A 243,562-nucleotide genomic window follows, 5' to 3' on the forward strand; every position below is an offset into this window, starting at 1 on the left:
CCGGTCACCGCAAAGTCCTTTACAGCATATAGCCCGCTCGACCATACCCTTTTCATGAGGGAAAAACACAGCCCCTTGGCCAGCCACTGTTTACAGGCTAAAAAAATCTGGCAGCTCTCAAGCTGGGAGTGCCCAGAATGCCATCGGTTGCCCCCCAGGCCCAGCCCCCAGCCTCATCAGGATCCCCCCACACCAGCAGCCAGAGGAGAAGCAGCAGTTCCCAACAGTCACACCAAGTCAAGCTGCAGACAGAGAGACAAGGCAGGGAACATCTGAGGAGAATGTGACCAACAGTGAGCAGCTCTCCAGCTCCCTGCCCTCCACCAACACATCTGCAGGCAGGGAGGGAATCTCCTACTCTGGCTGCTCACAGGACGCTGAAGTCCTGCAGCCTCACTGTCCCCAGCCCAGCGGCAGCCATTACTGCCTTTGCCAGCTGGCCCCACAGCTGGCCTCACCTGATGAGCCAACCACAGCAGGGGGCCACACACCTATCTATGCACACCCAGATCATATTCATCCTCTCGACCAGGAGTTCAGACACATTCCTGTAGCCCACACATAAATCACAGTAAGATGTTTGTACAAGCTACTCTTTCCTCCTACAGGTTTCCCAAAGCCACTGGAGCTTTCAAGAAAAGCTGGAAGCGGAGAGATGGGAGAAGGAAGCTAGCAAGTGAGCTAGCACTAATTGAATGCTTAAGACTGAACAGAATTAAAAATCTTTGTAACATTATAAAAAATGTTCTTCTAAAAAAAGCTCCTGTTCAAGTTACATTGAAAACTGCTTAACATCCTAGTTGCATAGCCAATCCCGTTTAATTTTTGTCAGAAGGGAACCTGAGGATAGAGCTGCAAATCACTGTTTTATGTTGGTATTCTCCCTTCAGGGTAAAGGATCTCAGATCCAAGTCAAAGACATCCCAAAGCAAACACCCCTTGATCACCAATCACCAAGTGAAATATTTATTCTAATAAATATTAGAATAATATTTATCTAAGCTGTCCAGTACTCTCTGAAGTAGAATGGAGCATTTCACTTTAAGAGATTATGAATCTCACCCTTATCTTCTATGACAGACATGAACAATTCTACAAGCCACACAGTAAATCAGTCTTTAAAACAGAGATAACACTATCACATTTCAAAGGATTAAGGACATTTGTAAAGAATGGGAACCTTATGACCTTGGCTACCTCACACTGCCTCCTCTTCATTACTAGGGATCTCACTGGAGCTAAATTAACATCCTTAAACTCTCTAAATATTCAAAACTAAGAGTATTTTGTTACTATAGAAGTGCTATCAGGAAGTCTAGTTGACTTCTGTTACGGGGGGGTGTGTGTCATTAAGATATCCAGGTGAGAGGGAGAACTAAAAAGATAGTGGAAAACAACATGGGAGTCAGTTCAAATTTGATTCTATGCTAAAATTAGAAAATAAAACAATGTATTTTTGTAACATTTATAATGTTTTCTAGCTTATTTTTTAATAAATATTAATATAAGCTGTTTAGTTTGCATAGGACTCAGATGTGTATTCTCCACTTACCAACAGAGCAAGTATTAAATATGGAACTTAAACCTTCATTCTTGCTGACTTCAGATGCAGCATTTAACAGTAATTCTGGAGTCTTCCATTTTTTTTTTTTTTTTAAAAAAAGAACATAAATACACATGTAGTGAAACCAAACACAACTAAAAGGAAAAAAAAAAAAAAAGTATGCTTGTTTTTCCCAGCAGGATTTATGCAGACCACCTTACCCGTCTTCAGCATCCCTGCAGAAATAGCAGTTGTTCAACTGGGATGCATTTTTTGAGACGCCTTTTCTATGATATGGTAGCTAGAAGAAACAGCAGTCAGCACTGCGTGATCAAGCAGTTTTCCACTGATTTGCAATGGGAAATGCTAGAGAAGCACCTAATAACAGTATGGCAGGACAGAAAATGGCATCAGTTTTAAAACAATCAATACCAAATAGGAGAAATGGACAGCCTCTGATAAGGTATCATCAAGCCCACAGCTTTTCCATTAGGAAAATCTACCAATAAGCTCCTGGCAAATAAATTCTTCCTTTGAATTTCTAAATTACAGAAGGTTCTTGATCAGGGCATGTTACACCCTTTTTCAGATGTGTTTAATTTTATGTAGACAAGATGCTGGACTGCAGACACCAACACATCTGCTTTTTAAGTTCCCACAATAAAACACAAGATGGGGAGTCAATCCGTTAACATGAATCATACCCTAAGTGCTAAATGTATTCTTAAACACATTCAGATTTCTTTCCGTTCAGGTTCTGAGTACAAGTCCTTTGGGTCTTACAAAAGACAAGTAAAACGGTCCTTGCCTAAGTTGAAGTGTTTTTCCTAAATTAAAACATTTATTTCAGCATTATCATTTCCCCCACCCATCATCAGTGCTACAGTTCTTCTGTTCAAAAAACCAAAAACCTAATTACGGTTTTAGCATGTTACACCTCACAATAAGCAAACTAAGACTGTATTGGAGAGTGTTGTTAAAGGTCAATGAATGAAGCCTCACTACAGCATCTGACCCACTACGCATTAGTGAACTAAGATGACTGTGAAGATTTCAATTTCAAAAGGAAAATAAGCAAATATTTTTGGTTTTACCATTTCAATTTTAATACAATTCAGAAAAAAAAAGTAAATGTTATGCATGGCAATGTTTATTAAACAACCACATTTCATTTAAGCATTAAAATGCAGCAGTCTGGAAAAGCTGCCAGAAACAATGTTTGGCTTCAGAAAAGGCGATTATGAAATTATTTCCAATAAAATTCAAATACTCTTGTCTGTTGATTAGTTGAATGCTTTAGACTGGAAGGAACAAAAAGTGCAAATCAGCTGAATGTTACTTTCAAAAGTAAAGTCTTAGTGTCCTACAAGCAGTTATTGAAAGGCCTCATCTTAATCTTCATGGTAAAGGACAAAATTCTCCGATTTCTATGCAATTATAATTTACTGTAACATTTCAAAACAACGTAACATTATTACTCAACCAAAATTAATTTCAGAATAGAACTGCAGTATTCTGCCTACCATAAGCACCTTTTTTTTTTTTTTAAATCTAATTTGCTTGACATGAGATGGCATGAGATACATTTTCACTGCAAAAGTGGAAACTTACACGGAACAATGCAGTTACAACCACTTATAGGAACATGTTCTAGCTTAAGTTAATTTATACCTAAACATACTACTTTTACATGGAAATCTAAGATCCATATTGTGGTATTCTGTTTCTGCTGATATACTTCCAGGAAAGTGACTCATCATGGAGTAGCTAAATGTTGACCTGCAGCTTAGACATTTGTGCATCATCTTCACTGGAGTACTTGTAAAGAAATGGACAAAGGTTAATAGATAATATTTGACATATGGGCAAACTTTATGCATTTGAAAAAAAATTTTTGTTTTTCTTTTCAATTCAACACAATGATTCAGTAACAGTTTGAAATAAAAAACAGAGTATCCTTCTGGCTCCTAAATCACTTGAGAATCACTTCATCTATAGAGATAGTGAAAAACAGTGCAATTATCATTTATAAAGACTATAAGAACACACCAGCAATTTTCAATTTGTTCTTGCAAAAATTTTAAGAAATACCGTGGAAACATGTTCTTATATGTGGGTACTGCTGCTTGAAACTGAACAGTTGGTTGACATCCAGACAACTAGTACAATTTTCCAAAAGCAAAGAAGCTTCTAAGCATAATAAACAAATGGTCATTTTTCTAAAATTTAGACCTAATTTAGTAATTGGTAGAATGACACTTTCAAACTGTGTAACACAAAATAATGTAGCCAACAGTAACATACAGGTACACCATTTAATATTTATTATATGCATTTTATATACATTATTTTTCAACAGCTGTACTTTCGCTATGTGGTACAATCTTAAAAATTTGCTGATTCATAGTTTGTAAAACAGAAACCTTACAAAACTCATCAAAACTCGCAAACTGATCAGAAAAGTTTTGTGGAAGACTAGAAAAAATACTTTATTGTATTAATCATGCATTACACAAACAAAATCTTTAGTTACACCATAAACTGAAGCACATCTGAAAATAAAATAAAAGCAGGGAATAACTAGTCAAAACACAGCAGATTTATGAATCTTGAATCAACTACTTCTGTATTCTATTTGAAACGCAAATAAAAATAAGTTTCACTCCAAAAGTTCTGAAACAAGGTTGGTTTCTGGAATCAACTCCACTCCAGGTACTTAACCAGAAGAAAAAAAAAAAATCCTGGTTTGCAACTTTAGAATTATCAAACGTCCCATTTTCTCATCTATTTTAGACTGTTCAAAGAGTGCCATAATAGATATACAGGGCCCTTTAACACACTACATAAAAGGATATAAAGACCAACAAAAAGTGAAATAAATAACAATAGGCCATTAGCAAGATGGGTAATCCTTGATAAATAAACTCGTAAATACAGTAAGATGTACAAAATATCACATAGTGATAGGATGCCAAGATTAATTTTTTTTTTTAAAGAGTTCATTCAGGGGGGTTAACCCCTCTGTGTTTCATTTGAACACATTTTACAGTCCTTTATTTATGAAGACAGTTATGCGATGATGATGAATTAGCATCCTTATGCAAGGACTTAGCTGAGCTGTATTAGGCAAAAGAAGGGAAGAGTGTGGTTACACGGCAGCGGGTCAGTGAGATCTCTGTGTTTAGGGTTCTATAATGCAGAAAAACATTATCAATACAATCTTGAGCACTGTTGTGACAGGCTAAATATATAAAAAGACTTATAAAAACTAGAATTTTATCCAAACATTTTGTGCAACTAATGCTAAAATATTTTAAGTTAAATTTCCTTTTCTTTAAAGCAAAATAAAAGTTTAAAAGGGGAATCTGTGGCATTCAACTGATAAACAGAAGATTACTAAGAGATGAAAAGAAAGCTACTCTTGGAGCTCACTTCCCCCCACAAGAGCACCACATTCCTAACCCTAAGGCAGCACACAGAGTCCAAAATAAAAGTCTTTTGTAAGATCAGACTCCACGTTTGCTTAAAGACACCTAAAGAACAGACATACGCTCAGTTCATATCCAGTCAAGGCTACAAATACTGGTTTTCTTTTTGTATTTCTTCCCACCCCCCCAAATACAGTAATTACAGTTAAATGAATGAGCCTGACATTGTTCAAGATGTGGTGACTTTTCACCAACTTACACCTGCCCCACATAAAAGCCTTCACTCAGGCAGATCAGATGTAGTGTCTTATTGGTAACCTTATCATTGATGGCAGTGATGCATTCCCTCTTTTTTGTCCAAACAGACCTGCTGTTATGATACAGGTTTGTTCTGCTATGTCACACAAATACTTTGGCAAGGGCATCAGCTCCTGCACTGGCAATATATGCTTTTGATGGATGAAATGCTACATCATAAATTGATTCATCCAGCTTTTTCCTATGAGCTGTTATTTCCTGCACACATGTCTTGCTGTCCAAATTCCATAACCTAATGGAACAATCATGGCCTGTTTAGGAAAAAAAGAAAAAAAAAAGACAGATTTGTCAGACACTTGAGTGAATCATAAACGCAAAATTTACAGAGCATACAGAATATGAAAAAAACCTTACTTCCAGACATTAAATAGATTCCATTAGGATCTACAGCTAGACTTGTGACAGCATCCAAGTGAGCAACCATAGAATGGATCATTTTACCTAAAAGCAAAACAAACAAGTGAATTTCCTGTGAAGTACTGTTTCTTTTTAAAATAACACTGCCATTAAAAGCTACACTTTCAGCTTTTAATCTAAATAACTCAAATCTAAATAAATCTAAATAACAAGCTTATTTAGATTTGAATAATATCTGAATGATACAATCCTGTTAGAAATTTAAGTTTCAACTGCAGACTCCTGTGTAAGCATATGAGTAAATGACATGGAACTCTCAACACATTCCCATTATAAGCACACTTTTTATCCATCTAGCATCTTTACCGATAGCAATGACATTGAAGACCAATCCTAAAATGGCTGTGTGAGAACTGCAATTTTTAGACCCTTAAATAACTTAATAGCTGCCCCAGTAGGACAAAGTGTTGTTAGTCAACACATTGTCAACACTTTGTAAAAAGAGACTTACTGAGCCATACTAAAGGTTCATCTATCTTTGATATTGCTAGCACAGAAGCTAGCAGTGAAAAAACAGAAAAGAAAATAAAACTAAGGCAACTCCATGTGATACTTGCGCAGAACACTCTCCAGAGAAGGTACAGAAGAGGTTTAATCTTAGAAATACCAAAAGTTCTCTTTTGTGTAAAACTGCATCACTAGGAAGTTTTGTGCAAATTGCTTCCCCCCCCCCCCCGTGTCCAATACAGATTTAAACATATTCATACATACAAGTTAGGGTCTCTTCATCCTTACCCGTTTTGTTGTCAAAAAATTTGATGTGTCTATCTTCATGTGCTGTAATAGTTACAGGAAGTGTGGGATGACTTACTACCTTGTTAACATGATTATTTGATTGTACACCTGAAAATAAAATAAGAAATATTCACCTGCCTTAAAGTAAGGGTTAATTTAAAATGAGAACATTTCAGCATTACACTTTAGTTTACTATATGAAGTAATATGACACAAATAATATTTTAGGAAGAGCATCAATGAATTTCCTAAGAAATAAATAATAGCTTCTTGCTTGACAAGAAGCTAAGCTACTTAGTCTCCATCCAATGTAGTGTAAGGTTAAAGCTGTACAAATGGTTTATACATGAAAGATTGTTGAGAGACATAGCAAACAAACCAAGCAAGTACTGCAGGGTTTGTTTCCACTAGTCAAGTGGAAACAAACTCTGGCATCTAGGATGTGTTTAGCACACACCTCATACCTTCAGATTAAAAAGATTTAGCTTGGGAAAAAAGAAGAGATAGAATTTAGATATCTGAAGTCAACCTAACTTATGATACTGTCAGATATACTTATATCTTATTTCAAGGTACAGAAAGAAACAATGAATGGTTTAGACTCTCTTTACAAGTTTTTAGAATACACTTTCAGAAACACTTTATCTTGATATGCCAGTGTTTTAAGGCTTGTTCCCTTAATTTTCTGTTTGGGCTCTTCAGAGACCTCATAGCAGCCTTCCAGTATCTGAAAGGGGCCTGTAAGAATGCTGTGGAGGGACTCTTCATTAGGGACTGTAGTGATAGGACAAGGGGTAATGGGTTCAAACTTAAACAGGGGAAGTTTAGATTGAATATAAGGAGGAAGTTCTTTACTGTGAGGGTGGTGAAGCACTGGAATGGGAAGTTCTGAATTCTCCCATCCCTGGCTGTGTTCAAGGCCAGGTTGGATGAGGCCTTGGGTGATATAGTTTAGTGTGAGGTGTCCCTGCCCATGGCAGGGGGGTTGGAACTTGGGTGATCTTAAGGTCCTTTCCAACCCTAACTATTCTATGATTCTGTGATTCTCACTCTGAACTCAAAAAGGCATTTTTCTTATTTGTGATGTTGATGCTAGTTTTTGTGCAAATTACCTAGAATATCTCTTTTACACAGGTTTATTACCTGTGTTGAAGCCCTTATGTAACCTACCTACTTCCAAGTATAATCAACTAAGTAAACTAGATTATTCAGAGGGGAGAAGCTAATTCTCCCCTTGCATTATTCTTTTAGATTTCATTTCATAGTAAGGAATGACCAGAAACTGGAGGTTTTCCTTCTGCAGTACTTTCACAGGTTTAAGCTAAGAAGGCTCCTCTGTCCACAGCTTCATCAGATACACACAATTCTTATAAAGCTACATCTTCGTAGCTCCTTATTTGTGGCAACAGAATTTCTAATATTAAAAGTTCCACAGGAGAAAGTGTATAATCACGACCTGTGCAGAATTTGATACTGAACTAATATTCTGCTTAATTGTTTACTTATCTTAATATCCTCCATGTCAAAGCTATATAATGAAAACTGTGTTTTAATGCAATTCAGACAACTGAATCTTGAGAAATCCAGCTGAGAACAAAATCCGTTATTTTTGCCATGACCACTTTCAAATCCTGCTAATCCACAATCTTCCACTGTGTCTGTTCTAAGCATGTAACCAACTTCAAAACTGCATGATGCAGTAGAGGAATGAAATATTTTAATTTACTTCACCATATAATACAACTTTCATAAATGTACCTTATTCAAGATAGACATTTAATACAGAAGAGTTTTACATACCAGATTCTATTTGTGATGAAAGCATTACTACTGACTGGGATGTTTCTAAATCATAGATGACTGTGTTGCCAGTGTTAAAAGATGCCACCATGTGAGCAGGTTCACAACCTATAAAGTCAACTGATGTAGGTATTCCATGCTCTAGAAAGAGAAAAAATTACTTTAGAAAGACTAAAACCCTTCTGAAATTCTTGACAGTTTAAATATGCAGTTTGTTTTATACTCGTACTTTAAAGAAATTCATTCCCTTCTTTGAAGAAATGCTACAACATAAGCATTATTTTATTAAAAGATTTTTCTTTTAGTCCTGTTCCCTGGTTAGGCTAAATGGAGATAATGAGCCCAGATGCACCATCAGCTGCCTCATTACAGTCTCAAAAATCACTGCAAAACCTTACCTTTCTCTCCATTGTAAGTGCAAATACAGGGCATTTTTTCTGGTGGGTTCCATAATCTAATAGTGCCATCTGCTGAACAAGATAGTAAGTGATTCTTTACAGCGCTGTAAGCAAGACCCCAGACTGCATCTGTGTGAGCAATTAATGTGCCAGCTAGAACGTTTGGCTCTGGAAAAACATAAAAAAAAAAAAAAAACAACACAAAAGCTCAGAAATTAAACCTTTTTAGTGAAGAAATATTAAGTAAGTACTTTTTATATCTCAATAAAAGCTAAATCCCACATTAAACTGCCATAACCCCCCCCCCCACCCCGGCCCTCCTATTTAAATAACAGCTAGAATATTACACAGGAGGTCATTTTGTATAACCAAAAACCAAACCAATACAACATAACCAACCAACCAAAAACACCCACAAACAAACACAAACTCTAGAGGCAAAAACAAATAAAAAACACTCCAAAAGAAAAATCCCAACTGCTACTAATTAGAGCTCTCTCTTAAAAAACCAACCCTGTCACTTGAGTAGAGACAGTTCTGTCTGAAGTCCATGAAACTGATACCTACTATCTTACCTGCATGAACTCATCAGGCCATTTTTAGTGATTAGACTACAATGAATAATTTTTTTAGCAGAGAGGCACAATCTGAGCTTACATATTGGTTTTAAGGGACTGAGAATAGTGGCCTTCCAAAATCGGTGCAAGACAGCACTGCTTCCCATCTCACTGCCACAGATTATGCAGCCTGAGTGTTGCATTAGCTCACTCGTAACAATGACACAAGGGAGAGAGGAAGCTGACTGCCCCATTCAGTCTTCAGTGAACCATGAAGCTGCACCCTTAGAATTTCATTATGCACAAAATGCTTATCACCACAAATGGCAGGATAGTGATGCAAAGTTCTCCAAACAGTTATCAACTCATTTTTGAGACACTGGCTATGGGAACAGTTGCCTGTCAGAAACATGGGGCACTGAATTTGAGCATACTCATCGTAGTTTTCTGAGAAATTCCTTTCAAAGAAATAATAATTCAAAAATTTGGAATTCTGGTTCAAACTAGTTTCTTAAAAAAAATAAGAGCTATGATTAATCTTTTATTTCCTGTTTAAACATCAGAAATTGTCAGTCTTCCTCTTACAGTTCTATACAAAGTAAATCACTAGCGCCAAGTGGAATAAACAGACACTTTACCATACACAAAGTTGAAACACACAATCTAGTTGACAAATAGCAGTTACAGTCCACAAAATGTTGAAGACAGTGGTCAAAGGTGTTTATCTTTTAAAAATACTTACCATAGGTATCATATGGATCCACGTTGGGGCTAGGCATGTTCCACCACTGGATGGTTGCATCAATACCGCCACTGAAACACTGTTCTCCATTGGAACTAATTGCCAATGACAATACAGGTCCACTATTGGGAGACAGAGAAAAAGTAGTTCACTGGTACTGCCTACAGGACAGAAGTGAAAATCTCGCTATCTGCTTCCAAAAAACAATGGGATTGGATCAAGTGCTTAAAAAATTTCGAACTCTGAAGAAACAATTCCGCTCAACAAGTGATACCAACCTCTATTAAAATATGAACATATTAACTAAAACTATCTGAATTCAAGCAATTCAAAGACCACCACCTTATTTCTCAGAAGCAACTACACCTACAAATGGCAAATTTTTACAGTGCATCTATGCCAACCTAATAGCCAGCTCTGGTGACAAAGGTGGCTGTAGCTCTTACTCCCTCACCGCTAACTACTTTCTCATCCTATTTTAGGAAATGAGAGTAACCTATGCCCCAGTAAATGGTTCAGAAAAAATTATCCTAGGAAGAGTACTTTTGGGCCAAGATTAGACTTTTACTGGTTTTAACTTCTTCAACCTGCTTGCTGTGGTATCAGACAAGTACAAGCTGTGGCCCAAAGAAAGAAGCAAGTCCACTCCTTTGGCCTCACTACTAAGGTAGGTTTAACTGTATTGTAAAACCACGTCACCAAAATTAGATGCCTGGCTGCTCTGACAGGCCATGCTCAGGACATAAGATGTTCACCAGTTGTTTTACGTGCAGATGAGCAAACTAAAATGACATATTTGAAGATGGTGGAAACGGAGAGTATGCTTGAATCCACCTACATACTTGACAAAGTGAAGAAAAATAGTGGGCTGAAAGGGAATGTTGATCAAAGCCCGCCTGAGGGGAAAGATAGTAAAATTACTTTGCTACCAGTCTCATTGGAAGTCCGGGTGGGGATCAGCTTTGTACCAAGACTTCCCCAAACCTTACTTTCTGATATTAACAAAAGCCCACATAATAGCCAAAATTCAGATAGAGAAAGAGATAATTGTTCTTTGACCCTCAAAGAACACTTTAATCACTTGAAAGAATACTTGTATTTAAACATGAGGCCAAATTAGGCACGAATCTTTTATGCTTTAGCTAATAAGCCTAAAGACATTACGATCTATCAAGTGGCTTAAGGGAAGGAGGAGGGTGATGACAGTATGTACAGTACAAGCTACTCATTTTTTTTTTGAGGCCAGCAAAAGAAGTGCTATCCACTTCCACACTTAACAAAGAGCTCTTGTGAAGCTTACCTGCTAACTGTATCTTCAGTTATATAAGCAAAGTACATTCAAACTACTGTGACTGGCTACAGACTGCACATTTTTGCCTTGCCTTCTTATTGGAAGGAAGGAGAACTCAAAACTTTACTCAGGTATTAATCAACTTTTTGATTACAATCATTATCTCACTGATTTCAAAGGGTCCCCACCCCCAAAAGGCATATGTATAAACTAATACTCATGCCCTCTCTACTACTTTGGCCTATACTGGAAATGAAATTTTCCCTTACTCTTGTTCAAGCCCCTAAAAAGAATTCAGAGCCCTCCTAGCCACTTGTGTGATCTCCTGATTTTTCACTCATTGAATCCACATTTGGGTTTTTTTTTTTGTTTGGGATTGTTTTTTTTTGGGTGGGGTTGTTGTTTTGTTTTTTTTTTGTCCTGATAATTGCCATCTGTACTTTTAACTTCTGATTTCTCAGTCCTGTATCTAAAGATACTAGGTAAGACTAATAAATTCTAGCTTATTAATTTCTTCACATACTACATATAAAATCCACAGTCCAAGACACAGGTGTCACTCACTGCCTGTGATTTCATTATCTTCCCTCCTTTCCACTGCAACTTAACCACATTTGCTACTTCCTGTTATGTTATCATGGACTTTGCAATTCATGACAGGGACTCAGAAGTTACCTGTTTTTACGAAGTACGATGGACCTTGTCTGTATGATGCAAAAATAGAATATATTTCTGGCTTTTACTATTAAGTGTCTTATAAATCTGTGAGACATTGACAATATATTTATCAAGCATTAATTACGTCAAACACTTACATGTGGGCCCTAAACGTGTAGATGGGTTCTACATCTAAAGAGGCACTCCTGAAAGAGACAGGAATAGTTACTACATTACATGAAATCTCTACTGAAAAACTGTGAGAACAGTTAAGAGTTTAATCAATTTCAAAGGTATTTCAAACACAATCAATGTTTTATAGAAACCCATATACTTGCTTTTTGGCAGGAACCGTTTTCTGCAAATTCCAAAGTTTTAGAGTATGGTCCTCAGAGGCTGTAACCAGCACAGGCTCTACAGGATGAAAAGCTAATGCCCGAACTCCATCAAAATGACTGCGTAGCGTATACTTAGGGTTCCATGTCTTCCTAAAGGCATCTTTATTAGCCGGCAGCTTAAAAAAAGGAGAAGGATTAATTTTACCTTGGGTTTAAAAATATGCATAATATGCATATCCCTGTATTTTAAGATGACACACTATTTTTGATTCGGGTAGTATATGTTCAATCTTAAGTCTGCATTTATCTACTGATCTGTAACTCCCTCTCCAGCATGCAAGGTATGGAATGGAGTATTAATGCTGAATATACAGACAAAAAGCCTTGAGTTTTCAAAAGCTGGTTTTAATCCTTCTGTGCAATAATACTTTAATTCTTCTTTCTTGAAGGAAGACAAAGGTTTCATCGCTTAAGTTGTCTGCACCCAAGGAAGATATTACAACTGTCAAAAGCTTATTTATCACTTAATAAAAATGAGCTTCAGGTGCCTAGTGAGTGATCTTCCTCATATAAGTAACTTGACTGAGAATGACAGGAAACATATCATTCTTAAATACTTCTACATGTGAAGGTATGTACACAGAAATAGATAATCAAGATTTCAATACACACTTGTAAAGATTTTAAATATAACATTACATATAAATATTTTTAAAGTCTTTAATGAGTTTTAAATATATTAATGAGACAATAACATAGTTAATATGTGACGTGAACTTAGTTAATATGTGAAGCAATATACACAAACTTTTCATTTATATGTTATGAACACCCAATTCATACTCTTAACCTATAGACTACTAGGCTAAAACACGGAAGTTAGAGCTGCTTAATATTAATTGTAAGTAACTCAGAAGAGTTACCAGAAAACCTCAAATTCTAACGACTGCAAGAGACTGATTTAGAGCTTTGAATTACAATTTATATTATGCAAAGAGCAGATCCTTAGAAGACTATATCCCATTTGCCCTAAGATTCCATCATAAGGAGAAATACATGTGCAGGTACTTTTCCCCTCAAGTAACTATAAAGGGAGTTTACAGAAAGGACTTTAATTAGATGACCTAAAAGAGCAAACTAAGAATGAATGGAAACTAACCCTATCCTCTGCCTTACAGACTAGCTATTCACTGTGTAATTGTTAAAGCATGTTTCTCAGCTGTGGGGCAGATTCTCTCAGTATATTTTCAGCAACACTATTAAGAGATTAAAATCTCCCATAGATAATAAAATATTAGTACTTTGTCAGGACTGGAAATCTATATCCTGGACTGAATTACCACTACTCATTCAAACCAAATTTGATTCTATCCAATCAAAATAAATAGAAAGGCTCAGACAATGAAATTTACTGCTCTGAGTTACAGATACGCAGACATTTGCTTTTCCCTTATATTAATGTAAATTTCTGGCCTAAGGGCAAGCTATGCCAAATTGAGATCAAGTAACTGAAACTTATTATATATAGCATTGTAACCTGTTATTTTTATTTTTACTCTACAACAATAGATACCATAACAAAACTTTTTGTTTCCAATCTTCCTACTTTAGAGGATACTGAATACTGCAATAGTTTTATAATTTACTTAGCACTACCCTACATGTTATATATAAGCTTCATGAAAAGAATAATCTTAATTTCAGGGAACAGAGTGGAATTCTGGAGTTCTGCATTAAAATTGACATATTTCAGCCCGAACTGTGTACTTCTTCACCTCCCTGAATCTAAAGTGGGTGAGAGGAGGAAACAAACAAAAAAACCCAAAACCAAAACAAAGGTATTTTTCTAGCAGAGTCCCTCAATAGTTTTAATCATCATTACGTATTCATCCTCCTGCCTAACTCATGTTGCCTCATTCACTTATGATGATCTGGGGCTTAGAGAAGTTAAAGTCAAACATCTGAAACAGCAATGGCTTATTTCAGCATGCTGTTATATCCCAGATTAGACAGAAGACCTTGGTTCTTTGGGTGCGACATGCATTCACACCACACTGATTTCTATTACAGCTGTGATTAAGTCATTCAAGAAAACCAGGAACCGATTACATACTGGACTTAGTTTTCAAAAATAGGAAGAGAATTCATTAAATCTTTTTTGTTAAAATGGTTGTTGCAACGGTAATTTCATTCTCAGCAGTTCAGAGGAATCTGCTAAAATGCAATGTGCAGAATTTACGGAAGTTACAAAAAACAAGGTACATTCAAGTACAGCTTTAAAGCTTGTATTTTTTAAACAGACTTGAACATCTTTGTTCTTTCAGAAGATTCCATGTACAGCTTCCTAGAAATCTAGTTATATCTAAGCTGATTTTCTCTTCTTTATTTTCCCCCATCCATGTTTCCAATGAATCTTGACATCCTTACTGTAAGTAAAAAAAATACTGGAAGAGACTAACCAACACACCTGTAAAAGAGATCCTTGCAACCTCTAAGAGAAAAAGCTAACCAGTAGTATATGAAAAAACCAAACCAAACCAATAACAACAAAAAATACAAAAAACCCCACCCAAAACCCAACAAAACTAACAAACAAACAAAAAGCCCCAAACACCACCTCAGAAAAAGAGCCTTGGACTTGGAAAAGAGATTTGCTCATTAGAGAGAATAAATGTGAGATACAAGATCGTCCAGAAGCATAACGGGACAGTAGTAAAATATGACACTGTATGTCAGTATTCTGAAGTGTGACATCTCAAAACAAAAGATGGACACACTGCCCCATTTAGTCAATGTTCTACTGTAAATGCAAAAATACTGACTATGGAACCACACTGCTTCACTAGGTCCTTCTCCCTTTTTCCCTAAACTTTGGTGGACTTTACTATACAGGACCATGAGGGATCAGCTGAATCCTTGATCCTAGTCCCCTGCCAGTGAACAGCCACAGAGCAGATGCTTAGAATAGCAAGTTTATCAAACAAGCTCCCCTGCCCAAATCCACCGACCACCACCCAAACAAAAACTCTGTCTAGACCAGGAGACACCAAACATGTCCTAAAAAAGCTTAACCATAAAATCCTTAAATTTAGAGCAAGATGAAAAAAATACAAACTATACAACACAAGAAATTGCTAAACAGATTAGAGAACACTTGAAAACAGTGCTTCATAACACTTGCTCAATCTAACCTAATAAAAATCCCTTTTTGCCTTCATTTTGTCTGTATGGGAACACAAACAAGCAACCTATCTCTTCTGCCTTATAAATCACCATCAAATCAGAGTGAAAGAAACTACACCTAAGCTAATCACAGGAAAAAACATCCCAAAAACCAAACCCTTAAAATAATCCCTAAAAAACCCCAAAAACCTCACCAGGGAAGGAAGTTCTTCCTTCCCCTGCAGTCAACAGAAAAGCAATAATCAGCAACTGCTGTCAGTGTCTTTAAATGTTTTAATGTTATTTTTTTCTTGATAATGTTCTGTTGATTGAAGATTTCCAAATTTAGATGCTCTGCTAAATGAGGACTTTCCATTTTGCAGCCCATCCTACAACAGGAAAACAACCACCATCCTGTGCAGCTATGGAATCCAAGAATATACAAATAGGAGCATTTGATTTGGTAACAGCATTACTCCCTTAGCATACAAACAACTACATACACTGAGAAAAATATAAGGAACAAGATATCAAAAAAGACACTACTTGCACTGACTGTATTATATTACAAATTGACTAGTCTTAGGGACAACTTGTACTCTATATCATCTACATATAGAAAAATTTCCAGATATCATTCATAAGATTTAAAACTTAATCTCCATCCTGTCCACATACCCTCTCCTTTCCAAAATACCCTATTCATACATGAAAGATAGTGGAATCCTGCTGTGTCTTTATTTATGCACTGTAATGGCTAACACAAGCTATGTGAAGAGCATGGACCTATTGGGAGCAAAATGCAAGAAGTAGGAATATTCAAGTGTTTTGGGTTTTTTTATTTAAACATTAAACTTAGCCTAATATTATCTGCTTATCTGGAGATTTACTGGAAAAGGAGCTGACTTCAGCTAAACTCACAGGGGCATGAGATTAACACGTCCTGCAAGTACTGTATTACAGGTACAACGTAAGACATGATCTTACTGCACTGCAGATCCACAGTTATGTGGAAACAACTTCAGAAATTAAGAACTATCAAGGAATGTTTAGCCTGAAGGAACACTGTGATGGAGAACTAACAGCATCTGAATTTCACTCTCTTCAGATCCACAACAGGACAGAGTCCCTTCTTAAATAAAAATTAAACCAACACTTTCTAGCTGTGTTATTTGATACTTCAAGTTTCCCTTTTCTGACACTTGAAGGTGTCAGAAGCCACCATGCGCTTTTCAGATACGCTCCATATATTTCTATGATTTTTCAAGTTATAGAGGTATCTTACCAACAACACCACTGATGGTGGTAATAATAATAATAATAATAATGGCCCAATCACAAACTAAAAACACAAGACATTTTAAATATAATACAATATATAAGACCTACCTGAACATTTCCCTAACCAGCCGTCAAATGTTACTAGCCAATAAAATATTCACATAAACACTGCTGGGTTAATGAATATGGTCAAAGGAATGCCACAACACTCTTGATTGTAATAAAAATGCACCCTAAAAGCTTATATCTGAAGTATGCTAGTATATATAGTCTATACTGTTAACACTACATAAACACAAAGGGTACAGCAAAGAAATAATATCAATATTTGTGCTTTATACCATGCCATCTCAATACTCCATGTCAGTGTACAATTAGCCATTTTTGTTCAAGCAAATTAATTTTAAGATGTCATGTTAAGTAAAAAACAAACAAGTCATCTCGCTTAATTTTGATTACCCGAATTACTTAGCCCATTCGCAAGGTGTCATTCCTCCCAAGTAACAGTTTTTGCTAAAGAAACCCCTGTTCTTTGCATCTGTTATGTTCAGGGTGGGGGGGGGAGAGGGGACCCAACTATTATTAAACTGTATAAAGAATTTTAAAATAAAATTGCACTTACATCATAACTATAGTCTGCATCATTTGTTACTGTCAAGTCTGCAAGGTCTCCAAGGCCCAGTACACTTAACAACACATCATCAGAACCCATAATAAATGACTTGCCTCCTCCAGGTGGAAACGTTATTGGCTCAGCTACAAAGAACAAAACAGTTTCTTTAAGTCTCAGTGCAGTTAGTCAAACTGATGAAAAGTGCATTAATTCATCACTTAAAAGCAAAGCAGAAACTTGTATGTGTTACATATTGCCCCAACTAAAGAAAGAGAGCATGAAGATGCACACATGTGCAAACACACACACATATTTTAAATACACAATTCTTGTATCATGCTTTGTCATTTGATTTTAATTTTCGACAAGTGACTTAACTGACATCACTTTACACTGCAATATCAAATGTACATCCCCGGTGTCCAAATTCTCAGCTAAATATTTCATTCACTACACCATACATACTACCTGCAAGTAAGTGTCTGCTTTGTACTAGGCAAATATATCTACTTGCATGTGTAAGTATTTTTTATCTCTCAGGCTAAAGGCCTCCTGTAAAACAACTCCTCTACTTAGAAATTTTCAGATGATTAAAAAATGAAAACATCTGTTATTCATGAATTCCCTCTCTTACTTTCTCAACGTGATTCTGGATTCTAATTTAGAATACACTCAACTGGTATATCTTATCTAGCTGTGCCTTCCCCAAATCAATGTTCATTCAGAATTCACATATGAATAATAAACTTTCAAATATGCACCCATATTCTTTACACTCCAACAATTTTGTATATGTCCTTCTATCCACAAATACCAGTAAGGAATAGGAATCAAGGCTTAAAAATTGTAGTACTCTAGTATATTTTAGAAGCTGCTTTTACTTGTCAGTATTCCTTTCTATGCAAAAATTAGGTCACTTGTTAGAAGTAGAGTACTTAAACTTTTGCTAAGTGTAAACTTTACCTAATTGCAAACATTTGCAAAATAATATTTGATTTATAAAGATGTCAAGTATGATTTAACTTGCTTAATTAACACTCGGATTTCACTGATTTGGCAGAGAGAGTTATGGTCTCACTTTAATGCCAACCCTTGTTTCTAATCCTCTGCGAAAAACCTTGAAACTCAGAGAAAACAAAAGTTCTGGATCTGAAAAACATCTATATCCTAAGTTTTGTCTTACAAAAATAGTTCCAAACAAGAGGACTAATAATTAACACATTCCTGTTTTGAACATGCATCTTTACTATTTTGTATCACCACTGTCTGAGTGGCAACCCTGTTATGTTCCACTCCAGATGAAGAAAAGTAAACAAGACCACATGTAAAGTTACAGTTGTATGAAATCACTGCTATGGCTATGCAAAGAGGAGTCAGCCCAGTTAGATCAAAAAAATCACTTCAAGAATTAAAGCAGTTCTAATGCTGAAGAACTACTGTACCATTAAAAAATGTAACCTTATTAGCATGCAACTGAATCTCAAAAAAAAAAAAAAAAAAATCACATATGTAAGAATAAAGACTGCTGTTCCTACATTTACGTAAAAAGAGCAAACAGTATTATTACCATGCACAACCACCTCTTTTTAAAACATTCATAATCCACACAAAGGTCTTGACCCGTCAGAATGCTACATTAATTTAACAGTTCAAAATAGCTTACCATGCCCTTGTATGAATGTTACTTCATTTCCATTAATATTTTACTAAAACTCTCAATCTGACAGTCTATTCCAAAACCACTCGTATTTCAGAAAAAGCCATATTCTTAGAAAACACCTAGTTATTTCTTCTTGGGGTTTGGGATTTTCCGGGGGGCCAGGAGACTGTATCAAGTCATCCATGATTATTAGATGAAAATTTCTAAGGATTTCTTACTGAAAGTGTCTCAGCTGAGTATAAAGGAGATACAAATAATACTTTATATGAAGCAAGAAATAAAATAACATCACAAACATCCTCTGGGTGAACTGGGGAAAAAAAAAAAAAAAACAGAAAAAAAAAGGGGGTAAAAAAGAAACAAAGGGGAGTTTTAGAATTTTCTACCGTTGCCCGTTTTTATCATTGTTTGATTGGTTTTGTGGTTTGGGTTTGTGTGCCCCCCCCCCCCCCCCTTCTTTCTGACTCCCACAGTAAGACTCCAATATTTTTATCTGGAGTTTCCAAAAACTTGCTACCTTCTACTGTCTTGACAGGGTCCCAGCTTCTGAAATACAAGAATTCATTTACAAGTCAAACCTCCCAACTCTTTGTAAGACCAGAGCTGCTGATCACTTGTGGAACAAGGCTCCTATTTGATCTTTAGGACAGGCCTCCAAGGTTTTAGCTCCTGAACTTGTCATACTAATTCTTTGTGAAATTAATATAATTAGTCCTTAACAGATGAACTTTCACATGAAAGCACAAAATGAACAACCACCACAGGAAAACACTACCACATTAAGAGTCTGTATATTATAGATCTATTTTTTTATATCTTTATATGATAGATCTTTATTTGCATCAGAGAACAATATTCCATTAAAGCCTCAAAATTCATATTATCTGAAATTTAGAAGCATATTTCTCAGTATTAAAAGTGCCAATATGTATGTATAACATGTAGTATAATTGTTATTTTAATTTATTTGCACATTTCACGATTTTAAAACACAACCTATTTAAAGAAGTTTAAAAAATGGTTGCAAGCCGTTTTTATAAAAAGGCGGAGAAGTTATAACGTAATGCATCTTTCATTGTGTAGCTATTAAAAATAAAGACCCAAAATTCTGCGTATCAAAAACAACGCATCAATATATGTGAATTATAAATAAATTATTGAATACTTTTAATATTTTTTAAAAATCCAAGTATTTTCCTAACACACACTACAGTATTACCTTTATAGCCTTCTGTATGTTTAACTGAGTTTGCAATCTATAAATATAAAATAAAAATATATGTGATAGTACAAGTTTCTTTGTAGGTGAAAAAAAATGCAATTATTAAATATTTGCTTGGCCAATCCTAATCAGTACTTCCTACCCTCAAGATCTTGATATACATCATTAAGTCAAAATCAAGCAATAGTATTTGTACAGACTGGAACTGCTTTAATCTCTAATTAGTTACATATGATTATGTATGCTGCTGTCATCTACTATACAATATGGACTTCTTAATCTTGTTTTCCAGAAAGTTAATGCATGGTACACCAAATGCAGTTAATGTCTCAGGAATTAGCTGTTACTGCTATTTTTTCACAGAATCATAGAACACCAGGTTGGAAGGGACCTCAAGAATCATCTGGTCCAACCTTTCTCAGCAAAAGCACAGTCTAGATGACATGGCCCAGCATCTTTTTGTTGATCTACAGACTGATACCCCCCAACTACAGATACTAAAAAAGAAAAACAACCCATGAAAATAGTAATTCTCTGTACAATACACTGGATAGAGAATCATGCTGCAGTTGATTATGTTTCTGAAAGTCATGCAACATGATGAAATGGAAACCTCAATTTCTTATGGCCAAAACAAAGTGTGACTATAGCATAACGATTTTTTCATCATACTAAAGCAGGTATTTGTGGGGAAAAAAAAACCCAAATCAATCCAACAAAAACCCAAACCCACAGCAAACCAAACCCTGCACCTTTAGAAGTTTAAAAGGTACATTCCCAGCCAATTAGAACCATGGCTTACTGCACTCCCAGAACACCCTCCTCCATCAAGGGGAAAAAAAAAAAAAAAAAAAAAAGAAAGTGAGCTTAGTGACACTTTGTTCTCTAGATGAAACAAAATTATTAACCACCATCTCAGAAATGTAACACTTCAGAGTGCAGCACAAATTTTACATACAGCCACAAGAACATTATGGCTTGGTAACATTCATCAGCATAGGCTAGCATGTCCCACCAAGAAAAAAATTGTCAGCAAAAACCTTAGCTTTTAAAACACAGCAGAATAAATAACTGAGCAAAAAATGTATTTTATGATACTGAAGTGTTTGGCCTTGTTAACAAAAGACAGACCTAGAAGCAATTCAAAGGCAATGCTTGTTTGCTTGCAGCTGTCCACTGTACAGTACAGACAAAAACTCAAAAAGGCACATAGTATTCAGAGTAGGATTTCTGATCAAACATAAAAATGTACATTCTAATATTTTTTTTAAGTTATACAGGAACCACAATTAGCAGATACTATATTCATACTGCTACTCAACGAATAAAGCCGAAACAGCACTGATAACCTGAAAGCATATGAACACATTAAATACCATGAGAATATAATCCTGAAGGCATCATTTATTTGAAAATAGCCAACAGTCTTTATCTGAAGTGCAGCAGAGTGTTTGTGCTACAGGAACCAGGCAATAAAAGTCAGTCCAAATTTAGCATTGATTTCTTCATGAAGATTGTTTTGTCCAATGGTATTTTAAATTTAACGTCTCTAACACAGAAAACAGCTATATGACCTGTCCTTAACAATGAATGTCTGCATACCTCTTATGTCCTAAGAAAAACAGCCCGAGATAGACTGAGGGAACTGTACCTGTAGTTTCACGTGCCCTTAATACCTTCACAAGGCTAAAAGGCAACCTAAAACACTATGCCTTAATACAACCTAAATATATGTCTGCAAGTTTCAGCAAGTGCATCACCAGTAGGTTTTTCAATTGCACTCCAAAGGTAAATTTGATACTGGTTCATCATCTAGTCAAAGATGAAAAGGAAGGCAGTAAAAGGAGGGAAGACAAACACTTTTGTAAAATAACAGTTTGGAAGGGCAACAAAAAGTCTCCCTGCAAAATTTCTGTTTTTCTGCTTGCCTGGCAACAGGCATTTGTGGGATGGGGTGAAGGAAGAATAGGGGAACCTACATATTATCGGGATCAGTAATAACACAGATTCTTTCCACTTCCAGTATAGCTGACGTTATGCCAGGGCTTTTGAGTCGGAGATCACCATAAAGGAGCCAAATCTGAATTCACCTAAATATTTTGAATGTGTTGCAACTGGAGCACAGAATTTACATAATGGTATTCTAATCTCAAAATCACTCCCTCAAAACAGAAAACTTACAGCTAAATACAAGATTTTGGACTATTTAGATAATAGTTTGCCACTAACCTCCATCGTCTAAGATAATCCTGAAATTGAAACCAATACTTCATAAAGAAATAGCGTCTTTGTACACTTGTGTATACAGACCGAGAAAATTTTTGAAAAGAGAACATTAAAGTTGAGAAAGACTAATTTGTGTCATAACTTACAAAACCACTTTTAAATTTCATTTTAAAATGCAACCTGTGTATCAAATGTCAATACTTACCTTTTTTTCCTCTCTACAACACCCTATTTGTAAAAGGTTTTGCTAACAAGAAGGGTCTGCAAGCAGGGATTTAAATAGTGAATATTTTCAAAACACTGCTGTACATGAAGTTGCTTAAAAATACTTATGAAATAATGGTGAGTTACGATAAGCCACAGAAACTGAAGCCACATTCTCATAAAACCATTTGGAAAGAATTGCAAATAAAATAATGTGGCAATGGGCAACTGCATTATCAAGGGGACAGTAAATTACAGTGTGTGCTTTCTGAAAGAAATCTCCTGAAATACAATAAGTAGCTGAATTTTTTGTACCTTCCTCTGCTCTTGCACCTTCATGATCAGTCATTCTAGAAGAGGGTGACCTAGATTGATTAATGACTCCTGAAGGGATGTGGGGTATCTCATCATCGCCCAGATCAGCTATCATGTCGTGAAGTTTTGTCCTGTTGACTCCTGTAAATTAATGTCAGCAGCAAAGATTCATTTGATTGCTACCGCTTGACTTGACTGAAGTCTAAAAATCCATTAAACTAATTAAACAAGAAATGGGACCTCCTTAAAATAAATACAATGCTTTGGTTTTGTCTTTGTTAAGAGAATCGATCTTTTGGAAATCAAAAGGAGATAATATATCAAATCTGAAAACTACATGCAAACAGTTTGAATTCACTGAAATCAAAGAATAACTCCCTTGTGTTCTGTAGATCTATTCTACAGTTTGCTGTAGGAGAGAAAAAAAACATCTTATAGCCCTACTAAGAAGTCAAGCCAAATATTAAAACATTAATTATAAAATGAAATACATATGAATTAAGAATTTGCCAATAATATTACACATCTTTAACTAAACTAAACAACTTGACATGGAAAAACAGTGCAAACAAAAATAAGCTTTAAAATGAGGGGAAAAAGTACAGACAACTTATAATGGGGGTGCAACAAACAATTAACTTTCCCTGCTTTTGAATGGTATTTAAATTGTAGAAATTGTTTATTAAACACAAGAGCAAGAATGCTTCCACCATTTCATGGAACTGCAGATGTATATTACCCTTATTACTAGCATGCCTCTGGAAACAAAGCATACTAAATTATATGTGCATTATATTCATAACGTAGACACTAACAAACAAAAATTGCACTATTTTTTCTTTTAATTAATAAATTCATTCCTGCTTCCACCTTAGAGCTTGCATATCAGAAAGTCAAGCTTCGGTCATTAAGTGAAATTTCAGTGACAGAATCTCTTGAAAGAAAAAAATCCACAACGATGCAAGACATAACCAGCTTTTAATCGCTTAAAGAGTCCTTCCTGGGACTGCAGGCAGTTATATTGCAGAACATTAAAAATGACGTGTTTACTATATTTAAAAGGGCATATTAGAACTTACAAAATCTTCAGGTATGTCCATTTTTTAGTAAAGTCTGCATTAGGAAACAATTTCTGATATATACTCTGAGGTGACATGCGCCATTTTTATTAAAAAGGAAATCAAAACTAAACCAAAGCTATTTTTCAAATTCTCAAAAAAGTAAGAAGATAAAAACTAATTACAGATGACTTAAAAGCAGAACTGTTCATTTAAGCAGCTAAACACTAAAACACTCAAATATCTGATCAATTTTTATATCTTAATGACAAAAACTGGTTAAAATTCATGTGTTCAAAAATAACTACCCATCCATAACTGAATTCTCTGGAAATAATGGAGATAATGGAAAATTCTTCAGAGGTATGACAATGGGAAACATTTCTGGAAGGAGAATCACAGCAGAAGAATACGATGCATACCCCAAGAAGGATGCTTTGTAACTATTCTCATTAATACTTGCAGAACACTTTCATTTTGCCAAATGTAGAATCCCTATACTCTTTTTTTTGTGTGTGTGTGTGCATGCTTTTGATATTGCTCTTTTATAGAACACTTAGTATTCCAATTAAATCTATGAAGGCTGATACCCAGAACTTGTCTGAGAAGAAAAATGGCTTCCAGAAATTTCTCTTGTGCAACAGAACAGACTTGTTGAGTGTTTTCATTTCACTCTCATGCAGAAGTGAGTCTAGAAACCTGTGACCTCAGCTAATGAAGTGAGTGTAAAATAATAAAAAACAAGGAAAGTCTCTTTTGCATCAGTCTTTCCCCTCCTCCCGCCCAACAGGCACTAGGCTGATAGGATTTCATTTCAAAGATAGATACGTTATTTAATTATAGTCAGGAGGTGAAACCTCACAAAAATGGTCATTCTTAAAATGCCAGGTTTCTACCAGACAGACCACAAAGCTTGCTTTTGCCTTTGTTCCAGCTGGTTGCCAGCCAGCCACCTACAGTGATCAGCAGCAGACACATTCCTAAAGATACTATAGGAAAATCAAGAAATGACATTATGGAAATCATGGCTGGTACTGTAAGCTGTCTACTTTAATATACCCTTTGAGACTTCCAGCAGAAAACCCATTTGTCTCCTCCAACTCAATACACATGAACTGTTCAAAACATGAATGGAAAACTATAAAAATGGCTTATAAACTGTTACTCAGACCTAAACTGCAAGCATCTTTTTGAGGTGCTTTTTTTAAGGGCATGAAAAGTTTGACTCAGCCCACTCAAAAGCAGCTCCCCTGCTCTGCTACTCTGAGCCAGCCAATCAGTTAGTATGTCACTGATTAAGGGACTTTCAGCCCCACCTTTTAAAGGTCTTTGGTATGTTTAGTCACTTCTTGTCTTTCAGGTATAACCTCAGAACAGGCCTCTATCACTCCATACAGAAACTTCTTTCTGAAGTTCAGAAAATAGCAGCTACGGTTCCTAAGTTCTCTGTATTTCACAGCTGAAAAATGACAATATTCAAGACTGACATAAGAAGGCATGGAACTGCTTGAGCAAGTCCAGAGGAGGGCCCTGAAGATGACCAGAGTGCTGGGGAGCACCTCTCCCATGAAGACAGGCTGAAAGAGTAGGGCTTGTTCGGCCTGGAGAAGAGAAGGCTCCAGGCAGACCTTACAGCAGCCTTCTAGAGGGGCTCTCAAGAAAGCTGGAGAGGGATTTTTTCCAAGGGCATGTAGTGACAAGACAAGGGGGAGTGGCTTTAAGCTGAAGAAGGGTAGATTTAGGTTAGGTATCAGGAAGAAATTCTCCACTATGAGGCTGGTAAGACATTAGCACAGGCAGCCCAGAGAAGCTGTGGATGCCCTATCTCTGGAGGTGATCAAGCCCAGGCTGGATGGGGCTTTGAGCAACCTGGTCTCCTGGAAGCTGTCCCTGCCCATGGCAGGGGGATTGAATTAGATGATCTTTAAGGTCCCTTCCAACCCAAACCATTCTATGATACTGTGCCATCACCAGAGAGGACTGTGCAGATTTCTCCTTTCAAGGAAGTGCAAGCATACCTTTATATAATTATTGAATTTTTTTAAATTGTTACAAAGAGATTTTTAAGGACAAGAATGTGCTGCCTCTGCATAAGCAGCTACGTTCAAGACACAAACTAGATGACTGTGTTTTATCCACAAGACTAAAAAAACAATGCAACCCCCCCCCCCCAAAGAAACAAACAGTAAACATGAACCTATTATGAACAAAGGCAAAACTCCTACAGTCCCATATCAATCTATCCACCTTCAGAGATCAAAAGCAAAAAAGGTAATTGAATATTCAGTGCTGGAAAGACAGTCTGAGAAGCCATATGAAGATTTCTACTAGCTCTGAGATGTAACAGTCCAAGTCTGAATACAGCACAGGGATCCTTCTATATTAACAGGTCATGGTAATGAAGATGGTAAAATCCAAATTTGTTTTCATGTCTATTAACTATTATACTGTATTTCCAGAAAGCAAGGCTAGCAAAGTGAACGGGACAGACAATGTTTTGTAAATACAGAAAAATTACACTGAGGGAAAAGAGGAGAAAACTAAGAAATTAGAAAAGTTTCAAGGAAACTAAGGAAAAACAGTAAAAGGATCTTAAATTTTAACAGTGATGTACACATAAAAATTTAAGGCATGAAAACTACTCTTCAAATTGCTGAGAACACATTGTGCTGACCTGACAGTAGGAAATCAGATATGCATCACGTCCACTATTAAGTTCTGAAAATGTGACAGACTGTATTTGAAAAAGTCACCCCCTGATTTCCCTGCCAAAACCAGTCTTACCAAACCTGGGCAAGGAGCTGGCCTTAAATTCTGTAAAAGGCAAGCCTGATTTTACAGAAATAAAACTAACTCCTTACTTATCACAATGAAGTCCAGAATAGGTTGTGGTTGCTTTTTGGTTGTTTTATTTGTGTTGACAAAAGATGACCTAAATTAAGGCATTCCACCCAAAAGAAAATACATGAATGCAGACTACAGAAGTATCAAAATAGAATGAAAACTACTTCTGCTCACTTACTCATCTCTCTGTATTTGGAATGAAAGTTACTATACCTAGTATAGGTATACATAGGTATATATAGGGCTATGAAGATAACAGTCTAAATGCAGATTATGCTAGTAACCAGATGCACATCCAACAAAAGAACCTGTCAGAACGTTTGCCTTATTATGCTGTCCTCAAAGCACTGCAAGAGGCGAGAGTCAATGCATTTATTTGATCTTTTTGATGATATATACTGCCATGCAGATAAACTCTGATATTGCTCAAAATAAACTGTCAGAAGTCTGACAATACACTGAAAAGAGATGAATATTCAGAAATAAGTTCACGAATTCTCATAGAGAAGGCTTTCAACATTGAGTCTTAGAATGTTGTAAGAAGCTGAGAAGAGAAAGTCTAGGAATCAAATAAACAGAATTTAAATAAATGTGCCCAACCTTAAAAGCATACTTTTATTGTATGTAAATTCAATTAGCTCAGTAATTTAGAGGCCAAGTTTTAATTGCAAACTATTATCATGAATGTGACATAAGTGCAGAACCCCACAAACCACTCTGTGAGGCTACAGGAGCTCAGGATTTCCCAAAGGAGAATTTAAACCCCAAAACGCAAAATAGTGACATGACCTCACAGCATGGTGACACACAGGTGTCTCCTAAATACTCTTCTATGAACATAAGCAGTTTTCAAAATTACTTTAGATGAAGAAAATTTTTCCTTTAAATTTTGATAGTGGAATACACATTGTCAAAAGACAATATATCTCAAATAATAATTGATGGCCAGCATGCCCCATCATTCATTGTACAAAACTTAATGTTACACTGTTTGCAGCAACTGTGGGAAAGTGGACAGGAAGAAAAAGTTTGATTAACATTTCAAAGTTTTAAATGTCCCCACAAGACACTTCAGATAGAATAACTACTATTTTTTTAAGCAAATTGTCACAACCAATTCAATTGGCAGCGTAGACCATTAAAACGCCCATTTTTGACAAAGTACTTATTTCTGATTGGCACGAATTATGCTCCTCTTCTGGAATTTTAATATTTACAGAGGAAAACCAGAAATATGATAGAAAAACAAAAAGGTGATAGAAATTCTTGACTGCACAGCAGCCAAGGAAACAAATGCAGGCAAGAAATCCTTTCTATGCAAGCCAATACCACTACAAGAAGTCTGGAAGCCTAAGAAGAGTTTTTCATATAATTTATAATCCTAGAACAACAGTAGTCCCTGTTTTACAGATTCTTTCACCTTGCGCAAGCCAGGAAATATGAACTGTGCGATGGGGTGAGTAAGACGAGACAATCAAACATTCAGTTTCTAGAACTTTCCTTATGCAATAACCTAAAGACAATTTTTGAGAGAGAATTGCAAAAATCCCTTAATTTTTTTCTCCCAGAATTCAGAACATTTGCTGTTATTTTGCAGCAATTGTGCTTCCAAAAATGTGAAATTTAATAAGAAAATTTCAAATAAGTCCATTTTAGTACAAAAAGGAGATTTCTAACCATAAAAATTACTTAATGTGAATTTGGTGCTGATTTACATGTTAAATGAGGATACATAAAAGTCAGGTGAAAATCCTTACTTCAAAGCCTTTCTATTTGTGTGTTTGTGTACGTGCAAGTCATGCAAAATTGCTGAAAGATCAACATGCACCGAATTTTAATGTTAGATGTTACAAAGTAAATTCAAATCTTAATTATGGAATTCTTCATGAAGTGTTATAGTTTAATTATCATTTAATATAGTTAGTACATATTCACAAAAGTTTTCAAATCAAGAAAAAATATTTTTACTAAACATCACCAAAAACTGTTACACTTTCAAAATAAGCCCACTGCAATTAAGGGAGCTTCTCTAGAGTGACACTGATTTACTAACACTATGCCTACTAAGAGCTTGGTATTGTTAATAACAAGTTACCAAGGCATTTTTACCAGGTACTTTGATACTGAAACTTGGTTTAACTTACATAGTTCAAACAGGTCAATTGGTCTGAAAACTCTTTAAGAGTACAGAGGTGTCAATCAAAATGTGGTAACTGCACAGAAGCGAAGGGCACCATAAAGATTACATCCTAAACAAATACACAGAGTTCATATTTACATGAAAGGCATTTTTAAAATTCTCAATGCCTTAGATTGTAAAAATAATGACAAGCCCATAGACAGTAGTTATAGCTTGACTCAAGCTCATGTTTAAAAAATACCACAGTATCATACTTAAAAGAAGCAGATAAAGTTTAATTCTTTCAGAAAACTTCTTAACAGTAGGAACATCCTCAAAATGCAAGCTCATTATTTTTACTATCATACTTCAAAGCATTAAGCTCTACCTATTTAACCTTAAATTTTTAAGTTTTCAACATTTCTCATCTAGGAAATGGCTGTCAAAAGTTTTGACAAATTCACATTCAGCAGGTAGAAAGTTAAAGTTGGTTGCCCCCGTTACAGAAAATGATGCTTACTGAAAACAAAACAAAACAACCAAAAGTAAGACAAAAAACAGAACTTATGTGAAAAAAAAGAAAAAAAAAAGTCTTCTATATGAATAGGCAAAAAAGCGTTGCATTACAAGATTCAGAATCTGCACTTACTCTTTACCCCTTTCTTCCCCTTTCGTTCCTTCTTGTACTGTTCCTTCAGTTTACTTATTAGCCCCTGGTCTACATCCCAAACCTCAGCAGTTGGGGACAGGTCATCTTTGTCTACATGCAGCATATTATTAAAAGAAAAAAAATCAGCAATTGGCAATGCAAGCTGTTGGCGATTTACTATCATAGCTGTATAAGAGCATTATAAAAGTTCTTAATAAATCTTTACTTTAAAGGTGCAGTCTCAGTTTTAAGTTTACAAAATACTGTCTCATTTCACAAAGTATTCCGAGGCACTGTAAAATATCAGTTATATATTTGAAAATTGTACGTTAATTTGTTACTAAGCAGCAAACAAATTAAGTTTCATAACTGTTGGTTAGATACTTCAAAATACACAAAAATTCCTTGGTGTTCCGAAACAATTACTGCATCTTTAGAAAGACAGTGTTAAAAATTACTCAGCCAGTGTTTAATAAGCAAATAAAAGTATTCATGCTATATCTCACAAAAATGCAAGCTGATTAAGTCAGTGCCAGTTTCTTCATGAAGACCACCATGCATCCTTTCACACTCATTCTACATGCACAAGAAACAAACCTTGGTCCTATATATAACCAAAGCAACTAGTCTATAAATACAGCTTTATACATAAAGATGAAGTAATTCACATAGGTGAATAAATTGACATCCCACTGCATTCCAGCAATTAAATTACAATTAGCAGAAATACAACATTCCACAGCAGTTTCAGAAAACATGTCTTTTTCTGTTTGATGAATATTGCAGAATTAAATATTCTCCAAGAAAAGCTGAGTCTCCACTTTTCTAAACTATCCATCTCAAACATTTCTGGAAACAGAATTAATAGAAGGATAAACTTGTTTCTAAGATAAGATAAATGTAACATTTGCAGAAGCACTTTTGCTGTAGCCAACAAGGCAGCAATAAAACTTTGTGTGCCAGTTCAGCTTATGCTCATAAATTCTTTAGCAATAAAAAAACCCCAAACAACTTAGCTCATCAGTTCCCAACTTCCAATCATACCTACAATATCAGTGTTTCCATAAAAGACCTACTTTTGAAGTTATAAACATTACAGTAATAAAAGCGCATAGGAAGAGCCATACACAACAGAAACAAAAGAAGCATGCATTTAGGATGCAAACCAGTAGGAGTTATTCCAAGTACATGTTTCATAACAAAACATGACAATTAAGAAGATATCCTAGGATACTGATGCATCTACTGTCATTCAAATAGGGCTGATCAATGACAAGAAGAAACAATCTTGATCAAAGAGATGGAAGATAAGAACACCAAGGATGGCAGGGCATGAAATGGGCAGCTTAAAGGTGGCAAAGTCCCATGAGCTGTACATAAAGAACTTTGAGAGGGGAATGAAACGATAACGTCCTACACCAAATGGCAGCTACAGCTACCAAATCACAAACACAAAGACCTCAAACTTTATGACTGCAGGGCTAAAACACTGACAGAGAATAGTGATTAGTCAGAATATACAAAAGGCACAGAAAGGTAAAACTGAGCCCAATCAAAAGAAGGAGGAAATTATAAAACCAAAACAAACCAAAAAAATCACCACAACCTAAAACCCAAGGAAAGGAAATTCAGTTAAGAACAAATTAAAATAATGATTAAAAAAAAAATACCAAAGCACAGTTAATAAAAGGAAAATAATCAGCTAGATTGCAGCACTGCAGAGAAGAACTGGGGAATTAAACTGAACCAGAAGCTGACCATACGTAACAGCAATGTAATGCTGCTGTTAAACAAGCAAAACCCACTCCAAAACAACCCTAAAGCCACAACAAAACTGTCTGGCATATTTTTAAAGATGTGGAATATTAGTGTATTGAGACAGGAGTAGTCCAAATAATTCAGTGGACAATTCTGGTGATGATAAAAATTGAAGGAACATGTCCAGTCTGTGTTCCACACCAGAAGTTAAAAACATGTCTGCAGACTGCAAAACAGTGCATTAAATATCAAGACAAAGAAATTGAAGGAACTGGGCTCATTCAGTCAACAGAAAACAGGAAAAATATAAGCTTGCAGACATAAGTACTGAAAAACAGTGCTATCAGCTGCTGTTCTAAATAGAAAACTAGATAAAACACTAACGTTGATTAACCAGAGAGGCTGTGAAATCAATTTCAATAAAGATTTCTAGGAAATCTAAAGCCAGCAGTGTGTTTCAGGTATGCACAGATGGACTTAGCTATTTCAGAACAGAGCCGTAAGACCACCTCCGTAACTACCTCTAGTTATAAACTTCCTCAAACTGCCTGTAGTGTTCACAGCCCACACTAAATTGACATCAGGACAGGGCTGATCTGGGATGTTCACTAGCCAATGGTACTTGGTAGAGAAACAATTTATTTTGGTTTTTAAGATGCCTCCCAGAGTCCTGGGCACAGTCATTCTTTAAATTTGTCCACCTGTAAACAGAACTTTTTGTCTTTCATGAAGAGAAATACTCAGTGATGAACACAGTCATCGAAATTTAAGCAAAACAAAAAGATTATATAATACATAATGTATGTATTTATTCCTGTTTGCTTAAGCAAGCACAAGTTCTACATGCATCTTTTTCTTGATGATACTGTATCACCAAAAGGCATTTATAAATTCTTTAATCTAAGAATGAACATTCATTTTCTAGCATGCTGCATACTTTAATCCTTTATTTAACACTGTTTGAATTTACTCATTTTCACTATTTTGAAGACAAGCTGTTCTTAAGTAAAACATGTTGCATGACAGGACACTTTAAATCACAATGTTTGAAAATAATTTAAGACTCAAAGTACATTAAACGAGGCACCTACAAAAAAGAGAATGTGTTTCTAAAAAGCGGTAATACAGGCAGGCAAAAACAAGCAACCCAAGCTTCCACACTCAGTGGCTGGTTTGCAGAAGTCTCCAATAGAAAATATAACTATCAAATTTGACAATGAAACATTTTAGCATATCTGAAATTAGACCTACAGATAATACTTTGACAATTATGTACTGGAGTGATAATAAAGCAAGACTAGGCAATAGATCTAGAGGCTAAACACCAGAAGTTTGGTTTCCAGATACTAAATAAAAGCATTATAAAGAAATGCACATGTAAATATTTACATTTTTTGAGAGAGCTTAAAACTTTGCAAGAGTAAAAACTGATAGAAGGATGGCAATGACAGGAAAACTAAAACAGGAAAAAAAAAATAATGCTAAGAAGAAACCAGAACTACTTACATTATGAAGTATGAATTTTAACATTGAAGTTCCCCCTCAAAAATAAATGAATAAAGGGATGGACCTGGAGATTTCAAGTTTCAGAGAGCTCAAAATAATGTAACAGGCTAAAATAAACTGGTTTAGGCAAAGTATTATTTTGTTTTAGAAGGTGTTTCAGTGAGACAATACTTGTTATTTTTGATAGGTAATAAAGAAGCATTGTCTTTAAATACTTCAAATTTACATACTGATCTTTAAGATGATATCCTTAAACACCCATTTAAGGAAAGAGCAGCTGTACTGACATCAGTGACATACTATGAAAGAAGCACTGCTACTACAGTTAGAAGTATGTCTTCCGACTCACTATTTAAAGAGTAAGTTAGTACAAATTATACCACTTATAAATATTGTCTTCAAATGCCAAAATTTTGAACACATACTTTTACAGATGAAAGCAGGTTTATCTTTATTTCCTTCTCCCCACTTCCCTGCCCCAGACACAAGTGTTTTGGCAACAACAGAATTACTGCAGTTAAACTAGCTGTCATGAACATAGTTATCACTAAGTGTGTACAAGCTCCTAAAATGCTCTGAGTCACTTCTGCTATGAGTTCACTTAAACTGTAATAAAAGACATTCAAACTGCTCTCTGAAAAGTGGGGTTGGTTCAATTTGATTTTTAAAAAACATTCTTAGATTTTATTTTTATATTTGGGACAGTTTTTAACCAAACTGCTCAAAAATAAGTTTGAAAAAATGTAACTTGCAAAGCAGCACTGCAAAATAAAACAGAATCCTCTACATTCTGGTTAACTACCTAAGAAGATGACAGAGACAGTAATCTTGGAAAGGAATGACTTGGTATATCAACCAACAAGCTAGTTCAGTAAGTTTCAGCAGTATGCTCTGAAAAAATGGATAAATCTTTGACTGCATGAATTATAGTATCAAGCTGTCTTTCCTTCTGCAGAGAACAGTGGTAAGACTGATGCTAGACCCAGAACTTTCTGCATTACTACACATTTGAAGTGATGTTGCAAACAAAGTCAAAACCTTGGCTTCAGAGCCTATGAGACTCCTATACCAAGAGATTTGCCTGTTCTGCTAAATAAAACTATAATCAAGAAATTAATGAAGTAACATTACCTTCAAAAGGGGAACACCACCAAGCAGCTAAAATACTTCTAAAATTGGATAGGTATTACCAAAGCTAAAGGTAACATTAATTTTCCAGCTTTATCTTCCAACTAGAAATAAGACTGAGTTTTAAAAATTAAGGCGACTAAATCCTTTGATACTAAATTCCAAGAAGGAATGCTTGCTAATCCCTGATACCTTCAAGATCAAGACTGGGTGATTTTCCTGGAAGATGAGCCAGTATTCTGATTCCTGTAGCTCTTTATATTCTCTTTGCTTTACAAAGTGTTCATCCAAATATGACAAATTCATTGTCTCAATAACAAAATGGTCAAGATGATCTAGTGACATTATAGAATCATATAATTGTTAGGGTTGGAAAGGACCTTAAGATCATCTAGTTCCAACCTCCCTGCCAGGACACCTTACGCTAAATCGTATCACCCAAGGCCTCATCCAACCTGGTCTTGAACATTGCCAGGAATGGAGCATTCACGACCTCCCTGGGCAACCATTCCAGTGCCTCACCACCCTAACAGGAAAGAATTTCCTTCTTAGATCCAACCTAAACTTCCCCTGTTTAAGTTTTAACCCATTACCCCTTGTCCTGTCACTCTCTAATGAAGAATCCCTCTCCAGCATCCCTATAGGCCCCCTTCAGATACTGGAAGGCTGCTATGAGGTCTCCACGCAGCCTTCTCTTCTCCAGGCTGAACAGCCCCAACCTTCTCAGCCTGTCTTCATACGGGAGGTGCTCCAGTCCCCTGATCATCCTCGTGCCCCTCCTCTGGACTTGTTCCAACAGTTCCACGTCCTCTTTATGTTGAGGACACCAGAACTGCACACAATACTCCAGGTGAGGTCTCACGAGAGCAGAGTAGAGGGGCAGGATCACCTCCTTCAACCTGCTGGTCACACTCCTTTTGATGCAGCCCAGGATACAGTTGGCTTTCTGGGCTGCAAGCGCACACTGAAGCTGGCTCATGTTCATTTTCTCATCGACCAACACCCCCAAGTCCTTCTCCGCAGGCCTGCTCTGAATCTCTTTTCTGCCCAACCTGTAGCTGTGCCTGGGATTGCTCTGACCCAGGTGTAGGACCTTGCACTTGGCATGGTTAAACTTCATGAGGTTGGCATCAGCCTACCTCACAAGCATGTCAAGGTCCCTCTGGATGGCATTCCTTCCCTCCAGCGTATCAACCGAACCACACAGCTTGGTGTCATTGGCAAACTTGCTGAGGGCACACTCAATCCCACTGTCCATGTCAGCGATGAAGATGTTAAACAAGACCGGTCCCAACACCGACACCTGAGGGACACCACTCGTTACTGGTCTCCAGCCGGACATTGAGCCATTGACCACAACTCCTTGCGTGCGGCCATCCAGCCAGTTCTTTATCCACCACGTGGTCCATCCATCACATTGATGTCTCTCCAATTTAGAGACAGGGATGTCGTGTGGGACAGTGTTGAACGCTTTGCACAAGTCCAGGTAGATGACATCAACTGCTCTGCCCCCGTCCATCAGTTCTGTAGCCCCATCATAGAAGGCCACCAAATTGGTCAGGCAGGAATTCCCCTTAGTGAAGCCATGCTGGCTGTCTCCAAGCACCTTGTTGATTTTCATGTGCCTTAGCATGCCTTCCAGGAGAATCTGCTCCAAGATTTTGCCAGGCACAGAGGTGAGACTGACTGGTCTGTAATTCCCCCAGTCATCCATTTTCCCCTTCTGGAAAATGGGGGTTATATTTCCCTTTTTCCAGTCATCGGGAACTTCACCTGACTGCCATGATTTCTCAAATATGATGGCCAGTGGCTTTGCAACGTCATTTGCCAGCTCCTTCAGGACCCGCGGATGGATCTCATCAGGACCCACGGACTTGTGCACGTTCAGATTTTTAAGATGGTCTCGAACCAGTTCCTCTCCTACAGTGGGCCCAAGGTCTTCATTCTCACAATCCGTGCGTCTGCCTTTCAAGACTTGGGTGGTTTGGTCAGAGCCATTGCCAGTGAAGACTGAGCAAAGAAGTCATTCAGAACCTCAGCCTTCTCCAAATCCTGTGTAGCCAGTTCACCTGAGAGCTTCCTGAGGGGACCTACATTCTGCCTAGTCTATTTTTTATTTGCTATGTACCTGTAGAATCCCTTCCTGTTTTCTTTAATACCTCTAGCTAAGTTTAATTCTAACTGAGCCTTAGCTTTCCTAACCTGGTCCCTAGCTTCTCAGACAACAGCCCTGTACTCTTCCCATGCCACCTGTCCTTGCTTCCACTTATTATAAGCCTCTTTTTTCATTTGAATTTTCCTCAGCAGCTCCTTATCCATCCAAGGAGGTCTCCTGGCCCTCCTGCTGCACTTCCTTCTGGTTGGGATGCAACACTCCTGAGCTTGTAGCAGGTGATCCTTGAATATCAACCAACAGTCTTGGGCTCCTCTGCCCTCTAGGGCTGTATCCCATGGAACCTTCCGAAGCAGGTTTCTGAAGAGGCCAAAGTCTGCTCTTTTGAAGTCTAGGGCAGTGAGCTTGCTGCACGCTCTTCTCACTGTCCTGAGGATCTCAAATTTGACCGCCTCATGATCGCTGCATCCAAGGCTGCCCTGGAGCATCACATTTCCAATGAGCCCTTCCCTGTTGGTGAGCACGAGGTCAAGCATGGCACCTCTCCTTGTCGGTTCCTCTATTACTTGCAGAAGGAAGTTGTCTTCTACACAGTCGAGGAACCTCCTGGATTGCTTGTGCCGGGCCATACCGTCCTTTTGGCCTTACAACAAAAGACTTAAGAGCATGCACCCACAAAATTGCCTCTACCACTGTTCAGATGGTCAATTTCCCACTTCAAGGGAGACATGAATTATTTTGTTCATTATCCTTTTTCCTATGCAAATTCTCTCCCTCTTTCAATTTCTTCTTTTGAAACACATAGGCTCCAGGAGTTTCTGACTTAGCACAGTTTGTTTCACATCAAATTATTAATCTACGTACTTTTCTTATCTACACTAAAATAGTTATGCCAGTACAATAGTACTTTTTGATTCTACAAACACAAGCCACATTAGCAATAACATCTAAAAATCTCAGCCAGAAAACCTAAATACACTAATTGACCATTTTTACAAAGTACACCAAAGAAATCTATTTAACTTGAGCCAGAAAGTTTAAAGCTCTTGATCAGAAAAAAAAAAAAAAAATGCAAAAAAGAATCTAGATATGAAAGCACATTTAATTCAGGTATAAAAATATTCCAAATCCTAGTTTATGTTATTCAGGAAATAAAATATTCTATTTCAGTTTTGGAATGAAGACAAAAATCTGAAACAAACGTTAACTAGAATTGTATTTGTGGCAACTACAACAGCACATATACTATGTATAGAGACAAAAGTTTCAGCATCCAGTATACTACTAAGCAGCAGCATTTGATCACCACAATCATCCACACATCCACATCATCTTAGTAGGTATTGCAACTCTTGTGCACTATCATGAACAATTATTCCTTTATTTCTAAAAGCTTCTGCTAGCATCTTACCCCACTCTGTTCCATCTCCTGAACTTCGAGCTTCTCCAGCTCCCTCACCATCTTCAGCTGTCACTAAAAAATCGAATTCTTTCAAAGCTTCTTCAGTATCAGGGTCATCTGTAAGGTCAGCAGCTAAACCTTCATTACCAATCTGCAAGCAGATAAATGTTTTTCTGCATTTGAATCATGAACAGATTTTCTACTCAGATATTTAGAAACAATATAGATTACTCTCTCCACGTATCTAGTTTCAGGGGAAAACATTTTTCAACATGAAATGCAGAAAAAGATAAATATAGTCAGATCTAGAGCTGCTTACTAAAAGTGAAACAGAAAAAAAAGAGAGCAGTGCAGTGTAGTGATTATTAAGAAATCAAAAGAATACTAACAACAAAAACAATCCCATACATCCCAATCTTTAAAACCTATCAATTGGAAAATTTTGTATTTTCTTGCAACATCAGCAGAAAAGCTTTACATAGAAACTGTGTTTTTTCCTGATCCAGAAGACTTTTTCCCTTTCGCTTTGCAGTTCTATTTCAGTGTTAAACATAAGCTTGCAAAATACACTTTCCTCTGAAAAGCGTGTTTTTACTGGTCCTACCACATCTTCACCTTAAAACAAAAACCACCCCACATCAAGACATCAGTGAAAAGTTTTCTTTTATTCTGCAGGTGAAGAAAAATTTCCACATGGGGTTATGTTTTTATAACTTGGACAATACTGTCATCCTTTCGCAGAAGACAATTTTAAAAAAGATACCTATAAATGATGCTTATACTTTCTATTAAAAAAACCAAGCTTTGTTAAGAATTTTTTAAAAACTAAGTAATGCCTTCATATCTGCCCTGGAGATTTACTCATTAGATAATTTTTTTATCACATGATCTACTGCCTTAGAACAAAAAAAAAAAAAATCCACTGATTGCCTGCTTAATCTGTTTACCAAAAGTACAAGTTAATACCAAAGGTATGGCGAAAAACCCTCCCTGACAGTTCAAATTCGGAGATTAAGACTTGTGTTAAGACAAGCTAACGTTGCTATTTAGGAAAATCCAATACAGCCACAAGGGTCATAATGCTACAGAAAACTCTACTGAGAAAAAAGTAATAGAACTGTGAGTACAATGTTCATAAATAAACCTCTTTACATGAGGAAACCCCAATGAGAGAGATATTCTTCCAGTACAGGAGGAATATAACTAAGAAAGTACACGTAAGACAAAGTTGCTCACAGAATGGAAAACTAAAAAGGAAAATAAATCAGAACCAAACTACTGCAGATTAAGTCTCTGCCAGGCTCTTAAAGTATTTAATAAAAAGCTGCATAAAAGGAAGAATTAAAGAACTATTTGACATGGAAATTATTTTGTTTTAAATTACTGATTTAGTTCCTTCTAATAAATTATCCCTACCTTCTCCAAAACTTGGAAAGGATGCACACTGTATTGTGCTAAATTTGCCTCATAAAGGCCCTCAAAAGTATGCAGAGAAGCTAGGATGGCCAATCAGTTACCTCTTTCAGCAATTAATTCACATTTGCAAACAAATAATGCATTAACAAAACTACCAAATTTACCAATACTGCATCTGTTCACAGTCCATTCAGATAACACAGGTACAACAACATTTTAACATTTATAGTCATCTGGAAAAAAAAAAAAAAAAATCCCTTTTTAAAGGGGATTTCAGATCTATATATATTTGAAAAAAAACAAACAAACTTTTACTTTGTGTTTCTTATTTATCCGGTGCTTTTCTTTTCCGTCTGCAATATCTTCTATCATGTCACTCTCTTCTTCTTCATCACTATCATCTGCATTTTCTAAGAAGTTAAACGTTTCAAGAACATCACCAGAATTCCTACATAAATAGAAACATCAAGAGAGAATCCATTTTACTTGCTGAAGAGATTTTAGACGATTAATCAGATTAAATGCAACTGCTACCCAACAGCTTAAGAGCTTTAAAACAAGCAAAACAACAAATATGAAGAAGTTTCTATAGCTGCCCTAATTCCTTATTGTAAAAGCACCACTCAACCAATCTTTCCTTAAAATAACTCCAAACGGTTATATGACAAATTCAACTTCAATACACTACATATTTTCCTGCGTGTATATATATAATACACACATATGTATGTAATACAGATACCTATGTTCCTATGTATAATCAATTTCACTGAAGTTCAAAACCATTTGTAGTCTGTTACACCCATACCTGTTCAGAGACTCTACAGTTGAAAGTTCAATATGAAATGACTGGCACATATCAATGGTGAAGAAAAGCAAAATTCAGGCATTTCTTATCCCTTCACTTACCTTTTGATTTCCTGTCCCTTTTGTTTTGATGAAGGAGATTCACCCCCATTGAGGATTTGCTCCAAGTTCTTTGTCTCTACTGAACCATTTGGTTCTGAATTGGAGAGCCCAAGCAAAGACCTTACTCGCTGGGAGCGTACATCCAGTATTGTATCTGTATAACCTACTTCCTGAAGATATCTAGAAGCATTAAGAGAAAAAAGAGGAAAGCGTATGTGAGGGAAAAGGAAAGAATTTAGTATTGACTGTTAAAAACTAATGCCACTATTACACCATGGAAAAATAAGCATCGCTGTTAATCCATTTCATATGGAAAACCTTACTCTATGCTGCCCACAGCTCAAGACTATGAAGTTCAGAAAAATGAACCACGATTTATCCACCTCAATTACTGTGTTTCATAGAGTAAGTATATACATACACACAGCTTGTACTTCACAGAAAAGCTTGAATACACCAATATTCAACAACATTACTTACTGTCTCAGTAACTGTCTGCCTTGCTTCCAGGTCAATTGGCTATTTTGAGGTACTGCAGGAACCTCCGTATCTTTGGTTTCTTCTGAAAGATACAGTGTCATAGTTGGGTGGCTTTGTTTGTTTGAACTCAATTTACTTTTATACAAAATACCAATGAAACTAAAAGCTTCAGATCAGATGCAGTGCTTTTCAATTAATTTTTCCCCTAATTTGTTGCTGAAGCATCGGGCAAATAATTGAACAGAATCACTGAAAAATCCTGACCTCTTAACACGCAGAAAAGTAACCAGAAAAATATTTAACTTGTACGTAAAAGAATGTGCACTGAAGTGTTACTGCTAAGAAAACAGGCTGTATCTGTTTCACAAAGCAGAGATGCTTAGAAAGCAGCATAAAAAATACAGTTCAAATAAATGAAGTAGTGACATACATCAGCATTTGCAGAAAACTAACACGTCAAGTTTGACAAATTCCATCAGTTTACTATCAACAGTTAAAATCTAGAACCACTGCATTTTTACCATGGTAGAGACTATAAAACATAGCACAAACTAAAGTTTAAGAATTTTAACTTCTGACTTATAGTGTGTTTAAATACATGGGAAAAATCCCATCAAGCAAGAAATATGAATCATGATGTCTAGTTTCAACTGAATACGAAAGCACTTCTAAAACAGAAGAAAACAGACAAAAAAATGGGGTGGGGAATAAAGACCTACATGTCAAGAGAAGCTACATGCAATTCTGCATATTAAGTAGTCTAATATTATGAAAAAATCCTTTCCTATATCTGTAGTACTGTTAAGAGCAAGAATGTTATGATCAGCTTGATATCTACATTGCAAAACAAAGATGTACTCCAGAGTACCAATAAGAATAGCGTTTTTTCTCTTTGAACTTTTTTCCCCCCTTGATTTAAGATAAAACCAGAAGCTCTGAAACTTTTTTTTCCCCACAAGCCAATGCAGTACAATTTTTTTTTTCATTCTTGAAACATTAGTAGCCTATAAAACCACCAAATACCAACAGTATTTCTTATGTTTATTCTGCACTTATCCCCTCCTTCCAGATAGATGGCAGAATGAGGAAAAAAAAATAGTAAATCCTTCAAGAAGGGATATTATCAGAAATAATGAGAAGCAGCAGCTAAATAGGAACTGTATAACCTCATTTAAAGGTTTTTTTGACATTCAGAGCTTTTTCAAAAAAGGTCAATTAATTCTGATTTTCAGATCAAACATCAGGTAATCAATGCCAAACCTTTCCTTGAGATATTCTCTAACATACCTGGAGATGGGGTGCAAGGAGACTGAATGCTGCAATAAACTGAGCACAGCAAATCTACAACACCATATAAACAAATAACACTGAAACAGACTATTGTAAAAAAGTTACCTGAATCAAAAGTTGGCATTTTCAAGTCACCTTGGTTCAATTCTGTGCCATATTTTAATTTATGGTATTTTGCCCTGAAAAAGCATACAAATGCTTAAGAAATTAGTGTACGATGCTCTTACCATAACATTCTACTATTCCCATTTAAAACCATACTAACAATATAATTTATCCAAACAAGACTCCTGTGATCATTACTGTATCATACAATTATTTCTAGTGTTTCAAGAACATGGTTTTGAATCAACTTACAGATGAGGGTTTAGTATGTTCTCCAAGAATTTGTTTTTCCATGTGTGTGGGCTACTATGAGAACCTTTAAAGAAACAGTTGGCTCAAGTATTTAGCAGAGAGTATTTTTGCTGCTGTAGCACTGTCATTGCTAGCCAATCACACTACAAGAAATGAACCTCATATTCAGGATTCCTGCCTCTTTGCCACCTTCAAAATTCCTCTTCAATTTTTCTCCTGTTCTGTCTTTGCTTACGATGGAGATCTTTCCCTCTAAAGAAACATCCTGGAGTGCGATTTCCCTCATCACATGTATTCTTTTCCTGATTTTTCTCTTCCTCATTGACTAGAGGCTTAGCTTCCAATTCCTCAGTCCACCAATGCAAATATGCCCCACTCCTTCCCATCTCCTGATTGCTGATCTTCTAACCTCTCCTTCTCCATCACTTTTTAAAAATCACTCTTCATGATACTATTTTCAGGCAGGTATGCATGAGTCTTCCAAATCTTACTCTCTACCCACATTGCCGATCAATATGTCTTAAGCTCCCTTTACCTTCAGGAATACCATATGAACTATCGACACCTAAATCCTGGAATTCTGTATCTTAGATCTTTCAGTTTGACTTTTGCCTTGTAGATAATTTGCAACAATACTCAAAATCTCAGGGAAAAGAACTCTAGATCTTCTGCAGTAGAGCTAAGGTGAAATATCTCTGTAAAAATCTTAGCAGCCACATTTTAAGGAAGTCTCTATAAAATACAACTGTCTTCATAATTCTGTATTAACATTTGACCAAAGCTTTAAGAATAACTAAATCTGGCTTCCACCAATCTTAGAGACTACTCCTGAATATGAAACATCCTGAGAAAAGATACGTAATGGAGTGTATGCTGGGTGGACACAATGAAGGATTTTCAACAGACCTTCTCAAACAGCTGCACCACTGCTGCAAGTTTTTTCCAAATGTAAGGTAAAGTTTATCTCAAATGCTGGCTGACTTACTTGATGGTATAGAAGATTCTCTTCTATATTACAGAAGTTTCTGCTAAACTTGCAATTAGGAACAGTCTCATTAACAAACGGTCAGTAGATGGCACTATGGACCCTTTATAGGAAGATAAAATTCTGCATTTTGTAGCAATTATAGCAGAAAAACTGTAAGGCTCCTGAAGAGTAGCTATTTGCATGACCTGAATCTGACTGCCTGCCAGTTAAACAGTAATAAATTATTTGTTTATATGCTCATGTTTCATTCATGCACTAGTAAGGCTGTCTATCCTAGGTGCTCTCTTTAAACTGAGAGACAAAGCTTTGTTCCACATTATAATAAGGCAGTGTTCCACCAAGCCCTCTAGATAAAGTGCACATGCTATGATTTATACTGTACATCTGGTTAAAAAAGAAACAAGCAAAAAGAAAATAATTATGAAATTGTGACATTAAATAAAGCTACCAAAATGCATTTGCTTAATTCATAAGTGAAACCAATAGAGCACTGTAATTGAAAAGCCAACATGTATTTGTTCAATTCAAGCTGTATGAAGTACCATTTAGGAGCAGCTGTTCTACTCTGGAGCCACAATTTCAAAACAATAATTAAAATTCTGCTTTAATTGTTCATTAGAGAAGATGATGATATATCTGATCTAAAATTATACCAATGACTAGCCACTACAAATAAGTCGAACTACTGATGCATGTACCGAGATCAGTTCTTTCCCATCAACTTCTGTTTTACAGTAAGAAATTAATCTTATTAAATTCCAATAAGCTATATCTTTGCACATGTATCCCTTTCTGTATTGTTGCATAAACAAGGGTAATTACTACATATCTTAAAAATTACTAGCAAGGTACATAGTTGTTAACAAGCCAGTGACGTTATGCCCCCACAATACATAGTAACTGAACTCTACAGAAGAGGCATATTTTAAATCCTTTGAGTACTGACTTGATACTCTTCTAAGACTAGGTTTCTTTTACTTCTTCACTCATAGAAAGAGAAATAATGCCCTACACCGATTTAACTGCCTGCTATTTAGCTGTTGAATCCTACCACTCATTTGCAAGGATATAAGCCACCCCATAAAGTCAAAATATAGTCACAGTTTAATGATCTCAGCAAGTCTTACTAATTTAAGCACAGCACTATGCTAATGAAGGTTGGAGTAAAGTGTCTCTGAGTACATAACAGAAGTCTTCCTGGGTCTCAAAACACTATAAAGGAATATACATTAGCTACAGACAAAAAAACCCCACTCAAAACGTAGAACTATACTTAGAGCCCAATTTCATTACAAAAATTGATATAGGACTACCAAAATATTTAAGAACATTAAAATGGTAACATTTTACTTCTGAAAACATTATTACACAATGCATACACACTTACAGATGAATACTAGAAATGTCAAACTATTTTGTAACTACTACTGCATTTTATTTAACCTTACACACTGATGTCCTGTTTCATACGTTTTTTCTGAGAAATCAGTCATCATTGTCCGAGTGATTTCATTTCTGACTCCCTATAATCTGATATTTTACTGCATGACTCTTTGACAGCATCAGGAAGTTAAAAACAAACACAGAAAGGCAGCAGAGGTGGAACACGTGCAACACAGTTTTTGCCATCAAGAATTTTCAGACCTGGAATTCTCAGAATTTCTTTTCATTAGTTATGATTCTTGACTCAGAGGAACAATGGCAAAAAAGTAACCTTTTTTAATCTGAATTTTTCACTCAGTGCAACAACCAAGAAACTAACATACTGTCGTTCCTGGATGATTTGCTGACAAGTCAGTACCTGTTTGCTTTCCTTGCTCAATCCATCATACTTTTGCAATTAGATCCCCTCAAACTACTGGGCATTTGTAGAGATAAAATAACAGACAGCTTCCTTGTTGCCTCCCACACATTCACCAATCATTCCCAGACTTTCAGTTCCTGTTTTCAGCAATCTTCATGAGAATTCTGGCTGGAACTTAAGCAAGGATTTTCCTCTTGCAAAGTATGCAGTGTTGGCTTGTACCCACTAGCCACAAGAACTGAAGCAAACTCCATGTTCTGCTGTTCTGCTTCTGTTGTACATGTTTACAAGTTTCTTGCCCATCAGATGAATTCTGGAATTTTACAGGAAGTCTAACTATAAAGGCAGCTGCATTTCAGAAGAAATGCAAGAATGAGATTTCACCAATGCTATTCGTCTTCAAATTCTGCAAATGATGTCTTCACACTCCAGCTGTAATTAACTGCCTCTGATTTATCTCAGTAAGTAGGCAATCCTCACAGCCTTATGGTTGTGTATCCTTATGGTATCTCTGTACATGCAGCATACAGAGTTTATTATTGCCACAATAACCAAAATGCTTTCTTTTTACTTCAGAAAATTACTTATACTCAAGACATTTGGGTTTCTCATAAGTGTCTTGGGTATAAGTAATATTACTCCTTTGATATGCTCAATATCCTTTAAAGGAAGAGTACACACACCCCAACACTTTGCATACTTTTCCTCTGCCTTGAATCCAGAGTGACCTGCAAATTACCTGTATGATGTAACAATGTAACTTTTAGTCTTCCAGGGCTTGGAAACCCGGCTTTACTTTTGTTTTTGAGGACAGGGCTGAAAGAACAAATAGATCTTTCTGCCTCTTCACCAGAAAACACAGGATGTGCCAATACGGCTTTCTGTATGAACTCAGGCTGTTTTCTGAAGCACCTTTATACTGGACACTTCATGGACATATGTAGTCATCCTTGCCCAAAACGTTAGTTTTTAGTGTGAAACCAACTAATTGAAATTATCTTTGTACTAGTCACACTTAATTCATAATGGAAAATACATTTAGACACACTCTAGAATGACTAACTTAAAAATGCCTAGGTGAAGCCTCACTACACTTTGCCACAAAATTTTAAGTTTACTCTGGCAAAAACATTCCTTCCACTCAAAAATTAATGATTAAAGGCTACTTGTTTTGTTGCCTAATTCAACTACTTTTGAAGAGCATGATAAAATTAAATACAAGAATTGAATCCCCTACTGAAGGTACAGGCACATGGCAGGATTATTTTACTAGTGTTTTTGCAGAATTAACTACTAATTTTGGTCAAACGAAATAACCAGAGCATGTAGCTTTGAAGGATATTAGCCTGCATGGACTGAGTGGAATTTAAATTCTTAAAGCACTAAAGCTACAGAAAATGCACCTACTAAGACTAGACATTTTAGCACCTACCACACGAAAAAAAAGACATATTTCAAAATGTAAAGCTAACTTTTGAAGGATTCCATTCTGACATAAAACAGTTTTCATCATGCAACACATACACAATAGTTGTAGAGAATCAAGAGAACAGTATTTTTCATTCTTTCAAGCTTAACACGTAAGAGCAGATAAAGGTACAGTAGTTAAGATATAAATGTTTGGAACATTTATTCTTACTTAGTACACCATTACTCTAACTCAGAAAAGGGAGACTGTCCAATTTGCACTTCGTGTGATTAAGATGCGAATCCAAACAATTTGAAAATTATTCAACTTTTAATGATAGCAGACACTAAAGGTTGTAAGAAAATGCAGTGTAAAGATGACCAACCATAAAGACATCTTAGACAAAGTAACAGAGAACCTCCTAGTAAAGACAGTTTACACAACATGACTGAATTCCTTTTAGTCTGTAAAGTTTTCCAGGTCAGATAAAAGCTGAACAATTTGTATACATACCTTTCTTGTTTTAATGCATACTCTAACATTTTTATTCTTCTCACTAAATCTTTCTTCAAATTTTCTTGACCCTTTCTTTCCCCTTGTAAAAACGCTATCCGAGCCTGAAAACACACACACAAAAAAGAAAAAGGATAACAGATTGTATTCTATTCTGTTCTCAAAACAAAGCGAAGGGGAAGAGGGAAACAACAACAAAAATAAAATATTTTTATTAATTACTTCAATCATTAACAATAAACACTTCTACACTAGAGACCAAATATTACTTTCTGTTCATAAATGTTGGGAACTTTAACTTGAAATAAAGGTATTTAAGTTAGTGTAGCAGCTCTGAAAGAAGGCACAAACAGCAGCCATATGAAACATTTCAACAGATGCACATATTTTTGCCCTTATGGCGTTGTTAGTATAAATTCTATTACACGTTTTCTTCCAAAGCCCAAAGCCATACTAAAACAGGTACACAGAATACTTCTAAGCAACTTAGGCTTTAATGCCAGTATAGATTAAGATTCTAGATTAAGAAATGGTAACACGAATACCAACACAGAATTCACAGAACCATGACAGAGGAAACAGCTATATTTTACAGATTCACATTTTACTTAACTATTGAAGATGGCTAAAGATTAGAATATCAAGTGAGAATTTGGTTTAGTGTGCTGTTCTATATGAAGAAAAATACCTTTTTCTATGTAGTTTTCTTTTTAAGCATCAATCCGATTAACCACCAAACTTACAAAGAAGCAGTTAAGCTTTATACTTGCCTGCTAACATAGTAGGTATCAACAAATTCAGTAGAGCATACAAGCTATCAATTAGTACAAAAGAGCTAGTGGAAAACTTGACAGTAGTTGAGAAATAAAAGTAGGAAGCCTATTGAAAAATAAGTAGTCTCTTCACTACAAAGTGAGAGGGCTTATATTCCATCTTTTGCCAAGTTCAAATCTTAGTGAAGACAAGGGAACTTGCAGATGTGAATACAAAATTTAAACAATGATGTTACTGGATTAGCCTTCATTACAGGAAACTACTAACTCATTTGTCCTCATTATGACTTTAAATGGACCAAAGTCATTGGGTAGATAATTTAAGAGAATATCCAATTTAAATTTTTCTTGGAAGAGGAATTAAAAGGAAACAGAGCAGGGAGAGTAGAGACCACACTGATCTACAGAGCTTAAGATCAGCACCACAGTTTCATTATTAAAGGAGGCACAATTTTAAAAAATTAAAAAAACAAACAAACCAACCACACCAACAGAGCTATAATTGGCATCTGATCTATCATGAGGATTTTTTTAAAGGGAGGGGTTGTACATTTTCATCACTCTCAGCGGTTAGAGCCTGAAACATCTAAACAGGAGGACAGCATTCTTGCACTGCTCCCTTCTCAACACTAAGTGGTATCATCACATAAACCTCCACACACCAGCCGATTTTAGCCCCTCTGCCATTTGTGCTCAACGGTAAACAAAATTGTGTTCTTTTACCCTGCATTAGCTAACTAATTATTTAATCAAAAATTAAAATCTTAGGGAGAACAAGACAGTTACGAGTATTTCAGTTAAGTATGTCATGAATACACTTTCAACTAACCAGTACCACTTGGTGAGAACAACTAATGCACCAAACAGCACACGGTACTACAGAAGGAAAAAAAATAATTAAGACACGGACTTTGTAATGATTGCAGAGATATTTAAAGATCAAAGCTAGACACCAAGATCCAGAGTCTGCTATTTTAAACAATCAGCTCCCAGTGGAAGGGGGCGGAGGAAGTTGAGCAAACCCAACAACTATGTTCAACTGCAATTACATTACTTAGATTCTAAAAAATACTATAAAACTGACTCTAATCCGACTGATAGTTAACAGCCTTCTGCAGGAAACTATAATTACAACTAATTTGCACTTCTCTAGTATCTCTAGTAAGGCAGCAAGTGACCAGACAATTTCACAAGCCCAACTTACCGGAATTTTCACTCAAAGATGAGGTAACAAAGAGTAAACAACATCCTTACACATACTTATAAAAGTAGCTTTTCAAAAAAAGGTAATATATTACATGCACGTATGCAGAACACCATACTTCAAATATCTGGAAGCTACTGCATGCACACAGACTCTTTTTACAAAAATAAGCCCAGAACTAAACATCTAAGGAAGGTTATGAAAGTTCTTGTGCTCTGTGACTTGAATTTGGTTCTCAACTCTTTCCAAAACTCAAGTATTCTGTAAGCAATGCTCTTCTCCCATTCTATTAGTCTTCTTTCATTGGCCAGCACATTTTTTGTAACTATCTGACAAATCTTAGTAGCCACCTGCAGCTGCTGGGTCTTCTTTCATTCTCAGTTTGCTGACACCAGACAGGAAAATAATATAGCTCTTATACTGTGATACACAGAGGGAAGGATCTGCTTCTTAAGTGCACATAGCCAAACTGTTTCCTTCTTCTGGAAATAATTCTGGAGTACATGGCTAAGCAGAATCAAGTCTCCCTATTTCTTAGCTGTTGCTTAGCTCTCAAAATTTTCAACCAGACAGGTTAATGAGCTGAGTAATCTAGAGAATCAATATACTACAGAAATAATGTTATAAAAATAAACAAAATCCAAAAACCCACCCTACAAACAAGCCCTCAAAAAAGCTTTTATATACAACACTGTAACAATTTTCACAGGGTCCAAAAGGTTGAACAGAAGGGTTGCCACACAAAAATGTCCTTTGCAATTGGGCTTTTGACATTTTTGTCAATATTGGCAGATGTGTTTTAGCATCACTTTCTGTAATTACTTATATACAGACCTGACTGATTTTAGGGATTCCCCCCCAGTGTAACCATCACATGGATAAAACTTAACAGAAGTTTTGTATTCAGAAGTTGAGCTTGATATTTACAAATATGGAAAATTAATTTAGACTTAGGAATACTTCGTTATCAAGACCCTCAATATAATACCAAGAATAAGATCACTGGAGATTTGCTGTATAAATTACATTAATCAATTTGCTTCCTGCAACCATGAACTGAGAACTGAGGGGTGTCAAAACTGTCACTTGATGTACTGCATGACTATGAGCCTTAAGAATTAATATACAATTTCCCAACATTGACTTCTCTGAAAAGCAGTAAATTTCAGGTTTGGTAAAGAGAGATAATGTAAACAGATCTGTCTCCTTCATGGTTGTTGTACTAACACAAAAAGACAAATGCTTAAGAAATGCTCTCTACATAATACAACTTTCTTAATCCTTAGATATTCCTTTCCTTTGAAACAATTCTCAGAAGAGCTAGATTTGAATGATGATAATACTGATGATTAGAGATCAGCTAGCACTAAAATTGGGAAACAAAATGCACAGAACAATCTGGTACTCACCTTTCCTCCCTCCTAGTTATGACAACAGACTGGAACAATGGAATTCTTTCCACTGTCTTCTGCCAGTTTTTAAGTCCCCAGGCTTATACTAAGAAGAATCCTCGTCGTTTTTCTGTTCTTTCTACTGTGCTGATTTAGCTGCTTCTGCTGCCACACATTAAGTCTAATGAGGAAATCATTCTATTTATTTTTTACTCAGTTCTGAATTACATCAGTTTCCTGATCCTAGTCTGTATAGCCATGGGAGTACTTAGGCTGGCACGAGGGATGCCAACAGGATACTGAAGTAACAGCTCCTTTCAATGACAACATGGTGTTGAATCAGCCTAAACTCAACATGGTATCATAACCTGCATGTCCAGGGTGCAAGGGTTGCAAAAACAAGAGTAAAGAGACTAAGAAAGTCAAATACAAGTTTTAACTCTTCTGAATTACAAATTCAATCAAAATGTATTTTAAAAAGTGTATTAGCAAGACCATTTCTTAAGGGGAAGAAATCATGTTATTTTACAGAACGCACATAAAACATTAGTTATCTAAGCAAAAATATGTCCTCCTGGCTTTAAAAAAAATCCAGCTGAATCTGGCTGTGTACAGATTCTGTTAAGAGTGTTCTTCTTCACAGAGAGGGCTATGCTTCTTCAAACAAGTTCAACCAGGAGCCTCTTTTTCAAGGCAGATTCCTTCCCTTCTACCAGACTGTCCATTTTTGTATTTATAATAGCTTCAGACCTCTGAGACCCACTACCTTTCTACAAAATTCAGTGATACTTGCTAACTCTGAGCTTTCTATGCCTTGGTACTCAGATGTAAGCAAGAGTACCACATGAACTTGCCCAGTTTTATTATGAAAGTGAATTCAGGGAGCTCTGAGAAGCACTTAGAGTGACAGATAACTTGTATTTGTGCAAGGATGCATGAAATAATGTCTGAAACTAGGCAAGAATGAATACAAGGATGAAAAGAATTACTGAACAGCCACTTGAATAGTATGGTTTCCATGAAAAAGATTGTCTGAGGTTAAATAACTACAGAATGCACACAGAAGGGAAAAAAAAAAAAAATTCTAACATTGATTACACTGACACGCCACATCCCCAGCATGCAATTACACTGCTTGATCAAAGAGTTATAGAAGATTTAAAGTAGTTTACTAGAGAACTTCCACATAACCTTAAATTATTAAAAATACTGCATTGCACATACAAGTTCATAAATCAGAATTCTAAGAAAAAAAATGTTTTCTGGAAAGAAAATTTGGAATTCCCCCAAGAAGCTTGGAAGGTCCTAAAACCCGAGGAATTATTGCTCTACATTTCATATAGCACTACCCATAACAGTAGCATTCATATTAAAACTGCGTTTTATTGCCTCAACTTCATAGAAAATCTTGACTTAAAGACAATCTTTACATTTATCAAATATATTTCTCTTAGCCACTGAGGACAAATAAGCAAAGTTATTACAGCATTTTGGGCAGGTAAAATTGCATATGTAACCTAAAGGTTATGTAGTAACTACATACAGGATTTCACAGTATTATTTTATTAATAAATCCTGATATGTGGTATTTGAAATATTCATCCAACACCTCAAACCTAGCAAAATGTGTCAAAGCGAAAAAGAGGTACAAAACCTGAATGGTAAAACATGCAACACTTCAAGCATTGCAGGGCTTATGTTACAGTTGCTGAAACACCACTTTCCTGTACAATTCAAATAACCATTCGAATGTACTTAGCACTACAGGAATACTTTCTTTTCATTTCAGTTATAAACACTGTTAACTCTTGGACGCTAGCAGTGTATTTCAGAAATACTCAATTATATGTAAAGCAATGTGAGCTGCAATACAGCACTTGCGGTTTGCTTTTCTAAAGCCCATTCAGGCTTCGAGAAGGAAGGGGGGAAAAGCCTGCAGTATTTTTGAAAAAAATGCAATACACTGAAGCAGCCTGAAGCTACACAGCCAGTGCACAAAGAAGTGTACACTTACCCTACTAGGGCATGTCACAAAACTAAAAACAATAGTAAGATTTTTTTGTTTATTAACATTTTAGTCACAAGATTACTATCACACAAAAAGACTAACCTAATCTTCATTTACAGATGTTTCTTATGCTGAAGATGAAGTAGAGCACTGTCTAGGAAAACTAAAAAATACTGGGGAAGTGGAAGATTTGACTCATGACAGTAATTTAAGAGTGGACACACCAGTGTTGCTAGTAAGGTTCTGGTTCCCATTCACAGAAAGGAAACCGAACCTAACAGAAGCCCTCACCTTCAGGTTCCAACAAACAGTCTGAACTTCGTTTCATTCAGAATATCTAACCCATCACCCATGTAAAAGCACTACAAATTAGCAGAGATTTTGTGTATCCTTACAGACCTCTCATGTCTCTATATTTATTACAATTACCATTAATCCTTAAACTGTCAATTGAGGACTGAAAGAAGATACCTTGACTATTGTAAATAAATACACATAAATAAAAGTCAATCTTTACTTTGCAAATCCAAGTTTCAAGCACAATTCTCTCTGCAGTAAGAGCTGGTCATATCAGGATCATACATGTTTCAAAGAAATATCACTTTTAAAGATCCTGCAGAACAAAATATAATCAAAAAACTTCAAATTTGAAACACCAGCTCTCATATGTTAACAGAGACCCTTTACTTCATAAAATATATCCAGGTTAAAAATATTTCAACAAGTAGCAAATACTATTGTACATTTGAACAACATCTGCAAATAAAGATAATTTTCTGTACAACCTTATGAACAGTCAATTAAGTATCAGGTCAGTGACTACCACACTTAAGGCACCAATGGTATTAAGATTTTTCCTGAAGGTTCCCTTCTTTCCATTTGACCTGATGATCATTGACATGCCGAGTGCAAGGTCCTACACCTGGGTCAGAGCAATCCCAGGCACAGCTACAGGTTGGGCACAGATGAGATTCAGAGTAGCTCTGGGGAGAAGGACTCGAGGATGTTGGTCGGTGAGAAAATGAACATGAGCCAGCTTCAGTGTGCGCTCGCAGCCCAGAAAGCCAACCGTATCCTGGGCTGCATCAAAAGGAACGTGACCAGCAGGTCGAAGGAGGTGATCCTGCCCCTCTACTCTGCTCTTGTGAGACTTCACTTGGAGTATTCTGTGCAGTTCTGGTGTCCTCAACATAAAAAGGACATGGAACTGTTGGAACAAGTCCAGAGGAGGGCCACGAGGATAATCAGGGGACTGGAGCACCTCCCGTATGAAGACGGGCTGAGAAAGTTGGGGCTGTTCAGCCTGGAGAAGAGAAGGTTGTATGGAGACCTCATAGCAGCCTTCCAGTATCTAAAAAGGGGGCTGGCTATAGGGATGCTGGGGAGGGACTCTTCATTAGGGACTGTAGTGACAGCACAAGGGGTAACGGGCTCAAACTTAAACAGGGGAAGTTTAAATTAGATATAGGGAGAAAGTTATTTACTGTGAGGGTGGTGAGGCACTGGAATGGTTGCTTCACAATGGAAGCTGTGAATGTTCCATCGTTGGGGGTGTTCAAGGCCAGGTTGGACAGAGCCTTGGGTGACATGGTTTAGTGTGAGATGTCCCTGCCCACAGCAGGGGGGTTGGAACTAGATGATCTTAAGGTCCTTTCCAACCCTAACTATTCTATGATTCTATTTCTTGCTCCTCAACTGGAACTTTTTTCAAAGACTCATCTGATCACTTTTCAAAAGCAACTCCTAGCCACTAGAAAACTGACATCCTTGAGCAACTGTCCCACAAGAGCAGTAGACACAAGAAACCCAGCCAGCTCGAAGGAGCAATCTGGTAGGTTAAATCACAACTGAAGGAATTTAGTCATCCAAAAGTCCCCTTCAGTCCTGCAATGGGTATGGCAAAGACGAGACTTGCAAGACTCCCTCCATACCTGAATCCGTCCTCCCTCTTTACCACTACCACCATCATCATCCTCAGTCACTCAGATTCAAGGGCCTAGTACTGTCAAGTTTCATCAACTTGCTCAAACAAGTTACAGGAAGTCCAACCTTTAATTGCTGCTTCTTCTCAAAGACTAAAACATACACAGTCTAAGAATTGGAAGCTAAGTAAAACTATTTTTTTGGAGTAACAAGTGTAAGCACCTTGAAAGTTCAAAATTCACTGACAGTTCTTGTACCTGAGTGTTCATTACGCAACAGCAGGCTTCTAGAATTTTGTTTCAGTGAAAAACTTACAAAATACCGAGCACAGTTTATAAGTAACTTTTTCTTTTCTGTTTCAGTCCCAAGGGAAGCCTTCAAAAAATAAGTTCCTGCCTAGGAATTTCTTAAAAGAACTGTCATCTTTCTGAAAGAAAATTATGTTCTGTAACAATGGATGATTACATTAACTTCAGGAAAAGTGAAGTTACTCTGGTCATTATCAGCAACATACTGCAAGAGCACTACTAAAATGCTCCACGCCACAGTGTCAGGGTATTAGCCACTGTCCCTGTAGGCCAGCTCTCTGCCCCCCCCACACACCTGACAATCCCTGCAGGCATTTTATCGTTACTAAATGATAATCCACTGGCAAACTTGCATTTTCCTTTGCACATCCCATGCAAATCATCAAGAACATCAGCAATCAGATCAAGATACAGCAAACTTTAGCTGAAAGCCATTGAACAATGGTAATTATTTCTTCAATCAACTGACAGCTAACAGGAATGCTTGGAGGTACTAGATCACCAAACCAGACACAAACGCTCATTTTGACTTCAAAGTTAGTCTACCTTCACCAACATCAATAATTCTACAATCTTTCCATTCAAATATGAAATCGAATGCCATCACTCAAAACAACAGCCAAGTAAAACATCAGCAGCAAAAGTATTTCTTACTACTTATAAACATTATTCTATGAAGAGTTTGGATAACATACTCCAACCACGTTTTTTTTAGCAGGTTGAATGATCTCTGAAACATGTTTGAACACAAGCTCCCAAGACTCTGAGGCAGGCATGTTTCTAATAATAATTTAAGAAAGCTCTGAAAACAAATGTAAATTAAACTAAGTTTTCTTTACAGTCAGAAATCCTTCCTCAAGAAGTACTTCCTGAAGATCAAGTCACATGAACTGAAACTAAGAATCCTACATCTGTTCTCTTAACTGACCTGATATGGGAGTTTAATACATTTTACATTTGTTTTCCCAATAAATAAGACTATTAATATTCACATGTCTTTCACATAGGCATTACTACATCTTAAACAGTTCTGCTTATCAATAAATGGGCACTTTCAATGGGACTACAGAAAACTGCAAGAACCTGAGTTATGCAGTTTCACCTGCCATTACATTTTGACATTGACCAAACTATTTAGTACAAAACATATCCTACATCCATCTCCAGTTACTGTTTCATTAATCAAACCACCCAGCAGATCTCTTCCACAATATTCACAACAGCACAAACATCAAAGTTAGCTTTTGTTATTGTCCAAAATGTATTGCTGCTGAAAGCTTCTCAGATTACTAAATGAAACAAGTATACAAATAAACTCGACCCCCTAAAAAAAAACAAACCAAACCAAAATCCAACAGCAAAACCAACACCAAACCCCAACCAAAACCAACCCTAAAACATACAAAAAAACACAACCAACACCAATACCCAAACCAGAACAAAACTTCCCAAATTTATTTATAATTTAACACAGCAGAGCTTAAAGAGCATCTATCCAAACAAACCAGTTTCCTTAATATGTCTTTTGCAGGCATAGTATTTTTACTGTTTCAACTGTTTTTATGAAGTCACACAATCTTTCACAAAATATTGGGAATAGATGACATAATAAACATCCTGTGTTTTTTCAAAGTCAATGCTACATTCTCTTTGCCACATACAGCAGCCAAATTTATTATTTTTTTTTCCCCACAGGAAAATAAATTGCCATTAGACTAGCATTTGTAAGAAAATATTGAGGGTTTGCATTTTTTTTATCAATTAAGTCACAGTATTTTCCAGATGTTTGCGCTGGAAAAACCCACAACACAATTGCAACACCAATGTCAAAAGCTGAACTCTTGCCAAAAATATCAGCTCTCAACTGTAAGTGCTCCCTCTCCTCAATTAACAAGACCGTTTATGATATTTCCTATGTAAGCTTTCCATTTTGGAACATTTTGTATGTTATTCCAGTATGAAATACGGGAAGCTAAGTTTGTGAGCAGTATCTTCTCTTTGGACTAACTAATGAAAACAGCCACAAACAAGCTTGTGGACAAGCCAGAGTCCAACCATTGAGTTCAATAAGCAATAGCAAAATACACGGTAACCACAGATTAGATTGTGCTTTAACCACTCAAAAAATACTCTTGACCATCACAGCTATGACACCACAGTACAACAAGTATTTTGAAAACATTTAGCATCATCATAAATGTCAGTTTATTCACAAAGTGTTCCATGCAAATAAAGTAATGCTTAAATAATCCCTAAAGAAATCACTCAACTTTGAAATCTCTGAAGTACTTTTCTAACAAGATCCAAACATGTATTTACGCATACCACAATAATCAGAGATTCAAAACTGTTGAGCTTACTTTTATCTTCTCTATATATTACTGAAATTAATGGCTCTAACTAACAGCACAAACCGACTGCAAAACTCAAACTAATGCGCAGTGCAACCAGAACAATGGCAAGAGAACTTCTTAAAAGAAAGGTCAGGATAATTTTGTAATTGGGAGTCTTAGAAATCACACTGCAAGTGTTCTTGTACCTTTTCTTCTACCTTTCAACAACAGCTTCCAGCCCTGAACAGGCATATTCAACAACCCACCAAGCTACTAATGTACTTTGATACTGGTTATTAGTAACCTATTAGTTGTCTATTTTAGTGAATAAACAAAAAGGTCATTGCCTTTCTTAGCAAAAACTAGCTATGTTTAGTACATTTCAACTATTACAATACAGATAGCACTGGCTTCCTTTTCATTTAGGACAACCATTCAGCAATGTGAATATGCAAGATTCATCTACAGAACTCTCATGATCAAATTCCTGGATACTAGTGCAGTTTTCTCCATAACTGGATTAGAAAACACAAAACCAAAGGAGCAATACCAAAAATAAGCAAACTACATTTGTGTGGCTCTATGTACATATATATACACACACACAGACATTTTTCCAGAATTTAATTTGGAGAAGACGCTTTTGCTATCCAAAGTAGTCAATATATAGCACTTTTTAGTTTCAATCATATCATTAAAAGATTCATGTATGACACAAAATCAAGGTGCTGGAAACTTAGTTTTACAGAAAAGCAGTGCAGTCAACTAAAAATACATCTATAAATTCTCCATCCCCTAGACTAGCTAGTCTTCCAGCTTCTCCAACAGGGCAACTGGAGCAGAGGAACCTACAAAAGCATGTTTTCAAACTAACAATGATGCAAATAAAACTGATTTAAAGACATGGCAGGGGCTCTGGAACTAAATGATCTTAAGGTCCTTTCCAACCCTAAATATTTTATGATTCTATAAGAACATCCATTAAAGCAGTCTAACATTAAAACAGACCATATTTCATTCTTACCTTTGTAATGAATAAAATGTTTGACTCAAGATTTAAAACAAACAAAACCCCAAAACAAACAACCACAAAAAAATCCCAATTTCCACCATGCCCCCAAGAAACAGAGAAATTCCCCAGTTCTCTCGGTAGCTTTTTCCAGGAGTCCAGTTTTTTAAGTATGATGCCCAAAGTAAAAGTATGGAAAGAATATACAAACTTAATAGCAGCAGATGAGACTACATGGCTTACTTGTAATCTATTTATGTTTCTTCTGTCTTCACATAGAAAAGTCTCAAATTTTCATTGTACAAAAATTATTTCAGTATATTTTGGCTGTTCTAAAATATATTAAAAAAAAAAAAAACAACCCCAAAAAACACCACAGTTACCCATGCATCTGTCACTATCTGCACTCCCTCATTGGGGTAACTGCCTTCTTTTTTTTTTAAGGTGAAGTACCCATTTGCCGAGTCATATCCCTCAAACTAAATGATTTGCTACTTAAAAATCATCTGAATATGCCATAATACACCTAATAAAGATACCTCTCAGACTTTATTTTTGATTAGCCAACAAGACTGAAGTCTAAATGCATCACTCTTCAAAATGTTATTTCCAGCCCTCAAATTGTTTTTATGCCAAATTTTCAAAATTATTACTAAGAACAGGACATTACATTGCAATGTTGACCCTGCCAGTTCTGCACAGATCACAAGACAGAAATCACTTCCCAATTTCTGTATTTAGAACTCCCACAGATCATTCAGGGGTTTTCTGAATTTCTTTTAGCAAGAAACTTGCAGCAGTCCTGGAGGAAAGTAACTCAGCACGTTTTATTTCATCACCCATCTTTGAATGCAGTTCCTCATCCTTTCACTATCATGTATATTTTCTACATTTCTCCTAAATGCATGAACCTTGCAAGTAGCATCTTTTAAAAAACCAAAAAACAGTTGCACACCTCAGCCCATTGCCATCTTAAAAGATTCACACACAGCCTTTTAAACTGGTGGGCATCTTTTGGAGCACATCTAAGCTCATTAAAAAAAGTTTTCTTCCTAGTAAGGTCACCACTAGAACCAGTAGACTAATCATAAACTGATAGCAACACCAAAACCACGGTATTTGAAAAGATTAAAAATGTCTTTACTATCAGCATTACTATATAGCACCTTATTCCATTAAGATGAAGTTATGCAACTAATAATTAAATGCTACCATGAAAGCTTCATGAGACACTTAATACAAAATAGAAATAAGAACATGGGGCTCATTGTTTTTATTATTTCTAGTAGCTGTAGTACAAAAGAACAGAAATCAGAGCGCAGTTGTGCTTTGTAGCATGGCAGGTCCTTACAATCACTATAGAGTGGAAAGAGAAGGAAAAATAGCAGTGCGGCAAACATCCTCAAGAATGTACATTTCCTTTCCAAAACCAGGAACATCTATTTATTATTTAGAAATACAGAAAGGGAAAGTATAATCTGCAGCAGACCAAACAAGTGGCCTGAAATGACCTAGACTTCTGCAGTGACAAACACTCATGTCAATGTTCATCAACTGCAGGTCAGTAACACCCATTCTCAAGAACAGACAAAAAAAATAAAAGCAATAACTACTTAAGTATTAGAACTAGAATATAAGAAGCCATCTACACATGTATATATTAAAGAATACAGTATTACAGAGCTGAAGGAGCTTTGTATCATTAAGGCAATCCTGACAAAAACAAAAGTGAATACAATCAAGTTCATGGAAATAAATATTATGAAAAAAAAAGAGTAAGACAGTTAAAATACAAGTGTATATCAAAGTGTTTTTAATGGAGGCATCATAGAAAGTTGATGTTGAAGAGGTATTTTGCAGTTCCTAAATGTTAACCTAGCCTCCTGACACAGTAGTGCCAGCACTCTCTAATTTACACCACTTTGGATTATCAAGAGTTAACACAGTAGTCCTGCCTTCTACCAGCTCAACTGCATTAACTGCATTAATCTTGCTAAAGCTATGAAACTGAATAGGTCTTGTAAAACTTCAGAACATGTTTACATGTTCTTCTTGAACATCTGAGAGAGTTCTGTTTGTCCACTCAGGATCCTCTCTTTTCTGAGGTTCTCAAAGTGTATCCCACAGTTCTGTCACTGTAACACAGGGACTGGGAGTTAGAACAACTTACCCTCAGAAAAAACAAACAACTTCAGTTTGGTAACCCTTGAATGTCCAAGAGTGTTAGTGAGTTAAACTAATCTGATTTGTTACCACTTCTCACTGTCTACTTTGATAATACTGTGATATCTGAAATACAAGCAAATCTACTTAAGCCGTTTGCTGGTCAACCTAGCATCAAGCAAAAGATTACAGCATTCACCTGGAACATTTTCAGATAAATATTATTACACAGTTTTAAAGACTGGAATCAAGCATTTCTCAGCTGCTTCTAGCGGTCACTGGTATAAAGCCAAGGGTGTTTCGGTTTCTTTTTCTTGTGGTTTTGCTGTTGTTTGTGTTTTCTGTTTGTTTGTTTTAGGCGATATTATCCAACACACACACACACACCCCCCTTCTAGAAGGACTATTATAGGATCATCAACTTCGAATCTGGTAGCCATGTTTGAGTGAAGAGAAACCAATGTGAGCAAATGGAAGAACCGTTACAGCAAGTGGCCCATTTTGGTTTTTTGGTTGTTTTTTTTTTTTCTAAAAATCAGAGAACTTCAGGAATCTGGAATTTCTGAAGTTTGTTCCCTATTTCAGGATCATTTCAATCAGCAGAGAAGCAGTTTTTCAGAATGTTACTGCCAACATACACAGGATTTTTCAGCACAAATACATCTATCTATACTTGCACAACACTTTCAAAAAGGCTAGGAATGCACTCCATCATCCAGTAACATGAAGTGGAATTTACCCTGAACCCAGAAAAATGTATTTTTACCCTTAACTACTAATAGCATGTTACCTCAAGTCAGCCATTTTTATAAAGGTCCTGTAGTGGTTGAAGAAACTACAGACTGCTGGAATTCAGGCCATACATTCAGGACTGGTCCTGAAGAATAGTACCTGTTGAAGTTCCACACATGAAGGCAAACAGATCACTAAACTCAACATCCTGCTGAGCCAGTGCTTAAGATAATTTAAGAACAGTCTGAGATACAAAAGAACAGTTAGATATGCAAACAGAGCTCTTGCGGGTCATACATTTGTCCTGGAGATTCCTGAAATCAGTGGAGGATCCAACTTCCCCAGCAATTTTCCTCACTAGGAAACAGAGATCATCACCTTCTCCCAAATGAAGAAAGAATGAATAACACCCACCGCTATCTCAAAAGCTACTTTAGGAACAATATTCTAGAAAATTACTCAATTACTATACTGATCAGTATCTTCCCACAGATAAACCTCATCACTATCCAAGTACTTCCTGTTCAGTTTCTACATGGATCTTTACGTAATGCAATGCCCTGCATTCTTTTATTCTCTGAGGTAAATACTGCAATAAAATTATTGCAAAATATTAAAGATCTATATCAACTGTTCAAAAAATAAAATTTGAAGATTGGGGTATAAACAGGAAAGTGAAAACACTGGGTTTTTTTTTTAATAATTAACACTCTAGCCCTTCAGAGCCACAAACAGTATCTCAATTTTACAGTGAAAGAAAGTATTAATAATGTACCTACCCACTTTTTGCAGGAAAAAAAATGTCCTTATTTCTATTTATCTTGAATTATGTCAAGAAATCTACTTACTTCAAATTCGTGTGCATATCTTTCAGGGTAAGCTCTGCTATATAGCAGCCGCCTTTTAATTTACATTCAGGTCTTCTCTGCATAGATTATTCACCCAACAACTCTGTACATTTTCAGTTTGGAAGCTGATGAGGAAGGCAGGATTTACCCATACACACACAGAAGAACAGACTTTTAACCTTCAATTACCAGGCACCTACAGTTCCATCAGAGGTTATCTGCCTCTAACACAGTTGACTAAACAGCTCATAGTAAGCCACAGACATAAGCAAGGGTTTCCCTACTAATTGCCCTCTATCCAAAATACACAGAACTCAATTCAGTGCTTTAAATTGCAAAACTACATAAGTATGTAGCTGTTTTCATCATTAGCTTAGAAAAATTAATGAACAGAAAAGCTTCTGTTTTTTTAATTTCTATACCTATGCTACTTTATACTGAGAAAAGTTTTGTTATAGAAAAAAAAAGTATTAAGCACTCATATACTTTATTATTTGAACAAACATTATTTATCTGTATGAAGAGGTACTTCTGCACCCCTGCTACAGTAAGCACCCTAACAACTTGCACGAACAGAAGTTAAGCCATTTCAGACATATATATTATCCACACTCCTGAAGTATCACAAATAAGAACAACGATTAACTTTTTACAACCTACTTCATTTTACTTTAAGTATCCTGTTTTGTTTTGGGTTTTGTAAAGGCTGCTTTAGCAGTTAGTTAATAAATACTGTCATACACCTGGAAGACCCAATGAAACAGCAGTTTATCAATTATGCATATTTTCCAACTTCAACCATCTAGAACGCAATCAATGAACAATGCATGTGGTTAAGATACACTGTGTATTTCACATCTGCAGCATTTGCATTTCCTGCTTGTAACCTTTGCATGTTCTATCACAATTAATGACCCTGACACCAATCAGGGTTTGTTATTTAGGCAAAACAGTATCAAAACAGCACTAAGTGTATTTTCAAATGATCAAACCAAAGCATTTCAAAGCTACCTCACTGGTCATTACAACATAGGAATGGCTCTGTCTGCCAGACCAACAGACCACCAACCTCAGTATGTCACTTCTGTACCACCGTCAAAGAGGCAGCTCCATGGGAATAGCACAAACCCAGAAGAGTAAACCTCAGAAAACATTCCAAATTTTTTAAAAAACCCTTGTAAATGAAGTGTCCTAAGCCACAGTATCTCTGACTTTAGATACCCCCAGGCATTTTTCTTCACTGAACTCATCCAAACACTTTTTGACTCAGGGACATTTTAGCATCTATAATAGCCCCGTCCACAAAATTCCACTAATTCCAAAAAAGCCACTGTTTTTTTTTTAAATACTTAATTTCACTTCAGCTGCTCACTGAGACACACCAATTCTTTCCTTAAACTAGTGACCATTCTATAACCCTCATAACCAATTTCACTTCCAGTCTAGCATCAAAACAAATCATTTGTTTGCCAAAAACAAGGTGAAGTCTGTGCTATCAGAAGAATCAACTGTTCCTCCAACTTTTAAGAAACATACCCAGCATTATCCCTCCTGTCAAACTTGTGAAGTACACCAAGCTACATATAGCCAGATACATCTACAAATGATTCTTGCTACACTTTGTAAATGATGAAGCTTTGAAAAATGCTGGAATACTGCATGAGTTTATCTGCACGGAACATGGTCTCATCTAGCTCATGTTATTAACATATTACATATGTCTACATACTTACAGTTACATGTAAAGTAACTAATTTAGATAATTACCTCAAATCTGTAAGATTACCAGGAAGATACACTTTTCTGTTTAAGAATATGCCATTGGGATGTAATTCTGCAATACTTAAGGGTTTCCAAAGTTCATACTTTAATGAGCTGCTCTCCACCCCAAAAAGAATAAGAAAATAAGGCATGCGAGTAGTTTAGTTTAACACTTATATAAAGAACACAAAATGTTAAAGTAACTAAATGCTCCCATAATGTCACTGAATAGTTGGAATAAAGAGCATTTGTAAAATTAGATAAATAAGGAACATCAGTTGCATGTCACTAAAGCCATCATTTTATATTACCATTGAATCACAAAATAGGTAGGGTTGGAAAGGATCATGTATTTACCACCTGTTAATGCTGTTTATGCTGAAATTTAATGTATTTTCTTTTGAGTATGTTTCTTAATTATTCCTCCTATTCATTAAAACATTTGGAAGTAGCATCTACTGCTAATTCTCTCTCAGCACATTCCTGTGTGATTTTGAAGTATCTTAAGAGTACTCAATCACATCTTAATCTGGTTCAGAAAACGTGAGTAAACTGCACAACTGCAACTTTAGCCTAGCCTAGCATCATTAGCCTGCAAGTCCCATAAGTAAGTGGAATTCTATTCATTTCCGCCTCAAAAAAAAAAGCTGTCTGATGAGAATTCCTTTTTGACACAACTTTATCTTCCTTCTCTGAGTTTCTATAGTGCACCTCCAGTGTTCTCCCACCCACGTTTCTTTTTCTTTTAGTAGACTACAGAGTGACTTACCTGCTAAAGGAAACAATTCTAACAAATACATACCATCCAGCAATATGGGCTTGCTGTAACTCCTCTAAAATGTGTAAGAGTCTTAGAAACCTAACTGAATTTATCTCAGTATAACAGCTACCAAGACCAAGGTAGATCAAAGTTACAGTTAAAGTTACACAATACTGTTACAGTGAGAAACTTTCTTTTAGAAATAGAGAATAGAGAACAGACCCAGACCCAGAAGTTAAAGCGATCAACACACTATGCAAGGCCAGACTACTTCCTTTCAACACAGCAGTGAGTAAATGCTGAAAAAAGTTACTGTGGCAGCCAGTATTACAAGTGAAAGATAAAAAAGTGTACTACAGTTCAAGTACTACTCTTCTAATATTTGACAATTCTATACTTCATATAGATTTGCAGACAGATTTGGCAAATAGTTATGTTGCACCACTTGAGCACACAGGAAGAACAGCCATACACCTCAACCGTTGGAAAAGACAGTGTAAAATGATTAACAGTTAAGATTCAAAGTCTGATATGACAGACTTAAGTCTACTAGTACTTCTTCAGATTCAAAGCTTTGAGACCCTTTGTCAATTTGGCTGTAGTATAAACCCCAAGATAATTCAGTAACATGTACTTTATTTATGAAAATGTGTCCCATAGACCGGGAGAATGACAGAACAAGAAGTTCATCACAAGCTCCAAGAAAGAATGAATCGCTACTGGAGATCACCTCCCCTTGCACCATCACCCCATACACAAAGAGCACTCTTACTAGGGGTGAGCAACTCTTCCAGTCACTTGAACTAGACTGGGGAAAAAAAAGGCGGGGGGGGGAGAGGGGAGGCATGAAGGGAATCAGGATTCCCATTAATTTCATCATTAATTTCATTTTCAGGACAGGTAAATAGAATCACATATATTGTTAAGTCATTTGGGGTTCCACATACTTTCTATAAAACACTGTTTGCAAAGTTATCAAGTCAACCTAGAAAAAACCTGTAACTGCCAGCACTGAAAAACATTTAGAGTTTGCTGTCATGTTAAAAGAAGGAAGAAATTACCTGCATGAGGAGAGCTGCGTCTAAAAGAAACCAACTCCTACACTTCCATATTAATTAGCTGTCATGCTACAGAATTTGCATTTTTTTCCCCTTCAACCGAGGAGGCCTCATATCATGACAAAACTTACCCTTGTACATAGTAACACTGTCAGCAGTTTCAACAGACAAAACCATTGCTCGTGGTCCAAACTATTAATGCTTTATAAGTCAAAAAATATACTGGGACTTTTCAACTCAAGTTGTAGAATGAAAAAAAAAACAAAAAACAAACCAAACAGCCAACTAAACCCAACCACAGGCCTGGTAAGTATCTCTTCCAAAAATACTCTTAACGCATTCCTGTATCAGTCTTCACCACTGCACAGGCTGACATTTAAAATCCAAATGTAATGCTCTCCCCCTTTCTTACCCTGGGCTTCCAAACTTATAAAACCCACCAACCTCATGCATACGTACTGTGCAGTGATTATGTTGTCATGACCTGAAGCACCCATGAGGCAGAGTGAATCAACACATATATACCCAGGGTCAGAATGACTGCAGCACCTTCAGAAATAATCAACTGAAACAGCATGGCCATGAATAACAGCAGTTACAAACAAAAGCAGCAGACTTGGCAAGCACACATCACATGGTGTCTAGAGGCCACTTGAGTTCACAGCAGCACTTTTTTCAGTCAGCTAGAGCTTTCCAAGTCTCCCAAATGAGCTTTACATTAGAATACAGAATGCAGCTTCATATTAAAGCAACAAACCTATATATAAATCTTTCAAGATTTTTTTTTTTTGCTAATGAATGACACTAAACTAACATATAAACATAATGCTAGAACAAATAAGAAAAAGTCAATTATTCTCTGCTAAAAATGTCCACCAAACTGATTTCAAAAACAGCCATTCAACAAGACTTAAAATAAGACAGCCTGTAAGTGAAACATCATCATATTTCCCTTGTTGGGTTTTTTCAATTCTCTCTTAATTATAGTTGTAACAAAAATAGTGCAGATTACATGCTTATTATAGAGCTGAGAAGTTCTGAATTAATTGCCCAGGCTCAGGTATAGTTTTTGGTTCTGAAATCTGACAGTAAATACCTCACAAACGCTGGCTGCTACTGCAGCATGCTACCAAAAACTCTAATTACAGTGCAATTTGATGGAATGGCACTCCAAGACAGTAAACATTCACTCAGTACAAAAATGGCCAAAAATTCTTTGGAAGCAATTATGTTTCTTAACTGTCACTGTCACATTTCTGTCCTACAAAACAGTAACGACTCCTATACAGATACCTCACACTCAGTGGATTTTGCAATGTATACATAAACTTGTAATAGTCTATATATTGCTTTATTTTTATGTACAAATGTAATTAGTAGAGACATCCTTCCTATTACTGAAAGTGAACGTTAATGGCAAGAGAGCTATACTGGAACTCCAACACTTACCCTCTACCCTGAAAAATTATTCAATTTTTGTTTCTAAGATGAAGTTTATATTTTTATGTATATTAAAGTGAACATGCTGAAGACCCATCAACTCCGCGCAATTCTTCAGCGGGTGTTCCTCCCATTCTTTGAAATCTCCAAAGAAACGAGGCAGAAAGCGAGCACACACGCACCACCTGTCTCAAACCGGAGTGACTGGCCAAGTCCCTTCCTTGCGATTTACCTGAACACCCTTTCCTCGTCCTCTCCCTGCTCGGGAGGCAGGCAGTCCTGCCTCTTGGCAGCCCTCTCTTCTCCCCCAAAGCACCTACTCGCTGAGCTTCGGGGAGGCGCTAGTTCTCCCAGACCCGGAGGCTCTTGCTCCCGATAACCTGCTCCCAGGGCTGCGGAGGCCGCCGGCCCGGAGAGCCCCGGAGTCATTGTGCCGAGGGAGACGACCGCAGCTGTCACGGCACAGCCCGCCGTGCCGCGGGCGGGCGGGGAAGAGGGCCAGCAGTCCCACGCCGTTGCAGTGCACGCCCGTCCTTCCGCGGCCGTCCTTCAGGACCTGCAACGCGCGGAGCAGGGGCTGCCTCCGGAGCCAGGAGCCCAGGCGAGCGCCATGCTAAAAACCAAAATGGCTGCCCCAGGGAAAGAAGCCCAGCTCAGGCTGTGAGGGGCTGCGCCTTCGCATACCCAGCCTCTTCGCTCGCCGGACGTCGCCAAGGTATCGTCTCCAAGCCACAGCGATCGGCTCAGCCTCAGAGGCCCAACAGGCTCCGCTCGCCCGCGCAGCTTTGCTCCCGCTTCCCGAGCGCGGCCCGGTCCCCAGAGCCCACCGAGCCGGTTCCGGCCTATGCCTCGCTCCGCACGGAGCCGGCCCTCGCTCCCCGTACCTGAAGCTCGGCCCGCTCCACCTCCCAGTGCGCCCTCTCCATCTCGAAGCGAGCCCACTCATGCTGGATGTAGTGCAGGATACCCGGAATGGTGTAGTGCTGGGGCCGGGACAGCTCGGCGGGGCCCGCTGCCTCCTGGCCAGCCGGGGCCGCGGGGCCCTGGGGCTGCTGCTGTGACCCTCCTCCGGCTCCTGGCCCCACGCAGCCCCCACCCGACTGCAGGTTCATGTTCCCACCCGCCTGCGGCGGTGGCTGCTGCGGTCTCGGGGCGGCCGCCATCCCACCACCTCCTCCGGCTCCAGGGTGCTCGTCCATTGTCTGCGGGGAGCCCTCCTCCTCGTCCCGCGGCTGGGGCCTGGAGCAGGGGCCAGGGAGGGGGTGAGCGGAGCTGGCTGGTGAGGAGGGGGGCGGGCCGGGCACGGGGAGGGGGGACTGCGCCGAGCCGTATCCGGGTGTCAGAGCAGCGCCGAACCTCCACCAGCCGCCATTACAGCCGTCGGCCCACCCACCCGCGGCCGGGCGGGGAGGAGGAACGACGCCGCGCATGCCGGGAAATCGCTCCCCTCGGCAGCCGGCCTCCTCCTCCGGGACGGGCAAGCGGTGGAGTGCGCATGCGCGGGAGGGGAGGTGAGCGCTGTGCCCTGGGGGCGGGCGAGCGGCTTTGGGGGGAGGCACACCGTCTCCCAGGGGACAGCCACCCTGGTACAGGATGTAGCGGCAGTAGCCGTGAGGAGAGGAAGGCTCCAGACCCCGGTGCGTCAGTCGGTGCCGACGCTGGCGGGCCCGGGCCCGGGTCCGGGTCCGGTCTCCGCGGGACAGCGCGTCCAGGCGGCTTCCGGCCGCTGTGGAGCGAGAGGCGGAAGTAGTGGTGTTACGCTGGGATGGCGGAGGTTTGGCTCGCCGGCGCCTCGGAAGCGTCAGACGCTCTCGTGAAAGCCCCATGAATGGCCCGGTCCGGGGTCTGAGCCTGGGCGTGCCGCTCAGTCCGGCGTGCAGGCGGCACGGCGGGGATTGAATGCTGAAGCCTCTCAAACTCGGCGCTGTTTATGGTGCGCTGAAGTTGCCCCGCAGAGGGGTGGTTTTAGAATGGAGTTCTTAAATTTATGGCGTATCTCTGGAAGTTGACGCGAGTGGTCATCTTTATGTCTCAGTGATAAGGCACGTGTGCAATGCATTCCCTCCTTAAGCAGGGGAAGTGCACAATGTTGGCTATCCAAAAGTGTTTTCCACATGAGGAAAGGTTTGCCAGAAAATCAGTGGTTTATTTTTGCCTTTATCAGCTTCACATGTGATGACAATGCTGTATTTGGTGCACAGCTTGGGTAGGGTGAAATTGCCTCAGTTGCAAAATGAAGCTCTGAAATGAAATATTTACAGATTATCATCACAATCTATTTGAACTGAACTGTAGGTCACCCATTGTAAGTCAGGTAGGAGTTTGGGTTTGCCTCTCTTCAAAATATTTACATGCTGTACTCATTCAGTAAAAAATTGGATAGTTTCCTAAACAGGGCTCATGCTTGGCAGAGCTGGAATTGTGTTAATTACTGAAAAAAAAAATACTGCTCATCACAGTACTGGTATTTCCTTTCTGTACTAATCTCTCCTCAGGTGCATATTGACATTTCAGTTGATTTGTTCAGTCCTTCCTTTTTTGCCCGTTAAGTCATTTCCCAATAGAATTTCATCCTGCGGTCTTCCTGATTCCATGCAGATTAGCCCATCTAAATTCAAAGCCTTTCCACCTCAGCTGATTTTTTTCATTGTCTACTGACAATATCAAATCATTACCAAAAGTTAAGACATGTAACTAGTTTAGCCTTTTTTTTAGCCCCAGTCTCATGGGACATTCCTCATTCTTGAGTATATGGGAGTTACTGCAATTTAATTCTGTTTCTATATTCAGCCAGTATTTTGACAACTCAGTGGCAAAGGAAAACTTTTTTACTCTTTCCTTCCTCCCTGACTTCCCTGGATTAATAAGGTTTCTTTTTTAGAATCCCTGATCCTGAAGTTGGACACAGTACTTTATTTTAAAGTCACATGGACATACTTGTTTCATCTTTGGATGAATTTTAATGTGCACAATAGTAAGATCTAGAATACAAAAATTACTGTTACTGATAAATATTAACACTGCATGTGATTTTTGTTAAAGCCTTGTCCATGATCATAACAAAAGTAGGAAGAGCAAGGGTTTAGAGTATGTGAGCGGTGTTTGTTTGCTCCATACTTCTGTACAATAAATTCATAGCCAGGAAGCTCTGTAGGCAGATCTGTATCTCAGAAGTATTCGTTCCCATACTGTCATCTACTTGTGCCTCTACTGTTTAGCCATTTTTTTATTCTCATTAATGCTTTCATTCCAGTTTAACCGTTTGTTCTACACTTAGTACACACATAAAGTGCGTTTAAACCTATGCATCCAGAAACCCAACTTATTTAGAGTTGGACAGTGCAGTAAATTATAGTTCTATCTAACAGTTATATTTTTATTCTTCTTTTATTCTGGTGAAGCAGTTCTGTAAAAACTGTAGTGTACTTTTTTGTTTGCTAGAGCTGGTCTCTTATTTACATTTTAGCTGAGAAGCCATGGAATATTGCAAAACATTACAGTGCAATAACTAAAATGTTTCTAAACCTATGGACATTGGCTAGAGTTGTTTTAGGTTGAGAGACGAGTCTAATTTGAATGATAACTGTACTGCAAGAAGTCCCAAACTGAGGTTGTGTTTCTTTTTTTGTAATTTATGTGTCCGAGTATGTATTAATATTGCAGAAATCTGTGACAAAATAAATTAATGTTGATGGCTTGTATCTACTGAGGGAATAATTAAAATCATGTTTTAAGTATGTTTTCTATTACTGCATGTCAAATCTGCTGGGTTGGCCATGTTAGACACTTAAGATCTTTTTATCTGCAAAACAGGTATTGCAGGCTTTGCCTCTTTAAGAGGTCTTAACAGTGTCTAAAAAGAGAGCTTTGACGGGTGTGACTCAAAAACAGGGACAACCTACTTTGAGGTGTCTGTTGCGGTTATGCAGCCTGCAGAGCTGGCATGGCCTGGAAGCAGTTCCTGACCCGTCATGGTTTCTGTTTTGGTAATCTGAAGTAAACCAGGCAGCTCTCAGGTTGTCCTGAAATACAAGGCTAGAGTTAACCTATACATGCAGGGGGTACAAGCCTGATTGGGACAATAAAATCAAGAAGCATCCATGTCGTTATGAGCTGAGACCTTAGTCTTCTGCGTATGTGCTGGTTTAGAAGGAGTTAAAAGTCATTGTATTCTAAGTCATCAATGACTACATACTCCATTAGTCTGCCAGCATGAGTCACACAAGCCAATCGTGATACCAGTTTTCTCATAGATATTTATCTGTGAGAGATACTTCAATGAGGGTGAGATCTAACACAGTGTAATAGTGCATATTAAAATAACAGCACTTAAACTGCATGTTGTTTGTGTGAATGCCAGATCATCCTTACAGGAGAAATATTTTGTGAAGGAAATAAGAGAGTGCTACTCTGTCACTCTGAAAGGTAATTTCTCTTGAAGGAAGGTTTGCAGTTTCAAGACTTTTTACATCTTCCTCAAGTGATACCTTCTGAGATTTTTGCTTCTAGGGAGTCTGTAGGTATTTTATAGATTTCATATGCTCAAAGAATATACTGTAAGCTATTCTGGATAGAATTTCTAATGCATGGTTAACTCTGACAAGGAGAGCTGGACTTGACAGTCCATCAGGATCATGATAGTTCCTTCCAGTCTTCTGTTCCTGAGTGCATTTGTGATGCAGATAGCTATCCAGTGACCTGGAATGGGACAGCCTATTCATTTCTGACAAACAGCCTTCAGATAGTAATGTGTTTTCATTACTAAAATGAGCAAAATAATGGCAGAGATACGAAAGGTTTGCTTCTTGTCACCAATTCCCTTGAACCATTTGATTGTGTATGCGTAAAAACATCATAATGTGTAGGTATGTTGATACACATGTGTACATGAGAATGCACAGAAAGCACTTAAGAGTCATATCAGAAGAAATGGAGCTATCTTTGTAAGCAGAGTATTGATTATTTATCTCAAAAGGTAGCTTCTCAAATACATAGAACTTGCAGCAGCCTTCCAATATCTGAAGGGAACCTATACAAGGATGCCAGAGAGGGACTCTTCATCAGGGATTGTAGCTGTAGGAAAAGGGGTAATGAGTTCATACTTAACAGGTTAGATATAAGGAAGAAGCTCTTTATTGTGAGGCTGGTGAGGCACTGGAACAGGCAGCCCAAAGAAGCGGTGAATGCTCCATTGCTGGCAGTGTTCAAGGCCAGGTTGGACAGAGACTTGGGCAACATGGTCTAGTGTGAGACGTCCCTGCCCATGGCAGGGGGGTTGGAACTGGATGATCTTAAGGTCCTTTCCAACCCTAACTATTATATGATTCCAAGGAATGGGAGTTTCTCTACCCACCATAATGCACAGATTTGCTTTTTGTGTGTTTTTTATATTTTATAAGTTTCTTTACAACTCACATGTGCAAAACTAATTTTAACATGTTGTCTGTATCTGGAAGCCAAGATGAAAAGAGAAGAAGAAATAAACTTTCTTTGTTAGAAACAAAACCCAGTAATTTCCTTATTTTTTTTTTCTCTAAATTGTGCAAGCAAATGTTTTTATTTCTACAAGTTTTGGTTTTTTTTCAGAATTATTTTATTTTAAAGTACTTTATTTAAAAAAAAAATACCCTTAAGATATTTTTAACACTGGTGTTATTCTCAAAGTTAGAGTTCACAGCTATGCTTGCATGCTTTTTGTAAACTAAAGTAAAAATCATTTGTACATACAAATTCACTCCAGTGTTTTGCACAAAACTGTGTGCTTGTGCTGACACATGAGCAAGACTTTTGTCTAAAACTCTGGAGGCTATTTTTGGGGCTGGTGGGAAAGTACAGAAATGACCAGTGATACTAGTGGACCTATTTCCTACAGCTGTTAATCACCTCTTCTAATACTGTGACTAATGACTGCCTCAGAGATTACAGATAACACATTGGAGTACTACTGTGGTTCTACTGTCATTACAACATGATTCTTCTTTTTTTTATATCTATTCTGAGTAAGAGCATCTGTGAGGATTCAGAGTACTGGTCTAAAGTATTTTCATATGTAAAACAATCCAGGCCATTCATAAGAATACACAAAGATACAGTAGTTGTAACATCAGAAAGGGATTAAACATGTAGAAGCATTAGCTTAATAAAGGAGTAAATAGTTAATAAAGGGGACAATCCTGCAATAGCATCCATATATATCAATTCTTCATATATTTTTTGCCGTTATATATTGCTTATCAGTAGCTCAAAGTACAGGAGCTCTGTCAGTGCTCTTGGGGTATTTTTACTGTTGCACTGTCAGGTCTCACATGAATACCTGCAGAGATGCTACACCTCAGGTTTTACTCTTCAAGGATGGCTTTCTGCAACTTGCTGATTTCTGAGAACAGGGCTTACACTCCCCAGTACCATTTCTGACTAAATTATTAAAATAGCTTGGAAACAACTTGTTGAAAATAGAGGACTATTAATTCATGCTCCAGCAGTACCAAACATAAAGGATAAAACTAAGAAAAATTAAAAGGTGTCTATGTTGCTGTCATTATCTGCTTAGCTTGGACAGACATGTTTTGCAGTTGGTATGAACAGCTTATGTAGCTTTTGGTCTCCCATGTCTGAGCTTGCTATTTCTTTCATTAAAACGAGAGGCAACGTTTCTTAGTTTTTTCCTCTTTCAGACCACAGCCCTTTTAGAGTAGTTTTAAAGCTTCAGGTTTCTTTTGCTAATGAGGTTGGCCCTTGGTTGAGTGCCTCGTAAGCTGGAAGGAGTCATTCATTTTTATCCTTACTTAGAAGGTTTGTATCAAAAAATTACTTAGTCATCTGGCTGTTTTACCTTTCTCTATGCCTCAGAATATTAAGATATGTCTTCCTATTGCAACTGTAACTTGGGGCAGCAATGCAAAATAGAATGGGGGGGGAGGGGGGGAAGAACCACATATTGAATACAGAGAAGGTGATACAGAAGGTACTCTTCCATTTAGTCAGATGTCAGCTTAAGCTGCCATCCGACAATGAAGATCCTATCATAAATTTCCATCTGGGCCCTTTTTTGTCTTCATTACCTGGTTCACTCTTTATTGGAGACCAACTTGTGCTGGTTCAGAAGCCTGGGGTGCAGTGGACCAGCCATGTGCCCCACTGCAGCAGTGCTGGCTGGCATCCATGACTCTTCTGTCAGAGCAAATCAACAAAAGCGTGCTCCTGTTCTTGATGTGAAGAGACTTCATTATGCCTGATGGAAATGAGGAAGCTCTGAGACTGCCATGATTCCAAGCAGATTCTCTTGTCCTGAGGATTGATCCTGGAATTCTGTTCACCGCAGGTGTCACTTACTTATGAATTCTCAGTGTCAAGTCTAATTAGTGAAGATACATTTGGTATAGAAATCTAAACTTTGTATATGGAGTTAGCACCCATGAATAGTATATAACCAGTTTGTTCAAGTTGCTAGTAATATGAGGCAGCATCTATGCAGCTTGCATTGTATAAAATATCAGCATATGTTTAAATGTCTGTGAGATTGCTGCTTCAGAGACCTATTTTAGGGTTTTTATTTTTTCTGCTTTTGCTTTTCTGCTTCAAGATACACTGTTTTTACATGAAGAGCTACACTGGGCTGTTCTGTGGATTCCTGATAGGTTTTTTTCAGCTTGGACTTTCTCACAGGAGCTGTGAGACGCTTAGGAGAGAGTATTTGCATCAGGTAAGGAGCGCGTCTTCAGAACTGTAATAAACAGCTTTTGCGGTACTTGCTGTGTTTCCAACGCATAAACTTCAAGAGCATTTGGCCCAATAAATCTGTGATCCACATAGGGAGACAGATGGAAAACATTACAGTGACTGTTTATGGCATTAAAGAAAATAACCCAGAACTATTTAAAAAAATTACATCTGCAGCTTACCTTTTTTTGCATGCCTTTCAGAACATGAAAGATATCAGTTGTTCAGCAAACAGATTCTGATACATGCTGTGCTCTTTTTAATAGCCTTTCTCATTGCACATTGCATGTGACATTTATATTCTAGAACTATTTCAGTGGCATTGTGTGGATTAATAATTACTTAGATTGAGTGAGATGAAGCTGTTTTAAGTAATTAACTTGAACAGGTTTCTTCTTAGCTATCAAAGACCCACACTTAGTCTTTATGATGTGCAGAATCTACCTTTCACTTCAGTGTGGGAAATTAGATGGGAGAAAACAGCAGCTCCTGGTCCAGCTCAGGGTACATGCTTTTACTGCCGATATCTGAATGTTAAGAAGGCCGTCACTCTGCATTAAAGAAATGGTCATGTGTTGTGGCCCATGCGTTTCCCTTTGTCTTCTCTTCCTTAACTCTGACATCAGGATAGTATGAATGAAATTGTTAAATCTCAGTCTTAAATATGTGCGTGCCTAGGCTGGCTAGTTTTTAGGAAGTCTTTTATAACTCCTATGTTAACTCCTATTTTTCCTTTTTTCCTCACAGAAATACTCTCCTTGATTCCTGCACCCCACGTTCAGACCTTCTGCTGAGATCAACAAAACCAGAAATGATAAAATTTTTTCTTATGGTAAACAAACAAGGTCAAACAAGACTTTCTAGGTATTATGAGCATGTAGAAATTAAGAAACGGACAATGCTGGAAGCTGAAGTAATCAAAAACTGTCTTTCCCGTTCAAAGGATCAGGTGTGTTTTGTAGTTCTTCCCCTAGCTGTTCTATTTATTAGCTAGGTTGGAAAAGACCTTTAAGATAATCAGGTCCACCCATTGCTCCAGGACTGCCAAGTCCACCACTAGACGAGGTCACTAAGAGCTTCCTCTGCATGGTTCTACATCTCACATTTTTCATGTCAATAATTCTGAAAATACATCAGTTTCCTTTCCAAGTCATTATTTCATTTGTACCCATGAAGAAAAAGATTGTATTTCTACATTATGGTTTCAGTCCGTTGAACTGTTATTCTGCGTTGAATAAATATGTTTTCCTGAGGCTTACAGAGATTTTGGAATTTTGTGTATCACTGCATGAAAGTTCCTCCTTTTTGTTTGAAGAAGCTCAGAAATCCAGTAAGAATTTATTTTATCCTTTTACTGCTTGTCTGGTAGAGATCAATAGAGAGCTATTGCTGCTGCTTTGCTGGAGGGTAGTAAGGATACTACTGACAGCTCCAAGTTTAAACAAAAAATTTATGAGTGAGGATGAAAATACTATCTGAAGCACAGGGGGGTTTGGAAACACAAAATTTTAGGCCTGTATTAGGCATTTTTATTCAAAAGAAGTGTTCACAATTTCTGAAAAAAAAAGAAAGAAAACCCAGAAGTTGGAAGATTTCTTAGATGAAAGTTGAGATTTTCATGGCTCGGTTGAGCCATCAGCTCTTTTAGAAAAGTACCAAACTTCACGAACTGTTAATGGCACAACACATTGACTTGCATTGGAGGAGAAATCTGTAACTTGGATTGTGAGTGAAGATTTTGGGTTTGTGTTCTGAAGGCAGCTTCCTTACTTTTCATTAATGACATGTCTTTGAACAGTGTGAACCTCATTCTAGAAAGCCTGAGGAAAAAGTAGCAGTTCCTATGAAATACCTTAGTTCACAGACTTAACAGTGGCTAAAGAAATGAACCTCTTCTGCACTGCTCTTGCAAGGGCATCTCCAAACTGAAATTTCACCAAAGGAACTAACGGCACGCTGTCATTTCAAGGACTGAGCAGAATGATACTGAAAAAATACAGGCGGAGGCATCTTGTAAAGCAGCGTTTAACAGCACCATCTGCTGGCCTCTCTCCCACTGTAAAAGACATGTTAATTTCCCTCCTTGGGTCTGGAAGTCTTCATGCTCCTAATATTTATATAAAAATATTGATCATTTTTTAAACATGAAAATGACCTTCAGGTTGTCCCTTTTGGAAGTTCTTCCAAATGAAAGTTTAGGGGAAGGATCAACAGCCTTATAACCCCAAAACAAGTCATTTCAACTCTGTTCCAGTTTTTCCATTTAAAATACAGTAGCACGTTTTCTGTCAACAGATGAAATGTTTTGTGTAATAGATGCCCTAAGAAATTTCTTTCAAGTCAAAATTCCATGGTGGATCTTGAGAAATCCGTTGTTCTTTGTGGGCCTTATGAACATGAAAGCATAGGCTCTTTGAGCACTCTGTGCTTAATACTGTTGTATACTTAAGTAGCAGCTATTATATTTTACTTGTTTTGTTTCTGCCTAGTGCTCTTTCATTGAGTATAAGGACTTCAAGCTGGTATACCGACAGTATGCAGCCCTTTTTGTAGTTGTTGGAATCGACCACACAGAGGTAAGAAATTACATACCCTCTGGAAATGAGAGCTTACAGTGATTGTTATGGTCAAGAGCTCAAGTCTGCTTCTAGTATGGAATTTTGCAATAGGAATTAGAGAATTTTAAGGAGTCATTGCAAAAATAATAAAAAATCTATGAAAAAAAGGAGGTATAAAAAAATGTGGTATGTTGGACTTCAGTCTGTAGCAGCAGACTGAACTGTTATCATGAGACAGTCTTTCTGAGCCTTGTGCTGATGCTGCTTTCTGAATTTGATTAAATGTAAAATTATGTGGGGTAGTGTTTCTCAACATATGTTACCATTACAGCCAGATCACCTGTCTTATTTATGGTGATTTCCCAACTGCTCACTGTTTTAACCTCCTTGGCCAAAGAAAATCCATGCTGTCAGCTAGAAAGCTGCCAATTTACTGTATTTAAAAAATGAAAAAAAAAAAGGTATCTGAAAAATTACAAGTGCTGTTATTTCATACGTTCAGGCTGAGCCTGCAAGGCTTTAGTGTTTACATTGATTCCTGGTAATCAGAAATTAATTCAAAGCTTACTATTGAAGACCTTATCAGGGTGGTGTGGAAGGTAGCTGCTGACTACCACAGTGTCTTCAAGTCAGAGTTTTAATGCTGTGCAATGGGGGGCAAATTCTTTTGGCTTTGCTACAAAGATGGCCACATCTACTACTGCAGCATACCCTGGCTCTGTGCTGCAGCTGGCCAGTGTGACCTCTGCTGCGTAACCACATGGTTACTTTATCTTCATCCCATGGTGGCCTGAGCTTGTGTGCTTTATTTTAGTAGGCTTTACTATATTTTCTAGTTGCTTTTCATGCAGCACTAACTGAAATAGCACAAAGAATATGGTTACCTTTTCTAGCTATTTATTTGCTCTTCACTTGTTTTTAATTTAATTTCAGAATGAGATGGCAGTATATGAACTAATTCATAATTTTGTGGAAGTTCTGGACAAATACTTCAGCAGAGTGGTGAGTTGAATTATTACAAAACAGTTCTTCTCTTTCAAAGCTGATCTAGTATGAGTTATACCTGCTTATGGTAAGGGGTTGGAACTAGATGATCTTTGAAGTCCCTTCCAACCCAAACCATTCTATGAATATGTAATTTCAGGGAATAAATTGAAAGAGAATTTATATTTTTTTCCATATACATTTAGAAGTTTGAATACTTCAGCATGAGCATTTCTTCCAAAAAGAAAAACCCAAAAACCAAAACACACGCACACACAAAAGCAGTATTAGTTGATTCTTCAGAAAAGTACAGATGGGTTATAAAGCATCAATCAAAGAATATCAGAAATATATCTGTTAGAAAAGCATGCTCTTATATATTTATATTCAGGGGTTTCTTTGGCTCACCTACTCTTAAATTAGCCACTGGCATTATGTACATTTTAAAGAAATAAAGAGGTTTTTATTTACAGCTCTTTTTTTTGCAATTCAGAGCATTATATTCCCTGAATGGATTTCATTTATGATAAAGATGGTGTAGACATTAAGCAGGGAGCTGACATCACTCTCAGTGAACAAGATCAGAGGGATGGAGCACATAAAACCTCAGAAACGAGTCTGTACTTGTGCTCTCCATGTTGTTGTCATGCAACAGTGGATACCAGATAAAACAGCTATTATATAGGTAGTCATTTCAGTGAGGATTCAACATCAGGCATGGCTCCAGTTAAAATGACAGTGCTCCTTTGGGTGGGAGATACTTTTTGTTTGCTTGTCTTTACAAAGGTTGAAAACACAGCATTATGATCCTGCTACCCAATATGGGATTTGTAATAATTTTGCTAGAAACAGATTTGCCCCAAGTCACAGTTTGGCACAATTTTAGTGCAATTGCAGCACAAAATCTATGCTGGAATATGTTGGATACCCCCCTCATGGTCTGTAACTGGTTTTCCAGTCCTAGTATTGCAGCGGATGTGCAGAGCCCCCTCTAAGGAATTCAGGGACACACTTGAAAAAGTCATCTGCACCTTTCACTGTTTAGATGCCTGGCAAGTGTTTTAGGCTGTTATCTATCTCTACTAATGTCACACCAGCCTGTTGAAACTGATGGTACTAACTATATCACTTTCTGACTGTACTAAGTTCAGAATTTACCTCTTAATTGTTTTGATGGCAGTCCCAACCTCACCAGTGATAACCAGGAATGGAATTTGATTCCTGACAGCACAGGGAAGAACAATAAAGTTTAGTCACATCTTGTTTATCTAATTGAGCCAATTGTTGCCAACCATTTGACAAGTTTTATTTTCCTCACTTGGGGCAGAGCAAAAAAATAGATGTATTTCTTATACATATAAATGTAGTGCATATAACTCCTTGATCGCATATATAACCCAACCACTGCTTAGAAATTTGCTGAATTCATCACACCAGAGCTTTTTGTACTGTCCATCTCATTTCAGGTTTGAAACTAGGGGAACTGAAAAGGGGGGTGGTTAAAGAAATCTCATGTCATTCTGTGGTTCTATTTTTGATAGCATATAACATGATAAATGTCAGAGCACTGAAGAAGAGGGCTATAATTCTAGCTGGTGTTTCTGGCAGAAACCACAGAGCAGGAAAGTATAAGTCTGTAGTCTCATGGATTAATGTTTAAGATTTGCAGAATTTTAGCAGAATCCCAAATTATGATGATGACAGAGACAGAACTCTGGGAAAGGAAAGGACATCTGTCCTGCTCTAGAAGGACATTTTGTCATCTATTATTTTTAGGCTTGTGAGCCTTAAACGTTCTCACATACTCTATTTTTATCTAATGGAGTTTACAGAGCTTGAATTCAGATATCAGAAGAAACATTAACAGAATTAGGGGGAAAGCTTTCAAAGTTGCCTGTGAAATGGAATTCTGAGTCCTCTTCACTTTTATTACGGCTACCCAGGGAAAACTCTGCGTGCTGTTCAGAATACATATTCCAATGTTTTCAATTACTTCTAAAAGCTGAGTTAAACTTAAACTGATCAGGCTCTTAAAATACAGTTTTTGTGACACATGAAAGATTTCCAGTTGAAGAACGGCAGAGTCGCTCAGCAGAGGCCTGTAGACTACAACTAGTCCAGTTCAAAGCATCTTTAGACCATAGAAGTAGTAGCAATTTTACCAGTGGGAACTTGGCCTAAAACCAGGGTTAGACTGTGAACTGAAACCATGTTAGCAAACTAAATTCCCCTGGTAGCAGATAGATTCCCTCTTTCAGCAGGCACTGAGGCAGCTCCACCCCAACTGTGCAAGATCTTAACTGCTGAGGCTGTGATTAATTGTTTCTAAATTTAGACATTTAACTGAGGCACTTAAGTTAGAAGTTTGGTCATCCTAAACTCCCATGACCACTAGGCAGGGGACGGATGAGTATCTCGAGAAAGTGAGTCATGCCTCAAGAGTGCCGAGTCAACTCTTGAAGATAACCATCTCTTGTGTTGACTGCAGGGAGACCACAAGGGCTTCTCACTCAGACATTTTGGTTAAAGGAATAAAAATACTTGGGGTAAATCCAGGCCAAGACTAGAAGGGAAATGGTGACTACGTGAACAATTATATTGCTGGCACTGGAGAGCAGTTAGAAGTACTAAGGGTCCAAAGCCTGGAGTTGCCTTTCCTCTCCAGTATATCCAGCCACAACTACTACAGCCATATGTATATATACAATGTCTAGATTTTACTGTTGAAATGATCTGCAGCAACATTTTAAGCTGTGTTTTTATATAAATTGCAAACTTGGCATTAACATCCCCTTTTTGCAGAAAGAAGAGAAAATAGAGGTCTGGAGTTAGCACGATTTGCATTGCTGGTTTTCCATCACTTACTCAGATGGCACTGTGTCTATTCAAATTGTTACTTGTGGGTGACCTTCATGTTTTTTCTAAGTAAAAATTTCAGAACATTAGCTTTCGTTACAGAGGCAGGTAATGCATCAAAGGCAAAGCAGTGTTGCAGGAAAAGGCATGTAATTTTACAGTCCAGAACAGAAATCTGAATTACCCTAAAGTTTTGTGTCATTAGCAGATAGACTTCAAAATAAAGGGATGAATAATGCTTAATGCCTATGAGATGAGAGATCAAGCTGTAACTAATGGTTGTCTCACTCTTTTACTTGCAGAGTGAATTAGATGTATCCTTTTCAACATCAGAAATCCATTTGTCTGTTTCTGGGGTATGTTCCAGTTCATAGCACTGGCTGTCATAGTGGCTGTCATACAGGCAAGACAATGCAGAGGTTTTTCAAATTTTGCACTTACAGTAAGTGGCACCATTTTGGCACCTTTCTGAAAGCATGGCTGATGTTTGTGCGGGTTTCTTGTTCAAATCCTAACTCATTGAGATAAGCCTGGTACCATTTAAAGTAAGACAGGGAGAGTTTGTTTAGAGAGAACTAGGTACTACCTAGACATGAGAGATAGTGTTCTGGGGGAACTTTCAGGCTTACTTAATTATTACTGCAAGGTTTTACTTTTTGCTTTAAGTTTACAGTAAAATAGATGCTGAAATGACTGCCATAACAAGAACTGAATGTTACAGGTATGTCTTGAGCCAACTAGCAGTAGCATCATTGTAAGATTAGGTTTGTGCTTTGATCTTGCTTCATGAAAGTGTAGGTGAGATTTACTTTCTGTATGGATGGAAAAAGGGAAAGACCTGAGAGGAGGAAATTTAGGAACCCAGGCATTGCCACAGATACCTTTTACCTTTACCACCCTTCTCCCTCCGCAGCTGTATTTTCATGTGTATGATTTGTAGGGTATTAACTAATATATAGATATATATATATTTTAAATGAACTACAACCAAATACAAATCCTAAAACACAGTCCCGAACAGCTAAACACAAATAGCAAGTAAATAACATACAATACTAAATTCAAAGAAAATTAAACCTGGAGAATATAGCACAGTCTTCCAGTCCCACTGCCTGCTCACTCTACTCCAGCAATCCTTATGCCTCTGTTTGTTGTTGGCTAAATGCAGATCTACTGGTACAAAGAGTTTCAGTTACGCACCTGAAATACAGTTGCCACCCTGGAATCATGTAAATTACACACCTGAAATACTCTAAAGTAATTTAGAATTAGTACATACAAAGAACATAAAAAAACCTGTAAGTTTTTTGTAATTGTTTTACTCCTTTACTAAAAAAAAATATGTAATTTCATTTTTTGTAAAATTTTTAATGCTTGCTATATGCTGGAACTGTTTCATTTACTGAGCTTATATAGGTATGTGTGTATATACTGTATGTATGTGTATGTATACTGTCTCTATTTATTTCCTTCTTGAAATTCACAAAATACTGTGGTATTAATATAACACTCCTAAATTAATTTGTATTAGAATAGAGCAATAAGGAAATTTCAGGATGGAGGGACTGTTAAGGTCTCTGAGCAATTCTGTAACTACATTTTTGTATTCAGTTACTCTAGTTAAGGATTAGAACCATTTGTACTTGTGTGTGAGCTTTGCTGAATTAGAAACTAACGTGATGACCTGTTCAGTAATTATACATAAAAAGTAGTCCCCTGTGTTACCATATGGTATATTTTGGGTCTGCAATTGCCCGATTCTTTTTCCTTTAGATTGTTTGGAGTAGTGACGATACCAAATTCTGCCTCTGGTCATCATTTTCACACTGAGAGGAATTGCCTGTAGGTGTATACTAGGTTACCACCAGTAGACCATTTAATAGCTGAGAAAGGACACTGTATATCCAAGAGCTTCTGCACACAGTGTTATTCTGCACTGTTTAGAGAAGTTGTATTATATACAACTTGTTGCAGTGGGTGCAATATGGTGTCTGAATGATTCCTGTAGAGGTTCATCTTCTACACGGATCTCATCTGCATGAGAGTGTGAATATAAATATTTGGAAAACAGGAGTGCGCATTACTATCTTATTTGATAAAACTGGAGATAATACTGGAAGAGCTCATGTCTGATGCATCCGTCTGACATGTATGATGTGAATGATGCATGTATTTTTTCCACTTAGAAATGCATCTTTCTACATTATACATTTCAGGAACAATTTTCAAGTTAAACATTTTGCTTTACATACGTACAGAAAATCTCTTTCATTTAGGAAGAAGAGCTTTTCATAAGCTGAGAGGAGCTCAGCTTACTTACTAACCTGAAATAGCTGAAGTGAGGTGCTCAGAACATTAAATCTAAAACGGAGTTGTAAAGATGAGGTGGGTTGTCCAAGATTGTATTTATTTTTTATACAGCTTGAACAGCAGCCCCTGAAGAACAATGTAAGATCTGGGCTACAAGTGTCTTAGATGTTAATGCAGTGCAAGCAATAATCCATCAATATGCCTTTCATAGTGTGTAAGATAATATCCCCATCTGGGATTAAACCATTTCCTTTGCCAAATAGTCTTTTGATAACTCTTATATTCAGTACAGAGAGTTTAGATGTAAAATATCTGATGGAGGAAGTACTGTCTAAAGGTTTGTAGCAGTTAACATCAAGTGTATTTACAGAACCTTTGTATACACAGTATCTATCTGGTGGGAGACTGTCACCATTTCCTGTCTCTGCACTATTACTTTTGTGTACAGATCCATAGGAAGTTTATTTCAAAAGTAATAGTGGGTATTCTCTATAGAAAGTAGCGTTTACTAACCTGAAAAAAATAGTAGGAAATTACATGAAATCAAACCGATGAAAACCACATGATAATCATTAAAGGCTATTCACCCATGCACAGGGCAAACCCCAGTTAAATCGGAGGCTGAGACCATCACACAATCACCCCCGTGCTTTTGGCAATGCAGCCCCTCCTATTAATGTGGGATGCCAGCTCTCATTTAGATCGAAAAACCGAGGTCACCCAGGATGCTGCATCATGTCTTGTGTCATAGCCTGAATCTGAAGTCAGCTGTCAGGAAGGGAAGGGCACCTTCTGCACAAGGCAGAGAGTAGGTCCCATCTGAATCCTGCCCAGCAGGATTCATGTGTAATATTTATACTTACGGGTGACACAGGTGTGTGTGTGATACTAACCAGTGCATGGACAATTGGGAACTTACCTCTTCTGATTAGCTACTAGCCAATTAAGTAACTACTTTAACTCCAGAGTAGGCATGGGGTTTAGAGAAGCTTTTATGTGTGACCTGTAAGGCATTTAGCCATTAAATGATGTCCACTTTCATTCACATACTTAAGGGTAGCTGTGACAGAACAACATAACATTTCTAAAATTGTTTGGTTTGTTTTTAAAATACCTGTAGGTAGTGCTGTGGGACGCAGTACTTGAATGGGCAAGTACTGAAACCCCAGTCCTGAGGGTGTTGTTTCCTAATGTGTTAACAGCACTAGATGTGTATGACATGAGTGGGTGGGATTTTCTGCAGCTCTTAACGCTCCAGCTTGCATAGGCCTACTTTCTTGGTGCGATGATAACAATGAGATTGTAAAAATGCCATAGCTCTGAGAGCTTCTAAAGAGTTTCTAAGGCACAGAAAGTTGATTTTTCTATTGCTTGAACTGGTGAAGCAAAACTTACTTGAAGACACATTGTTAACTTACAGAAGAAACAGATACTTACGTTCCCCTTGTGGGCGGGAAGGGGGCAGACAGGGTTCTCTAGGACCAGGCATTTGAAGAATGTTGTCTTGATCCAAAACCCACATTGCATTCCATTGCAGCTAGCTGCTGCTCATAAGACAGATAAAAAGCTTTGATACAGGGAATGCTGCATGTTAATCAACTGTGTTCTTCTGTCACTCTCAGAACCCAGTGCATTTAAGTAGTAAGAAAACGGAATTAATTCGTTCTGAGAATTTGTGAGGATACGCTTCAATCTGTACTGTAAAATAAGTGGATGCAATGCAAACCTATAAGGATTAGCTTAAAACTGTTCTAAAGTATCACAGAACTTGAAGGCACCAGTTGTCTCCTTTATAAAGTCAGCATAGCTGTTCTGGGAAGAAATGGTCAGAAAGCATCAAATGGGTTTCAGTGCCTAAAATTGGCCTGCCATTAGACAGGCTAAAAGGTAATTGAAGTGAATGTTAGCAAAGATAAAGTCAGAATGTGTGACTTTAGATTAAGAGAAGCAGCTCTAATCTTCGGTTGAAGATGATAGTCTAGAATGGAAATCAAAGTTTTGTAATGCTGTGTATTCAGTAGCAAAGTACCTGTGCTGTAATCTACAGAGCTTTTGTTTGGGCTCCTGGGTGTGTTAGCTATCACAAGGTGTTGGCCACACTTTATCATCTCTTATGCCTTGACACACCCTTAATTACTTGCCTGGAAAATCCTGAGGTATCTTAAGATGTCTCCACATGAGGAAGGTATTTATCACATGCAAGTCCTGAAAGTGCCTTTTTCCTTTCCTTCCCTCCTTCCCCGCTTAACTATCACCTATATAACACTTACCTCCTCTTAGTATGTACGTGCCATAAAAACTCCGTGATAGTAGAAAGTATTGTTGATGTCTTTTAATAAGGGAAACTCTTAAGTTACCAAAAGCCAGCAGAAAATACCAATTGTAGCAGGTGCCATTTACTTCTACCATGAGGTACACAGCCACAGTGGCACAGAGTGAAATCTGTAAACCAAAGGCAGCAGGGGCTCACCTTTGCCTGGGCTGCCAACTTGTGAAGAGCATTTCCTAGCTGGGTGCTCTGAAAACTTTCATTACAGAATTTTCTCTGCAGATGAAGAGATACATGTGTTCTTATGCATACTTGTTTTAAAATCCATGTTAGCCTCTGCATAGATCTAGTGAAAACCCCTCAACCCTCTTCTACGGGCAGCCAGGATTCTTACTGGAAGCAGGACCTTGAATGACAGCTCTGGGTGGAGCACATGGCAGCACACACATAGAACACAGCTTTTTCCTGTTGCCAGTTGCTCAGACTGGTTTGCTTTGCTGCTTTTCAGCTCAGCTGGGTGTGGATCCGTGACTTCAAGGCTTTAAACCCTGAAATCTGGGGTCAGTTGCCAAACAAGTGGGGGGGATGCAAAGGATCAGAGATGCACTGGGAAGGGCATTCAGATGTAAACAATGAAGCAGTGTATGTATAAAGACCATAGAACATAGTCATGAGACCTGCAGGAAGGGTGGAAAAGCCAAGGTGTTCCTTGTAAAATCCAGGTGTTTGCCAAGCATGGTAGAGGGAGGTGGGAGGGGAAATGAAAGAAGGAGCTTTGGGACCTTCCAAAAATCAAGATGGTAGATGTCTCTAGAATAGTGTTAGTATCCCCATTCAAACTGCAGGTGAAGTCAGTGGTTCTGGAATGACGACTGTACGCTTAAGGGGTTACAGATGGACAGAAGTCATACACAGCACTATGTCCTGTAATGGGGTAAGCCACTCTTGAAATAAGCAGGAAGGCCCTTGCAGGGGAACTGATGTCTCATTTAACCATGCTGGGTTTGAGCAGAACAGCTGCAAGGTACTCAGTAGTGTGAGTGCAGTTTTCCTTTGACATGGTATCAGGTCTTTAGGGAAAAAAAAGGGAAAAAAGCAGTGCTAAGTGTGTTTTCTTAAACAAGGTGATGCAGAGAAATTGATGGGAGTGGGAAGTTACTGCATCATCACTGATTCACTCTTACAGGTTTTAGATCTTTGGGACTCTGAAAGGAGAGGTAGGAGCTCTTGCTCTGCCATGGGAACTGGAGCACAGTGAATCAGTGGTAGAGTGTAAAAACTGAAATCCAGGAGGAGCTGGCTTTATCACTTGTTGCAACGTGAATGGAATGTTACCTACCTTCACTAACAGATCCTCTTGCTCTGTGCCAGAAGTGAAGTAAGCAGCACCAGCAAGGCAGTTTTCCTAAAAATTCTCACAGTACTGGAATAAAGAAATTCTAACTTCTTAGATGAAAATATTTGTGTAAAGGTCGATTTACTTGAAAAGTATGGTACAGGAAGAAATTTGTCTGAGGTCTTTAGTCTGCCAAGCAAAGTAAAACTACCACCTTTGTCTCTGGAACCACAGGAACTATTGAAGTTTTAAGGGCAGTACTGCTCCTCAGTAGTGAAAGGCACGGAGATGCTCAGTGTTACTTCACTAGAATCTATTTCTTGAATTCAGGCCTAAGACTCTGCTTTCATGAGCTCATGTTGTTGCAGCTCTAGTGGTTTAAGGTGGTGTCTCCCCACCATTTGAATTTACCACATAGGAAGAACAAATACATAGAAATATGTGGCTCCTCAGCTGTTGTCAGGTACAGCTCAGTACTGCCACTGCTCCTGTGGTTTGGCAGAGCATAGGGCAGACTGCTGTGGTGAAATCCACAGACCTTGTGGGATAGAGCGGTCCTCTTCCATGCCCAAATCGCCTTCAGAAAATGAGATTGACTCTCCATCATGCCGAACAGAAGAAAACATTGATGCCTTTAAAAACTTGGTGCTGATGCTTTTAAAACCAACTCTGCTGGTTAGAATGAAGTCTACTAACACAAATATAAGGACCAGAGCAAAACCAGGCTGCCTTCCCGAGCTCAAAACATATCATAAGAAAAACAGAATAATAGTCAGAGAAGGCCCTCAAGAGATTCCTATCAAAGTTGGAAAAAAGTACTGAAAGTTACTGCAAAGCATTGTGCTAACTCCACTGCAGTAGTCCTCAATACACAGGCAAGAACTAGAAGGAGCAAAATTAAGGCAAAGCTGACGTGCTGAGCACAGCAAAGAACACACTTAAAGAGCAGCAGCAGGTGGAGAGCAAGGCAGAGGAAGGGTTATTCATGCCTCTGTACGCACACACGTCAGTGAGGCACAGCAGATGTACGCTGCAGGCTTTTTTTACTATGCCTGTTTCCACTGCAGCTTCTGGTGGTAAGTGGCAACACGAGAGGCCTTTTTCACGAGTAACCCTTTGCAGTTATCAGTGGATACACTAACGATGAATGTATGCATAAGGACACCTGCCAGGTAATGCTGGAGCCTGTTGTCTGGCTTGGTTTTCTTCAAGACAGATGCTATTAGATAAAGACACATGATTATGGACAAATTTAATGTATCACAACAGCACAAATTCATCATTTCAAGTTATTTTCCTTTAGGAGTATATTAGAGATTATCATTTGGAAAGCATTTAAAATAGGGATCATTCATTTACTTTAACTGCTCTGAGATTTATTACTAGATCAATGACTCAGCTTTACTTATCAGCATATTCCTCTTAAGCTATTTTCAAGCAGATCCAATAGTCTTAGGAACTTAGGGTAGGGAAAAAAAAAAAAAAAAAAAAAAAAAAAATCAGAGAATCAAGTTTTAAGAATTTGGCTGACAGTTGGTTTTGTAAGGGGAAATGCAGAATATGGGCATCTTCCCATTCGAGGTTGTTAATCTTTGGGAAAATTTTTATATTAAAACAACATGTGGCAGACAGTAAAATTAACCATCTACATCTAAGTTCAAGTTCACCTTGCTTTTACTACTGTGTGGTAATCTTCCAGGCTGGGATACTGCTAGGGCTTCAGCTTCTCTACTACAAACTTTTGACACCCCTGTGGTCAGGAAAAAAGTGTCAGTTCATCTGTTTCCTTCACTCTATTAAAATAAACAACCAAATAAACTAGAATAAATTAAGAAACACCCATTTTTGCAAACTTTGAGTAAAGACAAAGGTGCCGAAGATTTTCTTCGTGTTATCTTCATGTTGTTCAAAATATACTTAACCTGAAACATTTCTAGATCATGTTCAATTTGGACAGAGTGCACATCATTTTGGATGAAATGGTGCTAAATGGTTGCGTTGTGGAAACAAACAGGAACAGAATTCTGGCCCCTCTGCTGGTGCTTGACAGAGTGGCAGAAAGCTAGGAAGATGCAAGACTGACTAAAGCATTCTGCTAAGGATGATGAAGCCATCAAGAGCTGACAGCAGCGTTCTGATGCCATTAAGGCTGACTCATGCAATATTCAAATTAGTTGGAAAATATTTCCTGTTTCTCCTATGCCCAGTGTACCTAATGGAAAGACACAGCTATACATAAAGTGGAACCTTCCATTTCAGATGCAGCTTTCTTGACCCAGCAGAAGTCTTCCTGCAACAGTCAACGCTTTTTCAAACTGAGAATAAAGTAGTGGCAACTTGCATGTCTACGTGTCACTGAATTAGGCATTGTGCCAGGCCTAAGACAAGACAGAAAATATGAAAATATAAATTCAAAGTTTCAGTGCTTCCTTTAAGAACCAACTCCATTTATTTTTATACAAATGTACTGTAAATTATAGTTCCATAACTTTTAGGACCACTTTTTTGAATTAGATCAATCCTTCATCAAAAAGCTACTTTCAGTCCCATTTCATTGTAAGTCATAGCTACAAAAGAAATGTAAATACAGAGGTCTGTGTGCATTTAGTATTCCTGTATAAGTTGTAACTTGGCAATTAAATATGGTAACATTAATAAAAGGTAATTACAATCAAAAGTTCAAACTTCTATCATGTTGGCTTCATAAAGTACACAAAACCTTTTCTATTTTGGCCACCGGTGTATTTTTTCTCTTATATATTCTATCCATGCATCACAATTAAAACTTTTACAAAAGATGAGTAAAAAAAGGTACTGCTAGGTACCAAATCAAATTTGCCTTCAGCAGGAGGATGTAGCTACACTAACTTGTACTCGCAGGTACAACACGCCACTTCACACAAGTCACGCAACCTGAGATTACTTTTCATTACTTTTCTAGAATTAAAGTATCTGGCTCCTCCTTCATGACCAACACTTAGGCACCAACCCTAGGCATAACCTGACACTGAAAGAGCGTATGATACACACTGTGAGCTTTGTGTGTGAAGGCACATAATGGTCACATCTAAATTGCACCTAGAAACCTGGCTCAAAGGAGCAGAGTGGTGGGTTGTGTGGGGAACCATCCACATCACTTTAAAAGAACCATTCCCCAAAACAAGCTGGCATTGGAGTAGATAACTTGTACACAAGGTTTATGCAGCCGTTCTGTTGAAGCACAATAGTCACAGGAGTGTAAGGGTGGAGACTGCCCTTCAGTTTTGCATTGTGGAAAATTCCAAAGACTGTTTCTGTCAAGTCCTGGGAATGATGCTATGACAAGCAATCTGGCTTCAGCCTGGTTTGTACACATGAGGCAAGACTCACGGCAAGCCCTCCCTGAGCAGCGGTCCAAGAAAAGATTGTTACCAAAGAGAACTGCCACAGAACAAAACTTGCCACACAGGCTCAACCAAACCAACAGATTTTCTTTCCTGGTGTATAAGCACTTACATATCTTCAAAGATATGTTAGGATCTTGCTTCATTTTACTGTAAACCAACTTTTTACCACTAAATACCTACCATGTGCTGAAAACAAGGCAGGGCAGGCACTCCATCTCAAGTGTGGCTGCATCAGCTGTATCACCTGACCCCATTTTTATTCCAATGCAATGGAGAACTTCAACCTCAGGACACAGTGGCCTACTAAAGAGCTCCAAGAGAGCTACACACACGTTCTCACTGCCACCCCAGTTCCTAAAAAAGTTGGACTGTGTAAAACATCATCCCTGTGTAAAAAGAGATGAGTCGATGAGATCAGTTACTGCCATGTAGGTCACTTAAACCTTGTAAAATGTATGGCATGTTGTTCAGAATGTTTACAGCGATTTAATAACACAAGTAGTACTAGTGAAGTACTCAGAGGAGACAGTTTTATATGTTGCAAACATTTTAATGATTACTTTTGAGCTTACACATTGGGTGGGTTTTTCTTAAACTTCAAACTGCAACAAGTTAAATAAATGTTTATAATATACAAAGAAAATACAACCAAAAGTAAAACTTGCTTTAAGTGTGTCTTGCACTAGGAACCAGTGTTTCTTAATAGCTTTAATGTTGAGCTGCACAAACACACTTAAGGATTTGATCTTTGTAGCAGGGCCTTTGAGAAATCAAAATATATTCCCACTTAAAAGAAAAAAAAAAAAGTTGTGCATTATATGCAAAAAACCCACTAAAATACTCCAATAGTGCAGGCACATTAAAAAAGGAAAGGCTGGAGATGCCCATTAATTCTAAGTTTTAAGGAAGCAAGTTTCTGACCAGTTAGCTTAAAGCCAGCAAAACAGGGATCAGTGATGGCAACTGTAGTGTACAAGATATTAAATGACAAACTTTACACAAATACACTGTTAGAAATTTGTATCAGGGAACACTGAAAATCTGATGATCTGTTCTTTGGAACAGTCAAACAGAACCACCTCAATTTCCAGTTGTGCAAGCCCTTAAAGCATCACACAGTGTTCTGTGCCAATTTCTTGCTGGCTGTGTAGTTACAAGGATTTATTTTGTCATTAGCAGCTAACAAACTTATTCCACATGTTTCTAAAGCCTCACAGGTGAAAAAAAAGGCAAGTCTCATCAGAGCACAGCGTGGAGATCATATTTTTTTGCACACAAACACAAGAGGCTTCACTAGTATCAAAAAACACTTTCTCGTGTCCCGTATTGCAGTCAGTGGCTCAGTTGAGGTGGAAGCCTTTCTCCATCGTAGCAGCTAGCAGGCGCTCTCTCATAATCTCCTCAGAAGAATACTCGGGCAGCTTTAGGTAATGCACACACGTATTCACAGATGGGTAACTTGCATCTGTAGCATCAACCTGAGGAAAAGAAAGAACATTTCTCATTGCAGTTGTTCTCTGCGCTCAATGCGGATCGTAAGGTCCTCTAATTCATGGCATTTACCACATACACATTACCAGTTGTCAACAAACAGCAGCATCAGGAAAACTGCAAACCAACTTATGTTTACTTTGTATGTATGTTAATTCTTTTATATTCAAATACGAAGTCAGAGAGGAGACCTCAAGACAGAGGTTAGGACTGAAAGCTGAGCATTGCATCAGAAATTAAAAAACAAAATGAAAAAGCAACCAAAATGAAAAATCATCAGCATTATTTCTTAACGCAGCAATTCACAGGATCAGTGATCTGAAGTCAGGATCAGTGGTCTGAAGGGCAACCTACAACTGCCATACCTTGCGTACAACAGTGAGCCGGGGATGGAGGTTTGCCAGTCCTCCTGGAGGGAGTGTTGAACAACCAGTGGTGAACTGGAGAAAAGCTTTCCTCTCATCCGAAGACATACCGCACAGGACTCGCACAAACCGAAGGAATCCGGGGCTTAGATTAAAAGAGTTATGACAATATTATATGAGAGTGAATTGTTTTTTCAGTTTCCATTACCTTGAGGCAGTACAATTGTGCTCTTTAGTCATGTCTAAGCAGTCACTGGAAGAATCCAGTGCCTGTTCAGTACCGAGTTAAGAATAAAAGCCATAAAAATACTTCTTTCATCTCCTTGCTGCATATTACAATGAGAAGTGCAATTATCTTACTATGATTGGCAATAAATTGAACTCATTTCCCCAAGTCTGTTTTGCCCACAATGATAATTGATGAATGATCATTCCCTGTCCTTATCTCAACCCACAAGCCTTCGGTTACATTTTCTCTGCCCCATCCAGTTGAGGAGGGTGGTGACAGAGTGGCTTTGGTGGGCACCTGGCATCCAGCCAGGGTCAAGCCACCACAGTGTCATTTCATTTCTAGCCTGTTAAAGACTACAATAGCTCTTTAGGGAATCTTTTCATCCATACCAGCCCTGGGAGTGAGGGAGAGAAGAGGGCATGAGGAAAGCAGAGCCTGCTGAAACACACCCTCAGGTATCAGGCACTGTAATCTTAGCTGCATCTTTGTATGCAGGGCAGGGTCAACAGAATAATCGCTCCACACAACATCTTAGACTGATAAGGATCCTTCAGCATGCCTATACTATCATAGTTCCAGAAGTAGTTCATATGTTATTGCTACCAAACATAACAAGCAACAAAAAAAAGAACAAAACCAAAACCCAAAGTATCACAACCACCTCCTGATAGCCAGAGGCCAGTATATTTGTTGCCGCATAATACATTTTTTTAAACTACACTTGAAGAGAAAGATATAAGGAGACAAGTAACAACTATATCCAACTGAACAGAAATTATAAACACCAGCAAAGATGAAAGTAAGAACTCTGAAGTGTGATTTTTACTACCCTGTATTAGTTACCTGCTGTTACATTGCCAATACTTCACATTTTAATATTGTAATTTTTTTATCCCCTCTCATCACAAAGCCGAGTACCTTCCAACCTGACCTATATGTCATAACATACATGGTTATTTTATGCAGTTTTAGACAATCACTTGTTCTTCAGTGAAGACCAATCCCATCCAATATGGTGTCTTTATCTAATGAACATTCTGGACATTTTGTCAATTAATGTATCTTTTAGCTAGTATTTAAAAATCAGAATGTAAGTACCTGTCTCGTGTATATCCCAGTTTAGGTTCAGTATAATTGATGATATCCTCAGCTGCCCAAGAAGGTGATTGATTTCCACAAAGAATCATCTGAACTTCTTCATGGCTGAAGGAACTCAGCTTCTCCATTGGAAAGACTCTATTGAAGCCATCTTTAATTTACACAAGATAAAGTTACAAACATAAGGCAAAAGAAAGTTTATAAAATAATGTCAGCATTTCAATTATATTTTAAATCAAGCCAGTATCAATCAATAGTTTCTTAATTAAGGTAAATGGAACCTCTTCAAGATTAAAAATGGCCTAACCCATGCAAAGTATTATGAAATTAATACCTTATGTATTGCATTCTAAATTTAAACATTTGTTTTTGAAAGCCATTCTATGCTACTGCTTTCAACCAGAACACCATCTATATTCTGCCATATTTAAAATTACCTCTGAACGCCTCCATCTGTTTCTGTATACCAGTATGCATGCAGAAGTCAAACATGAGGTCTACATATTCCTCTGCATTATCCATTGTTACAGTCTGCAAAGACAATATACCAATACCATAAGAATTCACTTTGCATCAGTTATTGCTGAGACAGTAAAAACCTAATTGCTGTTTAAATTGCAAAGGTAGGTTGTTGCCTTACCTCATCTTCACCACCTGGCTTGAGATCCACAGCTGTAAACCCATGCACTTTGGATGAAGGGCAAAACTGAAAATTTAGACTTCAAAATACGAAGAGAATTACTAATTGCAAACAAGTCTACAGATTTATAAACTGTGCCCCACACCCCCAAAAGCATCTCACTACATTTCAAACCAATGTTTGTGGATCATTTTCTACATACATGAACACTGGTACCACAGTACAGAATGACAATTAGTGATGGACTACACAGATAACATATGTTGCAAATCTATGGTATACACATGCGTGTGTTCTCCCACTCTTTGGATTTGATAACCACTGAAAATCCCATACAGTTTGATATCTTTACACTATCAGCTTCAAACTGCCTAAACTGTTTAACTCTGTTAACGAACTTAAAAAATCCTTTACATTAATGTCCAGCACTAACAGTTACAAAGCCACATTAGGCATTTAGGCCCTCCAGAGGCACTACTTGCTTTCTTTCTGTAATAGGCATGCTGAAGCCCACAAGACCATAAGCAACTACCGAACTCTGTCTACACAATCCTTGTGGCACAACATGATTTTAACAAATAACCTGTAATATTAATGGTAGAAAAACTACTGTTGTTAAAAAAACATAAATTTAGAACTACAAAAGAGCACATCCTCACAAAAGTTCACACAGGCATGGGCACTTTTGTCTTTAATGTCTGATGAAAGTTAGCACATTCTGTTTAACGTGGCTTCAAGCACTGCATTGCATGCATGGTTAACACAAGCTGCAATTTCAATCTGTTCTCTTTAAAAGTTCTCCAAAAACCTTGATAAATTTCAATAGTTAACATAGCAAAGAAATCACCAATTCAGTTTTCCAAAGGTCTTTACAAGTATTTTGTGTGCTTCTAGAGTCGTACGGCACTGCAGGAGAGCCACATTTAAGTTTAAACATTAGGAAACAGAGCAAGTGAGAATAAAAAATTCTCAAGCTAAGGAACAAGAATATAGCTACAGATGGTAAACTGGATCTTACTGCATCTCTAATGATTCCCTCTTGCCATGATACTATTTAAAATGAAGATCTCTTCATTTTTAATTATACATGCTGACATTTGTCTCTAACACAACATGTTTGCATATTTATAAATTAATATGAAAACTCTTACCCCAAATCCTCTATACTAAGTGGAGGCCCGGAACCTGATGGATTCTTTAGCATTAATTCCTGTAGTTTTGTGTTCTTTTCATCTTCTGACAGGCTTCTGTTGCTTAAAATTTGACGCCTTTTAATTGCAAGGTCCTTAATTTCTTTTAGAAACCTAGCTCTATGTGGATTTACTAATTCAAAGTCTTCCCAGGTTAAAATTCCATTAAACCATGCAGGAGGCTTAGGTTTTGGTGGATCAAGAATAAATTCTGATTTGGAGTCTTCTTCCAAACTTCCTACTGATAAGGAATCATGCCCTTCTTCTGTAGAAGCCTCCGACTGACTTTCAGTACAGTGCAAGTCTCTGTCACCCCGTGATTCATATATCAACTTACTCATGTTACTCTTAATGTCCCCCATACACATGAGCTTAAAAAAAGGCTTGGAAATGGGTAAATCCACAAGTCTATTGTCCTGAATGCATTTAGCCAAGAAAATCCCAAGGAAATGAAAGAGTTTGGTTATTCTTTCAAGTTCATCACTATCTTGTGGGAACGGTGCTGTGAAGAGTCCACATGATCTCTGTACATAGTAACCAGGGGGTTTCAATCCACCACCAATATCAACCTGATTTAAGAGACACAAACAAGAAAGTCAATATTGTTAAAGGTGAATTTAATTACGTGTCTGTGCTGTTTAACTTATTATACCCTACTTCTCTCTTAAAAACAGAACTGGTAAGAAAGCAAACTGTGGAGCAGAGTGGTCATTCTTGACCATGATGAGTAGCTGCTCACTGATCATGTGTTCTTCCCTTCCTGTATACCTATATAATTTCTCTTTTACACAAGTACTCAGTTTAAAATGCAAACTGAAATATACCTGTCGAGACTCATCATCCGGAAAATCATCATCACAAAGCCAAGCTCCCAGATCTGTCCTCTGAAATTCTGCTGCCACCAATGCGTAAAATTCCAATGTAGGACCCAGGCCTGTTCCTTCCTCCCCTAAAAACTCCACCTAGAAATACATATGGAAGGTTAGTAATGAAGAAAAACCTTGTGAAATGGTCAGTGTCAGTTATGGAACAGGATATTCAATATCCTGGCCAGTACATTAGAAATAGCTATCTAACCTTGCTCTGCTAGGTAGATATGCTTTACCTCTAGAACAGATTTTCTGTCTGCATGAATCTGCATGACATTTTCTGCCCATTCCATCAAGGATTCACCTCGCGGAACTTTCACTCTTTCATGTTTGAGGCGTCCAACTCTGAATTCTCCTGGATCATCACGTCGCACTGTGCTTGTGGTCCTTGTCCGTTCAACAGTGGCTTCACGCCTGTTCTGTAGCCATACAATTGCTCTGCAAAAAAACCAAAATCAGATGTTTAAAATGTGAATGTCTAACAGCCTGGAAACTTGAAAGTGGCCACTAAGTTACCTTGTTAAGTATTAATTACCTCCCCCTCAATATATAAGTTATATACTGAAGTATTTCTCTGAAACCTCTGGAATGCCCAGATGTGAGCTGCTTTGCATTTTTTGAGTTCAGAAAACTAAATAATTTTAATTGCTATGAAGGGCCAGCCATAACTTGTGATGTACTAGATGGCACCAAAGAAAACATGCGCAAAGAAAACATGCCCAACTCTCAATTAGAACTAGTTTTCAAATTACAGTGGAATGAACTGAGGGCAGCATTTACTGCAGTACTTTTTAATCACAGATGCTCAAAACTACAAAACTTTACAAAAGCTTATGACAACTTTCATTATATAGTGCAAGGCGGTTGTACATCACCCCATTGATACTGACCAAGTTTTACAGCAAGATTTACTTGCTTACACACTAGAGAAACACAGAACCAAAGCTGAAGTGCAGTCACACAAAACCAGACCCATAGTGGGGAAAGAGTAAGAGCTGTCTCTAATAGCAGTACTTACATAAAGCAAAAGTTTGAAATTCTCGTATGTACTGTCACCCATGCAGCAATAAACTATCATCTGTTTGTTGTTTTCTAAGACAGAGACTACACACCCATATGCCCATAGAGTTCATATAGAGTATAAGAGTTTTAGAAACTATTTCCAGTATTTTCAGAGCTTAAGAAAGCTCTACTTACCAAGTAAATACCATGCAATGTTTCCTGAGGGATCTCTTTAAAACAGTTTTTCTAAACCATCACCTTTTCTCAAAAGAAAAACCACCACACATGGCCCAGTTTTCAGGACCATTTTTCTGTAGCAGTTAAGTATTTCCATAGTAAGATTTAAACCGATGTCTTGCAAGACAGCAACTTTTCTTCTCCTTCCATTTACTTTAAATGCTGTTTTTATACTCTTCGTGAGGTATTTCTAATGTGAATCAGACACAACAGTAATTTTTGCAACTCAATGTCTACAATTTTCTTCCTCTTTGGAAAACAAACTACCAAAACCAGCCAAGAAAACCCACAAAAAATATTTCTGACTTCTCAATTCTTCTAAAAGTCACCTGGCAGAAAGGTTTCCACTGTCTAAATATTCTCAAGATAATCACTGCTGCAATAAAAATATTAAGGATTCGTAGGTAATAAAACACTTTAGACGGTACCCTTAAATGTTTCAAAGGTCTGGGTTTGTTACAGTTTCATTATGCAGCTAATACTAACTTTTGAAAAGGCATCTTTTTTTGTTAGATGTTATTTATTTTGTTAAGATTTTAGTGAATGAGAAATAAATGAACCAAAACAAATAATCACCAAACCACTGCAGGAACTATAAAAATAAAATGCATATACTTTGATATATGCTTTCCAAAAACAGTTAATTCACATTTATTTTTACAATGTTTTCTATTTTGGTTTTTTACTCCTTTATGCAATGAGCTGCAACCCAGTCAAATTACTGCTCAATAGGACAATCTAACTAGAAGTACACAAGGAATTCTTCACCTTAGTTGAAGAATGAAATTTTTTCAGAGGAATTTCCTGAAGAATATCAAGCAGAAGGCAGGCTTCTCATCATAAACCTCTACCACAATGAACAAGTATCAAGTGTCCAAAGTCTTTCTGAAGTTTTCCATCTTACGCCCTTTTCTACTACCTAAAATACTTTACATTTGGCAAGCAAAATTTATCTTGTTGGGGCAAGGACATTCTGAGAATCAGCAATTTAAAAACTATTATATTTTGTAAAAAAAAAAAAAAAAAAGCAGGTTTCTTTTTTAATCACTTTTTTTTTTTTTACCTTGATGCTCCAAATGCTGTGCATGTGAAGTACAACTGTCTTGTTTCAAATGGAATTAGGAAAGGACACTTGCTTGTTAGCTGTTCACACCAGTCTGGCAAAGCACCACTTGCGAGTGCCAAGGGCTCCTGTAGTTTAATGCAAGGAAAAAAAAGACCACAATAAAAAAAAAAGTATTTCTAATATTAGACTCAGGTTGTCCCAAAAATTTTGCAAGTACATAGACACCCCATACACCCAAGTACTGGGGTCACCTGTGTTGAGCAAGATTCTTCTCAGCAACAGCCACTTTTTCTGGTTTTCCTTTCAAATGCTATGAATGAGAATTTTGCAAGGTTTCTAGGACTCACGAGTGGACAAAATGGTGGTTTGGCACAAAGACACTAAAAGGTGTAGTAAATCTCTGGGATATGTACTCTCATAGCACTCTGGGGAGATCCAAGTAGACAAGTACCTGGAGAGAATTGCTTCTGTGTTTTGGCCAAAACTGATTAAATACTACTTCCTCAAAACCAGAAGATACAAAAGAAGCTTTCTCGTAGTAAAGATGATCCCCACTGAAATATCACTATAGTCTCTTCTAAAATACAACAAAAAAAGACTGCAGGAAGTATTACCATAAACATATTCAGGGTGCCCAAACAACCTTTACAAGAACACAAAACACTGAACTGTTTTTTAATGAATAATTAGAGCAACTTCACTGTAATTAAAAAAACAAGAACACCACCAAAAAAACAACCCAAATCTCAAAGTTCCACTAAAGAAGTTCTCCTTTTAATGCATCTGACTGACTTGGTATTAATAATATGTTTTTTAAATGCTATTTTGAAAGCTTTATGTGGAATGTATAAACCGTAAGATGTCTGAACCTTAATACAATTAACTGCCTTTGTTACAATGCCATCAGGCAGACAAACAGATACTACACTGTAACACTGATGTCTGGTGCAGAAAAGAACCCAAACATTATTATTCCTAACCAAAAGACGCAATTCTATCACAACTTTCTTCTTGGCATGTTTGAGTTCTTTTTCAGACTAGTCTAGATTTGCTAACACATCCAAAACATAAGGAAGTATCATATGAAACAATTCAAAGTCAAAATGGCAAAGCAGCTAAAAATTTTGAAGAAAGGAAGAGTACAATAGGATATTTAAAAATTGTATTAAATACATGAATTGTCCATAATACATTAATGTAATACCTCAATCTGTTGCAGAATCTTGGTAGTAATTTTTTTGCTTGTGAATTCATCTGGTGGGAAGTTAAACTGAGGATGCTCATCTCCTTCTGAAAATAAATCAAGACAATTTTTTTCCTTTATTTTGCTTTCATTAAAGCACTTAAGAAGCTTTGCTATATAACTGACTTACCTTCTTGAGAAGTTCGGGCTGTGTAAGGGTCACTGGCAACTATATACAATATGCGAAGTAACTGCAGAACATCTTCTACTCCACAGGAGTTCTGCCCACTGCCAGCTTTGGCCTGAGGTTGTTCCTTTGCCAAACTAAGGATATCGGAATTTTGAAAAGTAGACATGGCCCCTTGATTTAATCCAGATTTTGATCCATGTTCACAAAAATCCTGGAAAAAAGAATCGTTACGAATGAAAACTGCCCGTGTTATATCTTTATGACTGTGCACTCCAAATTAATGATCTGAAAAATCAGGGTGGTTACTGCATTTAACCTCAACACTTAGTTAAATTGTGGGTGGTTCAAATCATGATTCAAATGCATTCGAATACAAATTAACAAAAGATACTGAAAAAAAAAAATAGCAGCAAAACCTAAACTTGATATTGTCATGTGAACATTCAACTGCCCTATCCGTGGCATATTCCTCCTCCACAAGAATCTTTAAAGCTGCAAAACAAAGCACACAGCCGTTCATAATAAAAAAAGTTTGGATGCAGACATATACCTTGTATGCAGCTATGAGCTGGGAACAATTTCTGTTTTTCCTAATACTTTTATTAGTGCCGGTTAATTTCCAGTGGCGCAGGAAAGCTGAGTCTGCATTCTTCTGCAGGTAGGTTATCAAGTCATTCTTTGGTAATTCGTCAGTGCCAAGGTACTGCTCCACATGCTCTACTGACCAGCAACCCTACAACAGGAACCACCACATGTTGGGTTTTCCTGGTTGTAAAGTCTTTCCGATTTCACATGCATTACACAGTGTCTTTTTTAAAGGAGCATGCATTTACAAATATACTCACTCATATCCTTTAAGTAACTGACAACTGTTAGTTTTTTTAATGTAGCATTTCAAAAACTGCAATAAGATTTGTTTTGCTTTTGTTTAAACTGCCACAAAAACATACACAAGGTCACAGAATTAAGTCTTACCATTTTTCCACTTTCTTTCTCTTTATCAGAATCCTTCATTTCTCTGTACATGATTCTAGATATCAAAACAATCAGTTAGTATTTCATATTTGTAGCACATCCTCTAAATTCTGAAGTTATACATTGACTTTTAAACATCAATGACATTCAGATAACATGAACTGAAACAGCAATAGCAGCTGCTTGTTGCTGCACAGAATATCTGGGACACCTGGTAGGGCAAAGTTTTTAAACTCATGTTTCATCTTCATGATGCTGATGTTTATCTGGCAATGTATAATATATGTTCCCTTAACTGAGGTTCAAGTAATCAAACTACCTTCACTGTGCAAATTTCCCAAACCAACTTGAGGTTCTTCATTACATATGTACTAACTCTTTGAAACGCTGAAGTCCTAGTGTAGTTTGATATGTATTATAACTTCAGGGATGCACACATTTACAATTATTTCTCATGATTTCTAACTAAAAACCAGTTTTGATACAGCACATAATTTTTGACACAACGCAACTCAGAACAGGTGCATCACATGAGCACTGCTGAGATCCGGAATCACAGCACTAGCATTAAAATCACTAAGAACATCCTGCCATAAATGCAAGAAACACTGATTCTAAAATGTTGCTTCCTTCAGATGAGGAAGAAAAAATTAACATTGTTTCACACCTGTTTCCTAATTCATCACACTGTTCTCTACACAGAATAACCAACTTGTGTGCTTACGTGTATGTTGGCTCCCAAATACGCCTAAGTTTGTCAGATTTCACATTGCCATTACAGGAGAGCTGTAACAACTTCTGTACGTAGTAAAAGATGGTTGATCGAAAATTTGTTAGGGGCAGTTCTACTTCTCGAGTTGTCCCAAGGCCTGAAACTTTCAAGGTAAGTGCTAAACGTGGTGAAGGCATGCACTCAACCTCTTCCAAGAGTTCTGAATGAGGTGTACCTGCATGGGAAAAATAATTTGAGAAACCATTAATACAAAATGTATAACTTATGACAAGTTGGCTTAAACATTAATAAAGTGGCTCAGTCTAAGGTAGTGTGAAGACTTCTTGCACACATGCCAAAGAAACAATACTCAGTTGTAACGATTAACTGTATCTAGGGGATATAACTGCAGTACTTCGTGTGAGTAAAGCTAACAGGAATTTCTTGAAATCTCTAGTGATCCTTATGTCTTGATAAGATCACCTTTAATATTATCACAGCACATACATTCTTTCCACACACAGTATCTTCCTATTGTATCGACTCCTTTCTGTTCACCAAAATGAAGGGCTGAGCATCTCCAGATAAGCTAAACCTATGTATTCCTTTCTGTAATGAACACTGACTACAGCCACATTGCCAAACTAAGGAGGAAGGTGCTGTGCTGCCGGTCATACAGACTGCTCAATTACTGTATTAGCTTTCTCATTGCCACTGATTTGGACTATTTCAACAAGCCCTCCTCAATCAAAGCAATTCTGGGTAGCTCAACACATAGATTTACTTCCTGCAGGTGGAACCAAACACAACAAGGGATTTATCACTAATCCAAGTTAAATTCATAAGTACACTTATTTTACACTGCTCTTTAATTTACTTTTCCCTCAAATAATGCTGGAACCTGCAGAGGTAGATGAAACTCTCCATTCAGAGAAAAGCCACACAGCCAGAACAGCATGTTGTACTGGTTAATAGTGAAAGGAACCCCAGAGCCCAGTGGGCCCTTAACAGTAAGTCTTCATCACAAAACCAGATCAAATACCACAAATATCTTGTCAGCATACCTGGTGGAGGGATTTCTAGGTCAGTTGTCTGTTGAACATTAGTACGACCAGGTCTTGGATCAAAAGCAGGAACCAGAGCAGAAAACTGCCTTTTCAATACATAATCATCATCCCATGTTCTCCTACGGCCTCCTTTGGTTTCATACTCCTCCTCCTCCTAACAAAGAGGAGTAGTAGTTTATTAGATTCTGCTACAAAGGATCATTTGCTCAAAAATTTTAAAGTTGGGGAATACAGCAGTCACGTAAACTAAAACTGGCACAACAGGTTATCAAAGCTGCCATGTAGCAGTATTAGTTCCATTTAACTGGTCAAGCTGGAATCAAGAGAATTATCAAAACCACAGACATACAGAGATCAACATAAATGGGCTAACCTAACAACGGGTGTATTTACAATTTCTGGATAGAATGAAACTTTCCCTAAAGTACCAGAACACAGGGAAATACCAAGTATTACAGACCAGCAAACTTGGTGCCCATGTTTTATGTATTCCACAAACTTTGGAATATCAAAGATTCAAATAAATCAATGGTATCAAAATAAGTACGTTATTTTTTCTCAAGACAAAAAGGGTTGTTTTTTAAAAAAAATGTACACATACATTGATATATAATGTACACACATTTTATCCAAAGATTAAATCAAATAACAAAATACCAGAATTATAATGGTGGGAAGAAATCTAATTTTCAATAAGCTTTAGCAAATGTTGATTGCTTATGACTTTCCTACAACAAGCTTTTAATCTGTTCAACTCCTCAATGAGAAGAATTATATAGTGTATTAGAGGGAACAGGACTGGAACTCAAGAAAGGAAAATTTTCTTTTTGAGAGCCAATTTGTGCTGTGGAATCTTAAGTACAGATTAATGCAGCTATTTCTGCTTCTTCCCACGAACAATATTAACTTCTTTTAGTAATTTCTGAAAAGTGATCAACAATCTGCAAACTAAGGTTATTGTTTACACTGTAGATCCACTTAAGTAGCATTGACTTTTCCATTCCTAGCTTCGTATCTTTTTGCAGAAGGTGAAATAACTAAATATTTAGTAATGTACCTGAGTTTCTATTAAAAGCATAATCACAGTAGATTAAAATGCCAGGTCTTTTGGTTCCAATTACTGAAAGTTTGCATATTGATTACAAGATGAAGTTTCTATAATTCCATAAACCAATTTTTATATTTATGTAACAAACATTAGATTATCATCAGTGAAGTCTTTTTCCTCTTAGACCTTACAATATCCATTCTGATAACCTCAGTGGTGGTAGAAGACCCAGCATTATTCATAACACTAACAGAACCACCAAATGAAAAGCAGAAACTCAATAATGCAGCTAAGACCCATATGGACTAACCCTAACTTGATGGGGCTTTGTGTTCCCCTTCCTGCCCGCCCCCCCCCCCATATTATTTTCTCTGCCTACTTAAATTATTACAGTTTGCTCCACATAGGCCTACAGTTAAACACATCCCAGAACTGTACCATTACAAAATTCAGTGGCCTACCCACAAAGTTAAACAATTTCATGAGGCAGTGAACTAGTGACCCATCATTTCTACTCTCTGCTAACTTGTTCCTACACTGCTTTTAAGATGTTAAAGAGATAAAGTTATCATACTGTACCATAACTTCCTCATATTCTTGATCATCTTGGTTATCATCTTCATTTTCATCATCTTCTTCATCTGGTTCAGGTAGATCCTCATCATCATCTAACTCTGCCAACAGAGTACTAGCTCGGCAGCTATCAAGAAAATCTATAACACAAACATATTAACATAAGGAACAAAAGCCAAGAATAACTTTTAAAGCAAAATTTTGAAACTTAAAGAATAGGAGTATTGGGAAGAATGAGAAAGTAAGCCTCACTCAAACAAGAAAAGAACTAAAACATTGCTTATGGCATTGTAATAGTAAAAGCTGTGATAAGAGCACATGCCTAACAGAAAGTTCAGGGGTCTAGTCAACAGCATAATTAACAAAGCACTTAACATTTGTATGAGTGATCACCAGAGTGATCATTATCTCATTTGCTTATATCAAACATTTTATAACTACACTTATTTAAAGTTACAAAACATTGCAAAGAAATGGTACATACAGGTATGCTATCTGAGTCTATGCCTAATTAATTTCAAAAAACAGGCTAGCAATATAATTTCCACTAAGAATGTATGGCTCAGACCTCAAATTACAATGTAAAGGACAAATAGAATAAATATTTAAGATTGATATTCTGAAAGATTTGATTGCTAATTCATTTCTGTAACAAGAAGCTGAAGACAGATACACAGTTCAGTTCCACCCATCTACTACTAAGACTGAAAAGAAGACCACCCCCCAAAACCAGAAAAGAAGTTCACAGCAATCCAAGGTGGACAGGGAGGAATCTTTGAAATTTTACATGTCTATACACACATAAATTAACTGTAACACCCAATCACCCTCTGAATTTTTGCCAATGCCCCAAGGGAAACTTTAAGGTAAGTATTTATAAACAGCTGTTTTATGATATATTTTAAGAGTTGTTACTTAATCAAAATGTCAAATGACAATTAAAAGAATAAAGGGAGATGACATATGCAGACCACCTCCAAGCAGCTTATTTCCAACACCCATTGAAATTACCAGATCTTTTTTCAAGCAATTTCAATAGGCAACAAAACAGACAACAACCAAATGTTAAGCAAATCAAGTATGTTTTCTTTCAGGAACATGTCACAATCCAATAAACTTTACATTAGAAAGCATTTTCCAGTACCTAGCCCAGGTCTTTCCTGACTTCATTTCATCAACTTGATTCCTAGATATTACCCTCCTTCTTAACTAGCTATTCTTTCACAGTATTAACATCCTGCAAATCACTTTTGTCCTAGTGTCTGTTTCTAGAGTATAGTGCTCACATAACTCTGGATTTTGTTGTGGTTTGTCTGGATAATTCCATTCTCCATGGCATTTTAATTTCTGTGGTCTTTTCAATTTTTGCAGTTACTATTATAATATTGAGATACCTGGAACCTCATACTATTTTAAGTGGATAATGTGCCTACTGTCAGATGCTTTCCAATCACCAAGTAATAAAGATACCTCAGATTGAGCATGTAGCCTATACAACACAATGAGAAATAACATTTTGATTTTTATTACAGGTTCTTAATGCAAACTGCATTAGATACTAAACTTAAGGAAAAGATTATGTGCCTAAATAAACTATACCATAAATAATAACAACATGGGATAGAAACAGCTGGAAAAAAAAAAAACAACAAACCTGAAAACAAGGAAATACTACTAATGTTAACATTATTTTACTTACTGCCTTAAAGAACTAGTAACATATGAACAGCTCAACTTTCAAATACTTTTCAGTAAATAAACTACTACATGAGAAGGTCATAACAATGGGAGAAGAGAAAAAAAATAATTAATGGGAAGTCTGCTTACATTCATTTAAAAATGAAACTTACCATATAAAGAATATTCTGCCTCCTGACCTGTATCGCTCTCACTAGATGTTGATGTTAGGCTAGTAGTTAGAGTATTACTAAGCGACTGACCAACAGATAAAACTGTAGTTGCTGTAGCTACATTGCTGCTGCTAGTAACACTGGATGTAGACATGGTCACTGTTGATGTGGTACCAGTTGTAGTCAGATTAGGAAAACTTTGGGCACCCATAAGAGGAGAAGCTATAGATAAAGATACGGTAAGATAAAATAAATGATTTGATGACTGGAAGAGTACAATTTACATGCATGACTCCTATGTTGAAAAACATATTAGGAGTTGAAAAATTATCAGATGTTACAATAAAGGATAACAGGTAAGGGGGAAGGGTTTCCCAGTGCGTAAGTGCACCTACAATGCAGATGCCCATTTCTGAACATATTCCCTTGCATACATTTAAAACAATAATTTCATTAAGCAAATCCCAAAATCCCACTGTAAATCTGAAATTACTTCATTTTCAACATATTGAAAGTATTTCTGAAATCTGTTACTCCAATGCTGTGTCTGTCTTTAAGCCTAAATGGTAATTTAGCCTATAAAGAGCAAAATAATCAAAATTATACAGGTAAACAGAGAACAAAACATAAGACAAATGTGAAACTTGTCATTTTTAGGCATTTTTCTAAATTTCTTAAGGCAGCTGTGACTTGTTATCTCTGACAACTATCAGCACGTATGCTCACAATGGGCGACATGCCTGAGTTGGCAGTACTGTGAAACATGTGACTTAATACCTTACTTATGCTGGACTACTTATTAAAGTAATTTTCAGAATAAGCAAGCAACAACTAAGGCTACGGCACATTCACTGTCTAAAACACAATAAATTATTTTTAACAACTGAAGATATAGACTAAATTCACTATAAACTCAATGGAAAGAATTTCAGGTGGTGTACCTAACTATGAGTTCTACCTATGTGCAACTATACATTTACATTCCTATTTCAAAACATTTTCTCATGCTTACCTTCAAGTACAGATGACAAACCACATTTGCATGTGCAAATCTGAGAGGTCCCCTATACTTAAAAGTAAACCTTACATTTTTCAATCTACCTTTTCTAAAATGTATCAAATGCAACTTTTACAATCTTAAAGTCACTTTCGTTACTGCAGCTTATGTAAACTGAGGCACTGCTTTCTTAAAAACATAACGTCTGAATTTCAGACCATTATTATCAAGGTTTGTAAAGGTTACTACACTTGAAGAAAGATACAACAAAGATTCTTTCCTTCAGTGCCTGCACTGTTTCTATTTTTGCCGATTGTCAGATACTTTTTTTCCTTAGAAACGGAAATAACAGACTGCAAATACAAACATGCAAACAAAATATCAGCAAAGGCAAACCAAGCAGGTATAGCACTTGAAATTATTTCTGTGCATGGGGAGGGAGAGAGTGAAATTTAAATTTAGTGTTATTAATAACCTCATCTCTCTGGAAGCATGAAAATTTTCCAAACCAAAAGGTTTTTCTTTTGTTAAAAATTTGAAAATAAATTTGTTCAGTATTTGTATTTTCTACGCATTTCTAACGAAGAACAGTAAACTCTTTGCTGTTAACAATAAACAGAAAAAAGCCATTAAGTGTCAGCATTTCATTTGCTCTGAATTCAAGACCAAATTGAAACTGGCTACCCTAAACACCACTTAACTCCTGGAAAATACCTGTGATTTTAAATGCAACCACTACAGCAAGTCCAGAAAACTTACATCTGTAATCATGATTTCAGACTTGACTTGAAGAGGGTGCAGGGATGGAGTGCAGCTTTTTCTAATTGGGGGCAGATGTGTTGATTAGATGTTTAAACTCACGCAGACCGAATAAATAAATATCTAAGCTTTTTACAAAGCTCTAGCAGAACTTCAGTGAGATTGCTCAAATTTAGACTCCAATCTCTTTTTTAGGGCACAATTTCCCATTAATAGTTTATATTTGCATAAAACACAATACAAAATAATTCCAACATGAGGGACAATTTTAAAAGTACATATATATATGTTTTAATGTTAAATCCAATTTTTAGTTTGCCACATTCTTATTTCTACTTCAGCAGTGTATGATATCAAAATACTGAAGCTAATCACTTTCTGTGAGAAAAGTTTTGCAAAGATGCTCTCTGTCCAAGCTCCAAACATTCCCTGTCCCCCAGTATCACAATTTGAACATAGGAATACACTCAAAAATCTCCCCAACAAAGAAAGAAAACACTACTCAAAAACATTTCGGAATGCTAAAAACAAACACCACATTTTAAAGTAAGGAAGCACAAAAATCCTAGAAGAGCCTGAAAACACAAGTTAAGTGTGTGTACTTCTGGCTTGGGTAATTTTTACCTTTTCTAACTTGCCTACCTCATGAAATATAGCTCTCCATTTAAAACACTATCACTCTCACTGAACAAAATACTTAACAAGGCTGGCTGGCTAGCAGCTCTAATGGGAGCATCTCAACAAGTAGGTTTAAACAACTTACCTCCTATTACCTCGATCCTACATATGATCTTCAAACATGAAATGGCATTGTGTACACGCATTAACATTTGCAACTACTTTTAACTATAAAATTCCTGACACTTAACATGCCTGAACAGTTTGCTGATATAAGCCCCAATGACCATACCACCTTCAGAAAACATGCACAGTATTAGAGTACACTAAGTTATTCAGCCTGACACAATGAAGGAAGCTACTAAAATTTCATCGTACTGCAATTTACTCTTTTCTTTCTACTGTGTTCTTAGCTCTTAAGCTCAGAGACTTCACAATATGCACAAACTGCCTCTCCTGAGGAAAATGGAAAAGTAAGAGAAACAAGCACATACATGGCAAGTATGCAATATCTACCCAGATCGGAAAGCAAGAGCATTCCACATTAGCTACTGTTCCTAGTCTTCCAGCCTCCTGATCTAAACCATAGTCTCTCTCTTCCTAAACATGTAATAGACCTATCTGATGGGTATAACACTGTAATCTGACATAACAGGGCAATGTAACACTTTCCAGCTGACAAACTCTTGTGAGCTCTTCATGAGTTCTACAGGTACATACGAAGTCAAGGCTGCTCTAAGTTCATTCTCTATTAGGGCAGAAGAAGTCAAGCTTTTTCAAGTCTCATGAAAGTAAAAAAAAACAACAAAAGCTTCAAATAAAAATAATCATAGGTTACTTACTTGCAGTACTCATTACATTTCTTCCCAAAGTATTAGTATTGTTATCACTGCTACTTCGGCTTAAATTCATGTTGTTTGTGGCATTGGTACGTGCTATGTTTGCTACTCTTCGGACAAATGACTCCAGACTAGAGGTTTCGCGAGATGATAAATTAGGAACACTTGCACTAGAGCTCATCGGTGCCCCAGCAGCCAACAAAGAACTGACTGAGAGTCTATTACTTGCTGAAGAGCTTAGCGGTCGTTGGGAAGCTGCTTCTTTATTAGTCAGTTCGGAGACTGAACTCACATCAGGAGAGCTTACACTAACAATTCCCATGGATATAGCACTGGACTCCCCAGGAGTACGTATTGAGTTATCAGGACCTAACTTCCTCTCTGCATTTTCGTTTCCCATGTCCACTGTTAAGGTGCTGGTGCTTGCACTGGAAGACGACCCTACGTCAGCCTGAGGCACACTATCAGCGGAAGACAGAACAACAATTGGTTCATGGACGTCAGTGCCTGAAACTATATTTTGCTCCATTACACTTTCTGATCTCCGCTCCATTTTGGTCGAACCCAAGCTGATGTCGCTGCTACTGGCCACGCTACACACAGAACTGCTGCTTCCTTTTCTACTTGAGGAGCCTGCAGCAGCAGTCGTCTTGTCTGGACAGTTGTTTTTCACCAAGCTGCTCCATGACTGCGTTGTGCCTGAAACAGTGGATGAAACAGGTTTGGGTGATGCCGCTGAATCAGGGTCGTACCCTGGTGCAAGCTTGAGGTCAAATTTTCCTTCTGCGCCCATACGGTAAGAGTTAGAGCCACCAGCATCCCAGGTGACATCAATCCAGCCTGGAAAGGGACAGGAGTTTGTGAGATCCAGCAGAAAGCAGACAGGAGCGTGTCAGACAGTAGCTCCACAATGTGGGATCAGCTTCTCATAAAGGCTGCATGTCTGAATTACTAAAATTGCTAAATAACCCTTAATGCCAATTAAAAAGAAAGTGGTTAAACCTAAATGATTTGGTATTTTAAAATGTTGTTAATATTGAGGCAGCAATATATTGATCAGCCTCTATCTTCAGGGTCCCAGAATCCAGCCAAAAGTAAAGTTTCCTCCAGGAAAGAGCCTGACTTACTAGGATTTCTCAAATCCTTATTATTACATTCTCTAATAACAGAAATGTATATTAAGATGTATCCTAACTTTAGTAACATCTGTCAAGAAATCATAAATCTTGAGAGGACATTCTATAATGTGTTTCTTTGCTGGATGCTTGTGGATAAGCATATTTACTTGACAGCAGACATTTGACTGAACAGATTAGTTTGGGATTTCTTACTATTATTATTGCTCTATAAAGTGAAATAATTAATTTACTGATACTCATCCTTTCATTTCAATAATTTACACAGACTCAAACATTCTTATAGGAAAAGGCTTACAGTAGTCAGGTAAGGACTGCTTCATGTGAGATTTCAAGGTTGAAAAAGAATACATTTCATAGAATGAAACTTTATATTGGGACCGAAGACTGAAAAGAGATGCTATTCTTCAATTCCTTTAGTAAAAAATAATTTAGAGTACCAGTATTTTTTTAATAGTTAAGTGTTATAAATTTGCAATAATGAGGGTAACATGCAAAATTTAGCAGACCAGGACAGAAAAAGGGGCAAAACAATTTATTTTTGCTTCTCTGAGTATGTACCATGATTTCAGAGTCACCTAGAAAGATTCCTTCTAGCATTCTTATTGTACGTTATCTGTAACAGAATTTGTTGTCAACATTTTAACTGATACACATTTTCTTCAAAAAAATAAAATGTATAAAGCTCAATTATTTTCTGTAACTTCTGACAAATTCAAAACTAGATGTCTGGTCCAGATGTACACACATTTTTCTTCAACAAGAGTGCTAACTTAAAGTACTTTTTTAGTACTGCCAATTACACTTTTATCTTATCTTTACCCAAAAGTCTTGCCTTCTAGACCAAAAAAGAGTATCAGAGGTAATTTTCTACTTAGAAATATCACTCTGGAGGAAGAGTATTTAAAACGGATAAAGTTTTCAGATAAAAGTCCCCACATGAGCAGGTTTACATCACTTTATTTTTATATTATTTTATTCCATCTTCATGAGCAATAACTGAGTAGCTTCATGTCACTAACCCTTGAAAGTTGTGAAGCAATTCTGAAGTTTTTACTTTCTACAGTTTATTTGCCTTGCTTATTAAAATAAGAAAGTGGCTTCATACTGCAATTACAGTATCATTTTCCCCCTTTATGAATATCTGGACAGGGTATTTTGCAAAAGCATAACTAACTAACTATTCTTGTTTTGTACAGTTCCTTCCCCTAAATTATTAATTACAAGCAATTTTAAATCTGCGTAACTTTTTAATACATATACACTTGGAGAATTGCTACTCCATTATTATAGTCCTAAAACAACTCAAGATTTGTCTAAACTTGTGAATAATAACAAAAAGGTCAATGGGATACTATTTTCAAAATCCTATTTAAAAGACAACTGTGGTAGGAATAAGAGTCTGCTAATGTGTTTCACATTGTTTGGCATCATCATCTATCATTGATAAATGAACCTCAATTTCACCTATGCTTAAAAGGGAAAGCTTCACTGAAACACAGGAATGAAAACACTGATTTAGTAGAATACTACTCACCAATAATACCTAAAGTCTTCAAAGTGAGAATGTAGCTATGGATACTGTTGCATCTGATAAGAACAATATAGACATGATGGAAGAATTCCCTACAAGCCAGCCTGAACATCTTAAATAAGATTCAAAGTTTCAAAACATTAAGACATTGTACTTTGGACATTTCTCCATCTTTGCCAGCTGACAACCCAGCAAACTAGAAGAATTCTTAAAATCTGGCTAATAATGAGCTTAAGAGTGGCTGAAGATGCTTCAGAAACAAGGTAAGTTTTATATACCCCTAAACAGAGGGAGAAGGGGGGAAAAAGATGGAAAGCATGTTCAGTGGACAATATCATCACCTCTTCTGGAGCCTCCTTAGTATCTTATCTTCCTGAGCACTGACTTCCCTGACTAATGCAGGTTTTTTTTTGCTCCTTAAGTTAATTACTTTTCATGCTTTTATTCGAAAAAAGTAGCTACTTGATCCCAATGAAGCTAGCAAAGTAGGAAAGGTACAGGATACAACAGAAGTCAAGAAAAATATTGCAAAGGCTAAGCTAGAAGGAATGAAGATGGCAATTACAGGTTTTGCAGGCCCAAAGCTTATATAAATTCACAGCAATCTCCTTCATATACTTTTTCTTCTTTATAATAATGTCTAAATAACAATTTGGTACGTTAATCAAGTAATGCTTTACAAAACTTTAACTTACATTTTTTTTCATGCATTAAAAAGGAATTTCACAAATGGACCACAACAGTTGTACCATTTGAGTTCCTCCTCCCCAAAATATTCAACTTCAAGACACTACAAAGGAAGTACTTCAATGCTACCCCATTCCACATGAACTAATTATGCTACAGGCCTTTACAAAATCAGGCAATTTGTGCTCACCATTATGCAATTCTCCTGTAACAGTGCCTTCACCCTGTGGGCTTCCATCCTGATCTCTCCATTTCCAATCAATTCCTCTGATCACACGAGCTCCTGGAACCATATATTTCAACACCTGAGAACGGACCAGACGTCTTTGCCTTCTCAGATTTGCTTCAGCTTCTTTAGCAGCTTTTCCTACAAGAAATGTAAGAGATGAAATGACTTAGAAGTACTGAATGGCAATAATTTTTAGCCTATTTCTAAGCCAAGTTCCACTGTAAAAGTTAACCTGCTTTTTCACACTGATTTTTATATTGTATGTTCATTAGCATTCTAAGAGAACAAAAATAGGATGTACACTTTCTTACCCAGCTGATCTTCACATACTCCATTCACAGTGCCATAAAGTTCAAATCCAGACAGGGAGAGGTAGTGTGTTTGCCCACTGGCATTCTTGCCCATCTGTTTTATTCTAACATGCCTCCAACCTTGCTTCTCATCTTTTGGAGGATCTAAAGGCCATGTTGCTGTAGACCTTTACATTCATCAGGGGAGAGGGGAAAAAAAAAAAAAAGGGGAAAAAAAAAGATGAAATAAAAAAACCTTAGTACCAAAGTGAACAAAACCATAATGCTGATCATTTATGGATAAAACCAGAAAACTGCCAAGAACACAAGGTACATTAAACCTACTAACACCAGGGACAAACTCTGGTTGAGTACTGGTATAAATGCTATCTCAGAAAAACATCAAATGCAAAATTTATAGTGACAGAAAAGCATAAATTCCATTATGTGAACCACAGAGACCTTATGAAACACTTTCGATCCAATCCTTGATAACTTAGATCACCTGCCAATCCTTTATATAGTTACATTATTACACCTACAGAATACATTAAATTAGTCTACAGCAAAGTATGTTTTTCCTGAGCTCAGTCTTATAAGAAATTATAAAATACACTGACATACCCTGGTTCGTTGAGACTACAGTCATCAACATGCGTATACAAAGTAGTCCAGTTCTGTCCATCCTTAGATACCTGGAAAACCCAATTTCTGAGAGCAGATCGTCCATAACCTCGAGCATGGCGTAATGTGTAAGCTGATGGAATAACCCAAAGGCCAAGATCTATGGCAAACCAAGCATTCTTATCATCATTAGTATGACAATTGAGAGCTGAACTGTCACGGCTTAGGATGTCTTCTAAGCGGCCATAAGGCAGATTTCTTCCTTCGGAGGACGTAACCACTACTAACCCATAGGCTGCTGGATTTACCCACTCATATGCAGTTCTGTATTAAAAAGAAAAAAGTACTGTTCAATTATTATTTACATTAACAAACAAGTAACATTTGACATTTACTGTAAATTACGTATTACAGGTGAGTTTGTTACATCACATTACTACAGTGGTTTTAAAAAAATTAGAAAAACAGAAAACATAAACCAACAACAACCATGGCAAACAAAAACAAAGACCAAACTTCCCCACCCCTTCATTTGTAAGCATACAAACAAATTTTCAACACAACTTCAGAGTTTGATATTTTTCATTATTTATATAGTGCAAAAATAAACATATTTCTATTGATCCACAGTAAAATTAAAGATACCTCCCATACCTAGAAAAACTGTACATTTCATTTCATTATGAATTCTCTCTTTGCACCCCACCCATGGATCACAGTTCATTGTGTCCAGCTTCAAAACATCTAGCTTTGAAGGAACTCACTTTGCATTTGTTCCAATCCAGTAAATAATTCCGTTTTCATCAAAATCATGTTGATGTCTGAACACAAATGTCTGGCCTTCACGGAGTTTTCGTACAAAAACAAATGAAGCCCTATCAAAGTCGTACCATTGCTTTGCTACCTACATGTGAATGAAAAGAAATCAAATATTATAGATTCAGAACACAGCCATTCCTTGTCAACTCCGTGTGTGCTATGTTGCTCACCATTTTCAGGAGATACTGTTCTAGAGATTCAACAGTTGCCAGTGGCTCCATCTTTAGCATTCTACCAGTTCTATCTATTAAAGATGTCTCCCCTGAGGAACGTTCCAAACGAAACCTCAAGCGCCGTGTTAAGATCTGAAAGGGCAGCTCAACATTAACATTGGCTTTTCTGACTTGGTTTTGTCATTTTAAGAAAAGCAATATATTTCATTATAACAGTTTCAGTGGTGTATCAAGTATTTTTATTGTGCAAATAAGAACATCATATTCTAATTTAAAGCTTTAAAAAGTAATTTCCTGGTGCTCCATTTTTTCAATTAACCAAACAATTCTTTAATATGACAGTCTATGTATAAGCTAATATTTTCTCACTCTTCATGTTTTCATTGCTTTTCTTTCCAAATCTTGTAGACTAGCAACTACAATAATACAAAAACTGAAAATGCTTTTTTCAAAATATTCAATAGCAGAAGTGTTTTTGCAACTTTATGCAACTATCTGCTAATAATGGAACATCAAAACAGAAATACTGAAACTTCACTGCCATCCTGCAAATTCCTGAAGTATGATTTCCAAATACAGAAAATTAAGACTTGAACTGGATAAAAACAAGTACGGTTTTTAGCCAAACTGCAGCTTTCCTTTTTTAAAAAGCTGCTAATCCTGCAGATGTCTTGTATTACCAAAAATTATACTGCCCTAGAAGGGACCCTTTTAAATGATTATAGCCCACCACTAGTCATCACAAATAAACATATCTTAGAATCGTCTTAAAAAAAATGCTAGTTCATGCTTAATAGGGGCATATCCCCATATAAAGAGAATAATGCTTGAAGGCAAAAGAAAGAACAAACATTATCTCTTCAATCAAAATTTACTTTCACTTCACAGTGTAAAAGTGGCACCTTTAGGTTACGTGTTAGAGGAAACAGATGCTAAAAAGTCTATCATTCTTTACCCAATTCTACCCACTTTTAAAAGACGTACTTCATACAGACTTCATTTACCTGAAGATTATACGTAGATCCTGGTGTATCATACAAGTGGAGAGGTAGACGTTCGATAGATTCTAACACTGCTATCAACTTCCGAATTAATGCAACGGCTGGACGACTGTGTGAAAATGAACAATTACCATATTACCACACAACAAACAGAAAAAAATCCTACACTATCTCAGGGAATAGTACCCAGGTGTAGCAAGTATCCTGGCATGCTATTTCAATTGGTATCATCTGTTCTAGTCACAGGGCTACAGCACAGCGAGAAAAATATTAGTCTGCACAGTGATGAACAAGACACCTTTCTATCTGTCAACAGATGTACATTCAGTACGCTTGACTCCTATAGACAGAAGTAATTCAGTAACATTTTCAATTGCTACTTCCACAGCAGATGCTGTCTTTCAAAGTCCAATTTTCTTTTCCAGAGATAGACAAATTGAAAGGGAAAGAACAGGTTTTTTTTTGTCTTTAAGCTATTTTAATCATACCATACTGCTTCACAGACGTGAAGAGTTCTGTTTTGCTTTTACCTTTCATCGTCTTCATTTTCACTGAATGCTGTTTTGAAAACGTTTATTCTCTCTACCAGTTGACTACAGTCTTGCTTCACATCTAAATCAACATTCTAAGAGAAAAAAAAAATAAAATAGATGTTACTTTTAATACAAAGCAATATATTAAATCGTCACACTGGCAGAAATATCCCTTCAGTCTCTTGGAATTTCCCATTTAAAATCTGTATGTGAAAAGCTAAATTATATCAGCCATGAGAACTGACCAGTGTTAAGATTTTTAATGGTTTATTCAAACTAATCTGTCATAATGGCATATGTTCAACAGGTAGACCACTAACTGGAGCAAGTCTGCCCGATTTTCATCAAGACAGGAAATAGCCATTGTTTATAATAGGTTTTCTAAAGTAAGGCATATGCCTATGTTATTGGGGTTTTTTTTTTAGAAAGTTCTTCTTTAGAAACTTATGTTCTATAAACTCACATTATTTAAAACTGTAAGCAATGACTGAACTAAGCCACTACTGCACATTTCATATGGAGAAATAGTATTCTCATCCTTCAATAACACAATTAAGTCTTCCAAAGCAGTCTTCATTAAATCTCTCCAAGTATTTTCTCCCTCAATACACTGGAAGACAAAAAGACAATTACGGTGAAACAATGTAACAGTATTCCCAATTGCTTCATTTGAAAAACAGTATCCCACTAAAGTACATAACCAGGAATTACAGCATTAAAACCCCCCATATTTCAGACAGATATATTGTGACTTCCCTCTGTATCCTGACAGACTGATCTGAATATCATTATGCGATTTCCACTGACATCACACGTTATAAATTAAAGGAGGTACTTACGTGTCTGTTTGTGTGAAGTTCCCATGCAGACTCTAACTGTGTTGCTATGTTCCTCAGTGTTACAACTACTCCACGAGGCATGCTTTCAACAGCTTTAAAATGATCATCGTACAAATCTCTTGCCATAGTGCGAACCTAGAAAACGGATTCTGATTGTCAAAAGTCATACCTTACTGCAATGAGACTACCGTTATTCTCCAAAATACTAGAAACACGGCCATCTTTTATAAAGAAGTCATGACAGATACAACAAACAGGGAAAAACTGAAAACTATCACACATCATGAAAAGCAAAGGTTGTGAAAGGCTAAAAGTACATAGAAATACATGGAATCTTACTGAAACTCACAGAAATTAAGCTTACAAGCATATATTAAACTACAGCACAAAGATAAGAGAAAAGATGGGACTCAATCTTTAAATCTGTTTCACTATACCTCTATCACGGATCCGCTAATCGTTTTAGAGGCAAGATTAAGGAGATTTTATACAGTTTCTGAATGCTCTATTCACATTCCTTAAACCAAGTCACACAAAAAGTCCTTATGTGACCTTATACTAAGAATTACTTTTCCTATAAAGTATGGATCACACAAGATACAGATCAGATAAAATAAGTTCTTATTAAGCAACATCTTGCTTATAAGAAATGTCTCCAAATATCTTTCCTTTTCATTATCAGGATATATACAACAACACATTTCACAAGCTTCTGAGCTACACATTGCAATCTGAGGTACAAAAGTGCACTGCCTTCCTTTTATCATTCCACCTATCCTCATTCATGCAGTATTTTAACTTTCAATTTAGTTTCACATTTCCTCAGACATAAGTGTCCTTACACGATGCGGATTTTTGGTACAGAACATATCAGATGCACTGTTAGAAACTGCAACTGCAAGAGAGGTCAAGACTTCAGTTTAGCTTGAGCCCTTGGCATCAGCTGGCCACAGAATATACATGTTCTATTTATTGATTTTTGTAAAAAGCTCAGTATTTGATTTCTCAATTCCACCCCCCACCATTATGAGGGGAAAAAAAAAAAAAAAAGGGAGGGGGAGTTTTAGAGAAGCCTAAAATCAGGGCATTTACACATTTGGATTCACCAGCACAATTTTTTCACAACAATACAGACTTCTCACTTCCATCCCCTTACCTGTCACAATATCCAGTCTAAAATTAATATCTAAACGTAGTGAACAGAAGTAACATGCCTCTGACACAACTGTAGTACTGATCATAACATCTTTTGTTTTCATAAGATTTTTTCTTTTATAAAAAAAAAGAAAAACCTACAGAATAATACAACTATGGGTCTGAAGGATTGGATTTCCTTGCATTTTTTAAAGAAAACTTGTTTTTTCTCTAGGACAGCACAGAGTTTGCTAAGACTGTTGGATAAAAGCATCTGCAGAAGTGCTTTCTTGCAAGTGAAGTTTTCCCCTTCAAGCTTAGCATAAAACTTTATCCAACTGAAAACAGAGATTTTAATCCTCTACAAAGAAACTACAACTCTATAAGCATATTATAAACCAAAACAAACTCAAATTTTAAGTATACAATTCACAGGTGCTCACCAACCTTTTGCTTTGTCTTCTCCAGTTTTGATTTCAGCTTTCTTCCTCTTTTGCCTGTCCAGCCTGTTACAAATTCTGACCCTGCAATGTATTTTCAGAAAAGTCACAGATTTCTCACTGCTATGAAAAGCAAGGAACAGAAAATCTATCTCATTTACACTTGCTCCTACCTGCACATAACACATACCTACATACTTACCCAAAGAGGTTTCAGCTGTAAAAGAATGCTTTGTTCCTCTGTTAGATTCAAACACAAAACCTGGCAGATCTTCTTTCAGGATGGTAGCTTGCTGACCATCGGAATTGTGAATAGCAATTTCTCCTTCCTTTAAACAGGTGAGTGACCAGTTTCCTACAGTAAGTTTAGTTGGCCCTGGTGCCGATAAAATTGGCTGGCTTGTGGTAGATGGTTTTACTTGGCTTCGAGCTCTCTGCAGCTTCTCAAGGAACTCACTCCTACTTTCTATTTAAAAACAAAAACACGTATTTTTTTCTTCCCACAATTGTTTCAACCATCACATCTCTCAAACTTTTTTTTTTTCAATTGCGAGAGCAAAACAACTGAGTACATTCAATGCAAAATTAAGTTTGAAATTAAGGGTCTTAAAAGTGTTCTGAATTTCTTCCCAGTATATTTCTGTGCTTCAATAGTGATTTATTCCCTGATGGCATCAAAGTGGACAACTCAATTCTTTATCAATGGTGATACGGACAGATGTATTAAATCATCTTCACAATTACAACGGGAAGATCAAACAAATACACTATAAGCTTTTGGTCTTGCAAAAAATAACTTATCTTTTTATGGCCAGCATGAACTATTCACAAAGAGAGTTTTTAGGACTAGGACATTAAATGAATCCTCCAAGAGGAAAACAGCAATCAACTTAACAGCTTAAAGCAGGTGGACAAAAGATGTTGAAGACATAAAAGCCAAGCAAAAAAATATATTTAAAAAAGTCTGACAAGCAACATCTGACAAAAGCAAATTTGAGCTAACAGCTGTTTGCTCAGATTAAATGTCACAGAGGCAACAAAAATATTTTTTTATAAACTATACTGAAAACTTTTCTTCATCTCCTTTGTAGAACCTCTAAATTCACCTCGGAGAAAGAAATCCACAGTCATGCTACTTAATACAGTGACATTAATGTCGATGTTCCTATTCCTTCTTTAGTACAGAAATTTTAAGGCCTTCTATACTTCTGAGAAAAACATGACAAAAAAATACTAACTTAATGGCACCACACGAGACTTGATTAGGACTTAATATTTACATGGAGATATTTAACAGATAAAAAAGATATCCAGGTTAATCTAGCCTAGTTGAAATTATTCCAAACAACTACCTCAATTTTTATTAAATTATATTTTGAAGTCGTTAAAAAAGCTGGACACTACATTGGAAATGTTAATTAGCATAATTCCAGAAAATTTAACAAGTTCGTAATTCAAAAAATAAAAATGCCAGTTAAAATAAAAATTGCAATAACCTCATTAAAGATTACATCCAACTTCAAAGTTAACAAGTATCTTTTACCTTCAGCATAGTGATTTGATAAATACAACTTTTATAGTCCACGCACTCGTAAAATTGCTGTTTTCCTTTTGCTGCCATGACTTAGGCTCGAGGTTTTAAAATGCGCCATTTTCATTGTTTTATAATATAAAAATGAACAATCTTTATGCAAAAATATATATGCACTCTTGAGGCATAACATTCATTATTGCTTAAAATTCATAACATCCAGAGAGGTTTATAAAAAGAACTGTAAAATTTCATATGCAAAATTAAAATTCTATTAATGGAACTCTTCCAGATTTACATAACTACATTTTAACAGATTTATTATATAGCACATTGCACTGAAAGTGAGAGGATTACACCTGACTGAGAATAATTTTGGGTTCCCTTAGACAGATTTTTGGAACTCATCTAAAGCTTCACAATTACCATTAAATTTCAATTTTTGCATTGAACTTTCATTTTTTCTAAAAATTCAAACAAAACAAGGATTAAGCTAGTGGAGAGGGGTAAGTACAGACCTTTAAAAAAACCTTCACAGAATCTATTATTTCCCTCTCCCACCACAACTCTGATCATGCGATATGCACTAACAAATTCCATTACTGAACCCTCTATATTCTTGCCAGCGTGAAATTACTGAAAAAGTATACCATGAGATCAGTCAGTAATGATTTAGTACATCAGAACATATAGTATAGTTCAGGACTGTAAGGTACTATTCTGAGTCTATACTGTATGGTAGTAATTTTAGTTACTAAATAATAGCTTCTTATCTCCTTAGTAAAGAGGCTGCTGCACACACTTAGAGCTAATGGTTAAAGTTCAGGCAAATTACACTGCAATGTCAGCACTCAGACAAAAAGCTGAAGAAGCCTCATTTAATCCTAGTTAGCTCCTTCACTTCCATAATATCCATGCTAGTTATCTTCTTCAAAAACAGGATTTATTCAATCTTTTTAAGAAGACTGACATGAAAATATGAATCATCTTAAATTCTCAATCTGACTTTCAGTTTCTCTTCACTCCAGCTTCATCTGAACTGTGTCCATTCCACTCATGTTGCAAAGAAATAGTAAAATATCATCCTCACACCCACATCCTTTAGGAAGAAGAAAGCAGAATTGGTATCTAGGGCCTATGAGCATTTAAGAAATTAATCTCATGGATTTTCAAATTAAAACATGTGATAAGCAAGTATTTTATCACAGAAACTGTTTACCTTTTAAAGTATTAGCCTGGTTTAAAAGAATGCAATGATAAATTTTCTGATCAAAAATAAATCTAGAAAAAATACCAGAAGTGGTTTCCAGCTGTGTTATAATCTAGAAACACACTATCACATTTTGTCTTCATGCCCAAAAAATTAATGGATAAAGTCCATTCCACTTCATTTCTATCCTGAATCATAATATGTTCTGTTATTTCACTCAATGGCTTGTTGAAAACATAATAATATTGCAAAGCATTTTATGTCTGCAGGTTCATAAATGCATGAACTGTTGCAAAAAAGAAGAAACAATAAAGGAGGGTTGTTTCTGCATTCAGAACAAGTTGTGTATTCTGTACAGAAAATTAAAACCACCTGTGCATTGCCAGTGCATACAGTCTGTTCCCTTATCCTCTCTCCAACAAACAATTAAGACACTGTAATTTGTTTCCCAATCTCAATGAGAAACTTTCCATTACTTTGTCTTCAAACACATGCAATTTCATTCTGATAGCTAGAAGCAAACAACAAATCACCATTTCAACCTGCTTTTCCTGGGACGGCCACTACAAAGTGCTTTTAATGACTGGGGTGAAAAAATTAAGTATGCATGGAGAAGATCAAAACAAAACGAAGTTAATACACTTTCACTGGCAAGATGTTTGCTTAACACAATTCACCAAGGAAGTCAAGTTATGGTCACATGCTATCTGATAAAAAGCATCACAATTAACTGACCACCTTCCACCTGTTTACATCCTTTACTATTTAGTAAGCCAATTCCTGCAAAACAAAATAGCTCCAATGAAATTATATAAACAAATGTAACAAGTCTCAAAACTTAACTTGGACTTGAATTGCAAAGACACTACCTGAACTATCGGATCCTCCTTCAGGGCTGCCACTGGAATACATTGTGGCCAGTTTTCCATCCAAAATAAACCTGAACCATCCATTACTACCATTAGACAGTTCCAGGGCTGCAGCATCACTCCAGATATACAGGCAGTCCCTTCCCCTAATGATTGACCAGTCTCTCCAGTGATAGGGTTTACCCTGTTGCAGTTCTTTTGCGTCCTCCTGTGGTTCATCCTCCTGTAATAAAATTGCATTAAACAAAAGAAAAGCAAACCAAACACCTGAACAAGCAAAAAACCAACAAAAACAAAAACGCAACCCACCTGACCCACTAAACAGAAAAAAAATGAAACCAAAAACCACAACAAAAAGTAACACACAAACCAGGCATTTTATAGAGGCTTGAGGCAAAAAAGGACTCAAACCAAAAACATATTTCTGTTGGTAAAATTTATTCTATTAAAGAATACTTTTAAAGATATGATATTTTTTATAGGTTCCCTTTCAGATATTTATCTATTCAATGATAGCAACAGCCTACTGAATCAGACATCCACCGCTATTCAAAACTTCTACTGTGAGAAAAAAAATCAAAAGTGGTTGAGGTTGGAAGAGGCTTTCAGAAGCCATTTAGTCCAAACCTTTGCTCAGGCAGGGCCAACCTAGAGGAAGTCGCCCCAGACCACATCCAGACAGCTTTTTAACATTCAAACACTAAATTATTATTTATTTATTTTATTTTAATAATAATAAAAAATCCCCACTAACATCAAAAAGCCCCAAGCTACCTAAAACCAACAGTAAAAAGCTTAACTATACACTTAGGACTTAACTATAAATCTTAACTGAATGGATAACAGAAGTAGTCTGCTATCCATTCAGTTCATCTGAGTGGTCAGTAATAGGACTGCTGAAAATTGGTAAATATGCATTTAAGGTTTCCATTATAAAGAAAATTCCTTTTTTAAATATTTTTGATATATTCAATAACAATGTCTGAAACACCTGCAATTATTTGATGCATATATGCTAAAAGAGATGACCTTTGTGCAGAAAGGCCTCATTTTGCATCACAGCCATTTTTAAAACACTAGAGAAAAAACAAGTGTCACTCAACTTGACCATAAGCACTTAACAGTAGGAAAACTCAGCAGATAAATAATGTGCCAACAAAAAAACAAAGTTATGGAAAACAAAAATAAAAACAATTAAAACAAGTGGCATACAATAAGCATTAATGTAATAACCTAACTACCCTGCCCTAGACATTTTCTTAACAGTGAAAATTGTACTAGAAGAGTTGGCTTCACAGGAACAAATAAAGCTATCAATTCTGTATTTACCTTCTCAGGCTTAGACTCCTCTTCATTTTCATCATCAGATGATGGCCCCGCCAAAGCTGACACTTTACTAATTACACCAAGTCTAGCCAGTTGGTCTAGAAAAAGATCACCACCTTTATCCACCAAATCCCTTATGATTTGCAAGGCTAGCAAATGGCCATCATCATCATCCTGTAATACATCGGATGGAAAGAAAATAAGAGAGGATCTCCTTACTTAAAAATAACTTTACATGCTTAACTTCATATATTGTCACAGATGGGTGCTATGAACACTTTAGTGTTAGCTATTAACAAGTGTGTGGAATCAATGAGTATAACCCCCTTTTCTGCACTGGTTACATACAAGGACATTTTCCTTCTTCCTACCTCTTGATCAAGAACTGTAGCTGTTATCTCAACCAGTATCGTGGGTAGATTGTGGCCAGCATCAGAGTCACAAACCTCTTTCAGCAATGCCTCAGAACAAAAATGTATCATTTTTCTAATGAGGGCAAGACTTGCTTTCCTTTAAAAAGAGATCATGGGGGGAAAGAAAAAAAATGAAAAAAGATTCTTACAAAGTTAAAGTAAGCAGTAATCAAAGCAACAAAACAGTTCAAGATAAAACTGCTTTTGCACTTCTTTTTTGAGTTTCAGATCTTGTTACTGAAACCAAAAATTGGTTATTGTTAAGTCCTAGATTATCTCTAAGAATAATTCACCTACTGAACTTTCTTTATTATACAGTACTAGGAGTCCAACATATTTTTCTTTCCTCAACCCTTCTCCAGGTATACCTATTCTACATTCTGTTTTTATCCACTCTCAGTGATGGCAATTCACTTCTAAACACTCCATCTTCCTCCCCGGTAGCCAGCCCTCCATTTCTGTCACATACTTCCCATGTTTTGGCAAGATCCCTAGAGTTTTAACATCTGAAATTACTATTAGATCATATAGCTTTCCATATCACAATTAATTTGGAAGCCAATCCAAATAATAGCTAAAGCTGAATTTTTTTATTTGACTGAGTTTTAAAAATATTATTTACCCAATTAATGAAAAAAACTTTTAAAATACAGAAAGCCAACTACTTCATTCCACAATCTGCAACAACAGTTAATAGTGCACAGATTATTAACACAGTTTCTTACTTCCTTCATTTGAAATGACCTAGTTTAAGCTCCCTATCCTTAGCTCATGTAGAGTTTCTCTCTACCAGAGTCCCTTTTTATCTTCTATTTTCTCCCCCCAGAGTACCTATAAACACTGGGAACATAAATAAAAAAGATTAAGCAACTGTTAAATTCATAGTGTAAAAGGCTGAGAGGGTATGGTCAGAAACAATTTATCACAACCATTATCCACCCTCAGTATTCCTTTTTAAGTATTAAATTAGATTACATTCTTTTAGTTCTCTCAGTAAGATGTATCTTCTCCAGTTGATTAACACTTAAGCTGTTAAGAAGTCTTCTAAAACCTTCTAAAATAGCTTTTTCCAGTCTTACAATTTTGCAATGAATTTATCTTGATACCACCTCATTAGTTCACCTCTTGCAAATTCGTACTTTCATTACAATGGCTACAAACAGCTGTAACCAAATACACGATCTATACAAGGTACTACATGAACATAGTACTCTTTCATCATTCTACTATAGTCAAGAGTATGCTTTGCTCTCCCACTTCTGACTCACCAACCGTATTTTCTCCAAGATACCATTTCACCAGAAAAAAACCTGCTACTTAAAATATCAAGTAAAAATCAGACTTGCACCACCTTTCAAACCACCAGTTCTATTCAAACAGAATTATGTTTAAGTACCGTGTTGTAATTTTTAATGAAAAATAAACAAAATCTTGGCTATTTTTAACAGAACATATTAGGAAATTCAAAATATGCAGGGAAATTGTCTATTATGACAATATTACCTTATTGAAGGCAACATAGTTTGTTGAAATGTTTGTGCAAACACAGGCAATAATCTTTTCAAGTATATGGGTGCCATTTCTGGATCTCCTTTGGGTTCATTACATTCTTCCTCATCCTTGTTTGCATCTTTCTTTTTCTTCTCATCACCTTTATTAACAGGACACATCCAGTCCCCTGGAAAATTTTTTTTCCAAAACTGTTCAATGGCAAAACCGGAGAAACCAAATAACACTCCCCCCCCAATAAATCTAAGAGTTTTCTTTACTAACATCTAAGTATCTGAATGAAATATGCATCGCTAAAAATAGAAAATTTACACCTGCAAGACTCATTATCAAACATTTTTTTTCAAGTACCACCACCAAAGAACACTTGTAGGAGAACGTGAAAGTCATTACAGGGAACTAAATATGAGCACATAACCACCTGCAGCTCCGGCTCTACAAAAGTCTCACAAACAGGTAAAGTGCAGCTCCCATGCAGAAAGAAAGGCTGCCAACAGAGGCTACCAAGGTTGACATCCTCTGAACCCACAGCAAAAAAAAACAGTCTAGCCCCATTCCACAACTGAGGTGCAGAACCACTGTCAGAAAACAGTGCTTGTGGCCAGCCAGCAGTGTCTTCAGTAATCCCTATTCCTTAAGAACATCTGAAATATTTTGGTTTTAAACACACTTTGCAGTCTAAGGAATGTTAGTCGAGATAGATACATATATATATATTTATTTATATTTATTTTACATATATCTTTATATATTATTTATATATATCTTTATTAATCTTAATAGAGTAAAATTCTAATAATTGAGTTACTATATATGAGCATTTCTACTAGCAAGGACATGAAATTAAAATCTGCACTCACCTGGAGACTGAAGAATAGCTACTACTTCACTGTGTCCCCTTTCACGAGCTTTGTCTAAAGGAGTTTTCCCATCCTCATCTCTTAAATCAGGATTTGCACCATGTCTCAACAGAGTCTGGAAACAAATATTTTTACATACATATATATATATAGAAAAAGAAGTAAAAAATTAAGAGTCTTCTAGTAGTAAAGATGTTTTTCATATACTTTTCCTACACTCTTCTCATGGCTGTAAAAAAAATAGGACACTACACACTTTTTATATATGTAGAGCTAATATACAATTTTTATTCATGTCACTACCCTGTCATGATGAAAAAAAAATCATTTCTTCTTGAGCACTGTAAGGAACATGTAAGTATGTGACCGTGCACACATCAGACATACTGCATTGAAGACATTTTGCACAGAACAAGGCAAAAAGCCAGCGTAAGGCTGTCAGTTTAATTCATACCTTTGCTACCTGAGGTCTTCCAAAACATGCTGCATAATGTAATGAGGATGACCTCTGACCTCTGTTTACATCAGCACCCCTTTCACAGAGAAATTCTACCTGTTAAACAAGAAAAAGGAAATTAGTTTTTTCCATGTTCCCTTATGTAAATAGCCTAAAAGTCTTTAAGATTCTGTAAAATTTACCATTTCCTGAGTTCCAAAAGCTGAGGCCCAGTTTAAAAGAGTTTGTCCCACATCATCCATAAAGTTTACTTCAAAAGCTGAAAGATGTAATGAAATAAAAAGTTAAAGCTCCCAGAATTATAAATTTAACTTCATGTGTTCTTTAAATAAACACCAGGTCTTAAAAAAAAACAATATCCTCAATAATTCTAGAGAAGCATTTATGCTCTTAACTGCAATTAAAAAAAGTAGCATAGGAATTATTACTAACAAGACCTGTTGTGTATTTAACAAAATAAGTACATAAAGATTTTCAAGGCACTACCTAAGCATTTCTTATGACAACATAGATTATAAAAAGATACTTTATCTCATTTTCTCTTTCAGAGTATTTTTGCTTACCTCCTGTGTCAATAGCATCTATTAGTGCATCAGTATCCTTACTGCGGATGCAATCTATCAGCTGCCGATGAGAACGTTCCCCAGAACTATCCAGTCTTCGCAACCCTGGGATTCTGCCTGTAGATCCAGCACTGGATTTTGGCAGGGCTTTTCTCCCTTCGAACAGTAGCACCAAAAGAAGATCTACTAACCGCATGGTATCCAGTACACATCTCTCATCACCCTGCAACGCACTTTCTATAGAATCTGGAAGTTCAGATCTTAGGAGATCCTGGAAATAATTAAAAGTCTGAACAATAAAAAATATACAGGGCTTTAGAAAATACTATCAGAATCGGGTTTCATTTCCATATGAAATGTTTCCTTTCTTCCCCTCTTTATAAATAACCTGTATGTATGTATACATATAAAAATAAAGCGTAAAAATTTCTGCACTGATATACAAAATAGCAACACAAATCTTGCCTATATTAAAGTACACAAAGGGAAAAACCCTATGAGAACAAAAAGCCGTACCATAAAAGGATTTCTTACATGTGTTACTACTGGAGAGCCTCTACACAGGGTTGACAACAGGCTTACAATAGTTGACACCTGATTACTTAATTTAGAGTCTGCAGCTGTAGCTGGTGCTCCAGTGCTACTCCGTCCTGGTTTGCAAGCTGAAGATGGTCCTGATGCTGTTCCACCAGCAGCTGCCATGCGAGACAACAACTCCTCAGTTAATCCATGCTTAGCTAATGGGGCAGGGTCAACTCCACGCCGTGTGAATCTGTCAGCTAATGAAGCAAAGCATCTCAGAGCTCCATCTGAAACCTAAGAAAGAAGTGCAAGAGAAATCATGAAAATTTTGTTACTTAAAGTGAGAAGATGCTAAGGAGATATTTAAGAAGGGGACACATAGAAGGACCTGATTTCCACAGGTTCCCCTCAAGGTCAATGAACAGAGAAGATGGGCTTTTTAAGCCAGAAACATGGAGTTGGAACCCAACAATGCACCGAACTGCTCGCTAAAAGGCTGTACGGCTGTTGGGTTCCCCTCATCCTTTCTCTCTATTACATAGAAATCAAGGAAACTATTTTTCTTTGACTGCAGTTCACCGTTAGGAACATCTCCTTAAGCCCCAAATCAATCTAGAAAAAACATGTTCAATAATCAAATTGCCAAATTCATATATGTTGCAGCACATTTTTAGATTTTTTTAGCTATACATGCTGTTCTTACAGGAAACACAACTCTTTATAATCCCTACTAGCAACTGTCCATTGTTGAAGCTGTATTTAAAGGCCTACATGGCTTCTCTTAAGTAAAAAAAAAATTTTCACCTGGACCAAGCCTAAAAGCAGGACAAACTGGGAAAGGCAGATTTTACCCTAAGATAATGCAGACTGCCCACTGAGCACCTGACCCAAGGCTAAGATGTACTTTTGAGACAGTAGAATACAAACTTCCAAATTTAGGTTTCTCACCAAAGAAAAAAACCAAAAAAATAACCCCACAAAATCCCCACAAACCAGCAGTGATACTGTAGAAACAAGGCTTACTGTTGATCCTCTTAAGAATCCAGATAAAAATCACTGCTGGCCAACTGCCCAGGAAAAAAATCCAACTTCTTCTCATGACGGTGTTGAAAAGAAAAGGAGGTTTTGCCTTTAACATCTCTCTCATCTATAAGCTGAAAGTATCTCCATCTTTCAGAGTTTGCATAGGCACATCAAGATGAGCTGCTTCAGGCACATTTGCCTTCATAGACTTGCAGTAGCAAACCAGATCAGTGTCAAGAAATAATTTAAAAAACCCACAAAATAAAAGCCAACACAATATCTATTCTTCACTAAAATCTAAATTACTACACTTACTACTCCTGAAAAACTCATCAACTTCTAGCACAGCCCATTTTCCAAATTACTGTCAGCCATCACAAACCAAGGGCTTAAAGACAGTTACTCATCAACACAAAGAACAAGATTAGAGTATTAGCCAGGCATCATGATGTTAAAAATCTTGGATCTCCGTTAAATTTGTAAGGACTTGAAAAACAAAGTTTGTCATGAATAAATGCAAAGCATGTTAAACTTCTGGCATGGTCCCTGCATGGCAAGCATTCTGGTTTACCAGGACTCTTTTGCAAGGCATTATTTCTTTAACTGGTAATGGTCACTACTCATGTCCTCTGTCAGAAATACACGGGAGAGGTTCAGCTTATTTAACACACTGCATTAGTGGCATCAGTTTACAAACCAAGAGGGTACTGTGGAAGGCATTTACATTTCTTCTCACAAATCACAGGTTTAGGAGAAATATAAAAAAAAAAAAAAAACCAGCAACCAACTTAGAGATAAGCTGTTCTTGAGGCCGCGTTCATCTGATCTGAACTTTTCCTTCAAGTGATATTACTAACTGGTAACCCTCACAAAAAGTAACCAAATCCAACAGTGTAAAAAGACAGGAGGGGAGAACACAGCACCAACAAAACTTTACAAAAAAAGTTGCCAGTTAAATCCATAATACACATCAACATGCATTGTAAAACTGAGGCTTGTTTCACAAAAGACATGTTTCTCAAGGACAGTGGCAGAGGTTTACTTGTTATTGTCTGTGTTACCCCAATCTTAAGCATGCTTACCTTAAAGCTAAACTGCTAACAGAGTAATTTAATTTGAACTTTCATTCAGATCTCCAACAGCCCCAGCAATTGCTTTTTCAAACACATTATAAGTTAGAAAACAGTTAAAATACTACAGACTTACAGTCTAGATTTCAGGATTAGACTGCCCGAGATGAGCAGTGCATTGATACAGCTAGGAATTGTTTAAAAAACATGGCAGCTTATTCTGAAATGGCTACTGTGACAGTCCCCTGCCAACTGGGTCTTTCAAAAGAAAAAAAAACAAAACACAAACCTAAAAATGTATTTTAAAAATTAACCTCACAGGCAAAAAGGTTTGTATGATGTGCTGCTTAAACCAGACTGGGGCCAAGGGGTATAGAGAAAGGAATGAGGACAGAGGTGGAAACAAAATGGGGACTGAGAATGATATGGACAAGAAACCTGGCCAGGGTACAGCAAAAATTTGGCTAAAGACCCATTGCAAAGCATTAGTATGACATACACAAAAGGATCCTACTAGTAGGAAGAGAATTCCTTTAGAATTCATTTTCTAGATTTTACAAGCTCATCTCAACTTAGTAAAACTGCAATAGAAAAGCAGTGCTTCATCTATAGTAGTAGTACCACTTAAGATGGCTTTCTACTGTAATATTTTAGCATTGATTGTGGAAGTTTTAATTGCTTCTCTTAGTCTGGCAAAAGGAAAAAAAATATTTTTGTCTCTTATTTATGCTCAGATTTCATAGTGACAGAGGTGCAGTCATACAACAATAACTACTTCAGAAACTATTTCAAAATACACTGATAAAAGTTACAGGATGTTTTTCAATCAAGTTTTCAGAGATCAAGTAAGATCATATTCACACAACAGTGCTTGAGGTCAGACACTAAGCATATTTTTTCTTCTTGTCATCACAATTGTAAAGGAAGCTATCATAATATATAAATACAACTACTATGTAAACATATAGTTGTGAAGGCTATATAAAAATACCTAACTATTCATCTATTAAACATATTAAACATAAAGGAAGTTAAATTCACAGTATATTGAGCTGCAAATTTATGTTATTACATATTACATTACCTGATGATCTTCATGTTTTAATAAGCTAGACAGTGACTCCACACAGATCTCTAATGAAGAATCCTGAGGCTCCATCTTGCCACAGAGTCTGGATACTACAGCCATAGCTGAATGCAAAGTATCTTTATGAACAAGGTGTCCGCTGTCACGAATGAATGTCAGTACGCAATTCAACCCTCCAGCTTCAAACACAGCTCCTGACTCACGGGTACAGATTAATTCTAACACCTGTGACAAAATGAAATTTAATTACAATGAAGTATACATAAAAAGTCATTTATTTACCCATCTACAAAGCTGTTAAGAAAATGAAACAAAAAACAAAAATCCCACCCCACATCCCAAAAGTGGGCCAAATCCTCCACTACTCTAGTAGCTACAGTTTTCTTCAAAAATACAGAGGCAAATACAAGAACATCCCCTAACAGCATAGTCACAACAGGTGTTCGTGAGACACCTGGAAAACAGTATCCTTTCCTGAGAGAGTTAAGTCTCTGGATAACACACAACTGAGAGTTCTGAAACTTCCAAGAGTACTATTACTCCACTCCTCCAGTGATGTACTTCTGAGTAGACTAGAACTAGTAAATACGTGTATGAAGTCTGATGCCATGGTATTCAAGGACTTAAACTATAAACTACCACATGGCCATGAGTTATGCTTTGAACAACAGATTTTACGGGTCCTGAACTTTTCTCTTAAAACTCTACAAGGGTGCAGAAGAGCTGTGTGTAGTGCTACTGAAGAGACAGTAGATCACCTTTTATAGCAGGTAATTTATCTGTATCTGGAGCAATTCTTCATTCCCTTTTTTTGCACAAAATTAGACTTGGCATTCTAGACACACAATATAAACAGTAAAGCTTTCTTCTAATTTGTTTTGTTTCTTTTTCAATACTTTTTAAAAGGAATCTCAGCTTTGAAGAGCAGCTGACTGACAATAAAGATAGGCAGCATCACTGGCATGTATCATACTCCATGGTTATGCTTCGCATTTTAATAAAATGAACAGGATTAGAATATAAGGAAACTTCAGAAACATGAGCAAGTTTTCCAGCTCCTTCTTTTCCAAATCCTTCCTTATTGAAGAAGGATCTTCAGTACACACACCTTCACACACTGCTCAGCCAGATCTCTGCTTGTTCTGTTGTTAAGTTCAACAACTACTAAACGATTACAAAGTGCTTTGATAGCTCCATCCACTCCCACAATCCTTCGGGTGCATTCGGCTGATACATCCAGATAATATGTTATGGCACGAGCTGTTACTTCTAATACATTGTCTGGAGCACTTTCATCAAGAAAAATTTTGCACAATGCTGGTAAAAAAGTTCGAGGGGGGCATCTGCAGGAGAAAAAAAAAGCAAACACACAACAGCACATTACTAAGTTGCGCAAGTTTCTCTACATTAAGTAATATCATACACTTTCACATTAACAGATCAACGTTTTTCACACTAACACGATTTGCTCAGTTACTCTGTAACTGGTTTAGGGCATTCATCTAGAACACTAGGATGCACACATCTCATACACACTCCAAAATTCCGATCAGTAATCTGAACACACACTGCACTAGGGGAGCAAGCCAGTGGCGCAGGCAGGGGGGAAGTAAAAAAAATTCCTGGAATTTTACAACTGTTCAGGGAAAAATCCTCTTGGGAAATTATTTTAGGAATTAACCTCACATAACTAATCTAAATGCATTTTATCTTAACAAAGCTTCACGGTTCACGATTATAAATAGCTACTTAAACTTAACCATGAAATACTGATACAGTGACTAAAGATTTTGTATTCGCTACACAACTTAATTCTGAGTGGTCTTTCTTCCCTATGTTACAAGCATTCTCACTTGTCTTTTTGTACTATTTCAGCTTCTGCCCCTGCATCCCACTTCATTCTTTTTCCCTAACCATGTTGAGAACATATTTAACTCATTTAGCTTGCCTTCATTACAGTTTGTCTTCATATCCATATCTCAGTAGCCTCTGGATCTCCTCTTTATTGTTAGGCTCATTTCCATACACAAGGACAGTCAAGAACATCTACATGACTTCAAAACAGAGTAAGCAAGCTGCAGCAGTCCTTCTACCCCTCTGACATATTAGGACACAAACCAAAATGGATGGCCACAATAATGCTTTTCACTATTACAGCAGCTGTGGTTAAGACTGATTTAGATCAAAAGTTCTAAGACATGAAGCTATACTTTAAGACAATTTGTCTTCCAATAGCATACTTACTCAGCAATAAATAACATAATGATTGCTCACTACAGTGGCAGGAGACTTCCAAGGTGGTGGTGGGAATTTAAGGGAATATATGCTGTGACAGTACTCAAATTAACTGGATACCTCATCCCTAGATGTAGGAGATGAGACTAAATCTACAGGAAGCAAATACTGTAACTTTTCTTACATTAGGATTTTGGTCTGCAAAAGAAAGCCTAAAACTTTTCTAAATTAAAAAATAGCAGAAGTAATAGCATGCTTTTGGTCTAGAAGACATCTAGTACTCATCATCCATCATTCTGAAGACTAAGCCAGAGGTCATTCATACCCCATTTGGTACACACAGTGACTCATGCAGAGGCACCTAGTCCTGAGACAGCAAAACACTAATAGTTTCCTTGAAGATCTGCCTATGCTTTTTGAATTAATTAAATAATACTGCCTCACAAATAAATACATTACCCAGTGATCCTTAATGACATAAATTAATAAGAGAAGCTTTGATAAAGCTAAATCACATTTAATACTTACATTGCCCTATCCAGCCTATATTGTCTGTTATTCTTAAGAAATCCGCTATTTAACTCCACATCTTTCTTAAAGAATTTTGCATTTTGAAGACATTACCCTCTGGAAAAATTAGTCTGAAATCTGTATTTATTATTAGATGACCACCATATACAAGAAGTATTGCAGTATATAAAAATTAAAGTGGACAGTACTATTTGAACAAGTGTTTTTCTGTTGGATTTTTTACAGTGCATTTTACACTGTACGAGCCAGGTCACTAAACACTGCTATGAAGTTTGTGTTCGTCCAACATAATACTGCATGAAAATAAATTTAACAATAAATACAGATCTTAAAAAAAACCCAAATGAATCAAAACCACCCACGTATAACCACATGGAAGGTCAGGAACTCCACTGCCTCCACTGTAACACTAGCAAGCAGAAGTAAACCATTCTTAGATATCCAAAGAAAACAACAGAAAAAAATCCTCAAGATTTTTGCAGGGAGTTAAAAGCAAATTTAACACTTACATTTTTTCTATGACTTAATGGCTTATAAAAAGACACAGAACAAATGGAACTCGGCAGTATTTTTTTTAAACGGAAAGTTAGAAATTTGGAAGAAATCTATTCCTGTCCTTAAAAACACCTGTCCATAAGAACCAATTACCCAGCAGATACACAAAAAATACAAGGTTACTAAGAGCCTATCATTGCTACTGAATTTTTTGTCAGCACACAAATGTCAGCCCACTGTATCAGCAACATTCTTGTAAGAGCACAGCTCACTAGCAAAAAATGAAGTGCTTGGGTTTTTTTAAAATGCCTTTTTGCCAGAACCTCTAGCTACATTAGTCAGAGCCCACACTTTTATTAGAAGGCAAACAGCAACCTCCAAATGCCATCATGACATTTGTTTTCTGATTTAGAGGAATGATTTCCAGTCCTCCAATAAAGTAACCAAGTTTATCACAAGGTTTCAGGAAGAAACTGTAGATTTGTCATGCACTTCACCTGCAGGAATTACTTGGTTCTCAAAATAAACAGCTACTCAGACTTCAACAGTTTTGTAGACTATAGCAATAATGCATGCTGAATTCCTACAAAAGCAGCAATGGTAAGAACTTCACTTGTTCTGAAAAAAATGAATTATTTATCCTTTCTGAAAATAGTGCCTGATCTAATTTTAACAAGAGTTTTCACAGAAAATTCTTTCAAGCTACTTCGACCTTGGAGCTCTATGTACTTGATGCTTGTTTCTTTTAACAGTTTGCATTTTTTGATTGGTTTGTGGTTTTGTTGGATGTTGCTAGCAACCAGGAAGTAGAAGCTGGACTACACTGTGTAGAAGAGGCAGCAGAAACATTTTATAAAGATGTATTAAGGACAATAAGTAGGACTGAAGAAAACAGGAGGGGAAAAAAGCAATACTGAAGCTTTAGTTAAAGGGTTTTTTTCTCCTTCTTTTTCCTGCAGCAAATAGGAAAAAAAAAAAAAACAAACAACACATAGGAAATCACAGGCTTGCAAGTAAAAATACAAATTTAGAAGTAACAGAAACATCAACTTCATTTTTCTCACACTGTTATCAGGAACATGGCAAAAATATCAAACCAGAATTTTTGTCCTGGTCTCCAAAACAGCAAATGAGAGCCACTTACTATTTTAGCACATAACTAAAATTTAATGTACAGCTGGGTCATCTTCTTCCCCATCATGTCTCTCTCAACTCAAACAACTCTATTCAAATTCTACACAGTACAGGAATATAAATTAAGTTATTATCCCTAAAGTCATACCAGGCAATGAAACGTGTGCACAGAAGTATTTCTGAGGAAAGCAAAACAGACCAAGATTCCATCAGCCTTGAGTCTCTGCCAGTGAGACTGTCAAAAAGTGCTTTTATTATTTATTGTTTTATAAACACTGCATTAATAAACTATCATGTACAGCTACTACTTTTTCAAAAAGGTCATAGCTGGCAAGAGATCCAACTTGTTTTTTCAAGTCCCAAAGGATGACAGCAACAATGACATTGACTTTGAAAATTAAGTCTGTATTCTCAGACACTTGGGCCAAAGCAGCCTGCAATACACCAATTTGGCTAGACAGGACCTCTATGGTGTCTTGTGCACTGCTCCGTAACATTATTCCAGGCCAACACATTGTTATACTTGGTTCTAAGCAGCACATTTCTTCACCACTTTGAACTTGTAATGGTATCAGCAGGAATAAAAAAGTTTTCTGTGCCAGCCCAGTATACAAGGTTTTCCACTACTCATATATACCAGCTTTTCTGGTCAGTTACAGACTTTATAATTCTATGAGACCACAATTACAAAGTTGTATTTGCATGCATTTCTGAAATACATCTTCAAGAAGCCATGCCCAAGCCTCTTCACATAATCTCACTCTGTAGGTGTCAAGAGTTTGAGACAAGATTAAAAAACCCAAACCAGTATATATTATTTATTTCATAGAATTTAAATGGTATTCTGTTTGTGCAGATTCTTATGATTAGGATGGTAAATTTCTGTGCTGAACCAAGTGAAACAACCTAGCAGCAGGAGCTTCTTGTGACAAATGTAACTGACTTTTCTTCATTAACATCACATAAGATAGCAGGGAGGAAGCACTGTCTTCCCACCTTAACTCACTGCAGTCTTGTGCTCGTTAGACATGCAAGATCAAGACTGAGCCTCACACATTACTAGCTCTGAACTTCTCATCGCATTGTCTTCTCCCATCCAGAAAAGTTCCTAACAATGTTCAGCACCTCCTACCTAACCTATTATCTGCAACACACAAGTCATTAGTATTTGTCATCCAGTAGCCTCTGAGGGCTCATCTCAGGATCTCCCTGCACTACCAGAGCAAAACAACAGATTCTATCCTCGAAAACTTGAAGTATAATTGTACAATATGATTATTGTACAGATATAGACAAGAGAATGCAAATTAATCTTCCCACATTATTATACAGATAAATTCAGATTATTTTTGGTGGCTGAAGTCTGCTTGGGCCTTAGCAGTCCCTATGGTTCCTGCTAGTGAGGGAACAGAAAGTACTAGTTCTGTCACTCGCACACAGCTTGTTGAGCCTGTAATAGCAGAGAAGGGCAGCATACCAACACATCCCCAGGGCTCCAGCCATAGTCTTCTCAAACAGGTGGTTAGAATAATGATAGCATAAAATTGTACAGATGTCACTTTGAAGAACTTCAGCCATTATGCTGTAACTTTTCTATCAATGACTGTTACAAACAGAAGTACACAGGTCAGGTTTATAGAGATCACCTTCTAATCCCCAAATCCACACTAAGCTATTCACACAGGGGTTTTATGGCTGAAACTATGAGAATCTGCATCACACGTCTCAGGGACAAGAACCCAATGTGTGGGTAGTGGCAGAGAAAGGACTGGAAGGGGTAAATGGGAACACCAGCACACAGTGGGATGCAATACTGTCACAGCCATACAGCAAGTGTCCAGAGTACACCCCTCCCTTCTGTCACACGTGGATTTCTGTGCGCTGGCCCTTGACCGCTAAGAAAAAGGTAAAATTCTGCCCTTACTCAGTGGATGGTCTTCACAGCTCAAAATTATGCAAATGGGCTTTGTAAGTACTCATCAAGTCTTTACTCAATCCAATCTTGAGTAAAGGCACCTTGTTACTAAAGTGTAAGCAAAGGGAGCACAGGGAAGACAAATCCACTGTTCACCTGGAAGCAATTCTATCAACCAGGCCCTGAGACAAGCACCTTCTGAGAACCAGCCCTTCCTTTCAATGAAACACCAAGTAACCAAATACAGTTAACACAAGCAGGAACCGAAGAGTAAGTCAGATGAGCCATGTTAGGTATACATCACTATTACTCCTTAATTCCCAGATAAATCCCTACTGGCTTCCGTAAGCAGACCAAAATAAATCAAAGGGGACTAAAACTGTCTCAAATATTTGCTGTAGATTAGGTCCCATCAGTAATACAGATCCTAATGCTAAATGCCCAGCTAAGACTGCTCAGAACTAAAATGTATTTTGATCGGTACTGAAGCAAAGCACTTCGGGAGTGTTGTACCACAGTAGCTGCCATCAGACTCACCTTCAGAAAACTGTCTAAATAGGAAAATGAAGGCTACCAAAACTTCCCAAGACAGCATGGAGGCTAAGGGCAAAACTATGGCACCAAATGAACTGATGTGACAAGGCACGATCACCAGTTTTCAGTACACTGCCTTCTACTGGCAGATGACACTTTTGATTTCCAAGGGAAAAGAAGACAAACAAACCTTCCATCACTGCAGTCCCCAACTTCCACAGAGAGGAAAAAAGGCAAAGTGCATAATTTCTAAACTTAAAAGCAACTTGGTGAAAACAGTTTTGATACTGGGATGCTTTATCTAGACCATATATTAACTAAAAGTAGCAATATATATCAGAAAAAAAAAAAGAAATTACGTCAAAAAAAAAGACGTTGCTTTATCCTCAAAGTTGAGGTGGAAGGAGGGGGGAATCATGCTGTGCACAATGATCTATTTGCAGTGGAACAAATAAGATAGTGGTGAGTGCTCTAACATGGGGAAAAAAAAAACTATTAAATATGCTTTATTCTTTCAAAATAGGAAATAATGGCCAACAGGAGCTAATAGGTAGCTCCAACGTTTAAACTTCTATTTAGGAACATTTCCTAATAAATATGAAAATTAAAGGAATTTTTTTTCTTTTCATTTCTAAGAAGCTGTATTAATACCACATTGGGCACTTCCTAAAGTACTTTAAGAGAGTGATTAGGGACCAGCTTAGTGAATTAATGAGGTTACTCTGTTATTCCCTAGTGAAAGACTGACTTCAGTGAGTTAATGAGGTTACTCTGTGACCAATGCTACAGCTCTTTGTCAATTACTTTAAGTCTCTCAGTTCTGGATGTCCACCCAACTTGATTCCTGTACTCCCAGGATCAGAGCTTCTGCTACTTATTACCTTGTGAAACCCATCACATTTCAAAGATCTTATTGGAAGACAGGTTTGTAAGTAAGTTTTTGAAAAGTCTGAAATAAGTACTACTCAGTATTTAGCCTCTAATCTATTAGAATATAAAGCAGTAGAACATTCTGCTCCCTATACTAACATCAAGAAAAGAACTAAACCACATTAAGAAGTGCTTATTCTTTATAATTCCTATTACAAGTCAAATTCATGCTTTTAGTATTAAAATTAGTTTATGGGATTGTAACCATCATGATACACAAATTCTTTAACATACATTCTTCCTCTGCATAAGTTTAACCGATCTAAAAACACCTTCTAAATATCACAGTCACACTGATGTCAAGAAAGGCTAATGTAATGGACCAGTATCATTACCTCAGCATTTACAGTACTATAATCAGCATAACTTCATATGTGGAAACACTTCCAACTCTTTTTCTCCCTCCCCCACTCCCTCTGCAGGAACAGAGGTTTCCATAGGGATACAAAATTCTTAAATAGCTACACCAGTAAGCGCCTACCAGTGCTAAGCCTTAACTCGAATGACATGACTCAGCTGATTTTTCAGCCTGCCAGTATAAAAAGACACCAAGGAAGTAAAAATAGGCACTATAAACTCATTTATGTAATTACATTTCATACTTTAAATGCATGTAAAAGCCTTAGCTAAAGCAGCAATAATAATGGCAGTTTAAAACTACCGTCATGTTTCAACAAAACCCAAAAGGAGGAAAAAAAAAAAGACAACCCTGCTTCACCCCCCAAAATGGTTAACACAACCACTGGGTGTATTACATAATTCCAGAGTAACTGCTGGATGCAGTGGGTGCGGAGCCCCTGCCATGTGACAAGGCCTTGGGCTTCATGTGACTTGTGGCCGAAAACCAAGCTCAGCTGCCTGCCAGAACTTGTGCTGGATCTTTAATGCATACCATCTGCTGAGACCAGTTAAACACAGGAAAATAAAGAATTATATGTGCCTACACTATTTAATGATTAATATATAATAATCTTATATAACTAAAAATTAAAATACTGAAGTTAAACCTCACTAGTAACTGTTTTTGAGGAAAAACATACCAGTTATATTTAAAGTAGTGTGGCACATTGTTGTAAAGTTTCAAAGAACTTTTTCAAAGAATACATCCTGTACAACTGAGCTGTTCTTAAAGCAATAGTAATTCCAACTTATTTTTGATTAGTGATTGTTTTCCTTTCCACAATTCTTTCTATGGCAGAAGATCTCACTTTTCCTTCATTGAAATACCATTTTGTTTCCACATATGAAGCAGAAAAAAAAAAAAATAAAATCAGAGTAATCAAGATCATCCACAAGAGAACTGACTACACCCCTGCACTGCCTATGTATTCTTACAGGAACCACTTCCAAACCAGACAGCACCGTTTTCTTCCAATGCTGCTACACAACAAATAAGTCCAGAAAATATCCACTTATAAGACTTTAGAGATACCGAACTGTATTTTTAAGGTACAACAAAGGCACAAGTAAAAATTAATCTTTAATTTAGGAACTTTTACCACAATTATGAAATATTAAATCTTTATAACTCTGAATCCCTACTCTTAACTGCAATCACAGCTCAGGCAATAAAATAAAGCTAGCGAATTAACAACTCCATCCTGTATCTATTCCAGCAGAAACTCTGTATTATCAGAAATTAAAATAAATTAATTTAGAATTCAAATTTGACATTTAGAAACACTTCCAAACTTCCATTTAGCTAATTAAATGGACAGATAGCTGAGTCTTTTTCTCACAGCTCACTGTTAGGAGGGAACACATCATCTAAGTATTCAGCTACACATTCAGCAAATACCAGTTGCATGAAATGAAACAAAAATGCAAATGCACAAGAAGGAATACTTTATGCAGAGTATGTTATTTCTAAATTTCCAAGTAAAATTACTGTTAGCTTTGCTTCTGAGTTTACAGAGCATGTGCTGGGCTGCCTTTTACATTTTTCAGTATCTTATGCCATACCCCAGGGTAGTAATCCCAAATATATCTGTTCTCTTATCTCCAGCATTTTGTAATTATTTTGTAGAAACTTGGTCCACAATACCTGAATAAATTACAGAACTTGAAACTACAGATATTTCTGCCTATGATTTCCACTACTAGCAGTTGTTCCAAGTATACATTACATTTGTTAACATTTCAAAAGAAAATAAGCAATTAAAACAAAAAGTATGACTGTGTAAATATGCCTAAACATGCACATTTCCCCACTAGCTTCTGTTGGATTTCCAAGTGCTCAGAGAACTGACTTCAACAAGAAAACTTCTGTTTCCTCATTACCAATCTACTGAAAATCCATCCTGTCTGTGGCTCTTGCACAGCCTCTTTTTAAGAGGACAGTATTTAAAATAATTTGACTAGCACTGCCACTCAAGAAAAGAAGCCTGCTGTTTGAAATTCCTAGAACACCTATTTTATTGGCCTCATTGGATCTTTTAGGAGACGGGATCTTTCAAAAGGTCATTAACTCACTGCCTTAAAATTGTGTACCCATCTTTCATAATACTTCCAAGAATCACTTCAATTTTGTGTCATATACAAAACCCTGACTAAAACAAAGAGTACTTGATGATACTACCACAAAAAAAAGAGAAAAAAAAATAGACTAGTAAATAGTAACAGAGTGTGATGAGTTACACAGAACTGTCTGGACTATTCAGAGGCACAGGCTCATTTAAATGAGATGCGTTTTAACACACAAAAATGCTAAGTTACAGATCTTGTTCTAGGTAAAATATCCAGCCATATCTAAAAAGCAAGTAATCGTATCCTGAAAAGCAACTCTGAGGATAAATAACTAAAACCATACTTCCTGCACAATGTTTTGGAAACATCTAACTAAATTTGGGATGTATAATTGGTCACAGTAAGTTAAACAGCATGGATGAAGGCAACTCTGGAAATTATTTCTGAAAAATTTGGAAACTGAAGAATTGGAGAGGGGAAGGAAGATCGAGAGCTGATGAAATCCTTCTGCAGGCGTACATTCCCAGTAAGAACAATACTGGCTTTTCATCCAATAGGAAAAGGTGGACTGCCAGCCACAGAATGCAGCAATCTGGCCAGTTCAAATGGAAAACTAAAGCCAAATGTCAACAACAAAGACAACTATGCAGCAGATTAAATAGCAAAACAGGGGAGTAAAATTAGGTAGGATGGCCTACTGGAAGCATTAACTACACCTTATGCTTGTATTCAGTAATAACCAGGTACGGTACAAGGGCCTATGACATAAGAGAGGATGCCATTTTAGATGACCTCATCTTCCCTTCTGGCCTTTGCAGCCATTTTGATTCTCAAAATGACTAGACAAGGCTAATTAATCTCCATAATACCCATGACAATGAGGCCATAATTCTCATTTTACAAAGAACAACCAGAAAGACATTACTGTGTTAAAACTCTTAGCACTGCAAAAAAATCCCACAACTACCCAACAATAAAAATCAGCCTTAAAAAAAAAAAAAAATCAGAACTGTAACAAGACAGCTTCCTGAAAAATACAGCACACACCCCTACTTCCATCTCAGAAAAAGCAGTCTGTAGGATGCTGAAGATCCCGCTGTATTGAGTCCACACAGCACATAACTCCAGTGCTGGCATTTCACTGCTGCCACATCCTCTGCCTTCATTAAAGGCAAAAAAAGTTATTTGCAATCACATGAGTCTTGCCTTTGTAAAGCTCACAAAATTTCATTTATTGAGATGCCTGTATTAGTCCAAACCAACAACTCACTACGAACATATGCTCTGCATGGCTTACAATAATGAAAACTGTAGTCTATTGTTGACAGCAACACTTACCCTAATTTACTGAGGGCTGCACTCCAGCATAAAACTGTAATGATGTCCTGACTTCCCCCCCCCCCCCCCTTAAAATAACAAAACAAGCAAATCGAGGCCCTTAGTGACATGGTTTAGTGGCGGCCTTGGCAGTGCTGGGGTAATGGTTGGACTTGATAATCTTAAAGGTCTTTTCCGACCTATTCAATTCTGTGAAATCGAAAGGCCACATAACATGAAACCACCTTGATACTGACTGAGCTGTCCTTTCACCCTGTTAGTTTTACCGTGATTGTTATACCTGGTAAAGGGCACTTTACTAATGTCTGAAGTACAAAGATGCTTTTAAAGCCAGCATAAATTTTAAAAATAAGCTTGAAAACCACTACTTCGTATTCCTACCCCCATCTCTATAAGAAAAATTGGTTTTCTCTCTACATCTAGTTTTGACTTGCTGAAGTTGTTGATACAATCCTTAGGCACCTGCAGTTTTAAGCAATCCAGTGGAAGTAAAGCTAAACATTTTTCTACCACAGTCTCACTAGCTCACATTAACAGTCTTTGGTTCACTAGAATTTCTTCTTACACTTCTTATTATATGTTAGCAAATAAAAGGAAAATGTATTTTCCCTAGTGAATAACATACTTAGGAAAGAATAAAGGTTAATGTAAATTAAATAAACACATTTAATCTAAAACATAAACTGAAAGGATTTCTGTTTTACACATTAGAACCCTAAATTCTGATCCTTTGTATGATTTCTTTAGCTTTATTTGTCAAATAAACTGATAACTCTTGGTAAGTTTATGCTGACTAAATCTGTTAATGTTAAATATTCAGCGGTGACTTCAGGCACAGTCAAAAGGGAAGATAGGCCTTATTAATGCTCAGAGAAAGCATGTTTCATCTGTTCAGTGTAGAAAAGATTTAGTCAGGTTTTACTTTACTTGTTATACTACCGCCTTGTTCTACAAGTATTCTTTGTAATTAAGGAAAATAAATAACATCTTCCTTGCTAAATACTTTTACTCTGACAGACAGGGAAACAATATAGCAACACAAAGACCAGATCTGAGGAGTTCTCATTTTATTTCATCAAAAATAAAGCAAAACAACCAGACAGGGAAAAAAATAAAAAAGATAAACTGAAACACCTACGTGGAAAAGGGCTATATTAACACTGTGAGATTGCAACCAACAGCCTCTACATTGTCTTTGAAATTACCTATAATAAACACTAAAAAAGTCATTCCAATTAAGCTTAGATGAAGCGCATACTTAAAAACTATTTAAAGTCAACTTAATAGCACACAGTTTAACTATAATTCGGGACTAACACATTTAATCTTGAGTTTAGCCATTTTACTCCAATGCAACTACTTCACAACATTTCTTTTCACTCATTAAGTTTCTGTAGTTCAAGCTACTGGCTTTTGCTGCCAGTAAAATGCTAGCCATTCCTCATTCTAAGTGACTAACAGTGTCTGTGACTCATTATCACCAGGAGATGAATAAGCTGATTTTTGTAATGCTAAACTACAAGTAACAACAAAAATAATTTAATCATACGTAACATGTAAATCTGTGGAGAAGTAAAGAAACGTCAGTTAGCTGGCACAACCACCTGTTATTGGCTGCACACCCTGCAATCTGCTGCAACGCTGCCAGAAAACCAGAAGACACACCACCATACATGCGCACTTACTTCCGTTTTTCTGATTCGATCTGAAAAGCTAGTTTCAATATCCACTACCTTGTACAGAAACAAATTATTAGTTTTAACATACACCATTTCCTTGAGAATATGTCTGCAAAGTTACCCTATGACTTGCACAGCAAAGTACAACATTTTGAATCCATCATTTCAATGCCCACCCCCTAACTCGCTCCCAAGTGTGTTATCTGTCTTTGCTAGGCGAGACTGTGTATTGCCCTTAACTCCTTAAGAAGTCAGCCTGGAAAGAGCGTTGTGCTTTTAGGGAAAAGGTATATATAGTATTCATATCAATATTTTTCACTTGTCTGTTTCATAGCTTTGCCAGTCATCACCATATGCAGCTCCTAATCATCAGATGCACTTCAGTAAAATGATGAGCTTTTTCTTAGCTTACATCAAAAGAGAAAATAATTTCTTATGTACAAGCGGACTAATATTTAACATTTAAAGTCACTAAATGATCCCTGAAAAACATCACATTTCATTCCCCAGGAAACTGACTGGTTTAAGATTCCACTTTCCATCTTCTAGGTGTTGAATTCCACAGCTAAGAAATTTTCTTTAAGTCTTCTTTGTCAACATAATTAATACCAATAAACAATTCCAAAACCTTGAAATAATATCTGCACAGCATATAAAAATCTGGGAATGCTCTTCTTGCTTAACAGAGCAAAAAAAATGTAAAGCCTAGTGGTCGGTTATCTTTCCAACTGCAAAAAAATGCCAATTTTCAAAAACTATTTTCAAAATTAAGTCCCTGAAAAATGTGTTTGGCAGCCCTTCTGTCACATAATAAATCTCTTATCTAGACAAGGAATAACTCCTTTAAAAGCATAGCTGAAAAGCAACTTTAAAACATTATGAGGAATTATTGTAGTTACACTCCCTCAGCACAAGACAGTTTTGGCTACTTGAACTATCATTTGGAAAGATTTTTAAAATACTTTTCAAGATATCATTTATTTCTTCCAGATAGCATCAAAATAAATGAGGTCACCTTGAAATGAAGGCTGTGGTACCACAGGCACCCAAGACAATACCCTGAGAACTTCTCTACTGAAGAGCTTCTGCTTCTCCCGTATTTCCAGTTAGCAGTTTCACCTCCGATACTTACCAGACACTTCTATGATCTGCTATAATTCACTATAACAGCAGAAAATGTGCCATCTTCATCAGTGGCTTTAAACAGCAGCTTGCTCTTTTAGTGAAATAAAGGAGCTCAGTCAGCCCTGATGCTGCCATGAAGCAAGAAAATGGTTGAGAGGAATCAAAACTGGGAGTGATAAATGGGAAAAAGCAAGTCTTGCTTTTGAAGGTAATTAGCTACCATGCCAGCTCATCAAATACTGTGGAGCTGTATCTTCATTATATTCACAATGACAACCAGAAGTAGCAGTTTTAACTTTCACTGCAAGATCACTTGAACAGGCAGGGAAAAAGTCATGAAGGTAACTTTATTCTCTTCCATTTCAGGGAAGCTTAAAACAGCAAAACAGATCAACAATTTAGAAGACCAGTAAAATTAAATTATACCAAGGCTCAAAACAAAAACACCAAATGGTATTTTAAATGTTCCTTCTTTCAGACATAAAACCTAATTTTAAAACCACACCACTGCAATAATAGAGCATTCATTAACTGGACTCAAAAAAAGCAGCACTTGGACTATTTAGTTCATTTATATTGAGATGAAAGTCCGTTCTAAATAAAATGAATACAATTGCATTTGACATCTCATTCATAATTCTCAAATACCCAGATGATATCCTTACAAATGCTTATGCCCAAGCTTCTACTTCTGTTCTATGCTGAACATACCAAAGCAGAAAGTTTACCTAGATTTGTCAAAAAAAAAAGAAAAAAAATTTTTAACTACCAAATTATTTTCTGCAGTAGTAAATTAAGAAATCAGTAAATCAGCCTTTCTGCATCTGGAAACACAGTCCTTCACCAATAGCATCAGTACTATGAGGGACAGACTGGGAAGTCAAATGCATCTTCCTATAGTAAAATCTCGTCCAGGCCAGAACTGTTACTTTTAAGCTGGTCAGAATCAGGCAATTTCAAATTCTTAAGCAGTGTACAAAACTGCACTCACTGCTAAGTAACTGCTACAAATCAAATTTTAGAGATGTGTGAATTTTACACTTCCTCTAAGAGAAGCAGTTGTGAAAGATTAACAGCTTTTAAGAGATAAGCCCAAAACCAGTTCTTCTTCAGGACTACAAAACTAAACACTGTAACCAACAGCAACCTTCTTAAACGCTTCTAAACCGACACCCCTAAGAACCAGGATGTATCAGAAAGAGACTAGCTGTGCTCGATGGAAAAAGAAAGTGAGAGAAATAAAAGAAAGATGGAAAATAGGAGAGGTGTAAGAGCATCAAGATCAGAACCGTAGAAACAAAGGCAAGAGAACTAAGATACCAAAGTTGTGATTGTTTACACTTTTGCTACCTCCCTTCCACACTACTCCTGGGCCTTCACAGGATGTAGTGTTTAACACATGCACAGCAACACTATTAAGTAACAACAGTGCTTACATCAGCATTTTGTGCTGTGGAAAAAAAAAAAAAGGAGAGCGGAGACCATGCTATATGAAGTGTACAAATGCAGTTGAGGAGGGTGGCAAGAACAGCAACATTATTCTACGAAGGGGTAGAATATTTGTGTGAACAGTGATTAATATTTGTGATTTTTGTTTGGATTTAGAGAGCTCAGAAACAGCTACTTCTCTTGAGAAAAGCACTGCAAGAGTACAGATGCTTAAATCAATCTAGGTAATTGCTACAGTTTTAAAGAAAAAAAAAAGCTTTTCTCTACCATTAAAAACAAAACAAAAACCCCCAGCACTTCCACACTGCCACTCTGAATGCATCTCTTTAAATTAAATAATCAGCCCCTGTCTCACAACAGCTACTGCAGATCACTTGCAGGACACTACCTTTTTAATCAAACAGAACTTTATATAACATTAACAGAAACTCTTCATTTCAGTGATCTACACCCATGTTAGTCTGTAAAGAAAATTTTTGAGGCCAAAACTTTCTAGGAATGCTGACTGTTATATACAGCTACAGAGAGTAACATTCCCTAAATAAAAGACAAAATTACTTACGTTTCAAAACAGCGATCCACATTGTCTGACATCAGAAGTAGCATGCATAGCTGTTCCAGTGCTATTAGCTGCATATCCCTTTCATCTCCCTGCCCCATCTGCAGCCATTCCAGCAACGTATCTGGGTCCACATCTGCCATCGTTGGTTTGGTTGGGATTTTTTGTTTTTGTTTTTTAAATTAAAAAAAAAAAAAAAGCAAAAACAAAGCCACCACCACTTAAATGAAAAAGTACCAAAAATATCCTTTAATTGTTCAAGCCAGACTAACTTGAGCACAATTAACGTATCTCTTCAGCCAGCCCCAAGCTTTGGCAGTTTTCACCTGGAAAAAAAAAACAAAAAGGCAATAAGGCTATTATCATCACAATCTTGCCTTTGAACTTTTCAAATTTGCTCCTCTCTAAAATGTACAGCATATTTTTGGGCTGACATTAAGAAATCTTATACGTATTTGATCAGCATTTGCCCCGTGCACCCAAGCTTTATACATGAGTAAACAGTAATGAGTTTGTTCTGTTTCACTGGAAATAAATCTCAAGTTCCAGCTGACAATCAAGACTTAGCGCCTACTCTTATTTTTAGGATAACTCAAAATTAAAATTTATGTACAAAAACTGTGCTTAACCCTATTCTCAAAGCTAATATAAAGACAAAGCGTTGTCTTGCTATCCCCTTTCCTTTAATGTCACTTTATAATACAGGGTCCAAGTTACTGAAAGGTGGATTACCTCCTCATAAAAGTATTCAAATATAGAAACACATCAAATGTAACATTTTAAATACAAATCCACAAAACAAAAAAGTGAGATGTACAACTAAAGACTTGCAGAATCTTTGCAAAAGTTTTTTACTAATCCTTCATCTCTTAAAATGGCATTTGAACATAAGGAAGGTAAGCTTTTTTAGTCAGGATTAAAAAAAAACAAGTATTTCAGAATCAATTCCATTGAAGAGTTAGGGGTTCGTTAATTTGGGTTGTTTTTTTTTTTTAGGAGAAAAAGAAAAGGTATCTAATTCATAGCTTTAAAAAAATGCAGTGAATAATTCAAATTATCCATGTACATATAAGGAAAACAACATTATTTGCTGGCCCAATGCCACAGCTGTACATGCAAGCTGAAGACCAAAAAAGCTCGCTTTAAAATGTTAAGAGATATTTTTTACCTATGTGCTTGCTTATTATGCTTTACTAAGAAATAGTCAAACTCATCTCCCATGCCTAAGAGCAGAGCAAATACGATTATTTTCAGGTAAAAACTAAGAGCTTACAAACCAATCTCTCTAAATTAAACACACACACAAAAGAATTACTACTTTTTAAATGTAGCTTAGAAAATAAGAAGAGAATTAGTTTACAAACTCGTAGGTAACTATAAAACGCTGGACAGTGCCCCCACAAACTGAGGGGGGCGGGGTGCGAGGGAGAAGCTCCATCTGGACAAAGTCTGCCTACTTGTTTACTTGGTGGTAACGAGTTAATGGTTAAAAAATAACTCCAACAAAGGCACATCTACAAAAGGGAATCAGAAATCGGTATTACATGGAGAAACACACATTGAATCAGCAGTGCTGTTTCACAACAGCTGTGAACTCAAAGATATGACTAAACAAAAGTATGACAGATAGGATTTTTTTTTTATCGTTTAGGGACATAAGATCACAGATCACCCGGTTACTGCCTGCCACTTAAATACTTTTGTTATTGCTTTCGTCTTGCTGTAAAATGTAACTGAAATGTTACTAAAGTGATTTTCCGTGCTTTAAACAATGCCTACGATCCTCTGAGCTGTTTACGGACTGCATTTCCTGTTCCAAGACTAAATAAAACTACTTTCAGCCAGTACAAGTAGGATCATGTAACAAGTATAATACCTCTCCTTAACGGGACTAAATCCTTAATTTCGGGGAGAGGCGAGGAGAAAAGGGTGAAGGTAACAGAAAGATGAAAATTAGGAGGGACAGAGAAAGCGGGGTAAGTTCAACCCAGGCACCTGCTGTTCTTCCACCCGCCACGGGCTGTAACCAGACGGAAACGAAGCACCGCGCAGAAAACAGAGCATGGCGAGAGGCTCCCGGGAGAGCCGCACCAGAAAAGAGGGCAGGCCGCGGCTGAATTCACCCTCCGCGCTCGGGCCTGCGCCCGCACACACACACACGCACACGCTCACTCCTCAGGCGTGCCCCAGGACGTACTCGGTGCTCGCTCCCCACCCCTGGCCTCGGAGAAGGGGAGCCCCGCACCGCCTTACAGCCCCGCGCACAGGCCAGCCGGCAACGCCGCCCCGCTCGGCCCCCACGCAGAGAGGGTCTAACACCCGCTGCCTCCCCGCGCCCAGGGCCCCGGCCCGCTCCCTCCAGGCCTGCCGTCGCCGACCCTCCAGGCCCGGACAGCGACACTCGAGTTCCCGGCGCGCGCCAGGCCTCGCAGGGTGACCCGGCCTGGCGTCTCAGGAAAGGCGCCATCTCCCCACCGCCAACAGAGGCGGCCCCGCACGGCCCCCACCGCTCACCTCCACCTCTCAGAGCGCCTTCGCCGGAACCGACCACTCCTCAGCGCCGCAGGGACAGCGGGGCAGAGGCGCGGCGGCAACCCAAACCCCACAGCACACAGCAGCCAGCGGCGTCCATGTCGCTCCACCCGGCACGGGATTGGGCGGGAGGGGGGGAAGGGAGCCGCTCCGCGGCCGCGGGGGAGGAGCTAGCGCTGGCCGAGCGGCCGCTGGGGGCGCTGCGAGAGCGCCCCGGACCCGCCTCCAGCCTGTAAGCCGGGGGCTCTGCGTTGGAGCGGCGAAAGATAGGGGGCTCGGCGCGGTTCTGGCGCCTCGGGCGGATCTCGAGGCTGGCGGCCTTCGGGGGCAAGAAGGGGCTAGCGCTTCGGCACCCGCCTCTGGTGGAGCCGGGGACTCCGACTCAAGCGCCTCGCCCGGCCCCGGCTCGGCTCCCTCTGCCCAAGGGCAGCCGCGGACCCGGCTCCTCGCCCGGGCTCCGCAAGGGCTTCCTCGGAGCGCGGTCCTGGAGCCCCTCCCGAGGCCTTCGAGGAACCAGGAGCGGGAGCAGAGGCTTACCCAGCGTGTCCGCCGGCTCCCCCGGGTTGGGGTGGCCATTCCCGGACTGTATGGGAACTTCGGCTTGGGGTTTTATGTAGTTACAGATCATCTTAGTTCATGCCATATTCTGGTTATTTGCTTCAGTATAGTGTTCTTTGTTTACGGAGGGGCGTTACGCCTTAGCCAGGGCCCACTCTTGAAAACACTTTGATCCACCTCCAGCACTTCTATTAAAGGGGCTGCAGACTTCAACGCTGCAGGAACTGGTCTGTCAGAGCAGATGTTTTCACTTGCCTTTAGCCCTGCAGTGCGTCTGAGATACTGCCAGCTATACTGTGTAGCTGGAGACAAGTTTTGAAGTAGAGCAGCCCCATGCCATGCATGCTGCAAAATGCTGTGGTTACCTTGCATGTGATCAGAACACAAAGGAAGCAAACTGCAATGAACTGAAACTGAAGGACTGAAAGGACTTAAGTAGCAAACCACCATAAATGTAAAATGAGGGACTAAAAGCAAATGATCTTCAAAATAATTTCCTTCTCTGTAGGATGACGTCTGTTTTTCTAAGGAATTTAAGCCTATTAATATAAGAACAGTAAATAAGATTATTGCACATTTGAATGTCAGTCCTACCTACCTCATAGACATTTCCTGTAATTAGGAGACTAAAACTACCCACTGAACAAAAAGGCAATAGCAGCCATGCTTGGTTGAAACTTGCCGAATAAAGAAATTTTTATTGTTTGATGTTGTCATGACACCTCTAGAAAGTATAACTTTCATTGCTGCAGATTTTTTTCAGAACACAAGAACAGTAGCTCCTTTGTCTCAGATTCCTATGGCAGCTTAGCCTTCCTGTCTCACTGCATTGTGTCTTACTTAACTGCCCCTTCTTCCAGCCCTGCTGAGATTTACACGTATATCCTGTGCCTGTGCTCGTCTTTCAGAGGTCAGCAAGATTTACGTGCTTAAAGTTAAGGACATGAGGCAGTAGGAAGACTGAGTCTGCAGTCTTTAAATTTAGAAGGTCTATCTTCTTTCACTTTCACTGCTGCAGAAGCAACGTCAGAATTAGGCCAAACTTAGGAGAACTGCATCTGCTAAGTGACCTCACTCCTGTTGCATGATGCTAGAACAGTTTCCTTTGCTTTTTATTGTAGCTTCAATTAAAGCAACATGAATTTCTTCTGAAGGCCAAAATCAAATGCAAATTTTCAATTATAAAGACCAAAAACTGAAACAAGTATTTCACTCTTCACATAGGTCGCAGTTTCTTGTTCAGGTATCTCTGGACAAATACATGGTTATCCATGGAGAAGATAAGGTCATCAAAATATAGGTCAATTTTGGAACAAAATCCAAAGTTTGAATATTGTACATGCAAAGAATACAAATAATGGATTTAAAATACTACTAAGTAGGAGTACAACACTTAAAAATACAGGAAATAGCTTTCTGTGCTGTACGTATTTATTTCTAAATGGATAAACATAAATACTTCCATGTCCTGTTGCATTAGTTGCCAAATCTATTCTATAGTTTGGGAGTTTTGTAAATTAAAGGAAGAGTATCAAGTAATGTATTACAACTTTAGTCATGAATCAGCATTATTTTCCATCATACGTTACATTTTTCACTTTGATTACATATGTAATATTTAAGAGTTTGCTAGTGATCTTTGTTCCTCATTAAGAGATTTTTTCCCCCCAGGAATGAGTCTGACAAAGGAGAAATGCTCTGCTGACAAGATGATCTCTGCTTTATTGACTGTATTGATTATATACTCTTCAGTGTATATGTTCATGCTCTGACTAATACTTTTTCTATTCCTTGTGCTGACACGGCATTGAAATTCTTTTTGGCAGTTGTCAGAGTACTCCATTGAAATCTATCACAGAAGTTACTGTTTCAGACTCCCTCTGTGTACAGCACTGATGTGGACTGGGACTAGCTCTGCAAAAGTGTATTAGACTGCACTCTAACATTTAGTAAGAAGAAAATCACTATCAAGTAAGAGTACAGTTAGTGGATAGGACAGACATAAGAATTGCAGTTAACTTGCTTTCATTTGAACTTTCACATGAACAAAGTTTTGTCGAGAACCCCAATTTGCAGCCTGTGGCTTTCATTTGGTTAGTGCTAGGCCTAAGCCTAGTGAGGAAGGACTTTATGTGAATTAGTGCAGCCAGACAGGGAAGGCACGTAATGCAGTAGGCTAAAGTGACAAGTAATGGGGCTTGACTGTCATAATTCCTTTGAAGAAAATCATGCTGAGCATTGTGCGAAACTTGCAAAAACAACTACAGTTCCCCATACTTGTACAATATACATATTGTTCAGTCAGTCAATGACCTGAATTCTAATACCAGCTGACATGCACTTTGTGTATGACCCTGGCATAATCCCTTAATCACTGCATGTCTCTGTTTATAAAAAAAACAAGATAATAATGCTGAAGTGAGAAATGTCTTAGCATTTATGGAACTGTGAGTTGCTGAGGCATGTTAGTATATTAAGTCTTAAATAATATAAAACAGAATTCCTGTTTGTGACTACACTTGAGCGGACCACACGTGTAAGTGACTGAGGATGCGTTTGGAAATGAGGTCATGTAGGGTCAACGTAGATTGAACTGTGGAGTGTGATATTGATTGATGACCAGCATTTTAGCTGTGTATTTGCTTGAAAATTAAAACTTGTCTTTAAAAGAGAAAACATAGTTACTGGCATAATATCATGTCAGGGACACATGAACCATAGAGAAATATGCCGTGGAAGGCAGCAAGGGTCAGGGGTTGGAGAGCTGCAGATGCAGAGCTTCTGAGACACGTTATAAAGAACACCCTGCTTGAGGCAGTGACACTGTAAGAAAACATCGCAGGTGTTCTCCAAAGGGTTTGATTCTGTTTTAAAGAGGTAACATTTGGTAAGAATTTCACAAGATCTTCTCAGGGTGGAGAAAAAAACAAATGTTTTTTTCACTTACAGCTCAAAGAAAAATAATATTTATTACAATTTTTATATTATATTCAGACTGGTGCTTTCTATATGCGAAGGAAAAATCTGTCATGGGAACTGTTAATGTCACAGTGTGGTAGTAAGGATTGTAAGCTTCAGATAGGAGGGAGTGGTCTTTTGTTACAAAAAAATACAAAACTGGCCAAAAATCAAACTGAAATACACCTACAGGTCAAACAAAGCAGTAAGTCACAGATGCCTCTGTGTACTTCTAATGCATATGGAAGCTAGAACCTAGTATAATTGATGTTTGTGTTAGCTGTGCTGCCCACCTCTGCACTCATGCCGTTGATGTTTCCAAAAATATCACTCCTCTAGAGTAAATAGATCAGAGGGTGACATAAACCTGAACACCTCCACAAATTCAATTGAGTAGTTTATACTAAAGGCCAGGGCTGTGCCCAGCCAGTTAGGATATTTAAGGATTATTTATCCTTTTGCTTTAACACTTTTTTCTTTACTACCCACACAATAATGTGGTAGGAAACACTGAAAGTTCCTACTCTTCCAGAGACAAAATATGAATAATTCCCTACATGTGTCATTTTTTTTTATGAATATTGTACTTTTAAAGAAAAAGTTAATCAATGTTGACTACACATTTCAGAAGAAGGAGGTCAGATATTGCAGTAATTTCTTGCTGTATCAGGCAAGGGTTAGTTTTACAGAATTTGGCTATTTAAACTGACTGACTTCTTAAGCATATCGCTAAAAACGTTTTCTTCTCCAAAACTTTTTTTTTTATAAATAGAATGCAGTTGGTATAAGTTTCATTTTATTTAAATCCTTCTATGTTATCATGGTCTCTTCCTCGCCACTTGGCTGTTGCACCAGCCTGGGGAGCACAAACACAGTGTCAGTGTCTTGACTTTCCAGAAGTAGGTGCCAGCTTTGTCAGGCTGGCAGTCACAGAACAGCTCCGTGCCCACAGCACAGCCCAGACTGCCATGCACAGCCTTGCGCAATCTGCCACATCAGGCACTGTGCGAGAGGTTGCTGCTTTGGGACTCAATTGCACATGTTAATGTGGTGAGCACACAACTGACGTTGACGTGATAAACGTGTGAGTGACATGCTGGTGTTTATGGAAGTGCAGAGCTGAGTCATTGCTCTGCTTTTTAGAGGACTCCTCAGGAGAGCGTCAGCTTCCTGGAAGGTTCTTATCCACGGAGCTGAGGGCATGAACATATACAGAAGAGCATGGTTTTCTGAAAACTCCAAATACTCCGAAATTACCTTTTCTTCTTTCTAAAATTATTGTTCAATATCATAAGCATTATGGTGCTTTTTCCTAATTAAACTCACCCTTCTGAGGTTTGTGTGTGTTGGGGTTTTTGTTGGTTTTTAGTTTTTTTTGTTTAAATATAGGTTTACTTCTTTGGCATTCCAGGCTGAGGAGTGAGATGTGGGTAAACTTTGTATCACTTAACTCCTTTTATCTCTGTTTACCTTCTGCTATATCAGTTATTTGGACATAAAATAGAAAGCAACCCATCACCACAGCCTGCCCTCACTCATGTCCCTTCCACCTCTGATTGCCAAAGGGAAAGTGAGGTAGAAATTAGGCAATGGTTATCTATTTCAGGCTGTTAGCTGTACTCTATCCATCAGTAACATGGGCAACAGGAATAAATCTCAATCCAAGACAAGTGCAAGGGAAGATCAGCGACTCAGATCACAGTATTTCTTACTGGTTTTAATGGCACAGACTAGGTTATAACTTCCTGAATCCAAAGATTTATCAAGATTTGAGATTTGTTCCTCCTAGTTTTACTCCCTTGTCATGGGAGCAAAACATGTATTCCTACCAAACACCTGATGGAGCTCCCAAAATTTCAATGAAATATTATAAATGAACTTCAGTGGTCCATGCTGATGAGAAGCATTACAATAAGAAGAAGGTATCTTAAGCACCAAGTGATTCTTCTATTTTCTGGGATTAAAACCCTAGCTATATGAGGTTTTATTAGGAAGTATAATTTTTATAGACCTAAAAGCTTACTAATGCCTTTTACTATTCTTGTAATGAATTATGGCCTATTCACCACTGTTGAAGGTCTTGACATGCAAAAAGAAAAAACAGTCTCAAGCTCCTAAAACCTGAATTTCTGGACTAATTGCTAATTGGAAAGAGCTACATCCTTCATTCAAACTGAGAAAAATCAGCAGAAAGAGTATTGTGGAGGAGCATCACAAAGTTCAGTGCTAGCACTGTCCTACAGCACATGACAGAGACTACAAAAAATGGTATTATTTACTCACAAAACAGGAAAACTTCCTTAACACACTGGTGGCTCTTAGGGAAAATGGGAAAGTACTGTACTTTTGTTTATTCAGAAAGATAAATCTGCACACTCAGCAAGCTCGATTAAGCCTTGGATTGTTTGTTCTGGAGGAAAGGTGCCATTCAAACAAATTGTTATCAGAAGTGATGAGATGGCTTTTTTTATAATTGTAGTAGAGAAATGAAACCAGGTTTCTGCAGATCCTCAAGTCAATGTTCCTGCAAAGAAAGAATACACATTCCTTAAGGAATATATTACAGGTAGCAAGCTGTGTACCTGATTTTCTCTTAATTAGTTTTTATTAATAAATTAAGATCATATTGTGCATATTTTGGGGCTTTTTCCTCACTGTAACCTTTGAACTTATTTAAAGGCGACAACTGCATTATGTAGAAGTGGCTGAAAATAGGAAAATGATTTTGCAAAAAGAAATGAAGGACCTTTAATTTCTACATAAAGGAAGAAGAGAGAAAGGAATAAACCTTAACAAATGCAAGTGATGCACAATACACTTGCTGAGCGTCTGCTGACTGATACCCAGCCCATCCCCCAGCAGTGATATGCCCTGCCAGGTAACTCCCCCCAGTTTATATAGTGGGCATGACGTGCTGTGGTATGGAATACCCCTTTGGTTAGTTTGGGTCAGGTGTCCTGTCTCTGCTTCCTCCCAGCTTCTTGTGCCCCTCCTCACTGGCAGAGCATGAGACTGAACCATCCTTGATTGGGGTAAGCACTACTTAGCAACAATCAAAACATCAGTGTGTTATCAGCACTGTTCTCAGACTGAAGACAAAACACAGCACTGCACCAGCTACTAGGAAGAAAATTAACTCTATTCCAGCTGAAACCAGGACAATGATGCTGGGGGGATTCCTCCTACTGTTTTGTTTTTCCTTCTGCTACTCTACTTGTTTTGAACATGTTTTTTTTTTTAAAAAAGAGCAAAAATAGTCCCCAAAGCTCAGAACCCTGAAATTCATTCTGTATGCTGAATATAAGGAAAGGATGAGAAATACAACCCTTTCCAGGGCATTAAAAACAAATGAATACATTCCTGTTTAGAAAATATCTTAGAAGAAGCAGGTTCTGAATGAGAAACTTATCTGTCTCAAATGTAGTTATACTGGGCTGTATTGGATGAAACAGCACCTCTTGCAGAAGAAAGTGGATCTACAGTGCTGAAGGCTCAAACCATTGCCTTTGCTCACTATATTTCAAACTGTGATCCAGGCCAATTAAAGAAAATCTTTCTATTTGATAGTAGAGAGCTCTTTTGCATGTTGTAGGCAAATAAGTTCCTATGGGAGAAAATTGGTGTAAATATCAAATTTTTTGCCTAAGAGCTTTCAGTTAAATATCTAACATAAACATAAGGAAAATTTTAAGTATGATTAGATAATTAGAGGACTGGGGCACCTCTCCTATGAAGACAGGCTGAGAAAGTTGGGCTTGTTCAGCCTGGAGAAGAGAAGGCTCTAAGAAGACCTTATCTAAAGGGGGCCCACAAGAAATCTGGAAAGGGACTTTTTACAAGGGCATGTAATAACAGAACAAGGAGAAATGTCTTTAAACTGAAAGAGGGTATATTTAGATTAGATATTAGGAAGAAACTCTTCACTGTGAGGGTTGAGGCACTGGCATAGGTTGCCCAGAGAAGCTGTGGCTGCGTCATCTCTGGCAGTGTTCAAGGCCAGGTTGGACAGGGCTTGGAGCAACCTGGTCTAGTGGAGGTGTCCCTGACCATGGCGAACTGGGTGATCTCTAAGGTCCCTTCCAACCCAAACCATTTCTATGATTCTATGCTCGCTGACTAAGGCACATAATGCGAGGTTATTGACCTATTTCTGAAAAGTTTCATCACCTGTGTTTTAACACCATAGAAGTTCAGAGATGCATATGATGAGTGAGTGAGTAGCACAGGATAAATGATTCACACCCATTTTCCTTGTACCCTACACTTTACCTTTGGACACCCATTTGCTTATGCTGGTAAGAAGGGATTTCCATGGACAGGTCACAGATTACTCCAACTACTGCACATGACTTTGTATTTCAGTTCTTATGCACTTGGTATCAATACCATAACAAATAAGGTGAGCTGGAAAGTAGTTATGATCTAATTCCAAGCCCTAGCTGCTGTGGCTAAACCTTTAATATCAGTGTCCTGTTTGCATTGACTCTTAGTTACACACAGTAAGACAACCAGCAGTATTTTATTATGCAGACATATGCAGACGTACTTTTAGTATCAGTTCTGTGTCACAGGGTTATATTTTTGCACTGTAGGACATTCAGTCATTGGGGTTTTGCTGTCTGTATAAATTTCTGTGTAAACACTGATCTCAGTGGACACAGGTAACTTATTAAAATGACTAAGCATTGTGTGTCTGAGCCTGCATCAAAGCAAGAATGCACTCTACCCAGTTTTTTTCATACAGTGCCAGCCTTAAAATCAGCAGGTCAAATTATCTTTGTAAAGAAATGCCGTTCTACTGAAGTCAGTAAGGCCTCACCAGTTTGGGCCAGCATGCAATTTGGCTCAAATACCGGCACCTATTGTGAGAGTTTAGCTAAACTGAGTAAGTAAGGTTTTATAAAAGATTCTTAGCTGGCTTGACATTTTAAGGTGAGAGACAGACACTGAAGCACTTGAATTAGACATTTTGTTTCTAGTCTATCTCCAACAAAGGATTAATCCACTAGAGTTAATGTCATGCAGTAACTCTTGTATCAAGAATACAGTTCTCTTCTGTAGAATTAAGAACTCATCCAGCCAGATCCAGTGGCATATCTCATCTGTTCATATAATGAGCAGCAAGTTGCAGATTTTAAGAGTATAAGCAGCTGGTAGTGCACTTGTAGATTTTCTGCTCGTATTTCAATAGGAAGAGGCACTACAATTGCCTCTTGCAACCTAATTTTTAGGGAGCATCTTTTGATAGAGAAATGTTACCTGCATACAATGCATTCTCGTAGTAAGTGGTGTGCTGCACTGATGATGTCAGCAGTAATTGTTGGTAGTATTTATGTCATTTTTGCAGTAACATTTCATGAACAATTATGGTTGCATGTAATTGCAGCTGCTTGACTACAACAATTAGTCTATGTCCCAGTCCCTGCTCTGATCCCAGTGACAGAAGGAATAATAGCCTGGGGCTGCTGCATCTTATGCTAGTGATTCCCAACTATTTCATAGTGGAAGATTGGTGTCATTGGTAGGAATTTTTAATACTGAAATATTGAAAGGTCCCAACTGAGATTCAGGCCTCACTGTGTGTAATAAAAGACATCTCCATCCTAGAGTTTACAGTAAACAGAAAATTCAGACAAAGGCTACAAAGCAGATCAGAGAGTCACATAGTCCATACTGATAAGCTGCTTAGTAATTTAACACAGAAGCCACATACCCCTACTTCTGCATGTTAGTAGTCTCCCAACTATATTGAGCAACTCTTCCTAATGCAAAGCCAAGAGGAAAACAGAAGCTGTTGTGCATCTGCACCCCACAAGGAGACCCACCGAGACAAGGAAGATGCACCGAGAGGAAAGTATTCTGTCCTGGTGCTGGAAAGAAAGGAAGCACAGCAAGAGGGGAGCTTGCTTTCCCAGTGTCACGCCAACCCAGAGCTTCTTTCCCTATTGGGAAACTTAGATAACAAATCAAAGGCAGAATCCAGTCCTGTCTCACAGGCAGGGCTGGTACCTCTGCCTAGCAAGATTGCCCAACATTTAGCATTACTAGTAATTCGATGGGAAAGTAATAAGCAATGTTTTGAGAAAAACACCTGATTACTGGCCACAGAAGTCATATGCAAATATGTCTGCAAGTTATTGCAAGCAGGTAATGTCAGGAGGCTGGCTTAAGACAGACATTTAGAGGTTGTGCCCTCCATCGCAGTATTATAGCCCACCAACCTACGAAATTCAGGATGAAATCTGTAGGTGTTTGTGCATGCAGAAATTAGCCCAAAAGCACATTTTAAAGTCAGAGACTGTCTCTGATGGTGTTAGGCAAGAAAGACGAGACTTCTGTGTTCTGGATCAGGCACCTCACATATACTTTAAAAGAAGAACTGTGCTGTAGCAACAGGATATGTTGTTTTAAATAGTAAAGATAATGATAGAGTACAAGATTGTGGCCCCATCTGCTTTTCTTCTTTCCCTTGATTAACAATTATGGTAGGAAACAGGATCCTGGGACTGGTACCTTGATGTCTCCTAAAATGGTTAGAAGATGCAAGCATCAAAACATTCTTAACTGTAAAGTGATACACAACTCTGTCTGTCCTGTAAGCTAAATGTCTGACCTGTTACTGTCTTTCAGTATTAACCTATACCTACTGTAGGATGGCTTGCTCTGACACAGCCATTTCAGACACCCTACAGAATTTAATAAAAAATCAGAATATAAAGAGAATTTGTGTAGTTAACAACTCTAATCTGTAAACCAGAATTGACTGTAGGGACATTCCAAAACAAGAGAATTTGAAAACATCATCACCACTACCACATATCTGCATTCACCACTTGTAATGAAAAGGTGGTTCGTTAGAATTGCACCATAAGGTACATAACACATTTATCTAAAATAAATTAATCGGTAGTATTTGTTAGTACGTAATTAATACAGCTGAATTCTATATAAGGTGGTGGTGACTGTGTTAACTCCAGGCTCGTTTCACTCCCCACTCCCTTCACTGTAGCAAATTTAAGCAACCTTTTGCAACTGGCAGAAGCCAGCATAGTGCTGGCTGGTGCTTCCTGGCCTATTGCAGTGATGTTTGATTCTTTATGCTGTTAGAGTAAGCAAAAATCACAGATGAGGATTAAAAACAAACCCAGTAACTAAAATTAAAAGTGGTCCTGTCAGTAGGAGTTGTGATTTATAAAAATGTAGAACAGCAGACTATAAGATCATGCAAAACTAATATATCTTCAACTCCTGCACTTGAATTATGTAGATGTATTAGAGAAGGGCATTGAGGAATCTCGTCTGATGGTGTTAGACATACTTGTAGATAAGAGGCAAGTGAAATTAAATATTTAAATTAATTTTGTTAGTAAAAATTATGTAAATAAAAATACTTTTGGTATCACTTCACAGTGATGCTACTGGGTTTCCTTTCAGACAACTTGTGTGCGCAGAGCTATCTGGCAGTCACTCTTAAGACTAATCCTGACTGATAAAATGTCTTTTTTCCTCAGGTCCTTTCATGTCAGATGTGGAGCATTTCTGGGACTGTACTTACACCTACCCCATCACTCTCTTGAGAGAGCTTCCCATTCTCTTTGCACATACCACTAACACTAGGTCTCTTTTTGGTGCCAAGTTTTCAGAATTTAAAAAGTTTTTAAGGAAATATATGTTTGTTTCTGCAGTGTTATAAACAGTTCACCTCCAAAACTATAACTCAATGGGTTTTTTTGTTTTCCATCCCTCAAACTAACGTCTCTCACATCATCCTTCAAATGACACATCCTGTATGTAAACTGCTTTTATTAAGAGCAAGGAGAACCGACAGGAGGAAGCCAGGAGTAGCACAGTACCCCTCCATCTCCCAGGCAGACCTCAGTACAACGTGTCCTCTGCCACCCAACCCACGAGTTTCCGCCTCCCATCCTCTTTCAGCAGGAAAGCCACTTATTGGGTCCATACTGTACCTTCAGGCCTGGGGGTAGCAATGCAGGCCATGTCTACCTGGTGGGCCATTCCAAACACTTCACAAAAAAAATCGAGACCACTTATGTACCAATGATGCAACATTTCTGAAAATTAGCTCCCTCTACTACTTGTTTTTTTTTTTTGCTTCCCAGAAGAGATGCTATGTTTGAATCCAATTTGCAGTCAGTTCAAAATTTTCCTTTGCAGTCTGTCCAATCTTCTTTTCTCCCTTTCTTCCACTTTCCCTCCAGAGTAAAGTTGACATGCAAAGTATCTTAAAAATCCAGGAAATCCCAGTATTTTAGATCAAGGTTTGGCTACCGAAATGTTTGGATTTTATTTAAATAGTGCTTACATGTGGCTCAGGATGTCACTTTCAGCTTTCGGAGCCACTGGATCGGAATGCTCTTTGTAGGATAATGTTATGCTTAGCCTCATGACAAAGTTCAGATCAGACCAGAAGTTGCCTGAAGAGAACAGTAACCTGTGGACCTACATGAAACAAACAAACAAAAAAAGAAAAACACATTTGCGTCTATTTCAATACTTAAACCAGTTCCATAAACTTCAGCTTGAAACCCAAAGAATATCAGTGACTGACCAGCTATGATAAATACTTGAGAAAACAAAGAAGTTAATCTCATTATCACCCTTTTCACCAGTGTCCCATTTATCTTTTTGATTCTATTTTGAACAAGAGGTGGAGTAGTGTGGCCAGAAACAACCCAGGAAAAAAAAAGCTTCTGTACATTTCACACTTCACCATATAGTGATAGTCAAATTTCTCAAACTGACAAGTAACATTGTCAAATTGTTATTAAATATTTGGAGGTTTCCAGTGTTGATTTTATTTGCAGAATACTGTCTTCCTTGTTATAATGTTAATTACTGTTAATTACTGTTAATTCACCAGTTCTAGTGATGCAGTTAGCAGAGTAGGAGTCAACAGTGACTAAATTGTAGTTCAGCTAAGAAATGGAATTGTCTTCATCATTCTGCAGTGGAACAACTGTTATCAAGGTCAATTCATCAGCATTGGTGTAGCTGTGAGTGAATTCATTTGCTTTGATTTCTAGAGAGCATTTGCTACCAGCAACTATTTGGACTTCTCAACCAAACTGTCCTATTTGCATGACACTTGTCTCTGTGGCCTCACTGTATGCCTATAAAGGTCGATAAAGCTGACACTTTGTGAATGACTAGACCATCTCAGGTGGGGCTGGGATGGGAGGACAAACAAAGGTATAGCAGTATTCTGTCTTCACAGAACGTTTTCTCTGGCACCTCCATGATTTGTTTCTATTTCTCCCCTCTCCCCGAAGGACAAGCACATTTATGCCTGCTTTTAAAAATCGTTTCCCTTCTTAGGCCGTACTTTGTGCAGACTGTGTTATCAGCAGCTTCCATTTCTTCAGAACTGGGGAGCAAGAACAAGCTATAATTAAAGACTGAAGGTATTTACCCTCTCTTCCCTGCCCTGAAGGAACTGAGCTGTTGCCAGCAATTACAGGCAGTTGGCAGTTCCCTGGGATTACAATAACCAGGAACCAGTAAGCACACTCTGGTCCCATCTTCCTGCCCTACAAAACTTCTCTGCCATGGAACAGTGACAAACACTTCCCAGCTCTCTGTGCATTCGTCCTGGCCTCTGAATGTCTTCCAAGGAATGGTCTTCTTTTCCAAAAACCACACACTGGTTTGGGGCAGAATCCTAATGTAAGAACAGCAGTGAAAAATTTGTAATTCAAGTAACTCCTTGTAAATAATTTCAAAATCTTTTAGTGAAAACGAACAAAGAGTATATGCATGGATGTTGTAGGCAGTACCAGAAAGGCACGGAAGCCAGGCCATGTGTCTGCTTTTGCAGTTGAGAGTTACAGCCTTTCAAACCTGTCTTCCTGCTTTGCATACTATTTAGTAATTTTATATTTTTGGATGTGTGTGTGTAACAAACAATGCTTTCTGATGACATTTCTATCATTGCGGTGACTGTTTTCATGGTTTACTTAGAAACCACACAGCATGTGACTGAATTGTGACTGCTTTGCCTATAGGTTAACAAGTATAGATCTCCAGTATTGCACTCAAGTAACCTGGCATTACTTTTTACAGCACTGTCTTTAGCTTGTCTCGCCCTGTGCTACTAGTACAAGGTGTTTTGCTTTGATTTACATGGACGGTTAGCAAGGGTTTTTTTCCTGCTGGTAAATAATGGGCAGTACAAAACAGACCAAGCAAAGCTGATGTATCAAAACACATCAACTTTGCAAATCATAGTAGTCTCATTTGTAAAATATTTTATAGGATTCCAGGCAACTATTAAGCTATGATACCTCATACAGGCCCTTCTGAAGCAATGAGTCAACCCAGTAACCAATTTAATTATTATTTTCCCTTTCTTTATTCACTACCCATGCACACGCTTTCCCCTTCCTTCCTCTCTGTCCTCCTAGTCCTTCAGCATTTGATTTGAAAAAGTCCCTAGAGATGTTGTTGCTTCCTCTGCAGCCTTTATATTTGCTCCTTTCCTGCCGCTTTTCCCTCAGGCCTGCCCCATTTTCACAGCAATCTCATGGTTCACTGTCTGGAGCATATTGCCCTCTAGCTCTTGTACTCAGCGCAAGTCACTCTGCAAGTTGTGGCTGGCTGTTGGCTACCTGAATGTAAGGAAGACAAACCAGAAAAGATCTCTAACAGGGAGCTGCACATAGTTCTGGAATACTAGCATGAACAGGAACTGGATTTTAAATACTTACTTCCCGCAGGTCCTGCACTTAGTAGAACTACTCAGATGCAAGAGAAGTGAAAAAGATTCAGTTGTTTTGGAGCATCCTGTGTAGTCTAGGGACAGCTTCACAAACCTGGAGAACTGGGAGAGAATCCCTGACAGTTAATGTATTCATTACCTTCTGAAGGAGAAGATTACAGCACTGAAAGCCATTCATTTAGTTAATGTCCAGTACAATCTGTATTACAGAATAGTTTCAAATCTTGACCACTAGCTGTAAAATTGATACAGCCAATATGTACCACAGCCTGGAACAGCCAGTTTCCACAGGCTGTAGCAGGTACTTCATAATCTGCTATGTGCCCTCCCATTAATGTATCAAAGCCACAGGCAGTTTTTGTCAAAATTCAAATGCTTACAAAAGTACCATAATCAAAATCTTCCCCAAATAAATTTATAATAACAATAAAAATAAAATCCCACTAGTAGGAAAAGGGATTCTCAGCAATTCTATATTGCATTTCATTGTCCGTGAGACAATTCACATAAATTTTAATACATGAATATTAACATTGGTTTAAAAAAAATCAAATTTTAGGCTGGACAATTGCAAATCTTCAGGCTGTAGCTGTAGAATAGGATTTTATCAATCTTTGCCATTACTAAATTTAGCTTTTTACAAGAAACTTTTAGAAACAGACTTTCCCTATCTGCAGACTTCTTTACATATATAACTGATACATTTTTCTGTGCAATAACTAGACAAATGGGCACATGCACCAATACGTACGCCTAGAGCAGGCTCTGCTGTGGCTGGTACTCATTCTCTCAATTTGTTTTCTCCTGTGAGTGCTGCCACCATTAAGCAGCCGGAGTGAAGCAGGAGGAAGGGGATTTGAGGCCACATTCCAGCTTTTAGAATCTGACTCTGCACTCCACATGACTGGGACTATGGAAGTGGTGCTAGCACCACAGGGCAAAATAGATACTCTGTTGCAGAGTGAGTGAATTGGGGTTCAGCTACCAGAGATTACTTCAGGTTTGGGAAGCCTGCTTTTGCTTTGACCTGCTTCTCAGGCAAAATCTTCAGCCCTACTTTTGCTACATTTAGATGTCACTTCCCCTTTCATTGTTAAATGTAATAAAGCATTTATTCTCCAGAGAATAGAGGGAATATTTTAGGGAAAATAAAAAAATTTAAAAAAATCTGCAACTGTACATCAAAGCCAAAATAAGAACCACAAACCATGTTTGAGAGGTTGGTGGCCCAGCAGTGACACCTTTCACATTTCCTTGTCCAGACAACATAACATAGCAAATGCATCCAATTTATTTTATTCTAGATAATCAACTTTCAGTATTCACAATTTTAAAATGTTAGAGGCAGGTAAAAGTGTGTCATGTCTGGCCAAATATACTTTTTAATTTTTATGTCTTTGAAGCTACACCCCATTGTCACTAAATAGCTTGAGCAGCATATGTAAAAATGAACTGCTTGCTGCATACTTCTGCTAATGGAATTGGGGTCCAACGTGAAATGTCATCTACAGCAACAGCTCCGCAGCCAGCTCTGAGCCCTTCTTTTAACAACTGGCTGCATGAAAGTACAGCTTATTGGCTACTTTAAGGATCAGAGGTTCCAACTCAACAATTATTTTGTATTTTAAGAGCAACTTTACTGCTCAGCGTGTAACCAGGCCACATGGGTTTCTCATGTGCAAAAAGCAGTATCTAGGAATGCCCACAGGAACAAGGATGGCAAAGTACTGCTACTTTTAAGACATAAGGGATTGACTCTTCCTATGGTTTTTGACACCACAGTGCAGAGAATAATCTACCTGTCCAGCTGAACCCACAACACTACCTTTCTGTATCTTCTTTTATTTAAAAATTGAACAAAGAGCTTTAATTTTATAGGAATTCTTTCCCTTGCTTTCTTGCCTTGCTTGAAGTATCATTGTCCAAGTTTTTCACTGGAAGAAAACACAAGCAGTTTGTTAGTGGACCACTGTCAGTTAAGAAATAATATGATCTTCTAGGAAACAGTATGTTCTTGTAGGAAACAGCTTCCGACTTGCTGTCTACTGATAAAATAGTTACATCTCGGGAAGCTGAAAACAAACCCTTCATACCTAGCAGTGGGATTAGGGATGAAACTTTAGAGGAGATTGTCACAGTGATGCCTTGTGTGTTGGTATTGCCACAGATACATCCAAACTCATTAAATTAAAAATATACTGAAATTCTATTGAATTTTCTGCCTGATCCCTATGAAGCAGTATTACTATTGCATCTGAAAGACTACCAAACTATCCAAGACCATTCCACCCCTCACATGAGTGCAATAATTCACATTGCTGTGGCAGTCTTGGGGGAGGGGGGGAGAAATCCCTCTGGAAATTCCAATTAACAATTGATTTTTATTAATAAAAAACCTGTTATTCTTCCTATGCATTTGGTAATTCCTTTTTTCTGGTGATACATGCATCACTGGGCTGAGGTTTCTCTCTCTCAGCTTGAAGGTGACTCCTTCACCTTGGAACATACCAGATCAATTTCAAATTTACTCTAGCCTAAACAACTGTATAAGACATACTGTTTATTAAGCTGCAGTGCTACAGACTTGTATCCAATTAAACACTACTACATCCCAATTGTGTGATGCTTTTGCACAGTTTTGACTAATTCTGCAGTTTACAGCACGTTGTTTTAACGTAACTTCCTTTCAACAGAGCCAACAACTACAGATTCAACTGCAATGAAGAGGTGGAACAAAGAACTCTGGTTCTCCAGGGAAACATGGCAGGTATCTCAACCAGCTTTCCACAGTTCACACATTTCAGCGTTTGGCACTGAACAGGTCTTTACACACATCAAGTCTCTCTCCCTGCTCTTACTTACTTACTTATTGTGCTACACAGAACAGAGGAAGACCTGCAATGTCAAGTCACAAACCTTGGTGCATCCAATTCAAACATCTCTTACTAGTTTCCTTGTGGCAGCATAAAAACATTTTCCTTCTGTTACAGAAGTCCTCCAAGCTCCTGCTATTGGGTAAAATGAGTAAGACAAACCTTAAGTGAAGAAAATTAGCTTTATTTATTTATGTAAATTAGAAAAACAAATTGTTAGAACTTTGGTCAAATGGTTAATTCTGTACAATTTACAATAATATTTATATACAAAACTTATAATAAAATACAGTACATCACGCTTTTCCTGAGTCACAGTGTGTTTCTCAGTTCTGTGAATCTTATTTTTTAATTTTTCTTTCTTTTAAAGTAATTAGATTCAAGAAGGAACTACTATCTTCAGTTTGTCAGTGTTTTGTTTAGATAATATGGGTATTAAGAAAGAATTCATCACACTATATGTAGAAAATACTTTGCAGCCATTGCAATTTTGATATTAATTTTTCTATATTAAAATATGTTCCTTGATAAAAATGTTGATTAAATACTCCTTATTATGAGTTTGTTGCACTTCATTTGACACAAGACAAGCTGACTTCAAATATGTCCATCTCTCATTGCAGAGATACGTAAGTTTAGGTGCGTTACATGTATATATATATCCGATCATTTAAAGATCGGGAAACATACATCCAGATAGAGCAGATGTCTGAATTGAGGCACAGTATATTAAAATTGCTGTCCTGTCCTGGACAAAATATGTATTCAATTGCCTGGCTAGCCTAATACAAATTTAACACCAGTATACATCCTGAAAAGTGAGACTGTGTCAAGCAGCAAGGCACCAAGCCTGCAAATACTTACATATGCATAGTAGTCCCACTGTGTAAAGCTCTACAGAGTCCTCAGTGAAGAAGCATTGCAGAGCTGTATTTAACAGCATTCGTTAAATCTCAGCCAGCTCAAGAAGTTATTAGGATTAAAGCTATCAGTATTACCTTTATTGAGTTGATTTCTTTTTTTTTGAGATGAACAGTAATCTATTTTAAGGCTTATGTGGATATTTGATCTGTTTACTTAATGATGCAGTGTGTTAAATTAGTAATTAGGATAGATTACAACCTGCAAGTAAATTTAAGTCCCAGTTAGACTTAAAACCCAACCAGGGTAACTTATTTTTGACAAACATTTAAAACAAAATTCATTTTACTTACTGGCTAAGTGTGGGCTGCTCCTAAATACATCTATGGTAAAGTTCACTACAGTTTTTAATATAGGCATGTGCATTTCTGGCATTTTAGTCTAAAATAATCCAAAAATGCAGATTAGATGACCTCTGATTTATTCATAGTTTTTAGAGATGTTTAATAAGTCTTACATTAACTAACAAGAAAGTCATAGAGATACGCTTTCTCTTAAAAACTCTGTAATACTTCAGTGCAAACTGCAATATGAGATCAACTCATACTGATCCTACTCTGATTAGAAATTAGAAGACATTTTTTGCTGTTGATACCAAAGTGCATAAACTGACAATATAAGACTTTAAAGAAAATTGGTCTTTAGCTGAATGCTCGAACTTTTCCCAGGATTCTTTGCATGTTTAGCAGTCTTCGCTTTGATGCTTTCTTGGTTGCCTTTTACAGCTGACTCAAGCCTTGCTTTCATAGTTGGAGAAGCAGCCATTAGTTTTTTAAAAACCAATGAGTACTGTGGACCAATCTGCATCAGATTTTGCAAAGCAAACTCATGCAGACTTTTTGCCGAGTTTGTAGCAGAAACCAGGGCATTTTCATCCAAAAGAAAGGAAATAAGGATGGGAAGAAGACCGGCCACCAAATGAGCACCTATAAACATTGAAAATACAACTTAAACATATAGTTTTTAAAAACAGCTTCAAATTCTAACTGTTTTTTTTCTCTGAGTTAACATTTTAACATAAACTACAAAATTGCAAACAGTTATTTGAATTGTAAAGTAAAAGGAACCAACATTCCTGTTAGCAATTTTGTTAGCAATTAAGTGTTCAGGACTGGATTCCTAGTGGTTGTTTAGTTTTAATTTGTTACTTGTGGCAACTTTGAGCATCTCTAATGTTTTGGATACTAGTAATGGAAGTAACTTACGGTGCTCTTCCTCAGCAGTGGCTGTAAGAGCTGTAACCACCTTTATTCCTTCCTGAATGACCTGAAGTTCATCAGCATTTTCAGGTTTTGCTTTTTCTGTTTCCTGCAGTTTTCTCACAATGGATGGTGATAAAGAATGAATATAAGGATATGACACAGTCTTGTTTGGGTGCTGAAAGATGGAGTGCAGCAGCTGGTAGCACTTACACTGTACCTAAAGGGAAAAATCAAATTTGCACTTACAAAGTGTTGTATTTAAAAATGCATGTCAGAGTGTTTTAAAACTCACAACTTGTCAGGTAAAGTTTTAGGGAGGGAGGAAAATATGCCTCAGCTTGAAAATTCACCAGGTTGTAAGCTGCTAATTCATAATACTTTATAGGAGCATTGTAACTTGTAGTCAAATTATTAAGAGAAACTAGATCATGCTTCCCGTTTCTTCCCACTGAGCCCTACATCTTCTTACAGCTTTGAGTTAAGGAAAAAACATAATTTTTGTGTGAAGATCATGTCTCAGTACCATTTTGAAAATAGACTCCTTTCACAAAAATACAGCTGACTGAAAATAGGTGCTTTAAATGTAAGCATTACCTCTGCCAAACTGTAGGCACAATTCTACAATGCCTCAAATGGTGCATTAGCTTGCATATTACTGGAAGTCAATCGGACTGAAATACCAAGTTCCTACATAATTTCTGAAAGGTTCAGATACCTATATGCTTGGATAAAATTTGCAAATGCATACTACCATTTTCTTGCAGTCATATTTGGCATTTGTGGTTTCCTATCTATGGAAACCAACATTTATAACACTAGATACATATTAATATATAAACAAGCATTTTCCTACAGCTATTTCTCAAGTAAAAGTGACTTTGTTTAAACTTTTTGTTACTACATGAATACATATAGAGAAGATACAGGTAAACCAGTTTGATACAAGTAAACCAGTGAATTCTCACAGTCAGACATGAATCTAATGCATGTTATTTTCAGAACTGGACTTTCAGAGTGAGAAAGTCCCAACTCCTACAAAAGCCACTTGTATTTGCAATGATAACAGGTGGATTTTTTTCCCCTTCTGATACTTCATTTTTTAAGATGAAGAATGGTAATAGAAGAACTAAGGCAGTACAATCTAAAGCAACTATTTAAAAATATCTACACTAGGTCAGAACAAAGCATTAATCAGTTCAATACGCTGCCTCCAGCAGTGGCCAGGAGCTAATGCTTCTGGGACAGTAAAAGGTAGGGCAGGAGCTCCAGCTCTCAAAGACCCACAGCTGAGGGATTTCCTGTGCAAAAGATAATACCTGTATGTCAAAGACAAACTAAACAAATAAAAGGTGCCTGAAAACTACACAACTGTGTCATGTATTTATCTATGTATAAAGTTCTGAGTCTGATGCAGTAAAAAAAAAAACAAAACAAACCTCTATAAGAATACAGGACTGCTTACAGAATGAAAAAAATGATGAAACACACTGCTGGGCATGTTCCTGCTAACTTGCTCCAACTGTATTTTAAAATAATACAACAGATATAGGTAGGGCAGACTTAACTGGAATCAACACACAGGACAAGTGAAACAACTGAACGTAAAATAAACCTAAAATTCATTTACATTTCTTGTAACTTCCCCAGTACTTACAAGAGGATCTTTTGAGTCAAGTGTTATTTTAAACTTCTCAATACAATGCTTTTGAAGGCACTCAATGGTAGTAACTTCTGGACTGGTAGACATAATGAATACCGTAATAGCAGTAAGCAGGCTAACTTCATCACATTCTTGGAGAAGCCCATCTACTAGCAATAAAGTAAGCAGTCCGTTAGATTTGCATTAAAAAGCAATTCTATGAATTCAAGTGTTACAAAGAGGTGGAATAGAAATATCAATGCGTATGTTTCTTTAGCATACTCTGATGCACTGATATGGACTTTTACTGTAATAAAAGCCAATGCCAAAAGCAGAACTCAAGGGTAGTTATATGCATATTTAGAAATAACAGCATACTCCTATTCCATTGTTCCTCTGTATAAAGTACGACAGATATCTTTGAAGCGCATGTACGACATATTAGGGTACAACCTATTCTGAGAATATAAAATTTGCATGAAGAACATGTAATTCATTTGCTGTATCTTAAAACCCCAACATTTTAAACAACAATTCTGACAAGTTACAACTTGGAGATTAAACATAAGAAATAATAAAAAATACTAAAAACTTGGGCAGTTGAGGAAGCAGCATGCAGAAAAGTAACTTTATGATGAAAATACTTTTTCTCGAACCACTGTCTGAATACCCTTTGCTTCAATACAGACACTAGCTCTCTGTGGAGAATCTGCATGCAGTCGAGTTGTCATTTGTGCTCAACTGTGTGCTGAAGCCATAACTCCTGCTTATTCCATCCTAGCTCATAGCTACATTGTGGCACTACATAATACAGGGGTAAGCCTGCAAACCCACATTTATACCCTTACAGATGATGATTTCTTATATGAACTATAAGGAAAAGATTGCACTACAGTTTCAACAGTATTTGGCAGCCAACTAATTCTCCTGTGACTAAGATATTAATCTTTTTTTAAGGAGTGCATGCATTTAATTTAAATAAAACCAAACGACCTTTCACCCAAACTTTCTTTTTGTCTCATTTTTAAACACACAAACCTCAAATTTGTGCTTACCTCGATCCCAACAGTCAAGCACTGTGACCAAAGCACTACGTAGAAGATCAGTCCAAGCAGTGCGACTCTTCTCTGCTCGAGCCATTGGAGAAGACAAGAGTCCTTTAAGAGCTTGTAGAGATGCAGCAACGGTCAAAGGTAACTGGCCATCTTGCAATTTCACAGCAGTTTCTTTAAGTACTCCTATGATTAGGTACAAGATAGTAGGAAGAACTGAAATGCTTCCTGCAAAACAAAGCAAAATAATTTCACATTAAGTCTAAGAACTTCAGGTACCTTTCACATTAAAAAAAAAAAGTTTTCTTGGAATGTCTTTTGTATTTATGATTTATAATTTTTAATCACCTATGTGAATGGAGGCCCTGGTAATCTGAAGATATGAACTATGTGACTTACAAACAGGGAGCCAGATTGCATAAATGAAGTTAAATCTTCTCCCCTTTTAAATTAGCATTGTGTATCTTCCTTGATGATTTTATTATATGAAGTGTGGAATTATGTTCAGAAAAAACAACAGAAAGATCAGAATCACTGAGGAGCAGAAGAGGAGAAGCTATGGAAGCATATAAAGCACTGTATAGGAGAAAAAAAAATTATGAGCATCTTGTATTTGCAAGACAGTACAGCGAAGGAAATTAACAGGAGGTAATTTCAAAACTGGTAACAGGAAATACTTCTCCTGCACGATGTGTATTTAGCTAAGGTTGCCACTGCTCCAGGAAATCACTACAGTCAACAATTTAGTCAGATTAATAAGAAGAGGATCAGACTAAAAATGTGCTAAAAATAATCCTAGCATTATGATAAAAAACTTTTTTGGAAAAGAGGAGACCTAAGGAGAGAAGCAGATTGTCCCACAGCATACTGAACAGATCATCTCTCCCTGGGAATCTGAAAGTCAATCTGTCAGAATAAGAGACTATATAAAAAAATCACTGGAGTAGCTTGGCATAGCAGTTTTGCATATTCTTATGTCTTTGAATCTAACAGTAGTACAGAACTCTACATGAATTTGAGACAATCTAGAAATCTGCATACTTACGTGTTACTACTATCTTAAGTTCCAATTCATCAAAGCACAGAGTTGAGATATGGCTTCATGTGCCTATGTCCTTGCCTAATTAGCAAACCTTCTTTTTAAAAGGTTTTAATATGCTTTTGTTTGTGAGAGACCTGTTGAATAATGAGGGTCTCTGACATACACATAAATACTTTCTGAACCTGAGGACATCTACCTTCTGTTTTTTAACAGCCAAGTCTCTGAAAACTGATTGCTGGAATTCTGTAGGAAATGCAGTTCACAAGCATAATTTATTTGTAAATTTTATTATGCATACATACATACATATGCATATACAGGTGCCTGAAGTAAGAGACATGGTCTCACAGGACTCTAACTTCAGTTACCTATCAAAGGGGAAAAAAAAAGAAGATGCAGTTCCATTTGGAGCTCTCTTTGATTATATGAGTTGACTTTTGGAGATGCTTCCTTATTCAACTGACTGTGTAAGCAAGCTTATCCTCATTTTAGTCACCTGACTTAAATGTTAAGTTCTCTAGGGTAAACATCCCATCTGGTCCCAAGCAGTTAGTTTCTGGAATAACCTGAACAGTTAAAGACAAAAGGAACTACAGAGAAAAAAAGAAAAATCACAGATTATTTCTCATACAAGACAGTTGCCCTTAATTTAAGTGATGCTAGGTTTGTTTTGCTTTGAACTGATAAATGAGCTGCAGATAGAAATCACATCATCACCTTACCGTGGCAGCAAGAACTGCCTACTATTCCGTTTGGAATATGCTATCCCCTGAAGAAGACTCTTGTAACAGAGAACAAATTAAGAAATAATTTAAAAATTTCCAGGGCTTGTAAATACAAAAATTTGCCTAAGGCGTAACACAGATACCTAAGGTGGGAACAGAGGAGTAGGGCAGAAATGGTTTGTAACTGTGGCTGTACCAGTACTGAAAGATCATACATATGAATATGATATTGAGGGGTGGCAGGGGGGGAACCATCTTGAACTTTGGAGTGAATCCAAAATGAATCATGGGTAAAAAATCAACTAATATGAAAAAATCAACCTGAATTCCTTAGAGTGGTTTCCTAATGTTCAAATGATGGTTCTTAGTGAAAGGTAACATGATACATTTCCCTTTTAAATTTAATTTATGTCTGCATTATATATTCCAGAATAGACAATTCAAGAAGAACCTAATCATGTAGCTCTCATATACTTCCCTGAACAAAATGAATCTATTAATTGCACTGCTACGTGTGGGAGGAAGAGAAAAACTACTCCTTTAATTGTTTCAGTTTTGTAACTTGTTTTGTAATCTGACAGTCAAAAAAATAATTAAAACAGGAAACTGTCACAAGCAAATCAACACAACTTGCTGCCAGATTCATCCGGCTGAGAAAATTAGGTAATAATAAGGGGGCTTATAATAACTCAATATTCTTTCATTAATCTTGTGATGAAACAGCATACCTTCAGGAGAGCAGATTGCAGGAACATCAGAGAGAATAATTAATGCTGCTGCTACCAGTCTACTTCCATCTTCTGACAGTAACAGATGTTTTCCAGATTGAACTGCAGGGCTACACGTTAATTTAGGGTTGAGCTGGGGAAGCTGTCTGACAAGAATACAAACACACAACTCCAGTGTTGCAAAGACTAATGATTTCCCAGGTATGAGTCCTCCTGTGTCTTTGCCTTCTCCAAATTCTGGTAATGTTTCCTTTTCTGCAGCACCATCATCAACTAAAACAAAAAAGAAATATAGCAGAAATCTGCAGGCTGTACCTTGTTTCCAGAAAGTTTACTTTTTAAGACTGTTTCATCACCAAGCGACAATCCTGATACATAACTATGTGCAGGCATATGTATTCAAAGTTCTACTGGCAAACATCCGTTCTTCTGAATAAGCAAACTACGCACTGATTGTCAAAAGAGAAAAGTGTGTACAATAATTCAGACATACAGTGTGCTGAGGTACCATGCCAATATGATGTCACCTGATATAAGTGTTTTGATTCTTCTCCCAGATTTCTTATTTTACAAAATGGAATGGTATTTTACTTTAGGAAGTTACAATCAGAGTAAATAGGGGAGTCTGGCTTGTAGCAACTGTGTGTGCCATGTCTCTCCCTTACTCTACTGCAGGTGATCCCAGGTTTTCACTAGGACTTCTCCTTCCCTGACACCACACAAGACTATCCCAACTTCGGTTTCTCCAGTCTTCCTCCTCACTTCATGCCCTCTACTCAACACCAAAACCACCTGCTATCTATCATGCCACCCCAATTTCTCATGTCAGGCACCTGGACTGACCTAAGTAAACCAGGATTAGTCACCAATTGTGACACACTTCAAATTAAGTTGTATCTTAGAATATCACCTCCAAGAATGCAGTTTTCCAAGAAAGAATTGGTTTAACCCTGACAATATGCATTCAACATCTCATACATTACTGTACCTTCTGCACTTCTCCGCTTTTCTTTCACATGTTCCTGAGCTGCAAAAAGAATCAGTTGAACCACTTCAAGGGCAGCAAGCTGAATATCAGGTGATTCTCTGGTCAGTATCAGTCGATGCAAAACATTCAGCAGCTCTACACCCAACTCCTACAGTAAGAACAATGCTTAATATATTCCTATTTTATTGCAAGTATTTTAGAAACTTGTTAATACCCGTTAAAGCTAACAGTATTACTCTTATTAATCTCACTAAGGAACACAATATAATTGATACAATGTCAGGAGCTAGCATTTTCTTCCATATCTAGCTCCTAGTTCCCAGTAGCAGGAGTCCTGCTCAATTTTCCCAACAAAATAGTAATCACAATAATTAGAGATAAGGCACTTAAAACTACTAAAAAAGACCCCCAAGTAATCTTTATCTTATGGCTTTTTAACTCATAAAGGTGGAGATACTACACTAACTCTGCTATAGTATATGCATTTCCTTCCTTGGAGAGAGCACCATAGTCAGCATGTCCATGAGCTTTATCACTTTTGCCATGTTAGGAAATTGCATGGCACACAGAATGGTAAAAAGCTTAACTTAAAGGGAAAAAAAAAGGAATTTTGAAGTTAGCACTTCTTTTAGGATCATTGGTGTGTTGTGTGTGGGTTTTTTGCGGGGTTGTTTTCATTGTTGGTGTTTAACACCACTGATTTTGTACAGTTTTCTTATCATCTTTAATGTTTACAATAGATCTAATTGAACTGTCCCTTGACAGAAGGAAAAAGCGAACATTTTTTTCTGGAATTCTGTCTTTACCTGTCTCTCATCCTACTCATCTAATTACTCCTTCCTGATGAAATGTCCTCAAGTTCACTGCCCCTCACTGTCTTCTTCCAGGTTCCATGTTGTGCTCTCTCCCTTTACAGCTTTGGATTTTGGTAAAGCATATAATTCACCTACTACTTATGTGTTGAAGATTCCTGCATATACAGTAGATAGTACAGATAATGTACAAACTAAAATTATGCCTTAATTTTGGGGTGTTTTGACCATTGAGACATTACCTGATCACCACCTATTTTTGACCTTGGCCATGGAACATCAAAGAGTGCATGTAGGGCACGTAAGCAGGCAATAATGTTCTCCATTGCTGCATCTGATCGAGGAGAGCAGAGAAATTCCACACTAATTCCTGTAAGCATGAGAAGAAAAAAAACCCATATGTGTGTGAAATTTTGAAGGAATTTTGTCAATTGCTATGTAACCCAACAGTAGGTTTTAGCAGATACGGAAATAGCATTTGCATTTTATATTAAGTGAATTCATCTCCTGTTACTAATATTTTGGAGCAAGAACTCTATTTCCCTCAAAACAATGAAAGAACTTCAGCTTCTACACCGTAGAAGACATGATTCAAACTGGCTATTAACATAAATAAGTAAAAATCCAGAGCAATTTCTAGGTAAGACGCTGAACTCTAAGTCCAATGAATAGGTAGGCAATTAATACTGAAAGTATCACAGAATATTTGCTTAGTCACCAATTTAGGCAATAGAGGGAAATAAAGGAGAAAGTAATCGTAGTTCACAAACTCAAACACAGAGGTTTTATCTTCCCATTTTATAATAGCACTAAAGAATACAGCTATCACAACTGGATCACCAGTAATAAACAAATTACGTGAAGCCTAAACTTGCCAATCCTAGGGCAGATAAAAATAACCACTTTTTTTCCTCAGCTTTCAGGGCTCTTCAGATGACAGTTCATGACACTGGAGATAAACTTCATGTAAACTGTGATCCATATTCTTATCCCAGTTGTACAGCTCTAATTCAAAAACGTGGAATGACTTGGCCAACTGACCAGTGTACACTAAAGAGCTGTGCAACAGAAAATGTCCATGCTTTGAACTGCTTTCAGTTTCTCCCTAGGAAGTAAAAATGAAGAAGTGCAGTATGTCTGGAAGCAGAATAAACAGCCAGGTGTCTATGGCAAAGTATATGAAATTTGAAGCACTAATCCATTAGCTTAGGAAGCAGGGAAAATGAGCACCTTTTGCATCACAGGTCCAACTTTTAACTGAGGGAACACTGGAGTTCAAAGGAAAACTGGCTTTGTGCAGGAAGACTGGGATGCAAAAGAAGCCATATGCATATGGTTGATACAAACCCATTCCAAAAAAGTTACTATAAAAGGACACAAAAGAGAGACCAAAGAAAGAAAAATACAACCAGAAATACCTAATAGTGTATATTTAGAGAACTGGGACTGTGTTCAACTGCCTGATAATCCTCTGCAGTAGCAGATGCTTAAACAGAGCTTTAAATGAACTTACAGAAACACTTACTTACTGTAAGAGTTACTGAGCACCAGCACAGGTTGCCCAGAGAGGTTGCGAAGCCTCCATCCATAGAAATATTCAAAGCCACCTGAACACAGTCCTGGGCAACTGTGTTTAGGTGGCCTGGCTTGAGCAGGAGTGTGTGGAAAAGATGTCCTCCAAAAGTCCCTTCCAACTTACACACTACTCTGTGATGCTAAACTACTTCAGTGACGCTAAACCATACACTCTGTAACTGTAGCACCACAACTGTGATAAAAGACACCCTTGAACTTGCATATTTATGAGCAGAAAGCACATTTTTAGAACTCAGTGCACTCATACCGAGTGTTTTTTTCTACCACATTTGAGAAAACACTACCGTTTTCTTACTAGGACTTTAAATTCTTCTGACTGGTTATTTTTCTAAAAGATGCTATATTCAGTGATGCAGTTAAATTTGAATAATTAAATATTTATTTGCTACTGTTTTATCTATTAAAATTACATTTTGGGTTACAGCATCTAGACAGATTTTGCACTCACTAACCCAAGATAAGATGAAATCTGTCAGTATTCACATCCTCAGGAGATTTCACCAAGGGCCTGGTAGAAGAATCTTGACACATTGTAGTTGGGGTGACAGGTCTAGAGAGATTAGTAACACCTTCATCTGGATCAACAATGATGAAACCTGTGCTAGTAAGCCATAATGCTGTAGCATAAAGTATCAGTGCCCAGGAGTTGTAGTAATGAGGTCTGGCATTTTCAATTGTCTCTGCTGTATAAAATGTACCTCCTGTAAGAAGAAAAGTTACAATTTTAAGGATGTAATTTATTTTCAACTACCATATTTTCTCATCCTTGTAAAGGGATCATTCTTTTAATTGAAATTATATTTATCGTATGTTATGTATGACTTTTTTTTTTAATGTTCAGTACTAAAATTCACCCTAATGAAGGCACTTCATTTATATTATTTGGACAGAATCCAAATTACCTTTGTCTTCTTTGAACCTTAAAATCACCCAACGAACAAGAACACCAAACAAACTACTACTCACATCAGTGAAATCTCCGTTCTCAAAACCAGTCTTTATCTTTAGACACATATACAAGTATGCATATTCTCTATACAATCTAACTGTGATCTTAACACAAGCTAGGGCATTAATGATGTGCATTTACAAGTGAAAACACAAATGATTTGCCTTCTTACCTTCAGCAGGTAGTTGTGATGCATACTCTGAAGGCAAAGTTAAGAGAGCAAAATCCTGAAGTGCAGCAAGCCAGAGCTTGCTTAGTGTTCCAAGATCTGCCTGTACTAAGTCAAGAAGTCCACTGGCTGAAGATGTTACATCTCTGTAGTTTTCTTCTGCAGAGTTTCCAATTTTGAAACAGTGATTGTGTGCATCACTTTGACTTTTCTGCTTTTCAACTGCAACTATGTAAACCTGTTTACACATTTGGAGAGAAATTTACGAATATTAACATTTGGAAAACTACTGTGATATTAGCATGACTGCCTGTTGAACCAGTATGAGGTTTCCTAGAATCTATTCCTGCTTCAAGTCCAGTAGGCACGGATGAACAAGCACTTACTTCTAAACCTTCTGAATCCAGTGCCCCAGGTAATCTTGAGTCCCAATAAAGGAAAACTTGTTGAAATTCCTAAACATAGCTGCAATTAACTTCTCTGCCTTGAAGAAATAATGTATTACTTGTTCAGCTTCAGCTTCCAAACATCAAACCCTGTTACAGTTATGAGACTGTAACAAGACTGAAGAACTTATCAAATAACACACCTACAAACATGATCCTGAAACCACAGTCAAATCATTCCTAAATCTCATTTTAACTGAAATGACATATTGCACTTTCAAACAACTTCTCAAACTATGTATTACCCTGTGTTAGCAGTAAAGAATGAAGAGTAGAGTCTCATAATTTGCAAACTTTGTGTGTTACTATCAGTAGGTTAACTTCATGTGAGAAGATGCCTCTCTAGTTCTCGAAAAAGATGGGCTTCAGAATTTTTCAGACTAGCAACCCTCTTTAGTATCTCCAAAATGCCCCTGGAGAGAAGCTTTTCTCAACTAAAAGGAGACATAGGAGACCAGTTCAACTAATCTGAAGTTAGCTACTGTGAGTATCCATCTCCTACAACTATGATTTCTGCATCTTTTTCAAGTTTGCTAGTTGCAGTGGGTTTACCCAGGCCAGTGATTAAACACCACCAAGCCCATCTTCCACTTCTCCCCACAACAGGATGGGGGAAATTCCTTCGAATTCTGGAAACAAGAAATAGGTAAGACCCTAAGTGAGAAGCAACTGCCTAGGGCTTAAGTGAAATACTCATAAACTACATGTCACAAAAGCTTATCCATAGTTTACTTTCTCATGGTTTCTCGTATCTGGGATCCAGTACATAGTTATACAGAGTTTGTATATCTTAATATTTGTACTGATGTACAGTATAATACAACAGTTTACCTAGCAGTGCTTTTATCAGTTTACAAAGTCTGTGTACTGTTTAGCAGTATCAAAGCAAAGCAAAGGACCAGCAACTTGTGTATAATGAAGCATGTAAGCAATTCCTGAAACCATTCTATCTGAAAGGTTCTAACTCAGCTACCAAATATCAAGACTATGATTAAAGAGCTGTTACACTAACCTCGGCCCAAGCCTTAAGCACAGCTAGTATCTCCATGGTTGAGGTGCTTTCATTATATTGTTGACTTTGTGCTTCTTTCCCAGCCTGCACTTTGAGCAAAGAGGATACAAGCAACTGGTGAACCCTTCGAAGGTCATTAAGATCACTTACTACACCACTTGCTATCCAAGCACTGCATACCTAGTGTTGCAAAACAGAAATAATGAGAAATAAGAGCCAAACACCACTGGACAACAGTCCTTTTTTCAATCTGTAAAATTATGAAAGACAGATTTAATAATTTAATTTCTATTGAGACACAGGCACTCTTGGATAATAATTAATGTTAAATGACAGTAGAGTTTAGTACACATGAGTAATGAAAACCAAACCCATTAGAGCAATGTCAAATAACAGCCAAGTACCAACTGCTAAAGTTCTAGAAAAGATTTTAAAGTGTATAAAATCTTTGAGTTGTTACAACATAGAGGTAACAGGGTGACATTTTGCGTACACTGGGGATTTGAGGCTACATGATTTATTTCCTTCTTCTTGTGTGGTGTATCAAGGAAAAACAAAATTCCAGAGGGTCTATTACCTAAGACTTCAGACTTTCAACACTTGCCTGGCATGCTTTTGCTGTGACATCAGGAGGTGTTTCAGGAGCAAAGGCAGGCCTAAGTGCTGCTCCAACCTGAAGAGAAGTTTTACAAAATTTAAGGCATAGCAAACAACTAATTACTTTTCATAAGTAGGCTTCGTTGCAGTTTTTCTTTATAAAGCATAGTTTCCTTTTCATTTTTCTACAGACTGTTTCAGTGAGGTTAAAGAGCAGGGAGACAACTGCAGTCATACTTTCATTGTTCTGCTTACACTAAAAAACATGGTTCTCTTCAAGAGGGGTCTTCAAAGTTGATTCTATTTTTTGCACAGCGCAAAACTGAAACAGCAACCTCTTCCTTCCTCAACTCTTGACTTGATGAGTAGGCCTCAAGAGAAAAAGCAATGTTGCAAACCATGAAAGACTTGCAAGACACCTAATGAGTGATATTTCCTTGCTCAGAAAGGATACAGATTTAAGGAAACAAACAGCTGAAGTTGGTCAGCTTTGCAAAGTGAGACAAGGGGAGAGCACAAACCTGAGTCACCTAATAAAGAACACACAAACATACACTTACCAGCTTGCAGAAATTTTACCTACTCTCACTGTTGAAAGCTATTTCACTAAAGGCTAATGAAAACTTCCCTTGCTGCTTTAGCTGATATCTGAACACTCAGACTTAAGTCTGATGCTCTTTGGGGTAAAAGTACAAAGTGTAGTACAAGTACTAGAAACACAAATTTCTGACAGTAAGTGAAAAGAAATTGTTTTAATGAAAAACAAACCAAAACAAAAAAACTGAGCAACCCCTCTCTCCCCCCAAGAAAAAAAAGCTAGATATTTAACTGCTTCAAATCTCTTCAACCTCTATGAAACAGTTCATGAGCATATCTATGCATAGTATTAGCAGAAACACTTTGAGGGTAGTGAAAGTTAAAAAGGAGAATTATTAGCACTACTTGTGACTTGCTTGACAGTTTGGGACAGCAAGGACAAATGGTGAGATTTTTCCCTTGGTAGCTCCAGACTACATCAAAACACTTCTCCTCTCCCACAAAGAAGTGCCATTAGAACAGAATTTGAATGGCAAAAGCAAGAGCAAAGTGAGTTGTGATGTCTTTAGTTTCAGGAACTCTCAATTTCTATGAGAGAAAATGATCTGACTTACTCAGTGCCTGCTAGAAATTGAAGAATGCGAGCCAGATGAGGCTTAACACAGCTGCCTGTCATATTTAGTGCAACTGTGGTCTGGAACGCAAAATGATCAGGACATCTTTTCTGCAAGTCTCAACCAAGACTTAAATGTAATAGACCTTGTGAGTACAACCCTTTTTTTCCTTCCTATAGCTTGTTTATTGACCAAGGTCTCATAGTGTGGTCTCTGGTGTGCAAAGGCTGCTTACTTCAAAGCAAAGAAGCAAAGTTTTAAACGATAGTTGTTCCTAGTATTTGTTGCAATACTTCCACACTTAGGAAGCAATGCTTTCAAAAAAAAAAAAACAACCAACAACCCAATGTTCTATTTTGTTTTTCCTGTATTCAAATAGTAAAGAAGGAAAAATACTGAAACTCGCAAAACTCTGAGGCTAAAATATCATATGCCAAAAGAAAAGATGCTTTCTTAAGGAAGTTAAGTCTGAAGGAATTAATAATAGTTTCAGTAACAAACTAACTGAAATCCAACTCTATCACCACATACTGCAAAAAGCAAATTTCTTTTAGCAATTAACTGTAACTCTAAACTTTTCTAAGTTATTAGCAATGGTGCTTACATTGGCTTGAAATTGCTCCAGAATTACATGACCTGGAAACTCTGGTTCTGGTACAGCTGCAAACTTCCGAACAAGAATTTGCAATGTCTGAAGCCCAGAAAGACGTAGTTGATCACTGTGATCTGTGGCAGCCATAAAAGCCATACGGATCAAGTCAGCTAAATGCAATACCAAAAAGTCATCTGAAGACAGAACAGAGATTAAAAAAGAAAATAGTTTTATTAGATTTAGACATAAGTCCTTTTTTTTAGACATGTGTCTTTTAATAAGACTGCTCCCAACATTTTCAAAATGCTAATCTAGGCTCCTTTCCATTTGAATGTTAAAAAAAAAAAAACAACAACCAGACAAATAACCATAAATATTTTTATGTATGAGGCAGACTTTCTAAAAAAAAAAGAGTTTTGAGGAAAACACGTCCAGATAAACAGAGAGGTAGTGTAAACTGGCACTGTGTTTCTACTGGTAATGCTGGTAATGATGCAAATTTTGGAAAGAAAAAGAAGAGTGGAGTTTTTCAGTCAAACTGCCAGATACCAAACTATGATGATGTAGGCTGGTGCCAGCTATCACTTCTGATTGTCAAAGCTTATGCAGAAACAATGGCTTCCAATGCATAACCCATGGTACTATAACCAGGGAAGTGTAGTTTGGCAAATAAAAATTGCTCTATACCTTAATAAATATAGGCTTCTAATCAGAGTAATTAAAGGTTCCAATGATCACAAACAACAAATTTTGGTGAATTTCATTAAGATGCAACATTTATTTTAAGCATACTTCACCTTCTGTGAAATTCTTTCAGTGCTTAACACATACCTCTTGAATCACGTTGTTTTCTTTCCTGAGCCAAAGTTATGTCAAAATGTGCACTGCCTGCATTTTCACACTGGCTTATAATCTTATAGACACACTCTGCAGCAAAGACTCTAGTAGACCATCGTGGATTACTGAAAGGATGGAACCTCTCATCACTGTTAGATGTTAATATAGATGCATCATCCACTTTGGCAGTTTCCTCTTCCTGAGTGGTATCTATTGAAACTACTGTATTGAAATCTGTATTTAGGACAAAGGAGGAAGAATAAAAGATGAAATCATAGAATCATAGTATTCTGTCTTACTGTAACTGAAAACTACAGAAGGACTCATAAGAAAATCTCTGAAGTCCATCTCTCTATAAGCCCCTTCAACATTGCTGCCTTAAAGTAAATGCTAGAATTGAAAATAAAATGTAAGAAAACATTCATTTGATATTATTTGCTAGAATACAAGAAATACCATGAAAGTAAATGAAGAACTTCAGTGAAAGAAATAAAAAACCCTTTTAAAATAAGTGTGGCACATTAGAAGCTAGTACCTTTCCAAACAAATAGAAACCTAAATGCAAGTTCTCCTGCATTGAAGGTAAAAGAAGACACCCCTCCACTCTCCCCAGTATTCAACACAGTAATTGATTTTCTCTGCTCAGGAGTTTCACTGTGATATGTCTGCATGATTCCTGTTATTAATAGAAGAGAGGGGCTGAATATTTTTCTTGCAAGTAATTGCAGAGGACCCACAAGCCTACCCATATCCTGCATTTTCATTTCTGATATAGAAATAAATTAAAATTAAGACTATAAATCAGCAAGAATATGAAAAGACAAGACATACTAAAATGTTTACAAAAACTTGTTCAATAGGGAAAAGCAATCAGAAGGGAGAAAGTCATATTCCTTCTGAAAGAACTAAGTTAAAGGGTCCAGTGTTTCATTATGAAGGACAATGATACACTTCATAAATGTCAAGCATTCAAGAAAAAAAAATACTTTCCCTCAGTGTCATGCTGTACTGCTGCTGGCCTTATTTTCATTCTGTTCTCAACTACAGTGTATTAGAACTTACCAGATGAGGCAGCAAGAACATCTTTACAAAGCTTCAGCCAAAAAGAGAGCTTTTCAACTGCCATTGAAGTAAGCATATGAATCAGAGTCTCTTTGATATCTTGGCACAATCTTTGATCCAATTCTTTGTCCAGCAAGCTGAGCAATGCCCCTTCCAGGCCTATTTCTCTGATGTTAACATCTGCTAAGAGCAAAGTCTGTGAGCTGAATGCTGCGCAGCACAAAACTGCAGTAATGACCACAGAAACCCAACTGAAGGTTGCACCAAGAGTATTTTGTGAACAAGTATCTAGTCCTGAAATACTTCTGAAATAACAGTATTAACTCCTTTCATACCATATCTAAATCATCTGAATACAAAACAAACTTTGAACTTCTCCAGAAATGTACTAACAAGAAGGAAAAAGTTACCCAGGGGTGGGGGGATCCTACTCTGAATTTCATAGCACTACCATCACCAGAGCATCTGAGCTTCGGAGAAGCGTTATCTTTGGCCATCTCATTCTTCACACTTACGCATGAGGTGACTCTAAAACAATGTTTTAACTTGAAAAGGAAATTAAATTTTTTCTCCAACAAAGTTCAAAGCCAGACACATGGAAATAATTTGTTAAATGAGTATGTCCAATTTTTATTTGCCCAATATGACCAATTTTAAAAAGCAGTTTTACAAAATTACTATAGCCTATTGTCGTGGTTTAGCACCATATACCAAGAAGGAGAAAAATAACTGTTACAGCTGAATCCAGGAAACCTATCTTTTATGAAAGTTTCCAAATCAGCTTGAATTGAAATCCAAAGTGAAATCATTTATTACCAGTCCTCGGATGACCTAGATATCATTCTCAGGCCTTTTAGCACAAAACCCCAAAAAACTTAAGGAAGTTTTCATACGCATAGCAGAGTTTAAAATTCTCTATCAATGTTTCAAGATATTTGATGTCAAAACTTCAATACATCACCTGGAGTAAAATCTTCTCTGTTCTCTTTCACTAATGCAACAGCATATTCTGATACCTCAGCAGCTTCTCTTTGCACAAGCTGACATAAGCATGATACAACTGCACGTCTCAGTAATAAGTATGAGCTACAGAGATTCACCTGAAATATGCAAGAAGAAACAGTAAGGTGGCTAACACACCTTTATAGTAATACCTCAGTAAGGCTAGTATTTTCAGAACAATTGCAGTTATGACAAATCTGTGAAGTCAGTAAGCATGTAGTTGATACTATTTTTGCTCAGCTATTATTTTTTTTTAATCCCAAATGAAAGGTTTTGCAACACCTGTAATCAATTTTAATGTATCAGTACTTTTAACATTTTCTCACCAAAGGTAACTTGTAAGACTGGTTTGGGTTCCCACCAGTAGGAAGTGGGAAGACCTACATTAACTTCAGTGACAGCTAAATCATGGTCCCAAAGAACAATGAACTTTATTCTTTGACTACAGGGTATATATAACGGGCTTGAAAACTCAGTGCAAGAGAAAATTACTCTAATCATCCTGAGATGTAACTAGAGAAATGCCAATGTAACCAAGGGTGAGACAGTTAATGAGGCTTTAGTAAATCTGAACTCCCATGCATGAAAGAAAGTTTATAGGAAAGGGCAAAAAGAGCACTGCTACCATTTCATCACAAAAAATATTATATACTCAGATTACATCAAAGTACATTTTAAAGGAGGTGAGAGGAAGGGTGAGAGCTACTGGTGAATGTATCCCACTGAGACAAATCAGCTCTCCTGAGCAATTTCTGGCAAAAAAGTTTATAGCATCACCATAGTTTAACACCACCAGGCCAGCGTTTGTTCTTTATACTGAAAAATATATTAGAATAGATTCACTTTTATAGGAAAAAGGAAAAACACTTAAAAAAACACGATGACATATCCAGGGGGGTTTTGGTTGGTTGGCTGGTTTCTTATTTTATTTTAATTTGCTTGCTTTCAATTTTCAGAACATTCTGAAAGAGATTCCAAAGATACAATGAACCAGCTGTGTGGCCAGGCAAGATAGCTACACCAACATCTATGCAGCTTCTTCTAAATTAAGATTAGGTTATAATAAAAATATTCTCTGCAACTAAGCAACTGTGCACCCTTAGCTGTTGCCATTCTTAAAATAGGCAGAGCTGAGTGTCTGCTGCAGGGAAACCTTCCAGCAAGGTCATGCACTTCATTTGTCAGCAACAGGTTAATGTATGTTAGTCAAAATGACTAATATATATTATTTAACATACAGTTAAAAAGAACAACTTAAGGAAAAAAAGTGATACGGAATTTCAGCTTCGTTATATTAACAAAACTAAGCTTCGTCTTTTGAATGCCTATGCATGCATATGAATCTACAATACTCAGAGTTACATGTTTAATACATATGAAGACGCTATCTCTCCATAATTTTTCTAAAGGAAATCTGACTCAATAAGTATGTCTGCAAGATACTTTAATTGAAACTCTAAAAAGAAGTGAGTTTTTTTAATGCAATATTTATGCAAGCACTCTATAGATTCTACTTCAAGTTGGACATGCATAAAATTCAGTGCTCATTTTTAATAGGGAAAAAACAGAGGATCCAGGGCAGGCTGCTGAATAATGCAAGATGCGTATTTTTCACCTGTCTCATTCTCTCATATTCTAAGCAGGGGATAGGACTAAATAACAGACACAAAATGCAAGCATCATATACAAACTTAAATGAACAAACAGTTCCCTTTCTGTGCTTAATATGTTAAAAACAAAATTATGTCTCGCTAAGCACATAAATGAAATGTATGCCTGCCATCTGCAGAAAGTTAGGAAGGGTCTGGTTAGGATGACAATCAAATGTCACTTGACATGCTAAAAGAAATTACATTAAAATGGTTAAAAGGAAAAGATAAAAGGTGAAATAAAAAAACACCACAGCAAACTGCAGAAGTTTAGGATTAACAAGGCACAGGGACCTACCAACACAGAATTATCCAACAAGATTTCCTGCACAAAAACAAATGACAAACCAGTCATGACAAAACCAAAATATAGATATCACAGTGATACCAACCACACATGGAGACATATATTAAAATTCAGATTCTTACCTCAAACATAACAAACTCCTAGTTTACTTAGTTCATTTATCTTATATTTAACGTTGTACACACTTAAATTGCAAGCCAGTTGCCTCTAAAATTAGTACTTAAACAGTACCAAGAGAATAGTAGAGCATAATTATGGACACTGTACACTTATTGTGTTTCAAAATACCTTTAATATCTTCCAGCTGAAAACTGGTATTCACTATATCATAAGATTACACAGATAAGCTCTTCAGAAATCTGTGCTCACCTAAGTTAGCTTTAGATGTTAGGCATGATTAAAAGCATATGATTTCTATTCTGCTGGAGCCAAGAATACAACTTGCATGATAAGCATTACTATTAGATGCAAAGCCCCATGAAAAAAGATCCAATGGACAAACAAGGAATACTTTCAAAAGGGACACTAGATAATGACACAAGGCACAAATACACAAGTAAAACCAAACCCAAACAATGAGTCAGTGAAGCTGTGTACCTACTGCCTGAGTCCTGTTTTGTAAGTGCTAGCATAGTCACAAATTCAATGGCCTAAATACTTTGGGGATCTCAACCATATCATGCTCTAGGGGGTGTAAATACAGGCGGAGGAGGAATCCTGAAGCTGCTCACAGAAATTGCATTGGCATGGCTAGTGCTACATTTATTTATAAAAGAAATGGGGGAAGAGGGAGGAGGGGGAAAAGAAAGAGAAAATACCTTTTAAAATTCTGAAATAGACAAGTTTAAAGACACAGAAACCTTGGGGAGAAAGGGTGAAGAGGGGAGTTGGTTCAAATGTCACTAAAAAAGAAATTCTTTGCACATTTATTTTCAAGATTTTATGAGTGAAAATGCATATTTCTATGGACAGAGGAGGAACAGATCACTTATCTGACCACAAATTCTTTGCTCTCCTCTTTTTCTGCTTTGAATAAACAATGCAGTGGTGAATATCCAGTGTCTAGTGCCCAGCTTTTATACTTTACTTCCCCTTAAGACTTCCAAATGTGAGCAGTCACATATTGCTCTCCACTTGCAGAAATTTAAACCCATGGAGAGTCCAACACTTTATACTACTTCCCCACGAGATGGTGATTTAGTAGGTGGAAACTACACAGGAGATTTACAAATGCAGAAGTCTGCTTGTGCAACGATCTTTTCACAGACCTGCAAAGCACGCACTCAAACCTTCTTTGTTTATGACACTGTTAGAGATGTACTGACATTTACTGAATTGCCAGCATCAATTGCCTGTAGTTCCATAACAAGTTCATGAAAATGAGAAGAATTCACCCATATAAGGCCACTGATTTTGGTGGACTCCTCCCCCATGAAGTTCACAATTGTTTCTGGGGTAGTGGTGAAAATACACATTTAGAAAGACACACGAACACTCGAGCCACGAAACGTGCTTCTTCTTAAATGAGTAATTTTATATTAAAAAGTCACTAAAGTCCTGTATGAAGTACTTTGAAACAATTTATAAAAACAATGAAAATCAGTAATATTGTATAGACAAATTTATCATGACATCCTCTTTATTATTAAGTACTTGCTATTAGTTAAGAGAGATCATACTGTATACAGAAGCAGACCATACATGAACTTACATATGATCCCAAATGCAAATACATCCTATGAGCAAGAAAGTGACTTATATGATGTGCTGTGATTTTACTGATGCAAGAAAAAAAAATTTACCCAGAGAACAGAAAATGGTATATCTTAAAAACCCCAAATGCTTCAAATGAATTACAGTTATTCTGCAACCAGTATACCCATGCCTAACACAATGTGGTGCTGAAAGAGCTTCACCTTCAATTTTTCCTGGCTCCTGCGACCATGTTTCTTGTCAAACATAACAAAGATAATGGAAGGAAAATACTAAAAAAACCAACCCTACCTTAATGTTTAATGTCTGTGGATTTTTTGTTTCTCTCTGATTTACAGGGAGACTGGGTGGTCTTATTAAAAAAAAAAAAAAAAAAAAAAAAAAGCAACAACAGAAAAAACAAGCATCCCATCCCCCTCCAGACAAACAAACACAACCCTAGCTAGCCCCTGAAAACCCACCAAGGCTAACAACTATCAGGAAATTACTTTTGCTTTCTGCATAGAACAAAGTGCTTCAGAGCAGCCGAGGGGAAAATTGGGGGGGGGGGCAAACTCCCCCCCGCAAAAAAAGCAACCCCAGGAAACAAACATCTCCCTCTTCCCCTCTTTCTCAAACAGGGCTGAAAACAAAGCTTCTGTTGATTTTTTCCAAAGACCTAGTTTGACTATTACTTAAGTGTCAGAAATTTTTATACTGACTGCCAAGAAGTCAGCACGCTGAAGCACTAGTGCTACAGAAATTACAAACCAGAGAAATCTCTGGTTTTTCACTATTCTGGAAAAACAAATCCAAACAAAACAATTCTCAGTAACCAGTAAACACTTTTTTTTTTTTTGTAATCCTTCACCTAAGACAAAAAGCAGCAGAGGAAAAAAACTGGCCAACATAAAATAGCTGGTAAAAATACAGCACACAGTTGGAATGGATGGTATATCCTGCCAGACAACTGGCCTTAATAAGAGCAGCAGAATGCACCCGCAAGCACTTCAGAAGGCCAGTATTTTTACAGAATGTGCTCATCTTGTAAAAGGGAAGCAGAAAGCGTGGAAAAAAAATAAAAACATAGAGGACACTTGCCTGCAGGAGCATATGGAACACTTGACCCCTACGCAATGATCAGTTTCTCTGGTTAAACAAGCATCTGTAATTTTTAACTGTTTCTGAACAAAATGTCTTAAAATACAAGCACATAAACTAGTAAAGATATACTCACACATAGGCAGCTTACAAGGCTAGACAAGTTAACATGTCGAGGAGCAAACATGTGAAGCTGCTGAAGGCAAGAGATGGCTTGAGCCTGAACGAGGCAGTCAGGATTATCCTGCATCACCGCACAGCCCAGGAGGCAGGAAGTTCTTAAGGCTGAAACTGTAGTACTGCTGCCTATATTCAGAATAAAAAAGGGTTTTGTTTTTTGTTTTTAAAACATCAACTTGTTTTTCAAAACATGATACCTGCCTTTTTCCCAAGCCACCCATAACTCTCATCCTCTTGAAGCATACCTTCCTTATTTGTGTTGTACTCTGATACAAGCGAGATTTCAGTGTCCAGCTATCTAAAAGTTGATTTAGATGAATATTTTCAATGCCTACATCATAACTAAGACACAGACTGGCTCCTAACTCTTGAAATATTAAAACCTTCTATTTCATGCTAAATGTATGAATTTTCAGCCCAAGGCAAGGCTTGGAGAACCAGTTAAAACAAACAGAAAGATGTCAAAGAGAAACACTATTTTTGGAAGACTTGCAGTCATGTCATCTTGATTGCATAAACTCATGGCCTATGAAATACTCTCTTACAATGAGAAAAAACACTTAGCATGCACTTAGTTGTTGATAAAATTTGACTTACACGTTCGACCAATGTTTAGCAATTTCATTGCTAAACCAAAGCAAGCTGACTATTGCACGTTGTGTACCTTGTAACTCAGGGCCCAGCGTGGTAATAAGTGCATTTAAACAGCGACCAAGGCTTTGGTGGACTTCAGTGTAAGCAGGAGGCACAGTCAACAGCAACATGAGAACAAGAGATAAGGTAGGTTCCACATGCACGTGATACAAGGGGCCAGCTAAATCTACTATCAGTGACAGAGAGTGTAGTGCCCATGCCTGTAAAATAAGAGAAGCAGTCATGTAATATCTATACAATAGAATAAATATAAGATCTTTAAAAAAATTTGATAGTTCAAGTGAAATTCACTAAATAAGTGTAATAAAAGTTGCACTTTTAGGTTCCAAAGGGACAAATATAGAGGTAAAAGAAGGAAACTCTAGGAGCTTGATGCTTAATAAGCCATTTTGAGTACTTTACAAGAAACTATGTTCTGCAATAAAAGAACCATTTTAAATTTGTCACTGTTAACTAAAAAAAATAATCTGCTAGTACATTAAATTAAGACTGACCATTATTTCTTAAATACATTCTACCCTTTGTAAAATTTCTGATGGTCCCATGTTGGTTGATGAGAAAATGAACATGAGCCAGCAGTGTGCACTCGCAGCCCAGAAAGCCAACTGTATCGTGGGCTGCATCAAAAGGAGTGTGACCAGCAGGTCGAAGGAGGTGATCCTGCCCCTCTACTCTGCTCACCTGAAGTACTGTGTGTAGCTCTGGTGCCCTCAACATAAAAAGGACATGGAACTGTTGGAACAAGTCCAGAGAAGGGCCACGAGGGTGATCAGGGGCCTGGAGCACCTCCCGTATGAACACAGGCTGAGAAAGTTGGGGCTGTTCAGCCTGGAGAAGAGAAGGCTGCGTGGAGACCTCATAGCAGCCTTCCAGTATCTGAAGGGGGGCTATAGGGATGCTGGGGAGGGACTCTTCATTAGGGACTGTAGTGATAGGACAAGTGGTAAAAGGTTAAAACTTAAACAAGGGAAGTTTAGATTGGATATAAGGAGGAAGTTCTTTACTGTTAGGGTGGTGAGGCACTGGAATGGGTTGCCCAGGGAGGTTGTGAATGCTCCATCCCTGCCAGTATTCAAGGCCAGGCTGGACAGAGCCTTGAGTGACATGGTTTAGCATGAGATGTCCCTGCCCATGGCAGGGGGGTTGGAAGTAGATGATCTTAAGGTCCTTTCCAACCCTAAATATTCTATGATTCTATGTGCAATAACAAGAAAACCCCAAACTACAACAGAGTTGCTGAAACAAGATGTGGTTTAGTCTTTGTTATTTTGCACCAATAGCTAAATCCATTTCATGTCAACATACAGTTCTTCTCTGTGTAAAGATACTGCAGATAAAGCTTAAAAAAAATCTTTAACTGAGATTTAGGCAATAACATTGAATGCACTCAATGTCTCTTAAAGTTGTTCTGACAGAAAACAGTTTTAGCCATGGAGATATAATGTGAATTAGTCTTCAAAATATCTTGCCTTATTCAAGGGAGTATCCTTACCAAGTTCTACAACACTGAGGCTACAAATCCCTGTATTTTTTACTACATAACCCTTCAACAAAAAATGCTGTAAGACAAACACTGTAGCAGACAAAAAAAAAACCCAGATACTATCTAGCCAAGGTCAAGATATAAGTGAATGTGAAATTAATTCCTAAAACATCAGATATTGCTTTTGAAGCCACCATATTTTAGCATTATCAGCCTCACTGATCATTAAATAAGAACCTCCCATATCTCATCATGATTCTTTCTTGGAAGGTGAATTTCAAGCAGGGGCTATGGTTTTCATTGCCTTTGCTGCTCCAGCCAACACCCGTAAGGTGCCTAAGATGTTGTGAAGTGTTATTCTTGCAATAGAAACCACTTACACTCCAGAATATAAACCAGTTAATTTGTAATATAACATTTTTAGGTAAGTGACAAGTACCTGTACATCAGGAGAAGTACTGTCCTGAGACAAAGTATAAAGGATTCCAACACATGCATTCAGGTGCTGAGTAGAACCTATTCCTCCTAGGTACCTATACAGACATCCCAGAGCCAAAGAATGACCTGTTCTTGATACCACATCCCTAGCAGATTTTAGCCTATTAATTATAAGGAAAAAAAACAGCTGTTAGTGTAATCACCAAGACTGAGACTACTAATCACATCTCTAAATAGAACTTCTAGTATATAATCAGCAAAATATTTTATTAGACACTGCTATATTGGTAAAAGTCTAAGTTCACTTATCATCTCTTATCTGAAGGAAGTTCTGAAAATGTTTTAGATATGCTTAAATGGTGTGGCTGGAACAGCAGCCAATTTATTTTATTTGAAAGTCTACATGCTTACTTAGACAATCTTCTTAAAGATCATCAAACCTGAAAGATGCAAGCAGAAGTCAGGCAGTACTTTTCCCTGTTAATGTCTGAAGTGACATAAAGCCATGAAGGAAACCAGCTTCTAAAAATTAACATATAACTATTCTATGATTCTTATGTATTAGGTAGATTTCTCAAACATTTTCTATAAACTCAACCACTAACTTACCACATTTTATGAACTTACTTGTCAAAACTGACTTGCGCTAATCCAGCAGTGAAGGCAGTATCTGAAACCACCTGTGCCAACCTGGCCAAACACTCTGCTGCAGCACATCTTAGGAGTGGATTATTGCTCTCCAAGGCACCCATTACCAACGTCAGGGCAGACCTTCTAACTTCTTCTGGACCTAAACTTCCCTTGCAGTTAGCCAAGTGCTAAAAATAGATATTAAATATATTTAACAGCAAGACAGTATAGTAATCAGAGTATCTTTTTCTGGCAGTCATGCAAAAATTACAAGACCTGCAGAAGAAATATGATTTTCTTCCCCTTTTATCTAAGGATTTCCTCTCTTTTTATTTCCTAGTTTGAGAATTAGAAGTCAAACTCCATATACATCATTAAAAACGTTAAAATCTATCTGGAGTGCATAGATTTTAATTTGCCTGGGGATGGATGAGGAGCTGACTGAGACCTTGTGGGTCAAGATTAAAAGGAGGGAAGGGACAGGGTGTGAAGACCACCCAATCAGGAAGACCAATTGGATGAGGTCCTCTATAGACAGTTAGGTGCACCCTCGTGTTCACTAGCCCTGGTGCTCATGAGGGACTCCAGCCACCCTGATATCTTCTGGAGGGACAACGCAGCAGGGCATAAGTAGTCCAAGGAGCTTCCTGGAATGTGTTGATGATAACTTCCTCGTCTAAGTAACAGAGGAATTAACCAGAGGAGCTATTCTGGACCTTGTCCTCAACAACGAGGGATTGGTGGGAAGTGTGAGGCTGGAGGGCAGCCTTGGCTGCAGTGACCATGAAATGGTGGAGTTTGAGACAGTGAGGGTGGTGAGGAGGGCACACAGCAAGCTTGCTACCCTGGACTTCAGGAGAGCAGACTCTGGCCTCTTGAGAGATCTGCTTGGTGGAGTACCATGGGATAAAGCCCTGGATAGAAGAGGGGCCCAAGAAAGCTGTTTAATATTCAAGGATCACTTCCTCCAAGCTCAGGTCCAATGCATTCTGACAAAGAGGAAGTCAGGCAAGAACACCTGGACGCCTGCATGGATGAACAAGAAGCTCCTGTGAGGGTGGCAAGACACTGAAACAGGTTGCCCAGAGAAGCTGTGGATGCCCCATCCCTGGAAGTGCTCAAGGCCAGGTTGGACAGGGCTTTGAGCAACCTGGTCTAGTGGAAGGTGTCCCTGCCCATGGCAGGGGGGTTGGAACTGAATGTTCTTTAAGGTCCCTTCTAAACAAAACCATTCTATGAAAAAAAAAAGGAAAAAATGAAACTGTGACTCTTCAGCACTTAAGAAAATTGTGACATCACAAACCAATATAATCATAGAAAACAGGACTGACCTTCACTGTGACTGTTAACCAAACATGAAGTTCTGTGTAGAAACATTTGAACTGACAGATGCCATGTTTCAGACACGGAGGTTGAAACAAAGGAGAGAAACAAAGGAAGTTTACCTTTAAGGAAGTAGAAAAGGCAGACACAACATTTAGTTGCACTATTTGCTGACGGGATCCTTTTGTTTGCTTTACGGAATTCAACAACTGTTCTAACACCTGGAGCCTTAAAACCAGAGAAGAAACCACAGAATCAAAAATTAAGAAAACAACTCAAGCTTTTTTTATTTTAAAACATATAACAAAGCCTATATATTATAGAAACAGAGATGGAACAAATCTATTACCCTAATTTTTGAGCATTTTCCTTCAACTGGCATTCCTGTCTACCTCAAAGCATTTTTGTATTCTACATTAGAATAGGTAATCACTCTGTGAACATGAACTTTTTGCCTTTGTTTCCTTATAACACATGCATTCACAAATAATTGCTTTATATCTAACATTAGATGCTATTAAAAGCAACTGTGTATGGAAATGATGCATTTTGACTTACAACTGAGAAAGGAGGAAGGAAAAGAAAAAGGAAAATGCAGTTATCTGCAGCAATTAGTTCAGGTCTTGAAAAAGAGGTGAAGAAAAGCAACCAGCAAACATGGTGACAGTAGTGGCAGAAAGCCCAGAAAAACAGAAAAAAAACACAAACCCAAACAAAAAAAAAAGCAGTTGGTGAAGACAGAATAATGAAGCAAATGCAAGTCAGAAGAATATATGATAAAGCATGTGACAATTTTATTGGCAGGTATGCTCACATACAAACAGCTGCCTCAGGATTACACTGAATCCAAGCATTCCAAGCAGTGAAGACACCAAGCCTCAGGACTCACATGCTAAGCACTCGCCCTTGACATAAGCAAAACCATCACCACCTCTAACAATCATGATCCGAGGCCTAACTGCAGTTGGCTTTGAAAAGATAAAGCTGTTTAATTAAAAAGTAATTGATTTGCTCTAATGTTGCATTCAAGAAAATTACCAGCAGCACACAAAATAAGCAAGAGCATGCAAATATCTTGAGAAATTTCATGCCGCAGCAACCCACGTGAAAAAAAAAACAAATGCCATGTGTGCAGTAGGAAGGTACATACACACAAACTTAGAAGCCTGTGATCCCTTTCGAGCATTCTTGTACCTTAACAGAACTGTGTTAAGACACATACTCTTGTTTGTTCCCATCCACTTTTTAAAATGGAATAGGCAGGATAAGGGTTAAATTTTACTGCAGCTTCTTACCTCTTTTGTCCCTCTTTGGTCTAAGGCAATTGGGTATTAAGCACTATAATAATCCTGTAATAACTCTTAAAATGAACTTCAATTTTGATATGGCTATCAAAACAAAACATTGCTTGCTCTTGGTCAGCAGAATCTATTATAATGATATTAACCTCTTGCTACTCACTTTGTTGTGAATAACTTTAAAAAAAGTCTAATAATTTGTTAGTCTGAATTATATTATTCAGATGGCTCACAGAATTGTTTTCTTCTGTGTTCAAACACTGTGACCATTTTAGCACCACCCAAATTCCCCAACAGTTACCACTTTACCTGTGGGATTCTGCTACATGGGAAAACATAACTCCAAACAAACGTGTTGCTGCGCTGATAACAGACAATACGGGAGGTAGAGGTTTAGGTACTGAATCACCTTTTGCAACTGTCTCATAAATTGAGTAAGGGTCATACTCCAGGCTGCCACCAGCTATGCTGTTACCTAAAAGGAGCTGGAAGAAGGAATAAAGTGATAGCCATTATTTTCAACCAAGTCAAAACCAGCACTGACCCAATAACTAGAACTGTATGAACATATACCCCCATGATTATACTAGATCAAAAAGTACCTGCTCTTCAATAAATCGGTGGTCAGTCTCCTGCAGTAAGGGACCAAGTAAAAGGAGATCATTCTCATGACAAAGGGGTGGAAGCAAGAACGTTGAGGTGTCAATCTGGCTATCTGGGACGGTCAAGTCAGCTACTAACTCTTTTAGAACAGCCCAGAAGCTTCCTTTAAATTAAAGGGGAAAAAAAAACAGTCAAAATTTACACTTTATTACTTGCCACAAGAAGCTTTGGGAGCAACGTACTTATACTGCAATAGCAACATTCATCTAACAGTTTTCTTATGTCTTCAGTTAACTGGAGAACACTCTTGCTACAGGGGAAACAACAGAGCACTAAGATGAGCAAAGTAAGCACATACAGCAATACAGAAGTTGAAAAGCAGAGACTTTTACCTTCACAGAAGGCATAATGCCATGAAACTTCTAGCCCATTAAGTTAGCTACATTTACAATTAAAACAGAGGAAAAGGCAGTTACAAGCACAGCCATATTTTTCTCCATTTCCTGAAAATTAATGCTGTGGAACGTATTACATAACCACACAGGAATACTTGGACTTGTCAAGCAGAGGCAATTTCAAACATCCATAAGTCTGATAAATAACCAAAAGCTGCAGAATGTACTCCCTTATTTCAGGACTTCGTGAAAAGCAAAGCATGAGGAATTTACTGTAGGTTACATTACGATAATTTACACTGGTAGGTTAAGCTATCACATATCTTGGTGCATACTATTTCAAACGAGGTTGTACATTATACATAAACAGTAATATTAGGCATTCTAAGTCAGACTACTTTAGGTTTTTAAAATAGTCCCTGCAGTGAGAGAACATTTCTAGCACTGAACTACATATGATGAGAAAGGTCTAGTTTATCTGTTCAATAAAATATGTTGAAAAACACTGCAGAACTGATCTTGAAAAATACACACACAGTCTTTATGCAAATATTACATAAAAATTTACCTCCAGAGCACTATGACTGCAAAGTCAAGTCCTCATGAAACGGGGAATATTAGCATTAAGAGCAGGCTTAACTCCACATATCAGTACTTTGCATTCAATTTTGTTGTTAGATGATCTTACCATTACCCGTTTGCACTCAAGTTGCTTAGAATTTTTCAACAAGTGTGACAGCACAGTTATCAGCACCTCATGAGCAGAACCATTTGTATAGCTGGAGCTGGTAGCTCTCATCAGCTATTTTACCCTTCCTGAATCTTGCATACATCTGAGAAAGCTGATTTCCCTACTCCCAACCCCCTGTCCCCACCAGGCTCTACTCCTGCAAGCTTCTGTGGCTTTGCCTGCCTCCCTGACTAAATAGCAAGTATGTCATTTTTCCCAAAATGCTTACCTCAAATTTAAATGCAAAAGGCTAGCACTATCAAATATATTCCAAGATGCACAGATAGTGTGCAAAAAGGACAGGAATAGAGCCTTTTAAAAACAACAACAATTAAACAACAACTGGAAACTGCTTTTTCCATTATTATAGATCACAATTTAAGAAAAAAGCCCTTCCTATGAAAACACTTTTCAAATAAAGGTTAATGGAGATACTCAGCAATCTTTAACCAAATTAACATTTCTTTTAGCCCCAGACGCTTGGCCATGTCAAGTAATATTATTCCAGCATAAAGCAGTCCAAAGTATCGAGCCAGAATGCTGTTCCAGCATTTTAGCTATTCATCTCATCCTATTAAGATAGAGAAGGGAATGCTTGTATTGAATTTTATGGTTTAGACAGTAGAACACAACAAGCACAAAAAGCTGAAGAATGAAAAGAACCCTAATGAGTTGCCTGACAAAACACGTTAATTTCAGGCCACAGAAAACATCAAATCTAACAATCAAAACGCAAACTACTGAAATGATTTGTGTGAAATTCTCAAACTGGACATTATAATAATTATTTTTTTTATATTAACAGGAAACAAATGTTTTGGTCTCAAAAACATGAGCACATTATAGTACAAAACTAATGACATATGAAAATTATCACGAATATAAATCGTCATCTTAGAAACAGAACTTTTCACAGCTAAACAAGTTCATACTTTGGATCAGCTAAATTGCAGTCTTAACCATTCACACATGACGGAAGACAGCAACTGAAGTATGTTACATGTACTTCACTGATTTTCAAGTTAACCCAATACGTTTTGCTCATATTTGTCACTGCTGAAATAATGCAAAAAATCAGCTATTACTCACGTACACTCATAGTAAGCCTTCACCAAATTTTGCTGTTTGAGCAGATATCAACTTTTAGTGATGACAGAAAGCAGTAAGAGATCAGAGAGGCAGAAAGAGAGCAGGAAAGGACAAGCAGACCCTAAACAAGTCCTGGTATCTCAGGCCTCAGAAATCTGAAGGTCTGAATCGAGAAAGAGTTTTGGAGCTACAAATAAAGAACCTGCTTTCAACTGTTTATTTTGCTGGGTATTTTGTTTCGGTCCTATTCTGCTAAAGAATACAAGTGTTGCACATTATTTGCAAACACTAAAAGCTTGTGTTGCAGCTCCTAGTGTATGTCCCCATCACCAATTTACTGGAAACAATTTGCAGGTTTCTAGCCTCTGGCTAACTACCCAAGTTGAAGAAAATGAAAACAGAAGAAATAAAACCATGAACTGGTGGAAGCTTCTCATTCAGTATGTCACTGAGCCACGCAAAATGGAACAGGGAGGAGGATGGAATGAGTGCAACTCCCACGGGTTGAGACAAGAACAGTCCAGCAACCAATGTACAACACAAATCACCACCGCTACCACCAACTACAACAATGATAAGAGAAAATAACAAGGGAAGAGAATATGATACCACCAGCCAAGAAACGAGTCCGACCCAGAAGCCCATGTCCTTCCGGGTAACTCCCAGTTACCCCCCACCCCGGCCATGACGTGCTGTGGTATGGAATACCTCCCTGGCTAGCCTGGGTCAGGTGCCCCATCTCTGCTTCCTCACGGCTTCCCCTCCTCCCTGGCAGAGCATGAGGCTCACAAAGTCCTTGGTCAGGGTAAACATCACTTAGCAACAACCGAAAACATCAGTATCACCAGCACTGTTCCCAGGCTGGAAGTCAAAACACAGCACTTCACCAGCTACCACGAAGGAGAAAAATGACTGCTACTGCTGAACCCAGGACAGGGATTTATCCCTACAAAGATTCAGTTGGCAGTTGCCACTAGATGGAGCAGATTTTTTGAGTAAGGATTCCCTCTATGATAGAGGACACAGCCAGTTCAGTGCCTGGTTGCTTGATATTCTCTCTGCCCTCATAAAATACACTGTACTTCTCTTTACTACTGACAAAACCACTCTGGTTCCTTATTTCAGTCCACACAGTACTCTATGGCAAATATAAACATGAAAAAGGTATTTAATGTTTCAGCTAAATTGTTAGGCCTGTCTAACTACAGTGCGTAGTTATTGGATTAGAGGATTAGATTTTAAATACTGCTAATTATATTCTGCTACAGAAAAGTAAGTCTATTCCCAGATTTTGTTGAAAATGTTCTTTAAATGCATTTTTTTTATTCACAATCTGCACAGAACAGGCTAATATATCTGTAATATATTTGAAATAGTTAAATGAAATTCAGTGGACTATATGCAATTAGTTTAGGCTAAGATGACAGCTTTCTGATTTAGAATTCAATGGAAAGTAAAACAGGCATCAAAGAAAGTAAATTATTTGAATAGTTTAAAATTGTAAGGTCGTCTACATTAAAGTTTCAACTAAAAATAGGACAAATGTCTGTATTTGTAATGCGGGGGGAAGACCACGAACACCAGCTTTTCAAAACCACAGTGACTTCACTACAATTTTACTACATTTAAAGAGAGGGAATAAAATGTGTTTATTAAAAAAGGAACTAATTCTTGCTAGCTGAATATATGTCAAACAAAAATTTGAAAATGAAACCACGGTATTTTAAATGCATTTCTCTTCATAAGTAAATACATACCTTCATAAGTCTTTGGAGGCAATACTGCTAGTAGTTCATAAAGTTTATGTCTGTAAACTGTTGAAGGTGTTTTTAAAGAATTTCCATATGATTTATTTATTGAAGAAAGCCTTAAAATATGAAAAGCACATCAGTAATGTTAAAGCCTTCAAGCATTATGCACCACCTCCGGTTTCATTTGTACCATGCTACTGAATACTTTTAAAATCTATACATACTGTAAGTTCAATTTTGATCTGCATTACCAATAGAAGAAGAAAACAATTTATTTCACATGCTCTGACAGAATGTCTGTTCTCCATTCCCAGTCCTTATTTCTATTTAAAACTAGAAAAACAAGCAAAGTTTTCTATTTAATTTTATTGTACCTATGTTTATTATAATTAACTTTTTTGTGGGAATAAGTCAGTTAAATTAGAGCCCAGATACATTACTACATATTCTGCAGGCAAAAGTTTAAAAATTATAAAACCCTTTCTGGCTTAGCTCTGAATCTAAATATAAAAAATGCCTATGTCTAAAACATTCTGTCCAAGCATATTCTTGAACTATTTTTTATTTTATAAAAAATGGCCATGAATGAACATAAATGTACATGCTTGATTAAAAAAGCACAACAAAATCACTAGCTTAACAAAACCATGCTACAGTTTTTTCCCTATTTTTTTTTTACACAATACTGGAATCTGCAAACACATTATCATGACAGCTAAAGCCTTCAGCTGTACTGCTGAATTCTGTACTCTAACTTTCATACCTTGGAAAGAAAGTTCTCCAGAAAGTGCACTAAATCAAATACAAGAAGATTACTTTGTAGCTTTTCAAAACCAGAATCTCATTTAGCAGTTTAATACAAACACTTACTGTGTCAATAAATCAACAGCACTTGGAAGAGGAGGAAGAAGTCTCTGAACAACTTCATCCGTAAGGAGACCAGCACAGTGTGAAACAAAGCTTTTGATAGCTAGAAAAGGAATTGGATTTTAACTTAGTGTGAGGTATCTAGAAGAAAAACAGATTAGTGCAGTAATCACATTCTTACCTCACTAATCATTTAAAAGTAGAAGAAAACATGCTTTTCTTTTTAATATTTTCACCGATAATTTAAGAACCAGATAAAAATCTGAAATTAAAAAATTTGTATTTCCAGATGCAGTGTTTTGGTGTCTCCGCTTGGACATTCATACCCTGACATTTACTTGCTTCTATAAATGCAAGTATTTTTTGCTTTTTGTTATGAATTGAGTTATGGGATATAACACAACTTCATGATAATAGTAAGAAAAAAGGGGGAAGCATGATGATAGATAATCTACTGCTTGCTTAGCTAGTTTCATATTTAAAATTGGCTTAATTACTGTACTTTAAGACTTTAACAACTTACATGTACAAAGTACTTTTCATTATTTATGAAAATTGAACTTGAGTTAATTGTTAAGGTTACTTCCAAATGAAATTACTATTGAACTCCACACTTTCCTATAGATTTTAATAGTGATAGGAGTTATCACTACACTAGGGTTCACATTTCTGTAATGCAAAGGACCCTCTAGTACTCTAGAATACATGACTGAAACACATTTGTGTTATATCTGAAGATCACTGGAGTCATCTCTTGGAAACCCAAATTCACAGTATTTCATGATGAAAAATCGCAACCCATCATACAGCAGCCAAATACACAGCACTCTTCAATGGCTAAGAATTGCAACCTCCTTATTGTAATTTTCACCTGAGTCTTCTCACTCTCACAAATGTTTGACTGACTCACCAATTCTACTTTGCTTACAGTAAGTTACCTATTAGGAAGAGTACTGTTATTTACCAAATATAACAGACTGTATAAACAGCAGAACATCCCCTGGTTTGGATCTTCATTCATTACTGTGATACACAGGCTAAACAAGAGAAGAGAATTAACCTTCCTTTCCAAGCAGATATCAATTACTGCTTGGAAATCAAGTGATTAGAAAAGCAAGAGAAAAAAAACAGCTTGGGTTTTGTTTCTGTTTTTTTGTTTTTACAAAAATTAAACACACATATATAGATATATATACACAAGCTGGGGAGTTAATACATCCTTTACCATCCAGTGAAGAAAATCAATATGAAGTATGGTTGTTCTTTCAGAAGGAAAAATAAACAAACAGCCCAACTACAAATATGCAGGGAAAGACATGGTAAATCCTGCTTACCACAGAGAGCACCAGCACGACCTTCCAGCGTTACTTGCCAGGTAAATGAATCTCCTCGTGTCTTCTCCGTTTCTAGGTCTTTAGGAGATGATGGGAAGATGCACTTCCACAGTAACAGCATTCGTGGCAGATGGTGTTGGACAACTGCAGGACCTGTAAATGTTGACAGTTATCATGCCAATGTAAGGTGTAATAAAATTTTATTTTCTCTTTGGTTCTTTCTCCTATATTCACAAAATCTTCACAACAGTGAGCAAAATTTATGCTATTTTTCCACCCTTCTCTTATATAATTTCTCAAATGTTTACTGCCTTGGTACTCCATTTTCATACATAACTACATACCCTCTGACACATTTATTAGAACGCCACCAAGCTGACCAAAACATCTGTTTTACTAAACACAGACCCTGTGTTTCACCAGCAAAAGAGATGTAATAAGCAATAGTGATGTTCAGAAAAGCAAACATTTGTTATAAGTCAATGCACAAGGCATGTTTTCCCAAATTTAAGAAAAAAGCTGGGAGCTGTGGGCAAAAGTAACAGCTGAAAACATGAAAAATGCCTTAAAAATGTGAACAAAATGGTTAAAATACGTTCATCATTAGTAATTTAGTGATCACAGTCAATAATCTGACCACTAGTAAGTATCAGAAAGTTCTATAAGATTTAAATGCCTGACAAGAGGGAAATACAAATGATTAGCTCATTTTGCATTGGAATAGATGTTAAAAAATATCAGTGTAATTCTTCATTACCACAGTGGCATTTGATTAGATTGATTTTGAAATTTATTGTCTACATTAAATTAATATCGCTCCCACTTACTCACTGTTTTTCAGACTTTGCTCCCAATGAACTAATAGCAATTTTAAAAGAAATAACACTTTTATTTAGAAAGATTTTCTAAATATTTCAATCAATATTGGGGGGGGTAAAGTATTATTTTGCAGTGGTAAATTAAATTAAACATCCAAAGAGTTAAAGTTAGAGACAAAACACAGAACAGCTTGTAATTTAAGAAAAACTGTAGAAAGCTACTACCTAATGTCATGAGGGCAGCTATCAACAGCCATCCAGCCTGTGTTCGCTGCAGTGAAATGCGACTGTTCTGAGAAGCAGAACACAACAAATCCTCTGCTACTGTCATGATTACCTTCAAAGTTAAAGACAAAAACAGAGCATAAGCATGTTAGTAACTACCATATGTAATTTCAATACTATTTGCTGTGATACTTAATTCTATTTCAGTGTCCCAAAACTGAATGCTATCTTTCTCTCGTACTCTGGCAATAAACTCGGGCTCATGAAGTTGCAATGGCTGACTTCAGTACTAGTCTGGAACGGCTTCAAAAGTTTTGTGGGGTCCTAGATAAGTTACCTTGCTGTTTTGTCCCCTTTCTTTTATCAGCAATACACTGACAGGTGATAGTTCTCGCAGAATTGCACTGCAAGTATAGAAGCATTCTGATACTTTATGTCACTATGTAGAAAAAGGATAGCATGAGACATATGAATTAGAGCTCAGAAGCAGCTGTGAGAGGGGTAGCAATATTTTTCTCTTTATTTTAGAATAAGGTCTATCATTATCTCTGTCAGTATTTTAATCAATAAACGGTCTGACTAAACAAACAAGTTACAATAGTATAGTTAAAAATTAATCCTGTCTTAGCTTCTCTGAAATAATTGCACATGCCTACTATTATGTGCTACATGCAAGGTGATAATCTGCACTCTTACTAAAGCACAAACTACCTAGAGTTTACAAGTAAGAACATGCACGCACTGTGTCTACGGACAATTATGGCTACAAATGCTCAAAGCACTCTGCAACCGCTTTGCTTCAATCATGTTTCCCTTACACCAAAAAGTATTTCTTATACTTTGCATTATGTCTGGTCACCAAACCAAACTGCTTATAAATTAGTATTATTAAGTAAGTAATGATTAAGTAAGAAGAATGATTATCAATATCATTAAAAGCCCCAGTATAGACAACATCCTTCTATTTATTTTTTTTTTTGCACATAACTTATTTGGACAGTACAGACAACATCCTTCTAAAATTTATTTTCATACTTATAAAACGTGTCATGAAAGTTTGCACATGAAAGTTTTCTTTATGAAAGTTTGAAATTTGTTCATTTACAAACCTCAGTATTCTGAAAATGTTAGTTTCCGCAGTTCCATAATGCTATCAGGTGGTTGCAAATGAAGAATTCTATTTATATAGATTCCTGACAGAGTTAAAATACTTGATTCTAAAGCAGTACCCTTGCTAAATTATACTACTGAAAATCACTAACAGCTTAGTATACTTAAATTACCTGTAAGATAAACATCCTAGAAAGGATTTCATTTAATGATTTATGGCAACTTTTCTATGTACTAGGATAAATGTCTCGTTTTTGAAGGATTTTTTTGAACTGTAAGCACTAGTACAGAATGCTAAGTACATACAAACCCACTAATTATTTTGTTTTCCTCAATCGGTTCCGCCTGCAACTCTAACCACTCTCTCAAAGGAAATTACATTAATGTAACAAAGTTTCTGTCCAGTACTTCACAGACAGTGAAATACTGTCTGTTCAGTATTTCACTGCTGTCTACGTTTGATACTTCCTTTTCAAAACTGCTCTGTTTAACACTGGTGTCTTTCAGCTCCCCAGAGGAGGAGCTAGCCTGGAATCTGGCAGTGTTCCTAAGAGAGAATGGGAAAGGACTTTTGTCAACTTCACTGTTCTCCTACCTGCCACGTTAGCACAGAATAGTGTTTCTCCCACACTTTTCTGTGCCCTCCCATACCTCCTCCTGACCCTATTTCATCCTATTATTTTCCTCTAAAAGAAATCTTTGTTAACAATTAAGTTTCTCTGTTAAATAGAAACTTTAGTTCTGCTTATTGAGGTGTACAGTATTTGAATGGCACTTCTACATAACTGGGCAAATGATATTAATTTTGTTCTCTCCCCATGGTCTTTCACTAATCATAAGAAAAAAATTTCAAAAGCTAAGAAAAACAGGCTTTTCAGGTGTTTGTTTTTTTTTCTAACATATATAAATTGTTTCATCAGCAGCTGGGTCTTTAAATGTGGAGAACTGCAGCTAGCAACGTCTATTATGTAGTGGCATGGAACTGTTAGTACTCAACAACAGGGAAAGGGTGGTTTGGAATCACTGCAAGTCACTACAAAGGACATTACTCCAAATGTACTAAAGCATTCCTTTCATCTTACAGTGGTGTAATAATAAACAACTTCACAATCCTTGAATAAAAGTGTGCCACTTCTTCCCTAATGTCCACTGGCTCCAGAAAAGGTATTTTCAGAACCGAGAACGTGTCTACATTATGCAGAGAATTAGCATGTACTGCTGACATTTATGTCGCATTGTGGTGTTCCAACTGTGAGTATAACTCCATGGATGGAGTTCTCATTGAGATGGAAACACCTTCTCCTGGTCTGTGTTTCTACATTGGCATATCCCTAAAACTTCAGTGCATAGTATGTCCTATCTGTGCTAGTGGAGAGACTGGATCTTGGAGAGACTGCAAGTTAGACTATGTTAATGCAAGAAACTGGTTGCTGTTACCTTCTGTAAAATGAAATGAAAGCATGTATCTGTTGGACTTGATTAAAGATTTCTTTGGACTTGACCAAAGATTTTCAAGATAACACATAATTGATGTTATTGGTGTAAGCACTGACTAAACTGTACACTGGAGAGCCACTAATAAGCCTGGGAAATATTAATTTTGCTTAATCTGTGCTTGAATGAGTTTCCTTCTAGGAAACTTGTTTCCAACATCACAGCGTGCAACAGTCCTTTTATATATGTTTAACCGTGTTTTTAAATATAAATGATCTTTTCCTTTGGCAAAGTCTGCTCCAGACTAGCCTTTTATCACCACTAACACTGCTTAAATGACAGCTTTCTAATTCAAGCCAACATCAAACTGGGCCAGAATTGCAGAAGGTTTGACCTTGCTGTAAATAATTTAGTTTGAAGTTCTGAAAAATGTAACTCTACTGAATAAATGTCTTCTCCAGGTAAACCTTTTCTTAGGCTGTTCAATATCAGTCCTTACAGCTCCAAAGAACTGACCTCTGTCCCAAAACAACAAACCTATCCCCCAGCAAACTTCCGCATTAGAAAAACGTAACAGTATGAGTGGTCATTAATGACATTTCCTGATAAATTCAAAATCCTGACAAATGTGAAAAAAACATTTGCTTATTTGACTTATGGTATGCTTCAAAATTACCTTCTTGAGGAAATAAAGTATCTCACTAGTATACTGGGTTATGTCATAAAGAATACATGCAAATAGTACTGTAAAAAAAAAACCAACCTGACTGTAAGTAAAGTATTCAGACCATACCTTCCCTTTCCCATGTGGAATTCCTAAAGGACAGTGTTTTACTGCACCCAGCAAAGCAGCAACTGCAAAACTGTAGCCGGTTACTGCTTCTGGGGAGGATTTCAATGTAGTAAGACGTTCAATGCAACGATCCAACAGTAGGGACACACAGGAGGGCAATGCTACTGCAATACAGCGCAAACACCAAGCTGCTGTGAGTCTAACTGAAATACTGGGATGAAGAATGACAGAAATTACTGCTTCCAGAACTCCTGAAAAATAAAATGCATTAACACACTTAAGAAACATGCAAGCAGATTGTGAAACAAGCAAAAATGTATACAAAGGACTGATGAACACACCACTATCCAGTGGCTGTACTTCTCTTTAAAATGTACTATGGATTTTTATTGGGAAATATTTCTTATCAAATTGAAATTGCCAAATACTTTTCAAAATAGTTACCCTGAAAAGTAACAACTTGAAAAAAACCTAACATATTACACAATTATCCACAAACACACATAGACTATATCTGTAAGTATAATCAAGAAGGCAGATGTCCACTTGAACACATCCAGAAAAATTGCAGCTAATAAAGGTAGATGAAGATACATAGCTCAAATGAACAGATTTACTGTAAACATTACGAAGTGTTGGACTTCAAATACAGCCATTAACAGTTAAATTTGACATGGATTTTTTGTTTGTTTTAAATTAATGCACTATTGCAGGTCATAGAAGATAAGAGAACTCCTTGGACAATGCTTGAAGATTTCGTACAGTGTGAAAGCTTACCAACCCCTTTCTTGTTCTGATTTTGTGTCTTTTTTTGTGGGGTTGGTTTGTTGTTTTTTGTGGCTTTGTTAGTTAAGTGGAAGAAAACAGAAAAGGACAGAACTACTAAGGAGGTCCAGGTGAGAAGACTGCACACCAGAAGAAAGGTTGTGATGGTCAATGCCACACAAAGGAACCTAGCAGATTTGAAAAATATTGACTGTCTAGCCATAAGAAATCAGAGGTCACAGTGAATAAATGAATGCATTTTGTACTCTGGTTCACAAAATCATTCAGAGGTTGTACCTGTACTGGAGTCTTGTAGTAATGGTGCTGCTGTAGTTCCCAAGCCATGGATGAGACTTCCAAGTTCCTGAAGTGCACAGACAAGCACATGCTGACTTGCTGTTACATCTGTTGTACTATTTTTTGTTTCCAAGTTACCGTCATTCCCTGCACCATCTGATAACACAATATAGGAAGATCCCCATGAAATCATTACCAGAATGAAACAAGCAGGTCAGAACAAAGATTTTGCTCTGATAAGTTGTTTATATTGCCAAATGAGCTTTCATCATTACCATTATTATTTTTGACCAAACTGTTCTCATAAAGGTTTACCTTCACTGAGACAAGCACGTTTCTATTACTCACATGGATAGTGTAGTAACATCTGCGAGGGCAGGTGGGAAGCTGAAATGGAAACTACCAAATTGCTTATCTTTGAGTGGTAGGGAACAGCGGCCATTAAGAAGCATGCTATTCTCAGCCTCACTGAAGTGACCTGAAGAGATCATGCTTTGATTTAACTTGCCATTTACTACATAGTGGGACAAAAAATAAGGAAAGAGTGAAATAGTGCAAGTAAACAAGTAAGAAGGTGGGGTGCCAGGGAATAAAAAGGAAGGGGAAAATCTGAAGGTTTTGGAAAGTTCATCTTTTGAGACACAAATAATTATGTCAGTTGAGACATTTAACATGTAGATATTTAAATGCAATACAATAAGCAGCTGCATACCAGGACTGGTTATGCCCAACATTCTCTTTCTTTTCCCCTATGGTGGGAGATCAGCAGCTTTTTTTGGAAGCTGTATACAAGACTTTATCATGCAGGAGAGGTTTTCTCCAGGAGAAATGCTCATTTTGTCAATCAGGAACAAATGCTTCTTTTTTGAACCATCAGCAGTGTCAGCTACTCTGAACAAGGTGGCAGAATCTGGCTAGACATACATCGGCTTACAATACTGTCTGTATGTTATTACTGCATGTATTTATTATTTTATCTGTAATTGGTTAAAATGATATCACCAGGGAAGAGTGCTGTAAGAGACGTGTACACATATGTGAGTACACACACACAAACAAATAATCAGCTTAAGCTAAAAACAAAGCAGTCCATTAAAAGCCCTCTACATTATTATGGTAATAAATCAGTACTATATATTCTATTTCTGTAGTCTCTGGATTAGGAAATTAGACAATTACTTAAAAAGGAAAAATAGAGGCCCAAATGGATAATCTTGTTAGACCCATACCCGCAACTTTCTTCAGTTTCCAGATGGCCTGACAAATCTCCTTGGCAGCTGCAATTTGAGCTTTTTCCCCAAGAAGGCCTCCTACTGTAGCTCGAAGGATAAATGAAACACAGTGGCGACAGCCGACAGCATCCATCTGACTCTGAATAGCTTTAGTATGAGACTGAGACACAAGATACAGAGTATGGGAAAGGAAGGCAGAGAAGTTCCTTTCAAGCCATTGTGCTCCTAATGTAGAGACAAATACCACATATGCCTGGAAGAAATTTGAAAAGAAAACATATTTTAGAACAGTATCAGGCAGAAAACCACTGCCAACTATACTGCATACATTTATTTTTTTAATCTCTGCATATTGCCACAACTAAAACATCACTAAACTGAGATTACTTCTACGTTTACACATCCACAAATCCCATACATTCTCACTTTCAGGTAGCTGCAAATTTTGTTTTAATCTATTTAAATTACATAAATTACTATCAAAACTGTACTAGCAATATTGTAGCTTGCTTTTACTGTAAGTTAATTCAAGCTGCTTGCCCATGTTATTTTATCCTAGAGTGTGAGAAATGGCAGTTTACCCTGCACAGGCACTTGTTATGTAAAACATTATCTTTGGTCCCACTGAACAACAGCTTCCAGCTATTTAACATTCTGCACATGGAACCCAAATTTAATGTATGAATGCATTTTAAGAACTACTATGTTACAAGACTATAACCCATAACCCTGAGAGAATTTTGTTATTATAGGCTTTGAATTAGGGAATATTTGCAGCCCCCAAGCACTGTTCTTCATGTCAATGAATTTGTTTGCCTTGCAGTGGAGGTACCATAAAAAGACTACATTTGTCACAACAAAGACAAAGAACGCAAAGTCACTTTACAAATCTAATCACAAGACTATTTATTTTGCTAGATAATATGCTCCCTTACAAATGCTTTCCATGTGCATGTGTTGGATTTTTTAAATGGACAGATGTGTTACCATCAAGAAAAGGGAATATAAAAAATGAGAATATGAAAATGAATGCACAAAATTCCTCATAAGAAACTCCACAACTTGTACCCATATCAACAAACTTCTGTATTTGCCTTATATATACTTTGTCTCATGTCTAATATTAACAACAAAATTATTCACTTAAAAGAAAGTGAAGTACTATAAATGGAGACATTTACTACTAGATCCTGTTAGCATCTAATAGCTCGACAAATACTACTTAGACTTCATAATGTACCAGTATAGTACCCTTGTTTCACAGATTTGAAAACTGAGGAATTTGACAGAATAAATAAGACTTGCAAAGAGTCATACTGCCATGGCTACAGTTACAACTATATCTTGAACCTGGCTTTGTCGCAAATAAATATAAATTCTTCTTCCATATGCAAGAAGTAAACTTTAGTGGTTTTCTTATTTTTTAATTTATAATAAGCTGCAATTCACATTGTAATTAATAAATTTTAAAACTGCAAGTGTCTTCTACTCACAGGCACTGACATATGCACAATTTCTCAAGTTTTCCTTAAAGAAACACCGCACTATTTTAACTAGTTCTGGTAGAGTTAGAGTGTACTGTCTAGAACAGGTACTATTGTGTTAACATAGAAATGCATGAAAAAGGTGAAAAAGGAGACAACCTCCAAAAAGCAGTACAAATAGTCAAAACAGTGAACTATCTATTCCTCAAAAACTAATAAAACCACCATGTATACAGAACACCCTAGGAGTCTGGCATGCATTTTCTAGGCAAATAGCTGTCAAGGTATTTTTTTTTCCCCAGCTTTTCTGTCTCTCTGCCAGAAGTTAATGCTTCCACTCAGCATGATCTGAGACAATTTGTGAGCACCTTCTAGCTGTTTCAGAGCAAGCTCTGGCAGCTTCTATCAGAAACTGAGGCTAATTTACAGACTTTTGAACTGCAGAAGTTGAAGTGAACTGAAAAAGCCCCTTTACTGGAAAAGGGAACATATCAAATAGCTGTGGGGACTGTAACATATTAAAATACTACAGCTGTTTGATATGTAAATGTTCATCATGACCTTTACTCTTGATCCAGAGGTTTAACATTTGAATATCTAGGTCTTACCATGTAAATGTTGTTTAAAATACTATTTCCAGAGAAAAAGTCAATCTGATATTACCTGAAAAATTTATCCTGTTTTTACCAGTATGCACTATGTGGTCTGACTCCAATCCTGCTCAGTCAACAAGATTCCATCCTCTAACTCATCATCCAGGAAAACAGCAGAACAGATATTTGGGGTTTTCCCCACTAAATTCTGTTTCTCTTATTTTTCATGCACTTACTCATAGCAAAACCATTATTTCAGAACAGGACTGGGAATGTCCTTATATAGAAGGAAACTATTCCCTGTGTAATTTCTCCCTTTCACTTTTAGACATAAGGTATTAAGTTTTAAATTAAATATTTGAAGAAAGTCCTCATTTATATCACTTGAAATTCAGATCACATGCAGCTTTCAGAAGTAATACATATTTTATTTCGAAAAATGCAAACCGTCAGGTAAACAATAAGCAACAACAGAAGTTTTTTTATTCTGAAATAACTCAAGGTGTAAGTCCTTATTTTAAAGAACATACATTTCATCATGGATACAAAAAAGGATGAAATAAGAGATACATGGAGAGCAAAGCAGCTATAGGAATTTTTAGCAAAAAATCTTAACTAACGTAATCCAAACCTGAGTGACTCCAACTCTAACATCTCTGCTGACTGAACTGGTCCCTTTCAACATGTCGCCACTGGCTCGTAGAAATCCACAACTTCCACGCAGAAATCCAGTTCCCAGTAGCTCCATCACTTCTTCCAAAGAGATTCTGTGGAAGTTATGCCTGGTGGATGCTAAGAATAGATGGAAATCTTTAGAGGAACAGCTCTGTACACTACTTGCATTTTTCAAGAAAAGTTTCAACTCTGTTTTAGAAAAAAAACAACTTTCATAAGTTCAGTACCACAACCAAATCCAAATGCTGTTTGAGCATAATTTCACAATACAAATGAAGACATTCTGGGACTCGGTGTTCCAGCAAACCCAAATATTTTTTCAAGTTTTTCTGATTCAACTATCTTTAAATAGTTTAGGCCATCACCTAATATGTCTACATATGTTTACCCTTCCATCTAATCTAAACTCCCTTTGCAGAAAGGTCAGTATGGCCTATTCCTACCACCCAGGCTTCACAAAAGCGCTAACTTACTCCAGTTTACCATCAAAGACAACCTTCTATTCCAAAGCAGATTACCATTCTGCTGTGCTTACCCAGATAAGGACACAGCTACAAGTTCTCTCAGAAACAAAAGTATCTCACCTTAGTATTAAATTAGCCCTACAAAAGAATGAGAATAATAGGATATGTTTATGACCTTCTAAGAAATCTATTTATAGTTATTTCCTATTCTGTTGTTTTATTTCTTGCCAGGAAGTTCATTTAAAATACATGCTGGGGCATGTGAGTGCAAACAGCATGACATCTGCACACTGCACAAATTAAGTGGCCTAAAATTTTCAGTGCATTTTTCATTTTCTTCCAAGTATTGAAATGGGAAAATGAACGAGAGGATTTGAAATAATCATGTCCAAAGAAAACCCCAAAACCCAAACAAGTATCAGCAGGTTATTGAATACAATATAGAAACTTCAGAACTACACACTTCTTTATGTACTGTTTCCAGCTCTCCCCGAGCCCCTTCTAGCCCCACCTAGCTTATGTCTCACTTAGTTTCCTCTTCTTTTTAACTAAAAATAATTAAAATAAAAAAGCCAACCAAACAGTTGACGAGCTTCTTATTTAACCTTATCTTAGCACTTTAAACTTTGCAAGCAATGTATTTTTCAGTATTTCTGAAGAAAAGTACTGAGTCCATAAAGAGGGTATTTTTTATTTTTTTTTTTTTTACTTTATTGAGAAAAGATAAATACTGATACTTTTTTTCTGTAACATAATAATTCTCTCCAAAAGAATCTTAGAAAAATACTTTAGAAATCAAGACTTCAGAGTCTTCAATGAAAATCCACAGTCTCACAAATTCTGAAATGCAGAAGTAAGTCCAGAGGAAGACCACAGGGATGATAAGGGGGCCGGATCACCTCCCATATAAAGACAGGCTGAGAAAGTTGGGGCTGTTCAGCCTGGAGAAGTGAAGGCTGTGTGAAGGCTCTGTAGCAGCCTTCCAGTATCTCAAGGGGGCCTACAAGGATACTGGAGAGGGACTCTTCTTTAGGGACTGTAGTGATAGGACAAGGGGTAACACATTTAAACTTAAACAGAGAAAGTTTAGGTTAGATTTAAGGAAGAAGTTCTTTACTGTGATGGTGGTGAGGCACTGGAATGGGTTGCTCAAAGAAGTGGTAAATGCTCCATCCCTGGCAGTGTTCAAGGGCAGGTAAGATGGAGTCTTGGGTGACATGGTCTAGTCTTGGTTTAGTGTGAGATGTCCCTGTCCATGGCAGGCAGGTTGGAACTAGATGATCTTAAGATCCTTTCCAACCCTAACTATTCTGTGTTTCTATGATTCTAAGTTGGGCTTAAAGGCATGCAATATTGTCATTTGCTGCTTACAGCACCGAAGGTCTTCTCTGATGCCATTAAAAGCAGAACAGTCTGAATTATATTTATAACAAGATGCAGGGTATTTTGCTTAGATTACAGTTAGATATTTAGAGCTTTGGGCTCCTAAGATTGAACTAGAAACACCCATTCTAAATGACACTGAAGATTGGAGTTGTTAACTTTGTACCAAGATGCTTCGATTAGATCAAGCACTGCCTGTTAGCAGAAATTTATGTGGTCTGTTAAGCGAACAAAACTACAATGTTCATTTCTGCTTCTTATCACATTTGTACTGCTACACAATCCAGATGTGGAAATTGATGATTGTGGAAAAACAGCCTGAAGATAACCTTACCTCTTTAGTTTAACAAAGAGACACTCTCTCAAGCCTTATTGTTTTCTAAGCTGTTTAATGCAGTCTTGCTTTAAATTCTTGAGGCTACTAATTTCTAAGCTGTTTTCTAAGCTGTTTAATGTTTTCTAAGCTGTTTAATGCAGTCTTGCTTTAAATTCTTGAGGCTACTAATTTCTTTCCGTACAATAAAAATCTTACAACAGAGAAAAAATTGGTTTTCCTTGTTTATTATAAATGTTTATATATATATAAATGTTTATATATATTAACACAACCAAAACCACAACACTTTACAAGAAAAATGTTACAAAATAGACCAAACCAGAGAGATGACCAGCCAGATGAAGCTTACATTGTGATTTTACTTCAGGCTTCAACAGAACTCAAGAACTTCTTATCATCTAACAGATTTTTACAGATGAAAATCAGCAGAGCACAAACTTTACCTGTTGTCTGTTTAGATGTTAGAGCTCTAGCCAATACTGTGCCTAGAAGTTTTGAAACTGCTAATCGTACATCATAATTGGAACCTTCAAAGGATTTAAAACACAAGGTCACAACACTATCCAAGTCTGTACTCCACATAAATACTGCTTCATTCTGAAGTTCAAGAAGACACTAGACAAAAAAGGGAAATAAAAATGTTTTGATATGGAAAAGCACTCGGTAAAAGTTTTAGTTTGCTACATAATACACAAAGTTCTCTGTAACAAAATAAGCATGTTGCTTCACGCTAAAATAACTTGATTTTTTGCTGCCAATGCAATCTCAAAGAAATAAAGATAAGCAAGCAATGTATTCACTGCTGTGCTTGTAATCCATTAAACCAGAATTTTATTTAGGGATCTTACTTGATAAAAAACACTATTAAAGCACTTTACCTTTGCAGCAGCACAGCGGACTGCCATGGATCGATCTGTCAAACAGGATCGGGCAGCTTTGTAAATATCTCTATGACAGGGGATAGCAGCAGCTCCTAAGCCATTTAATATATTTTGCAAACTAAGCATGATCTCATAACGACCTTGAGACTGAAAAATCAAAAAGAGAAATGTTAAAGTTCTGCAACCTAAGCTCGTTGGAAATACAAAATGGCAGCTACTGAAATACATAAACAAAGATTTGGGTCTTTCAGGCTTTTGGAGATCTGTTTATGCTGAAGTGAGTTAAAGCAGGTAACTTGCTCTATAACTCTATAAGCAAGTGAAAACAGTAATTCTATTTTCTACTGGAAAGTACTAACTAGCACGCAAAACATGAAGTACAAGCTGGAGCAAAGATCTTCTTACTATTAAGGCAATTAGATTTTCTAGTTTATCAAGTTCTTTCACGAAATCAGATTGAGAAGAGCTATGATCCATCCTTTTATAGTCATAACCCATTAGCTCTCCGGGAATTCTTTGGAATTCAGACACTGATTTTTATCCTATGACTTTCCACAATTTTTTTATACTTTGATATCATGCACTTTCTCATATTCATTGGCCCAGCTACCAACAGTACACATCCTATTATTTTTCCAATCATTTTTTAAACATGCTGTTCCAATACCTCTGCATTCTTCATTGCTTTAAGCACATTCCCAACGGTGTCAGTAAAACTGTTTCCCAAAATTCTTCCCAATTTTTTGTATAAATAGCCCAAGCATACCACCGCAGCACTAAAACAAAAGCAAATCCAAAGATGCGTGAAAATGGATGCAGTAATAGATGAAAGGGGTTAGGATAACTAATGTAATCAGTGGGCAAACAATAAAATAACAAAACAGAATGTCCCAAAAAAGTTATGTGAATCATCAAAAGGAAAAGAAAAAAAAAAAAAGTCTGTGTGTGGCACACACTCTAGGAGAAATGTAGATACAAGGGTTGGAAAAACAACTTGCACAATGTAAGAATTCAGGTAATACAATCTTCCAATAAATTTTATGATAGGAATACAATTTGCATATCCACCTTTAAATCTTAACATTAATTTCTATCTAAGAAATTGAGCATGTCCTGCATCATACAGCCTACGGCATTGTGCTATGGCAGATCATGCAGCCTATGGCATTGTGCTATGGCAGATGCTGCTAGAAGTAGCCAGGGACAAGTTTATTTATTACTGGATGGTCAATAGTAGACTGTAAATGGTCTAGTAATTAAAATTCTGTATAACAATATGCAATAAAGAAACACCTTGAATGAAATATAACTATAAGCCCATGTCCTTTTCACAACACACAATTCTGAATTTAGTTTCCAACTGACAACTGGACTCTATGCTCACTGCCATATCCTTTAGCAAAAGCAAAAAATTACTAAATATTGAGCAAATAAAGAAAGAGAGAGCTGCTTAAATAAAGAATATTTTCCTTTTAATAATGTCCTGGGTTCGGTTTAAACCACGACAAATAATTAAGGAAAACCCTTGGGTTTTGTATTGACAGATCTAGAACTAAACCAATTAATTTTATGCACATAAGGAAAAAAGAAATTGTATCTTTAATCAGCTTCCGGCTCTTTGACCAGATCTTCTTGAACATGCAGTGACACTGCTCAGCACCTCATTCAACAAAGCAACGCTTTACTTACTCTGCACCTGAATTCAGGTTTCACATAAAGAATTTTAAAAACACATACTGAACACATTCTTGATTAGAAAAATGCATTTATTATTAACAGTGATTCCCTAAATGACAAAGCAAAGTAAAAGAAACAAAATTGGTATTCATTATCTCTTATCATACCAAAATCCTATTTTCATTGAAGCAACATTTTTCATTATTACTTTTATCCAACTCGGTATACCAACAAGTTTGGATTTTAATGCTGTTCATGGTGTGGCTGGGCATAAAATTACAAATGTTGCTAGTAAATTGATCATCTGATGGTCACAGATACTCTGCTTAATTAGCCTTAAAACTAAAAAATGTATATTTAATATCATAATCCAGATTCAGAATATTTAACAAATATCTACAAAGAAAAAAAACAACAACCAAATCATAACTACCTTATTACATCATGGTATAACCTGCAAACACTCTTACATGGCTGACTGTTCTGACCTGCTTAAGTGTCCTATGAAAAAATCAGTCAGTGTTGAACAGTGATTTCTAGAAACAAAGTGGCAACATTTGTTGATGAGTAACATATAATCAACTAAAGATGAGATTCCAACTACTTCCACGTATCAATATTTAAGTTCCTATAAAAGTTAAAAGCATAGGACTTTAGGAAGCTCTTCTTATTGCCTTCCAGGATTTTATCATGCCTGTAGCTGTCCATTTGCCTTTCCCCACAAATGGTTCTTCACTATGTCCAAACTGTATTGAGTCACTTTATCTGTCAAGTAACAAGCAACAGCCACAAGTTTCTAAGGAAGTTTGTAAATTTAGGTTTTTGCAGGGAAAAGCCTCCCTGTCTGTGTTTTTCCCTCCCTGACTGCATAGCCCCATTTTGACATACAGCTCTCTCTATAAAGATACATTTAAGTTGTTTTCTTTCAAATATTGCCTTAGCAATTGTACTTGGAGAGGTACTAACAAAAATGCAGACCTAAAATACTTAATCATGTGGCAGAACACCACTGATATCAGCTATTAAGAGTTTCCTGACCAGCCAAATGCTTTCAAAATGCTTATGGTTTGAAAGCAACCCTAGCAGATATTTTAAAAAACCTTGTAATTTGAAGTAAAGTAAGAAGTTGTATCCACACTACACGATCTGTTTAACTGATCTGGTTCGTCATTCACATCACGCTCAATTTTAGTAGATAAGCACCTATCTAAGGTTCTGTTTAAAATGCTTGCCTAAAACATTTAAGTTTTCCACCTATGCAAAAAAAGAAAAATTACAATTTATGGGATAAGAGAACAATTCACTATAAACTGTATTTAAAGGAGTTTTCAGGTGAATCAACACATTGTGAACAATGACAGCTGAGTGTTGCCACCAGACAACATGGGCATGTATGCTGAATAAGGACAGATGGCAAACAAACAGTCATGATTTTAAAAAATAAAAAGAAGAAAAAAAAGCAGTCTTTCTTCACTGATCACCAAGTATTCACACTTGCCACCCAAGATGAAAGAACTTACTCAATAAAGACTTCTGTAGTTCTGATTATTCTTCTGTAGCCTGTTGTCTCAGTCAGTATTATAAGAAATCCCATTTCCAAACCTTTTTTAAAGCAAACCATATTTTACTGCTACCCTTTCCTCCACTTCCTCTCTTATTTCCTCTCTTCACTACTGCTTACATACCCAGCAGGATTCTGAACACTGCTACATCTTTCTCCCGCAGTTACTTCTCCACCTTCTAACTCTGGGTATCTGCCATTTGTCTGTCTGCCATTTCTGCCTTGCTGCCAATGGACTCCATCATCCCTTCTCGCTATGCTGACAACATCTCACTTCCTCCAGTGTGGCATCTTGCAGCCAAAGCAACGAAGACTGGCAGAGTTTTGTTCCATACAACAACTCACCTATAATGTTATTGAAACTCACTGCTGAGGAGCTGGAAGTAGCAGTAACTCATTTTGCAAGACTAAGACCTTTTATAGCAACCTTATTATTAACTCATAAGACTGCACAAGAGGTCAGCTGGAACAAGAGGGAAACAAAAAAACATTGTGGTACTGGAAAATACAGCTGACTCCTTGCAAAAAATCTACTTTCAGGAAGCTTCACTTGAGTTGTCACAAAGAGGATTAGCATGTGAAGCAAAGGAGGAAGGTAGATTCTACTCTGCTTTGTAAACTGTATAATTAATGCACAATGATGCTTTACTATCTCTACCTTTATTTTCAGTTTTCTTCACTATAGTGAAAGATGTGCATTGTTTCAGGAATAAAGGTTATTCATAATGTTTTGCACCTTAAGATATGGTTTCACATCCTGCAGTATCAGTGCACACTTCTCTGTTCGGTTGGCTATGCTTCAGGCATTTAGTTACAAACATTTCATGTCCAGTTTCCCAGTTGGATTAAGAGATGTGCTCAATAACTATGTATTTGTACCTGGAGTTATGCTTGTACATTTCATGGCTCTTCTCAGCACTATCTTCTCTGGGTTTTTCAAGCACCTGCCCTTGTAACAGTGTTAGCCATTGCTGGTATTCTCTCTGGCCTGACTTTCAGTTATCTGTCTGGAGATCACCAACTGTCTTGTACTTTTTTGGTTCCTGATGCACACATACAGTATCTGAAACTATTACGTTCTTTATGTATTCTCTGGCAGTGAACTCAGATGCATCATGTCAGGTAAAGGTTTTTTTTCCTTTAACTAATGTTAATGAAGTTATATTTGAAAGGCTTTCTTCACCTTTTTTAAAATAATCGGTGCTTGTTTGATGTGCTGTAAAGCATGGTTTATTCAATATGGCAATACATATTGCAGGCTGGTTCTGTCCCTTCACTGAACAAAAACATAAAGCATAAACTGGCCTCAGTTTACTCTATTACCTTAAAGCACACTATGGTCATTATAGCCCTGAGTGACAGCACTGAGTTTAGAATTCCTACACTCTTAAATAAATTAATTTAGCTTAGCTTTCAAATCACTCAAGGCATTTATTTCCAGTGGTTCCAGTAAACAGTAGCTAGTTAGGTATGTCAAATTTTGTTCTAACATATACAATCTGCACTAACTCCCATCAGCCACCAAACTGCCTCTCTTCAAAGCTTTAAAACTAATGCGATTTTGAAGTGTTTGAGTGTAATTGATTTCATGGTATATTTATAGAAATCATAACAAGAAGCTTCTAAATAAGGAAGAAAAATATATTTTAAGCTTATTAAACTTTCAAGGGTAATTTACATTGTAAGGTATTTACCTGAATTTCATCCCCCCCCCCCCAAACATGCAGCTGAACTTCTTACTCAGAACTTTCCAGTAAAGACACAGAAAGGAATATATAATATGCTACCAAAGTACTTAATCACTCATAATTCTACCCCAAAGGCACCATATACTAAATGATTAAAATAAAATTGGTTTAATATCTAGAGAGAAGGAAGCAATTTGAATTTGCCTTCAGATGAAGTCAGTTTCTCTTCTGTAATAGTCAAGTCTAAAAATTTTAGAGATGTAATACCAAAGAAAAAATCACTTTCTGCAGCTGTGCAACACCCACAAGAATGATTCTAACCAGGGAGGCTCCCAGATTCTACACGCAATATGACACAAAGCTCTACAGGACAGCGGGCAGAAATAAGGGAGCACACCCTCTCCTTCATTAACCTCTCACCACGTAAATCTGTCTCTCTTGCTATTACTGGATTTGACGTTTGGGGTTAAAACAAATACTTACAGTTTTGTAGGCAGATAACTTGGCGAATCATCTTTACTTCGAATGAGTTCATTGCATTTGTCAATTGTTTGGTAAACCGAAAAAGTGTCTCCAGTGCTATAAAGTACAGCTAAATTCTTGGCAACAAGCCGTCTGGTAGGAGGTCCTGGTGAATTGTTTAATAAAGAAGTCAATTGCTCAACTAGTTTCTTCTGATTTTCCCTTATATCAGCCTGGAAACAAAGATCAGTAACCAGTTAAACTTCAGTTGTATTTAAAAGTTAAAGACAATTAATGCTGATTATCTTTACCTTTATTAGGTATCTTTACTTCATTATTAGTATTCTGATAATATGACATTCTTAGTTAAAAATGAACATTTTATTGCACTTTTCTACTGAGAGAAAAGCCACCTCAAATATGTGAGTACTTTATTATTCTTTAAAAACAACCCCAACATTTTTCAGAGCATAATTCTTTCTAGTAGCATTCCAAGTGTATTTTCACCGCGGCATTTGTATAATTATGTCTTGCTAAAACAAAACTGTGTTTTCTTGCTTCTTCTATGCTTGTTTTAAAATAAAACAATTCCTAGAAATAATAGCAATTTAAGTAGTAAAGAAGAACTTTAGCGGAGTGTCAAGAAGTTGAGCATTACAAAGGAAAGAACTTCCCTTAAAACTATCATCTATTTTAGTCTTATAGAATTTTTTTTTAAATGCTTTTTTAAGGAAAAAAAAAGCATCTGGCACTGTATTTCATTTGCATATTTTAACACAAAGAATATAACTCTTACACAGCATTATCTAGGTTGCTTTATTGCTACATATCCACATGTCCTACTTAATATGCACTGAACAGTGAACCAAGTTGGCTGGAAACATATTTTATTATTTGACTAGGAAAATAAAAAAATAAGAGAAAAATGTTACATTCTTGCTTGCTAGAGAACTACAAAGCAATTGTGCCATGCTAGGTGGAAGTATGGCTTCCATTCTTCATCATGAGGTTGCAAAATCTTGCAGTAATTATCTAAATTAAGAGAAAGAAAAAAAAAATCCTTTCACTAGACAAGTGGCTCTGTCATCTGAAGGGCTGTGACCAAAAACTTGTAACATTTAGAAAGCTGCAGCTAACACAGAACATACTTTCATTGCATGTACATGAAAAATATGAAGCAAATATGAATAAAGCTCTTTGTTTTTAAACAAAATAACAAAAAACCCAGAGAGAAATAACTATAATGTGCTTTTCTTCTCAAGTCTCATTATACTTACTCTGGAAGTCACTGGTAGAAGTTTTTCCAAAAACTGTAACCATTCAAAAATGAACTCTGCTTTTTGAAATTCACCAAGCTGCTTATATGCTTCTTCATTAAGTAGTAAACTGTGAGCTAGCTCCATTCTTTGAAATTTTCCTCAAATCTCTCCTCAAGCACCATGGAATAAAAAACGCCAACAAACTGCCACAACTGTGCTAACCAGTCAAGTTTTCTTCCTCATTAACATCTGGTGACTGAAGCAGGAATCTGAACACCTAAACAGAAAAAGAAACAAACAAAAAAACAAACAAAAAAAATCACCAGAGAGTCAACAATCATATTATAGTCATGGTCGGCTTATTAAAACTAAATTTTCAAAGATAAACATACAGAAAATATAAAACTACACTACTTTTATTCAGGTAGCTTTAGTAATAATGGTTTTGGAAATGAGATAATTGTATTAATGTAATATGTCAATTCAAAAATATACTTCAGAATATATCAGAGGAGTTATTACTGAACTATTATTCTTTTTTTTTTTTTTTGATAAAACGAGTTTTTCTAATACCCAATCATGCATATACTTGAAAGTAGTGACCAAAGTAGGCCCCAAACATAATTACTTTTACTCTCTAGAACTAAAGGCAGCAATGGCAATAACCTATAGCTAACAAACTCCTGTTTATTATACTCATAAATATAAATGCTAATATATTATTCTATCACTTTATGTATTCGCAGTGCCAAACAGAGCACAAAGAAAAAGTAGAATTTCATTGCTGAAAAAAACTCTAACACTGTCTTTAAGAAAAAATATATCAAAAACCAAATCAACAAACAATAAACCAAACACAATCTGAAAAATTAATGTTTCAAAAACTCAAAGTTCAAAAGAAGTTATGTTTAGTCTGAGAGACAGAAGTAAAACGTAACTATTTTGAAAATTATGCTGCCAATAAGCATAACTAGAAGCAAACTAAGGTAAAATTCTTCTAATGTTAACTTTCTCCCCCACACTATTTATGTGCCACCGAGCCTCAAACTACAAAATACAGTATTCTGTAGGCTTCACAAACAAAAATAGTTAAGGAGACTTTGGTAAAATGTCAACCATATTTTCAACTCCCAATAAATTCTCCTTTCCAGAGGTCACCGAGACTGCTGAATATGTATTTCTTTTTTTTACAGTAATAATATTATAGTGTAAAATGATCCAACAAGCAGTAAATGGGCAATACAAAGCAATGGTAAATTATTCAGTACTTGGATTGTCATCAAATGCACAGCAGAATGTTACTTTTACTACTTTCTACACGTTTTAAGGTAAATTTTACTCACAAAGGAAATTACTCACTTCTAATTTACTATAATGAACTGTCATTTCAAATTTACCTGAAATACCGCGCAGCCTGACAAAGCACCACGTTATAAAATGACAAGCAGAGATACATACACATAGCTCATCATACCTATATATAATTTTATCTGCCTAGGTACATAGACATTCAAAATTTATCACTTATCTCACTCTTAGAAAACTCACAGAATGTAACTCTAGCTTCATTTTTTTTGCAACATCAAAAAAAAAAAAGTAGAATTATGTATTTCACTGAGTATTTGAATAGAGTTTCATCACAGTTCAGTATGGAAATTACATACTGATGTACATGTCACAAGCACTTCTTTTCCCCTCACCCAAAGCCTGTCCCAACATCTAATATCTCTAATCACCTACTGCTACAGCAGCTGATCCAATTTACATATCCAACTATGGATTACAATTCTCAGCCGTTTTCCCCAACTGAAAAGATCACAGATTGTTGCCATACACTAGCACTTAACTTACCTAGCAGGTAATTCCTCATCATTGTAAAAAACTGTCTCTCTTCTGCTAAAGATTCTTGGACAAAGGACATCAAGAACTTGACTTTCTAGAAAAGAATTCACAAAAAGATCAACTTTAGGAAAGCTCACCAAAAAGACACTAGACTGGAGCTCCATCATATTATTATCTTTTTAAATGTTACATTTAAATTGTGTAGACCCACCACATCTACCATGCAATTTGCTTCATTTCACTAATGAAACACTTATTCTTTTTTTTTAATTCAGTTTAATTCTGAACAAGCAAACAAAAAAAAAGCTCAAACAGCATAATGCCATAATTATTTTCTAGAAAGCTTATTCCAGTGCTATCATAAAACCTGCATTACTTCAATGCATCTAAAAAAGCGCCAGTGCAAAATAGTCATTGTATTAGTATGGAATGCTATCATAAATAACCATATCCTTATTATCAAGTCATAAACAATGTCACAGCATTCACATCAAAATCAATCACCTGGAGAGCTGGCAAAGGTGACTCAACTGTTTGAAAAATCCATTCATAATATACTATGGATACAACAAAATATGATGATTATCAATCCATTCTCCTAGCTCCCAGATACAATCTTAATATTACAATCAATGTGCAAAACCATTTCCTTTTAAACCTCATTCAACTTGAATTTAGTCTGGCAGGGCACGAAATTCAGGTTGTGTGCCATCGTAAAAGTAGTCTCTTTTTGACCAGTCTCTAAAAGACTGAAGTTGAAAACAAATCAAAAGTACATGCAGATTTAAAAATAATCAAAACTTTCAGCTTGGTGAACCAGTGTTCAGCCTGGTGAAGAGAAGGCTAAAGGGGACCTAACAGCAGCCTTCACAATGGAAGGCTACCAAGATGAAGACAGGTTCTTTACTGAGGTGTATGGGAGGAAATAATACAACCAGTGACATAAAAGAAGAAAAGTTCCAACTTGATAGAAGAAAAAAGATTTTTCACTGCAAGGATTATCAGTCACTGGGACAGGTGCTCAGAGGTTACAGAAAGAAAAGGTTATAGAAACCCTTTGAGGTTTCTAAGACTCCACTGGACAAGGCCCTAAACAACATCATCTGAAGTTATTACTGTAACTTGTTTCTAAATGAGATACTCCTACTGCCTAAGTAGTAAAAATAATTTAGATTCAATTTTTTTTTAGTGTAAATTAAAAAGAAAGATGTTATGGTACAGTTGCTGATCTTTACAGTGAACACCTGCTAACATGGCTACCATTTCACGAAAAAAGGACCATCAGCTCTGAATTACAGAGATTGATTGTTAATTATGCAAGATTTAGTTTTGTAGAAACTGAGAACTGCCCATGCAGCAAAAAAAAACCACAGACCTGATCTTTCCAGGGCTGGTCAACAAGCATGGTTATATGAAGCATACAAAGCAGCGGATTCTCCACCCTAACCAAAAAACCTTATCCCAAATGCTTACTGAGACTCCCTTTAATGAGCTGTAAGCCTGCATACCAGGGATGTACGGTGAGGAGGAAAGGCAAGAATGTAGGGAGTCAGGTTTTTACTGCAGCATACTGGTTTTGCAGTTAAGAGGGGAGAACAGCACAAAAGGCATAGTGGTTACACAGCTGTGCAAAGCAGAACACAAGCACAGAATGTGGGGATGAGCTGCATTTGATTAATATTAAATATATCCTTGTTACATATACAAGATGTTTCTAGGCAATCTCTAGGTGCATCAAACCTAAACACATACTGTGCAGACATGGATGCAATTCTGCTCTAATTAGAGCCATGACATAATTAGAGGAATGGCATAGCCATGTCAGAGGCCAGGCAAGCACGATGGAAGACTGAATGTTATGCCAGCCACGGGTATTAAATTTTACTGAACATCATCACATACTACTGAACTGATGTGAGAACAACCTAGGCATGTTTAAAAATGTGAATAATTTGACAGTCCCCTTCATCTGGTGTTATAATTTTGATGCTTCTCAATCTGAAAAACAGATCTGGAAAAATAAATGTGGAATTTGATTGAATGAAACACATACTATACCATCAACAAAATGAAAAGGCATACAAGGCTAATAAAAATATCTCCATTTTCTAGCTAGTGTGACACAGCACACTTTTGGGTTGGTCTTAATATAACCAAAGTAATTACAAGACTTACTTTCTTATCAGTGCTACAAGAGCAGATCGATCAAAAAAAAAATCCCTTTTTTCCTGTAATGTAAGTCTATTTTATACTATCCTACAAAACTATCTCAAAGATTTATGGAACAAGGCAGACGTTGTTCCTACTTATTACTGATGAAGAATTTCTCATCTGCTGACAGCCAATTTGGCCAGCAGAACTGTTCAAGCCTGACCAGAAAAGAACTTAGAAAAACTCTCAGAACAAGCACTAGATGGAATGCTGCCATGTATATTGGAAGGAATATAGGATGAATCAAGCATTAAAAGGCAACAGCAATTGAGCTTCTAAAGTTCCTGACAAACCATAAAGCAAAAAAGAGGGACTTGGTCATCTTTAAAAAAAAAAAGGTGACTGAACCAGAGTAAGACAGATCTGAATAGCTGCCTTCAGCAACTGGCTTTGAAATGTGAGAACCAACAGGACACCAATGACAAAGTTTTAACAGAACAAAAGACACCAAAAAAATCTATTATGTGTATCAAGTTTGTTCTGAGATATGTAATCTTCTCAGGCTTTAAAAGCTGAGGGAAAGAATTCATAGACTGTTGTATTTCTTTCCATTGAAAGTCCAAGACAAAAATTAATACACAACAAACTAAAAGCTATAAGCAATTGTGGCAACTTCATGAATTTTACATTTCCTCTTCCTTCCACCCCATGGCATATTTTCTCTCTGCATTAAAAAAAAAAAAAAAAAAAAAGGAAAAAAAAGTAATCTGCAATACAGCACACTCCTAACTGATCTCTCACTAAAAAAAATAAGCCCTTAAATTATGACTCATTATTTCAAGACAGATCAGCACAAGTAATGGAAACTAACACACAGACCAAGTATATACTTACAAATTTAATTTAAAGTTTTCTCATATTTGATCTCTTGTTGTTACAGAAGTTGTCTCTTTAACTGGAACAAGCCGTGCTCAAACAGAAATCAGATAAACCTCGGCTCTCTGAGTGTGATACTCATATGAGGATCTAGTATAACATCTAAATGAGGATCTATATCTACTACGTAGCAAAGAAAATAAAGTGCTGTTTAACTTACATTAATAATTCTTAATTATATTTTTCTAATTTCACAAGTATTAAAATTTCTCTGCATGAAATCTGATAGAAAGTTTAAAAATAAAAAGCCTATGGATTCAGTTTTGTACCAAAGTCTAGCAAAGAAGGAATTTACTCCTGTAAGAAACTATAACTTACTCCTTGCCAGTAACAAATCAGTAACTGGTAACAGTAATATTTTAAGATTTCAAAATTACCAGCAATAACTACCAGTGTTTTCCTAACAGCTACCATTAGGCTGACTATACAACCAATGCCATAACCATCCCACTGCTGAAAAACAGAGATGAGGAATGCTCATTAGCTTCAAGTTGTCCTTCACTGTACTGCAGTGATATTTTAACTGACTCCAAATTCATGCTTTTTTTCCTCAGAAAGCAAGACTTATTATCATCATCTATCTAACAAGTGAACCAATACATTTAAGAGAAAGCCTTCCAGCCTGACACGTTTAGTTCTAGTCATTAACAGTTCAGATCAATGTTACTCCTGCAGCACTGTTTTAAAAGTTTAATGGGATGATCGTTGCCCTTGCATCTGAGCTGACTGCACAGCAAGAGGATCGATGCTCTAGCCTATCTTAAGCCCTTGCACATACCTGTTTAGAGTGTCTCCCAGAAACAAACGGAACTCCCGCCCAGATCCCTGGGGCTTACTTCTGACAAGAGAAACTGAGCATCATGCTCTTTTAGCCAGCTGGGCTGAAAAAAAAACCTTAAAACACCAGCCAAATTCCGCTACTAATGAATGCAACAGACCAAAATCCAATAGTTACAGTATGTTGTTTATGCTAGTACGAAAACATAAGGAGGCACGGAGGTCTGGAAAAGGCAAAAGGTGTGGCATCAAACTCCTAGTAACTTCAATCAAGACACCAGATTGCCCACAGAATGAAGGACTGAGTTATCTTCAGCAGTAATCTAGCTAGAATTTACTGCACACCAAAACAATCTGATTTAAATAAACTACAATTATGGAGTCTTAATAATAAAAAAAGAATTAAAATTCCAGCTCAGATGACCTTGGAGTTTATACACTAGAAAGACACTGAAGTGGGACTACTCAGCAACTAAAAAAGGTATTTACTACTCAAAAGAAAGGGCAGCCTTTGTTTAACTATTGACTTCTACAAACTGTTAGCAACTAACACAGAAGAAAAGTCTGCCTCAAATTCTTCAGAACTGGAAGGCAAACCTAAAAAAAAGCGTCAGCTTAAGTGCATCAGTACTCCAATATCCCTTGTATGGCAGAATCCTCAGCATTCAGACAGCTTGAGCCTTTTCTCAGAAGCCTTAAATTTCTCGCTCTGCAGAGCCACACAAGCAACGGCAGGTAACTGGTGGTCCTGACATAAAATGTGCAGAGGGGTGTCAGTGTTATGTTCAGCAGTGTTAATCACTCTTGACTTCTCATTCAGCTAAAAAAAGCTGAGAATTTCATGTGCCCTTTCATTACTTTCTTGTATGCAGTTTCAAAGAAAACACACAGGCAAATTTAGGGCATTTCAGCATCAAGACAAGGAAGGCCGAGGAGGGCAGAAGAACACCAGGTATTTTGCAGTGTTACGTTATATTGGCCAGCAGTGGGGAAATTTGAAGACAAACATGGAGAAGATGGAACTAAACAGTGACGTTCGACAGCGGTTTTCAGGAATAGGCCACAAGAGAAGGTCATCACAAGATCATGACCCTGAGCATGTGGCAAAAATAATTCCAGGCCATGGAGGAGAAGGCCCAAAATGTTAAGACTTCTAAATCAAGCAGAACCATAATTCTTAGTATCAGATTCCAAGTGCACTAGCAAGTGAAAAACCACCAGACAGTAAATCTCACAGTTGAGTACTCATATTTTACAGCATATTCTGTATTACAAAGGGATTCAGCTCCCCTCACAAATCAAGCTATTTTCCTTTTCAAATAAAAATACATGCACACTTGCATCATATGCTTATCCCAGACAGCAAAAAGCAATGAAGAATCTGTCTGAATGCAACAAAAAATACCAGATTATTACACAGCCATCCATTTCCTCTAACTACTGCTGAAGATTTCAGACTAGGACAACTTTCACTTACATATTTTTGTATGCCATTATCCAGCTTAACAGTGTTCTGCATGAAGAAATTTGCCCCAGGAAAACTATGTATCTATTCTATCATTGACAATTTAGTAGCACTTATGCAGGTACTTGTTAAAGAAGCAACCCAAACGCATCTTCATATATTACACCTATGCGGGTTTTGCCATGCTCATGCAGCATTTCACACTGTGCAAAAGAACAAATATCACACAGCCCAAACAGAATTCTTATTAGTTCCTCAGATACTTTTCATCTCTGTTGCAAAAAAAAAAAAAAAAAAAAAAAAAGGGCTGTCTGTATTTCTGTATTTTGATGTTCTCCGAACAATGATGCTCATACAAAGTACTTGTTTACTCCCACAGGAATCATTGTAAATGACTGGTTTTCCTAGCAAAGCACTTATCAAATATGACTCATTTCTAAGATGCAGAAGAATCACCCTGTATCTGAAGAAGCAATAAAAGGAAAACAAAGATCTAAGTAAAATCCATCAGAATCCTTGTTCTGGGCTTGCTGGTGTTAAAAATATTCACACAAAGAATGTGACCACCCACAGCCCGCATCCATAATGGCGACTCTGATAGGAGCTACAACACAATATACATTTGCTGAAGTGTGAAAGAAATGACAGAACAATGTCTTCTAGGAAAGCCGAATGATTTCTGTGAAGTTTTGAGGACAAAGCTTGACATAATTAAAAGAAAAAATACCCTCCAAAAAAAGCGTCTGGAAATGCAGTAGCTGTTTTAGCAATGCAACGCATTAAAGACATTTTTAAAAACTGATTTTGGAAGACATTCATTCATCACGTTAACAAGTACATATACTTTGCTTTCATATTTCATATCATCACTTTAATCTTTATGTCCACGTGAGAAGAACTATTCCAGGAAATGAAGAAACAGCTACATTCAGTTATTGAGAAATATAAACCCGTCATTTCCTGAGCTCCACAGCAGACACTACTGACACACTTTGTCCCCTCTAGCACCCACAACTCTTGAATATTAGTTAGGTTCATTCCTAAAAGTTTCAGTCAAAACATAAACTTGGCTCCATTACAGGGACCTCAGAACATTATTTTATTTACAGGTAAACTTGCAAACTCCATATAAACTAAAGCTTCTAACAGTTAGAAAACCAGTATTGTATCTGGAAGTCTGATTCTGACAAAGTGAGTTTAAAAGATTTTTCTCTTTTTTGACAAAAAATCTGACTAACTAAACCTTAAAATGCAATAACTACCTTCAGTCTGAATAAAAATGCACAGAATGCTTTGGGTTTATTTTTTTGCAGGTTTCAAAGCTGGTGCAAAAACAAGGCAAGTGAATAAAAATCACAGAAGCACAAACATCCACCTAAATCCTAACAATAATTTCAATCTTTGCCTGAACATAGCTTTTATGCCAAAGAATGTTGTAAACATTATTGTTTATGTAACATAGACATATCAAAATGAGTATAAAGATGAGGGGTGGGGGTGCCACAATGACAGGAGTTTCAGGAAATTAAATTCTTTGTTTAAAAAATTAAAATTACTTACAGCAGGTGATATATATGCATATGGATAATCCAAAGTGTAAGTTGATCATAGCTATCAATTTTCTGTTAAGGTAAACTCTGAACCCAGTCTAGTTTTGGTTTTAATTAAACCAAATTTTTTTCTGAATATATCTAAATCCCAGAAAAGTGTACTTATTTTTTTGTTGAAAATCATTATAGCTACCATAGTACTAGCTTAACCAGTACTGTGATTAGACTTCAACAGCACTGAAACACACCAACACTGAAACTGAGCAGCAGCAGAAGCCCTTACAGGTGCAGACCCCACAGGAGACTCGTCTGGCTGATCAGAGACCTGCATCCGAGCAGAAATCACTGACACACCTCACCATGATGGTTGATTCTCTAGATACTTTAAATGGCTGTGCCCCAAAGAAACCTCCAAAACAGCTCGAAAAATGTAAGTGCATAGAGATTTCATGCTTTTCTGGTTTGCAATGTAGATATTAACACACTTCATGTCTTCTTCAAGGCTCTGCTTACTTAAACCAGTAAAAACTGCAATGGTAAAAACTGAACAGAACAAACACCCCACAATCTGACAATGTTTTTGTGAAAAGGTGTCTCCAAACGCATGCCTCATTAGGATGCTCTGAATTTTAAAACAGGGTATCTTGCATTGATGAACGAAGTTCTTGACATGTTGGGATATAATGTCACAAACTGGTCAGTAACTCAGATATTTTACTGACAATAAAATCAATCCTCTGTTCAAGAATCAAGCACAAGTTTTCAATATATCACTAGACAATGTAACATTAAACTGGTTTCCTCCCTTCCCCCACCGCCTTTTCATTGTGTCAAAACATCAGGAAAAGGAAGAGAAACCCGAACTCCATTCGGCACACAACCAGAAGTAATTTATCTCGTGGGTCTCAATTGTTATTCCATACATGAGTTGAGAATATTACATATCATGTAGCAAAACACAGAACATACAATATAGCTTGACTGTTTCTGAAGACAGGGAAAATATTTCTGGCATGTGAAACTAAAATAAAAGTTTAGTACAATTCACAGCCACAATTATAAACATTTAATCTTACTGAATCAAAACCCAAACTTAAAGAAACATTACAAATAATGAACCCAAACTTCCAGAATTATCAATTTCCCTACAAAAGCACAAAGATGAACTCGCCTTAACTTTAGCTGCCTTCCTCTTCTCGTATCATGTCCCGCCCATATTCCAATAAACTTCACTTTGATTTTAACTAAATGTACAAGATCTATTATTCTTTTCCTTATTCCAAAAAGTCAACTAATGCAACTTCACAGCTTTTACATCCCGGTACAAAGTTTTTACCAGCTATAGGGTGCAGCCTTGCTCATTGCCCTATGCGGACGTCAGGAGCTCAAACTGCAAGCGCCTGCAGCGACGTTCTGCATACCAGAATGTCCAGCGCTGTTACTCTTCCCCCAGAATACTCTTAATTACCAAGATCTGTAGGAAAATATGAAACTAGACCCTAAAGCCATGCAACCTCACCGCAAGTGAAAGCCAAATCAGTCCCTGCAGTCCCAGCATCTGTATCGAGCCGCTCCCAGCAGGCAGGCAGGCAGGCAGGCAGACACCCACCCTCGCCTACCCCGCACCCTGCTCCTGCTTACCCCAAACCTCGAGGCACGGTCACTCTCCCGCGCCAGCCCGTGACATCCAGCCGGGGTCGGGCTGAAGGAGACGGGGGCCTCCGGCTTTTAAACCCGGCTTCTTTGCCGTACCCACCCGCCCGCCCCGTCGGCTCCAGGGGGTGATCGAGCAATTTCCAGGCGCAGGCCTCGGGCAGCTCCTCAGCGAGCTCCCCTCGGTCCTTTTGCCGCCTTCACACAACTGTTAACTCCGCGCCAGCTCTCCTGCCCCGCTGCTGTAGGGTCACCCCTAAAGCCCGCTCCCCCCGCCAGCTCCATGCCCCCCTCCGGGCCTTCGCGCTCTCGGCGTCTCCCCGCGCCCCTTCCTGCGCCCCTTTCCTCATTCCCTCGGGCGCCCGCTCCCCGCCTGCCCCGGCGGCTAGGCGGCAGGACCGGCGGCCTCCATCCCATTCCTCTCCTCCCCTCCCCTCCCCGGTACCTAGCCGGGGCGACTCGGCTCGGCTCGGCTCAGCCCCCCGCAAGGCTCCCGTGCCGCCGCGGGTTCAGCTCCATCCGCCCGCCAGCTATCCTGTGGCGCGGGGGCCTGCGTCCGAGCCTCCGCCGCTGCCGCCCGCCGGCGGTGGAGGGAGGAGGGCGCCGCTGCCGCTCAGGGCTGTGCAATCGGGCCCGGAGCCATCGAGCGCCCGCAGTGGCCGGCGGGGGGCTCGGCGCTCCGGAGGGCGGGAGTGGGCCGGGCAGCGGGGAGCCTCGGGGTGGGCGTTAAAGGCTGGCTGCAGGGCAAGGGCAAGGTGCCTGAGGGACCAGAGGCACGGGCCCGGGGTTCGCGCCGTGGCCGAGAACAAGCTCGCACCGCTCACTGCGGCAGCGCTAAGAGGCACGGACAGGAGGTCTCGCTCTGCCACTGAAAGCAACCACAAAACCCCCTCATGGTGATGTTTTTTAAGGTAGCTGAGCTGGCGCTGTAGAGATTTGTACCTGGCTCTGATCAGAGTCTGCCATGACCCCTAATTTTCACTCCACCTCCCAGGCGCCCACTGTACTTTCTGGAGAGGCGTCACCAGCACTACAGCAGCAGTAACCGAAACACCCCGGTTATATTTTTAACCGTGCATAAAACCCAGCACTGGCAAAAGTTACACTGGATGTCATCGGTGTGTGCACTGAAACCAAACTAAGATGGGATCCCAAGTCAGGGAATCGTTCTGCATCTTGTCCGCAAGGTCAGACATGGGCTGCTTCTGGATTTTCACCTGGTTTCTTCCACCACACAGGTGCTCCAGCTGAAAGATGTTGCTTCGTCATTGGAATGACTTCCTCCCTTCGAAATTTTCATAAGCAAATTCACTGCTCATGAGGAAATTTGTGTTGGGGGGTGTGTTTTTTTTTTCTGAATTCCATCATCAGAATTCAAGTTCTGTCTTAATAATGGGAAAAATATGTCTCTCAACCATCTTTTAGTTTAAAAATAAACAATATTCCTATTGTAGTTTTGTACCTATAGCCCAGCCCAGCCCCATCTGGATTGGTTTTGCATCCTACCAACTACCTAGCAAAGCAAACTGGAAGACAGGCATCAAGTGTGGTTTCTGGTGGCAGCAAGTTAGTTTGGTGGGATTGAGATGTTCTAATTCTGCAGCCTTAGCTGCTGCTACAAAATTGATGAAGAAATAATTCCTTATCGTATTAAAGACTGGCTTTGACTTAGACAACAAATATATTAAGTATGATCTTTTGTCTGCTTATTCCTACAATGTGACATTCGTTAGAACTCAGAGTGGAAAAACTTAAGATTCCTCTCCACAAACTGGGTTCTCTGGGGCTGTCTTCTTTGAAGCCATGCAAACATTCATGGTGAGGGAATAATGTCTGGGACACATAAGCATAGGAGCTGAAATACTGCCTTAACCCTAGCATGAGCTTGTAAATTCATCTCCAAATAGGTTCGATATGTAAAGTTTACAAAAGGTGTGATCTTCCATGAACATCTGTATTCAGTTGTGTAGATGATACTACTGAGGAATATCTCAAAAAGTGCATGCAGAACAGCCAGATGACATCCTGCTGTAGCAGCCAGGAGCCCCAGACTGCACTGCCATGTACGGACACTAGTTTCATTTCGTACTGTACCTCCTGTGATAAAGAAACATGAGCATTGATGCAACGGCCTTTTACAAAAACAAGAATCTGCCAATGGATGTGGTAATGAAGAATACATAAACGCCTCATACCTGCAGCAGGAAAGTATGTCCATAGTACATTTCACAGAAATCAACTCTACAAACTCCTCCTGGTGTAAGGGTGTTAACCTCTGGTATCAAAAATAACATACACCCCCAGGAAAGAGTTATTTACTCAGTTAACCTCATTTTGATCAGAAAATGAGTTGCTGCTTCTTGGCCTATAGCAATCTGCCATTCAACTCGTGAGAAAGGTCAACTGAGCAATTTATATTCAAAGACTGTTGGTCCTATGACGTTTTCCATAATGAACTCCACAAAAACAAAGGCTGCTCTATCTGACAGGCCTGAGGTAACAGAAAGACCTGGTAATATTTGTGCAGGATTGATCATGTTTAGCTCAAGAAGCAATAAACAAAACCAAAGCTAGATTTTTTTTTTTAATTATTGCTGTTGTTAGTGTTATGCCTATTATTCACTCTGTTGTGGTAGCATGCACAGACCCACTCAGCATTATGAGATACCACTCAAGATTAGTATCTCATAATGCTGAATGTTACACGAGCAGAGGGCAAAACAAAACATCACTCATTAGAATAAAGATTTCTTGTTTTTTCCCCAAGAATGATGTCACCCAGCCCCAGTATACATATCAGCTGTAAGTAATGCTGTCTTAATGCTAAAGTGATACAAATCAGTTGGTATAGCAAGGGACACTCATACAGGATGCTCCTACCATCTCTGTGTATATTGGCTTTAGGGTTGCTTTGTGCCAGCAGTGCTTACATGAGGGTAAGAATCTGTGTTTATTTGATTTATAGCTAACCTTGATTGATTATTTAGTACGACTTTTTCCCTACATTGGTCAACAGTGTTAACTGTGCACTGCTTCAAATTGAGATCTACTTCAGAGGCCATGCATGCCATTTTTATCTTTCCCCTTTTCAATCTGAGATAAAAAACATTGTTAAGCAAGTTTATAGTATTCTGCTCTAAACCAGACAAAAATAGGTCAATTAAATGTATTCAGCATGTATTAATTCAATTTCCTCTTTTTCATTAGTCCTGACTGAGCTTCAATAGCAAATTACTTAATAAAATAAGCAACTGGCAAATAATTGCAATGCACAAACCTGCTGATTAGTCTTCTCATTAGTTACGTCTATTTTGGTAAAGTGGGTTGACTGATTTAGAGCATGAATCAGTTCTGTCATACAGATTCCAGTCATAGTAGAATATCCATACAGTCACATATGCCTCTGAGCTAAATATTTTCTTTCTTACAGCTTTATAATCCTCAGTGACTCTAGAAGAAGAGAAAAGAATGTATTCTTTTGAATTCAGTGGGACGGCCTACGCATGAGTAAGAATCACAGGCCTAGGGGCCTGATTTAAAGCAAATGAAACCTCACCAAGTAATTACACAACAAACAAAACCTAATTCTGTTATATCTTAAAATCAGTAAGAAGGAATGTCTTTAGATTAATTATAAAATTAAACATTGAATTTTACTTTCTTTATGCAACTACAATATATAGTCAATATACCTATTTAAGTACAGAGTCAGACCATTAAGGTCTGATTCTGCAAACACATTATCAGCAACAGGCAACTTACATTTGGTTTTAATCTAAGTAAGGTTATTAATCTGACTATAAGCATTATAACATGCTCATTTCTAGCACTGCTGCAGCCTTAGCGTCCATGGCTGTCCATTAGTGCTCCCTCAGTTGAGAGGGTAAGCATGTGTTTCTAATCCCAGAAATGAAACATTCAAATCCCTGGTGTAGTTACCTTCTGGAGTGATGTTGTCCGTCCTAGGTTTTGCAAAGCCTTAGTTACAAATCTTTGTTACACACTGAATATAAAAAATAATACATGGTTTTATTTCATGCTTAAATACTGCTAGACTTCTTTTTATTCCTGACACAGTTGCTTTTTGTACAATCACAAAATACAAGGCCTGAATTCCTGCCAAGCAATTACACAGTCCTGCTGTTATTTTTAATTCTAAAATGTAAATAAAGGTATTATGCAGGCCTAGATGATGTTAGATACAGCTACCAAAATGGAAGCTGGAAATAAGAAAGGGAAATGAGTCCTATAAAAAACCACAACACAATAATCCCAAACAGCTCAATGTATGAATATATGATGAATCTTCAGCAGTAAAATTTAATAATATGGGGGTTTCTTTTAATTTTAAAATTAAATACCTGAAGAATCTTGGATAAAGTATTCTGACAAGAATTAGCTGCACATTAATGAGACCTAGAGATGGATTACTACCTGCATATTAAGACCTTCCAAGAACCTTTTGCTTTTAACTGTTTATCCAAAACACTTCATTGCAATCTCTCTTCCAAGGGAGCACATCTAAATAACCACAAGCTCCTTGCATGTTTTTAATACATACTGACATAATAGGGCTTCTAGTGCAGCACTTAACACAGGCAGATACAACTGAAGTCAATAGAAAGCAATATTAAGTTCAGACGAACAAGATACATAAATATATATGAACTAGAACAGTGTGATACCATTTATTTGCTTTTCCATGCTCTCTGGGTCATTCCTATTTATAAATAGCATGGGGTGTTATTTGTAGTGATACCACACTGTTCACTGAGGTACCCACGGTGCCCTGTGGACATTATCTCAAGTCACTTTGTGAAGCAGAGGCTAAAGTTAGGAGGTAGTGAAAGGCAAACTCCTGTAGCTCAACAAAGATGAAGAGAGGTGAGAATGTATTGCCTTCCAAAGCTAAAAGAAGAGCAGAGGTGTTTTTTTTGCCATTAGGAAAAGAAGAAAAAAGAAGTGGTTTTAAACTTATTTTCCCCCTGTTTTCATGCTTTCTTTGTCTCACAGATGGAAAAAGTGGAGCAGAAAATTGCTTCGCCCAAAGCCACACACTGGCAGTAATTGAACTAGCGGACAGCAACAGCATTGGTTTAAATGGGAAATGTGCAATGCATGCATACTATTCAGGCTATTCTAACTGCTGTTTTTTTCTCTTGTCCACATATATAATTTACTTTTCAGCTGTAGTTGCACAGCACTTCTGGTAGCTGAATCTTGTAGGAACTCCCAAATTTTTAGTTTATTTCAAGGAACTTCAAGAAAAGAAGAAGGAATATGAGATACCAAGCTCACTAAATTCTTAAGGGAGTCTCAAATTTTGGGTGCTGTTCTCCTAAGAAAGAGATTGAGGAGGCAGCTCTGACTTGTGTTCTCATCCAGCAGTTGTGACCCTGATTTATAAAGTAGCTGTGGATCTCGCAGAGTTCAGCCTCACTGTGTTGTGCAATACACCAAACACAGTGATAGTCATTGTTTTGCTCAATGTACAGTCTTAAGTAATGACACACTGGAAAAAAAAAAAAAAAAGGAATACCCATTTATTAGATGAGAACTGAGGTGCAAAGAAGTTAAGAAATTAAGCCAGTCACAGACAGGTTTGGTGATAGACCTCAGATAATGCCTGCTGGAGACCTCCATAGCATACCGCCACTTCAGAAGAGAAACAGTGTGTTTGAAGGAGACAATGTAGCCAAGTACAGACTGAGAGACTAAAAGCAGAAAATGATGGAAGCTTAAAGAATTCATACCTCCTTCTCCAAAGAAGCTGTTTTTACACCAGAGGTTCACTGGATCCTGGATCGTACTTTTAATCCTGTGAGAGACTGAAATTACACTCCACTGTCCATTGTCTCAAAGACTGGTCTGAGAAGCTGAGATGGGACACCACCATCCACTGCCTGAGGGATGAGTGGGAAAGAGCTGAGGTAACACCCTTACATTGTCTCAAGAATTGGTGTGAGGAATTGAAACTGGACTCCACTGTCCATTGTCTCAGAGATGGGTGGGAGGAGTTAAGACTCTCCATCCATTGCCAGGGAGAAGGGTGGGAGGAGTTGAGATAAGACTCTTCCATCCATTGCCTGTGAGAAGGGAGTGAGGAGGTGAATTGGGAATCCACCATCCATTGCCTGAGGGTTGAATGAGAAAGAGACTCTTTCATCCATTACCTCGAGGATTGCTGTGAGGAATTGCTGTCCATTATCCCAAGAATTGCTGCAGACAGCTGTGTGTGTGCAGACACCTGCAGCTGGCTGCAAGATCAGAAAAACTGGCCCACCAGAACGGGAATATAAAAAAGGGGAGTAAAACATTGCCAAAATGGGTACCTTCAAAGGGGACTCCAGAAGGATGCCTCCACAAGGAAACCCACTGCCGATGGACTCTTGGGGGATACTCTGCTCCGATACTACGATACTATGAACCCTGAAGAACTCCCACCGCCAACGACGATGACAATGGATCCCTGGGACACCGCCGGATCCACGGTGGTGACTCTCTCTCTCTCTCTGCACCCCGAATTCTTGCTTCATTTTCTATCTTTTTTCCAATCTGTCCTATCACTATACCCTTTATTACAATAACATCCCTTTTTTACAACTGTCTTTTTGTAATTTGTAATAAACAAACTGTCTGATTATGGTACTTGACCTCATTTGTGTCTTAATTTCACTCTTGGGATCACTAACTGAACCAGGGTCTGGCACTGGGACTTTTCTCCAGTCGGACCCTGACAAATCCAAACAGATGGCTCAGACTGATGGAACTGAGTGTTCTCAGGGAGTAGTGGTTGCTTTGAGTCACAATGAAAAAAGAAACTTTTGTGCAGCTTTTGTGGTAAATGAGATCAGACATCACAGATGCGTTAAAGGACCTGGTGAAAACCACCACAAAGGCTGGCTAATATATCCAGCAGCCCATCAAGCAGGTGCCATCTCAACATGGGGAAGCAACTGTCTTTAGGAGCTGCTATGTACAAAATCTTGTTATGGGTAAAAAGAAACCCATCTTATGTTGATGCAGAGGGTTGACCAATGTACAGGGGGGTGGTAAAAGGGGGTTGTACAGGGCGGTTGTACAAGGGGGTTAGAGGAATTTGCTTGCTTAAACAAAAGTATTGTCTGTTGTAAATGCCTGCTAAGCAGAAGAGAGACATCTGGTCCTACTGATAAAGAAAGCAGATACCTGGTCCTATTGATAAGGAAAAGCAGACGCCTGAATCTACTTATAAAGGGGAGAGAAGCAGATGATTTATGGCTGGGACACTGACCAAACTCTAAGGCCACACGTGAAGACTAAAAAGGTGAAAAGTGCAAGAAGAAGAAGACTCATTTACTTCATCTTGAAGACCCCTACCCAGAGGAGGAAGACTCATTTACTTCATCTTGAGACCCCTACTCATGACCAGAGGGGGCACTGCGCAGGTGCAGAGGACCTTCTGGCTCATTATAATACGAAGCGGGGATAGGATATGAATATGTATAGGCGTATTGTGCAACCTTATGAATATATATAACTTTAGAGAATAAATGTAGAGGGAAACAACACTGAGGTACGCATGACTTTGAGGAATTATCCCCGTGCGTCTCAGCGCTGAATAAAAAGCATACCTACTTTACAACTTTAACGAGTTGTGGAGTCAATCCGCACATCAATGTGTAAAGTCACAAAAAAAAAAAAAAAATCTGATTATTGCAGAAAAATAAAGAAAAATAAAGCAATTGTATAGAAAGTCTCAGCAATACTACAGTTAAAGTTGTTACGCATGCACTATCTAGTACCTACCCCTTGTATCTTGCCTATCCTTTCACCTCCCTATGGCTTCCATCTGATGGAGTGAACATAGCGGATCATCAGCATCCAGAGTCCTGTGCCTGCAAGAGTATGATGTTAATTTTCATGATTTCCTCTTCTTTTTTTCCTCTCTTGGAAACAGCTTTCACTTGGGGCTATTTTTAAATGTTTCCTAATGAAGTTAAGCACCTTCCTTTTTCACTAGTCTGCAACTATGTATTTTATTTATCTTAAATACTTACTTTCTTCTCTTTTCACGCCTAAGGCTAGCTTTGTCCAGCCCCAGGTCTGTATTTCTTTAACTGACCATTGGAAAGTTGTTTATAGCCTTGAGACAAGGAGGCACAAAAGTACAAAATGTAATCAGTTCTAAGTACTGTTAAGTTTGATGGCTTTCTAATGGAAAATAACTGCGGTGCTTGGAGGTAGTTGACATAGTTTCAGGCCCTCAGGGCCTCAGTACAAAAGGTGTGAGAAAAGCAGAATCCCCATCCCCAGGACAGGACCTGGGGATGGGGAGTATCTGGGACTAGCAGATGTCCAGGATGAGAGCAGTTAAACTAACTGATAAGTAGAAGGCCAGGATGATTGCTATGTCTGTAAAGTTAATTAAGCTTGTTGGGAAAAGTAAACGACCCTTAAAGACCACCACATTTTTGTATGCATGCCGGAAACCTTTTGGAAAATGATGTAATATGCTCAGTAACCATACAAGGATGACCTGTATAGCAATTCGGGGACACACGTTAGGAGGAGCTATCCCCCGCGTCTCCCGGCGCCGCAATAAAGAATACATGCTTGTCAACCTGAAACTCTGCTGGCAAGTTTGTTCCTGGAGTTTTCTCCGAATCAGCCTCAGGGTCTCCACCACCAGCCTGTGCCCCATCTCTTACTGCCCCATGCCTATACTCCACACTGCACCTGGTGTCTTCACTGCTCAAGGTTGCTGCTGTTGTAATAAGCCTTCATTTCTGTACACTGTAATGTTTTTAGTCATAAATATATCATCCTACACAGAATAACTACTTATTAATATCTGTCTAAAACCTGTGGTTACACAATACAAAGCAAAAGTAAACTAATTTAGCTATAGACTCCTGTCATTAGAAAAAAATGATGTAACAGCTAGATCAAGTAAAACCAAAGCCACAAGAAGATCAGAGAAAGTTCAGGCAAAGCACATGTGATAAGCCTCCATCCTCACGTCTTGTAAACACAGAACAAAGCCTGTGAACTGTTACTAGCAATGGCAATACAGCTGCACCATTGTTACCGGTATTACTGGACTACCTGCTATTACCTTCCAGTTACAGATTAATATTTGTAGGTTGGACACTGTACGTAGAAACAGAGATAAATATTTCCACAAAGGGCATGGGAAGGAAGCGGAAGTAATGCTGACTAGAAAACAAGCTATTGCACCTGAACTCATTAGTTTTATGAGCACAGTCCATAGTCCAAACACACTCAGCATAGACACACTGGGTGTGTATACTGCAAACAAGGTCACAAAATCCCCAATACAACAATTGTGTGTGAGAGTGGAATTGGGGCCACACTAGAATAGCATAATGATGACTCCTGATTTTATAGCTTACTTCAACAAAGTGGGGAATAATAAGCATCTTCCAATAGATATTCTCTAAGTATATATAGCATAGGATACTTATCTGAGCTTTTGTCACAGAATAGCAGCTATTTAAAGTACTGTCAGGTCATCTGCTTAAAGCACATATTCATGGCAGAAAGCAATGAGCATTTGGCTTTGAAAAAATAATTTTAATCAATTTTTTCATCAGTATGGTCCATCACGTTATTCAGAAATAGCTTCTTTCAGTAAATGGGTTGTGAATCAATAGTAGATATAAATAAAGCGGTACAAAGGGCACATCATTTAACAAGCTGCCAATCGCTGGAGCAGAAGACGACAGAAATCAGTATTCCACTATGGATACACAAATAATTCAGAAACAGGAAGATATGCACAAAGATGTCACCTTTTTACAGAAACTCCAGAGTTCTGTCTTGTGTCAAGAACCACTGAATTATACATAAGTTTGTATGTATTTTAAATGAGAGATCAGTGCAAGATGGAGTTTGAGCTGAAGTCTGTTTTTCACTAACCATTTTCAAGCTCATCCCTCTTGCAGAGTTCTTGAAATACAGAGACTAAATTGCCAGGCTGCCAAAGATCTTTCTGGAGCCAGGGAAAAAACCCAAAGAGAACCCAAAAACCTGCAGACTTTGTATTATACTTCAAAGGATCAATTCTTGAGATATACCGACTATCCACAATTCCCGTAAGGTGAAAACTGGTGTTACTCAGCACTTTTTAAGATTTAGCCTCCAACAGAAAGAGGAATAAAAAGAGTTTTTTCAAGCACAGGGATCATACTGATTTGTATTAGTTACTCACATCAAGACAATCTTATTTAGATGTTGCTAGTAAGAGCGTAGAACATGACTCATATTGTGTCTCTCACAACTGTTAATTATTAATTAATATGTTATTTGGGACATAGCTAATATTTTCAGGCCATTTGTGTGAACAGTTGTTTTCAGCTGTGAGAGTGCTAGTTGCCAGGAATTCAGTATCCTTAGGTATTTCATAATTATTAAACATACATTATGTTAATCTGAAAAATCTTACTTCTGTCATCAAAACTATGAGCTCTGCATCTGTTAAAAAGTGTGATTCTCATGGCATAGTTTCAGCCTGCAGATTACACATCCAGTCATGGTTTAAAAAAACCCAAACAACAAAGATAAGGACAGAATATTTTTAACTACTGACCTGCAGTTAAGATTGCACAAGCTGTCATGCTCACTAACCATGAGGTTTTACATATTTTCCAAAGCATTTATTATTTAAATAGGAATTCTGCGTAATTACTGCAAAGCATAGAATTGTCTAATTTCGCTTTGAACCCTTCTGAGTTACTGACCTCACAAAACATTGTGCTGCAGTAAAAGCAAAACTTGATTCATAGGACGAATGCACTACAATTAGTTTTGAATTTGCCATGTTTTAATGTAGCTGTTCTATTGTTACTGCCTCACAAGATAGAATTTCCCATTATATCTTCTTAACACCATCTGTTAGTGATGGTTATGACAGTACTGCATAGTGGGTCAGCCGGGAATGGTGCCCCAAATGTGCAAACACTGTATATAAAAGAAATATAAGTTACTCTCTGCCTGGCAGATTCAACAGACAAAAATCTGGAAGGAAGCAATAGGGGCAGAGGGAACAACAAGGCGGCAGCATACATTGTGCCATTTTTATTTTTGTTTTCACGTATTTCAGTCCTTTCCCTGAGGCTCGTTATGAAATAACTGAGTAGACAAGATGACCAAGGTAACAAAGACACAGACCAAACTATAGCAAGCAGCCTATGAAAACACATCAGAGGAGATTTCGAAGTGCAGACTTCAAGAAAGCAATTCAGTGGTACTGCCTTAACTTCAGTTTCTAGAGGCACCTCACTTTTTCTTCTTTGTAT

General features: G+C 37.4%; 4 protein-coding genes across 27 annotated transcripts; 1 reads left to right on the top strand and 3 right to left on the bottom strand.

Annotated features, from left to right (window-relative positions):
- Positions 1-3,074: 3,074 nt before the first annotated feature.
- STRN3 (striatin 3) lies at positions 3,075-67,790 on the bottom strand. 6 transcript variants are annotated; one of them, XM_061463458.1, is made up of 18 exons: positions 67,245-67,790; positions 46,650-46,753; positions 41,685-41,758; positions 40,290-40,368; positions 39,810-39,989; positions 39,216-39,348; positions 37,494-37,635; positions 29,578-29,688; positions 22,908-23,048; positions 17,290-17,423; positions 12,225-12,400; positions 12,045-12,092; positions 9,939-10,060; positions 8,640-8,807; positions 8,242-8,382; positions 6,442-6,549; positions 5,644-5,730; positions 3,075-5,540 (listed from the first exon to the last, which is right to left on the bottom strand). In XM_061463458.1, exons 1-18 carry the CDS (start codon positions 67,788-67,790, stop codon positions 5,371-5,373), a joined length of 2,664 nt encoding a protein of 887 aa, XP_061319442.1. In that variant the 3' UTR covers positions 3,075-5,370. The 6 variants fall into 6 exon arrangements, with proteins under 6 accessions (XP_061319442.1, XP_061319441.1, XP_061319446.1 ...); XM_061463457.1 differs by having other exon boundaries at positions 40,290-40,371; XM_061463462.1 differs by lacking the exon at positions 67,245-67,790 and adding an exon at positions 66,593-66,913 and having other exon boundaries at positions 40,290-40,371.
- AP4S1 (adaptor related protein complex 4 subunit sigma 1) lies at positions 66,936-88,734 on the top strand. Of its 2 annotated transcripts, none has more exons than XM_061463469.1 (6): positions 66,936-67,075; positions 74,827-75,028; positions 76,569-76,655; positions 77,571-77,639; positions 80,780-80,791; positions 88,330-88,734. In XM_061463469.1, exons 2-6 carry the CDS (start codon positions 74,891-74,893, stop codon positions 88,456-88,458), a joined length of 435 nt encoding a protein of 144 aa, XP_061319453.1. In that variant the 5' UTR covers positions 66,936-67,075; positions 74,827-74,890; the 3' UTR covers positions 88,459-88,734. The 2 variants fall into 2 exon arrangements, with proteins under 2 accessions (XP_061319453.1, XP_061319452.1); XM_061463468.1 differs by lacking the exon at positions 66,936-67,075 and adding an exon at positions 67,745-67,871.
- Positions 88,735-90,307: 1,573 nt separating this feature from the next.
- Positions 90,308-149,717, bottom strand: HECTD1 (HECT domain E3 ubiquitin protein ligase 1). 10 transcript variants are annotated; one of them, XM_061463452.1, is made up of 42 exons: positions 149,563-149,717; positions 147,052-147,374; positions 131,767-132,001; positions 130,656-130,883; positions 127,491-127,772; positions 126,957-127,227; positions 126,576-126,652; positions 126,391-126,489; positions 125,937-126,051; positions 125,071-125,245; positions 123,526-123,664; positions 123,158-123,328; positions 121,829-122,051; positions 118,421-118,684; positions 118,226-118,302; positions 116,645-116,779; positions 116,269-116,415; positions 115,803-115,897; positions 115,276-115,381; positions 114,269-114,403; positions 114,044-114,183; positions 113,280-113,603; positions 112,677-112,843; positions 112,327-112,503; positions 108,783-109,478; positions 105,567-105,788; positions 103,723-103,856; positions 102,093-102,249; positions 101,041-101,263; positions 100,317-100,371; positions 99,892-100,074; positions 99,342-99,552; positions 99,173-99,258; positions 97,966-98,093; positions 95,900-96,101; positions 95,619-95,756; positions 94,756-95,363; positions 93,605-93,683; positions 93,402-93,495; positions 92,965-93,115; positions 91,635-91,779; positions 90,308-91,256 (listed from the first exon to the last, which is right to left on the bottom strand). In XM_061463452.1, exons 2-42 carry the CDS (start codon positions 147,189-147,191, stop codon positions 91,119-91,121), a joined length of 7,572 nt encoding a protein of 2,523 aa, XP_061319436.1. In that variant the 5' UTR covers positions 147,192-147,374; positions 149,563-149,717; the 3' UTR covers positions 90,308-91,118. The 10 variants fall into 10 exon arrangements, with proteins under 10 accessions (XP_061319436.1, XP_061319433.1, XP_061319432.1 ...); XM_061463449.1 differs by having other exon boundaries at positions 108,783-109,619; XM_061463448.1 differs by having other exon boundaries at positions 108,783-109,619; positions 118,409-118,684.
- A 17,150-nt stretch (positions 149,718-166,867) lies between these two features.
- Positions 166,868-223,850, bottom strand: HEATR5A (HEAT repeat containing 5A). 9 transcript variants are annotated; one of them, XM_061463474.1, is made up of 37 exons: positions 223,740-223,850; positions 221,907-222,165; positions 220,651-220,862; positions 215,909-216,017; positions 215,239-215,388; positions 214,804-214,975; positions 212,133-212,293; positions 209,422-209,677; positions 208,193-208,348; positions 207,131-207,381; positions 203,794-203,905; positions 202,751-202,903; positions 201,420-201,519; positions 200,556-200,665; positions 196,584-196,747; positions 196,291-196,466; positions 194,806-194,911; positions 193,358-193,548; positions 192,732-192,891; positions 190,820-191,009; positions 190,112-190,281; positions 187,174-187,200; positions 185,186-185,324; positions 184,225-184,404; positions 183,157-183,396; positions 182,338-182,519; positions 180,590-180,658; positions 179,986-180,069; positions 178,531-178,765; positions 177,862-178,110; positions 176,056-176,183; positions 175,002-175,149; positions 174,014-174,286; positions 171,522-171,746; positions 170,482-170,636; positions 168,831-169,044; positions 166,868-168,551 (listed from the first exon to the last, which is right to left on the bottom strand). In XM_061463474.1, exons 2-37 carry the CDS (start codon positions 222,030-222,032, stop codon positions 168,250-168,252), a joined length of 6,075 nt encoding a protein of 2,024 aa, XP_061319458.1. In that variant the 5' UTR covers positions 222,033-222,165; positions 223,740-223,850; the 3' UTR covers positions 166,868-168,249. The 9 variants fall into 9 exon arrangements, with proteins under 9 accessions (XP_061319458.1, XP_061319456.1, XP_061319454.1 ...); XM_061463472.1 differs by having other exon boundaries at positions 170,482-170,633; positions 179,986-180,165; XM_061463470.1 differs by having other exon boundaries at positions 179,986-180,165.
- Between the last annotated feature and the right edge of the window lie 19,712 nt (positions 223,851-243,562).

This window comes from Pezoporus flaviventris, unplaced genomic scaffold, assembly GCF_033815535.1.
Source record: "Pezoporus flaviventris isolate CSIRO_AGI_PZ_B2104156 unplaced genomic scaffold, CSIRO_AGI_Pfla_v1 ptg000036l, whole genome shotgun sequence".
NCBI lineage: Eukaryota > Metazoa > Chordata > Aves > Psittaciformes > Psittacidae > Pezoporus > Pezoporus flaviventris.

Excerpts from the sequence above, each read along its gene's own strand:
- AP4S1 (XM_061463468.1), top strand. The coding sequence starts at position 67,789 with ATGCCGGGAAATCGCTCCCCTCGGCAGCCGGCCTCCTCCTCCGGGACG. Across the intron at positions 67,872-74,826 it reads GCGCATGCGCGGGAGGGGAG|AAATACTCTCCTTGATTCCT; the intron begins GTGAGCGCTGTG and ends TTTTCCTCACAG. Across the intron at positions 75,029-76,568 it reads TTTCCCGTTCAAAGGATCAG|TGCTCTTTCATTGAGTATAA; the intron begins GTGTGTTTTGTA and ends GTTTCTGCCTAG.
- STRN3 (XM_061463457.1), bottom strand. The coding sequence starts at position 67,790 with ATGCGCGGCGTCGTTCCTCCTCCCCGCCCGGCCGCGGGTGGGTGGGCC. Across the intron at positions 12,093-12,224 it reads AAAACGGTTCCTGCCAAAAA|GAGTGCCTCTTTAGATGTAG; the intron begins GCAAGTATATGG and ends TGTCTCTTTCAG. Across the intron at positions 6,550-8,241 it reads TTCATCACAAATAGAATCTG|GTGTACAATCAAATAATCAT; the intron begins GTATGTAAAACT and ends TTTTATTTTCAG.
- HECTD1 (XM_061463445.1), bottom strand. The coding sequence starts at position 147,191 with ATGGCAGATGTGGACCCAGATACGTTGCTGGAATGGCTGCAGATGGGG. Across the intron at positions 125,246-125,936 it reads AGCTATTCTTCAGTCTCCAG|GGGACTGGATGTGTCCTGTT; the intron begins GTGAGTGCAGAT and ends AAAATTTTCCAG. Across the intron at positions 116,416-116,644 it reads AACTTCACACAAACAGACAC|TGTATTGAGGGAGAAAATAC; the intron begins GTAAGTACCTCC and ends TTTGTCTTCCAG.
- HEATR5A (XM_061463470.1), bottom strand. The coding sequence starts at position 222,032 with ATGGAGCTAGCTCACAGTTTACTACTTAATGAAGAAGCATATAAGCAG. Across the intron at positions 203,906-207,130 it reads TTCCACATGGGAAAGGGAAG|GTAATCATGACAGTAGCAGA; the intron begins GTATGGTCTGAA and ends TTAACTTTGAAG. Across the intron at positions 184,405-185,185 it reads CAGAGAAGATTTTACTCCAG|ATGTTAACATCAGAGAAATA; the intron begins GTGATGTATTGA and ends TGCTCTTAGCAG.